General features: G+C 46.6%; 2 protein-coding genes and 1 long non-coding RNA gene across 9 annotated transcripts in view; 2 read left to right on the top strand and 1 right to left on the bottom strand.

The window, feature by feature from the left end:
* Positions 1–29,021, top strand: part of LOC137420792 (uncharacterized) — a 45,040-nt gene extending 16,019 nt beyond the window's left edge. The window contains exons 3-5 of the long non-coding RNA XR_013622484.1: positions 16,933–16,957; positions 19,394–19,460; positions 28,904–29,021. This is a non-coding gene — a long non-coding RNA (uncharacterized LOC137420792). The remainder of the gene's footprint in view (positions 1–16,932; positions 16,958–19,393; positions 19,461–28,903) is intronic.
* Positions 1–65,823, bottom strand: part of LOC137420791 (cytosolic purine 5'-nucleotidase) — a 104,234-nt gene extending 38,411 nt beyond the window's left edge. Inside the window, exons 1-12 of one of the 6 annotated variants that reach the window (XM_068106163.2) lie at positions 65,805–65,823; positions 28,845–28,975; positions 16,443–16,516; positions 15,888–16,005; positions 13,610–13,705; positions 9,277–9,368; positions 8,424–8,481; positions 7,250–7,343; positions 5,539–5,592; positions 5,351–5,434; positions 5,071–5,112; positions 4,228–4,335 (exon numbers count right to left, since the gene is read on the bottom strand). In XM_068106163.2, the coding sequence (XP_067962264.1) occupies positions 4,228–4,335; positions 5,071–5,112; positions 5,351–5,434; positions 5,539–5,592; positions 7,250–7,343; positions 8,424–8,481; positions 9,277–9,368; positions 13,610–13,705; positions 15,888–16,005; positions 16,443–16,516; positions 28,845–28,948 (924 nt within the window). In that variant the 5' untranslated portion in view covers positions 28,949–28,975; positions 65,805–65,823. Of the gene's footprint in view, positions 1–4,227; positions 4,336–5,070; positions 5,113–5,350; positions 5,435–5,538; positions 5,593–7,249; positions 7,344–8,423; positions 8,482–9,276; positions 9,369–13,609; positions 13,706–15,887; positions 16,006–16,442; positions 16,517–28,844; positions 28,976–31,171; positions 31,235–43,101; positions 43,189–65,804 lie in introns of those variants that run through there. The other 5 variants (XM_078772323.1, XM_068106161.2, XM_068106162.2 and 2 more) reach the window with 5 other exon arrangements.
* A 19,636-nt stretch (positions 65,824–85,459) lies between these two features.
* LOC137420790 (sodium-dependent phosphate transport protein 2B-like) lies at positions 85,460–206,211 on the top strand. Of its 2 annotated transcripts, none has more exons than XM_078772320.1 (13): positions 85,460–85,637; positions 116,519–116,609; positions 124,394–124,579; positions 124,960–125,088; positions 142,653–142,796; positions 142,901–143,012; positions 143,302–143,497; positions 151,992–152,087; positions 158,806–158,926; positions 166,927–167,094; positions 167,752–167,868; positions 170,076–170,200; positions 206,037–206,211. In XM_078772320.1, the coding sequence occupies exons 2-13, from the start codon at positions 116,588–116,590 to the stop codon at positions 206,082–206,084; spliced, it is 1,464 nt and encodes a 487-aa protein (XP_078628446.1). In that variant the 5' UTR covers positions 85,460–85,637; positions 116,519–116,587; the 3' UTR covers positions 206,085–206,211. The 2 variants fall into 2 exon arrangements, with proteins under 2 accessions (XP_078628446.1, XP_067962257.2); XM_068106156.2 differs by lacking the exon at positions 206,037–206,211 and adding an exon at positions 180,023–180,601.
* The last annotated feature ends 767 nt before the right edge of the window (positions 206,212–206,978 follow it).

The raw sequence follows: 206,978 nt of genomic DNA, 5'->3' as shown, positions 1-206,978 counted from the left end.
TTTAGGATGAGATGAAGAAGGGAGAAGGTAAGAGTGAGTGTCTGTTGGTTTGGTGTATAGTTCTGTTTCGAGTCTGTTATTTTGAAGCGTGAGTGATGTGTCTAGAAAGTGAACTTCGGACTGTGAGCTGTCGAATGTGAACTTGATGGTCGGATGAATCAAATTTAATTCATTTTGGAATTGTGCGAGACTACGGGGGGATTTTGACCAGATGAACTGGATGTCATCAATATAACGTACCCAGGATTTTTCCAAGATTCCGTGATGAGGTTGTGCATTGATCTTGGCCTCTATCATTCCCATGAAGATGTTAGCGTACGATGGTGCAACAGGGGTACCCATAGCGGTACCTTGAGTTTGAATGTAATGTCGTCCGTTGAATTGGAAATTATTCAGTTTGAGTGTCAGTTCTAATAGGCGCATAAGGTCTTGAGTAGGTGGCATTGGGACTTGTCGTGTATCGAGGGCTTTGCGGCATGCAGACAGGCCTTCTGAATGTGGAATATTAGTGTAGAGGGATGTAACATCTGCTGTGACTAAAATGGTTTTGGAGTTGAAAGGTGAGTACATTCTGTTCAATCCTTGGATGTGGGTCAGAAAACTGGTTGTGTCCTTGAGGTATGAGGAGAGCTTCAACACGAGAGGACGTAAATGACAGTCAACAAATTTTGATATGAGAACAGTTGGACATGTGCAGCCAGATATGATTGGTCTACCTGGATTGTTTACCTTGTGTATTTTAGGAAGAAAATAAAGGTTAGGGCAATGAGGATCTTTCGGAACCAAGCGAGATTTGATGGTTTTATCCACCCGAATAGAATCTACTACCTTTTTAACCTCTTCAAGATGTAAAAGGGTAGGGTCGGATGGGAGCTCTTTGTAAGTATCACTATGTAGTTGACGATTACCTTCTGCAACGTAATCGGTAGTCGACATAATGACAATGCCAGTACCTTTATCTGCTGGCTTTATGACTATCTTTTCATTGTTTTGGAGATTGTGAAGTGCTCGTCGCTCTGCCTTTGTAAGATTGTCCTTATGTCTGGAACAATTATATTTTTGTGCCACCTTTTCAATTTCATTGCTCACTTGTTCCATATAGACATGTAGGTATGGATTGTCAACACGTGGTGTCCAGGTGCTTTTTGGTTTAGGTAAAGTGAGTTGTGGTGTATTAGTATCGGTGTATGTGATTGTATGCGTGGTTGTTGGTGTTGTTTGTTGTGGCGTTGATGGTGCTGGGTGTACTTTAGCAAAGTGTGCCTTTAATGTCATTCGCCTACAGAAATCTTTTAAATCTTCTTTCAATTGTAATTGGTCTATTTGTGGAGCGATTGGGCAAAATTTTAAACCCTTAGAGAGCAGGTTTATTTCCGCCTCACTGAGGGAATGATTGGAAAGATTGATGATCCCGAGTTTAGGTAGATCTACAAGTTTGGTTGCAGTAGAAGTTCTATTGTTGTTGGTTTGACTATTTTCAACCTCAGCTGTGTTCATTTCCATGGAGGAACGGTTCTGCATGTAATGATGTCTGCGGTTTGTGTATTGTTTTTTACGATAATGTCGATTTTTGTGTTTATGCTTAAGTTGGTCAGAAGTGGTTTGAGAAGTGGTTGGATGTGGTTGGAGTGGTTGAAGATGGAGTGGTTGAATTGGTGGAGAAGTGGTTGGAAGTGGTTGTAGTGGTTGGTCAGAAGTGGTTGGAGAAAAGTGGTTGGGAGTGGTGGTTGGAGTTACCTGGTTATTGTTTGCAATGGGTGTATTCTCTTGAGATGGTTTTATATGCTTGCATAACATTTCATCACGTTTAAGTTTCCTTTCCTTAACTTTAACAATGTCGTGTTTAGCAGCCATTAGCTTATCATTGAATGAGCACATTATGTGGTGGTATTGTCCAGGATTCACATTCTTCCACATCTTCTCCTTCTTTTGACTGATGTTCTCATTCAATTTGATTAATTTTATTTTTACTTGTGTTATTACAATCTCCAGTAGTTGTTGAGCAGTGTTCCATAGCAGTAGATATGGATCTCTGCCATTGAATCAATCACAAATCGATCACACACCACGATTCTGAAACGTGAGTCCTTTTGGATACACAAACTTCGGACAAAAGTCCCTCATGGCATAAATTTTGATGACTAAAGCATGTTCCCACATCAACCCAATCAAATTGTTAACCGTAACCCATTCATTCATTCATTCATCATTCATTCATTCATTCATTCATTCATTCTACCTTTATATGTCATTTATATAAATATATAAATATATTATATGAATATAAATGGGATATGAATATATGCTTGTGTGTTTATGTATGTATATCTCTATATTTGTATATGCACGTGCACCCTAACGGAAGTGACCGTAACGCAAACGGTCACTTCCGTTGAACTTGGGGCTGGTGAGTGAACTTTGGCGTGGCTCTTCCTTCTGTATGCATTTTCTACACACATCACACATCTCACACACATATCACCATACATACTTGACTGATATACATGCCTGCTGTTTTTGTAGACTCAGAAGAAGACCTTTGTTGGTCGAAAGCTTGTCGACAATTAAAGATCGACGTCCTGAAGCTACGTCCGCGTCTTATTTAATCTAACGATTATATATATATATATACATACATACATACACATACATCCTGTTTTTTTATTTTTGTTCCTCACAATTCTATCTCTTATGATTTTCAATTGTTATTTCTCTTATTCAATTCTTATTTAAAAATGCATTTAATTAACTGTGCAGTATTGGTTGTTCCGAAACTTAAATATAAATAATTTAAAGATAAAAACGTAAATAAATATAAATAAAATATAAATAACACACACACACAAAATATAAAATAAACTTAAATATAACGCAGAAACACATATACACACACACACACACACACACACACACACACACACACACACACACACACACACACACACACACACACACACACACACACACACACACAAAATAAATGTCGAAAGATAAAAGGTGTATAAATAAATAATTCTAGGAAGCAGTGATGGTAAAGTGCATTTAAGGTGGTATGTGGGTAGCGATGATGGTATGGTAAAATGTATAGGAATAAATCGCATTGGGGGTGTGTCCACTCATTTTTGAGGAGCCAAATCAACAGACAGCACCCAAAACATTAGCCTCAAGCCAGGTTGATGCTTGGTTGATCCATCAAAAAGATTGATGTGGCCATTCAACCAAGTCGCCTTGAAGTCTCCATTAGTAAACAGAAATGTACAACATATACAGGGTGTTTGTTCCAAAAAGATCCGGACAACTTTGGTTGTTAATATATTTAGAACCACAAATGACATAATACCCTTTGGTTTATAGGAATGTGCAATTTGAACCATGCAAGGGGCCAGTCAGTATATTTAAATCACTTAAGTACACTCAACTGCTCACTCTGGAATAACCTTTGTACGTATAATCAGTATAGTATTCATCTTCTTCCATCACATGGTCATATTACAATACATTGAAGGCTACTTTCACATTGAATAATTATGTTCAAATTGCAGAGTACTATTTATTATGTATACACAAATTGCAAAATTGGAGCACCCCCCCCCCCCCCCCCCGCCACACTCCTTTCCTCTAGCCATACGCCATATAAATAATGCTCTACCCCCTTTGCTCCGTCGTCCACTCGCACTCCGCTAGCCTCTTCCCCGACCCTCTCTTCCCCAATTTCCCATTTAAATTTTTCACAACTTACCAGTCTACCCACTTCCCCTACATTAGTATTACAAAGCAGGCTCCTGCAGCCCTTACTCACACAGAAAAATATATTTAATCAATGCAAGGTTACATTTGATGACTCTCACAAAACAATAATTCTATCTCATTCACTATCAGTAGGATTGCATACAAAATGATGAGGCATACAATAAACTACATACAAAACGATGATTCATAATAATCAGTAGAGTTCACACAAACTCGCTTGAGGATTTAAACATGTAAACATACATTGTATGTTCTGCTACATTCTAAAAAATTTTTTTTACAGTTTATCAGCTTTTAACAGCAGCTTGCCATTCATTCATTCATTCGAACCCACAAAATATTTTTCCCTTGACAAGAAATAAAGTGCAGAAATAGGAGCAATTAACCCTCGCAACATGTACATACCGTTTGTTTTGATTCGTTTGAACTTATTTTCTACCCTCCTCAAGTCACCTTAAAACATGAGCATGGACTCACCGTATCGACCTGTCGCAGAACTGTGCCCTCACCGAAGAAAATGGGCTTGCGAGCGTCAACAAGGATGAGGTCGAAATAAGACTTCCATGGACGGTGAAGAATGGTTGACTAATGGGAAGATTTCATAAAAAATATTTGGCCATTCTCAACAACAATAAATTAACACCGATTAAAAACATGGAGTCCTTGCTTTGCAACAGAGAGCCAAATTTTTAGGTAAGAGAAGCAAAACAACAACACCAGCAGCAACAACAACAAAAAACCAACAGATTACTGAACAGTCATTAAAGTGTTCTCATGTGAACCCATGGCTCATGATGCAGGAAACGCAGACTCAAATCACACGTTTCATCTACCAATACGCTCGAAATGTATGCAAAAGTACACTTATGTCGACATGTCATTGAAACGTGTTAAGTACACGAATGTTCTCGCAATTTACACACAAAACAAACACAACAACAAAGTACACTGACGTCTCCCAATGCTTTGTCTGCATGCGATTTCCGGTACAAGCTCCACCATGAACCTTAGATGACTGTAAATAGAGCAATAAAAGAAAATTTGCTACAAATGTGTTAACGGATGTATGTCTTTGCCCACGTGCGCACTGTTACATTTGATCTCAATTAAAGGTCACATGAAACATTAAAGGTCACATGAGAGAGAGAATGCCAGAGAGAAAAGAGAGATAAGTAGAAAAGACAAAACATCAGATGCTTCAAACTCGAGTTAGGATCGAAAGAATGATTTTCAAAGGTCACATGTCACACTTTTTTTCAGAAGACAGTATTTGAATGCATGTACTTGGTAGAAATAAGAATCTTGATATTTGGTACATACCTTCTGACAATCAGGTAGATCAAAAAGGTAAGTCATTATTTTCTGGGGAGGGAGGGGGGGTAGAGATGACATATGTGTAGTATGACATATGTCGGTAGGGGGGAAACAAACAAAAAAAACTTCATAAGAACAGGATTATGAGAAATATGAGACATTAGCACGATTCCGTATAAATAACGGGCCGAAAGCGAATTTGCTAAGTTACGAACCAATTAATTAATGTTCAGCGAGTTATCACAAGTTACTGGTTTCATTGTTAAACGTTTCAATCCGTGCTTACATCTGTGTAGTTGTAGTCGCTGTTGGTTGCCAAGAAGACTTTACCAACCTCCTGCATTCGACTCAACAGCAGAGGAATTCCAGGCTGGAATGCAGTGAGGGATAGACAAATGAGGGAATACAACTGTACCATCAAAAATAAAGAAATAACAGTTTTTATCTTTTTGAAAGTTGTGGGAAACTTCTCACCTCCTTAACGATGTATTTCTCCAAGTTTTCAAGTGTTTTCTCTTTGAGGGAACCCTGTGGTCGATAAACAATGTCCGTAAGAAACAAAGATTCAAATTTCTGAAGGCCTTAGCATCGTGATTTGTGAAAATTAGCTGATGCTTGATTCCTGTGTATGTTACTATATGGATTTTTTTGTCCGACGTATCTTGACCTCCCTGCCTTTTAAATCGTAGTTTTAACGCACACACGCTCAGCAAAAAGCGGGGTTAAGCAATTGGTTCACTTTGTCTGTCTGTCTGTCCATCTGCAAACATAAGTTTATGATCGAGGAACTACATTTCAATTGAATGTTCTATTTTGAATAAATAAATAAAAAACCACCTTTAGAGGCCATTTTTCCCCGCAAAGCAGGGGGTTGGCCTTTTTCGGGCACCGTGGTTGTTGTTGTTTTTGTTGGTCCACTTTTTGAAGCAATGTTTTACGGCCGGATGCCCTTCCTGCCGCCAACCCTTTTTGTCGCCTTTTATGACAAACAGGGATTTACCAGTGAACTGGTACTCAATTTGCCGACCTCGGAAGGATGACAGGCTGAGTCAACCCCCCCTGGCGTTAATTCAGCGATCGACCGGGATTCAACCCAGGATCCTAGGATCCTAAGCTGGCACCCTAGCCGCTAGCCCAACACCAGGCAACACCATTTTGAATATGAATAGGAAAACAAACCTGTAGTTTAGCAATACTTTGGCTCTGAATTTGGAAAGTTGTACGGAACTTCGGCCCGATTGCATATGTGCAGAGAGGAGTGAGATAAAAAAAATTTACTCTGTCTGCCTGCCTGGCAATCAATTAAAGTTGAAAATCATTCAAAACAGGAAAGTTACTATTTTAAGGATGTCATAAAGGACACATACAACAGGCACGAATAACTAATGCAATGTGTTAGATATGGTGGTGTAAAAGACACTGCATCGACGTCGGTAAACTTCTTTTTATTTTTCTGCTACTTTTAAAATCTTTATTTTATTTAAATTGAAATATATATATGTGAACACTGTAGAACACAAATCATCATTTTGGCACTTTCAAAAATATTCTGTTTAGCAGTACTGTACTTGGATAAAATATTACGGCATTTTATGTCATCTCTACCAATCAAATTTGCCACTCGCACACCCCCTCCCATGTCTTTTTTTTCTCAAGACTGCACAGGGTAATCGTCACTATTTAAGTCATCACGTTATATGTTCTTTGAACTCTCTAGTATTAATGCACTGATTTATTTGTATGTTATGTCATACAAGTACGAAATTCCTTGAGGGGTGTCATTAAAATCACAAAAATCTGTATGAAGATGGCAAAGACGATGTAAGGGACAAGCCCTCGCCTCCCCCCTTTTCACTATTTTACCAATAATTTACTACCTCCGGCTTTTCTACTTTGATGATGGGTTACTGCCTGAAACAGCTTCTCCTCGCTTCCTTCGGCAGTTAGCATACCTCAATCAACGTGGAGCCCACTTTTAGGTGTATTCTGTAATTATAAGGCTGGAAACTGAACAACAGCACCGAACCACACTTAAATAATCCAAATGTAGATTAATCTACACCCAATGTATTTGATTGTTGTTGCTTGCATCAGTGCTTCTGAAAACAAGTGCTGTTTTTAAGAGGTTTGGAAACCTGAGAATGGAATGTCCCAAATTATATGGGCAATTTCTCCAAAATCTCACCCTGATGTGCAGCCAGTCAACGGCATCTCTCACGTCCTGAAACATACTTTTAAAGGACATGAACAGGTCCCCATCCTTAATCCCGGTGTCACATCTACACACAAGCACAGGAAACACAATCACAAGATCAAATACAGACTACAGAAGTTGAACAATTTATTCTCTAGGATAAAAGTACAAGACATTTCCTTTTTCCATTTGCTGAGTGTAGTTGGTTATTTGAAGTTGTCAATGACACACGTCAATCATAATTTTTTTGTAAAATGAGACTACTTTAACAATTCAATGAGTCAAAAGCTTTAAAATTCCAAGAAATGGTTTGGAATACACAAATTTAAGTAGTACTGATTATTGGATACCAGTTTCTGTGGCCTAATGATTAGAGCATAGGCTCCCCAACTTGTCCACGACCCAAAATTTGAAATACATTCGCCTCACAACCCAAATGGTACCGGTATCTACAACAAAAATCATCAGAGAAAACGCTTTTGACATGAAAACCCCCCCTCAAAAACTAGGCTGTAAGATCAAGTGGCACGTAGTCATCCGCGACCTATCAGAAGCCCTTCGGGTTGCGTCCCTGGGTTTGGGAACCCCTGGATTAGAGTGTCCGCTCTGAGTCTGGAAGGTTGGTGATTCAAACCCTGGCCAAGTCATTACCAAGGACTTTTTTAATGGTACATGCTGCTTCTATGCTTGATGCTCAGCATTCAAAAGTATGGAGCATGGGAAAACAATGCTGGGAAGGCAATGGCAAACCACCCAGTATAACCCTTGCCAAGAAAATCCTTCGGTAGCACTAACGCTCTGAAAAGAGTATGCTACATCAAAATCAAAAACAATTTGTTGGTCACCCTTCAATTTTGCCCACAAGGAGACAGCCAACACAAGGCTTTGTAAGTCTGGAGTCAGGCACACATAGAAACCTATTTTTCAGACCCTGTGGTGCCTGTGGTGGCCTTTTGATAGAAAGCCATTTCAGAATTATGACTGAGCATGGGTCCCAACCCTTATTACCCAGACAGCTCTCTATGTTTCGGCCGAAGATGGGTAAGCATTATTGCACGTTAATGAAATATTAGCAACAACAGCGCATTTCTCATCATTAAAAATTAACAACTGTTGGCAAGTGCCAGTTGTGGGTGTAATATGCAACTCAAGCTGTATGGCACACCTGTTGTAGCGTGGGAAGTTGGTAAAGAAATCCACAAGACAGGCAAAAAGATATGTTTCTGAGAAATAAGAAATGATAAAGATTGTACATCAACTTCTTGCAACAATTGTATTGCACAAATATGAAAGCTACAAATGTGCCGTTTGTGAATAATCAGGCTGCAAAGAGTTCTGCCATTAAATTATTCAAAATGCGTATTTTTCTGTTTTTACAGTGATTCCTTGTGCATATATCACACATGATGAGACAAGGACATTAAAATATTGATCGATTGTTGTTGTTGTTAGCAAATGTATAATCGGATTGGGATTCAATTCCAAATTCAGCCCACACAGGTTGCATCATTACCGACACGTGGTTGTGCTGGTGATGCATGGCCCCTGGATATTTAGGCAGGAAATTGGAACTTGCTCAAGGTGTCGGCAATAACTCACCTACTCTGCGGGAAAGACACCGTGGGATCTTTAACGTCAACCAATTAATGCTAGTAGATGGGACATCCTTCCGATGGATGGCGCGCACATTTATGATTTGGCCTGCATGTAAAACACAAATGTTACGGTATATGGCTGGGCCGAGATTCAAACCCAGGCGAGACATCTCAGAGACGAATGTCTACACCTCTAAGCTATCCTGACAGCCTAGCAATATCGATGTACTTGGTGAATTACAATGACTTTAGTAGATAATGGAAAAAATCAACAGATTATATAGAAATGGAAGCTGGGATCCCAACATCATGAGCTAACAGCTCAGATGGGAACACCAAATAAGGCAACCCCATATTAAATTATTTTTCAGGGAATATGGGAACAGCATTTCATCACTAAAAGAAAGAAGGTGGAATAATCACCTGGCAGGTTGAACAGGGTGTTCAGGATGTAGAATCGCTCTGTGTCGTCACGTTGGATAAATTTGTTTGGATACTGTTCGCGGATTTCTGGCCTGCAACGTTTGTCATCACATTCGTGATTTTATGATGACCCAAATAATATACCCTACCCCCCCCCCCCCCCCCCGCCCAACACCCCCCAAAAAAAACCTACAAACAAGTTTCCATTTTTTAGAGCCTTCTTTTTGCATGAACACTGTGTGAGCTACACGTAAAGGTAGCTGAAGATCCATGCTTTGGTGACCTTTACCAATTACAAGAATGAAATCTCAATCAAAGTGACCTTATGTGGCTTGAGCTAGAGAAGGAAAAAACAAGTGATTACTGCAGGCAGTGTATTGTTTCCGTTTCCAAATTTGGTGAAATTTGAAGAGAAATAATGTTGAATGTTTCATCGGTGCAAGTCACATTGTCGGAAACCAAATAAAAATGTTATACTTGTATCTGGTGAGACCTTGTACTTGGACAAGTATGAATGGAGCACGCCTACGTATATGGGTGAAAATGAATGGGGGCGAGGGATTTAGTTTACTTCTGATAATAGCATAACATACAAGGCAGGATAAGAGTGGGGGTGATGTGCGGGGCTCTATGGAAGTCAGGATGGTCTGGATTACACCCCCATCTTTCCCTCCTGCTTTATTTGGTAAAAAATACATAATTATACCTTAATTCCACAATTATACCATCATTTGTATAAATAGTCTTTCTGTAAGGATGATGCAAGGATGTTCAACATACACATAGACCTCTCAACAGTTGCTTCAACCATATAAACAAGAGAAAAATGACCACAGTTTGGTCACCAGCTGCGACGTGTAGAATGATGAGGATATCCGTTGCAATATGCGCTACCAAATTAGACAAGTCATTAAATTATACGCATGCACTAGCGTCTTTTTGTCTTTCAGCTAAATTTATTCTGGTTTCTTCAAACAAATCGCGATTTTAGTCCGCGATGTTCTTACCTCATAACAAAGCACGTCCGAGTGTATGCGCATGCGCTATTCAAAAAGGCACCCCAACAACAAGAACAACAACGCGGTCCTCTCATCGAGCTGCTCGTCGCAGCTAAAAATTGATTTGTCCTTGTCTAGTTTAGAGTACTGCTCTTACATCTGGGGAGGTTCTAGCTCCACATACTTGCTGGACAGAATTAAATCCAAAGTAATCCGATTTATCAACTCTCCCAATCTGACTTCAAAACTCGTCCCGCTTGAATTACACCGCAAAGTTGGCTCTCTCTCTTTTCTACAGATATTTATTCGGTTTCTGCTCCCAAGACTTGCTGCTTGTGTATTTCCGCCATTAGCGAGACCATGGAATACTCGACAAGCCACTACATCGCATGATTATTGTCGACCGTTGGCAACTCAAGGGTGGGCCGTTATGATGTTCGCTTCATCCCCACCACTTCCAAACTCTGGAACCTTCTCAAATATTTCCAAACACTTATGATCTTCCCCTTTTCAAAAAGCAGATTTTTTTACATCCTCAAAAACTCAGACTATTCTCTCTTTCTTCGCTTTTCTATTAATGCAGCTCTTTTATTTAAGGCCTGGCCTTGATGAGGACTATACAAGTCCGTGACTGGAGCCTTCAACATTGAAAAAAGACAACATCCAATTTCTTTATCACTACTCAACATACTGGCCCTATCTTTCAATCGTTTTTTTTGGATACCCGCATCCCCGCCGGCAACACCCCAATCCGCACTTGTCAAAGTCGTCATCTGATTCTGCAAGCAATCTTTATAGACTTAGGGAAAGCACGGCCTAGAAAGAGACCATAATCCTCCAAAACCTGCCCAGGCTGCATATAATTTGAGCATTCACAGGACTTAGGAAGAGGGGGGGGGGGGGTTCAGGACATCCCAATCCAACAGAAAACAAAGTCAGCCAAATGTATAAATGTCTTTGGGAGATGGTTTATGCATCCAGATTATTTGGCATTACATTTGTTATTAAAAGATGCCAGGAAGGTCGAATTGTTATTTCAAAACAGTAGAGTTGTTAGTTGTGCTACAGGACATGGCAATGTGTCCGGTGATACAAGTAGTCAGAGATTCGAGAGCAAGAGCAGCTCCAGCCATTGATCAAGACCCACATAGGCGACCTGACCTCGATAAAATAACAGTTTGGCACAACCCAGTCAGTAATAAGCAAAATTCTGGACAAATCCATTTGAAGTTCAAAATATAGTTAAATTGGCCAGCTCAAGTTTAGGCCAGACCGTTAAAGGCCACATTGTTCAAGCACTGCCGATGGAGCATGCTCAGCAGGATATATACTGTCGTGCGATAGCCCCTTGGTTAATACCAGGGGATCGCGGATGGAATATCGAGCTTGATGAGGCGTTTCCAATTCAACGGCGGTTGATACGTGAGACGGAATGAACTATGCCGACTTACCTTCACGGCCGCAGGCGTCTTCAACCTGAAATCAGTAAATCAAACCAAAACGGGGGTTTGAATAGAAAGGGAAAATAATACAAGGGTTTATTCGAAATAAATATGGGGACAGGGAAACGCGATGATAAAACTAAACCCCCTATTGAGTGCTCTCACACTTCGAATACACGATGGGAAGGATAATAAAATAAATGTCTCGTCGTGTTGTGGAATGTGGTGCGTCTTATCTCAATCAGTAGTCTGCAGTCGTCAAGGATGGTCCGACTCCGAGTGCAGTCGTCCGACCACGGCTCTGGTCAGCGGGAAGTAGGCCTCGTTCCGCCCCCCTCCACCAGGCCCACGGACGCTGCTGCACGCCAAGCCTCGTGTCCCTGCGCGATCGTTTGCGAGGTTCATGTGTGAATCTGGGTAAGAGAATCGCCGGCACGCCAACGTCCTTCCAATTCCAACGAGCGAGGGTCCAAATGGGACGAGATCCAACACAAGAGAGGGTCCAGCGCAAAAGGACAGTCAAGGGAAGGCAAGAGACAAATGCCGGCGAGCGAGAGTTTTACTCGCCGTCTTCAGACGTCACTGGTGCTTTTTTTTTTTCCAACCAGTGCCTCGCTTCTCACTTTCCCGAATCTTCTCACCGCGTTGGTGTCTTCTCATTGGCTGAGCGCGTTGCGCCCTCCTCCCATGCCATTGGTCGGTGGCCAACCACAAGTCCTTCTGTGCGTGGCTATTGCCCGCTTGTTCGATGTTCGTCTTCATGGTGGCGTACTGCGTGGCCGCTGCCTGCTTGTCTTTCCGGTTTGTTTTATCGTTAGTCATTGTAAGGGGGGGATTTAATTAATGTGTGCACTAAGGGCTTATCTAAGTGTCTATAAGAGTGCGTTGCCATAAGGGACACAGGTATGATCACCAGGTCTGACACACAGGGGTCTTATCTTAGTCCCGACAACTATTTAACATGCCCCGCCCCCTTGTAGCGGAGACAAAGATACGCACTTATTCCGAAAAACCGCCTAAACACAGAACCTATTACAGGTGAGGTTCCCTATCACGACAGCCGGACACTTACCTATGCAGATCTACCTGGATCTAGATATTCCCCTCTACCCCAAATTCATGACAATACTCAACCCCTACAATTAGTGTAATGTATATGCTGCATCCAAGTATAAGGTTTCACCAGATACAAGTATAACATTTTTGTTTGGTTTCCGTCAATGTGACTTGCTCCAAAGAAACACTCAACATTATTTATCTTCCAGCTTCACCAAAATTGAAGCAGGAACAATACACTGGCTGCAATAGTCACGCCAAGTAAAACTAGTACACATTCAAGCCATCCGAGTCTAAGGTGTAAACAACACGAGTCCTTATATGGATCTTTCAAGCTGATTTCATCTTTCTGAAGATGTCTAAAGTCAAGGTGTGTACGTGCCCAAGACTGATAATTAAAAATGCCAAGTTGGCAAACCCCCCATTAAGGATGGTCGTTTTTAGAAAGATGTCTCCATCCAAACTGTTTTGGAAAGTGTTGGGTGAAGGCCGTCAGGCCTGCAATCATAACAAGACTGTGCATTGTTGCCAGATACATCTCTGCACACACAGGAACACACCCACTTCCTAGTTCTCTGGCATACGGGGTAACGTAATGTCTCACGAAATATGGTTACATTTGGCACCGACCTCTAAACTTGAATGGCACATGGAAACAGATCCCCACACCCTCTATCCTCCATTTGCAATAATTACAACCTACTACCCCTCTTGACTTCCCTGGCAAATGCACATAATATGTATATAGATGGCTTCTTCTTTAAAAAAAATTTCCCCACACACTCCCTTACAAAGCATTCCTGTGCATAAATGGACGACATCCAAATGCTCACTTACCCTTTCATGAAATGAAAGCCGTGCACACATACTAAGATGTTTCCATAAGCATCCACTTTAAGCATGTTCCCATACATGTTGTCAAACACCAGGCCTCTAGTAAAGGAAGAAAGGAACACAAGGTATAGGAAGACAGAGCACTTAACAATGCAGAGCTTAACTGGGGTAAACAAGATTAGCGATCTAAGAACCAGAGCAACTCACACACTCAGTGACAGACACAAAGCACAGTTACAATATCTTTTCATGCATCTTCAGGACTTACGAGGCTAATAAGTCACCCAATAACCTCCCACATCCATTTTTACCCCCACCACCAAAGGTGGATGGAGGTTATGTTTTCACCATCTGTCTTTCTGTGAACAGGATGTCTCAATAGGTTATGGACTGATTCGGACAAAACTTGGTGGACAGGTTGGGTGTGTGACAAGGCCGAATCGATTCGATTTTGGTGAAGATCCAGATATGGGTCCAGATACGAGAATTTTTCCAAATAGGTCCAAAAACGATATAACCACCGTTTAGGTGGACGACATCCAGGGATGTGGGATTGTAATGTGATGGCAATACTGTTAAGCTACTCTCGAAACCAACATCATCCCTATCTTGTTTAGGACCTTTTTTTAGACTGTAGTTTGTCATCCCGACATTGCCTTTTTAATTTAGCATAAATTTTTTTATTCACTTGTTAAAATTGGTCTGGATGCGAACTCAGTGACACACACACAAATGCACGGATGGATTACAATACTCTCTCCCATACCTTCGGGAATCGCTACTATTTGTAGCTGTGGTGGAAGTGCTGGCTCGGAACGTGGAGGAGGGTTTACCGTGGGAGTTGTTGTATACAGATGATCTGGTGTTGATTGCGGAGAGTATGCATGGACTGGGGGAGGGGATGAACGGGTGGAGGGAATGTGTGGAGGCGGAGGATCTGAGGGTGAATATCGGAAAGACGAAGGTGATGGCATGTGGTGGGGTGGAAAGAACTGGGAGGTGGCCGTGTGCTGTGTGTAGGAAGGGTGGCGGAGTGAACGCCATTCAATGTACAATGTGCGCCGAGTGGGTTCATCAAGAGTGTGGTGGTCTGGGGGGGTCATTGACCAGTGTGGCAGCTACATTCAGGTGTAAGGTGTGCACAGAGGGAGCTGCAGATGGAGGAGGTGTTGGGTTGGATCTTGGAGACGGCGTGGGGCTGGAGGGTGTGAAAACATTTTGCTACCTGGGAGACATGCTGAATGGAGAAGGTGGATCAGACTCGGCAACGGTTGCTCGAGTGAGATGTGCATGGAAGAAGTTTCGGGAACTTAGTGGCGTGCTGACGAGGAGGGGAGTGTCGTTGAAGCTGAAGGGAAAGGTGTATGCTGCATGTGTGAGAAGTGTTATGATTTATGGGAGCGAGACATGGGTAATGAACGTAGAGCAGCAACGAAGGCTGGAAAGGGTGGAAATGCGAATGGTTCGACGGATGTGCGGAGTATCGTTGAGAGAGAGGAAGACAAATGATGAATTGCGAAAGATGATGGGAATAGAGCCTGTGATGGATGCTGTGAAGAGAAACAGTTTGAGATGGTTTGGTCATGTGTTGAGGAAGGATGAAAGTGACTAGTTGAGAAGAGTGATGGAAATGAATGTAGAAGGAAGTAGAGGACGGGGAAGACCGAGAAAGACTTGGCTAAAGATGGTGGAAGAAGAAATGCGGGCAAGGGGGTTAACAAGGGGAGATGCAGAAAATAGGGCAAAATGGAGAAGATTGTCATGGGGCCCGCAAGGCTAACCCCCGCTCTAGAAGGGAAAATGGCCTTAAAATGCATGTTGTTTGTTGTTGTACCTTTGGGAATGGTCAAGGCTAATAATTAATTGTCGTTACTGCATCAATTCCCCAATTCTTGTTTTTACACAAAATATTCAAAAATGAATATCAAATTTTCATTCAGGTACAGATCCGATTAAACAAGAGTGTACATGTCACATTTTACAACATTTTGTTCACAATTTGGCTGGCAAAAGTATTTTTGTGTAATGGGAGATATTAAAAGAATCCTAGAGCAGAGTGAAAGGTTCGATAATTGGTAATCACATACGAGGTACAGATATTACTAAATTACTCGAAGCCAAGGGCCAGGTTATGTTTTCACAAAGTTACTGAGCAGCTCATTTGTATATTAATTTACTGAGGAAAATGACTGCAATTTCACAAATTCAAAAGTCTTTGCTCATGTAATGTCTACATCCAAAGGTGTTTTTGCAGTGCACAGTGCATGCTCGATTGTGTCACCTGGTCGGGAATTCAGGGTCGTACTCAAAATTCAACAGTTCTTGCGGATAGCCGATGGAAACGAGCCGTTTAACAGTGAGATCAAAACCCAGAGCTTCATATTCTGGTGACCTGTACACTGCACAGAGGGAGGTGGGGGAAATCGAGATTGCACACATCTGCCCAAAACAGCCAAATTGTACCTGGCAATAAGCAAAAACATTGCAATATTGATAGGTGGCAGTTTCCTAAGACACGCATCGTTATTATTATACACCAAATGCTGGTTGTCACCTCAACCTTGGTCATGCCTTTATTTTTGGTCTGTACTGTAATAAAGCTGTTCATATCGAATTCAAAAGGTGGTTAAAATAGGGCTGTGAGGTAGATTGTATTAAATTCGACTTCTCCAAAGGTCGTCGAGAGAATTGCCAAAGAGTAAATGTGCAAGACGGTACAAATCATCTCGGCTCCTCACGTCTCACACCAGGGCAAGAGCCATGGACATTTGCCCCCTGATGCAAACTGTATACCTTGAAGGAAGGCCTCGCAAGTAACCACTGTACGAATGCTTACTTGCCAACGTGTAGTCCATGTCGAAGCCAAAGCACTTAATCCTCTCCATAGCCAAGCTTCGGTTGACAAATACCCTGCCAGCAAAGGGATGCGGCAGCCAGAGATTAATTTCACTTGGCAATTCACACGTAAAGCTCAAAGGAGCCATGCGAGCATAATCACATTACCTTCGCAACCGTCCCAGCAGAAAAATATGCAGAAGTATGTAAAACAGACCTGAAATAAACGTCTCAAGTTTACCGAAGCAAACAATTCCATTAATACCCCAAATCATTGACAAATCAATCGTATTGTCAATGAAGGCCTCAACTTTAAATGGGAATGAAAACCTTGTCGTTGCATTTTTCAAGGTTCAATATTCTTCTTCTTTTTTTTTTTTTTTGCAAATGTTGAGGTTCTGCATCCCATTTTTGAAATAACACAACATCGGTTCACGTGGGTGCTATCTTGTTCACCTTTAAAACCATGTGCTCATGTCATGTCATTTCAGTTGCTGAGCAAAGTCCCAGTTGATGGTGAGTAATCGATTAAACAAGTGCCAAGCCCAGCGATTAAAGCTGCTATGCAAGTACCCTCCTGTTGTACCTGTGCTGTAAACCCTGCCATGCAATCTCACACTGTACCAAGGCACGATACATTGCACCCAGACAAGATGCTCGGATCCACAGAGTTAATCCTACTATATTAAGCAAGGCAATTATATGTATGCATGTACAGTCACGTGAAAAAGTAAGTACACCCCATGTAAAGTTTTGGCTTTTTCAACATAGTTCAACATACAGCTATTTGATCTTCATTTCAACAATATTGATAGATAAAGGTGATATAATATAACAAATATCATGAAACATTTACATTTTGTAGTCCATTTTATAATTTAGATAAACATTAATGCAAATTTCGCATGTGGAAAAAGTAAGTACACCCCTACATGTATCACTACTTCAAATACCTAAAATTAGAATCAGGTGCACCAGCTCAGGTGCAAATGATTAGAACATCGTTAGAGAGGATCTTGGAGGAACCTGTCCTATTTAAACCTCAGACATTTCGTTTGGTTTGCTCTTTGTTGTTGAAGTGTGCGGCGTCACCATGCCTAGATCAAAACAGCTCTCTGAGGCCTTCAGAAAGAAGGTTATAGGTGCCTACGAGTCTAGGAAGGGATTTAAAGAGATCTCTAAACAATTTGAAATCAATCACTCGACTGTCCGGAAGATCATCTACAAGTGGAGAAGATTCCAAACAACTGCCAACTTGTTCAGGATAGGCCGCCCCAGCAAGTTCAGCCCGAGAGCAGACCGCAAGATGCTGAAAGAAGTCTCTAAGAACCCCAGAATGTCATCACAGGACCTACAGGTAGCTCTTGCCACTGTTGATGTCAAAGTGCACGAGTTTACCATTAGAAAGAGGCTGCACAAATTTGATCTACATGGGAGGTGTGCCAGGTGGAAACCTTTGCTGTCCAGAAAGAACATCAGGGCAAGACTAAAGTTTGCCAATGAACACCTAGGCAAAGACCAGCACTTCTGGAACAATGTGCTCTGGACAGATGCGTCAAAGGTAGAGCTATTCGGCCACAGTACCAGAAGACATGTTTGGCGAAAACCAAAGACAGCATTTGACCACAAGAACCTGATACCAACTGTAAAGCATGGTGGTGGAAATATTATGGTTTGAGGCAGCTTTGCTGCATCAAGGCCTGGGCAGCTCACCATCATAGAATCCACGATGAATTCTTCATTGTACCAGAGGGTGCTTGAGGATAATGTGAGGCCATCTGTCGGAAAATTGAAGCTCAACCGAGGGTGGACCTAGGAACATGACAATGACCCTAAACATACCAGTAAATCCACCAAGGAATGGCTGAAAAGAAACAAATGGAGGGTTCTGGAATGGCCAAGTCAAAGCCCGGATCTAAATCCCATCAAGATGTTGTGGGGCGATTTGAAAAGAGCTGTGCATGCAAGAAACCACTCAAACATCAAACATCAACATCAAACTCAAACCACACAGCTGAAATAATTCTGCATGGAGGAGTGGGCAAAAATTTCTCCCAGTCGATGTCAGAGACTGAATGAAAATGAATGATCGTTTTAAGGCCATTTTCCCCGCCAGAGCGGGGGTTAGCCTTGCGGGCCCCATGACAATCATGGTTCCCTGTTTGAGGCAATGTTTTTATGGCCGGATGCCCTTCCTGACGCCAACCCTTGGTCACGCTCTTACGATGCGCAGGGATACGGTGTACCTCTTCTAAATCGGGGTACACACCGTGATCATTCATCCCAGCAAGCTGGTACTCAATTTGCCGACCTCGGAAGGATGACAGGCTGAGTCAACCCCCCTGGCGTTAATTCAGCGATCGACCGGGATTCGAACCCAGGATCCTAGGATCCCAAGCCGGCACCCTAACCGCTAAGCCAACACCAGGCTGGATCGTTTACCAGAGACTGGTAGACAGTTATAAGAAACGCCTACTTGAGGTTGTTTCTGCCAAAGGGGGCAATACCACCTCTTAGAGCCAAGGGTGTACTTACTTTTTCCACATGCAAAATTTGCATTTATGTTTATTTAAATTATACAATGGACTACAAAATGTAAATGTTTCATGATATTTGTTATATTATATCACCTTTATCTATCAATATTGTTGAAATGAAGATCAAATAGCTGTATGTTGAAATATGTTGAAAAAGTCAAAACTTTACATGGGGTGTACTTACTTTTTCACGTGACTATGTATGTAGTGTATGTGTACATCTGAAAAATCAGAAAAATAACCCTGGGTCAGCTGACAGGCACAACCCCTCCCACAAGGGGTGGGGGAGATTCACCTACACACGTGCCACAGTGCAAGTGGTTTGTTGACCCTTGCTACAGACGGGGGATTATTAGCTGTGGCACAAATATATATTTGCCCCACATCCCTCATTATCCCCCCTTCCTTCCCCCAGCTGCTGAAGGGAGCAGGTGTTTCTAGGCATGAAAATTTCCCATTGGATCAGTTCAAAATCATCTGCAGTGAGTGTTCCCTGCTTTGTGCTCCCTGCTTTGTGCTCCCTGCTTTGTTGAAGACCTTGTTCATCTTGATGAATCCATGATTCAGAAAAAAAAAAGAAGAAAAAAAACAGTTTCTGGAAACCTTCAGAATATTTAATGAAGGTACCCAATAGTTTTTCTGTCACTATTATCTCAATCCTGTGACTGAAGTTTCATTTCACGAAGTCTGAGCATCATGGGACATAAAATGGTGTATTGCTACTCTCTAGAATTAATTATGACATCTTTCAATCGGTAAACCTTGATTAACGTTTTATCTATCAGAAAACTAGAATATGCAAATGCACGGCCTCTAGTTTTTGTATGATCTTAAAATATGTACATTTTCATTGGCACTGTCACTTGCACGATCTTGTTTTATTCCCAAGTACACGCGTTTGCCAAAAAGCCTCCTGTTTAGGGCCAGACACAGAAATGGGACATTCGGCATATCGCTGCTGCTATGTGTACACGTGATATGATCTGTTAAAATTCAACTACATATGTACCTTAATATCTGCATACAATATAATTAACATCGACGCTAGTTACACTCGACATTTAAATCTGATAAATGGTCTCGATGAACAGTTTAAAGGCCTCCTCGAAAAACATCATCAAATAGTTTGCAGCCAACAGTACTGGAAACAGGACAGCTGGCTGGCTGAACATTTCCGACAACACGAGGCATGATCTGTGATGCAGCACCCCCTGCTTGTGCTGTACTAGAACTGTATTTGCAAATCGATTTCAGTTTCAGGCGTTATTGTGTGGTATGGGTTGTGGGTGTTATTGGAGGTTAACCCTTTCAGTACGGGATTTTTTTTTTGATAAAAATACCCCCGGTATTTTTTAATTTGGCATTTTGGTACGGGAATGCAACCACGTACTGACGATCTATTTATAGGTATAGTCGATGACGGGTAGTAACGTCATCCGTACACAAAACTTTTTCGCGGATTGCGGCACTGGACGTCATCCGTACTCAAAGAGTTAAAGATCCCACTGTTTTTTTTGCGAAGACTAAGCGAGTTATCATCGGCACCCTGGGCAAATTAAAACTCTCAGCCACCTTTAGTCAAACATCAGGCCTGGCATGCTGGTTCGTGAAAGACTTGGGCCAAAAATGTCTGTAGCAGGCCCCACAAGTAGGGGAGAATAATTGGTGTCATAAAATAAAATGTAGTTGTAGTTGTAGTAGTAGTAGTAGTAGTAGTAGTAGTAGTAGTAGTAGTAGTGACTCAATCGGTCCCCTATGAGTAGTAGTAGTAGTAGTAGTAGTAGTAGTAGTAGTAGTAGTAGTAGGTTGGTGACCTTTGACCGCTTTCATGCTATCTGGCTGAGAGTTTTAATTTGCCCAGGGTGCCGATGATAACTCGCTTAATCTTCGCAAAAAACACTGTGGGATCTTTAACTCTTTGAGTACGGATGACGTCCAGTGCCGCAATCCGCGAAAAAAATTTGTGTACGGATGACGTTACTACCCGTCATCGACTATACCTATAAACAGATCGTCAGTACGTGGTTGCATTCCCGTACCAAAATGCCAAATTAAAAAATACCGGGGGTATTTTTATCAAAAAAAAATCCCGTACTCAAAGGGTTAACCTCCAATAACACCCACAACCCATACCACACAATAACACCTGAAAGTGTTGTAGTAGTAGTAGTAGCCGTAGTAGTAGTAGTAGTAGTAGTAGTAGTAGTAGTAGTAGTAGTAGTAGTAGTAGTAGTAGTAGTAGTAGTAGTAGTAGTAGTAGTAGTAGTAGTAGTAGTAGTGCTTTTGTTGGAAAGGTTACAGAGATTTGCGTTCAGAGCTCATGCAAGCTCAGGCAAACATATGTTCCCAGTTTAATGTCGCTCAATTCCTCATCTCTGCAAGTCCATGGTTTGAACTACAGTAGACAAGGTAGAGCATTTTGAAGAGAAAGCACTACCAAGACAGATAAGGGGAAGGTAAAAGAACGCCAAAGAACACCAAAAAAAAGAACGCCAAAGAACACCAAAAAGAATGCCAAATAACACATTTATACAAATAAGAGCAAAATATCTTGTGGGGAGACCGTACAAAGTGCATCATTTATAGTCCAGGTTTCCTTAAACTTTTGAACAGTGTTACTATATTCTGCCGCCTTGTACTCCGAAATAATGCGTGAGCGTATTAAGCCCTTCAGACATACAGAACTGTGTTCCACCACATCTTTCTCAATTTTTGCCTTCCTGGTTTTATATATTGCCATTTTTGCACATAACAGGCTAAACAGGCTAAAATAAAGTTAACAAGGAGATCTCGTGACTTGCTTAGTTTCTTTACCGGGTGCCCGATGATAAAAAGTGTTGGAGAGAAGTGAAGCCAGAAGCGCAAGAGAAGATTTTTCATCAGTAAGAACACTGGTTCAAGACGGTGGCATTGAAGGTATATGTGAAATATAGTTTCCCTTTCACCACAAAAGCAGCAATCCTCTGAGACGTTAGTGAAGCGCCGCATCATAGATCCAGAGCTCAGTGCACCATGTAGCAACCTCCAACTTAAGTCTGCCATCATTCTTGGCGTTGGGTAGAGATAGAGTGAATCCCAACGTGGATGAACAGTCGAAGGAAGTGGAAGAATCTCACGCCAGGGAGTATCCAGTCGGGTTGCAAGAGCTATATAATGGAGCGAGTGGATCACTAGCAGGTATATATTTTTCCTTGATAGCCCACAGAACGACATTTCCACTGTGCCAGGGGTCTTACTCATATTGTTTGCAGGTATTGGCTGAGAGAGCTCGCAACATCGTGGTCGGATTTTAAAATCCATGGAGTTACCGATGGACATCTGTCCAGATCCATCACCCTCTTTGGGATTCTCTAGATATTCCAGACAATCGGGAGGCAAGGAGCTTTTGACCTCTTCAAGTATCCTGGAGGGGATCCTGATTGTCCTCAGGCCCATTTTCGCTGCGAGTTCCTTGGGTAAAAGCGTTCTCTTACCATCGTTCAGAAGGTCTCCCACTGTGGATATGCTACCAGCTAAGAGGCTCCTTCTTACTGAAAAGGAAGCCAGAGTTGGGCCCTGTAGAAGAGGGTTGAGAATGAGCGGTTCTTCTAACAGGTCCTTGCCTGGATAAGGAACTGTTCTTTGTACGTCGACTACATTCCAAGCCTTCAGCATTTCTTGATAAAAAGGAGGCAATGTAGCACTAGACAGGCTCCGAGATGTAATGATGAAAAGATTCCTTTTGTACCCAAGATTGAGCACTTTGCTGAAGAAGTATGATGCCAGTGAGCACCATTGCGGTGCAGGGTTCACATGTAGGTAACGTTGTATGGTCTTCAGCCTGGATACGTGGTAGTGGCTTCGAAGGCAGGGAAAAGACTGTCCACCTTCTGAAAAAGGCAAGCTCAGAATGCCCAGGGAAACCCAGTGTTTACCATTCCAAAAGTAGTCCAGTAGCTTCCTCTGCATCTTAACCAGAAACTCCTCTGGAGTGCTTATGCCTGAATACTAACTTCGGAATTATAAACTGTTTAATAAGGAGTGTTTTTCCCCTCAGAGACAGGACTTTTAGTAGTCCACTCCAGTCTCTCAACTTTGCTTCGATCTTGTCCCCTAAAGTGTTCCAGTTAATGAGTGGTGAGGACCCATGGGAAGTGGATAAGTGCACCCCCAAATATTTGAGCTCATTGCGACTCCAGGTCAATTTCTGAAAAAGTGTTGGTAACTCCTTTACCTGCATTTGTCCAATTAGAAGCCCCGAGCTTTTCCTCCAATTGATTGTAGCAGACGATGCTGCTGAATAGACCTGCTGACAATCATAAACTATTTGCATATCCCTTGCATTACTGGCAAACACGAGAACATCATCTGCATATGCAGAAAGTTTGAGGTTGACCGTGTTGTGTGGCACCACAATGCCAGTTAGCCTTCTTCTCATCAAACAAAGGAAGGGTTCGATACATAGGGAATATAATTGGCCGGACAGGGGACATCCTTGTCTTATTCCTCTCTCAAATGGAAAGGGCGCGAGCAAGAAACCGTTGACTTTGACTAGGCATTCTGCCGACATGTACAACGTCTGAATCATGCCTACAAATCTCCTCCCCAACCCAAATGTTAGCAAGGTTTCAAACAGATACTCATGGTTCATCTGGTCAAAGGCTTTCTCCTGATCCAAGGAAAGAAATCCGACTTGAGTCCGAGTCATGTCCGCATACTGTATCAGGTCTCTGACAAGGGATATGTTGTCATGTATTGTCCTGCCTGGAATGGCATAAGATTGGTCCGGGCTAACTAATTTTGTCAGGACTGGTCCGAGACGGAGTGACAACATTTTAGCCATGACCTTATAATCCACACACAGCAGAGACACAGGGCGGTAATTCTTCAAGTCTCTCAAGTCACCCTCCTTGGGAATCAAGACCAGCATCGCTCGACGCCAAGAAAGGGGCATTATACCTGTATCACATGCTTCCTGAGCTACGCTTAGGTAATCAGGTCCAACCAAGTCCTATACTTTTGTATAGAATTCACATGATAAGCCATCCATGCCAGGGGCTTTATCTCTTGATAGGCTGTGCAGGGCGGTTTTCATTTCTTCCAGAGATAATGGAGTCTCCAGCTGCTCCCGGTCTTCTACAGAGGCTTCAGGAAGACTACTCCACAAAGTGCCACCTGCACCTGCATCTGTGCTCTTACCCGAATACAGCTGAGCATAAAAGGCTCTAATTCGTTTTTGAACACCCTCAGAGCCATTGAGCAAGAGACCATCTTCTGCGAGAACACTCGCTATAGCCCTGAATTGACCTTTGCGTTTTTCCACCCCTTTGAGATAATTCAGGACATATTCATCCTCAGAAATAAACTGCAAACGAGAGCGCACATATGCCCCTCGTGCCTTCACACGACTACATGCTTTAAGGGTGCTCTTTTTTTCTTGGTATGCCTGCAGTTCAGTCGAGGTAAGTGTGGCCAGGTGCTTCTCAAGGTGCAGCAGTTCCTCTTCCAGTCTTTTGATCCCTAACCCAAGTGTTTTGCTCGATCCATACGAGTATTCCTGACACAGCAATTTCAATCGTACCTTGCCTACATCCCACCAGAATCCAAGTGAGCAAAAATCTCCTTTTTTTATTCCTCCAGGCTTGCCAAAAATTCAAAAAGATTGACAAAAAGGCTTTATCCTGACTTAAAGCATTGTTCAGGTGCCACAAGCCAGGGCCTCGCCTTGTTTCCGCCAGGGAAAACTTAATCCAGGCCAAGTTGTGATCTGTGAAATGGGCAACTTTTATGCCGGAGTCACTGACACTCTTACACCAACGGTGAGACACGTAAATTCTATCGAGCCGGGATTGTGATATATGACCACCTCTGATACTCGTATACGTGAATGTTCTGTCTGTGGGGTGTTGTATGTGCCAAGTATCCCTCAAGATTAACAGTGTTATGGTTTGTTGTAATATTCTTACAGAGGGATTATGCGGCTCCTGACCTATTCGATCAAGGGAGGGGTTTAGAGTGCAATTAAAGTCTCCTCCAAGAATTACACACTCTTCACCAGGCAAGGTGAGCATGAATCTCTGCAACCGGTTGAAGAAAATCCCCCTTGCAACTCCTACACAAGGTGCATAAATGTTGACGAAATTGACAACAAATTCTTCAAACTTTGCTTTTATATGTAGCAACCGCCCCACACTGGCTTCCTTTACGACAAGTATTTCAGGTTTCCTCTTTGGTGAAAAGAGGGTAGCCACTCCACAAGATGTGTCCGTTAGGTGACTGAAAAAGGCCAAGCCTTCCCATTGGTTTTCCCATCGGGATGCAGCCTCTGGGGTCGTGTGGGTTTCCTGCAAAAAGGTTACTTCAAGTTTTTCCTTCACACAGAATGACAATACCTGGTGCACACGGAATGCATCCTTACAGCCATTGACATTCAATGATCCTATTCGTAAGTTTGATGTCATTATTGTATTGAGAGTTTTGTTTCTGTGAAATTCATCCTCCTAAACGAATTTATATTCAGGCCCGTAACTCAACAACTTTGCTAGAAACTTCCTGACTCGGGCTTGTTCGGCCGAGCCTGAAGTCCTTGTTTTATGTCCCTCTCTCCTTAGTGCATACAAGGAATGCACTAGCAAGTCATAATCTTTCCACCGTTTCAGCGCATTTTCCACTTTCTTCCTGCTATGCAAGCTTTGTTCCAGGAACTCGAGTATCTCCTGGCTGGGAATGCAGGAATGGCGTCCTGCCGGTAGGTCTGTCTCTAAACCAGTCAGTGACCCTTGATAGTCTTCCCCATCACCAATACTTTCCTCATCATCGCTGTCTGGAGGTTCAAGATCCTTCTCCTTTGGTGTACTTGTACAATGTGTCAAGTCTTCTGCCATGTCGTCTCTCAAGGCTGACTTGGCATAATCTTCTGGCGCAGAGGAACGCTCCTTTCGCTCTGATGCGGCGGACGTTGCTACACCTGTGGGAATGGATGCCTCCTCCTCAGTTGGTATAGGAGATCCAACCTTTTGGGGTCGTAAAATAGAGATGTGCTCAACTATTCCCCTTTCTGCGCCAACAGTGAGTGAAGTGACATCACCTGAGATGTCGGTCAGTGCCAGCAACTTTATTGATGCTTGTGTGTCTGGTTCCCTCTCTCTGTCTGTCCCACCGATGAATGCTACTTCAGAATCCTTTGAAACTTCGGTGTTAATCCTTCGGTTCAGAACTGCTCTTGTAGATGTTTCAATCCCTGGTTTATTTTGAAGCTTCGTTGCAGTTGTTATTATTGGATGCATTTTCTCAGGAGCCAACATCACAGTATCGTTTGGCCCTGTCAAGTCAGATACCTCTAGGTTGTTTGTCTTTACCGTGCTGGGTTTACTACCTGACGGTCTCCCTTCCTGTTCATTCTTCAAACTGTCTTTGGGTGGATCTGAGAGAGAGGACTCTCCATATCCTGTCGTTTGATGAATAGTTTCCTCTTCTTCTTCTTCTTCCATTTCTTCAGATTGGGTTACCACTCTTTTCTCCTTCAGAATACTAGGCTTTACAAATCCCTTTGACACATTACTTCCCGTGTCATCCTCAATTGTACCAGGGTGTTCCGTGGTCCCATCCTCTGCGGGTTCTGATTTCCTCTTCTGTGCTCTCTTTGCCTTCCCTGCTCCCACTGCCTGCCATTGATTTATGGCAGCAGAAGAGTTGGGATGAGAAGCTGGTATAGAACTTTCTTGAGGGTCCACTGCCCTCGAGCACAAAGGAGCAACCGCCTCTCTTAGGTTACCTACAGTGACGCTGGGATCCTCTCGAGGCCGATCTGGACGTTGAGGAGCTGCAACCTCTTTAATGATGGTGGGGCAGTCTGCTCTCCTGTGATCCTTCGCTTTGCATACAAAACAACGGGGTTCGTTTGTCATATAAAACACCCTGTAATTCTTTCCGTCAAAAGGAATAACAAACGACCCCTCACATTCAGCCTCCTTTCCCAATTCAATGGATACTTGTCTTTTAAAAGACCAGACATGTTGTAGGGAGGGCTCATGACAGCCCAAAGACACAGGCTTGATGGGTGATCTCAACACTCCCAGTCGTTCCAGGAAAGGCACCACGACATTGTCAGGCACGTAAGGGGGTATATTAGATATAATTATCCTTGTACCAAGACTTGAGAGCGGCTCGACTTGTACAAAGAGTCCTCCCACACTAATCCCTTTCTCAATGGCTTTGTTTGCTGCAGACTCTGAGTTTAGAAAGAACACAGCTTGTCCATACATTTTCGAGGCTGCAACTATCGTTGCTGGATCAACCACACTAGCGAGTGCGTTCACATAGGCCTCTATTTGGATGATTTGTCCCAACTCGCATTTCACCCCGTGCTTCCTTGTTAACGCCACGGGTGGGCAGGGCGGTTCCCACCTGCACCAGAGGTAGTAGCGGCCATTTTTGCCCACGTACCATCCAGAGGCATGATTGCTATTAACGGTATATTTCCCGTCAAATGAAAATGGGAAAAAAAATATCAATGAGCTCGTTCGCGAGCTTCTGCTTATTTTAGCACGACCGTACAGGTATGCTGGTGATTAACTCAAAAGGATAATCAAACGGGCGTTGAGCAAATAACTTATCGGCTTAATCGCCAAAACTATGCAAATTTAGCACAGAAAGTCAAGGGTGATTAAGCAAAAACAGGGAAGTCAAACAGTTTGTGATACGCCACAAATCGGGCGCGGCAAATCTAGTCCCACACGGGTGCGGCCGCACGCCGCGGCTAGGCCCGAACACAAAGGGCTAATAACTCAAACGGGACGTCAAAGTAAAGTAACAAAATGAACCAACTTGGTTCAAATAACCCAAATAAACCAAAAATACAAACGAAAACGGAAGAGGGTGAGATGGAAATGTCGAAAATAGCACGGCTCGAGGAGCAGCAAAATGGCGTGGCGTGGCGTGGCGTAGTAGTAGTAGTAGTAGTAGTAGTAGTAGTAGTAGTAGTAGTAGTAGTAGTAGTAGTAGTAGTAGTAATAATAATAATAATAGGAAAGGTCTCAAGTTAAAGTACTTCAATGGCAGGCATGTAAATTGAGTTTTCATGCTCAAAAGGATTCAAATTCAGCCATTTTATAGATGGATAGAAAAAAATGAGTTTAACATTGTGGATTCTTCTTTTTTTTGCATGTTTGAAAGGACTTTAGTCATGGAATGCATCGCTACGTCGCTGTAACAGGTGTTGTAAGATGAAGAAAAAAAAGAAAAAATACATCTCAATTATATACTATTAATGGTCCCCTATGATTACTTGAAAGGTTAGGAAGAGTTGACAGACAAAACGTATAGTTCAGCAAAATGTGGTAAACCATAAAGAAACGTTCAAGGAGAAGGAGATAAATTGAAGGCTTGGGAGTTATTCGATGCGATACTTCGATGTGTGTGCCGTCACCCGGATGAACGTTAAACTGGGCGTCCCGTCTGTTTAGCATTCGTTGATAGACACGGAAGATCACACGGTTAGGTGTCCTTCACGAAGAGTAGGAGAGCCATCGCCAGACCCCCAAAGGCCTAAACGATTCACAAATTCCTGCACACTCGGCCGTCTATCCTCTGTCAGAGTGGTGACTCATCCAGGATTGTAACCCAAGCCAAGGAAAGTGCCCCAGCAGCCCCCGTTGCTCCATATAGAACATGGTGCATAAGATAAGACAAGGAGTTCAAGGTTGAGAGGGAATGGAAAGGAGGAGAGAAAATAGATTGTATGGGACACTGCCTAGTACAAAGAGGTTTGGGGGCAAACAGTTCATAAATTCAGCTCGTTTGGAATACCCAAGTAAAGAATCTATCCCACATTTTAAAATTACAGTAAATTGCTTTCATGCTACCAATCTGTAAAATGTACATCTTACCTGTGATAGGCCTCCCGTTTGAATTGCTTCACCATCGGCGGTGTCTCGCTGTTTTTCAGGAAATCTTGCTTGTCGTGTTCTATCCACCCGGACATGGTGAACATGTGGATCGAGGCAACGAAATGGAAATTCTGCAAATGCACACGAGGATTTTATATTGGATTGCACACTATAAACCCATCCAGGCCCACATTTATAAACAACAGAGCTATGTTACTGAATTACCAAACAACCTGGACCTGCTTTCCTGAGGGATTCGGTGACACAGGCAGGTGGAGTTTCCTCATTATTATAAAATGGAAAAAAAAAATCTTGGTGATGTCCAGTTTCGGTGTGTGTTGGCAGAAAGGTGGAACAATGGAAGGAATCGGGAGAGCGTTCGAAGTATGCCGTACCCCATGGCAAACGCAAAGAAGCTGACCTATCACGTTTCAATTCCTCATTGGAACAAAAAGAGCAACGAAGGGTTTATCATGCTCCCTCCAAAGAAACAATCTGTCGATTCCATCCACCATTTCATCATTACTGCAATCTGGATGACAATCGATGAAAGGAAACTCCAACAAGGACATACTCGACATCGTTTAAATAAATAGAATCATCTCGATACATGACAACCATATTTTTACATCAGTTGCTGATATCAAATAGTTTAACTGTAACATGTTAATGTCTTCATGAACACAATCATACGAAACCTCGGAAGGAAATGCAAACAAATTAAAGGATCAGTTGGAAGCAGTGGTTCTGCGAACGAATCGAGCGACGTAAAACATGTTGTTCGATGTTATCCGCCGGTGGTTTACAGCAAACACGCACTACGCGTCACCGTGACATACTACAAGATGTGATGATGTGAGTATTGCATGGTGCTCCATTATCCTACACAATGAAAATGCCACGTCACAAAGGTATTCGGCAACATCATTCTCCTGTGAAACTTAAACGTCGTGCTGCAAAAAGGTTGTTGGGTATAAATTGCCTTCCTAGAGACGCTGAGTAACATTTGCTCGGTGGGCAACCCTGTCAACTGCTTTTTTTATTATTATTGGCTGTACAAGTGTTCATTTAACATACAATATCAACTTTTGATGTCCCCATGCCCACAAAATAATAATGCCCTTGTAGCTCGATTAAAGTTATATTTTCTCTGGCAGCTTGTAGTTCAGGAATACTTTCCTTCAGATAGTTCAGGAATACTTTCCTTCAGATAGTTCAGGAATACTTTCCTTCAGATAGTTCAGGAATACTTTCCTTCAGATAGTTCAGGAATACTTTCCTTCAGATAGTTCAGGAATACTTTCCTTCAGATAGTTCAGGAATACTTTCCTTCAGATAGTTCAGGAATACTTTCCTTCAGATAGTTCAGGAATACTTTCCTTCAGATAGTTCAGGAATACTTTCCTTCAGATAGTTCAGGAATACTTTCCTTCAGATAGTTCAGGAATACTTTCCTTCAGATAGTTCAGGAATACCTTCCTTCAGATAGTTCAGGAATACTTTCCTTCAGATAGTTCAGGAATACTTTCCTTCAGACATCTGCTGCCAAATAGTTTAGAGGACATCCATAATATGATTGACAGGTCGGTGACCTCTGACCGCTGTCTTCTACAGCCCCGTTTCTTGTCTTGCAATCCCTGCCCTTTCCTACCTCTGTCACCCCTCTCCCTCTTCCCAACCCTGTGCACTCACTGTGTCCTCCTTCCCCTCTCTTTTCTCATTCTTCCCCATGCCCATTCTTCCTCCAAGTGTACCTACTGTTGGTATGCTTCCCCCTTTCCACCATCTTCTTCTTGTTCAGTTATGTTCTGGTCTGGTCTGTCCTATGTTCCAGCTCTTCCATGAGCCGAGACTTTGTACACAAAAAGGGGGCAATTCACTCTTTTGAAGAAAGCAAACAGGTAATGTGATGGTCGTAATGCCTTATATTCATTGACCTTTGGTAAAACCATTCCCCACATGGAATCTTGTGCAAAGGCAGTCGTTTTCAATGTTGAACGACACATTTACAAAACATACGTTCGGTTGTTGTTACTAATAACAGCCAGGCAGCCCGTGATGCATCAGAAGGAGCGGCATCACTTGAGCATTATCAAAGAAAAGACGAGAAGAAATGACAGTCGATTAGGACAAATGTACTAGCGCATATATCAAAAAGATGATAATAAATAAATACTCAATGCTCAATCAACAACAAAACAGAAACTTCTGTTGGGAATGACGCTCGATAAGACCACTCATTTAGGTGAATTCAACATGATAATGCTGCAGAAGCGAGAGTTATACAAAAGTGACCCAAATGGCCCGCGAAATGCAAAAACCCGTACCTTGATGAGAAAAGCTGTCGACTGGCTAAAAAAAATGAAGACACTGAAAGAATATTCCCACAACAACGGTTGACCAGTCAGGGAGCGGCACCTCTGATGAGTCAACTACGCCTACAGGATCCACTTCCTCAATATTTGAGGTGAAACTGTTTTTGCAACAGAGTGCTACAGAGGCACACACACAAAACATAGGGGCAACACCCTGGTGCTCACCTGGTAGAATAAACAGTATACTGCACCGACTAAGGGTATTTTAAACCAATTTCAATGGTTGCTAGAAGACAGGGCAGCATGTAGAATCATATCAACATAATCATAAGACTTTAAACAAACAAACAAACAAATACCTATTTTGGGGGGAAACCCCTACCCCACCTCCCCATCCTGTATATGTCCTCAGACCCCAATTTTTTTTAATGCGTTGAACAAACATTGGTACATCACGGGTGATGAAGGTTGTGGTGAGGTTTCATTAAAATTGTGTCTGTAGTTTTAGAGAATGAGCAAATACCTATTTTGGGGGGCAACCCCCCAGTAGACCCCTCACGGCCCGATTTTTTAAAATCCTGTGAACAAACATTGGTACAACACGGGTGATTAAGGTTGTGGTCAAGTTTCATCAGAATTGCGTGTGTATATTCTGAGAAAAAAAAAGCAAATTCCTATTTTGGGGGTCAAACCTGGATGCACTTTGACCCCCGGTAGACTCCTTAGACCCTGATTTTTTTTTAATGCCATGAACAAACTTTAGTTAACACAACAAATATCATTTGTGCCAAATTTGGTCGCAATCCCATCAACGGTTTCGGAGAAGAAGTTTCAAGGCTAATTTCACCCCAAATCCACTTTTTTGAAATACCAACTTCTGTCCTGGAAGTCCTTAGTGTCCTTGTGTTTTATACTTCTCCCACCCCCCCCCCTCTCCCCCCTTCCCACGCCTCCTCCCCCCAAGCCCTCTCCCTCCCACACATCTCCCTGCTCTCCAATGTTGTGTGCTCTCAAGTGTTTGTGTGCTTCCCTTTCTCTCCCCATCTTGTCTTCCGCTCCCTCTTTTTATATATTTTGTTTGTCTGGTTGATTTGTTTGTGAAGTAAATGTCAGCTCCGACAGATTTGTAAGTGTGATTAATGTCATAAATTAGCTCTTTCACGAGCCTCGATCTTGTATACAAAAAAAAAAGAAGAAAAGAAAAAGCTCTTTCACGAGCCTCGATTCGGTATACCGAAAAAAAAGAAAAAGAAAAAAAAAAGAAGCTTTCACGAGCCTCGATTCGGTATACCGAAAAAAAAGAAAAAGAAAAAAAAAAGAAGCTTTCACGAGCCTCGATTCGGTATACCGAAAAAAAAGAATAAGAAAAAAAAAAGAAGTGTTTACGGGTGGACGACGCGCCATCGCATAAGCTCACCTGAACTTCGCTCCAGGTGAGCAAAAAACCAACAGGGAAGGTCTCAACAGAATCAGTCAAAATGTTTAAGAGCGAGGACATATAAGGTCATGCCATGATTGGAAATATTTGCTACTACACACCATGAATGAATGTTTTCAAAGCAACCAGATTTCCCATTTGTAAACAGCATCAGGGCATCCAGGAAGCCACATTCACTCGTCTTGTTGATAAATTCTAAAGCACCGCCACATTCCCCTCCCCCCACTCTGCCCCTCTTCCAAGAGTCATGTGGTTTCCTGATAAAGTCACTAAGAAACTAGAACGACACTCGGTAGTGTGCATACCTCCACCAGGCTGAACACTTTTTGTTTTGTATCAAACTGATAGGCCGAATCTGGATTCGGACCTGAACCAAAATGGAATAGACTTGTTCTTGTCACCTAACCAACTCATCTACCAAGTTTAGTCATAACTCGTCCATAACGTTTTTCAATGTCATGTTATATATCGCTTTTTGCCCAATCTCTCGATGGTGAAGAATCACTTATAAAATTGAATAATTTTCGTATCCGAATCCATATTCAGATCTTCACCAAAGTTGAATCGATTCTTCCTTATCACACACACAACCTCTCTACCAAGTTTCATCCAAATCCGTCCATAAGTTTTTGAGATGTCCTGCTATGTATCGTTTTTGGCCCAATCTCCCAATGGTGAAGAATCACTTTTTAAAATTCTACTAGCCGGATCCGACTCCGGATCTTCACCAACATCTATTAATTTCGTCCCTGTCACACACACAACCTCTCTGCCAAATTTCGTCCGAATTCGTCTACAACTTTTTAAGATGTCTTCTTCACGAACAGACAGATAGACAAACAGGGGTGAACACATAACCTCCATCAACCTTTGGTGGTGGAGGTAACCAGAACAGAAGATTATTTGGGAATTAGGGGCTGAAAATACAGACACCAATGAAGTGCTTTGAAAACAAAACTTGTGCTTCGTTTTGGAACCAGCGTGTCGGTTATTAGCCGTTGTAGTGGGTCTGGTTTTATCTGTGCCTCTGACGTACCTCATGGAGACGCTCTTAAGACAGCAGTTGGAAGACAACCAGAATGTCAATGAAAAACAGTGCATGCTGCATTAGGCAGCTAAAAGCATTTGCCGGGCAGCTAAAGATCGGGAAAGGTAGCTAAATATGCCAAGACAACTCTTGTCAAACTACAGACATTCTACACCCAGAACACGGGCATCAAGAGGTCGAAACAGAAATCAGGTAAAAATGAGGAAGTGGTAGCCCTTTTGAGAATCACCTCGCTTATATCACCAGTGGAGAATTAGATATTGTCAACTTTGTAGGCAATCATGAATGCAGCAAGATGTCACTATCACTAGTCAATGAGGATCGATCTATGGATGCAGTAGGTACAGGTACAAAGGCCCCTCGTGCGAAAATCTTACAAGATGGGCCAAACATTGTCAGTGTTGTTACTCTTCTTCGGTTATCACTGAAAACAGCAGAAGTAGTTGATGCTATATGCAAGTGGTCATTTCGTGAAGGTGAAACTTTTGGAGATGTTGCAGTCCGCTATCGGCAATATCTTTTGAATGATGTACCTTTTGGTATAAAGTCAGCACACTTCTGTTGTACTGGTGCAACAGACAAATCCTCAAATCAGCAGAACACCATCACCGACAAGTCAGCTCACTACCAGCAAAGGAGGACAAAGTTTATGAGGTGGATCAAGCTCCCAGTCCTAAGGGATTCTTCACAGTATCAATCAAATAAGCCAGACTGCTAAACTTCCTTTTTGAGACTTGTGCCATGGGTGAGCAGTCGTCCCCATCTATAGGTTCTACTCTTCTGAGTGGTGGCTTTGAAGAAGTAACCGAAACGGTGTTGATCAAACAGGGTTCTGTAACTCCCGTTGCCAATTCGGAGTCGACTCAACAGGAGGTTGACACCAAAGATCCAGAAGGAAGTAGTGAAATTAGTTGTGATCCATGCTAGTGACACAGACATTATCATGGCTGTGTACTATGATGGAGTCCTCAGAAAGTACAGTGTGGCATTGTCGGATGATATTCCAGACTTGTTGGCGTGATTATCTACCTACAAGTTTGTTACTGTGTATATATTGAAGGCGTTTATGGTCAGCAACCTTTTACAGCACGACTGTTGAGTTTTTCATCGAAACGGGGTCTTGGCACCCCTAGGTATAAACTCCTACTTTTTTGGGGAAGCAACACGTTTCTCATTTTCCTGGACCGTAGTGACAGATGCATCTCATGCAGAATGATGAGGCATTAACGAAGACGGTGCTCTGTTCACAAATGGCTCCTCATCCACTCAAAGTTCTCATTGATGCAAGCATAGCACAAGGCTTTGATCTGGCTCCAAAAGTTTTCTTTGTTTAAAAAAAAAAATAAACAACCTCCTTTGCTTCACCTCAAATCCAATTATCCCTTATGTGGACAGATTCTACCCCTCACTCATCAATCTCGCTTGCAGCTCACCATGTTGATGCACATGTTCAGGCTACATTTTAAGAAGATTCATATACGTTTGAGCAGGGCTGGATTTAAGCACTCAGGGTGAACCTGCTATGTAGATACAACAAGGAAATTTGGTGCAGGAGGAGGCCATTTGGATTTGACCCATCATGCCTGTGCTACATCAACAGCAAATTAAATAAATCCGTCAAGGTAATGACTCAATTTCATTAGGGGGATGTGGGGAAAGGGTGTGGGGATGGGAAAAGTGGAGCAAGTACAGAGATACACTACATGACCGAACATCTCATTCCAAAATCATGGGCATTAGTATGGAGTTGGTCCCCCCCCCCCCCCCCCTTGCTGACTATAACAGCCTCCACTCTTCTGGGAAGGCTTTCCACGAGATGTTGGAACATTGCTGGTGGGATTTGCTTCCATTCAACCACAAGAGCATTAATGAGGTCGGGCACTGATGTTGGGCGATTAGACCTGGCTCGCAGTCGGCATTCCAATTCATCCCAAAGGTGTTCGATGGGGTTGAGGTCAGGGCTCTCTCTGTGCAGGCCAGTCAAGTTCATTCACACCGACTATGACAAACCATTTCTGTTTGGACCTCGCTTTGTGCATGGGGACACTGTCATGCTGAAACAGGAAAGGGCCTTCCCAAAACTGTTGCCACAAAGTTGGAAGCACACAATCGTCTAGAATGTCATTGTATGCTGTTGCGTTAAGATTTCTCTTCACTGGAACTAAGGGGCTGAGCCAAAACCATGAAAAACAGCCCCAGACCATTATTCCTCCTCCACCAAACTTTACAGTTGGCACTATGCATTCGGGCAGGTAGCGTTCTCCTGGCATCCGCCAAACCCAGATTAGTCCGTCGGACATGCCAGATGGTGAAGTGTGATTCATCACTCCAGAAAACGCATTTCCACTGTTCCAGATTACAATGGCGGCTAGCTTTACACCACTCCAGCCAACGCTTGGCATCGCGCATGGTGATCTTAGGCTTGTGTGCGACTGCTCGGCCATGGAAACCCATTTCATGAAGCTCCCGGCAAACAGTTGTTGTGCTGATATTGCTTCCAGAAGCAGTTTGGAACTTGGTAGTGAGTGTTGCAACCGAGGACAGACAATTTTTTTTTTTTATTACGCGCTTCAGCACTCGGCGGTCCCATTCTGTGAGCTTGTGTGGCCTACCACTTCGCGGCTGAGCTGTTGTTGCTCCGAGACGTTTCCAATTCACAATAACAGCACTTACAGTTGACCGGGGCAGCTCTAACAGGGCAGAAATTTGAGGAACTGACTTGTTGGAAAGGTGGCATCCTATGACGGTGAAAGTCAATGAGCTCTTCAGTATAGCCCATTCTATTGCCAATGTTTGTCTATGGAGATTGCATGGCCGTGTGCTTGATTATATATACCTGTCAGCAATGGGTGTGGCTGAAACAGCCGAATCCACTGATTAGAAGGGGTGTCCACATAATTTTGGTCATGTAGTGTATCACCAGGGTGTTTAAATAAAAATGAAAAAAAAAACATTTTTTTGGGGGGGGGGGGGGGGGGAACATCACCACAACCACACACTATCAGTTGAGAAGACCATCTTATAGACATCACACTCAGCACAGACCTTTCACTCACCTACCGCAGGCAGGTAGGAAGGTGGTCTTTCTGTCTTCTACAGACTCCTATCTGGCCTAGCTCCCCCAGCTCTATCTGTGCTCTGTCCCCCAAATATTCCTGCAGGTCGCACAAGCTCTGCCAGCAACCCTCTTCTGGTGAAATTGCCAAAATCAAGACTCTCTGCTCACCTTCACTCCTTCATTCCTCTTTACTCCCACCTCTGGAACAAACTCCCCCCCTCTCTTCAATCCCACTCATCCCTCCAGGTCTTTAAAACAGCTGTTCACCACCATCTCTTATCTTCCCCCATCCAAAACCATGATCTCTTCTACCCCCATTAATTCACCCCAAATCCACTTTTTTTTTTTTCAAATACCGACTTTTTTTCCTTGCTGGAAGTTCCAGTAGTGTCCATGTGTTTTATACTCCCCCACCCCCCCGCCTGCCTTCCCATGCCTCCTCCCCCAGGCCCTCTCTCTCTCTCACAGATTCTCCGGTGTCCCTGTTCTCTGCTGTTGTACTTGTGTGCTTCCCTCTCTCTCCCCATATTGTCTCCCACTCCCTTTTTTGTATGTTTTGTGTGTCCGTTTGTTGTTTTTTTGCGATTGATGTTAGCTCTTACACGAGCCTCGATCTTGTATTCCAAAAAAAAAAAAAAAGATATACATAATCATCAATGCGTACTCAAGCTACTTAAAAGTCCTGCGAATATCCCGATACCCTCAATCTGCAATCTAGTGGGGCGGCTTAGCCCAAATATTCAAAAGAATTTTTTTTTTTTTTTTTTTTTTTTTTTTTTTTTTTTTTTTTTTTTTGTATACAATATCGAGGCTCGTGAAAGAGCGAACATTAATCACACAGAAAGACAAACCGACACATAAAACATATAACATAGGGAGCGGTAGACAAGATGGGGAGAGAGGGGGAAGAACACAAACACAACATTTGAGAGCAGGGACCGAGAGACATGGAGACATCGAGAGATCTGAGAGAGGGCGAGGGCTTTGGGGGGGGGGGGGGGGCGTGGGAAGGGGGCAGTGGGAGAGGTATAAAATATATGGACACTGCCAGGACTTCCAGGAAAGAAGTTGGAATTTCAAACAAGATGGATCTGGGGTGAATTAGCGGGGGTAGAAAAGATCAAGGTTTTGGATGGGGGAAGATAAGAGATGGTGGTGAACAGCTGTTTTAAAGACCTGGAGGGAGGAGTGGGATTGAAGGGAGTGAGGGAGTTTGTTCCAGAGGCGGGAGAAAAGAGGAATGAAAGAGTGAAGGTGAGCGGAGAGCCGAGATTTCGGCAGTTTAACCATCAGAGGGTTGCTGGCAGATCTTGTGCGACCTGTAGGAATATTTGGGGGACAGAGCACAGAGAGAGCTGGGGGTGCAAGGCCGGAGAGGAGTCGGTAGAAGACAGAAAGACCACCTACCTGCCTGCGGTGAGTGAGTGAAAGGCCCTCAGAGATAGCTTCATCGCGGGAGATTCCAATAATTCTGAAAGCTTTGGTTTCAACAGCGTGAAGCCGAGCTAGGTGTGAGGCAGGAGCACCGGCCCATAGGGGAGAACAGTATTCCATTGAGCTGCGGATGAAAGCCTTGTATGTGGTGAGGAGCTCAGGTGTGCCGAGGAAGGACTTCGCACGACGGAGGATGCCCAGTCGGCGACTGGCTTTGGAGGCCAGCTTGGAAATGTGGTTTTCCCAAGAAAGATCATGGCAGATAGTGAGACCCAAAATCTTGAGCGACAGAACTTCTTGGAGAGGATTGTTGAGAAAGTAGATGGGAGGGTTGTCCAGTCGATCTTTTCGGAGAGACATAGTAAGAGTGTGAGATTTGTCAGGATTGAAAGACATGTTCCACTTGTTTGACCAGTCTGTGATTTTGTCCAGGTCTTCAGAGAGTGAGGAGGCAGCAGACTGCCGATCTGAGGGAAGAGGAATGGAGCGGCAGAGAGTGGAGTCATCAGCAAAGAGATAGAGAGGATTTTCGAGAGAGTCAGAGAGATCATTGATGAAGACCAGAAAAAGCACGGGGCCCAGAACACTGCCTTGGGGAACTCCAGCCTGAACAGGAAGAGGAGATGAGAGAAACCCATTCAGGGCCACACGTTGACGACGACTAGAGAGGAAGTCCGCCAGCCATGCGTGGAGATTTCCATGGATACCAAAGGAGGAGAGTTTGGTGAGCAGAGCGGGGTGCCAGACAGTGTCGAAGGCACGTGATATGTCGAGGGAGACAGCTCTAATTTCCTGTTTGGCATTGAGGACCTCCATCCATTGTTGAGACAGCAGAAGCAGCATGTCCAGAGTAGAGTGACCTGGTCTGAAACCAAATTGATGATCAGAGATCAAGCCATTGGAGAAGAGGAAAGATTTCATATCAGAAGCAATGATGGATTCCATGACTTTGCTGATAATTGGGAGAAGGCTGATTGGTCTGTAGTTGCTAGGATCTGTTTTTGCACCTTTTTTGTGCAAAGCGGTGATGTTGGCTGATTTCCAAGCAGATGGCAGTTGACCTTGAGCAAAAGAGAGGGTGAAGAGAACAGAGAGAGGGTGAGATAGAGCAGCAGAGCAGGATTTTAGGACCCGTGGGCTGATGCCGTCGGGTCCAGTTGCAGAATCAGAGTCGAGGGTTGACAGAAACTTTTCCACCTTGTCAGGAGGAAAGGACACGGAGTCCAGGAGCACCAAAGTGCTCCACGGAGTCCAATTGTGCATTTTGTGAAACAAGCACCAAATTTGGCACAAATGTACATTAATATGTTGCGAACATTTTCAGATATTGGGCCACTTGAAATTCCGTAATTTTTTTTTTCAAATTTTTTCAAATTTTTCGGGTGACACCGTCACAATTTCGGTCTTCGAGGCCGGCCGATAGGCAAAGTGTGACCGGAAGGGACGAGGTTCTCCTGACCACGTGGCCCTCGATCTGGGAAGCGAGAGGCGTTCCATTAGTGGACGCGCCCCTCACGCCCGACTTTTGGGCGGCCCCGGCAGGCCGTTTGTTTTGACGTTCCGTGACAGGCCGGCCCCGCACCCCCACCTCCGGGCCGACCGGAAGCTTGTGCTGAGTACATCATACCTGAACAACTCAGTGAGGCAGAACACAGCAGTGCACACCAGGGTGACCCCTTCAGTGCATAAACCAATTAACCTGTCCACTGCAGGGCATATAGAAATGAAGTTATTTTCTGCATATAATAATAATATAAGTTCAGTTCTATATAACAATTTCTGTTATCACCACTACCACTACAACTACCACTACTACAAGCTTTGTCTGGAATTTTGTGGACTAACAGACAAACAGACATACAGACAAGCTGGGATCAAAACATTACCTCCTTCCACCATTGAGTGTAGAGGTAAACATCATGGAAATTATATCATGCCCTAGATTTAATTCATGCTTACCCGTGTATTTGCTTCACTGGTTCACAAGGTCTTTTGCATACATGTAATTCAGACTCTCGTCTTCATTGCTGACCACACAATGTTCGCAACATATTAATGTACATTTGTGCCAAATTTGGTGCTTGTATCACAAAATGCACAATTCTTTTGAATATTTGGGCTAAGCCGCCCCACTATATCGGCCGGCCTCGAAGACCGAAATTGTGACGGTGTCACCCGAAAAATTTGAAATTACGAAATTTGAAAAAATTTGAAAAAAAAAATTACGGAATTTCAAGTGGCCCAATATCTGAAAATGTTCGCAACATATTAATGTACATTTGTGCCAAATTTGGTGCTTGTATCACAAAATGCACAACAGGTTTGCTATGCTGCTACACTAATCCATCTCAGTACCGATCCAATTCAAATTTGAACCAATCTACTGTTTCTGCTGGCACTACATTTCCAGGGAGACCATTCCATGCTTTAACTCTTCCCCGAGTGAAAGACCCTTGCCTTATTACAGTCTTAATTCTTCTCTTCCTTATTGTCAGGCTATGGTTTGTGCTCATATCACTGTCCATTCTGCTGAAGAACTATACTGCACTTATTTCGTCTCTACCCTACCACTGCCTGCCCTTGCGGCCCCTCACCACTGCCTACCCTCACCATCTTCTCACCCCTGCCTGCCATCGCTACCCCTCACCACCTTCTCACCCCTGCCTGCCCTCACTACCCCTCACCACTGCCTACCCTCACTATCTTCTCACCCCTGCCTGCCCTCGCTACCGCCTCACCACTGCCTGCCCTCAGTATATTCTCACCCCTGTCAGCCCTCGCTACTCCCTCACCCCTGCCTGTCCTCGCTACCCTCTCACCCCTGCCTGCCCTCGCTACCCCTCACCACTGCATGCCTTTGCTACCCTTCACCACTGTCTGCCTTCACTACTCCGTCACCACTGCCTGTCCTCGCTACCCTCTCACCCCGGCCTGTCCTCACTACCCTCTCACTCCTGCCTGCCCTCGCAACCCCTCACCACTGCCTGCCTTTGCTACCCCTCACCACTGTCTGCCTTTGCTAGCCCTCACCACTGTCTGCCCTCACCCCTGCCTGTCCTCGCTACCCTCTCACCCTAAACCCTCACCACTGTCTGCCCTCACTACCCCTCACTACTGCCTGTCCCCACTATCCCCTCACCCCTGCCTGTCCTCGCTACCTCCTCACCACTGTCTGCCCTTGCTACCCCCTCACCACTGTCTGTCCTCACTATCCCCTCACCCCTGCCTGTCCTCGCTACCTCCTCACCACTGTCTGCCCTTGCTACCCCCTCACCACTGTCTGTCCTCACTACCCCCTCACCACTGTCTGCTCTCGCTACCCCTCACCACTGTCTGCCTTCGCTACCCCTCACCACTGTCTGCCTTCGCTACCCCTCACCCCTGTCTGCCTTCGCTACCCCTCACCACCGTCTGCCTTTGCTACCCCTCACCACTGTCTGCCTTTGCTACCCCTCACCACTGTCTGCCTTCGCTACTCCTCACCACTGTCTGCCTTTGCTACCCCTCACCACTTTCTGCCTTCGCTACTCCTCACCACTGTCTGCCTTTGCTACCCCTCAGCACTGTCTACCTTCGCTACCCCTCACCACTGTCTGCCTTCGCTACCCCTCACCACTGTCTGCCTTTGCTACCCCTCACCACTGTCTGCCTTCGCTACTCCTCACCACTGTCTGCCTTCGCTACCTCTTACCACTGTTTGCCTTTGCTACCCCATAATAAGGTATTCAAAAGTTGGCCAAACAGAGAGGTGGCACCAAAAATGCCCTCTGCCTGGGGCGTCATTTGATATAGGGCCAGCCCTGCACTTGAGGCCTCAATAACTTGGTACATTCCAATGCAGCAAAGACTCAAATTATCTACTTATCTCGCAATCAGGATGCTTAATCCACATGCCCTGGAGTACATCCTTCACAATGAATGAACCTTATCTGGGTCATCGGTTAGATCCCTCAGTTTGGGAGATCTGATACATGGAGGAAAGGACACTTCCAGGTAGTTAGACTTCCTTTTTCATCCACCTGGCTTTTCTTTGCAGTTACCAAAATCGATAATAATCCATCAAATTTCAGGCCACAACGTTTTACCGTTGAGAAACCGATGCATGAACAATAAATTATTCAACATACAATCGCCATTCATTGAAGAGTCCACACGCAGGATGGTGCAGAGATACAGCACTTCGTCTGGATTCGAATCCCAACTAACAACTGTCAGATTGGTGCTTATAGCAGGCAGAGTGTTCATTCAGCAAGTCCGTTGCGTGTCCCATCTGCTTACATTAGCTGGTGGACATTAAAGATCCCATGAAGAACACATCACAAATTGCCTCCACCTTCAGTCAAACATCAGACATGAGCATCCAGTTCGTGAAAGACTGAGGCCAAAACCTCACAAGGTGGGGGGAAATTGGGGCCGTTAAAGTCGTAGTAGTAGAAAGACGCTTCCAGAAGTTAATGTAACAAAAGAATAATATTCAAATCAATGCTAACATATTGCAGTGCGAGATTGCGCATACAGTAGTGTACAGTGGGGAGGTAGCAGCAGAATTCCTGCAGAAATAATTTGCGTACATAATAAATAGGTGGCGTCGAGTGCTGAGAAGGGAACAGCTTGTACAAAGTTTCCCAGGAAAACTATCATCATGCTCCGCAATGCAGCACCCCCAGATGGAGCAGCACCACAACCTTTTAATACAGTAATCGGACTCGACTCTTCATATGGACTGTACTTGTGACACTGAAGGGCCACCAAAGTACCCGTAGACCCAACGGGACCGCTTTGGGCTAAGGAGGCCGCGTACAGGACGACCGGGGCCTCACGCTCGCTTGGCGGGAACTCGGCCTCAGGACAAGACCGCTATTCGTGGCCGTCAATTTTACCGCGGACCGGTCCCGTCCTCGATCCATCGTCGTACGAGCTACACGCGTCGTTACCAACGAGCATGTCCGTGTAGGTGCACTTACCGTGAGGAACCTCAGAACGCCGCTACGAGCGAGCGCAGCACCACATGCGGAAGGAACCGGCTCTGAAAGAGGGCGCTCTCCGGCTGTGGTGATTATGGCAATGTACGTTTAATTAATATTCGTACGGAGGTCGCTGTAGTTTCGCTCTTTCCCGTTAAATCGCACGTATTCTCCATTTTTACTGTAACCTGAAACAGTGAAAGTCCCATTCTCAACCTTTTCGTCGTGTACGAGGAAAATCAATCCGCGCTTACTGACAGGATCTTGGTCAGCGCGTTTCATCGTGAAAATGGCTGCGAAATGTGCGTGCATTTAAATCGGTCTACGTGAAACTTTCCGCAAACAAATCTCAAAACAATGTATATACCAACAAATAAGGTGCACCGGCGGATCGTAATCCTTTGTTATCTTCCACAAACAGCTGTCTTTGCTTGTTGATCACGACGACTTACACTTGTGTATTTTTCAGCAAGGTTTGACTGCAAATATCGATCTCACTTCGTAAGTTTATGCGCTCAACAACAGGTTTTTTATATTCAGCAGAAAATTTGATTTAAAAAATAATCAACTATTCCAAGAGAAACGATGTCACGTCTCTAGGAGAGTGTGCGGAGGAAGGATATACAAGATCCCAATCTGAATTGTGGTGTTACCTTGACGACCCCTTTTCATTCCTTTCCAAATGCATTCCAGACTCGAAATTAATAAATAGTCAACACAATTTTCGATCTGAACGAAGAACATTTCCCAAAAAACAACAACTTAAGTCTTTATTACTTATTTATTTATTACGTACCCGAGGTGGGGTGGTTGTGGCTAAATTTAGAAATAAAATGGAGAAAGGTAAGAGAGGATGATAGGACAGAGAACACTAGGGTAGGGGAGTGTGGATAGAATAGCGAATGAAGGGAAATACGTATTGGATGACGTAGTAGTAGTAGCAGTAGTAGTGGTAGTAGTATTTGTTGTAGTTGTAGTTGTTGTAGTAGTGGTAGTACACTGGATGGATCTAGGGCTAGACAAAAGGAACAGTTGAGAGAAGGGGGAAACATCAACAGTAGAGTTAAAGGCCAAGACAGAGGAGGCGTCAAACGATGGGTGCGGGGAGGAATGGAGGGCAGGAGAGGCTACATGGGAGGGACAATATGGATACAGAAGGAAACTCTCAGGAGTGAAAGTTGGAAGTAGGAGGGATTGGGCTGGGGTGGGGGATTTATGAGGGTAGAAAAGATCATGGTTTTGGTTTGGGATGGTGGTGAACGTTTTTTGGTTTGCGATCTGAGATTGTGGTGAACAGCTGTCTTGAAGACCTGGAGGGAAGGATGAGATTGAAGAAGATGTGGAAGTTGGTGCCCCAGGTGGGAGAAAAGAGGAACGAATGAGTGGAGGTGAACTGTGATCCTGGGTTTAGGGAGTCTCACCAGAAGGGGGTTGATAGTGAACCATGTGCGCCCTGCAGAAACCTGAGGGGGACAAAGCACAGAAAGAGCAGTACAAGACCAGAAAGGAGGTGGGGGAAGACAGAGAGACCACTGACCTGACTGTGAAGGGAAAACCATAGGCCTATAATCTCGGCTCTATCGCAGGAGATTCCAATGATATTGAAGGCCTTGGCGTCCTCGGTGTCAAGTTGAGTAATGTGTGAGGCAAGAGCGCCAGCCGAGATGGTAGAGCAGTACTCCATCAAGCTGCGATTGAAGGCCTTGTAGGTGAATAGGAGTTCAGGTGTGCCAAGGAAAGACATTGTACAACGGAGGATGCCCAGTCGGCCTTGGATGCCATAGGCAGAGAGGTGGGAGAGCAGGATGAGGAGCCAGGCTATGGAATGTGTCATAATGATTATGGCATTACTAGTCAAAATGACAGGTTAGAACAGTTTATTCGACGGTGCAGCCTCGTGAACGTGCCAATGTTTGAAGCCTCGGCCTAGTGTTGGGTGTGGTTATATCTTTTTTAGTAGACATACCATGGACGTAAATGAGCATCGTGTGCAGCAAATTTCACCTCCCTGCACCTTGTATTTATTGTTATTTTATAAAACACTTCTGTACACCGCCCTTGAGGCTCGGTCTGCAAGCCACCATCTACAATTCCAATAGAAGAGACATCATTACACTTTTATGGAAAATGTTTTTCAAGTTTGTTTTGTCCCCAAAAATGACCGTAGTGAACACACATTCGTGTTAAAAGATCGGACTTTAAAACCTACCCCTTACAAAGGGGGACAGACATCTGTACAAACACACAAACTGACATGTTTTATATGGTAGATTATGACAAATAACTGGCACAGCACCATATGGCAGTTTTAATTGGATCAGATTGTATTGGGAATAAACCTAATAGCCTACACCTAACTTATACATTGGAATTTTTGTTTTTAAACTTCACACTCGAAATACAAGTTCCACTCCCTGTCTTTGCAGGTGGCAGAATTTGCACCGTGCAGAAAAGAAGAGTATTTTTCAGGTCTTCAAGAGCACACCAAAGACATCACCTTTCAATAATATCACACGGAACATCCCTAAGGTTGAGCTCATTGACAACGAGATCTTGCTTTACAAGGAAAGTGATATCGAAGTTATTGATGAGCTGGACAACAATGGAAGAAAATGGAAAGGTGAGGTTAAAATCTGGCTGAATAAGATAAATATCAGCCTGTAGCTAAATAGTCCAGAAAGATTATGTCTGATCATGGTATATATTGCTTTTGCGAACAACCTTTTAATTACTGTTGCATTTTTATGCCTCCGCCGACGAAGTCGCCAGAGGCATTATGTTCTCAGGTTGTCCGTCCATCCGTCCGACTGTCCGTCCGTCCGTCCGTGATAGGTTTTCGTTACCACGATAACTTGAGAACAGCTAAAGGGATCTTCGTCAAACTTGGTGCAGGTATGTATAGTGAGGTAAAGATAAACTGATGAGATTTTGGGGTCACGAGGTCAAAGGCCAAAGGTCAGAGGTCATGTTAGGTAAAAATACTGTTACCGCGATAACTTGTGAACCAGTGATGGGATTCTGATAACATTTGGTACACTTATGTAGCATGATGTAAAGATGAACGGATTTGATTTTGGGGTCAAAGGTCAAAGTCTGTAATAGATATATAACTTGAGAATGGCTAAAGTGATCTAATTCAAACTTAGTGCAGGTATGTATAATCTTGTAAAGATTAAGTGATTAGATTTTGGGGTCAAAGGTCAAATCTATAATAGGTCTATAACTTGAGAATGGCTGACGTGATCTAATTTAAACTTTTTACAGGTATCTATAATGTAGTAAAGATTAACGTATTCGATTTTGGGGTCAAAGGTCAAAGGTCAAATATGGAATAGGTCTATAACTTGAGAACGGCTGAAGTGATCTAATTTAAACTTTGTACAGGTATGTATAATGTAGTAAAGATTAACGTATTCGATTTTGGGGTCAAAGGTCAAATCTGTAATAGGTCTCTAACTTGAGAATGGCTGAAGTGATCTAATTCAAACTTGGTACAAGTATGTATTTATAACAATGTAAAGATTAGCTGATTCGATTTAGGGTTCAAGAGGTCAAAGGTTAAAGGTAAAAGTCTGTAATAGGTCTATAACTATAGAATGGCTAAAGGGATCTAATTCAAACTTGGTACAGATATGTATAATGACATGAAGATTAGCTGATTCGATTTTGGGGGTCCCAAGATCAAAGGCCAAAGGTCAGAGGTCATGTCAGGTAAAAATGTGACAACTTGTGAACAGCTGAAGGGATTTAAATTAAAACTAGGTGCAGGTATGTATAATGATGTTAACATGAACTGACTAAATTTTGGGGTCAATAGGTCAAAGATACGAGGTCATGTCAGGTAAAAATGTACTAACTTGGGCACAGCTGAATGGATTGAAATCAAACTTGATACAAGTATTATAATGATGTAATAATGTGGGCGGAGGCATATCAGTCGACGTCGTGATGTCGAAGAGTGCCGTTCTAGTTAGTTGAAGCAATTAATAGTGCAGCGGCATAGCAAACCAATTGTGCATTTTGTGATGGAAGCACCAAATTTGGCAGAATGATAGAATATTATATGGAGAACATTTTCAGATATGGAACCACTTTGGAATTCACCCCAATGTGGCCGCCATATTGGATTTCAAAATGGCGGCTTAAAAATCTTTAATTACAAATATTTCTGGTTCTATACCAGCTACAGCCTTGATTTTAGTGTCTGTATGTACAAACTTGAGGTCAAGGAATTGAATGGTTCTACTTAGAAGTTGATTTACTGACGCCATATTGGATTCCAAGATGGCGGCTTCCGAAAATCTGCTGACCGATATCTCTGGTTCTATGCCAGCTAGATACTTGATTCTGGTGTCTAGATGTACATTTCTGAGGTCAATGAATTGAATGGTTGTATTGAAATATGTTTTAATGGACATAAGCAACTGATAATCCCATATTACGTACATTGTATACACACGTTCAGCAAGAGAACTAGCGAGCGTATTGCATCAAGTCATGCCAAGTGTCACAGTTCCAACTCAATGTGAGCAGTCACCATCACAGGCACACAGTGCTGTGCATTTCAGAGCCGCTTTCTTGCACTTGCATCTCCCACTGCAACCGTTTTCGCACCCACAACAGATGAGTTCATAGCAGGATTTGGCAGCTTCTGGTAGTGTTGTCCACAGAGGATCGAACTGTCCGTCATTGTCCACCCACCCCCAGTCGCATGGTGATGGGAGATAGCAGTGTGGGACAAGAGACTGTCCCCAACAATGTCCACCCTGGTAAGTTGCTCTCTTCACGTGTTGTACTAGGGCGGCCTGTGTTGGAGGTATTGCTTCAATGGATCGAGATTTCTTTGCAAAGAGTTTCTTTCTTGCCAGATTCACCTCAGAACATGTGCATGTGCGGTCGTACAAAAGCACTACGTATCTCTCCAGGGTTGCCAGTGTATCCTCAGAGATCTCACTTGGTGCAGATGCCAGGTCCAGGAATGCATTGGTCACTTCTGGAAAAGTTTCCCATACTGCCCATGCTGTTTTCTTGCCACGACCTGCAAAGCTCGAGACGGTATCACACCCTGTGATTGCATGGAAGATTGGCAGTGCCTTGGCTTTGTCTGGTCCCAGGGTAGCAGACAGCTCGTGTGCTGCTATGTAGCGGAAGTTCTTTCCGGTTCCAAGCACTAACCAGAGTTCGTCCACTACCTCATTAAGCTCCTGGGCCATCCACACAGCGAGAACCACCACATCTGTGTCCACGGTGCGGATGAGTACTCTGCGGTGTCCAGATTTCATAGCAGCTGCTGCGTGGAGCATCATGCGCGTGTCTGCTTCCTCGTGATTGCACGGGGCCAAAGCGGCTGTGTCTGCACATGGTGGTACAGCAATGACCTGTTGGTGTAAGCATGAACAATACCGTGATGTAAATTAAATGTGAATTCCTTTGGTGTAGGTGGTCACGAATAAAACCTGACATGAATCTGCATAACATTTATTAATTTATTTCAGTACATTATTTCAAGTACATAAATACAGGGCAATTATTATTATTATTATTATTATTATTATTGTTATTTACTTGGCATCAAACACATGAAATCATACAATATGACATTGCACATATAACAGTAGCCTGTTCATGGACACTCCCCCAAGATGCCAGGAAAGAAAAAAGCAATTCAAGAACACTATGGCCAATAGGCCTTTCTTAACAATTTGAGGGAGTGTACCGTGGACAGCTAAAGATTATATATACAATACAAAATATTATTCCGAATAGATAATACAAATCGGGATTATATAATCAAAATTAAATTATATGAAAAGAATACACATATGTGGGTAAGAATTTACTCTACAACAGCATAAATCAATAATACATTGTATAATATGTACTGAAACCACAGAAGATTGTACACACACTCTCAAACACACAAGCAGGCACGCACCCACTCTCACCACCCAGACACATACACACACTTTCACTAACACACACTAACATACATCATGCACATTACCTGTTCACCGTCAGTAGCAATCAGCTGTTTGTCTGGCACATCGATGGACTCCGTGACCTGCTTAGACAGAAAGCTGAAGAGTTCCTCCTTGTTCTCGTCGACACGGAGGAAACTGTGCCAGTTGCCTGGTAGGAGGGCAGAGCCAGTGACACGTCTGCGTATTCCCTTGCCTCTGTTGGTCCTTGCAGTTGCCTTCAGGCTGCCTGACTTTGCATAGCGGTCCCACACTAGATCGAGACGAGATCGATGTTGAAGCTGTGACATAATGTATGGAACGAATACTTTTGTGGCATAGTCAAGAAATGTTTTGGTCTGGCCTGGGCTCAGCATTTGAACTATTACAGCTCCATCGAGGATCACAGAAGATACTTGTGGTGGGTCCGACTTTGTTTCGACAAGCTGTTCTAAGGGCTGCAACAAGTCAGCTTTGGAACCAAAGCGGAGCTGTCCATTTTGCGAGAGTGCTGGCGGATGTGCGCTGTTCTCATGTTTGAAGAACTGCTCGAGACCCCCATCTCTGGTTTGGCATGCGATGTATAGTCTGGAGAAGAGCTCTGAATCACTCTTTGCAGAGGCTACTTGTTGTTTGCTCTTCTGGGCAGCTTTGACCTTGATGGATGAAAACAACGGGAGTTTGTTGCGTTTGATGACATCATTGAGTGGCTTGGATCTGTCTGCCAGACGTTCCTTCTCAAATGAATGGAACTGATCTCTCCCAATCTGTACAGCTGTACGCACAGTATCTACAACAGCTGGGCCCAAGATCTCTAGTGTGCCCAGGACCAGCAAATCTGTGCTTTCTTCTTCAAAGGGGCTGCCCATCTCTTCGATGACTGTTGTCAGTGCACGGACATCTTGGACGAACTTCTTCTGCACACTGTCGGTTTGCTCATGGTGGTGGGTGTGCTCTCCCCTTTGGCGCAGTTGCTGTGAGGTCTCAAATTCTGTGATGACCCGAGCAACTTCGGGGCCAGCCACCATCCACCGTCGAAGGGCACTTGGATTTTCAGTTAGGCCCACTGCCCCGCCATCGCCTTTGACTGTGGCATTGTTTTGTTCATGAGCCTGGTCTAGGGAGATGGCGGAGAAAGCATGCCTAGTCTTCTTGGATGTGAAGTGCCCCGCATGGAACTTGGCAGCAACATCTGGGTGTTTCTCTGCAATGCCAACCATGTCCCTGATGTGGACTGGTAACCAGCGAGCATAGTGGATATGGTCCAATGCAGCGAACCATGCAGCTAGCTCTGGTAGGGTGTCCATGTACAGCGTGAAGTTGGACTCTCTCAGTGAACGTATGTAGAGGAGTATACAGAGCTCCAGGTTAAGTACAGTGGACCAGTATTGAAACTGTGGACATGCCGCTGCTCTCTGGTCACACCATGCCTCGAACTCCAATGGTTCCTCATCTCTTGCAGTTGCTCTTTCGTTGTATATGTCATATGCACGATGCTGCAGTATGTGTAGGGCAGCAACAGTTACTTGGTGGGCGCGTCTTGTACGGCTGACGTGAGCTGCACGCAAGAAGGAGTCTGCTGTGCCAGCTGTTGCTATCTCTGCCTGAACCAATGCCTGTGTCCAACCGCTGTCTTGCAGCCAGTCTCCTGCTGTCTTCAAAGCTGCCATCTCTTTGTGTAGACCACCCAGCATGACCACAAAGAGATCTTCACCATGTGTGTCTGGCCAGTTCCATTGCACCTGCTTGGCGATCGCATAAAGTGGTTGGTCCAGTGTGACGACGGGTATCTGTCCAGGGTTTAGCTCATTGATCGCTGCTTTCACGACATCCATGGCATGGCGGATCATTGGCACTGAGTGGGCTTGGTCATGGAAGAGGGGAAGCAAGGCAGTGGGTGTGACTGTGATACTAGTATCCTTGGCCGATTGGTTCTCTGCGTGATGTGCAGCCCAAGAAATGTTTCCTGGATTCTGTGTGTCACCACTGTCACATGCATCCTTCACAGTCTGGAGCCACCTCTTCTCTTTATCCAGTTCAGCTTGTGCAGGATTCCTCTGCAGCGACGCCTGGGTTCCAGCTGGTACAGGGTGGCTTTTGGCAAGTGAACTAACTGGTTGTACATCTGTGTAATACCGTGGAAGGTCCTCCACAGTCTTGACATTTGAGACACCCCCGATGATGACAATACCTCGGTCTGTGCCTTGATTGTCATAGTCTGGATGTTGTATCAATGAAATACCAGTTCCGTGGAAGGAGTCGTGTGCTGTCGTGGAACTGGGATTGTGGTCTATATTATCCACAGCTGATGTGGTGAACACTCCACCGCGGAGCTTTGGGGGACAGACCACCTTCTCCGCCCGAAAGCGCTGACAGACCCCGTTCCCCAGCTCTGCAGAGATCCGTAGCACTCTATCATAGGCAATGCTGATCCCTAGTCCAGATAATGTGTCAACCAGTTCCCTCTTTCTCGTATGGGCTTGAAGCATCAAGCCAAGATATATTGGCAAAGGAGTCTCTTGACTAATGCTGTGTCGTACGTCTGTGCCTGCACCTCTCCTCTCATGCTTCACACTGTTGTATTTGAGAAGTTGAGCTATTGTCACAGACGCCGATGCCGATGACTGACATGCCTGATCTTTGATGCCTGCGCCCTCTAAAATCATGGAGACCATTGTCAGCAGCAGTTATGGCACAGACTCTTCTTGACATTTGTTTGAGAAGGACCCATTGAAAGGCTGAGATGACTGGAACATATCCTTCCTTATAATCCCTGCAGCTCGTGCCAGGTGCACAACATCACTGTCAATATCATGTTGACATGCCTTGGCTAATGCACTGCCAATGTCTTCCTGAAACACCAGCAGGACATCTCTTCCCTGCCTGTGCTCCTGCAGATCAGGGAAGTGTGCCAGGATACGCTCCTTGAGTCTGGTTGTATGGACTCGTGTTTCCAGCACAACTCCGAACTGTTCCATTCTCATTGTGTAGAGCTTGGTGAGGTCTGCCATCTTGAATACAGGAGCAGTGTCTTCTTCGTTAGCAGTTTCCTCTATGTATGTTACCAGTTCAGCAAGGACTATTGCTGAAATGACATCTACCGTGCTCTGGCTTTGCTCAGCAAGCTTTTTTGCTGCCCTCACGCGGTTGTATAGGGATGTCAAACATTTCTTATGGTACTTGGCCTCTCTTGCGACCATGTCCCCAGCACTCAGTTGGGCTAACAAAGTGGTATCCTGAAGAAACTCTGCAGCCTTGCGAACGTGTTTATCTAGTTCCAATGTCGCTGCTTGATGAAACTCCAAACCAAGCTCTTGCTGGCAGAAGAAGCACAAATTGTCGCATATGCTATCAACACAAGCTGCCTGAGACCTAGTAAGCTTGTACTTATCTGTGATTGTACTGGGGATAGGGCTTCCCTCTGGATGACTTCTCTTCTGTACCCGCTGTAGCTTGGTAGTGTTATATTTCACCCTGCATGACTTGTGCCACTTGGCTTGGTGGGCAGCTAGAGTGGCAGCTATCCCTTGGCCTTCATCCAGTCGTTGCAAGTCCACGTCTTGTGGCAGCTTGCCTAGTTTATTGAATGCTGATAGATTGTCTTCAAGTGTCTTGTATCCAGCACCTGCATCAGTTCTTTTCGTGACAGCAGGACACTGTAGGGACTCTCCTATATCAACTTGACACAGAACACAGAGTTCCCAGTCCAGTGGCGTCTTTGGCGTTGAAGTTACATGCTTGGTAACATGAACTAACTTGAACTGCTTCGACATGATTGAAACCTGGATGGAGCAAACAAACAAAAAAGTCGTTTAATTAGGGGTTAATCAACGGACCAGCATGTTTTATCTACAGGACAATACACGACCCCCCCTGAAATTTGACACCAAATTACCTCTTTTAGGGGTATTTTTGGCCGAAATTTTCAAATTTTTCACTCCCCAGACCCCTAGATGTTCCCTTGAGCTCAGAATCGCCGCTGTAATGTGTCTACTGATGTTAGAAAAGATATAGGGTGAATGGGGCAATAATTGTGCCTGTAGGATTTGTTTCCGCCACCCCCCCTAAGGGTTACAGATTTTTAAAGCCGCCATTTTGAAAACCAATATGGCGGCGACCTTGGGTGAATTTCAAAGTGGTTCCATATCTGAAAATGTTCTAAATATAACATTCTATCATTGTGCCAAATTTGGTGCTTCCATCACAAAATGCACAATTCTTCTTAAATTTTTGCTATGCCGCTGCACTATAAGCTTGAAAGTACATTATGAGCATTGTAGTCTCGGAATAATTTGGCGAGAGTCGCGAATGTTACTCCTGATTCACATATTGCTTTAATCGAGAAATTATTAGTAAAGGTTCCAGTGTTGTGTTAAATATGGCCTGCTACCATTTATATCTGAACCTATAACTCAGGTTCCGTATGCATTTGTCCATTCTGTACTTATATTTTAATTTTTGTGACCCATCATTGTGTTTTTCGTCTTTGCTGTGGTTATCAATATCCTTCAGAGCTGCTATCCAAGACGGCTGCCCTTGAAATTACGCATATGGAACTTACTTGCAGCCACTGTGGTCACATTCGGGGTCTTTGGGGTCTTCAGGGTCTTTTGGGTCTTCAGGATCTTTTGGGTCTTCGGGGTGTTTTGGGTCTTCGGGGTCTTTTGAGGATACAAAAGAACCTGAAAGAAATGGCCCCTAACACCCAAAAGACCCCCAAGACCCTGAAGACCCAAAACACCATGAAGACCCAAAAGACCCCGAAGACCCAAAACACCCCAAAGACCCAAAACACCCCGAAGACCCAGAAGACCCAAAAGACCCTGAAGACCCAAAATACCCTGAAGACCCAAAAGACGAATTCTCACAAGTTCTGCAGTATATAAATCAGAACCAAGCCTCAGGTCCAGATAGGATTCCTCCTCACATTAATTAGAGAATTTGCATGTGAACTTTCAGGTCCAATCTATATAAATAATTTAAAGTGTTTGTGTGTTTGTTTGTACGATATTCTTTCATGGCTGAACTTTAGCACCTAGAGGCCCCTCATTTTGGTTGAAGGTACTTCAGCATCTGGGTAAGGTTTTATGCTACCACACCTTGGCCTTGCCATTCGTTTTGAGGCCAACAGAGGCTGCTATAGCGTGTATATTGGGATGTGGGGTCAGGCAATGCTGCCACCGGCCCACATACAAAAGGTAATCACCATGAGGCCAATAACTTCATAGCTTTTCAATGTCCAACACGTCCTGAAACCACCAGCAGGAAAACAAGTATGGAACAAATTGAGACCAGTGTTTTGAACTGATCACTTTTTAAAGGTGGCAGAGAATTTTGTAGCAAAATGGTTGTTAAGTGATATCTACTGTATATAACAAAGCAGTACTCTTTGTCTGTCTGTCTGTCCATCCCTGACCTACTCCCTCAGTTTTGGGACTAACCCTGCAAAACTTTCTTTGGAACCTTTTGGGGTCCCAACGGGTGTTCTAAGGTTGGTGGTGGAAGGTTTCATAAATTTCTCAGTACAATTAGGATTTTGAGTTTACCCCCAATCGAAGCTGCTCTCTTTCTCTGCATATGTAAACACATTCAGGGATTTGGCAATCGCAGTTTCGCCATGTACTGCATGTGGAAACATTCGCTGGTATGGTAATACCTCAATACAATTGTGATTTTGAGTTTCCACCTGAATGACGCTGCTTTTCTCCATTCTGAGGTGGTTTGGAGGTTTCATAAATTTCTCAATACAATCATTATTTTGAGTTTCCACCCATACAAAGCTGCTCTCTCTCCGCAGTAAACGCATTCACGGATTCACAAATACTAGTTTAGCCATTTACCGCATGTAGAATCCCACCTGTGCGTTGCACGGGTGCCTCACTAGTGAGGGATAAAATTGACAGGCGTCAGTATAGTAACAGGTCTGGCAACTCAACCTGTCATTACCTCATTAAATTTATGAATAATTTGTACGAGCATGCTAACAAACCATTACGTCACAGCTCAGTGATGGTAACTGATTTCTCTAAAGCTTTCATTTTGATTGATCATAATATAGTAGTGAATAAATTCATAGATCTGAATGTCAGGCCGGCTCTAATCCCTTGAATCTGGAGTGTATTGAACAAAATAACTCAGTGTACAATACAAGGGTATCTTGTTAAGCAGTAAGATCCTTATGTGTCGTGTACCTCAAGGTACATACCAAGTTAGGCCTCCTATGCTTTCTGGTTCAGATCAATAATGCAATGGTTCAAGTGGAACAGGTGGCAAACCCATTTTGGTTCTTAAGTATCTTACTACAATTCACCAAATGTCCGTCTGTCTGTTCGAAGGTACCGTAAAAAGTGCTGAACCGATCGCAAAGATATTTTGGGTGGGTAATCCTGGGACCCCTGGGAGTAAAATAGGCTAATTAGTTTTCCCAATTTCAGCTTTGGTCTCCAGCATTCTCAGGTTTGGACTCCCGCATAACATTCGCGTCCGCATAACGTTCATTGTGACGATGTTCTCATTGTGACGATGTTGTGACAATGTATGTGTTCACGGTAGTGTTTGACGTGATGGTGTGAACGTAATTTTGTAATGTTTTTCGTTTCGTAATCCTTTAATGAACGTTTAATGTTTAATGAACGTTTAATGCCCTTCGATGTCCGGGGCCGCACGTGCGCTACACTGGACGGGCCAGCGTGTACCTTGCCCTTCGCCGTCATGCTCGGGTAAACCGCTGAGCCCCATCCGTGATGGGGACTGGGGCTAGAGACAGTGTCCCATGAACGAGGAATTCCCAGTAAGCACGAGTCATCAGCTCGCATTGATGAAGTCCCTGCCATTTGTACACACTGCCCGTCGCCGCACAAACATCACAATGAAACACAATCACAATTCACATATTCGTGCAATCCGTAATTTCGTAATGTTTTTCGTTTCGTAATCCTTTAATGAACGTTTAATGTTTAATGAACGTTTAATGCCCTTCGATGTCCGGGGCCGCACACGCGCTACACTGGACGAGCCAGTGTGTACCTTGCCCTTCGCCGTCAGGCTCCGGTAAACCGCTGAGCCCCATCCACGATGGGGATTGGGGCTTGAGACAGTGTCCCACGAACGAAGAATTCCCAGTAAGCGCGAGTCATCAGCTCACATTGATTAAGTCCCTGCCCTTTGTACACACCGCCCATCGCCGCACAAACATCACAATCAAACACAATCACAATTCACATATTCGTGCAATTCGAATAAATACGAATAAATAAATTCGAATTCGAATATTTTCGTCACAATGAAAACATCGTCACAAACGGGTACTGGAGACAATGTGACAAACGTCACAAACGGGTACAATATTGGAGAGGCCATTGCCTTTTCATTTCGGCTTCTCAATTGAAGCCCCGCCCGTATGGCGGGTACCGTTGCTCGTGTAGATGATATGACAATAGTTGAAAACACAAGGGGCAGGCAACCGGTAACGGCTACACAAGATGTCCTTAATGACTTTCAAATTGAAGTGGAACTTAGACATTCAGAATGTTCTGTCCAGAGCAAAAGGTAAACTGTACATGTTGAAACTGCTTAAAAAGTTAAATCTGTCTTGTGAAGATTTGATGATCAGATACAAAGGCTATGTGACATCTCTCCTAAAGTATGCTGTACCAATCTGAAATGCTAGCTTGACCGAATCTCAGATCAACGAGTTGGAGAGAATTCAGAAGAGATACCTAAGAATAATCTTGGGTCTATCTTATCAGTATTATGATCAGCCCCAGCATGTCTGCAGGGTACAAACTCTGAAGCAACAACAGACTGGAAATTTGGGAAACAAATGGTAAAAAAAAAAATTCGAGTTCAGACAGCGGTTGCCCAATTATACGATGAGACACACTACGCTCTAAGAAATGCACTCAAAATCTCCCAGATCTTCTGTAGAACAATCAGGTGTAAAAATAGTGCAATTCCTTATTCTGTTAGGATTTCGAATGAAATCAATGAAAATGCTTGGCTGTTTTTATCTTGAGCTTATAAAAATGTACACACAATTGAGTTTTTAACTACTATGTACTTTATGGGCAAGATATATCTTGTTCTTATTCCAAAGTTAACTTGCTTCAAGTGTTTCATGTTTGAAATAAACAATGAAATGAGGAAGGCCAATAAATCTGGTGCTCAAGGGGAGATATGAAACGTACCGTATTCTTCAGCATACAAGTCAATACTTCCCAACCCTCCCCCACCCCGCAATCTCTGTCTGTGAGGATCGGATAACCCCTGTGTGTGTTCCCGATCAGGTAAGACCTCAAACCTTCTCGCGCGTGTCACTACCACCAAATTGGGTATACGCCTCAGAGTTAAAGTTTGTTTTGGCCATTCATCCTCTTGGGGTCTTAACCCCGGGGACGCAACAATACTATTGGATGAAAATTTCATTTCACTCAAATAGCTTATGGGGCCTGAGACATTGACAAACCTGTTCCTTTGTCATTATTTTCAAAAGGCTTCTCATTCTTTACTTATTTAATTATTTGGTTAACTATTTACATTACTGGAAACAGCACCTGAAGGTAGTGCATCTTGTTAGATGCTGTAATTCAATCCATTTGCTCAGAATAACTTGATGACACATGATTGTGATTGCAACATCGCATCAGCCAATCCGATAAAGAATTTCCCTCGGGTTGGGAAAAGAGATCAGTTGGTAGTTTTCATTGGAAAGGATCTGAAGACATCAGTTGAGGCCATTTTGCAACATTACACTTACTTTTTATACGAAGTTGAAGATTCATGGAAGAGCTGAACAATGAATGGTATGGGGATGGATGTGGTGAACACACATGCTAATACCATCAATAAGCTAGAGGAGATTGGCTGCTGTAATGTAATATAATGACATTAAACCGATACATCAAGATTCAAAACATTGCAATTTTACCTCCACCACCGAAGGTGGATGGAGGTTATGTTGTCACCCGTCTGTCTGTCTGTTCGTCTGTGAACAAGATATCTCAAAAAGTTGTTGATGGATTCGGGGGAAATTTGGCAGAAAGGAAGTGTATGTGACAAGGACGAAATGATTAGATTTTGGTGAAGAAGCGGATTCGGATCCAGCTAGTATAATTTTTTAAGTGATTCTTCACCATTGAGTGATCGGGCCAAAAACGACACATAGCAGGATATCTCAAAAAGTTGTGGACAGATTAAGACGAAACTTGGTGAAGAGGTTGTATGTGTGACAAGGACGAATCGAATAAATTTTGGGGAAGATCTGAATATTGATTTGGATACGATAATTTTTTAATTTGTAAGTGATTCTTCACCATTGGGAGATAAAGCTAAAACCGATACATAGCACGATATCTCAAAAGGTTATGGACGGATTTGGACGAAACTTGGTGGAGAGGTTGTGTGTGTGACAAGGAAGAATCGATTCAATTTTGGTGAAGATCTGGATATGGATTCGGATGCGAGAGTTATTTAATTTTTAAGTGATTCTTCACCATTGAAGGTGAAGTGAAGTGAAGTGAAATTTTGGTGAAGATCTGGATCGATCTAGAACAGGAGTATGTGCCATGTGGCAAAGTATGGAAAAGAAGGGACATTCCATACCTTGTAGAAAATGCCAAACAATAGAAAAGAAGGGACATAATGTGGCGGACACAAAAGCCCACTGGCGTGGTGACATCATTCCACGCACCAAGTGGGCGGTGGCCACGCCCGAGGGGTAGGCGTGGCCTCATGATATACACCGGGCGACCAGCCCGGAGGAGTTCAGTGTTACAGTGTAGTCTTACAATAAAGACGTTTATATGTTACCGCTTGTCCGCTTCCTCCTTGCTCACAAGCAGCGCGCGTAACGCCGTGCTTTACTGGTGACCCTCGACGTTGGATCTACCGTAGCGATCCTTCCGAACACGACGCCATTGCAATGGCCAACGACAAGGCAATGGCGATTAAACTTCCCGAATTTTGGGAGGCCCAGGCCGAAGTCTGGTTCGTTCAAGCCGAAGCCCAATTTCAGCTTCGGCGCCTCACCAACGACGACCTGCGCTACTGCCATGTCGTCGCCTCCCTCGGGCCCGGCACGGCCGCTCGAGTTGTGTCCGTCCTTCGCCACCCACCGGACGGCCACAAGTACGAGGCACTCAAGCGGCTACTCCTAGCCACGTTCGGCCTCACGGACGACGCACGGGCCGATCGCCTCCTGGATCTCCCCGACCTCGGTGAGACGCGCCCGTCGGTCCGAATGGACCATATGCTGTCACTGTTGGGCGACGAAGCCCCCGGTTCGCTATTCCGGGCGCTTTTCCGTCGCCAACTTCCAGCGCAGGTTCGCCTCGCGTTGGCCGGGACCGGGCTAACGGAACCCCGAGCATTGGCGGCCGAGGCGGACAAGTACTTCGCCGCTTCGGACACGCGGGCGAGCGTTGGCGTGGCCGTCACGGCCTTAGACGCTGATGTTCCACAGCATCATCTTCTACAGCACGCTGATGTTCCACAGCATCATCTTCTACAGCACGCTGATGTTCCACAGCATCATCTTCTACAGCACGCTGATGTTCCACAGCATCATCTTCTACAGCACGCTGTGGTTCAGCAGCATGCTGATACGCACCTCGTGAACGCCGCCACGCCCCGCCCACCGCCGCGGCGAAAACCGCCACCGCGGGGAAACCCGTCGACTCCACCGGCCTGGCGGAGCCAGCCGCGCTCCTCCAGCTCCACCACCTGGTGCTGGTTCCACGCCAAGTTCGGCCACGAAGCTCGGCGGTGTCATCCGCCGTGCTCCTTCAACGGGTCGGGAAACGCCCGGGCCGGCGCTCAATTGTGGCGATGAGCGCCGGCCGTTCGAGCAGCCTGCTGTTCATAATGGACACCTTCTCCGGGCGCCGTTACCTGTGCGACACGGGAGCACAGGTGAGTGTCATTCCCGCCGGCACGTCAGACAAGCACGCCGCGGGTGGGGGCCCCGCGCTGCTTGCCGCGAACGGGACGCCCATCCGTACGTACGGAAAACGCTGCCTCTCTCTGCGGTTTGGAGGGCAGGTTTTCCGATGGACGTTCGTCACCGCCGACGTGCCCATGGCACTGCTTGGCGCGGACTTCCTGTGCGCTAATGGGCTCCTGGTCGACGTCAAGCGCAGACGGCTTGTCCAGGCCGAGACGTTCAGCTCGCTCGCATGTGCGTTGCCCAGCTCAACGAGCGGCTTGCCAAGCGGCTTGCCGAACGATTCGGTTCCGGCCACGTTGGTCTGTACGCTTCCGGCAGTGGACGCATTCACCCGCCTCCTCGCCGGCTTCCCGGCCCTCACGCGGCCCACCTTCTCGGCGGGGGCCGTCAAGCATGGGGTGGCCCATCACATCCCCACCGTCGGGCCACCGGTCTACGCCCGGCCACGCCGCCTCGAGCCGACGAAGCTGGCGGTGGCAAAAGCGGAGTTCGCTACCCTGGAGCGACTCGGCATCGTTCGGCGCTCAGAGAGCGCTTGGGCGTCGCCGCTGCACATCGTGCCGAAGCCCGGCGGGGGATGGCGACCGTGCGGGGACTATCGCCGTCTCAATGACGCCACGACTCCCGACCGCTACCCCGTCCCCCACATTCAGGACTTTTCCGCCCGTTTGGCGGGCAGGTCCTTCTTCTCGAAGGTGGACCTCATACGCGGCTACCATCAGGTCCCCGTCAGGCCGTAGGACGTCCCGAAGACGGCGGTCATCACGCCATTCGGACTCTTCGAGTTCCTGCGCATGCCCTTCGGTCTGAAGAATGCGGCTCAGGCGTTCCAGCGACTGATGGACAGCGTCCTGCGCGACTTGGATTTTGTCTACGTCTACCTGGACGATATCCTCGTCGCCAGCGCGTCCCGCGAAGAGCACCTACGCCACCTCCGCACGCTCTTCGAACGCCTGGGCCAGCATGGCCTGATTGTGAACCCCGCAAAGTGCCGGTTCGGCGCCGCCACAATCGATTTTCTGGGGCACCGTGTCACCAGGCACGGAGCCGTCCCCCTGCCGGCCAAGGTGGAGGCGGTGAAGGGGTTTCCGCGCCCCCGCACGATCAGAGGGCTGCAGGAGTTCCTGGGCATGGTGAACTTTTACCATCGGTTCCTGCCCCGTATCGCCCAGCTCCTGCGCCCCCTGCACGAAGCTCTCCGAGGTAAGCCGGGCAAAGGCGACGTTACCTGGACCGAGCAGATGGACACGGCGTTCACGGGCGCGAAGCTCGCCTTGGCTAACGCCACCATGCTCGCGCACCCGGCGCCCAATGCACCGATCGCCCTCACCACCGATGCCTCGGACTACGCGGTGGGCGCGGTGCACGAGCAATGGGTGTGTGGAGCTTGGCAACCGCTGGCGTTCTTTAGCCGGCAGCTTCGCCCGCCCGAACGCCGTTACAGTACCTTCGACCGCGAGTTGCTCGGACTTCACTTGGCGGTCAGGCACTTCCGCCATCTGCTCGAGGGCCGGGCGTTCACTGCCTTCGTCGACCACAAGCCGCTGATCTTCGCGATGGGCAAGGTCACCGAGCCGTGGTCGGCCCGGCAGCAGCGTCACCTCTCGGCCGTGTCCGAGTACACGACGGACATCCAGCACGTCGCGGGGAAGGACAACCCGGTTGCGGATTGCCTTTCCCGGGCCGTCGCCCATGCAGTCCACCTCGGCATCGACTATGCCCGGATGGCAGCGGACCAGGCCGCTGACCCCGACGTCCAGGCCTTGCGGACCGCCGTCACGGGCCTCCGCGTCACCGAGGTGCCGTTCGACGGCGCGGGCGCGGCCCTCTTGTGCGATGTCTCCCTCGGGCGTCCTCGCCCCATTGTGCCCGCGGGCTGGCAGCGCCAGGTGTTTGACACCATCCACGGCCTGTCCCACCCGGGCGCGAGGGCCTCCCAAAGGCTGATCGCCGACAAGTTCGTCTGGCATGGCCTCCGGAAGGCCGTCCGCGGCTGGGCCAGGACATGCCTCGCGTGCCAGCGCGCCAAGGTGCACCGGCACACCCAGGCCCCGTTGGCCCCGTTCACGGTGCCGGAACGCCGGTTTGACCACGTCCACGTGGACCTGGTGGGACCTCTGCCCCCCTCGTGGGGTTTCACCCACGTCCTCACCATGGTGGACCGCACCACCCGGTGGCCGGAGGCCGTGCCCTTGGCGTCGACAACGGCGGCCGATGTCTCGCAGGCTTTCATCGCCACCTGGGTCGCCCGGTTCGGCGCCCCCTCAGACATCTCATCCGACCGCGGCCCCCAGTTCACCTCGGAGCTCTGGGGGGCGGTTGCGCAGGGGCTCGGGGTCCGGCTGCACCGAACCACGGCCTACCACCCCCAGGCTAACGGCCTGTGTGAGCGATTTCACCGCTCATTGAAGGCCGCGCTCCGGGCCACCCTCCGCGACGGCGGCTGGGTCGACAGGCTCCCCTGGGTCCTGCTGGGCCTCCGGACGGCGCCCAAGGAGGACCTGCGCGCATCCGCGGCGGAGTTGGTCTTCGGGCAACCGCTGCGGGTGCCGGGCGAGTTCCTCCCCGACTCCACGGCACCATGGTCCGCGGCACAGCAGCGCTCCGCTCTGCAAGAGACCGCCCAGAGGTTCGCCCCAGTGCCAACGGCATGCCACGGGCACCCACCGACGCACGTCGCCCCGGAGCTTCGCACGGCGGAGTACGTCTTCGTCCGCCACGATGCCCATCGGACACCACTGCGGCCCCCGTACGACGGGCCTTTCCGCGTGCTGGAGACCGGGGCGAAGCACTTCACCCTGGACATCGGCGGTACTCCTGACCGCGTTTCGGTAGACCGCCTCAAGCCGGCCCACCTCGATGTGGACCATCCACCGCCAGTGGCCCGACCCCCACGTCGGGGCCGCCCTCCTGCGGGCAGACCCCCGGCACCGCCCAGCCCCGCCGCCACGGCGCCCCCCGGTCCTGCACCCATCCCAGGGGCAGCCAGGGGCATCCCACCTGGTATCCCTGCACCCCGGACGCCGCCGATCGCCAGGGGGCGCTTCGGCCGGGTCATTCGACTGCCCCACAAACTGGCCCTCCAGGTGCGCGGGATTTCTGGGGGGGCGCGTGTGGCGGACACAAAAGCCCACTGGCGTGGTGACATCATTCCACGCACCAAGTGGGCGGTGGCCACGCCCGAGGGGTAGGCGTGGCCTCATGATATACACCGGGCGACCAGCCCCGGAGGAGTTCAGTGTTACAGTGTAGTCTTACAATAAAGACGTTTATATGTTACCGCTTGTCCGCTTCCTCCTTGCTCACAAGCAGCGCGCGTAACGCCGCGCTTTAATAAAACATTTTTTTGTGTGCATGCTGGGCTACCCTTGTATTTTTAGGATGAACCAAATAATGATCTAGAAAACTTCATATAACGGTGTGCCCTACATCTGGCAAATAAAATACATTTACTTCTTCATGCAGCTGTATGAATCAAATTGGCGCCCCTTTATCTGATCACAATTGGCGCCCCTTTACCTTTAAAAATCCGATCGTATAAAGTTTTGTTGCAATTAGCCTTGGGAATTCAAAGCAGAAAGGTCACAAACAAACAGTAAAACAACTCACGTCATCGTGAGATGGTTGTTGAAGGTTTACATGTTGGCATGTGGCAGTTTTGGAGATGGCGGCATGTGGGTTTCAGGCACACTTTGCACAGTCGTGGCCAAAAATATTGGCACCCTTGCACTTTTCTCAAATAAATGACAATTTTCTCTAAAAAATAAGTTGAAATTGACAAAAGTATTTGGTCTCCACAATTCTTTATTTCACTGTTTTTACACAACCTTTGTTTTTGATTCAGAACTTAATATATCCTTTTAAATCAGAAAATAAAAAGAAATGGCATTGACAAAATATTATTAACACCCTGGACTTAATATTTGGTAGCACAGCCTTTGGACAAAATAACTACAGTCAAGCGCTTCCTATAGCCATGAATGAGCTTCCTACACCTCTCTACTGGCAGTTTGGCCCACTCTTCTTGTGCAAACTGCTCCAGTTCTCCCAGAATTGAAGGGTGCCTTCTCCCAACTGCTGTTTTCAGATGTCCCCACAGGTGTTCAATGGGATTTAGATCTGGACTCATTGCTGGCCACTTCAGAACAGTCCAGCGTTTTGTCTTGAACCATTCCTGGGTAGTTTTTGAAGTGTGCTTGGGGTCATTGTCCTGCTGCAAGACCCATGACCTTCGACGGAGACCCATCTTTCTGTCACTGTGCTGAACATTGTGCTCCAAAATACCTTGGTAATCTCCTGATTTCATGATGCCATGCACACATTCAAGGCACCCAGTGCCAGAGGCAGCACAACCCCAAAACATCACTGAACCTCCTCCATGACTGTAGTGAAGGTGTTCTTTTCTTTGAAGGCTTCGTTTTGTTTTCTGTAAACATAGAGATGATGTGCTTTACCAAAAAGCTCAAATTTGGTCTCATCTTTCCACAGGACATTCTCCCAGAAGGATTTTGGCTTGTTCAGGTGTGTTTTAGCAAACTCCAATTGGGCTTTCTTTTGTCTCTCTCTCAGCTGTGGAGTCCTCCTGGGTCTCTTACCATAGAACCCCCTTTCATGAGTTGGCGACGGATGGTGCGAGTTGAAACTGTCATACCTTGTAGCGGAAGGTCAGCTTGAATCTGTTTGGCAGATGATCAAGGTGTTTTCTCCACCATTAGAACAATCCTCAGCTGCAATCTTCGATCAAGTATTTCTCTTGTGGCCACGTCCAGGGAGGTTGGCTGCAGTACCATGAGCCTTAAACTTCCTGATAACATTGTGTTCGGTGGACACAGGAACATCAAGGTCTCTGGAGATGGACTTGTAGTAGCCTTGATATTGTCCATGCTTGGCTACAATCTTGTGTCTGACCTCCTCAGACAATTATCTGGTTTTATTTATTTTCTCCATGCTCATTGCGGTACACACAGTGACACAAAACAGCAGAATGACTTCTTTTCTCCAATCAAACCGGTTGAGTGAGTGATTTTTATATTGCAGGCACCTGCAACTCACCATAGGTGAGTTCAATTCCAAAGTAAAAAAGAATCACCTGCTGGAAATCTAATTATTTCTAACTTCTAAAAGGTGCCAATTATATTGTTGCAGCCATTTTAGAATTTCCGTGTGGATTAAGCTAAGATTTAGTGATTTTTTCAGCTTTTTTTTTTTGTTCCACTGCAAACCAAAGATATACATATGTGGATACCAACATGGTTTTTAATTTCAACAATTTTCTGGAAGAAATGGTGCATTATTTGAAAAAAGTGCAAGGGTGCCAATATTTTTGGCCAAGACTGTATGTATGGATCCACCCTAATTTATAATGATGCCCCACGCTTGCTCTAACATCTCCCAATATCGTAATTGTATGTATGGATTCAGCCCTTCTGACTTGTATCATTGAATGCGTGGCTGATCTGACTTTAATGTAATATATTTGTCTAATTCGTACGACTTGTAATTTTCAATCGAGAGCCAATGGAAACTTATAATGGCCTATTGTTAAAAACGCGCCCATTGTCCAGATCACCCGGCTTTGATCATCATGACTTAATTAAATGAGATACTTTATTTGTAATCTGTTTTGTCTGATGTGAAAATGAATAGAGCAACAAAGACCTCTCAGAAGTAACGAGGCTTTAATGCAATCGACCTGGTGCATCTACAAATAAAACATCATAAGCATTTCATTCGTCAACAAGATACCAGGAATACATGGTAATACATTTGAATGAAGCAACTACCATTAAACAGCAAAAGCTCACCAAGCTCTCTCATAGAGTCATGACATCGTGTGATCTCCCATCATCCTCCCAGCATACTACATCTCTCGAAGCAGATTACATATGCATCACGCCCCTCACCACGGGGACTGCCCTCCTCAGCTAGGGTATGTGTATTAAGCCAAACACTCGCATTAAGTAGACTTTTCATCACATTCTCCCTGTCTTAAGAATACCACCAATAGGAGTAGTCGTAACCCAAGCGGGTCGGTGGTTGACACAGCCGTCCGCCGCGAGTGCAATAAACTCGGTCAGTCCCGTAGGCCCCAGAGCTAGGCATAGACCGTTCCTCATCACCCGGCGATCCCCTATCAGAACCGGGCGATCCCGCAACCGGAGGCAAGGGAGACATGTCTTTGTACGGTGACGCTGCTGGAGGCAAGGGAGACATGACTTCATACGACGATGCAGCGTCATCCCCCATAGCCGCGGAGGGACCTGAGTCGGGCGTGATGGGGGTCATCGAATCAGCTTCTCTTTCATCCATCTCCCCACAAGGTGCCAAGTGACGCAGCAGAACCAAAGTTTGTCTACCATCGGAAAGTCTAATGTGCGCGTACTGCGGGATTCGCTTCGAGTATGTCAACCCGGTCAGCAAGCGGCTCATATTTGCTGTGAAGGACCATTCATTTGAGGAGTGCAGGCCCGGGCTCGGCTAACCACGCGGGCAAGGGGTGGGCACTAGTACCTCGACGTTGGCGCCGGAAGAGTCTATCATGGGGCATATAATTAGTGGTGGTGCACAGCAGGGAGCGGATCGCATGCATCGCTTCTGGGAGCATCCTTTCCCATGTGGTTGGGACTAGACCGCGGGTCCGCAAGGCCATCATGACCGCCCTCCAGATAACACTGTTATATTTTTCGATCTTTCCATTCCCTTGGGGGTTATATGCGGTGGTATGACTGGAAGCGATGCCACATTCGAGGATAAACCGCTTAAGTTCCCGAGACATAAAAGTAGTCCCCCGATCACTGTGTATGAAGGCAGGATATCCGAACATCAGGAAGAGCTGCCGGAAGCAACAAATCACTGTCTGCGCGGATGTGTCAGCACATGGAAAAGCGAATGGGAATCGAGAAAACTCATCCACTGCAGACAGCATGTAGCGATTTCCATGCAGTGGCCACTTCAAAACGACATTCAGCCGCTCCCATGGCTTCCCAGCGTCTATGAGAGTACCCACGGCCAGCTGGTAGAAGCTCGGCTTTAGTTCTGCGCAAACCCTACAGGTCTTGCATAAATGGCGTATCTCCTCCACGGAGAAAGGTAGGTTTTTACCTCTAACGAAGTACACCATACGCGTCACGCCAGGGTGGCAGAGCCACGCGTGGATATCACGCAGGTCGGCGACGGTCATTCCAGCACAGACCGGTCTAGAGAGCGCATCGGCAGCGAGGTTGAGCATACCCGGCCTGTACTTATTTATAAAGTGGTAATCAGCCAGTTCTATGCGCCAATGAGCAATCTTCTCATTCTTGATCTTTTGAGTATGCTTCCTGCCATACATGAACGAAACAGCTTGTTGATCGGTTATGACGGTAAAGCGACGTCCAAGAAGAAGATGCCTCTAGCGACGGATTGACTCTATCACTGCGTATGCTTCTTTCTCGACGGAAGAATGGCGTATTTCGCTATCAGTTAAATTCTGCGTGAGAAGAAGGCCACGGGCCGGCCCCCCTGGCTCAGTGCCGCAGCGATTGCACAATCGGACGCATCTGTCTCAATTATAAAAGGGATTGTCTCATCGATTTAAGTCATGACCAAGTTGGCGACATCCTCCTTTAGTTGTTGGAATGCCGTCAGCATGGCCAAGGGCAAGAGAAATTGTTTACACTAGGGCGTGCCCGTACGTGGGTGCAAAAAAACATGCGTGCAAACAACAACAACAACAAAAAAAAACTTTGAAACCACGTGGCAGTAACGACCACAGAACCCCCCCCCCCCCCTCTATTTACATGAAATGGTTTGGTCCATTCGCAAAGCCAAAGCGAACGGCTTGCGAGTACGGTAGAACCCCCCCCCCTCTATTTACATGAAATGGTTTGGTCCATTCGCAAAGCCAAAGCGAACGGCTTGCGAGTTTGGTAAATAAATCGCCATAGCTCGGTAACTACTTCTCCGATTAATATGAAACCTTGAAAAGGCACATCCTCAGGTCCCCAGCAATATATCTGGCAATTTTAATTGAATTACTATCCGTAATGGCGCATGCGCTCTCACATCGGCCACGCCTACGCAACAACGTGTTCTGTGATTGGCTGGCCTACCCCGCAACCTGTTCTGTGATTAGTTTGGTAAATAAATCGCCATAGCTCGGTAACTACTTCTCCGATTAATATGAAACCTTGAAAAGGCACATCCTCAGGTCCCCAGCAATATACCTGGCAAGTTTCAAGTATATCGGACCCGTGGTTGTCGAGAAACAGCGGTCACAGACAAACACACAGACACACAGAGATTACTGGAATTATAGATAGATTCCACAAGCAGCCTTATTTTCTCTGAGAAGCGATGGATCCACATGCTGTAATGAGCGAATAATCCCATTGTTCTGCTGAGAGTCACATGGTCGACGGGTGGGGCAAGGTTGAGGAGGGGCTGGAGGCACGCGAGATCGGGCCATATCTCACCCCCAGAAACCGTGTAACCCAACAGATTAACGGTTCCCACAGAATAGCTGCATTTTGATTCATTGAAGGTTAATCGGTATTTACGAGCGACATCCAAGAACCGATGCAAGTTCACATTGTGGTCTGTTTGATTGAGGCCGCAAACGGTCACATTATCAACGTATACAAAGACATCTTTCACTTGTTCTTTTGCCAAAATCTCATCGATCGCTCTCTGGAAACACGTTACTCTGTTAGTAACTCCGAATGTGATCCTGTGGAATTGATACAACCGCTGGCCTGACTCGAAAGTCGTGTAAAGTCGGTCGGCAGCTCATATCGGAATCTGATGAAATGCGCTTTTGAGGTCGAGCGTGCTAAAGACCCTGTACTTAGATACTGCTCGGATCATGTCCTCCATTCTGGATAAAAGGTACGCATCAAGTTGAGTAAACCAGTTTATGGTTTGAGAGTAGTCTATTACGATACGTTTCCGATGCCTAGGGCTGTCGACTACCAGGTCTTGTGCGTGCCATGGAGACCAGCTAGGTTCAAAAATGCCTTCGTTCAAAAGGCGTTTAGTTTCCGCGACTATGAAGATCGTGTCAGGCTGGGTATACCTTATAGATTTCACAGCCACCGGGTGGCAGTCGGCGGACAAGCTCGGGAATAGTCGAGGCGGTTCCGCAGCGATTTCAACAAGGATACAGATCGTGCACGACTATGAGCCCACGGTCAGGGTGTGCGTGCCACCGAATTTCATTTCTAAACATTTGTACCAATTTAAAAAGTCATGACCCAGGAGTATGTCGTAGCAGAGATTAGGGAGCATGAGCAGATTCACACCATGATAAGTTACATTATTAGCAATCAGCCCAACAACACACACTCCGCGCGCCCGTTTCCACAAGGCCCCCAAGGCCATGTACACGCACTGAGTCGAGGCAGCCGGAGTCCACCCGAACCGTTCCACGAGTCGAGGGCTGATGTCGCTTCTGTCGCTTCCAGTGTTAACCAGGGCTTACACCGTTTGCCCGTTGATTTCGACCGGCACCAAGGCACGATCAAGTCCACTCAGAGCTCACCGGGTTCCTGTCGATAAGCGCACGCCAGCGAGCATCGTGCGTTTGGTCTTGGGTGTGGGACATACTTTAGAAAAATGTCCGTGCTTCCCGCAATTATGGCAAATTGCGTCTTTGGTGGGACAATTCACGCGAGGATGGCGGAGATTGCCGCAGAAAAAACATTTGCGAGTCCGACCAGTGGACACGGTCACAGCGGCCGAGCGGAGCTCGACCCGCTCATATATTTCTTCATCTGAGCTCTCCTCGCGTGCCGTGTGTCGAGCAACCGCTCGAGCCGGCGCTCGCCCGGCGTCAGCTTCCGGGTCACCGCGATCGTGCATACGAATCGTGGTGTGTGCAGTAGCACCAGCAGCCATGAAGAGTCGACCATACGTGTCAGATATTGCTTGGGCCGATTGGAGCACCTGGGCCTGGTCGAAGGCTTCCTGGTAAGTCAGCGTTTCCTTCTCTAACAAGTGTTGCCTGATGGTAGATGATTGCAGCCCCGTGATAAAGGCATCACGGAGCAGGTCGTCCGTGTACTACAAGACCGTACAATCTTCAATGGCGCAATGCTCGACAAGCTGCCGTGGAGCCTGGCCATACTGATGTAGCGTCTCGGAGCCATCCTGCCGGCACATGGCCAGCAGATGCCATGCATAAATCGTCGAGCGCGGTTTTATGAAAAGAGCCTTCAAGATAGTGATTGCTTCCACGTACGTCGGGCTTCGAGCGATGTAGCCGTAGATCACAGGGGATACATTGCTCATGAGTACGTCGTATCTCTGCTTGTCCGTGATGTCCGGGAACAGCGCTGTAAAAAGTCGTAAAGAGTTCAGCCAGTGAGTGAGCTGCTTCACTGCGTCAGGTGCGTTTGGATCTCCCGCAAACCTCTCGAGGCGAATCACCTTCTCCATCCTTCAGAGGTCGTCTTCAAGTTAGGAAGATTGAATTAAATTGATGTGAAAATTAATTGAGCAACAAAGACCTCTCAGAAGTAACAAGGCTTTAATGCAATCGACCTGGTGCATCTACAAATAAAACATCATAAGCATTTCATTAGTCTACATTCTACAAGATACAAGGAATACATGGTAATACATTCGAATGAAGCAACTACCATTAAACAGCAAAAGCTCACCTAGCTCTCTGATAGAGTCATGACATCGTGTGATCTCCCATCATCCTCGCAGCATACTACATCTGTAGAAGCAAATTACATATGAAGACCATAGAATTATAACCAGGCGAAGTCACATTTTAGTCATTTCGAGAAAAACGTGAAAAATATTTTGAAAAACGTGAAAAACGGGGAAAAAAAAATAAAATGTGACTTAACCTGGTTATAATTATATGGTCTTCATATGCATCACACCCCTCACCACGGGGACTGCCCTCCTCAGCCAGGGATGTGTATTAAGCCAAACACTCGCATTAAGCAGACTTTTCATCACATTGTCAGACAATCAAAACGTGCTCTCCAAACGACCAAATAGGAAGACAGATCGAAATCACTTGTTTTAAACTGTAGAATGTATATTTGGAGGGTGTATATATTTTGAAGTGTTTTGAAGTTTGTTCAGGTGGTATCTTCAAATTTTGAAGTTAGCTAAGGTGGTTAACTTTTTTTCTGCAAATTATTTTTTCACCCTTGAGAGTTGTCATTAGATGAGTAGTAAAATTACCTTTAAGTCGATGTATAGGATGTGTTTGTACGATTTTTGGTTTTTAAGTGATTATCGCATTTGAAAAGTCACGTGACTCCTTTGCAGATCTTTCCGATGAATGGCAACGTCTAAATTAACAGTTGTTTTTCACATCTAATGGCATATTTGATGATCGGAGCTGATCGGAATATATAGGTATCCAGGTTGAACTCAGAAAATATTTGGACTTTTTATGAAGCATTGTGTATATGGATACCTCGGAGAACATGGCGACACGTGGTGGCTCAGGTGTTTATCTCAAAAATAATCGGTGGTTGAATTCAGTGACCTGGTATGTAAATTATCTTAAAATTTCAAGTTAATTGGATGAAAATTGAAGATTTTAGAAATCTGGCCTATGTTGACCTTTTGGCCCATGTTAACATCAAAATAGTGGGGAGTTGAATTCAGTGACCAGATATGCAAATCCTCTTCAAATTTTCTAGGGCGGAAGAAATTACCGGGCGGAAGCAGATGTGCTTCTGCGACCCAAGCGGGGGTAAAGAGGAAAAATGCTGAGGTGATTATGGTGGATTGAGTGTAGAGTTGCAGTTGATGTGCGTGTAATGCGGATGATGCAAGAGAAAATGCGAAAGTGCATCTGCATTTCAGAAAGAACGATAAAAATAAAAGAAAGCTGGGAAAAGAGAGTGTGAGATGATAGCCTACTGTGTGAGAGTCTAAAAGGTATATGAAAGCATAACTTGGTTTGGTTCTAATTGGTTGGCTCGCTCCGTGCCCTCCAAGGCTTCCAGCTCTGATCCGCCAATGCAAGCGCCACCCTTTGAGCCCAGACCATCCACCAACGTACACACAGAGGGAGCAGGCAGGCAGAGAGACAGGCAGGCAGAGAGACAGAGAGCAGGCAGGCAGAGAGACAGAGAGCAGGCAGGCAGAGAGACAGGCAGGCAGAGAGACAGGCAGGCAGAGAGACAGAGAGCAGGCAGGCAGAGAGACAGAGAGCAGACAGGCAGAGAGACAGAGAGCAGGCAGGCAGAGAGACAGAGAGCAGGCAGGCAGAGAGACAGGCAGGTAGAGAGACAGGCAGGCAGAGAGACAGGCAGGCAGAGAGACAGGCAGGCAGAGAGACGGGCAGGCAGAGAGACGGGCAGGCAGAGAGACAGGCAGGTAGAGAGACAGGCAGGCAGAGAGACAGGCAGGTAGAGAGACAGGCAGGCAGAGAGACAGGCAGGCAGAGAGATGGGCAGGCAGAGAGACAGGCAGGCAGAGAGACAGGCAGGCAGAGAGACGGGCAGGCAGAGAGACAGGCAGGTAGAGAGATAGGCAGGCAGAGAGACAGGCAGGTAGAGAGACAGGCAGGCAGAGAGACAGGCAGGCAGAGAGACAGGCAGGCAGAGAGACAGGCAGGCAGAGAGACAGGCAGGTAGAGAGATAGACAGGCAGAGAGAGAGTGAGCCTTCGCTGCAGCGCTTTTATAATCCCTTAGCGAGGGCGGGGCCTAGAAGGGGAATCTAGAAAGTTATCGATGGAATCAGGGATGGCGATTAGTGCATCACTGCTTTACCCCGCCCTTGCCAAACTTTCACAGCCAATTTGCCCCAGAAGGTACTTCCGCCTCAGCATGGAATGGAGCCCTGCAGTTAACATGGGTGTGAGGGTTATAAACTTGCCCTCAGAGCGGGACGGGACAAATGCTGGTAGCGCATCAGTGGCCGATCCAGGGGGGGGTGCAGGGGGTGCGCACCCCCCCCCCCTCTGCAACGCAACGGCATGGATGTGCTGGAGGCATACTCTATGATTGACGAAAAGAAGGACGCGCTCACTCAACTACGGTCAAATGCAGAAACTGAATTCTTTGTTTGGTTCGATCACGCTAAGGCCATGATAGAATCTGTAGGAGGTGATGTCACAATGCCGAGAGATGTAAAACGACAAATCCATCGTCCAAACACTGCCGCCAATACTCCCTTGCTCTTCTACCTCAGAAACATGTCCATTCCATTTCTCGACCACCTCAGCCAGGAAATGGACACCGGATTCTGTGCTGAAAATCGGGAAGGTAGTGATCTGTTTCTGCTGATGCCATCTGCAATAATCGCCCATACCTGCGACATTCCAGCCCTACATCAGAAGCTGTTGCGTTGGAAAAACGACATGGAACATCCAGCAGAACTGATAAATGAGCTTAGAGACTGGCAGATGTTTTGGAGAAGGAAGCCCAACAACACGCTTCCAGGCACATTCATGGATTGTTTCTGCGCAGTAGATGGAGACGAATTTCCATCCATCAAAGTCCTACTCCATATTGGATGCACCCTCCCTGTAGGCTCCTGTGAGGCTGAACGCTCATTTTCTTACCTGCGTCGTCTGAAGACCTCCCTAAGAAATTCCATGGGAGAAAGTCGGATGGCATCTGAACATGAACATCTGAAAAATCCCTCATGAACATACACCATGACTTCACCATATCCCCACATGATGTGTGTGACATTTTCATTCAGAAACACAAGCGCTGTCTATTCCAAAATAGCATAATTTACAATTAATAAAATAATTCACATTCCGCTGTCCTATCTGATCTCTTTTGTGGGGAGAACCCCCTGCCTTGAGCTTCACAACCAAGGCCCACGGCTGTGCCAGGCTTTGCCCAGCGCCTATTAAGCTGCTCGATACACCTTAACATGGCGTGCGTTTAGAAACATGGGAATTCTTCTGGATTATTTGTAGTTAATGAGCCTAATTAACTCAGGAGATCATAACAATCATTTCACGACAACTACACAAATCGGAAATTCCATATCAGAAAGCTCCAGTAGAACTATACAAAAAACATGCCGCACGCATGCACACCAAAGACACACACACACACACACACACCTACAAAATTCATCAATTTATAGCAGAAGGAACAGCTGGGCAAGTCGTTTCACCAGTTCCTCTATCTGACCATTAGTCATCGCGAATCTGTTGAACTGTTGGACCAGCGAAGAACGCAAGGAACTGCAGAAATTTCCAAGAACGCACGAAATGCCGTTTCTGACCATCAATTTTTAAAAATTTCGTGTGGGAGGACCTCCAGACCCCCATTAACCCCTCCCCGAGCGCGAAAGTCCCATTCACTCCCCCCCCCCCCCCCTGGGTCTTTAAATTCCTGGATCCACCACTGCGCATCATTGCTTTGTAAAGACAGATGGAGCGATTCGATGTCCAGAGGATGCTAATGGCAAATTAACGCATGTCTGTCTGTTCTGAGCTATAACAAAGTCCGGCCAATGAAAGCGCTGGCCGCCGCTTCAAGCGATCACCTCTCCGTGCTTCCTGCAACAAACACTGCTCGGTGGATGATGTGAGGATGATGGCAAAAGGTGGAGCAAGTCATGTGTGTGGTTGGAGCAAACAAAGGTTGTGGTGAGTGTTGAGGTTTTCTGGTGGCAATGAATGGGCATATACAATGTCTTAATGCAATGGAAATGAACGTGAAAATTATAATGAAACCAAAATAAAGTGATCAAAAATGTGTTTAATAAAAGCTACGTGTGGTGTCCTTATCGTGTATCAAAAGGGGAATTCAGAGACGGGGAAGAGGAGGGGCAGTTGAGATTTGGCACGCGCTTCAAACCAGCTTGTGGCGCGATATGAGACGAGATTATGAGATTAGCGTGCACATTGTACGGTGTGCCCACGAAGCTCATATAGAATTTACAATTAACCCCGAGGAAATGGGGAGAAAACCACTCTACCCTTCACAAACCCATTTATTGACACTCTATCCCACTACGCAAGGGGAAGGAGCTATTTAAAATGTATTTAAAACCAAAAATTTTAATATTCTTTTTCCCCTGGGGTTGAGCAGCAACTGTTATGGTACAAAGTACTTTAATCACAAAAGTGGAGTGATGTGATTCCTATTTGGATTTACCCACTGCATCTTTCTAGTTCATCTTGTTTTTCTACACGTCTTACCTTCTGTTTTGAGACATTCTGTACAAAGTGTGCATTCCTCAATATGGAATGTTACTACTGATGGCACATACTCTTATTGTGACGCAGTTACAGCCAACACCTTTAACATTTGTAATGCCCGAACTCAAGCCAAAATTGCTCAGTCTGGCAAGGATAAGAAGTTACTGTATATTTAGCTACATAATACTATTATGTTTTTGGGGTATGGATGAAATACCTTAATGAAGTTCAGAACATGTAGGTTTTGAATGCTCCGTATGCCGCAAAGCCACCTTGATGTAAGTTAAGTTAGGCCGGTTGTCTGGGTAAGATCGTACACTACCGGTCAAAAGTTTTAGAACACCTCGATTTTTCCAGTTTTTATTGAAATTTATGCAGTTTAATGTCTCAATGTACTCTGAAATTAAGCATAGAACAAATAAACAATTGGAGATAAAAACGAAATCATAGAATCATTTAAATTTTTGACTCAGCAAAGTAGCCACCTTTTGCAGATATAACCGCTGGACACACTCGTGGCATTCTTTTTACAATGGAAATCAAAGTTTTGTTCCGGAAGTTCTTCCCAACACTGTTGCAGAAGTTCCCACAAATGTGTTGCACTTGTAGGTTGCTTTGCTTTCACCCTTCTGTGTCCAGTTCATCCCAAACTAGCTCGATGGGGTTTAAGTCTGGAGACTGTGCCTGCCATTCCATGATTTGAAGTCTACTGTCTTGTTATTTTCCTCGAAGGTAGTTTTGACATTGCCTGGAGGTGTGTTTAGGGTCATTATCTTGCTGTAGGATGAACCCCATGACCAACTAGGCGTATACCAGAGGGTATTACATGGCGCTGCAAAATGCTGTTGTAGCCCTTTTGGTTCAGGGTGCCAGTCACTCTGTGCAAGTCGCCGACTCTGGATCCAGCAAAAGAGCTTCGCTGGGGGTGGGCCACGCTTCCTCCTCCATGTTTGACAGTTGGTGTCACACACGGAGGAACCATCCTTTTGCCTACTCGACGGCGTACAAAAACCCTGCGTGATGGACCAAAGCTTTCAAATTTTGATTCATCGGTCCATAAGACCTTCTTCCAGTCTTCAGTAGTCCATTGGCGGTGCTTCACAGCCCAGGCAAGCCTCTTTTTCTTATTTTGCCATCTTAGCAATGGCTTTCTTACTGCCACTCGACCTGTCAAACCTGCAGCTCGGCGTCTTCTCTTCAGAGTTGAAACTGAGACTTGCTTACTTCGACCAGTGTTAAGCCGTGCTTGAAGCTGTTGTCATGTGAGCCGCCTATCACACAAGCTGTTGACTCTCAGAAACTTGTCTTCTGATTCTGTTGTGGCTTTGGGTCTGCCAGACCTCTTCCTGTCAGAGTTTCCTCCAGTTTCCAATATACTACTTCCTGCAGTGCAATATTGTTCAAATAATGCTTCGGAGGGTGTAATAACAGTCTGTTCCAATACTGCTTTCATACAGACAGGGGGTTTGTCATCAAGTAATCAGCAGAGGTTGGGACACCTGTAGGAATTGTTTGCATCAACTTTCAAGGCTTAATTTACTTACATTGCTGCAGAACAGCTGAAAGTTGTTAACCCATTACTTGTTCCCTGAAGAAGGCCTTTTTTTTTTTTTTACAATATAACTGTGCAATTTACATTATTTTCCCCTTTTTGCTAACCTCAACTTTTTTTTAACCTCGAGCAGTTTACTGCTTACCTTTGTACCATTTCAGGTTATTCACTGGACAGTAAACTGCGTAAATTTCAATAAAAACTGGAAAAATTGAGGTGTTCTAAAACTTTTGACCGGTAGTGTACATGTGTCTCCACACGTCGGAGTGGAGTCGTGCTAATTAATTATAAGGTCTGTAAGGTTAAATTCCCCTGTACGTGATTGCCTCCCTTTGATTTTCCCTTTGTTGTTATTGCATCAAAAAGGGCCGCCACAATATATACAACAATCGCACTGTAAATAGACTCATTCGCTCACAACGCCGCCAGGTCCGACAAACCCAGCACGTTTGCCATTCGAACAGGAAACTACGTCATCCGAACATTCCTGAACGGAGATTCGACTCTGTTTCCGACGAATCGTAATGGCGAGGCCATGCCCCGGTCTTCATGTTTGATTGGCGCTCGGTGATTGGACAGAGAGTGTGACATCATCGTGGAGGGTTCGAGAGTGAAGGAAAATAATATGCGGTCGTGCCATCTTGTTTTCTCTCTCGTTCTGGCTCTCATCTCGAGTGGATGCTGTTTTCTCGGGTGCGCTGGTGTGGAGATGTGTCCGTGCTTTGCAACTTTTGCAACGTCGAAGGAGGAGGTGTTGGTTGGCGGTGGTGCTCTGCGGAGAAGGAGGGGGTCGCAAGCAAAACAAAGAGGGATCCTGCCTGCTAGCCTCATGCCGTCGGCTGGCTAGGGGCATGGTTCCGCGCCATATTGTGCGCTTCCGCGCAGTGACTCTGGTTCGACGACCAGAACCTCATAAGAATTGCGCGGTGACTGGCTACCAGCCATTTGGGGACGATAAGCTAAGTGCCGGCTGGCAATAAACGAAATATCATTTATTTTTGTCCCCCGTCGCTCAGCGGAGCAAAAGGGGGACTATGGCTTTCCCCACCGTCCGTGTGTCCGTCCGTCCTTCCGTCCGTCCGTCCGTCCGTGCGTGCGTGCGGGCGTGCGTGTGTGCGTGCGTGCGGGCGTGCGTGCGTGCGTGCGCAAGCGAAGGACCGCATTCGAATTTGGTGTGTGGGTGCAACCCACGTCAAAATCCAAGATGGCCGCCGCCATGTATGTCTGATGCCATGTATGTCTGAACCTTGTAACCTGCATATCTTGAAAAATAAGCGAAGTACCAACTTCTAATCTGTTGTGTGGGTGTATCTAGGCATACGGAAGAAGGCTATTGAAAATTGGGTTGCCACGTCAAAATGCAAGATGGCCACCGCCATGTATGTCTGAACCTTGTGAGATGAATATCTTGAAAAATAAGCAAAGTACCAACTTCTAATTTGGTGTGTGGGTGTACCTCGGCCTAAGGAAGAAGGCCGTTGAAAATTGGGTCGCCAGGTCAAAATCCAAGATGGCCGCCACCATATATATGTCTGAACCTTGTGAGCGAAATATCTTGAAAAATAAGCGAAGTACCAACTTCTAATCTGGTGTGTGGGTGTATCTAGGCACAAGCAAGAACGCTGTTTAAAATTGGGTCGCCACGTCAAAATCCAAGATGGCCGCCGCCATGTATGTCTGATGCCATGTATGTCTGAACCTTGTAACCTGCATATCTTGAAAAATAAGCGAAGTACCAACTTCTAATCCAGTGTGTGGGTGTATCTTGGCATAAGGACGAACGCGATTGAAAATTGTGTCGCCACGTCAAAATCCAAGATGGCCGCCACCATATATATGTCTGAAACTTGTGAGCGAAATATCTCGAACAATAAGCGAAGTCCCAACGTCTAATCGGGTGTGTGGGTGTATCTATTGGGTCGCCACGTCAAAATCCAAGATGGCCACCGCGATGTATGTCCGAACCTTGTGAGATGAATATCTTGAGAAGTAAGCGAAGTACCAACTTCTAATTTGGTGTGTGGGTGTATCTCGCCATAAGGAAGAACGCTATTGAAAATTGGGTCGCCAGGTCAAAATCCAAGATGGCCGCCACCATATATATGTCTGAACATTGTGAGCGAAATATCTTGAAAAATAAGCGAAGTACCAACTTCTAATCTGGTGTGTGGGTGTATCTAGGCATAAGGAAGAACGCTATTGAAAATTGGGTCTCCATGTCAAAATCCAAGATGGCCACCGCCATGTATGTCCGAACCTTGTGAGATGAATATCTTGAAAAATAAGTGAAGTACCAACTTCTAATTTGGTGTGTGGATGTATCTCGCCATAAGGAAGAACGATATTGAAAATTGGGTCGCCACGTCAACATCCAAGATGGCCGCCACCATATATATGTCTGAACCTTGTGAGCGAAATATCTCGAAAAATAAGCGAAGTACCAACTTCTAATCTGGTGTGTGGGTGTAACTAGGCACACGGAAGAACGCTGTTTAAAATTGGGTCGCGACGTCAAAATCCAAGATGGCGCCGCCATGTATGTCTGAATCTTGTGAGATGAATATCTTGAAAGATAAGCGAAGTACCAACTTCTAATTTGGTGTGTGGGTGTATCTCGGCATAAGGAAGACCGCTATTGTAAAGTGGGTCGCCACGTCAAAATCGAGGACGGCCGCCACCATATATATGTCTGAACCTTGTGAGCGAAATATCTTGAAAAATAAGCGAAGTACCTTCTGGTGTGTGGGTGTATCTAGGCATAAGGAAGAACGCTATTGAAAATTGGGTCGCCACGTCAAAATCCAAGATGGCCGCCTCCATGTATGTCTGACCCTTGTGAGCGAAATATCATATCATAGCATGTTTTCTGCATGTTCCACTTTGTCAACTCACATCACTTCCCCGACGGGGGACCGAGGCGTAACGCTTGTTACTTTTGTTTTCCCCATGTTTGTATAGGAGTCTGAGTGGAGGGTCCCTCATTTAGGAATTTTAGTTTTTACCTCACCTTTCATTGTTACTTGCATTTATTGTCCCCCGTCGCACCACGGAGCAAAAGGGGGACTATGGTATTCCCCTCCGTCCGTGTGTCCGTCCGTCCGTCCGTCCGTCCGTGCGTGCGTGTGTGTGTGCGTGTGTGTGTGTGTGTGCATGCATAAGCGAAGGACCGCATTCGAATTTGGTGTGTGGGTGCAACCCACGTCAAAATCCAAGATGGCCGCCGCCATGTATGTCTGATGCCAGAGCTGAACAATGAATGGTATGGGGATGGATGTGGTGAACACACATGCTAATACCATCAATAAACAAGAGGAGATTGGCTGCAGGTTGGTAAATGGGACATGATCATTAAAAATAGAAAAGACTGGTAAGGCGGATAAAATGAGCTTATGGCGAGAAGAGACATTTTCTGAATATGTTGTGCTTTTTTATTCGATCTGAAAAACAAATGTCATCAGAATTTATTTTGGAAAGGTGAGAGAGCACCGATGCTATCTACATACCTGGGATATAAATATAGAATATCGTGTTGATCATCACCCTTTTGGTTGTTGTAAAACAATGTAATATAACGACATTAAACCGATACATCAAGTTTCATAACATTGCAATTTTACCTCCGCCACCGTAGGTGGATGGAGGTTATGTTGTCACCTGTCTGTCTGTCTGTTCGTCTGTTTGTCTGTGAACAAGATATCTCAAAAAGTTGTGGATGGATTCGTAGGAAATTTGGCAGAGAGGTAGTGTATTAGGACGAAATGATTAGATTTTGGTGATGATGTGGATTCGGATTCGGCTAGTAGAATTTTATAAGTGATTCTTCACCATTGAGTGATCGGGCCAAAAACGACACATAGCAGGATATCTCAAAACGTTATGGACGGATTCGGACGAAACTTGGTGGACAGGTTGTGTTTGTGTGACAAGGACGAATCGATTCGATTTTGGTGAAGATCTGAATGTGGATTTGGATACGATAATTATTTAATTTATAAGTGATTCCTCATCATTGGGAGATAAAGCTAAAACCGATACATGCACGATATTTCAAAGTTATTGACGGATTTGGACGAAACTTGGTGGAGAGGTTGTGTGTGTGACAAGGACGAATCGATTCGATTTTGTTGAAGATCTGGATGTGGATTCAGATACGATAGTTATTTAATTTTAAGTGACTCTTCACCATTGAGAGATCGGGTGAAAAGCGATATATCACATTGAAGCGCGGTGCTGCGCGCGCTAAGGCTTACGAAAGGAGCAAGCGGACAACGCGGTTCATACAAAAGAGTCTTTATTCAAAGCACTCAAACTGCAGCACTGAGCTGCTCGGGGCTGCGCGCCCCGTGTATATCCTGAGGCCACGCCTCTCTCCCCGGCGTGGCCCACCCCCACTTGGTGTGCGGGGTGATGTCACCACGTCAGTGCTTTCGTGTCCGCCACACGCGCCCCCCCAGAATCCCCGCGCACCTGAAGGGTCAGTTTGTGGGGCAAACGGATGACCCGGCCGAAGCGCCCTCTGGCGACTGGCGGCGTCCGGGATGCAGGGATGCCATCTGGGATGCCTCCGGCTGCCCCTGGGATGGGTGCAGGACCGGGGGGCGGCGTGGCGGCGGGGCTGGGCGGTGCCGGGGGTCCGCCCGCAGGGGGGCGGCCCCGACGCGGGGGTCGGGCCACTGGCGGTGGATGGTCCACGTCGAGGTGGGCCGGCTTGAGGCGGTCCACAGAAACGCGGTCAGGAGTACCGCCGATGTCCAGGGTGAAGTGCTTCACCCCGGTCTCCAGCACGTGGAAAGGCCCGTCGTATGGGGGCCGCAGTGGTGTCCGGTGGGCATCGTGGCGGACGAAGACGTACTCCGCTGTGCGAAGCTCCGGGGCGACGTGCGTCGGTGGGTGCCCGTGGCGTGCCGTTGGCACCGGGGCGAACCTCTGGGCGGTCTCCTGCAGAGCGGAGCGCTGCTGTGCCGCGGACCATGGTGAGGACGTGGGTGAAACCCCGCGAGGGGGGCAGAGGTCCCACCAGGTCCACGTGGACGTGGTCAAACCGGCGTTCCGGCACCGTAAACGGGGCCAATGGGGCCTGGGTGTGCCGGTGCACCTTGGCGCACTGGCACGCGAGGCACATCCTGGCCCAGCCGCGGACGGCCTTCCGGAGGCCATGCCAGACGAATTTGTCGGCGATCAACCTCTGGGAGGCCCTCGTGCCCGGGTGGGACAGGCCGTGGGTGGCGTCAAACACCTGGCACTGCCAGCCCGCGGGCATGATGGGGCGAGGCCGCCCGAGGGAGACGTCGCACATGAGGGCCGCGCCCGCGCCGTCAAACGGCACCTCGGTGATGTGGAGGCCCGTGACGGCGGTCCGCCAGGCCTGGACGTCGGGGTCAGCGGCCTGGTCCGCTGCCATCTGGGCATAGTCAATGCCGAGGTGGACTGCGTGGGCGACGGCCCGGGAAAGGCAATCCACCACCGGGTTGTCCTTCCCCGCGACGTGCCGGATGTCCGTCGTGTACTCGGACACGGCCGAAAGGTGACGCTGCTGCCGGGCCGACCACGGCTCGGTGACCTTGCCCATCGCGAAGACCAGCGGCTTGTGGTCGACGAAGGCCGTGAACGCATGGCCCTCGAGCAGATGGTGGAAGTGCCTGACCGCCAAATGAAGCCCGAGCAACTCGAGGTCGAAGGTACTGTAACGGCGTTCGGGTGGGCGAAGCTGCCGGCTAAAGAATGCCAGCGGTTGCCAAGCTCCACGCACCCATTGCTCGTGCACCGCGCCCACCGCGTAGTCCGAGGCGTCGGTGGTGAGTGCGATCGGTGCATCGGGCGCCGGGTGCGCGAGCATGGTGGCGTTAGCCAAGGCGAGCTTCGCGCCCGTGAATGCCGCGTCCATCTGCTCGGTCCAGGTAACGTCACCTTTGCCCGGCTTACCTCGGAGAGCTTCGTGCAGGGGGCGCAGGAGCTGGGCGATACGGGGCAGGAACCGATGGTAAAAGTTCACCATGCCCACGAACTCCTGCAGCCCCCTGATCGTGTGGGGGCGCGGAAACCCCTTCACCGCCTCCACCTTGGCCGGCAGGGGGACGGCTCCGTGCCTGGTGATGCGGTGCCCCAAAAAATCGATTTCGACGATGCCGAACCGGCACTTTGCGGGGTTCACAATCAGGCCATGCTGGCCCAGGCGTTCGAAGAGTGTGCGGAGGTGGTGTAGGTGCTCTTCGCGGGACGCGCTGGCGACGAGGATATCGTCCAGGTAGACGTATACAAAATCCAAGTCACGCAGGACACTGTCCATCAGCCGCTGGAACGCCTGAGCCGCATTCTTCAAACCGAAGGGCATCCGCAGGAATTCGAAGAGTCCTAATGGCGTGATGACCGCCGTCTTCAGGATGTCCTCCGGCCTAACGGGGACCTGATGGTAGCCGCGTATGAGGTCCACCTTCGAGAAGAAGGACATGCCCGCCAAATGGGTGGAAAAGTCCTGAATGTGGGGGACGGGGTAGCGGTCGGGGGTGGTGGCGTCATTGAGACGGCGATAGTCCCCGCACGGTCGCCATCCCCCGCCGGGCTTCGGCACGATTTGCAGCGGCGATGCCCAAGCACTCTCCGAGCATCGAACGATGCCGAGTCGCTCCAGGGTAGCGAACGCCGCTTTTGCTACCGCTAGCTTCGTCGGCTCGAGGTGGCGTGCCCGGGCATAGACCGGTGGCCCGACGGTGGGGATGTGATGGGCCACTCCGTGCTTGACTGCCCCCGCCGAGAAGGTGGGCCGCGTGAGGGCCGGGAAGCTGGCGAGAAGGCGGGTGAATTCGTCCGCTGCCGGAAGCGTACAGATCAACGTGGCCGGAACCGAACCGTTCAGCAAGCCGCTTGGCAAGCCGCTCGGTGAGCCGCTCAGTGAGCTGCTCGACGAGCTGGGCAGCGCACAAGCGAGCGAGCTGAACGTCTCGGCCTGGACAAGACGTCTGTGCTTTACGTCGACCAGGAGCCCATTTGCTCACAGGAAGTCCGCGCCAAGCAATGCCATGGGCACGTCGGCGGTGACGAACGACCATCGGAAAACCTGCCCTTCGAACCGCAGAGAGAGGCAGCGTTTTCCGTACGTACGGATGGGCGTCCCGTTCGCGGCAAGCAGTGCGGGGCCCCCGCCCACAGTGTGCTTGTCCGACGTATCGGCAGGAACGACACTCACCTGCGCTCCCATGTTGCACAGGTAACAGCGCCCGGATAAGGTGTCCGTTATGAACAGTAGGCTGTTCGAACGGCCGGCGCTCATTGCCACTATCGAGCGCCGGCCCGGGCGTTTCCCGACCTGTCGAAGGAGCACGGCGGATGACACTGTCGAGCCTCGTGGCCGAACCTGGCGTGGAACCGGCACCAGGTGGTGGAGCTGGAGGAGCGCGGCTGGCTCCGCCAGGCTGGTGGAGCCGGCAGTTTTCCCCGTGGTGGCGGTTTTCTCCGCGGTGATGGGCGGGGCGTGGCGGCAGCCACGAGGTGTGCATCGGCATCAGCCTCGGGATCCACGAGGTGTGCAGCAGCATCAGCCTCGAGACCCGCGACGGCCGCACCGACTCTCGCCCGCGTGTCCGAAGCCGCGAAGTACCTGTCTGCCTCGGCGGCCAGTGCTCGGGGTTCCGTGATCACGGTCCCGGCCAACGCGAGGCGTACCTGTGCTGGTAGTTGGCGATGGAAAAGCGCCCGGAATAGAGAACCAGGGGCTTCGTCGCCCAACAGCGACAGCATATGGTCCATTCGGACTGACGGGCGCGTGTCGCCGAGCTCGGGGAGATCCAGGAGGTGGTCGGCCCGTACGTCCTCCGTGAGGCCGAACGTGGCTAGGAGTAGCCGCTTGAGCGCCTCGTACTTGTGGCCGTCCAGTGGGTGGCGAAGGACGGACACAACTCGAGCGGCCGTGCCGGGCCCGAGGGAGGCGACGACGTGGCAGTAGCGCGTGTCGTCGCTGGTGATGCGCCGAAGCTGAAACTGGGCTTCAGCTTGGACGAACCAAACTTCGGCCTGGGCCTCCCAAAATTCGGGAAGTTTGACCGACATCGCGTTGTTTGCCATTGCAATGGCGTCATGTTCGGAAGGATCGCTACGGCAGATCCAACGTCGAGGTCACCAAATGAAGCCATTGCAAGCTCAGTGCTGCGCACGCTAAAGCTTACGAAAGGAGCAAGCGGACAACGCGGTTCATACAAAAGAGTCTTTATTCAAAGCACTCAAACTGCAGCACTGAGCTGCTCGGGGCTGCGCGCCCCGTGTATATCCTGAGGCCATGCCTCTCTCCCCAGCGTGGCCCACCCCCACTTGGTGTGCGGGGTGATGTCACCACGTCAGTGCTTTCGTGTCCGCCACAACATGATATTTAAAAAAAGTTGTGGACGGATTTGGATGAAACTTGGGGGGATGAGTTGGTTTGGTGACATTAACAAGCCGGTAAGATTTGGGTTCAGGTCCGAATCCAGATCCAGCCTATCAGTGGGATACAAAACAAACTGAAGAGCCTGGCGGAGGTATGCCCTCTACCGAGTGCCGTTCTAGTTAAAAAAGTATTGGCTTTATATGTAAATAAAAAGTTACGACAAATTAACAATTTGCTAAAGAAGAAAGAAACCCTATGTTTTGTTTCAAACTCTTTTCCCATGCACTGATGTATTTTTTTTACTTTGTAATCTTTGATAGCAAAGTAATACAAAGTAACTTTAACTGTAATTCCAGAAGGTCCATGTAAATGGGCAGGTTCCTCGAATCAAGTTCCTTATAGAGGGCAAAAACAGTGTTGTAAGTGGTGTTCAAAATCTACAATTTTGAAAATTGAGTCGGAGTGGCACTTTGTAAACGTGTCAACGCTTGCAATGTAGGCGGGTCAGAAGGTTTTGTATTTTAGCTGAGATTGTGAGTAGGTGCGCTTCAGTTTGGGTGTTATCATTGTCGAATTTTGGAAGAGCTACAAGTGGTCAGGCTGGTAAGTTTTTCTTATTATTCTCAGCTGTTTGAACGATTCTTCGGCTAGATATTTGAGCTCTCATAAGATTTATACGATGCAGCTCAAGTTATTTGCGATATTATTTGTCATTCATGTATATATATATATATATATATATATATATATATATATATATATATATATATATATATATATATATATATATATATATATATACACACTAGCTTGGCTCGGCTCGCTACGCTCTCAAAGTCTCACCACGTGTCCTTACAGAGGAACGGGCTTGTTTTAGTTGAGGATAATTAATGTAGCTGACTTGCTGTTTTGTCGTGATTTATACCAATCATAAAACAAACAATTATTTTGCACAAATTTATTTGTTGTGTTTGTGATATTACATCTTATTATAATAGAGCAAACGTATGTGGTTATGTTTGTTTGTTTGTTTGTTTATAGGCGACCAAAACGTCTTTTTCTTCTTCAAATGAAATTAACACCCAAAACACCCCAAAGGCCCAGAGGATCCAAAAGACCTCGAAGACCCAAATGGCCCTGAAGACTCAAAAGACCCCATAGACCCAAATTACCCCGAAGGCCCAAAACACCCGAAGACCCAAAACACCCCGAAGACCCAAAACACCCCGAAGACCCAAAATACCCCAAAGACCCAAAACACCCTGAAGACCCAAAACACCCTAAAGACCCAAAATATTCTTAAAGGGTCAGAGGAACAAAAAGACCCTTAAGACCCAAAAGCCCCCGAAGACCCCAAAGACTCTTAAAGACCCTTTAGACCCAAAATATCCTTAAATACCCTGAAGAACCAACATACCACAAAAATCCTTAAAGACCCAGAGGAAACAAAAGCCATTTTAGAATTTCTGTGTGGATTAAGCTAAGATTTAGTAATTTCTTCAGCTTTTTTTTTTGTTCCACTGCAAACCAAAGAAATACATATGTGGATACCAAAATAGTTTTTAATTTCAACAATTTTCTAGAAGAAATGGTGCATTATTTGAAAAAAGTGCAAGGGTTCCAATATTTTTGGCCACGACTGTATGTATGGATCCACCCTAATTTATGATGATGCCGCACGCTTGCTCTAACATCTCCAAATATCGTCATTGTATGTATGGATTCAGCCCTTCTGACTTATATCATTGAATGCATGGCTGATCTGGCTTTAATGTAATAATAAATAAAAAAACACCTTTAGAGGCCATTTTTCCCCGCAAAGTGGGGGTTGGCCTTTTTCGGGCACCGTGGTTGTTGTTGTTTTTGTTGGTCCCCCTTTTTGAAGCAATGTTTTACGGCCGGATGCCCTTCAGGCCGCCAACCCTGTTTGTCGCCTTTTACGACAAACAGGGAATTACCAGTGAACTGGTACTCAATTAGCCGACCTCGGAAGGATGACAGGCTGAGTCAACCCCCCTGGCGTTGTAAGGTATTTGTCTAATTCGTACGACTTATAATTTTCAATCTACAGCCAATGGAAACTTACAATGGCCTTGTTAAAAACGCGCCCATTGTCCGGATCACCCGGCTTTGATCATCATGACTTAATTAAATGAGATACTTTATTTGTAATCTGTTTTGTTGTCAGACAATCAAAACGTGTTCTCTCAACGACCAAATAGGAAGACAGATCGAAATCACTTGTTTTAACCTGTAGAATGTATATTTGGAGGGCGCATATATTTTGAAGTGTTTTGAAGTTAGCTAAGGTGGTTAACATATTTTCTTCAAATTATTTTTTCACCCTTGAGAGTTGTCATTAGATGAGCAGTAAAATTACATTTAAATCGATATATAGGATGTGTTTGTACTATTTTTGGTTTTTAAATGATTATCGCATTTGAAAGGTCATGTGACTCCTTCACAGATCTTTCCGATGAATGGCAACGTCTTAATTAACAGTTGTTTTTCACATCTAATGGCATATTTGATGATCGGAGCTGATCGGAATATATAGGTATCCAGGTTGAACTCCCAAGATATTTGGACTTTTCCTAAAGCATTGTGTATATGGATACCTCGGAGAACATGGCGACAGGTGGTGGCTCGGGTGTTTATCTCAAAAATAATTGTTGGTTTTATTCAGTGACTTGGTATGCAAATTATCTTAAAATTTCAAGTTAATTGGATGAAAATTGAAGATTTTAGAAATCTGGCCTATGTCGACCTTTTGGCCCATGTTGACCTAAAAAAAAATAGTTGGGGGTTGAATTCAATGACCAAATATGCAAATCCTCTTAAAATTTCAAATTCATTGGATGAAAATTTAGGATTTCAGAAACTTGGCCTATGTTGAACTTATGGTCTTTGTTGACCTCAAAAATAGTTGGGGGTTGATTGAATTCAGTGACCAGATATGTAAATCCTCGAAAACTTTCAAGTCAATCAGATGAAAATTGAGGATTTTAGAAACTTGGCGTGTTGACCTTTTGGCCCATGTTGACCTTGTAACCTCTGTTTATCTGAAAAATGGTTGGTGGTTGAATTCAGTTATATGATATGAAAATCCTATTCAAATTTCATGTCAATCGGATGAAAATTGAGGATGTTAGAAATTTGAAAAAAATGTGGTTGACCTTTGGCCTATGTTGACCTTGTGACGTATGTTGAGCTTAAAAAATAGTTGTTCATTGAATTCAGTTGGATGATATGAAAATCCTATTCAAATTTCAAGTCGATTGGATGAAAATTAAGGATTTTAGATTCTTGAAAGAACATGGTTGACCTTCGGCTTATGTTGACCTTTTAGCCTATGTTGACCTCAAAAATAGTTGTTGGTTGAATTCAGTTCGCTGATATGAAAATCATATTCAAATTTCAAGTCAATCGCATGAAAATTGAGGATTTTAGGAATTTGAAAAAATGTGATTGACCTTTGGCCTATGTTGACTTTGTGACCTATGTTGACCTCAAAAATACTTGGTGGTTGAAATTAGTGACCAGATATGCAAATCCTCTTCAAATTTAAATTTAATCGGATAGATATTGAGGATTTTAGAAATTTTGCCTATGTTGACCTTTTGGCCTATGTTGACCTCAAAAATACTTGGCGGTGGAATTCAGTGTCCAGATATGCAAATCCTCTTTAAATTTCAAGTCAATGAGATGAAAATTAAGGATTTTATAAACTTGAAAAAAAGTGGTTGACCTTTGGCCTATGTTGACCTTGTAACCTATGTTGATCTCAAAAATGGTTGGTGGTTGAATTCAGTTATCTGATATGAAAATCCTATTCTAATTTCAAGTCAATCGAATGAAAATTGAGGATTTTAGAAATTTGAAAAAAAAGTGGTTGACCTTTGGCCTATGTTGACCTTTTGACCTCAAAAATATAGGATTTTGTCGGACCACGAACTCTACCACTTTGTGAAGTTTTGTGAAGATCGGTTTAAAATTGCAACCTATACGCAAGTATAAGTGAGCGGACACAAACACACAAACCGGAGTGATCAACATATTTGTCCAAAATTTTTTTTAAGCCGAAGGGACAAACACACACACAAACACACAAACCGGAGTGATCAACATACTTGTCCAAAAAAATTGTTGCCAAGTAATAATGCACAAGACCAACCAATATACTTGAAAAATCTTCGACTTTCGCATGTAACAAACAGAGTTAGGTGAAAAGCGGAGTTCGGCGATCGTCACGCATGGATGCATGTCGTACGTGCGTGTGCATTTTAAAATTCAGTGGTTGACCTTAGTCGTACGTGCGCACATTATTATTATTTAATCCACTTATACAGTGGCATGCGGTGCATTTCGCGTCTCCGTCGAGTCATACCCCAACATCCTGCCTTTGCCTCCCCCGTTTTACCGGGGAGGCAAAGGCAGGTAGGAAATGTGCCGTCGCAGACATTACAGGTGCAAGGAGCGTATTGTTTGACGATTTCTGAAGCACACACGAACCTCATAACATCTTTGGCTTTGACCAATATCGCACGACTACGCGGCTGGCATGTACTTATTCTTCTGCAGACATGTCCAAACGCCGACGTCTTTTCCCCCTTTTTGTACTCGTTCTAAATGTAAAAATGAAGCATAACCGGAAACAGCAAGTCTAACGGCTGGCCTCCACTTTCCATTCCACGTTCCAGTCTACGTCTACGCTCCGGTCCATGCCCCAGCGCATCCCTCACGCCCTCCACCCCATACCCCCGCTTCGTGCACATACGCATTGTTCGTACCAGTTTCGCTGAATTTTCCCCTCACTCCTCTGTTTGTCCCTGAACCCTACCATCAGTCACTACTGCCACCCACCATGCTCCTCTACCCAGCAACCTCCACTACCCACCATCATCCACCAACCACCATCCTCCGCTACCCACCATCAACCGCTACCCAACATCCTCCGCCACCCACCATTCTCCTCCACTTACCATCCTCCACTACCCAGCATTCTCTGCCACCCACCATCCTCCACCACCCAGCGTCCTCCGCTACCCAGCATCCTCCGCTACCCAACATCGTCCGCTACCCAGCGTCGTCCGCTACCCACCATTCTCCTCCACTTACCATCCTCCGCCACCTACCATCCTCCACCACATACCATCCTCCGCTACCCACCATCCTCCGCTACCCACCATCAACCGCTACCCAACATCCTCCGCTACCCACCATTCTCCTCCACTTACCATCCTCCACTACCCAGCATTCTCTGCCACCCACCATCCTCCACCACCCAGCGTCCTCCGCTACCCAGCATCCTCTGCTACCCAACATCGTCCACCACCCAGCGTCCTCCGCTACCCAACATCGTCCGCTACCCAGCGTCGTCCGCTACCCAGCATCCTCCACCACCTACCATCCTCCGCCACCTACCATCCTCTGGCACCCACCATCCTCCTCCACTTACCATCCTCCCAGGATCCTCTGCCACCCAGCATCCTCTGCTACCCAGCATCCTCTGATGTCCCGCATCCTCCGCTACCATGCCACCACAGCCATGAGCATTTCCTAGCACCACCCAGCATCCCGTGGTGTCGTGCGCCTGGACTTCAGGGGCCATGGGACACATTTCTCATGACGGAGAAGAAGGCCTGCACAGGAAAGACGACTTGGCACATCATTCAGGTTCTGGAATTATCCCTGGGCTGACCGACTCGTCACCAATACATCATCCTGAAACACAACCATGCTAGGTACAGCTTTCTCCATTTTCTCCATTTATTCATAAGTTCTCCATTTTCCACCGGAAAGTCGATCCCAAAAAACATAAGCCCAAAAAGTCGATCGTCGCCGCACCAAAGTGACATTTGGCCGGGTTGACGATCAATCCGTGCTCGCTGAGGCGGCCGAACAGCGTCCGGAGGTGGAGGAGGTGCTCGGCTCTGGACGTGCTGGCGACGAGGATGTCGTCCAGGTAGGTGTAGAGGAACGGGAAGTCGCGCAGCACGCCGTTCATCAGGCGCTGGAACGCCTGTGCCGCGTTTTTGAGGCCGAAGGGCATCCGGAGGAATTCAAAGAGGCCGAAAGGTGTAATAACGGCCGTCTTCGGGATGTCGGCCGGGCGGACGGGCACCTGGTGGTACCCCCGAATCAGGTCCACTTTTGAAAAAATGGTCCGCCCCGCCAACCGGGCGGAAAAATCCTGGATGTGCGGGACGGGGTACCTGTCGGGGGTAGTGGCGTCGTTAATGCGGCGGTAGTCGCCGCATGGCCGCCATCCGCCCCCCGGCTTCGGGACGATGTGCAGCGGCGAGGCCCAGGCGCTGTCGAAGCGCTGCACGATGCCCAGCGCGGCGAACTCGGCCTTGGCGACGGCGAGTTTGGCGGGATCGAGACGGCGAGCCCGGGCGTACACCGGCGGGCCCGTAGTGGGGATGTGATGCTCGATGCCGTGACGCACCGCGATGGCCGAAAACGTCGGTCGCGTGAGGGCCGGGAACTCCGCGAGGAGACGTGCGAAGTCGTCTGCCAATGGGAGGACGCAGGAAAACTCGGTGGGCGCGGAACGGCTCAAAGCGCATGCCAGGGAGATGAAAGTTTCGGCGTTGATGAGACGACGGCGTTTCACGTCGACCAGCAGCCCGTGGGCGCACAGAAAATCGGCCCTGAGCAAAGCCATGGGGACGTCCGCCGTCACGAACTCCCAGTGAAAGAGCTGGCTGCCGAAGCGGGGGGCGACGGTGCGTGGGCCGAAGGTGCGGATGGCGGAGCCATTGGCTGCGATTAAGGAGGGGCCGCAAACGGCGGCCCGCCTGTCCTCCGCCGAAGCGGGAATGACGCTCACCTGGGCGCCGGTGTCGCAGAGAAAGCGCCGCCCCGACGCTTGGTCCGCGATGAATAGCAGGTTTCCGGAACGGCCGGCGTTCATTGCTGGTAGGGAACGCCGGCCCGCCCGTTTCCCGACTTGCCGAACGTGCACGGGGGTCGGCATGATCGGGCCTGCCGCTCGAACCTGGCGTGGAAATAACACCAGGCCGGGTCCGGCGGGGGCTCCGGTCGATGCTTCGGGACCGGGTGACACGGCGTCGCCACTGCCAGTCGCGCCGGCCCGGCGGCCTCCGGGAAGGAAACTGCGTCGCGGGCGCCGGGCGGGTGGGCGGGAGGGCTCCCGGCCGCCACCCCGACGAGCTGGCTCGCCGCTCCGGCAAGCTGGCTTGCCGAATCGATCTTGTCGGCCTCCTTGGAGAGGTCGCGGGGGTTCACGATGGTCGAGCCTGCCAGGGCGACCCGTACCTGGGCCGGGAGCTGGCGAAGAAAAAGCTCCCGAAACTGGAAATCCGAGGGGTGCTCGCCGAGCAACGCGAGCATGTAGTCCATGCATTCGGACGGGCGCATATCGCCGAGCTCAGGAAGGTCGAGCAGGCGTCGTGTGCGCTCAGCCGGGGAGAGGGAGAAAGCGCCCAGAAGAAGTGCCTTGATGGCATCGTACTTGCTGTCAGCGGGCGGGTTCTGGAGGAAGTTCAGGCAGCGGGCGGCGGTCACGGAGCCAAGCGCGGCGACCACGTAATGGTATCGCGTGGCGTCCTCCGTTATGCTACGCAGGGCGAACTGGGAGTCCGCCTGCGTGAACCAGACGGCGGCATGTGCTTCCCAGAAGGTGGGCAATTTGAGGGACACTGCGGTGTCCATCGCGTGTCGTAAATTCGGGGTCACCAGTGAAGAGCAGGGCCCTTGCTTGAGACGGACGAAGTGACGGGCAAGACACAAACTCGTCCGAGAAGATGTTTATTGTAAAAACCAACTCGGGAACTCTGACAAGCCCGTTTATCGGGCTGCATATATATCAAAACCAGAAAGCACAACCGAAACCGAAAGCCACGCCTCTCAGGCGTGGCGCGCTTTGGTGGTCACGTGACCGACAGGTGCAAAGGATTATAACCGCACGCGCGGCACGCTTTGGTGGTCACGTGACCGGCCACCCCGGCGCCGTGGTTTGACCGCCGGTTACGTCACCGGCTGGAGCAAGGCGATTCTGTTGCTGGTCTCGCTTGGGGGACCCATGGGTCGCTACAACGTAATAATTATCACCAATGATGTCATCGATAGCTCGCCTACTCTTCGCCTACTCTTCGTGATGGACACCATGGGATCTTTAATGACCACCAACTAATAATGACAAACGGGATGTCGGTTTAACGTCTATCTGAGGGAGGGTACACACATTGATGAATCACCCTGCCTGTGAAACACCAGAATGGCAATTTATATCTGGAGGATTCTTTGTTTATTCAGTTGCACACATGTTATTGGAGAATTTTGTTTGGTCCGAAATGATCCGGGCTTTGCCAATTATAGTTATTTTTACCATATTCTCATATCTCAAGAATGGAAAGAAAATAATTTTTCAAATATAGTTTGTATCAGATGTCCCAAAATAGTTTGTTAGTGTCCACAGTCCAGAAATCCATCTGATGCCAACTGAAGAATGACGTCATGAACGATCAGGGAGACCCTCCAGATGCTTTGTGGCCGACACTTTGAAGACGTCACATGAACTGCATCCAATGGAGAATGGGATCGTATGCCAGGTCTGTAGATTTTGTCATGCCCAAATTATCGTTCCACTGCCAGAGCACTAGCAGCTTCCATTAGAAACCAGATAACCGTTGGAGGCACTTTGGTGTGTTATTAAAATAGCTACTGAATACCATGCAAAAATGGAAATTTCCAGAAAGGAACTTCTCACGTTGTCATTCAATGATTAACCACCTTCCTCCTTTTTCCAGCCAATTTCAGTCCACTTCAGGATGAAGGCCTCCCTCAATTTATATTTTAAGATTTCTGGATTACTCCCCACACTTGCCAAGAACAGATTGGTCAACAGTCAATGCAGGAATTTGTGAATTGTTGAGAACGCCAGCGATAACTCATCTACACTTCGCTTCTTTGAAAGTCACTGTGACTTCATTCATCTTCACCCACTAATGTTAGCATATGGGTTCCCAGCTTAACATTCATCCGGGGGACAGCACTATTTGTGATGAAACCCCCAACATGCGAAGCACCAATCTCACAGACTAAAATCACAATAGGAATAAAACCCAGACGAGGCAGCTTTAAGTAAGGTAAGTGCGCTACGTCTGACCCTTCTTGTTGGAAGAATAATTAATGAACCTACCAAAGGCCCCCGCTAATTTCACCCAAATCCACTTTTTTTAAATACCAACTTCTGTCCTGGAAGTCCTTGGTGTCCTTGTGTTTTATACTTCTCCCACCCACCCCCCCCCGACCCCCCCTTCCCACGCCTCCTCCCCCAAAGCCCTCTCCCCTCCCACACATCTCCCTGCTCTCAAATGTAGCGGTTGTGTGCTTCCCCTTCTCTCCCCATCTTGTCTTCCGCTCCCTCTTTTTATATATTTTATTTGTCTGTTTGATTTGTTTGTGTGATAAATGTTAGCTCTTTCACGAGCCTCGATTCTGTATACAACAACAACAACAACAACAACAACAACAACAAAAGGCAAATGATAGATAAGAACTTAATGGGGTCGTAAAACATGCTTTGCCTTCCTTGCATAGGGGGTCTTCATGGCACTTAGGAAAATGGTTTCTGTACTTTCTGACTTCATGACCTGAATGGAAAAATTCTCAAAGTTATTCTGATGATAATTATTTAAAAGTTTTTTTTTTTTTTAGAAAGAAAGGAAACATTGGTATTGTTGCATTTTCCAGAAACTTCTTCCTGAGAACCACATGAATTAACAGTTTATTACTGCAACAAATTCCAGTTCATGAAAAGTGAATTTTAAAAAATCACAAAAGTTAAAACTCCGACTTTAGAGCAGGATGATTTATCTTGCAGAACATGTTAGAGCTGTCACTATGGCCTTGATCTTACTTCCTGGAAAGTCTCCTTAATCAAGTATCTTCTGACCTCCCTGTGGATCAGCTGTGTCAAGTTGCCACATCAGAACATCTTTTCAGGATTATGCTTTTTAAACACTGGAGGACCTTTTCGATGGTTCCAGGAACAAGAGCAAGCCCAACAGAATGAGAAGCTGTAGTGTAGTGATTGTGGTGAATTCCGGCCTGATCTATATCAAATGCGAGGGCGTGCTCAAGACAAGTCGAGAATAATGCCAAGAACAAATTCTGCATGTCACAGGGTGTGGATATGTCTGCTGGGTAACCATGAGAATCAAATCAATACCAGTAAAGAAAATGCAACACAGCTTTATTTCCCCTCGACCACCAAGCTGCTTGAGCAACTCATCGTTCCTGTGTTTTTTTTAAATACCAAATGGTATTTAAACATAAAGTCAAACATGAAAAGTTTTTTTCCCTGTTAATACCAATCAATACTCATTGCCAACCTTTTTAGCCTCGCCCAAAGGGGGGCACACACAAATACACAGACAAACAGGGGCATTGTAATGCTCCTGTTTGTCTTAGTCAGGGCCCTTAGGGATATTTTGGGGCCGTTTGGTTCAAATTCTTCCAAAAGCACCAAATTTGGCCCAGATGTTGCCCATGCCATACTCTTTCGATTTTTGACGGGCGCCAAGGGGCCCCATATTGGCGAAATACTAAATGGCCGCCACCCGGATTAGAGGAAAATCAGTTAAATAACCAAAAGGGTTGGAATCATGTATGATACCACTTTTCAGGGGTTTTCGAGGTCGAGGAATCCAATTATGATGTTATTTTGATGATTCGAGGTCAAGGTCAACCCTCAAGGTCATCTTAAAGGTCATTTTTGAGTCAAACATGTCGGTTTTTGAGTTTTTTGTCAAGATTTACGCGAGGTTCACCATTTTATGTTTCTGGGTTGGGTAATCGAACTCTGACCTTATTTTTGACAATTAGAGGAAATATTTACATGTCTATTTCCTAATTTTCAGGCATATGCAGTTCATCAGTCTAATTACAAAGGTATGGATTTTGATGTTTTATGAACTGTATGCCATATCCTTGTGTTTAATTTTTGTGCGATCATGATCCGGGTTCATGTATACATGATTGTATACATGTCATAAATATGACGTCATAGGTCATGTGACCTGGCGGCCATATTGGATTTTATGAAAACCTTAAAAATGGATCCCTGCCTTCATTTTTCGATCGATTCATTTTGAACTTTGACCACTTATAGTACGCCATGTGATTGGATGCATATCCTAATTATGACGTCATAGGTCAGGTGACATGGCGGGATGGACCGGTATGGTCCCCGGATCATACCGCCCTTGGCGCCGGTCAAAAATCGAAAGAGTATGGCATGGGCAACATCTGCGCCAAATTTGATGCTTTTGGAAGAATTTGAACCAAAATATCCCTTAGGGCCCTGACTATCTGTGTATTCCTGTGTCCTGGTGTACAAATTTTCGCTTCAATTTATTTTCTCTGCAACTGCTTGTCCGATCGATGCAAAATTTTAAATATAGAAGCGACACCCCCCCCCCCCCCCTCCCTTGGAGAATATTCTATTGATAATTCTGACAACATGGACCACTTTGTATGGCAGCGATATTGGATTAAAGGAAAGATTTGGACATCTCCGAAAATGCTCAATGAAGAAAAATTGAAACTTGGCATGGCCATGTTGGATTTAAGCCAAAACCTTTAAAAAAACATCTTCTCAAAACCATTACACCAATGGATCTGAAAAGGTAGGTACCGTATATCATCAACTACCCAAGGGGATAGATACAAGGGTGACAGACTAAAATGTCATTGGTCACATGGTTTAGCAACCATATTGAATTGAATGAAAACCTGAAAAGAATTCCTTCTCTCGAACCACTTCAGCAATTGATGCAAAATTTCATATATATTGTCGGGGAAGTGTTGTGAGACTCAAGACTCCAATGATGTCACAGGTTTACAAAAGATCACAACTTTATTAACTGGTTGTTCACTTCATTCCAATACCAAATAACTACCGTTTAACTCAATGGACCAGGTAACTCTATCCGCATAGTCCCTCTTTCGTGGCTGATGTCTTCTCCGCAGCGCCGTACTTGTGGTACGCGTTCATTCCGTCGGGCAGGGCTTCTGAGGATGAGTGCTCCTTGACTCAAAGTCTCTTCTGTTTATATGGGCAAACTTCAGTTAATCCTCTGTGCGCTGAAATCGTAATCCCTTCTCCGCAGCAATGTTACTCAGTCATCCTGCTCGCCTTCCTGGCACCAACTCGCTCCTCCCTGCTGGGAATTTGCTTCATCCTCTTTGCATCCCGATGAAAGACAATAGTACGGGCTTGGGAATGTGTGTTAGCCCGGGGTCGTGCTAAAGCTACACAACAGGACTCCCAGCTTCGACAGGGCGAGATGCATTCCTGACATTCTTACGACCACCTGCTCGTACCTTGGTTCGTTACCAGTTCCAACCAATGAGTTACACTGAGTTACACTTCCACAATTCCCTCATCTTTTTGTTTTTTGTTTATATTAACCATTAATCTAAACATCAATATAAGTAAACAATCAATCACTACAAGTAAACATCAATACAATTTCCTTAGGCATACACCGTCATCCTGCAAGACTCTGATCACAAAACATTTCGTTGGTCATTGACTCCTTCCATATTGTTAATTCAATCTATTTCATTTGCATCACAAATATCTTTGTAAAACAACACTTCACCATCACCAAGATACAACAATTTTGCTTCACCATTTTCAAGTTTTTAAGGCATCTGCAACATCTGGCAAAAACGTTTCCCTCCAAACAAACGTTGATTCTTTGTTTGAAAGGAAGGGCTGATCACTTGTGTTTGAATTCAGGTATGAAACATTTTCTTCTGTCTTTATAAACACCTGCACTACTTCGTGTAGGATTTCGCTGTTGTGGTAACGGTGCGGAGTCATAGACTGACCCTGCTCTCCATGTAGCATTCTTGCCACTCTTGCTGTGAACCATAATGATTCCTTGAACAAGGCCATCGCCCAGTTGTAGTCGACTTGCCTCCTCCCTCATTATGAGTGGGCAGCAAGTGTTGGTGTAATGTTGATTGGCCAGCAAGATGTGGAACAGGGATGCCGGATGCATCCACAATGATGTTGGGACCATGGTGTTCAGGTCATTCATGGTCCATACCAGGAGCAACCAGCAGAATCGTGCACAGCTGTTGTGACAAGGGCACAGCCGTTTTTTTGCAGCTACATGCTGGTTCCCCGGACGTTGGTGAAGTAATAACATATGTCCCCGCATTTCACAGAGGTTGCAGGTAAAATGTCGTTGTCCTGCAACTTCTGATGTGATGAATGTTCGAAGCCTTCGAACAAGAGTAAGTGATCGCCTTTCTTTCATATGTTGCAGTGTGATCCAAGCAAATGGTCACATAAATTTCCTTGGTGAAGGTAAGCATCCATCTCCAAGTTACACGGGAGAATGTCTTCATCATTCTTTGAGAAAGAGGGTGTATGCCACGATTAACTTCATTTTTTTAGCCACAAATTTTCTTTCTCGAACGTCTTCCCAATTCCGTTAGCACCCCCTTCAAATGTGATCTCGTCTTATCCTTATGCTCAGTCACATCTGAATCTGCTTTCCACACACACTGAATCAGATAGGGTACATCTTACCATGAAATCAGCATAATTATGTATATCTTCCGACAGTTTCACATTCAACAATTTGTTGTTTTCCCTTACAACATTCAAAAAGTTATATTCATTTATATGCGTCACACAAGTAATATTCAATCAGGTATGTATTTGACTACTAAACTAAGAATAGCATCCACAATTGCTTTCAGGTTAATATAGTTCAAAATTAACTCGCGCAGGTATTTTAGCACTACTCTAAGAAAATAAATTGTATATGATTACAATCACAAACAGGAATATCTAATTCCCACCAAAAATTTTCCCAAACCAACAAATTAAGCATAATGTATTATTACCATAATTCCTCTCCACTTTTTCTTTTCCCTTTTTTTTTTTTTTTTTTTTTTTTTTACAGTGTGTCACTCGTGGTGATATGAGTTCACTGATCTTGTAATTGACACAACTCATAACATTGTCGTTATGCCATTATCTTAATTCTACTGTATTCATTTGCAACATCACTTGATTTAATCTTTTAATCTCAGTATTTATGTCGCCATAAAAGTCTTCCTCTTGTGGTTCCACATTTCTTTCCTCATTTGTCACTTCATGCGTTATCATCGTGTTGTTGGTTACCTTATTCAAACACACCGTCACTAAGGCTTTCAAGCAAGCCACCACTAAAACAATTGCCAATATAACTACTAAACCAACAAACAAGTCTGCTACTCCTTGTATATATTCATACCTATGACATAATTATATGTCGATGACATTCAACATTATATACCAAACTAACAAGCTTCCTAAAAGGTAAATAAAGAAAATCCCTTAATATGTAACATAAATCAGATTATTTGTCTTACCCTGATCCCCCTATCTCCCGGGGTTGAACTCAATCCCCTGATCATGAGTGTAGTTGTGATACATTTTTCACTCATGTTGTATTAATATCAGCAGGTAATTGTATGTCATGTAGGCAAATAAATGTCACTATCCCAAGTAGGAATATCACATGTTGAAAATGTAATGTTTATCAATGCAAGGGGTGTTAAAATGTAATTCAAATGACTGTAAATCACGACTATCATTTATCTGCCACTGAATGTTCTGCTGGGCTGCTAGGTGCAGCCTCATTTTCTGTGGGATCGTCCACCTTAGCCCCATGTGCTTGTTTGCAATGAGGGGCATGAATCCAACTTTCTATTTTGGGTCCATATTTTTTTTCCCTATTCTTATCAATCTCCTATGGTTTCAACGGAACATTTCGTTCCAAGATACCGCAACCAAAGGTTTTAACCAAAGCTCTACCAAACTATTTCCAATTTGAACAAAAAATGCCAGTGAAACAATGATTCGAAGAATTAACTTCAAGGGGTCAATAAATTTATTCTATAGCCAGATCTAATTTTCCCATCCAATAGTTTGCCTTGCCACATGTCATATTATAACACTTTAATAAACCTTCGAAAAATGTTTCCCATCTCAACAAATTTCCTTTTTACAAATAGCCATGTGTAACTTACGTATTTAACTACAATTTCCTCTCAATTTGTTTGGCCTAACTGGCCGCAAAAGTGGCTGCCAGCATGCAGTACCGTTTTTTATCTACCAAGGAAGTGCTCGTCCACACAAGACCTCTACCAAAATGTTGTTTGTAAAAACAAATCTGGGATTTCCGATTACATGGATGCACTCTCAGGACATTTTCAGGCTGCTGTTAACAATCCACTATGATAAATTAATTCCTTTACCCACAATCAAATAATTAGTACAAATTGAGGATATTATCCATCTGACATTCATTTATAGATTCATTATGTTGGATCTAATATATATATATATTTTTTTTCCCAATAATTTCGCACTGGTGTAAGGAAGAACAATAGCTCTCATAAGTCTTAGTAATATCGTAGTTAATTTACCCAGCATCGAAGAATTTATTTACTATCCATTCTCATCTGTTAACCAGTGACTTTGTTTGAACTCCAGAACTCAAAACTCACAATAGTTCAAACCAGCAAAATTTCCTTTACTATTTTCCCATATCATCTATGCCTTATACACATCCATACATACAGCCCAATTTATATTCTGATAAAATTCAAGTTTATATATATATAAAATCCGTGAGCAGAGTACTCTGGGAAGTCAGTGTAAGACCTCTCCAAAATTTGGCTAATTTTGTACTCCCACATTTTTTATGAAGCTCATATCCATAAATAGCTTTGATTCTCATATAAATTATATCACAATGGAATCCCAAGATTACTTCCAATTTTTTACTATTAATGAATAGCTGCTCATAACTCAGCAAATCAAATCTTTATTCTCCATCTCCCTTGACAAAAGTGATAATTTTCATAATCAAATTATATTTCTATTTTTTATTTTACGAATTCTCTCGATATGCGATCCCATCCCCATGGAACTATCTATTTTTCAGACAAGGCACACTGTCGGTGTCAACAATCTTGTAAGATTGATACACAAAAACAAAAACACTGACACACAAAATACCCACACACACATGCATTATGCGTATTTGTTTGCGTTGGAACCCTTATTTACAGATCCGGATGGGTGTCAACTTTATTTCAATTTCTCAAAATTTGTCCTTCAATTTTATAAGCGCTAATACACAAATGGACCAAAAAGTGTATTCTTAGAAAACCCCTATGACGTCACATTGACATTACCCTTTCAGTTCCCACAATAATTTATCCAAATTTGACTACCCACCCATTTGTATGTCAGTCGACCACTGACCTATCAATCGTGTGGAACAATAGTCCGAAATTCCCACCTGATCATGATGTGACTCTTGTCACTTGGTTTGCCAAAAAAATTGCAAAGCAATTGTTCCAAACTTTGTAAATTTAAAATTTTGTGCCCAACATAAAAGATCCAATTTCGGCATTTGATCAATTAATTATCAATTTGCTTACAAGCAAAAGAAAAATGAATAATTCTTGCTCCGAAAACTTTTCAGACCCAAGAATCATCGACAGTTATTCATGTTTGTCCAGTAATCTAATTTGTTGAGGCAAATCGTCATTTGGGATTTGTCGCAATGAAGGCCTAATCATTGTCTGAGGTATCGGTCAGCACTGGTACCCTTGATCTTGGTTTACCCTATGAACTTGTCTTCCTTTTGGTATACGGACATCCTCTTTTCCAATGTCCCATCCGTCCACACTTGAAACACCGGTTTCTGTCGTTGCCTGGTCTGTGCACCTGTGCACTTGTATTGCTGGGCTGCATCTCTACATCCCTGAGTTGCCACTGCAATCTCTCGTTATCTCCTGAAACACGAAAAAATTCTCTGTACCGTCCTTTTTGGGGAGACAACTGGAAATCAGATGGGACAACTGTCACTTTCATTCCTAATTTCGAGGGCAGTTGTGCATTTGTCTCCTCCACTGTATCCTGTATCCTTTTTATTTTAAGTTCTAGATCCGTTATCCGTTCTTGCTGTTCCCGTTGTCTGGATTCACCATCCCAAAGATGGAATGCAAGCCAGTCTACCGTTAGATTCTGTCTCTTCCTGGCTTTCAATCTTTGTTCCAATCTTTCCAATCGACTTCGCTCAAATGTACCATCTCTTGGAAACTCCTCATCATGTCCCTTTGTCCACAAATACCAATTCTCGACCTGCCTTATAGCTTCGGCACCATAACGGTCGTACATATGATGTGTACAAGTACCTTTTTGTGGAATCTCTGGTTGTCCTTGTGTATTCTTGCAGGCTCCATTTCCCATTCTGCCTTTTATCAAAGTAGCGTTGGATGTGTTGTAGTTTGTTCCTCTAAAGCAGGGGTCAGGAACCTTTTTGACTGGGAGAGCCATAAAAGCCAAATATTTCTAAATATATTTCATTGAGAGCCATATAGTATTTTTAACGTATAATAAATTAAATATGTCTTACTTTTAATGCGACTTCTGGTGCTGCATGGTTTTGCTGATGGCCTTGTAGTCTGGTTCATATGTGGTGAGGTTGAGCTTCATGCAGGCGTTGAGGCTTCCATCAGTTAAACGTGAGCGTAGGTTGGTCTTAATGTTCCTCATATGCGAGAATGACTGCTCACATGCATGGTGTAGAGCCAAATGACTATGTCACCCATGTAGAGCCAAACATGGTCAATACGGCAATACTCACACGCTGCATTGTGTGGTATGTCACAGGAAGCTCGTTCCAAGTTTTAAGAATCAGCTGGTCTTCAGGTTGAAGATTTTTCATTTCTGTCCACTTGTGTTCCCTCGCCAGCTCTGCTCGCTGTCGCGCAAGACTTTCCAACTCTCCATTAAGTGACTTGAACTTACTCATCCACATGTCTGATGCCTTCAGGTCAGCAACTTCCAGCTCAAAGTCTCCGATAGAGACCCCGGGGATGCATGTCAGGTCGATTTTGTCCACTGCACACTCATGTGGATGAGTGATGAACTTGAAAAGACCAGTGCACGCACGAAATTCTCCAAAACGTGCTTTGAATGACTGCAGGAGATTGGACGTAAAGCCAGCTAGCTGCTGGAGATCCAGATGTTGAGTGGAGTCACTTGCTAAGCATGCATCTCTAAATTGTTGCAGTCTTTCAAAGTGCAGAAGACGACCTGTTTCAATGTCCCTGAGAAAGACTTCCAGCTTGCTTTCAAATGCAAACACTGCTTGTTGAAGGGATGAGATTGTATTTCCAATACCTTGCATTTTCACATTGAGCTGGTTCAGATGGCCAGTTATGTCCACGAGATAGTGAAACTGCAGGAGCCAGTCAGTGTTGTCTAGCTCAGGATGCTTGACGCCTTTCATTTCAAGAAAAGTCCGGATTTCACTCAGGCAAGCTGCAAAACGGCTGAGCACCTTCCCCCTTGACAACCAACGCACGTTGCTGTGTAAAAGCAGACCGGGATAATGATTCCCAACTTCTTCTAACAGAGCTTTAAACTGGCGATCATTTAAAGCTTGGGCAACAATAAAGTTGACCACTCGAATGACCAGCGACATCACCTCACCAAGCTCCTGGCCACACGTCTGAGCGCAAATCGCCTCCTGGTGCAGGATGCAATGAAAACTTAGGATGGCTCTCTTTTCATGTTCACGGAGAAGCGCTACAAATCCTTTGTTCTTCCCCAACATACAGGGTGCACCATCAGTACAGACAGAAATAAGTTTATCCATCGGTAGTTTTTTTTCTTTAGCAAACTCCATGAAAGACGTGAATAAATCCTCTCCTCTTGTTGTCCCTTTCATTGGCAAAACAGCCAAGCTTTCCTCACGCAGTGTGTCACCTGCAGCATACCTGGCAATTATACTGCACTGAGATAGATGGCTAACGTCTGTTGACTCATCTAACGCGAGAGAAAAGTATGTCCCGGCGTTTATGTCCTTAATTTGTGTTTCCTCGACTTGATTTGCCATCATGATGCTACGATCGTGCACAGTTCTTGCTGACAGGGGCATGTCTTTTATTCGTTTGATTATCTTGTCTTTATTTGGGAAGTCATCAAACAGTTCATTGGCCACATCAAGCATGAATGTTTTGGCATACTCGCCATCTGTGAATGGCTTTCCATTCCTTACTATTGCCAAAGCACCCGCAAAGCTAGCGGAATTCCCGTCACCTTGCTTGGTCCACACACGTAGTTGCTGCTGACTCGTCTGCACTCTCCGCTGTAGCTCCTCGCATGCCCTTTTCCTGCTGTCCTTCGCTGGATATTTCGATGCAAATGAAGCATGGTGCGTATCGAAGTGCCGCTTTATATTTGACCGTTTCATCGATGCAATTTTATCATTGCATATTAGACATACCGCAGATCCTGCTCTCTCACCAAATGCAAATTCCTCTGTCCACGCAGCCTGGAATGCACGGTAATCATCGTCTTTTTTTCTTTTCGCCATCTTTTCCGTTACAAGGGTTGAAGCGGATAAACTAGTTGGCTATCTGATAAAATTGATTTCTTCACCTTCACAATGACGCGGACATGCTCGCGAGCCATTGGTTCCCGACCCGACCCACGGGTGACCCGTGACCCGTGAAATTTATCTTCAAAACTAATTTCTGTTTACTTTAAAATGACACAGTATTATTAAGAAATATCACAAGTATTTTAAAATCAGTTCCAAACTGATTTTTTTTTTTTTTTTTTTCAACTCAAAATTGTCTGGGAGCCATATGCCGTCACCGGAAGAGCCATATATGGCTCGCGAGCCATAGGTTCCCGACCGCTGCTCTAAAGCTTCACTCGTACCTCCAGGAAGGATCTCTCCACCTGTTCAAACGGTGATTTCCAGAGAATCTCTCTCACCTGTGGCTTTTGCACAATCCAATCTCACAGATCAGTATTTGCAGATGAGCCAGAGGGTCAGTATGAAATGGGTGAATCCTCAGGTGTCCGCTCTGTTGAAGGGGAAATCACACAATGGTAACCGCACATATATATCTATATATAAACTCACCACCTTGCTCAATTTTCCAAGGTTGCCTTCACATTGATAATATCTCACAAAGATATCAAAGCTTCTTTCTTGAGACCGCATTTTCATCAATCAAACAATCAATATATTCAATTCAATTTATTCAGTTCAATTTATTCAGTTAAATTTATTCAATTAAATTTATTCAGTTCAATTCAATTATTCAATTTCAATTAATTTATCAATATTCATCAATAAATCAAATTAATCATTTTGGATGACTCCTTGCATAAGCCCTTTCCCCAATGATGTCAGGACAGGTCCATCTATTGACTGAGATCGAAGCTCATCGGTCGTCACCTCTGGTTCATACCTCATGTCAATTGACGAATCACTGTTCTGTCCTAGGGTCATATCTGACCTATTTTTCCATTTTGCCTGGTCTCCACAAATTTTCTTTGCAACCACTAAAGGCAACTCATCCTTCATTCGTGAGACCGCCAAAATGGATGGCAGATATTAAAGTTCTTTGGGAAAAATATCTCATCATTTTTCTTTTAATAGTACCCAAATCTCTTGGCAATATAAATTTCGTAAAACTCCTGAAATAAGACTGTAAAATTCCTTCAATCATGCTAAATTTTGAAACTCCATCGCTTGTAACACCCAATTTATCCCATAGGGCTTGAAAGTTCTTTCCCAAGTTCATGCAATCATTCTGCATTTGAACCCTATGATATCATTCATAATAATCATCATGATTTTATAGTCATGGTCCTATCATAATCATCTATTTAAAACGAACATTTCCTTTATCACCACAGCTATGTGGTATAATCAACAATAGAATAAAACTGTACATAGCAACAGGCTACCTCATGGCCACTTAGTATACCTATTGACAATAAGTCATAACAATATCGAATAATCATTGAACAATTAAAAAATCGCTTCCACTGCTCCAGCCACAGCATTCGTCATTTTGTCTGCTCATCCGCGTGACCAAAACGAAATAAAGGGAGCTCAACCATTACACAGCGCTTTTAATGGCGCATGCCATAGGAACTCAACGCAATTTCGACTCGGCCAGAAAAACGAGCAAATTTTGCAGGATGTTAACTGGAATTAGCCGTGAAAATATATACAAAATACACAAAAATACACACCCACACAAATAAACAACATTTATTCCGTTCAACAGAACAAACATTTCCTATATCATGACATGCATGTCTTCAAAATTATATGACCAAGAGAAAAAGTAAAACTAATTAAAACTGCGGGCAGTGATGATCCGGGGACCATACCGCTCCATCCTGATTGGACGGGTGCGTGCTAGAGTCGTTAACAACGACAGTCCAGATCCGATTGTTCAAAATTTCAACTCAATCGATCGAAAAATGAACGCAGGGATGCATTTTAAAGGTGCAGTGGCACTAACTGAGTTGCCACGAATATGGCCACGAAATTGCCAATATGGCCATCACAAAATATTTTCCTTAATCAATTGGCTCATAGCATAACCAATCTGCAAGTATTTCATCCGAAGATGTATCTCTGAGGAATTTTAATTAAATAAGTCATTTATAAATCAACGAGTTAATTTATTAAATGATTAATCAATAAATCAAAATTTTCCTTGACAGCCACATCACTTGGTCAGTGTCATGTCCAAATATCAGCTTCCTTACTCAAAAGGTGCCTGAGTTAATGTAATGTAATTACTGTAATAAGATTACTGCAATTACTGTAATGATTACTGTAATTACTGTAATTACCGGAACTGTAATTACTGTAATTACCCCAGGTAATTACTGTAATGTAATTACTGTAATGTAATAAGAAATGTAATTAATTAAATAAGTACTTCATTAATCGCTAATAATTAAATAACTCGTGAATTCTTATCCGATTTACTTAACATTTGAGTGTCCCCAAAACGTTGGAGCAAAACGTTGCAACAACGAAAGTGAAACGTTGTAGCGACGTTGTGGAAACGTCAGCAAAACCCAACATTTGAATGTTCCCAAAACGTTGGAGCAAAACGTTGCAACAACGAAAGTGAAACGTTGTAGCGACGTTGTGGAAACGTCAGCAAAACCCAACATTTGAATGTTCCCAAAACGTTGGAGCAAAACGTTGCAACAACGAAAGTGAAACGTTGTGGCGACGTTGTGGAAACGTTAGCAAAACCCAACATTTGAATGTTCCCAAAATGTTAGAGCAAAACGTTGCAACAACGAAAGTGAAACGTTGTAGCGACATTGTGGAAACGTTTTACAACAACATTATTTCAATGTTGCAGGAAAGTAATGTGAAAAACGTTGAAACAACGTTGTGGAAACGTCAGCAAAACCCAACATTTGAATGTTCCCAAAACGTTCCCAAAAATGTTCTCTCTCTGTCTGTCTCTCTTTCTGTCTGTCTATGTCTCTCTCTGTCTGTCTCTCTCTGTCTATCTCTCTCTGTCTGTCTCTCTCTCACTTTCTGTCTCTCTCTGTCTATCTCTCTCTGTCTGTCTGTCTGTCTCTCTCTATCTGTCTGAATATCATCTTTATCTCTGTCTGTCTCTATGTCTCTCTCTCTTTCTTTCTGTCTCTCTCTCTCTGTCTCTCTGTCTGTTTGTCTCTCTCTGTCTATCTCTCTCTGTCTGTCTCTCTCTCACTTTCTGTCTCTCTCTGTCTATCTCTCTCTGTCTGTCTCTCTCTCACTTTCTGTCTCTCTCTGTCTATCTCTCTCTGTCTGTCTGTCTGTCTCTCTCTATCTGTCTGAATATCATCTTTATCTCTGTCTGTCTCTATGTCTCTTTCTCTTTCTTTCTGTCTCTCTCTCTCTGTCTCTCTGTCTGTTTGTCTCTCTCTCTGTCTATCTCTCTCTGTCTGTCTCTCTCTCACTTTCTGTCTCTCTCTGTCTATCTCTCTCTGTCTGTCTCTCTCTCACTTTCTGTCTCTCTCTGTCTATCTCTCTCTGTCTGTCTGTCTGTCTCTCTCTATCTGTCTGAATATCATCTTTATCTCTGTCTGTCTCTATGTCTCTCTCTCTTTCTTTCTGTCTCTCTCTCTCTGTCTCTCTGTCTGTTTGTCTCTCTCTGTCTATCTCTCTCTGTCTGTCTCTCTCTCACTTTCTGTCTCTCTCTGTCTATCTCTCTCTGTCTGTCTGTCTGTCTCTCTCTATCTGTCTGAATATCATCTTTATCTCTGTCTGTCTCTATGTCTCTCTCTCTTTCTTTCTGTCTCTCTCTCTCTCTCTGTCTCTCTGTCTGTTTGTCTCTCTCTGTCTATCTCTCTCTCTCTCTGTCTCTCTCTCTATGTCTTTCTCTCTCCCTGTCTATCTCTTTCTCTCTGTATTAATTTGTTCAACACTGCAAGTTACATGCATTCTCAAATCCATGATCGTGCTGAAAATATCGTGTACGACATTGGGTGGTTTGCCATTGCCTTCCCCAAAGCGCTTAATTATTGTCTTTCATTTAACCGTGAAGCATGTCTGAAAAGCTTACTCATTTTTATTTTATTTAAATCCCCCTAGCCCAGGGGCGGGCAACCTTTTCAGAGTGAGGGCCAGATGAGACTTTTGGAAGGAGATCGCGGGCCGGAGTGAAAAACGAAATCTCAGAATTACTATATTTTGTTTACATGAATAGATTGTACAAAAATTGCATTGAACACTCTACAAATCAATGAGACTGCTGGTGCTGTTTGCCATGAAGAAGTATTTCCATGTCTGGCTCGATGGTTGAGGTAGACAACAGAAGAATGTCATTGAGGTGGCGGTCCGAGAGTTGGGAGCGAAGGTGAGACTTCGTGTACTTCATTTTCGAGAAGAGCTGTTCACAGCAGTAGGTGCTGCCGAACATGGCCACAATGCGTTGGACATGGGCAATGTATTTTTGAAAATTGTTAGAAGGGAGAACAGTGTCGCGGAAGAAGGACAATGGAGAAGAGGTGCGGAACTTCGCCTTCATTTCATCGTTGCACTGCAGCTCCACCAACTCCATCTGTAAGGAGGCAGGGGCGTCTTCCACGGGGAAGTCAAAGGGAGCAGTGAAAAGCTTGAAGTCCGCAGCCAGCACCCTGACTCCTGCAAAACGGGAAGCAAATTCCTCACGTAGAGAGTTGACGACACTAACGCAAGTGCCCAGGTCCACATCGTCAGGGGCACATGCAGCAAGGCGAGGAAAATGCACAAACTGACCAGAAGCCAATTGAGCCTCCCACAAGCGCAGTTTAACCTCGAAGGCAGTGATGTGCGCGTACATGTCTGTCACGAGAATGTCTTTGCCTTGCAGCTTTATGTTGAGGGTGTTCAGGTGCGCCGTGATGTCCGTGAGCAGGGCCAGGCGAGCTAGCCACCGCGGATCAGAGAATTGATCAGCGTGGGGAAGGTTCTTCTGACGTAGAAAGGTGGCAATCTCCTGCTGTAGGTCGCACACCCGAGACAGCATGGCCCCACGACTCAGCCAGCGTACCTCACAGAAGTAGAGCAGGTCGTTGTAGTGCACGTTCACCTCGTCCATCAGTGCCTGGAACTGACGATGGTTAAGGCTGCGGGAGAGGATGGAGTTGACGACCTTCACCACGACAGACATGACACCAACGAGGTTGGCAGACTTAGCGCACAGGGACTCTTGGTGGATGATGCAGTGCATCTTGTTAATGGGCTGAGTGTATCCGGCGGCTGCACAGTGACGCACTAGCAGCGAAGCGGCGCCCTTCTTCTCACCAACCATCGCCGGGGCACCGTCGGTCGTCACACACACAAGACGGGAGAGGTCCAGGGAGTGCTGATCAACACACAGAAGCACGGCGTCGCAGATGTCTTTCCCAGTGGTGGTGTCGCGCAGCGGGACAAGCTGGAGGAATTCCTCACACACTTGAAAGTCAGCGGTGACGCCACGGATGAAAACGGACAGCTGGGCCGTGTCCTTTGTGTCGGTGCTCTCATCCAGAGCGAGGGAAAAGGCGACGAAATTTGAGCTGCGTGTTTTGAGTGAGTCGTGCACGTTTTCCGACATATCCTCGATGCGGCGACGAACGGTGCGGGACGAAAGGCTCACGTTCTCAAAGGCGGAACGCTGCTCTGGACAGACGGAGTCCACTACAGCGAGGAGGCATTCCTTGATGAAGTCCCCATCCGCGAATGGCTTCATTCGGCGAGCAAGGATGCGGGAGACTTCATAACTGGCGCGCGTCACCTTTTCGGCCTCAGTATTCTGCTTGCGGAAGAGTGAAGTTTGTTTCTCCAAGTTGCCTGATAGTCTAACCATGGCGTCCTTCCTTTCGGTGGCAGACACCGACGCGAAGTTTGACGAGCGGTGCTCTGTCTCCCAGTGGCGGCGCACGTTGTACTCTTTTAGGACAGCCAAAGTCTTCAAGCATATGAGGCACTGGGCCTGTCCAAAGCGCTCGATGAAGAAGTACTTCTCCCACTCAGGGTTGAAGATCCGACGCTCGAGGTCCACTTTCCTCTTCTTAACATGCTGGGTCGCAGACATGATGAGCTGAAAAGGAAGAAAATTAGGTATATCAGCAATGAATAAATGATGTAACAGCAAGCAATCTGGGGCACAAAAAATCTCGGAAGACGAATTGTACAGATGAATGTATTTATTTTGCGCGCACGTGGCCAACGCTGAATATGACACAGTTTCACCGTAAAACTGAAATACAGGAAATGAATCAGTCTGCATACTTTTTTTTTTAAAGAGTTCGTTTTCCTTTTAAACAAAAGTTCGTCAATTTCGTTTTCCTTTTAAACAAAAGTTCGTCAATTTCTTTTTTCTTTTACAAACAGAAAGTTCGTTATATATTTTTTTTCTTTACAAATAGAAAGTTCGTTATATTTTTATTTTTACAAATAAAAAGGGAGAATAAAATTATTTAAACGCAGCAAATGAAAGATAATAACATGTTCTAACAAACAAAACAAAGCAAATTGAAAGAAAGTGAAAATTGAAATAGGTTTAGAGAACTCTGCGTCGCTTACCTCTTTGTTGCAAGTTATTTGTCCCAGACACCAACGTTTGTCGCAAGCTGACTGAATCGGAAGGACGTCCGTATCACATGCCGGCTGATTTGAAAAGACCGCCTATCAGCAAGCAGGCGGTGTCTAGGCAAGACAGTTCCCCGTGCGCATGTCTTCCGGAAGAGGACGGTGCTGAAGACAAAATGTCCCTTTCTTGAATTCAGACCGGCTAAATATAAACTCTTACATTTACAAATGATATGAGTTTTACTGGGAGGTCCGCGGGCCGGATTGCAATAATAAAGCCTAGCAGGGTGGCGGGCCGGACGCTAAGCCTTCGCGGGCCGGATGTGGCCCGCGGGCCGGGGGTTGCCCGCCCCTGCCCTAGCCGTTCCAAAATATAAGCACATTGCAATGGGGGAAAATATAAAAGTGCATTTTTCCCATCCAATTTGACTGAGAAAAAATATCTGTATATAATACTTTCTTTGTCCGCCACCTTAATCGCACACCTTGAGCGGGCAGCTCAGGGGTACGTCTTCAAGTGCTAAACACATGTACCAGCCTTGTACATTCCACGAATCCTGCACCAAATTTTCTCATACTCACTCAAATTAGATCCATTGCACATATCTGTTCATGAAATTTCACAAATGATCCCAAGTAATTAATATTGCAATGACCTCTAAACATTCCTAAATCATTCCACTTGTTCAAAGAACGTTCATTTCGCAAGAAAGAGCGGGGGCAAGAGACAGGTAGCCGAAATGGAAATGAGGGACAATGAGGGACAGTGAGGGAGTGTCGGTATGCAATTTTCATCCAATCGCCATCTTTCACAATAATTCTGGACCGGCATGAGATGGCGTTGTCTGTCATTAATTTATACGTTGATCAAACGAGTTTTAGACATGGCGGGAAAACTGAAAAAAAAAAAAAAATTTATTAATTTAAAACGGGTGTACACGATTGTACACGTGTACGGACCTTACCGAACCGGCAAACAAATCGCCTCATGGTGCACTTCATGAGCCGATTTGCCTGCAGACCAGAGTAAGGCTCTTAACACCCAGCGTATAACGTACGCATCCTCGCAAGCACACGAATAATAGAATCATTTAAAACGTTCCATCCGTGACTTTTACCTCGGACGGTCGTGACAAAAATACGTTTACACTCCTTGGATTGTCGTTATGTTACCTATATCGCGGCAAGCCCCACACACACATCCTCCACCATGTTCAGAATTAAACACAGGTTCGTATTTCATAATGGACCATCCCCAAGACGCCATGCTTACCTTGGCGAAGTCCACTCGAAATCCCAGTGGTGCCTCCAGATTGTCGGGGAAGTGTTGTGAGACTCAAGACTCCAATGATGTCACAGGTTTACAAAATATCACAACTTTATTAACTGGTTGTTCACTTCATTCCAATACCAAATAACTACCGTTTAACGCAATGGACCAGGTAACTCTATCCGCATAGTCCCTCTTTCGTGGCTGATGTCTTCTCCGCAGCGCCGTACTCGTGGTACGCGTTCATTCCGTCGGGCAGGGCTTCTGAGGATGAGTGCTCCTTGACTCAAAGTCTCTTCTGTTTATATGGGCAAACTTCAGTTAATCCTCTGTGCGCTGAAATCGTAATCCCTTCTCCGCAGCAATGTTACTCAGTCATCCTGCTCGCCTTCCTGGCACCAACTCGCTCCTCCCTGCTGGGAATTTGCTTCATCCTCTTTGCATCCCGATGAAAGACAATAGTACGGGCTTGGGAATGTGTGTTAGCCCGGGGTCGTGCTAAAGCTACACAACAGGACTCCCAGCTTCGACAGGGCGAGATGCATTCCTGACATTCTTACGACCACCTGCTCGTACCTTGGTTCGTTACCAGTTCCAACCAATGAGTTACACTGAGTTACACTTCCACAATATGATCGACTATCCATGGGGTACCATTGGATCTTGAGCTTGTATCCAGCTTGTTCATCCCTTACCCCCTCCCAACTCCGCTTTTTAGCTCGTTCCTCCAAGTGTGAACCATGAGATGACATGACATGAGATGACAACCATGTAACAGTATCCGAAAGCCCGGGAATGATCGAGACACACTCGTTCTAGTCAGGTTCACCTTTTTTTTTCGTTCAAATTTTTTGGAGATTAGCAAAACTATACATTTTTGGAATGTTCAGAGCATGAGGAATCCAAAAATTAATGTTGGCATTTGCGTAGACACCTGCATGGCCGCCATTTTGGATTTTCAAAATGGCCACCATAAATTACATAATTTGCGCTATCTCGGCTTCTCGTCAACCTAGAATCTTATTTAAATATGCTAATCCTATGTTTTCTGGGTCAAGAAAACCATTGGTGGGATCATTAGACTTCTAATCCTAACACTTGCTTCACTTTTAGGACTTTCCAGATGTTAGTGATACAAAAAATAGTCCGCTCACATCTTCCAACCTATAAACTTTTCATTGAATATGCCTATTCCATGTTTCCAGAGACAAGGAATCCGCTTGTAGTATAGCTAGACTCCTTGCACAGACCTTTGTTTGTGTGGAAGTGACTGTGAAAATGACGCGGACTCTAATGCCGAAAATGACAATCAGGACAGTGATGAAGATTTGTAAAAGCATATTCCTGAACGGTATAGACCTAGTAGATCCTGTGTATAGGACTTATAGTTCAATCCGATACTAACAAGGCTGCTTTCTTGCTTTATAAACCCATACCTGTAACTTCAAAGGACTTGCAATATCATGTATTATGTAATACAGTTATATCACAAATATAAAGACAATGGTTTTCAATTACCTTTGTTTGTTGCTTTTCCATCATCCTGAGCACTATTTTGAGGCCTTTATTGGATTCCTTGACCCAGAAAACATAGGATTAGCATATTTAATGAAGTTTCTAGGTTGACTAGAAGCCGAGATAGCGCAAAATATGTATTTTATGGCGGCCATTTTGAAAATCCAAAATGGCAGCCATGCAGGTGACTGTGCAAATGCCAACATTGATGTTCAGATTCTCCATGCTCTGATGATTCCAAAAATGTACAGTTTTGCTAATCTCCCACAATTTGAAACGAAATTATATTTGTTAACATAGTGAACCCGACTATGGTGCCAAATTGTTTCATATTCATCTTGATTGATGCACTTTAGCCTTAATGTGCAAAAAGGTGGTCGTTAATTAGTAAATAACTAGCCGAAACCCGTGGAACATCCACGGAAGGGAGGATGTGGTGTATGGATAGAGTGTACCATTATGGATGGCATAGGGGATTTGCTTGTCCGAGTAAGAGTTAGGAAGAAAGATGAGAATGAAGAGTGCGTATATGAACAACGATCGCCGACACCGGCACAAATGCATGCTCTGGATTGTCCACTCAGTGGACGGCTTGCTTTCGCCTTCGCCTGTCCAATCAGCGGACGGCTTGCTTCGCCTTCGCCCAGCGGACACCAATACGATGGCATCGTAAGATGGCGTCGTATCGGCAGTTAATCGGATGCTTTTGGGCCCCAACGTCGGCTAATTCAGATTTTTCGAGTATGCTGTATGTGATAAACAAAGAGTGCGGTTCGTAGATCGTAAATCCATTAGTGCCGTGGGCATCGGGTCACTGGGTGCGGCGTAAAAGGGATAACAAAGTCGAGTCCTTACGCTATTATTATATAGATAATCAATCAATAAATCTATGAATAATGGCAATGTATGTGACATAATTAGGTGCTTGGATGATACGGATACACGTGTGGGCCATAATAGTGGCGTGTACAGTTAACGACCGTTTTTATTCCAAATGAGTTCGCGAGGCAAGATTATGTGTTCTACGAATGCTACTTGTTTTCTGTATTTTCAACATATTTTCTTCTTCCTCTTCTTTCTCTTCTTCAAGTCTAGCCTGCTCTGATGAAGGGTAAAGCCCCAAACGTCAGCACCTTGCAATCCTTTATGGTGAAGTTCCTTAACCATTTTGTTCCTGTTTTTGTTTTTCATCATTCCTGTTGCTTCATCCTGAACAACAGCCTCAAGATATCTAATCAAACTTATCTTTCACTTTGGATAATGACAGGTCTGTGATTGCTTCATAATGATCTGCTCTCTCTGACAAACCATTTTATTCCACTTCTCCTGCAAATATTCTTCACATTACCCAATCACTAGTAAATTAATGATCTTGGGAAGCTTTTGTTATCAAAGGGGTTGGCAGGATGGCTCAGAGGTAACGGACTCACTTTTGAGTTGCTGTCTTGTCCGAGTTTGATCTCCGACCAGGATATAAACAGTGACCCTGCTGTTGGACAGATCATTGCATCAATGAGTGTGCCAATGTGCCGTCCACCTGGTGGGACACAAAGTTGCTCCTGCTTTGGATTAGAAAGAAGTACAAGAAGGAAGGTTCTTGGGAGCGAGGACAAAAAACCCCCAAAGATTCCCAACCAATCATTCTCGGCATTCCTTCTTCAATTATTACAACTCACTCCCACGAGAACCATCCCATGAAGCCGGCTGTGTTCTCTGCATTCATGTAGATTCTAGACGTCAATTTCTTTCATTATATGTGATCATTTCCTGTAGTAGACCGTTGCATTGGTTCAATGACACAATTTTAAATTTTCTGAATGTTTTGTGAATTTAGTTGAACTACTTGTCTCATTTCCTCCGCCACCGAAGGTATATATATATATTATATATGGAGGTAATGTTTTCACCCCTCCCCTGTCTGTTCGTCTGTTTGTTTGTGAACAGGATATCTCAAAAAGTTGTGGACGGATTCGGCCGAAATTTGGTCGAGAGGTTGGGTATGTGACACGGACGACATGATTAGATTTTGGTGAAGATCCGGATTCGGATCCGATAATTTTTTAAGTGATTCTTCACCATTGAGAGATAGGGCAAAAAACGACATACAGCACGATATCTCAAAAGGTTCTTGACGGATTAGGATGAAATTTGGTCGAGAGGTTGGGTATGTGACACGGACGACATGATTAGATTTTGGTGAAGATCCGGATTCGGATTCGATAATTTTTTAAGTGATTCTTCACCATTGAGAGATAGGGCAAAAAACGACATACAGCACGATATCTCAAAAAGTTCTGGACGGATTCGGATGAAACTTGGTGGACAAGTTTCATCACTTGGACATCACAAGTTTCACTTGGTGGACAAATTCACCAACATATGGAATGTTGGTGAATATAGTTCAATGCACTATCATCATCATAGAGCTTAACCTTCCAGATTCACATTTCATGTTGAATTGAATTTGTTCCTGTTCCTGTTCCAATTGAATTGAATTTGCTCCTGAATTGAAACATGTTGAATTCACCATTTATGTTTGTGTTGAAACATTCAAGCACACTTTGTGATTGTTTAAATGCATGGAATAAGTTATGTGCTATGAATTTAAGTGTTTATATGAACTTTCAGTTCAACAAATTCTGGAGCTACTGGAGCATTTTTGCAGTACCTTATGTCATTTACATCCAACAAAGAAACCACATTTGTATCTTTCAAATAAATTTTCTTAAACAGGTTTTGTTTGTTTCCCACAGATAAGACTTTATGCAATCACCAGCAGCTGAGAAAACAAGGGAAAAATCGTAGGAAAAACATTCCTTGGAATGAAATCATCACAAGACCATGGTAAAACATTGAAACCGGCCTGCTTTAAATTGTGGTGTTTACAGTGAGGCATGTCAATTGTGGCCGCGTTGTCAGTGGTTACTGTTATTTTTGGTTCATCATTATTCATTTAATGAAACTATCTATGCAATAGTACTTGTTTAACCAAAGCCTAAAGTCTTATACCAACTCAATCAAGTTAGTAACCTACTGTACAACAACATTTCTCACTGCCTGACTTCTAAGGAAGTAATCTGCTTTGCGGTAACTTGACCATATAATTGTGGGTCATGACCATATAATTCCTGATTTTCCATAGGTCACCTTTTCGCAACACCTGAACATTTGATTCCTTGGGTAATTTTAGTTTCTGAATCTGATTATTAGTGTTGCCCAGTGATAACCCAGCCAGCATGTCCAGCTGGAGCCATATGGGTCCCATGTGGGCTAACTTGTGGGTCCCAAGTGTGTCCTGCACGTTGGCCCCAGCTGGATTTGTCCAAAGGCTCCACCGTAGCCCAACTGGACTAGGCCACGAGGGCTCAGCATGTGCTTTTTGTGGGCTACCCCATGTGAGCTGGGCATGTGCTTTTTGTGGGCTAGTGTTAGCTCAATGAAATCCAGTTTCCTTGATGCCTAAAAAAGAACCCCAAAACATTAACATAGACATGTGAATACAATGGATCCAGAGAAGAAAGTTAAATTCTCTATCAAAAACACAGTCACCATGACAAGTGTTAATGTTTACTCCATATCAGAGTCCCGAATATCCTCTTTCTCAACTCTTTATCCTCTTTCATCATCGAATATCTTTCTTTATCTCAACTTTTCGAATATCCTCTTACTTTCTCAACAATCCTCTCCAAGAAATTCTGTCACTCAAGCTTTTGGGTCTCACCATCTGCCATTATCTTTCCTGGGAAACCACATTTCCAAGCTGGCCTCCAAAGCCATCCTCCGTCGTGCGAAGTCCTTCCTTGGCACACCTGAGCTCCTCACCACATACAAGGCTTTCATCCGCAGCTCAATGGAATACTGTTCTCCCCTCTGGGCTGGTGCTCCTGCCTCACACCTAGCTCGTCTTCACGCTGTTGAAACCAAAGCTTTCAGAATCATTGGAATTTCCTGCGATGAAGCTAACTCCAAGGGCCTTTCACCCACTCACCGCAGGCAGGTTGGTGGTCTTTCTGTCTTCTACTGACTCCTTTCCAGCCTAGCTCCCCCAGCTCTATCTGTGCTCTGTCCCCCAAATATTCCTGCAGGTCGCACAAGATCTGCCAGCAACCCTTTTCTGGTGAAATTGCCATTATCAATACTCTCTGCTCACCTCCACTCTTTCATTCCTCTTTATTCCTGCCGCTGGAACAAACTTCCTCACTCTCTTCAATCCCACTCCTCCCTCCAGGTTTTTAAAACAGCTGTTCACCACCATCTCTTATCTTCCCCCATCCAAAACCTTGATCTTTTCTGCCCCCGCTAATTTCACCGCAGATCCACTTTTTTAAATACCAACTTCTTTCCTGAAAGTCCTTGCAGTGTCCATGTGTTTTATACTTCTCCCAACTCCCCCCCCCCCCCCCCCATTTGCACGCCTCCTCCCCCAAGCCCTCTACCTCCCACAGATCTCCCGATGTCCCTGCTCTCAAATATTGTGCTTGTGTGCCTCCCCCTCTTTCCCCATCTTGTCTACCGCTCCCCTTATTATATGTTTTATGTTTCCGTTTTTTTTTGTTGTGATTAATGTTAGCTCTTTCACGAGCCTAGATCTTGCATACAAAAAAACAACAACCTGGGACAGAAGGCATGTTTCCCCATTTAATCACAAGATCATCATTATCCATTGCCCATCCATGATTAGTTGGGCGAGGTGCATTCACAAACTGATGAAAAGCTCTTCTGATAATTTGCATATGGCGCAAATTTCGTATGGCGGCCTGATAATTTGCTGTCTAAGTTTATTATTGTTCTTTGGTGCAAAACAAAACATGATTACTCGTTAAACAGTCTAATCAGTCTAATCTACATGCAACAGATCAGTTCAAATGTTCAAACTGCTTTCCTTCATTGTCTATGCACAGCTGTAGCTGTGACTAAGCACTCTGAGACACAGTCCTGCATATTTCAGTCGTTAAGGCAGCAGTCTCATTACGGAAGAATTGTTTCAAGTCTCTAAGGGCCGTAGGATTCCTCACATACACTTTGTGTTTGAGGAAACCCCAAAGGAAGAAATCACAGGGTGTTGTTAAATCACAAGACCGCAGCGGCCATTCAACCGGACCACGACGGCCAATCCATTTGTCTGTAAAGTTAAAATCAAGGGCCTGGCGTACACTGGCAGCATAATGAGCAGGCGCACCATCATGTATGTACCACATTTGGCCATCATTGAGTGGAAATACATGTTGCTCCAACATTAGAAGCTAATTTGCAGCATTCACATATTATTCGAAATATATTGGTCCTCCAGATTGGTCCTCTGGAAATATATTGGTCCTCCAGAAATATATTGGTCCTCCAGAAATATATTGGTCCTCCAGAAGAAATGCCTGCCCAGACGAACACACTAGTTTGATACGGGACATTGTGCTCAACAGTAAATCGTGGGTTGTCTACTGCCCATATCACGCTGTTATGACGATTCACAGAACCAGATAATGTAAACTTGGATTCATCTGACCACAAGATCCTGTTCTGCAAATCATTGTCCATATCCATTAACCCAAGCAAAGTCTCACATGCCTCAACGCGCCTGTCAAAATCATCCTCAGATAGTTGGTGAATTAATCTGAGTATGTATGGTTTCGCATTAAAATCTTTTAGTATTCTTCGAATCGATGATCGGCTTATGTTGGTGACATTTGATAAGCGACGAGTTGATTATGCTGTGTTACAGTCGAGTTGTTGTTGAATGACCGCTCTGCTTTCCTCAGTTTCAACAGTACGAGGCCTACCTGGTGACTGTTTTGGAAGAATGCTGCCAGTTTCATCAAACTGCTTGTTTATTCTGCCAATATTTCTTCTGTCAATTGCGTCGGCGCTACATTCTTTGACAAGTTGTCTGTGAACTTCAGCGGAATTTCCAGATACAGAATACAAGCGTACAGAGCAATTTTCTGTCTCACGATATCCTCCGTCATATTAGGGCGTCTAATTCACAATGAACTAAAGTAATGCAAAGACAAACGTGTGCAGCACAGTGAGCGTAGCTCACACTGATCCATATCACATGATGCACCTCACCCTGTTGCGTATCACGTGATGCCTGTGCGTGTTGAAGCGGTCACATCCATTTACAAGAAATCATGTTTTGTTTTGCACCAAAGAACAATAATAAACTTAGTTGTTTGTTGCAGGTATCATTCTTCAAAATGTGCCCAGGGTTTCTGGACCACCATGTATATATATATATATATATATATATATTGTTCAAAGTGGGTTTTCCCTTCTTGGGTGCTTCTCATTATTCCTGCACAGCCAACAGCCAAGGGCTACGATGAAAACATCTGTGTCTGCACTTTGGATGATGACAGGATTTTATGCTTGAGATGTTGAAGGATGAGTTTGTGCTGCATATGGCTTGTGTCGGTGCAGAAGAAGTCTTTTGTCAGCCTCCTCATGATCTGAGATGTGGAATTTCTTCAACTTCTATCTCACCACATGCAGTGAGTGTGAAAGGCATGGCATTGTGTTCCATGTGTAAAGAACACTTTGCCATATCTGAATATTTCAGGATCAGTCATTTTCCATGTGTCGAACAGAAACTGCACCAGCTCTTCCTTGCTTGGGATACCTGCCATCCACTTCTTCCACTATAAAGGAATCACTCAGTCAGTGATATATTTCTTGAATTAAGGCCATGCTATCCACAATCCAAATAGTCTTCTTTTGGAACTGACTCAACAAATAGCTAACGCTAATGGATTTCAGCAGAGACTGCACTTCACAAGTTCCTGCAAATCAACATTCCTGTCCTTAAGGGCGACAAGGAACTTTGTAAAGAAGCTCCTGTCTTATTGTAATACGTGCGCCTTGTTGAGCTTGCTTTACGTCATCGTCTTTGTCAATGATGAGAAAGTCGTTAGTTTATTTCGCTTGATTGTCATGTGCAGATCAGTAGGACCTTCTTGTAGTCGGTCTTTACTGTATTCTTCAGTTGCAGCAGTGCCATGTCATGTGGCTCAAGTATGTCCTTTGTGACCTCTGCACAAGCAATGGCACCAGAAGATATATTCCGGAGTTGTTGGCTAGGTTCCTCAAATGGGTTCACCATGTTGGCAACAGTATCACACACGGCTTGCACATCCTCGTTGTTTTTTCTGATGTGGTGGTCTTGCAAGTCTTTCACTCTCGTAGTTGATTCTTTCCCACCATTGTCTCCATGGGTGCCACCATGATCTCTGTATTATTTACAACGTGAGACTTTAATATTCGAGGACGAGGACAAACAGTCAGTATGCAGGCAATACACACAAAACCACTAGGGAGGTCAGAGAGGTCACCATATAACCCTACAGGGTCACTTCCCACTGGCTCTCCAGTATCATGTATGTTGTAATTTTTACCAGAAATTAATTATTTTGATTAAAACGTGCAACATTTTTACATGTCAACATTACACATTTGCATACTGTCCAACTGTTCCAATTTAATGTTACATGGCCCGCTTTTACATGTGAAATGGACGATGCAGCGATATCATAACTCACTCAAGAGTAACTCACAGAGCCCAACAACGATAAAATATTCTATCCTAAGTTTGTGAAGATCATTGTTGTCTGATCTAAGAATTCTCAGTCCCGAGGAGCACACCACATGCAGTGATTTTCCTAATAATGTTGTCCGCAAAGCGAATCACTTGTCTCAACTGAAACAGCCATTAATTGAAGCCAATCCATTTGCTGATCTGAATGCTGACGCTACTTTATATGGCGAGAAAGAAAGCAACACTGGACAAGTTACGATGATATGAATAAACAATACAATGGCACCAAGCAATGTTTAATGTGTCAGGGTGTGTGGGCAGGCCCAGGACAGGGTTAATGAGAACCAGGACGGATCCAGATCATCTTCCAGAAGACGGCCACATTTCCCAGTGCAGTCTTACAACATGATTTTAATTAATTACTGTAAATTGTCAAATTTCGGAGCAATTACTGACTGAAAGAGTGTTTTAAAATAGTACCTAAAAACAGTGAGGATGCACAAGAGAGTGCCTAAAACCAGAGGGCTTTCAGGGACAAAAGGCGGGCCCTCAACTCCACCCATTATGGCACAGCTCATGCTAAAGCGCTCACCCATCCCATCCCGCCCTGCCGTGCCCAGCTCATGCTAAATGCGGCGCATGTTTTTCTGTTAAAGATAAGTGTCTCCTCTTTTATTTGGTTTTTGCCATATTTGAATAATCTACATGGAGTCAATACATACATGTAGGTGCTTTTTCACAAAAATGAACACACTTAAACACTTAACTTGCCTCATACTGATCAGAGTTCATGAACTGATCAGATTACTTGTGTAAACTCATGATTTTATTAAAAAACGTATTTTCCTTAAACACACAATTTTGTGACCAGTAATTATTCATCCAAGAAAACAGAAATTGATGCAACCAAGCAGCCCACAGGCTGCATACAAATCACCACTTTCAGATACATAAATTTGCGCAATTCCATGTGGTAATTGTGGTATACAATGTTAATACAACGAGCAATCAGAATGGTATTTTTGTTTGCCTATGTTTTTCTTCACTAGTACATATATATCTATCTATAATTCCAGTAATCTCTGTCTGTCTGTACGTTTGTCTGTGACCGCTGTTTCTCGACAACCACGGGTCCGATATACTTTAAACTTGCCAGGTATATTGCTGGGGACCCGAGGATGTGCCTTTTCAAGGTTTCATATTAATCGGACAATTACTTACCGAGCTATGTCCAAAAAACGATTCAACCAATCAGAGAGCAGCGAACGATCGCGTGTGCCGAACGTGGAGGACACACTCTGCCTCGGATGGCACATTTGAGAGCGTATTCATTTATTTCACGTTTGCAAACTATGTTGGCGTTAAACTACGTTTTAAAACTAATAAAAACGAATTTGCGATTCATTCGCTTTCCTGCGCGTTTGTGCACGCGATGGCGATTTCTTTACCAAACTCCGGAAGCCGTTCGCTTTGGACCAAACCATTGCATGTAAATAGAGGGGGGGGATTGTCACCACTCGCAAGCCGTTCGCTTTGGACCAAACCATTTCATGTAAATAGAGGGGGGGGATATAATTTTAGATATAGATATAGTACGGGCATGCCCTAGTATATATAAAACACAGTTTGTGTGTGTGTGTGTGTGTGTGTGTGTGTGTGTGTGTGTGTGTGTAATGTTACCGATAGACTCCTAAACGGAGAGGCTTACGTGCTTGATATTTGGCATAGACATGGCCATTGAGCCTGGGACGAACATGGCCAAACTCAAAATATTTGACGATCCATTTTTTTTTTTCATATTTATCTCAGCGCATTTCAGTGCACGGAATCAACGGAATCAGAGCAGGTGGGCGCTGATTCGCTCAGAGTGATCACGTGATGATGCTATGACGCTATGAACGCTATGACACTATGACGCTATGAAAAAAAAAATCGCTATGACGCTATGAACGCTATGACGCTATGAAACGCTATGAAGCTATGAACGCTATGAACTATATGACGCTATGACGCTATGAAAAAAAAAATCGCTATGACGCTATGAAACACTATGAACGCTATGACGCTATGAACGATATGAACGCTATGACGCTATGAACGCTACGCTATGACGCTATGACGCTATGAAAAAAAAAATCGCTATGACGCTATGAAACGCTATGAACGCTATGACGCTATGAACGCTATGATGCTATGAACGCTATGACGCTATGACGCTATGAAAAAAAAAATCGCTATGACGCTATGAAACGCTATGAACGCTATGACGCTATGAACGCTATGACGCTATGACGCTATGAAAAAAAAAATCGCTCGCTTTACCAAGGGGCTCGCTCTCCCCCCGTTCCCCTCCCCTCCCCTTCCCCCTCCCCCTCCCCTCCCCCGCCCGGCAATGCCGGGTACTTCTGCTAGTATATATATACGTATATATATATATAATCTCTTCCTGATTTTTGAGCTCGGAATTCTTTCTTTTAGAGACAATCCATTAATCCATCGTATTATTCTTAACTCTGTTCCTACAAAATAAATAAGAAGCCATCAAATGCACCTTGAAATCAAATGATGTAAGTGTTATGTTGTGATGGGCATTTTGAAAGTTGGAATGAATATGCATTTGGTCTTTGGTGGTATTGCCGAATTTGCAACTTTTGCCAATTAAATAAACAATGCAACCTTTTCCAGACTCAGTGGCAAAATGTTAGAGCATCTGCTCTAACCAGACAGAAAAGTCTGTCCACAATTCACATACGTCACAGAGATAATCCTCTACTGAGGAAATTATGGAAGCTATTATTGCCCATGAGTTGTTTTAATATATCACCAAATGAACTTGTGTGGCAGTGGCTTATCCTGTGTTTCCAAGTCTATTTTGGCAATTATGAAATTGTGCCAACAAATGAAGGCCTTCTCAGACTAAATCCTGAATCACCTCGCGGATTAATGCATCACTGCAAGGGGCCACCACAAAACCAACTGAAGGCAGCCAGTGTCTCAGTGGTCTCTTGTCTATACCATATACTACTGTACTTGTTTACAGCGCATGCACAAAACCAACTGCAGTACTGTATTTGCATAGAAAAACACAATCATTTGTTTGCAGGTGACAGCAATGGCATAGCGAATGGGAATTTTGGGGAACCCTCCACGGGTTCCACTCCAGTGAGAAATGGAAGCATTGTGCAGAGCGCTCCGGATCTGAACCTTCCTGAAAATGAAAACACGCCTTCTGGGGAGGTCGATCCATGGGCTCTTCCTGAGCTGGAGGACACAGGAAAAAAATGGAAAGGTGACATGACAAAAAGGACGAATAATGCAATCGTGGAGTTGTATTTTTCTTTCCCATGAGGCTTCATTTCCAGTGGATTGGAGATGTTAACGAACTAGCATTACTTTGTCTTATTTATTTATTATTTGGGGATGGGGTGTGATAATGTGACTAGAAGAGACAATGGAGGGTAAAGGAGTAGGGAAGGAGTAAGGAGATAATGGAAAAGAGGGTGAGTGGGGATATTACTAGGGACGGGAGGGAATTGTACATGTTTGGGGCATACTGGGTTGGAAATGTTGGGGAAGAACCATTAAAAATTTCACAAATTTTCCTGCATAATAACTGGATGGATTCTCTTGAGATGTTAATATAAATAATTCCTTGTTGCTTATTTTCAGAACTGAATTGGAAGGAACGAGTTTTACGAGTGATCACAAATATCTGCAAACTCCTCATTCTTATTGGCCTACTTTACCTGTTTATTTGCTCCTTGTCCATTTTGAGTGATGCCTTCAAACTCCTTGGTGGTAAGTCTTCTCTTCTCTTAGCCTAACACATATCTGTTGCTTTACATCAGTTGCTCGAGAGTATGGCTGTGGAGTTGATGCAATGCCCATGGTTACTGACTAAAACAGTGTTGTAAAATTGTACCTAAAAACAGTATTTTTTATTATTATTATTATTTTTTGTATACAAGATCGAGGCTCGTGAAAGAGCGAACATTAATCACACAGAAAGACAAACAGACAAACCGACACATAAAACAAATAACATCGGGAGCAGTAGACAAGATGGGGAGAGAGGGGGAAGGACACAAACACAACATTTGAGAGCAGGGACCGAGAGACATGGAGACATCGAGAGATCTGTGGGAGGGAGAGGGCTTTGGGGGGGAGGCATGGGAAGGGGGGGGGGGGGGTGGGAGAGGTATAAAACATATGGACACTGCCAGGACTTCCAGGAAAGAAGTTGGAATTTCAAACAATTGAATGCATGAGAGAATGCATGAGTGCATGAGAGAGAGCTTTCGGAGAAACCTAAAACCGGAGAGCTTTCGGGATCATAAAGTGGGCGGTGGGTCAAGAAAGGAATTTCTCCTATTTGTTTTGGGTGCCGAGGATAACTCGGATACTCTTGGTGACCGCCACTGTGGCATCTTTAACGTCCACCGACTAATGTTAGTGGACGGGACACCCAGTTTAACATACATCGGAGGGAGTGTGCACTTTGGAATGCAGAACCCAGCCTGCGAAGAACCAATCTGACAGTTTATAGCCAGGTCGGGACAGGAACCCTGATCATCCTATCAGGACAATTCTTTTTATTGAAATTTTCCCTATACAAGTCTGAAAGCCACTACAAAGAAAAAGAAGAAGAGGAAAAACTGGCAGAACCTTCACCTTCACCCAAAAACAAATTTTCCTACCACCATTGGGTGTTTTTAGGAGACCCCATCTCCGTAGTGGATGCCTCCCGAAGGCCCTTTACCAGGTGTTGTTTTTAGTCCTGGCAGGGTGTCACAGTCACCTTTCCTGCCAGCAAAGCCAATGAGAGGGTGTCGGTTTAGTCGCCGACAACTCGACCATGCGTCAGGTAGCACCGGGTTACATGTTCCCAGTGGCAGTCCCAAAAGACTGACTTTTTCAGCAATGCCTATAACAAGGGCCCCAAACAGAACTCAAAAAAACGTGTTTCATGAGAAAGCTTAGAATTTCCCAAAGGAGGTGGAAAACCCAAAAAACACGTTTGGTTTATGTAAATAATTAAGTAGTTCTGCCCTAAGGTCTCTTGGGCTTGAGAATACAATGTGCACAAGAATGCATCACCTGGATAACTTCATTCTACTGTTCCACATGTTATCGTCTCATCACGTTTGCTGCCTTCGACGACATGTAGGGCTGCCAATGCAGTTTCATGATTTAGATTTGCAAACCTGAACATGTAGCCACACTGTTCCAGGGGACTCGACTGAGAGTGCAGAAAGTTGAAATTTGTTCAGGGTGCCGGCAATAACCCGTGTACTCTTAGGGAAGAACATCGTGGGATATTTAACGTCCACCAACTAATACCAGCAGGTGTGATACCCGGATCAACAACCATCCAAGGGACGGCACACATACTTCACCCTGTATGCCAAACACCAAGGTGACAGTTTATATTTGAACCGAGATTCAAACTCATGCTTGACCGGTCAGAGGTGAATGTGCGTACCTCGAGGCCACCCTGCCAGCCTTACCCTGTTATAGTTTGGTATTCTAATAATTGTCACATAAAGTAAGCAATTGAGTTAGTGATGACATTTTAATGCAAATGCTTCTGCTGAGGAAACTTTGTCCTTTCTGCTATCTAGTTATAAGCATATTGTAATAAACATTGCAATTTTATACGACACGACAATTGCAATAAAAGATGACCCGATAAGTTATATGGTTATTGCATGCAAAAAGTCTTAAGCAATATGGAATCATTCACCTTTCTCCCATGCTGGCAATCACTATGCCCTCAAGAAGAAATTCATATAATTGAGGGGTTTCTTTGCTCAGCAGCTTCTGTATTTGAACATGAGTGAGGGCCCTCATGAGACATTTTGTTATTTTTAACTAATAAGACTATTTTTGTGCTCGCATCCTCAGTCATACTTGTCCTCTTTTTTATTTATTCGATAGACAGTTTAAGGGGACCTATACATTGGGTGCTGTCAGTCCGTCCGTCCATCCGTGTGTCTGTCCGGTAAGTGGTGGTGCCTCCTCTAGAAAATGACGATTCATTTCTTTCATATTCGGGACATGTATGCATTAATATCTGGGTATGAGGCAAGTCAAATCGTCAAATGATTTTGGGATTGGAGCCAATTTGGAATTTTGGAAATTAAGTATTTCTATGCTACAGAATAGTACAGGATTGCATGTTTTTGGAAGCCATTATTTATTTATATCCACTTTACCATCTCCACTAACAACACACAACTTTTCTTTATTTATTCATTTATATACAGTCACGTGAAAAAGTAAGTACACCCCATGTAAAGTTTTGACTTTTTCAACATATTTCAACATACAGCTATTTCATCTTCATTTCAACAATATTGATAGATATAGGTGATATTGTAGCGGCTACCGCTGGGTTTTCACAATCGCCTTGCACCTATCAAGGACGCGGAGCGATCACCATGCCGGGCTCGTCCAGGACGCCCGGGCAGGCTCGCCCTCAACTTGCCAGGCCGCAGCCAGGACGCTCGGCCACGCCCCCTCTTGCCTTTCCTGGGCAAACGCTCCGGGATAATGTGTGTATATATATTGCTGCCCGATAAACGGGCTTTTCAGAGTACCTGAGTGTTTTGTTTGAATAAAGCAATCGGACGAATTCCAGATTTTTGTCGCGTCCATTCTTCCGATCGACGTGGGAGTCCGAGCTCCTTCATTGGTGACCTACCGACATGGACACGGCAGTGGCCCTTAAACTGCCTACCTTCTGGGAGGCTCACGCGGCGGTTTGGTTCGCACAGGCGGACTCCCTGTTCGCCCTGCGAGGCATCACGGCCGACGACACCCGCTTCCACCATGTGGTAGCAGCGCTCGGTTCAGCCACCGCGGCCCGCGCCCTGAGCCTCCTCGAGAGCCCGCCAGCCGCTGACAAATACGGTGCGATTAAAAAGCTCCTCCTCGACGCTTTCGCCCTCCCATCGGCGGAACGCGCACGGCGCCTGCTCGACCTGCCCGAGCTCGGCGACACGCGCCCTTCCGAGCGAATGGACTACATGCTTTCGCTGCTCGGCGAGCACTCTCCGGCATTTCTGTTCCGGGAGCTGTTCCTCCGTCAGCTGCCTAGCCCGGTACGCCTCGCCCTGGCAAGCACGACGATCACGGATCCCCGTGCCCTTGCCAGGGAAGCCAACAAGATCTCCGCCGCAGGCCAGCGCATCGCAGCAGCGACCTGGGGCCCACCGCCGTCCGACGCAACACCCATGGCGCCCGAGCACCCGGCACGGTCGACGACCGAACTGCCGACACAATTGGCGGCCGCTACACCGAGCCGACCACCTCCAGCACGACGACCGGGGCCTCCACCCGACCAAGCGTGGTGTTACTATCATGCCAGGTTCGGACAGAAGGCCCGGACATGCCGACCCCCGTGCACCTTCGGCAGGCCAGGAAACGGCCGGGCCGGCGTTCATTACCAGCCATGAGCGCCGGCCACACGGGCAACTTACTGTTCATCACGGATAAAGCGTCCGGACGGCGCTTCCTGTGCGACACCGGCACCCAACTGAGCATCATACCCGCCTCTGACCAGGACAGGCAGCCCGCGGTTTGCGGCCCCTCCTTGGTTGCGGCCAACGGATCGGCCATCCGCACCTTCGGCCCGCGCAACGTCACCCTCTGCTTCGGCGGCCAACGCTTTGCTTGGACGTTTGTAACCGCAAACGTGCCCATGGCTCTGCTAGGCGCCGACTTCCTCTGCGCACACGGACTGCTGGTGGATGTCCAACGGCGTCGTTTAATCAACGCCGAAACCTTCAGCTCCCTGGTATGCACATTGAGCAGCTCCGCGCCGACCGAGCTGGCATGCGCCCTCCCGGCGGCGAACGAGCTTGCTCGCCTGCTCACGGAGTTCCCGGCCCTCACGCGGCCGACGTTTTCGGCCGTCGCAGTACGGCATGGGATCGAGCACCACATACCAACCACGGGCCCGCCGGTCTACGCCAGAGCCCGCCGCCTCGACCCAGCCAAGCTCGCCGTGGCCAAAGCCGAGTTCGACGCTTTAGAACACCTCGGCATCATGCGGCGCTCCGATAGCGCGTGGGCCTCGCCACTACACATCGTCCCAAAGCCAGGGGGCGGCTGCCGCCCAGGTGGCGACTACCGCCACCTTAACGACGCTACCACCCCCGACAGGTATCCGATCCCGCACATCCAAGACTTCTCCGCCCGTCTGGCGGGACGGGTCATTTTTTCGAAAATTGATCTCATACGGGGATATCACCAGGTACCTGTCAGGGCGGCCGACGTCCCTAAAACGGCAGTCATCACGCCGTTCGGCTTATTCGAATTCTTACGGATGCCGTTTGGTCTCAAGAACGCGGCTCAGGCGTTACAGCGCTTGATGGACGGCGTGCTGCGTGACCTGCCGTTCCTTTTCGTTTACCTGGACGACATCCTCGTCGCCAGCACGTCCCGGGCCGAGCACCTCCTCCACCTCCGAACACTGTTCGGGCGCCTCAGCGAGCACGGCCTCATCGTCAACCTGGCCAAATGCCACTTCGGCACGACGGCCGTTGATTTTTTGGGCCACCACATCACCAAGAACGGGGCCGTGCCGCTGCCAACCAAGGTCGAGGCCATCACCACGTTCCCGCGTCCCCGCACCATAAAGGCCCTGCAGGAATTCCTGGGAATGGTGAATTTTTATCACCGCTTCGTGCCCCGCGCTGCTCAACTCATGCGGCTCCTCTACGAAGCCCTCCGGGGCAAGCCGGCCAAGCACGACATCGCCTGGTCCGCAGCAATGGACGCGGCCTTCCAAAGCTCAAAGCGGGCCCTCGCCGACGCAACACTGCTCGCTCACCCGGTGCTCAACGCTCCCATCGCCCTCACCACGGATGCCTCCGACTACGTGGTGGGCGCCGTACATGAGCAATGGGTGAATGGGGTTTGGCAGCCACTCGCTTTTTTCAGCCGGCAGCTCCGGCCGAACGAGCTCAAATACAGCACGTTTGACCGTGAGCTCCTCGGTCTACACCTGGCCATCCGCCATTTCCGCCACCTCCTGGAGGGCCAACCTTTCACGGCGTTCGTCGACCACAAGCCGTTGGTTTACGCAATGGCCAAGGTCACGGAGCCGTGGTCGGCCCGCCAACAGCGCCACCTCTCCGCCGTGTCGGAGTTTACCACGGACATCCGGCACGTCGCCGGCAAAAACAACGCCGTGGCCGACTGTCTTTCCCGGGCCAGCGCGAACGCGGTCCACCTGGGCGTGGACTTCGCGCTTATGGCGGCGGACCAAACCACCGACACCACGGTGCAAGCCCTCCGGGCGGCGGACACGGGCCTCCGCCTGGCCGACATCCCCTTCGCGGACACTGTCCTGCTCTGCGACGTCTCCCAAGGCCAGCCTCGCCCCATCGTGCCCGTCACCTGGCAACGCCGCATCTTCGCCTCCCTCCACGGCCTTTCCCACCCGGGCCGGAAAGCTTCCCAGAAGCTGGTGTCAGCGCGATTCGTCTGGCACGGCCTTCGTCGGGACGTCCGCGGTTGGACCAGCACCTGCACAGCCTGCCAACGGGCCAAGGTCCACCGACACACCCAGGCCCCGCTGGCACCTTTCACCGTGCCCGAACGACGTTTCGACCACGTCAACGTGGATCTGGTGGGCCCCCTCCCCCCGTCATGGGGGTTCACACACCTGCTCACCATGGTGGACAGGACCACCAGGTGGCCGGAGGCCATTCCCCTCGTCTCCACCACCACCGCCGACGTGGCGCAGGCTTTCATCGCCACCTGGGTCGCCCGCTTCAGCGCACCGGCGGACATCTCGTCAGACCGCGGACCACAGTTCACCTCCGAGCTGTGGGGCGCGGTCGCCCGCAACCTGGGGGTCAAGCTCCACCGTACTACGGCCTACCACCCCCAAGCAAACGGGTTGTGCGAGCGATTCCACCGCTCCATGAAGGCCGCGCTCATGGCCGGCCTTCAAGACGGCGGTTGAGCCGACCGGCTGCCGTGGGTCCTTTTGGGCCTCCGCACGGCCCCCAAGGAGGACCTCCAGGCATCCACCGCCGAGCTTGTCTACGGCCAGGCGCTACGCGTCCCGGGCGAATTCGTGCCCGACGCTACCAGTCCCTGGTCCGCAGCTCACCAGCGCTCGGACCTCCAGGAGGCCGCCTGACGGTTTGCCCCCGTGCCAACATCCCACCACGGTGACCCCCAGTCCTACGTCCCCCCAGCACTTCGCACAGCGGAGTATGTTTTTGTGCGTCACGACGCACATCGGGGGCCACTCCGGCCGCCGTACGATGGGCCCTTCCGGGTCCTGCGACGGGACGACAAGTCGTTCGTCATCGACATCGGCGGCAGGTCGGACCGGATTGCGGTGGACCGCCTCAAGCCGGCGCACGTGGACGTCGACCAACCACCACGGGTGGCCCTTCCGCCACGGCGAGGCCGCCCCCCGTCCACGGTGCCCCCCACTCGACCGCCCACCACCACACCGGACCCCCCCCCCCCCCACGACCCGCCAGGGGTCGCTTCAGCCGGGTCATCAGGACCCCCCTCAAATTGACCCTGCCGGTGCAAGTCGATTCTGGGGGGACGTGTGTAGCGGCTACCGCTGGGTTTTCACAATCGCCTTGCACCTATCAAGGACGCGGAGCGATCACCATGCCGGGCTCGTCCAGGACGCCCGGGCAGGCCCGCGCTCAACTTGCCAGGCCTCGGTCGGGACGCCCGGGCATGCCCGGGCATGCCCGGGCAGGCTCGCCCTCAACTTGCCAGGCCGTAGCCAGGACGCTCGGCCACGCCCCCTCTTGCCTTTCCTGGGCAAACGCTCTGGGATAATGTGTGTATATATATTGCTGCCCGATAAACGGGCTTTTCAGAGTACCTGAGTGTTTTGTTTGAATAAAGCAACTCGGACGAATTCCAGCTTTTTGTCGCGTCCATTCTTCCGATCGACGTGGGAGCCCGAGCTCCTTCAATATAATGTAACAAATATCATGAAACATTTACATTTTGTAGTCCATTGCATAATTTAAATAAACATAAATGCAAATTTGGCATGTGGAAAAAGTAAGTACACTCCTACATTTATCACTACTTCAAATACCTAAAATTACAATCAGGTGCACCAGCTCAGGTGCAAATGATTAGAACATCGTTAGAGAGGATCTTGGAGGAACCTGTCTTATTTAAACCTCAGACATTTAGTTTGGTTTGCTCTTTGTTGTTGAAGTGTGCGGCGTCACCATGCCTAGATCAAAAGAGCTCACTGAGGCCTTCAGAAAGAAGGTTATAGATGCCTACGAGTCTGGGAAGGGATTTAAAAAGATCTCCAAACAATTTGAAATCAGTCATTCGACTGTCCGGAAGATCATATACAAGTGGAGAAGATTCCAAACAACTGCCAACTTGTTCAGGCCAGGCCGCTCCAGCAAGTTCAGCCCGAGAGCAGACCGCAAGATGCTGAAAGAAGTCTCTAAGAACCCCAAAAAGTTATCACAGGCCTACAGGTAGCTCTTGCCACTATTGATGTCAAAGTGCACGAGTCTACCATCAGAAAGAGGCTGCACAAATTTGATCTACATGGGAAGTGTGCCAGGAGGAAACCTTTGCTTTCCAGAAAGAACATCAGGGCAAGACTAAAGTTTGCCAATGAACACCTCGGCAAAGACCAGCACTTCTGGAACAATGTGCTCTGGACAGATGAGTCAATGGTAGAGCTATTTGGCCACAGTACCAGAAGACATGTTTGGCGAAAACCAAAGACAGCATTTGACCACAAGAACCTGATACCAACTGTAAAGCATGGTAGCGGAAATATTATGGTTTGGGGCAGCTTTGCTGCATCAGGGCCTGGGCAGCCCACCATCATAGAATCCACTATGAATTCTTCATTGTACCAGAGGGTGCTTAAGGATATTGTGAGGCCATCTGTCGGAAAGTTGAAGCTCAACCGAAGGTGGACCTTGCAACATGACAATGACCCTAAACATACCAGTTAATCCACCAAGCAATGGCTTAAAAGAAAGAAATGGAGGGTTTTGGAATGGCCAAGTCAAAGCCTGGATCTAAATCCCATCGAGATGTTGTGGGGGGATTTGAAACGAGCTGTGCATGCAAGAAACCCCTCAAACATCGCTCAGCTGAAAGAATTCTGCATGGAGGAGTGGGCAAAAATTTCTCCCAGTCGATGTCAGAGACTGGTAGACAGTTATAAGAAACGCCTACTTGAGGTTGTATCTGCCAAAGGGGGCAATACCACCTATTAGGGCCAAGGGTGTACTTACTTTTTCCACATGCGAAATTTGCATTTATGTTTATTTAAATTATACAATGGACTACAAAATATAAATGTTTCATGATATTTGTTATATTATATCACCTTTATCTATCAATATTGTTGAAATGAAGATCAAATAACTATGTTGAAATATGTTGAAAAAGTCAAAACTTTACATGGGGTGTACTTACTTTTTCACGTGACTGTACACATTACTATCTCCTACGAAAACATAACTTCGATTTATTCATTTGTTTTTATACATTTTCCCATCACTGTTAACAATCCAACATACTGTTAACAATCCAACATACTGTTTTTTTTGTTTGTTTTTTTGTTTGTTTTTTTTTTGTTTGTTTTTGTATACAAGATCGAGGCTCGTGAAAGAGCGAACATTAATCACACAGAAAGACAAACAGACACACAAAATAAATAACATCGGGAGCGATAGACAAGATGGGGAGAGAGGGGGAAGGACACAAACACAACATTTGAGAGCAGGGACCGAGAGACATGGAGACATCGAGAGAACTGTGGGAGGGAGAGGGCTTTGGGGGGGAGGCATGAGAAGGGGGGGGGGTGGGAGAGGTATAAAACATATGGACACTGCCAAGACTTCCAGGAAAGAAGTTGGAATTTCAAACAAGGTGGATCTGGGGTGAATTAGTGGGGGTAGAAAAGATCAAGGTTTTGGATGGGGGAAGATAAGAGATGGTGGTGAACAGCTGTTTTGAAGACCTGGAGGGAGGAGTGTGATTGAAGTGAGTGTGGGAGTTTGTGCCAGAGGCGGGAGAAAAGAGGAATGAAAGAGTGAAGGTGAGCAGAGAGCCGAGATTTCGGCAGTTTAACCATCAGAGGGTGGCTGGCAGATCTTGTGCGACCTGTAGGAATATTTGGGGGACAGAGCACAGAGAGAGCTGGGGGAGCAAGGCCGGGGAGGAGTCAGTAGAAGACAGAAAGACCACCTACCTGCCTGCGGTGAGTGAGTGAAAGGCCCTCAGAGATAGCTTCATCGCGGGAGATTCCAATGATTCTGAAAGCTTTGGATTCAACAGCGTGAAGCCGAGCCAGGTGTGAAGCAGGAGCACCAGCCCATAGGGGAGAACAGTATTCCATTGAGCTGCGGATGAAAGCCTTGTATGTGGTGAGGAGCTCAGGTGTGCCTAGGAAGGACTTCGCACGACGGAGGATGCCCAGTCGGCGACTGGCTTTGGAGGCCAGCTTGGAAATGTGGTTTTCCCAAGAAAGATCATGGCAGATGGTGAGACCCAAAAGCTTGAGCGACAGAACTTCTTGGAGAGGATTGTTTAGAAAGTAGATGGGAGGGTTGTCCAGTCGATCTTTTCGGAGAGACATAGTAAGAGTGTGAGATTTGTCATGATTGAAAGACATGTTCCACATGTTTGACCAGTCTGTGATTTTGTCCAGGTCTTCAGAGAGTGAGGAGGCTGCAGACTGCTGATCTGAGGGAAGAGGAATGGAGCGGCAGAGAGTGGAGTCATCAGCAAAGAGATACAGAGGATTTTCCAGAGAGTCGGAGAGATCATTGATAAAGACCAGAAAAAGCACAGGGCCCAGCACACTGCCTTGGGGAACTCCAGCCTGAACGGGAAGGGGAGATGAGAGAAATCCATTCAGGGCCACACGTTGACTACGACCAGAGAGGAAGTCCGCAAGCCATGCATGGAGATTTCCATGGATACCATAGGAGGAGAGTTTGGTGAGCAGAGCTGGGTGCCAGACCGTATCGAAGGCACGTGATATGTCAAGGGAGACAGCTCTGATTTCCTGTTTGGCATTGAGGACCTCCATCCATTGTTGAGACAGCAGAAGCAGCATGTCCAGAGTAGAGTGACCTGGTCTGAAACCAAATTGATGATCAGGGATCAAGCCATTGGAGAAGAGGAAAGATTTCATATCCGAAGCAATGATGGATTCCATGACTTTGCTGATAATTGGGAGCAGGCTGATTGGTCTGTAGTTGCAAGGATCTGTTTTTGCACCTTTTTGTGTAAAGCGGTAATGTTTGCTGATTTCCAGGATGCTAGCAGATGACCTTGAGCAAAGGATAGGGTGAAAAGAACAGAGAGAGGGTGAGATAGAGCGGCAGAGCAGGATTTTAGGACCCGTGGGCTGAAGCCATCTGGTCCAGTTGCAGAATCAGAGTCGAGGTTTGACAAAAACTCCTCCACCTTGTCAGGAGAGAAGGTCACAGAGTCCAGGAGCAGTTTGGTTCGACTGGGAAAGGTGGGAACAGAGAGAGATGGGTTTGGGACTAAGGATTTTGAGGCAAACACAGAGTTGAGGCATTCGGCTTTGTCACGTGCGATGTCAACTGTGTGGCCATTTGAGGTAAGGGAGGGGATGGAGGGGGAACAAACACCAGAAACGGATTTGACCAGACGCCACCAGGATTTGGAGGAAGGAGACAGGTTTGAGAGTTCATTCTTGAGTGAGGAGAGATAGTGCTTCCTGGCACTCCTGAGGGTAGACACACACTTGTTCCGAGCTTGGTGGAAGGAACTGAGATTTCCTTCAGTTGGATTAGCCTTCCAAGAGGCAAAGGCAAGTTGTTTCAGGGCAACTGCCTCACCACAAGATTCAGTGTACCATGGACGGGAGGAAGGGTAAGACAACTGAAGGCGAGATGGGATAAATCTGTGCATGAGAGAGATCAGTTTGCTTTGGAAGAATTCCCAGGAAGAATTGATGTCAGAGGCAGTGGAGATGGGAGACCAATCCAGACGATTGATGGCTGCTTGAAGACCGTCCCAGTCGGCCTGAGTGAAATGCCAGACTCGTCGACGCTGAGGAGGCTCTCTGAGAATGGCCAGAGAGATGTCCACTTTGACAAGCACATGATCAGAAGAACCGATTGGAGCAGAAGAAGAGCAGCAGACATTAGCAGGGAAGTTAGTCATAACCAAGTCTAGAAGAGAAGATACTCCATTGGTTGAGATCCGGGTCGGGAAATTGACAGATTGTGTCAATCCCAGTGAGTCACAGAAGTCCTTTGCTGAGGTGCCATGACTGGTGAGAGAGGAACCCACACCCAACCAGGTGGCATGATGACAATTGAAGTCACCACATATGAGGAAGAGAGAGTTGGGATGAGTGGATAGAAGTTGGTCCATATTGTCAGACAGTGAAATGTAGATGGAGTCATCACTGTTTGGGGGACGGTACAGAACACATATGAACAAAAGGTGGGAGCGGAGAGGAAGCCGTAGCCAGAGGTACTCCTGGGGGTGAGGAGGAGAGAGGGCAGTGCAAGGAGAGTGAGGAAGAGAGTTTTTGATAAAGATAGCCACCCCACCACCAGGCCGAGGCTCAGGTCTATCATACCGGAGGAGGGAGTAACCAGGAAGAGATATTAAGGAATCAGAGACATCTTGAAGGAGGAAAGTCTCTGTTAAGCAGATCAAGTCTGGATTGTCAGAAGCAACCTGTATGGAGAGATCAGTCAGGTTTGAGCGAAGGCCCCGGATGTTTGAGGTCCATACCGTTAATGAAGAAAGAGGGGGAGCATCGGGTACAGGACAGGGGAGGGGAGGAGTAGGGTAAGATGAAGGATGAGAGGGGGAGGTAGGGAGAGCAGTTGTTAGTGTGTCAGCGATTGCAGAAGAGTTCCAAGAAAGGGAAGGATGAGGAGGATGAAAGGTTTGAAGGTGAAGGGATGAGGCACAGAGAGGGGTTGTTTGAGGGGGGGCAGAGGAAAGAAGAAGGTTGGGGGAGGTGGAGGTATGAGATAGAAGGGAGACGAAGTGGGGAGGAGGCAGCTTTGAGGAGGAGGGGGGAGGAGGCAGCTTTGAGGAGGAGGGGGGAGGAGGGAGAATTGGAGAGGAATGGTATGGGGGGGGGATTTGAATGGGAGGGGTTGGGGGGGAGTTTTGAAGGGGAGGAGTGAGGGGGGAGTTTAGGAGGGGAAGGGCAAGGGGGGAGTTCAGGAGTGGAAGGGCAAGGGGGGAGTTCAGGAGTGGAGGGGTAGGGGGGGAGTTTAAGAGTGGCGGGGCAAGGGGGAGTTTAGGAATGTAGGTGCAAGGGGAGGGATTTGGATGGGAGGGGCAAGAGGGGAGTTTAGAAAGTGGATGATTAATGAAAGACGAACATTGAAAACAAATTGGGTTTGTTGTGATTTTCAAGTTAGCAATCCGGTTCAGAATGATGGAGGAGGGATGGAATGAATGTGAATTTAGACCATGTAGTGAGGGAGACGTATAAGATATTGAATTTCTTTTTTTTGAGGTGGAATTAGTTGGAGAGGAAATTGAGAAAAGCCTTTTAAATAGGAAGAAAAACAGCGTGTTGTAAAATACCACTGAGTAAAACACTGAAGGGGAAAGGTTATACATATTTAAATAATATTTAAACAGAACCGTGAACAATCTTATGTGCACAAAAATACCAACGGGGGGAGAGCCGAGAGGGACCACCACGAGTCACGTGAAGGGCAAACGGTCAAGTAGGGGGGAGGAGGGAGTTAACAATCCAACATAGTGTTATGGTTTTGCAATAAAAGACTCATCGTCAGCCCGTCCACCGGTACGAGTCTAACCGGTGTGTGATTCACCCCATATGTGAGTGTGCCATGCGCCTATGTTGGGATTAGGTAGGTAAGAATTGTTAAGTCTGCTTCTCATCCTTTTTCCTGTGCTATTGTAAATAAATGACGTGTACCTTTTGTTTCCTTTCGACCTGCTCGTGTGCGTCCTTTAATCCATTGGCCCAGCATCGTTCGAACCGAATTTGGCTGCTCGATTAGGTCCGTAGATCACGCAGTATAAAACCGCGATTCACACCGCGCGACTCGCTTGGCACACTTGATTGGGAAAAAGGTGTGGAATCGTGAGGGGTTCAATCCCCGGTCTTCCTGGCCACGTGGTCTTGAAGGTATTCGGGTCGTGATCGATAACCTTTCGATCCGTGATTGGGAGATTGGCAATTGAAATTGTTTCACAACCCACCGACCACGACTATCATCACCGTCGACGGCCCGTGGACCCGGGGTCTGTGGGGAAACGGGGTCTTAACCCCACCCTTAGTACGTCGACAGACCCGGGATACGCAACAATACTGACATTATAACGGTGGCCATCACAAGACCATGCTTGTATGAAGCACAACCAGAATTACTTTAAAATTTAAACTAACTGAGCAAAGTATAAAATCCAACCAGTGTTTAACTGTTTATGATGTAATAGAGTTACTAAAATATGTTGCTTACGATACAAAGCACAACCCAACACCTCAGTAATAAGGAAGGTAACTTGCTCTGACTGTATCTTTTTCATCGACCTTCAAACGACAATGCCACAGTGCTACAGGCCTGCCACAAGTAAAAACAGTGCATCAGGCTTAAAAAGTTGAAAATGTGTTTCAATGCTGCCATTTTCTTAGCTTTCAAGTCGATTAACCTGCATTATTCAATGGGAACATGCATATATAGTTGTGTGCAGCTCATTCTTTGTATGCTTTGCGAAGTTGAGTAGCTCCAAGAAAACTTTTAGTGAAAGAAAACCAGTATAAATAGTTTGTATAAAACACTGATATCGTAAGTCTTTCTGTCTTATAGTCTTTCTGTCTTCTACCGACTCCTCTCCGGCCTTGCTCCCCCAGCTCTCTCCGTGCTCTGTCCCCCAAATATTCCTACAGGTCGCACAAGATCTGCCAGCAACCCTCTGATGGTTAAACTGCCGAAATCTCGGCTCTCTGCTCACCTTCACTCTTTCATTCCTCTTTTCTCCCGCCTGTGGAACAAACTCCCACACTCCCTTCAATCCCTCTCCTCCCTCCAGGTCTTTAAAACAGCTGTTCACCACCATCTCTTATCTTCCCCCATCCATAACCTTGATCTTTTCTACCCCCACTAATTCACCCCAGTTCCACCTTGTTTGAAATTCCAACTTATTTCCTGGAAATCCTGGCAGTGTCCATATGTTTATACCTCTCCCACCCCCCCCCCCTTCACATGCCTCCCCCCCTTCACATGCCTCCCCCCTTCACATGCCTCCCCCCCAAAGCCCTCTCCCTCCCACAGATCTCTCGATGTCTCCATGTCTCTCGGTCCCTGCTCTCAAATGTTGTGTTTGTGTCCTTCCCCCTCTCTCCCCATCTTGTCTACCGCTCCCGATGTTATTTGTTTTATGTGTCTGTTTGTCTTTCTGTGTGATTAATTTTCGCTCTTTCACGAGCCTCGATCTTGTATACAAAAAAAAAAAAAAAAAAAAAAAAAAAAAAAAAAAAAAAAAAAAAAAAAGTACTTGAGCAAAACTAAGAAAAATCTGCAGGTTTGAGTCTATCATTTATATTGCAGGTTGAAACCTTTCGAAAGACCTTTGTACTTCTCACTTTTACCCATCCACATAGACAGGCAGTTTCAATGAACAGACTCTGATCCACTAACCCTAACCCTAACCCTAACAACCCTAACAACCCTAACAACCCTAACAACTAACCCTAACCCTAATCCTAACCCTAACCCTAACAACTAACCCTAACCCTAACTAACCCGAACCCTAACCCTGAGTTGTTAGGATTGGGGTTTGGGTTAGGGTTAGGGTTAGCCTTGTAACCTTGTAACTTGTGACATATCTTTTGAGCGGAATAAACCAAAGAGTATGGATTATTTTACGTTGTTCAGCCTGTAATAAGGCTGGTTTTGTAAATAACTGACTGTAACATTAACACTCAGGCTGAAAGTTCATGTTACATGAGTCAGAGTTACTCCAGAGCTACTCCAGATTTACTGTAACATACCATAAATGCTAATCCGTTGCAGATTGACATTTTGAAGAGATTAGCTGAACCTGCATTGCTCAACGATTAATATTATGTAACTCAAATTTTGACTGATGGCTTATTGTGTAACTCAGTCAGCGAGGCCTTTGATCTGTCAGATGATAGTAAGTGCTGTATGCCAATTCAAACCAGCTATCGCAGCTGTATGGAAGAAGAAATGCGGGCAAGGGGGTTAACAAGGGGAGATGCAGAAAATAGGACAAGATGGAGAAGATTGTCATGGGGACCGCAAGGCTCTAGCAGGGAAAATGGCCTTAAAATGCCTGTTGTGTTGTTGTTGTATCGAAGCTGTATCATGCACATATCTCCTTTTTTTAAAATCCTCTAAGCCCTAATCTTTGTAAAAGCATTCAGTTGAAAATGTATCTCAATGCTACCATGATCTCATAGCTTTAAAGTCGATTAACCTGCATTTCAGGAAGAAAAAAAAATAGCGATGCTTTTGATGATGGAAAGTTCAATTTCCTTCGTTCGGATCACCTGGGGAGTTAAAATTCAACAATACTCACAAATTTATTAACCGGATGGAATAAATGGACCAATCCAATCAAAATATCAGTTCTTTCGTATGTGGTTCTTTCCTATGCAGCCTGTGCCTGCCTGTTGCATCATTTCCTGGAGGCACGGCTGTGCCACTGATGCACGGTGCCCCTGTTAACAGTAAGCTGGTACTCATTTTGCCGACCTCGAAAGGATGGCAGGCTGAGTCAACCAGCCTGGTGTTATTTCATCAGCACGACAGGAGATCATACGTGTTAGACCCTAATATCTTAAGCCAGCCGCCTCAACCTCGAAGTAAACACCAGGCTTAAGATCAGTTAATAACAATCTTTTTCAAATATCCTTCAAATCGTGATCCTTCTGGTTCAGGCTTTGCTGCATGCATAGGTTGGATTCGGCAGTTGCTCCTTCCACTTCATCAAAGCTAAGTTTTCTTGACCGGATCCGTCATGCCTTTCTTTTATATTTCCCTTCCTGTGTTGCTGTTTGTGTTTTCGCCCAATTTTCCATTTTAAAACATACCCTGTGGTGCTGTATTGGCAAATCTGTGTTCCTGTTGCTCGTCTATTCCTCTTATTACCCTCGCCTGAGGAGAGGGTATAGCATTTGAGTTTGTTTGTCTGTTTGTCTGTTTGTTTGTTTGTCCGCACAGAATAAATATTATTTTCTCTGCAACGGTTGGTCCGATTGACAGGAAATTTTCACCATAGGTGAAACTCCACCTGTATAATTTTTTAATGATAATTATGACGTCATGGGTCACGTGATTCGGCCGCCATCTTGGAAAAACCGAAAGCCTTTGCACCTCTATATTTCCGAAAGCGCTGAATAGAAAAAAATTGAGACATGGCTCATTGTAAAGAACTCTCCATGGGGAATAAAATATGTTAATGATGATGTCATAGGTGCCTCCATTATAACGTCATAATTCGACAAGTACAAAACTTCATCCGATGAAGATGAAATTTCTTGAGCATAACCTAGGAATAAATTAGTTTAGAAAAAATAATAATGACGTCATCGGTCACGTGGTTCGGCTGCCATATTTGTTTTAATACAAAAGCCTTAAAAACCACTGAAAATACATCCTGGCGAGGGTTTGCAATCTCTGATTGCTCTTTCTTGTTCCTCCTGTGATACACATACCACAGTTTAGGAACTGCTGCAATAAACTTTTTAATTGTGTAAATAATATAAATATGAATATACTGTACTATATACTTTGTATTCAAACATCTAGCTCCGTCTTGGTGACTCTCGGCCAACCGATTTTTATTTAGTATGGCCCTGAACTGGAGTTGCAAATTATTTTTATCATGTGATACCAATGAAGCTGGAAAAGCAGCACAAGTGCAAGAGGAACACTAAAAATGGGAAATGTAAACATCGAACACTACTCAAAAGATGCTTATTGAGTCGCATGTCAAACAGATATCACTGTTATGTTGTTATGATACTCTGTGACTCCAATGAAGAGTTTCGCCAGTATTCACATGATTTGATGATGCTGTCAACTGCTACTCTTGCAACATGAAATCAAAATATAGAATGAAAATTGCCTCTTCTGCTTTGTTCATGGACATCGAGGACTCTTCATAGTATAAAAAAAAGTTATTTCCATTTGTGGGTTTCAGACGGTGGGAGGAAGTTCTCCCAGAATTCAAAGTCTGCACTTCCTTTTTCAAGAAAGGAATTTCTGATTTATCGTTAGTCCCCCATGCTTCATGCGCAGAATATGTTTTGCAGTGGAGGATGATTGTAACAGTAATTGTAACAGTGTAATCTTGTCTATTCTTAGGCAAAACTGCTGGAACCATATTCGCCAACAACTCTTTGCTAAGCAATCCTGTAGCGGGTGTTGTCATTGGCATATTGGTGACCGTTTTGGTGCAGAGCTCCAGCACCTCAACATCCATCATTGTCAGCATGGTTTCTGCTGGATGTGAGTTCGAACAGAAAAGTGGTGTAAAAAGTGGTATGTCCTGAAATACATCATATTTACGCATTACTACATCGTGCTCCAGCATTGGCCTTGTCTATTTGCAGTGCTGAAGGTGAACATAGCTATTCCCATCATCATGGGAAGCAACGTGGGGACATCAGTCACAAACACAATCGTAGCTCTACTGCAGGCTGGAGATCGTAATGTATACAGAAGGTGCTCTATGATTTATTCATAAGCAACATAATGATTACACTTCAACAATGAATTACATATTTTGTGCACTTTAGATCTAATTTCCTGAAAATTAATTCACAAAGTTTGATCAATACAGACGGATTAATTGTCAACGAGGTCCTTCTCTCGTCTTCTTCATAAAGAAAAGAAAACAGATTGATAGTTGAAACATGTAATAATGAACTACCATAATCAAATATATGAATAATTTATTATTTAAAAAATACAAAATATTACAATAAATTAATTCTCCATTACCTTTCTTCAGGGCTTTTGCGGGTGCCACCGTCCACGACTGGTTCAACTGGCTCTCGGTGCTTGTACTGCTGCCTATCGAAGTTGCTTCCGGTTACCTGTTCCACTTGACCAAGGCTCTGCTCGATGCTTTCCACATAAAAAGTGGAGAGGAAGCTCCAGATTTACTCAAAGTTATCACAAATCCATTCACGAAAAAAATCATTCAGGTATGAGGCAGGAAGAGCCACATCTGGTATGAGTTTTTACTTCGTAAATACCTGATGACTGGTAGCATGGAAAGAAAGAGTGATTGATTCTCGAGACCCCAAGCTCCAACAGGAAGTTGAAGGATTGAGATCTATACTTGGGACGACTTATGGGACACCCTGTAAAAGATCATCTTTTCATTTACATCTCATGCATACTGAGGCCATTTTCCATTTATATTTTCAATTTAGTGTTGATTTCTTCATCATTTTGAATCCTTGTACCTGATATTTACTTCGAGCTTCTGATAGAAAATAAAAAACCTATTTTTGAAGAATTTGAAATTCGAATTCATGACTTCAGGTTGAAGATTTGCACGTTAATTACATGCTATTGTGGACATGAATGATGGGGAAACTGTCTTTTTACATTAGAAAGGAGGTGATTAAGCAGGGGTAGGAGGTCTCATATAGAAATGTGTAAAATAATTGAAGGTGTCGAGATAAAATAGATGCAGGAATTTTTTTTTTGCAGGATGGGATGGATAACAACAGGCCTGGGGAGTCTAGCTACCTTGAGAACAGAAAAGATGAAAGTGTGTACCGAAGTGAGCAAGGGGTGCATTTCGTCAACATATGTATTGTCACTCTGCGAAGGTGATCCATTGCAACAATAGTAGATACGATTAAAATGGATTCCAATTACTACCTAGAAGCAATGGGGATAGAGGGATTCAGGGCTGTTGGCAGAATTGGCAAATATACTGTGATTGGATCAATGTGATCTGGGAGAGTTTTTACCTCCGCCACCAAAGGTGGATGGAGGCTATGTTTTCACCCCTGTCTGTCTGTCTGTTTGTCCGTTTGTGAACAAAATATCTCAAAAATTTGTGGACGGATTCAGACGAAATTTGGCAGAGATGTAACATATGTGACAAGAACGAAATGATTTGATTTTGGTGAAGATCCGGATTCGGATCCGGCTACTACAATTTTTAAAGTGATTCTTCACCATTGGGAGATAAGGCCAAAAACGATACATAGCAGGATATCTCAAAAGGTTGTGGCCGGATTTGGACGAAACTTGGTGGACCAATTGTGTGTCTGACAAGGACGATTCTATTCGATTTTTGTGAAGATCTGAATATGGATTCGGATATGAGAATTATTTAATTTTTTAAGTGATTCTTCACCATTGTGAGATATGGTCAAAAACGATACATAGCAGGATATCTCAAAGATTTGTGGACGGATTTGGACGAAACTTGGTGGACAGGTTGTGTGTCTGACAAGGACGATTCTATTCGATTTTGGTGAAGATCTGAATATGGATTCGGATATGAGAATTATTTAATTTTATAAGTGATTCTTCACCATTGGGAGATATGGTCAAAAACGATACATAGCAGGATATCTCAAAAATTTGTGGACGGATTTGGACGAAACTTGGTGGACCAGTTGTGTGTCTGACAAGGACGATTCTATTCGATTTTGGTGAAGATCTGAATATGGATTCGGATATGAGAATTATTAAAATTTTTAAGTGATTCTTCACCTTTGGGAGATAGGGCCAAAAACGATACATAGCAGGATATCTCAAAAGGTTATGGAAGGATTTGGACGAAACTTGGTGGACAGGTTGTGTGTCTGACAAGGACGATTCTATTCGATTTTGGTGAAGATCTGAATATGGATTCGGATATGAGAATTATTTAATTTTTTAAGTTTCCGGTCTTGCTGGCGAGGGTTCGTTTATTCGCAGCTCTACACGCTCTCCATCGAAATCGAAGTTAAGTAATTGTTCCCATTTGTATTTTCGTTATAACTGTATTTCTTTTATGGTGTATGTACGTATATTGTCCCGACGAAGATTTTCGGTGCAAATCTTTCATACCTGTATTGAAAATCGTGTTAATTCGTGTCATGTCTTGAGGCCTTGTACAGTGTACACTGTACAACCTTGAGGCTTTGTTTTTCTCTCAGCGGTCCGTCGTTTGTGATCCAATAACTTTCGTTCTCTGTTTTCCCAGTCTTTTCACCCCATAGCCTACTTCCTTATGTAAATCTCAACTCAAAAAAAAACAAAAAAAAAAACTACCTTCTCTGTGCTCATTCGTTTATTCATTCTTATTCGTTCGTTCGTTCTTCGACCACGTGTTTCTCCTCCATTTCCCCAGATAGATTGTCAAATTTCAACTCGTTATTTTATCGTCCATGCGATATTGTTTGATTATAGTTCGTTTTGGTTTGAATTTCCTGTAACTCGTAATTAATTAATCGTGTTCTGCTCCTCGTGTGTGGCCTTGTAGTTGTACCCCCGTCGGTGTTTTGTTAACTTAAGCGTGTTTTGCTTGGCTCTTAGTTTTTCCCTTCTACCCCGAACATAATACTCTGTCTAACGTTCTAAATCCACCCCCCCCCCCCCCCCAAAAAAAAAACATCCCAAAAAAAAAACCAAAAACATTTATTTTCCTTTCTCCACGTGTACTGTTGTCTCATCCTGTATTTTCTGTCCAGGTGTGCTGTTCGCCCCGCCCCCATTATCTCCTTGCCATCCACCGTTTGCCCTGTTCACGTGACTCGTGGTGGTCCCTCTCGGCTCTCCCCCCGTTGGTATTTTGTGCATATAAGATTGTTCACAGTTCTGTTTAAATATTATTTAAATATGTTTAACCTTTCCCCTTCTGTGTTTTATTCAGTGGTATATTACAACACGCTGTTTTTCTTCCTATTTAAAAGGCTTTTCTCAATTTCCTCTCCAACTCATTCCACTTCAAAAAAAAGAAATTCAATATCTTATATGTCTCCCTCACTACATGGTCTAAATTCACATTCATTCCATCCCTCCTCCATCGTTCTGAATCGGATTGCTAACTTGAAAATCACAACAAACCCAATTTGTTATCAATGTTCGTCTTTCATTAATCATCCACTTTCTAAACTCCCCTCTTGCCCCTCCCATCCAAATCCCCCCCCTTGCACCTACACTCCTAAACTCCCCCCTTGCCCCTCCACTCTTAAACTCCCCCCTTGCCCCTCCACTCCTGAACACCCCCCTTGCCCTTCCCCTCCTAAACTCCCCCCTTGCCCCTCCACTCCTGAACTCCCTCCTTGCCCTTCCCCTCATAAACTCCCCCCTTGCCCCTCCCCTCCAAATCCCCCCCCTTGCCCCTACACTCCTAAAATTCCCCCTTGCCCCTTCCCTCCAAAACTCCCCCCTTGCCCCTCCCCTCCTAAACTCCCCCCTCACTCCTCCCCTTCAAAACTCCCCCCCCCCAACCCCTCCCATTCAATTCTCCCCCCATACCATTCCTCTCCAATTCTCCCTCCTCCCCCCTCCTCCTCCAAGCTGCCTCCTCCCCACTTAGTCTCCCTTCTATCTCATACCTCCACCTCCCCAAACCTTCTACTTTCCTCCGCCCCCCCTCAAACAACCCCTCACTGTGCCTCATCCCTTCGCCATCAAACCTTTCATCCTCCTCATCCTTCCCTTTCTTGGAACTCTTCTGCAATATCTGACACACTATTAACTGCTCTCCCGACCTCCCCCTCTCATCCTTCATCTTACCCTACTCCTCCCCTCCCCTGTCCTGTATCCGATGCTCCCCCTCTCTCTTCATTAACGGTATGGACCTCAAACATCCGGGGCCTTCACTCAAACCTGACTGATCTCTCCATACAGGTTGCTTCTGACAATCCAGACTTGATCTGCTTAACAGAGACTTTCCTCCTTCAAGATGTCTCTGATTCCTTAATATCTCTTCCTGGTTACTCCCTCCTCCGGTATGATAGACCTGAGCCTCGGCCTGGTGGTGGGGTGGCTATCTTTATCAAAAACTCTCTTCCTCACTCTCCTGGCACTGCCCTCTTTCCTCCTCACCCCCAGGAGTACCTCTGGCTACGGCTTCCTCTCCGCTCCCACCTTTTGTTCATATGTGTTCTGTACCGTCCCCCAAACAGTGATGACTCCATCTACATTTCACTGTCTGACAACATGGACCAACTTCTATCCACTCATCCCAACTCTCTCTTCCTCATATGTGGTGACTTCAACTGTCATCATGCCACCTGGTTGGGTGTGGGTTCCTCTCTCACCAGTCATGGCACCTCAGCAAAGGACTTCTGTGACTCACTGGGATTGACACAATCTGTCAATTTCCTGACCCGGATCTCAGCCAATGGAGTATCTTCTCTTCTAGACTTGGTTATGACAAACTTCCATGCTAATGTCTGCTGCTCTTCTTCTGCTCCAATCGGTTCTTCTGATCATGTGCTTGTCAAAGTGGACATCTCTCTGGCCATTCTCAGAGAGCCTCCTCAGCGTCGACGAGTCTGGCATTTCACTCAGGCCGACTGGGACGGTCTTCAAGCAGCCATCAATCGTCTGGATTGGTCTCCCATCTCCACTGCCTCTGACATCAATTCTTCCTGGGAATTCTTCCAAAGCAAACTGATCTCTCTCATGCACAGATTTATCCCATCTCGCCTTCAGTTGTCTTACCCTTCCTCCCCTCCATGGTACACTGAATCTTGTGGTGAGGCAGTTGCCCTGAAACAACTTGCCTTTGCCTCTTGGAAGGCTAATCCAACTGAAGGCAATCTCAGTTCCTTCCACCAAGCTCGGAACAAGTGTGTGTCTACCCTCAGGAGTGCCAGGAAGCACTATCTCTCCTCACTCAAGAATGAACTCTCAAACCTGTCTCCTTCCTCCAAATCCTGGTGGCGTCTGGTCAAATCCGTTTCTGGTGTTTGTTCCCCCTCCATCCCCTCCCTTACATCAAATGGCCACACAGTTGACATCGCACGTGACAAAGCCGAATGCCTCAACTCTGTGTTTGCCTCAAAATCCTTAGTCCCAAACCCATCTCTCTCTGTTCCCACCTTTCCCAGTCGAACCCAACTGCTCCTGGACTCTGTGTCCTTCTCTCCTGACAAGGTAGAGGAGTTTTTGCCAAACCTCGACTCTGATTCTGCAACTGGACCAGACGGCATCAGCCCACGGGTCCTAAAATCCTGCTCTGCCGCTCTGTCTCACCCTCTCTCTGTTCTTTTCACCCTATCTTTTGCTCAAGGTCATCTGCCAGCATCCTGGAAATCAGCTAACATTACCGCTTTACACAAAAAAGGTGCAAAAACAGATCCTTGCAACTACAGACCAATCAGCCTGCTCCCAATTATCAGCAAAGTCATGGAATCCATCATTGCTTCGGATATGAAATCTTTCCTCTTCTCCAATGGCTTGATCTCTGATCATCAATTTGGTTTCAGACCAGGTCACTCTACTCTGGACATGCTGCTTCTGCTGTCTCAACAATGGATGGAGGTCCTCAATGCCAAACAGGAAATCAGAGCTGTCTCCCTTGACATATCACGTGCCTTCGATACGGTCTGGCACCCAGCTCTGCTCACCAAACTCTCCTCCTATGGTATCCATGGAAATCTCCATGCATGGCTTGCGGACTTCCTCTCTGGTCGTAGTCAACGTGTGGCCCTGAATGGATTTCTCTCATCTCCCCTTCCTGTTCAGGCTGGAGTTCCCAAAGGCAGTGTGCTGGGCCCTGTGCTTTTTCTGGTCTTTATCTATGATCTCTCCGACTCTCTGGAAAATCCTCTCTATCTCTTTGCTGATGACTCCACTCTCTGCCGCTCCATTCCTCTTCCCTCAGATCGGCAGTCTGCAGCCTCCTCACTCTCTGAAGACGTGGACAAAATCACAGACTGGTCAAACAAGTGGAACATGTCTTTCAATCCTGACAAATCTCACTCTCTTACTATGTCTCTCCGAAAAGATCGACTGGACAACCCTCCCATCTACTTTCACAACAATCCTCTCCAAGAAGTTCTGTCGCTCAAGCTTTTGGGTCTCACTATCTGCCATGATCTTTCTTGGGAAAACCACATTTCCAAGCTGGCCTCCAAAGCCAGTCGCCGACTGGGCATCCTCCGTCGTGCGAAGTCCTTCCTCGACACACCTGAGCTCCTCACCACATACAAGGCTTTCAGACGCAGCTCAATGGAATACTGTTCTCCCCTATGGGCTGGTGCTCCTGCCTCACACCTTGCTCGGCTTCACGCTGTTGAATCCAAAGCTTTCAAAATCATTGGAATCTCCCGCGATGAAGCTATCTCTGAGGGCCTTTCACTCACTCACCGCAGGCAGGTAGGTGGTCTTTCTGTCTTCTACCGACTCCTCTCCGGCCTTGCTCCCCCAGCTCTCTCTGTGCTCTGTCCCCCAAATATTCCTGCAGGTCGCACAAGATCTGCCAGCAACCCTCTGATGGTTAAACTGCCGAAATCTCGGCTCTCTGCTCACCTTCACTCTTTCATTCCTCTTTTCTCCCACCTCTGGATCAAACTCCCACACTCCCTTCAATCCCACTCCTCCCTCCAGGTCTTTAAAACAGCTGTTCACCACCATCTCTTATCTTCCCCCATCCAAAACCTTGATCTTTTCTACCCCCACTAATTCACCCCAGCTCCACCTTGTTTGAAATTCCAACTTCCTTCCTGGAAGTCCTGGCAGTGTCCATATGTTTATACCTCTCCCACCCCCCCCCCCCCTTCACATGCCTCCCCCACAAAGCCCTCTCCCTCCCACAGATCTCTCGATGTCTCCATGTCTCTCGGTCCCTGCTCTCAAATGTTTTGTTTGTGTCCTTCCCCCTCTCTCCCCATCTTGTCTACCGCTCCCGATGTTATTTGTTGTATGTGTCTGTTTGTCTTTCTGTGTGATTAATGTTCGCTCTTTCACGAGCCTCGATGTTGTATGCAAAAAAAAAAAAGAAAAAAAAAAAAGTGATTCTTCACCATTGGGAGATCGGGCCAAAAACGATACATAGCAGGATATCTCAAAAATTTGTGGACGGATTTGGACGAAACTTGGTGGACCAGTTGTGTGTCTGACAAGGACGATTTTATTCGATTTTGGTGAAGATCTGAATATGGATTCGGATATGAGAATTATTTAATTTTTTAAGTGATTCTTCACCTTTGGGAGATCGGGCTAAAAACGATACATAGCAGGATATCTCAAAAAGCTATGGAAGGATTTGGACGAAACTTGTTGGACAGGTTGTGTGTGTGACTAGGAAGAATCAATTCAATTTTGTTGAAGATCCGGATCCAGCAAGTGGAATTTTTATGTGATTCTTCACCATTGAGTGATATGGCCAACCAGGCGCAGGTATGCTCTCTACTGAGTGCCGTTCTAGTTTCCCACTTTTTTTTTGCTGTGCTGATGGCTATTAATATGTTTTGATTCTCCTCGGTTTGAGTCTTGTTAAGTGTGAATGTGTCGGCTGTTTTAGTTCATCCCCACTCAACTGCCCCCATAAAATGATTGAAATAACTGGAAAGCATCTGAAAATGCAAAGCCCATTCTCATCTGCTTTGTATTTAAACATCTTCTTCTTCTTCTATATGCGAAACATGACAAAAACAGCTTAAATATTTATATTAAAAAAATTGATTTTAGGTGACCTTATTCCTCTAAAGTCTAAAGTCTAAAGCAATACACTTCAGTGACCCAATATGCAACCCCTGCTCAAATTTCAAGTCAATCGGATGAAAATTGACAATTTTATGCAACCTTGACCTTTTACCTTTTGATCTAAAAAAGCAATTGGTTTTTAGCTTTTTATAGGTAAACCAATTCATTGACCCAATATGCAAATTCTTAAAATTTCAGGTAAATCGGATGAAAATTGACGATTTTGTGAAACCTTGACCTTTTGATCTAAAAAAAACAAACAAGCAATTAACTTCTAGCTTTTGATTGGTGAACCAATTCAGTGGCTAAACATGCAAAGTCTTAAAATTTCAGGCCAATTGGATGAAAATTGATGATTTTATGTGGCACTGACCTTTGACCTTTTGACCAAATTATTAATTTGTCTTCTCTATATTCTCATAATAAAGTTTTGTTGAAAAATTTATGACAAAGCTCAAATGGTAAATTAAAATTTCACTCCAATTGGATGAAAAGTGATAATGTTACGTGATGCTGACCTTTGACCTTTTGATGAAATTATTAATTTGTCTTCTTCATATTATCATAATAAAGCTTTGTTGAAAATTTGATGTCAAAAGCTCACATGGGTAGAAAGGTTACGGCCTGGAGGATACACACACAGACAGACAGACAGACAGACAGACACAGAAGTGATTGCAAAACCCTGTCTCCGCTGCACAAGGGACGGGCTAATAACAATCTATAATATATTGATAAATAATTTTTTAAAATTCCTTTTTCTCCTTACGTTGTGAATGGCAATGTTTTGTCTGTTTTGCAACTCATCACCATTTTCCTCTCTTCTATATTCTTCTTCCCCTTCTCATTCACACCCTTTCCCTTCGACCTCCACATCCTTCTTTCCACTTCCCTTTTCAACCCTAATCCCCCACCTCCAACCTCCCACCACTTGCCACACAGCACATGTGAAATGGGCTAAATGACCTTTTCCTGTGTTTCGGTAACTGTGTAACCGTGTAATTATTTTTGTCTTCTCATCCACAGCTTGACAAAAAAGTCATAGAAGAAATTGCCAAAGGCACTTTAACTGCCCAGAACAAAAGTCTAATAAAGGACTGTGTCAAAAGTTCTTCTGAAACGGTGAGCGATCTCATGTGTGTTGTGAAATGATATTCAAGAAGTTGAGACGAAAAAACGAACTTTTTATCAGTGGAATAATGCACACTGTAGCGGTTACCGCTGGATGTACATAATCGCCTTGCACCGGCCAGAACACGGCCAGACGCGCCTCTCCCGGGCATGCCCGGACTCACTGTTCCCGGGCACTCCCGAACCTCCCGGGCACGCCCGGTCTCGTCTTTCCCGGGCATGCCCGCTCTCGCCTTTCCAGGGCTCGCCCAGAGCGTCCGGGCATGCCCGCTATCGCCTTTCCAGGGCTCGCCCAGAGCGTCCGGGCATGCCCGCTATCGCCTTTCCAGGGCTCGCCCAGAGCGTCCGGGCATGCCCGCTATCGCCTTTCCAGTGCTCGCCCAGAGCACCCGGGCACGCCCAGCCTCGACTTGCCAGGCCGCAGCCAAACACGCCCGGGCAGGTCCAGACTCGCCTTTCCAAGGCTCGCCCTTGATACCCGGGCATGCCCGGTATAGCTTTTGCCGGGAAAACTTCCCGACATAAATGTGTATATATATTGTTGCCCGAAAAACGGGCTTGTCAGAATACCTGAGCTGTTTTGTTTCAATAAAGCAACTCGGACGAATTCCGTCTTTGGTCGCGTCAATTCTTTCGACTCGCGTTGGAGCGCAGTTCCTTCATTGGTGACCTACCGACATGGATACGGCAGTGACGCTTAAACTGCCTACCTTCTGGGAGGCTCACGCGGCTGTTTGGTTCGCCCAGGCGGACTCCCAGTTCGCCCTGCGAGGCATCACCGCGGACGACACCCGCTTCCACCATGTTGTGGCGGCGCTCGGTTCCGCCACCGCGGCCCGCGCCTTGAGCCTCCTCCAGCACCCGCCGGCTGCTGACAAATACGACGCGCTGAAGACGCTCCTCCTCGGCGCTTTCGCCCTCTCACCGGCAGCACGCGCACGGCGCCTGCTTGACCTGCCCGAGCTCGGCGACACGCGCCCGTCCGAGCGCATGGACTATATGCTCTCGTTGCTCGGCGAGCACTCTCCGGCATTCCTGTTCCGGGAGCTGTTCCTCCGTCAGCTGCCTAACCCGGTACGCCTCGCCCTGGCTGGCACGTTGATCACGGATTCCCGCGCCCTCGCCAGGGAAGCCGATAAGATCTCCTCGGCGGGCCAGCACATCGGCGCGGTTACCTGGAGCCCGCCGCCGTCCGAGGCGACGCCCGAGCGCCCTGCGCGGTTGGAGGCCGAACTGCCGGTGCAACTGGCGGCCGCCACGCCGCACCGCCCGCTTCCGACACGACGGCCGGGGCCTCCACCTGACCGGGCGTGGTGTTATTACCACGCCAGGTTCGGACACAAGGCTCGGACGTGCCGGCCCCCGTGCACTTTCGGCAGGTCGGGAAACGGCCGGGCCGGCGTTCATTCCCAGCCATGAGCGCCGGCCACTCGGGCAACTTGCTGTTTATTCGGGACAAAGCGTCTGGACGGCGTTTCCTGTGCGACACCGGCGCCCAACTGAGCGTCATACCTGCCTCCGAGCAGGACAGGCTGGACGCAGTTTGCGGCCCCTCTTTGGTCGCTGCTAATGGCTCGGCCATACGCACTTTCGGCCCACGCGTCGTCACCCTCTGCTTCGGCAGCCAGCGCTTTCAATGGACTTTTGTTACCGCCAGCGTCCCCGTGGCTTTGCTGGGCGCCGACTTCCTCTGCGCGCACGGGCTGCTGGTCGACGTCAAACGACGTCGCCTTGTCCACGCCGAGACCTTCAGCTCCCTGGCGTGCACAATGAGCAGCCCCGCGCCGACCGAACTGGCATGCGCCCTCCCGGCAACGAACGAGTTTGCTCGCCTGCTCGTGGAATTCCCGGCCCTCACGCGGCCGACGTTTTCGGCCGTCGCGGTGCGGCACGGGATCGAGCACCACATACCCACTACGGGCCCGCCGGTCTACGCCAGGGCCCGCCGCCTCGACCCAGCCAAGCTCGCCGTGGCAAAGGCCGAATTCGACGCGTTGGAGCACCTCGGCATCGTGCGGCGCTCCGATAGCGCGTGGGCCTCGCCACTGCACATCGTGCCAAAGCCGGGGGGTGGATGGCACCCGTGTGGCGACTACCGCCGTCTCAATGACGCTACCACCCCCGACAGGTACCCGATCCCGCATATTCAGGACTTTTCCGCCCGTTTGGCGGGACGGGTCATCTTTTCGAAAATTGACCTGATACGGGGCTACCACCAGGTACCTGTCTGGGCGGCCGACGTCCCGAAGACGGCCGTCATCACGCCGTTCGGCCTGTTCGAATTTTTGCGGATGCCGTTTGGCCTCAAGAACGCGGCCCAGGCATTCCAGCGCTTGATGGACGGCGTGCTGCGTGACCTGCCGTTTCTTTTCGTCTATCTGGACGACATGCTCGTCGCCAGCACGTCCCGCGCCGAGCACCTCCTCCACCTCCGAACACTGTTCGGTCGCCTCAGCGAGCACGGCTTAATTGTCAACCCGGTCAAATGCCACTTCGGCGCGACGACCGTTGACTTTTTGGGCCACCGCATCACCACGACCGGGGCCGTGCCGCTGCCGACCAAGGTCGAGGCCATCACCACGTTCCCGCGTCCCCGTTCCATCAAGGCCCTCCAAGAGTTCCTCGGCATGGTGAATTTTTATCACCGATTCGTGCCCCGCGCTGCTCAGCTCATGCGGCCCCTTTACGAGGCCCTCCGGGGCAAGCCGGCCAAGCATGACATTGTTTGGTCCGCGGCCATGGACGCGGCCTTCGCCAGTGCCAAACGGGCCCTCGCCGACGCAACGCTGCTGGCTCACCCGGTGCTCAACGCGCCCATCGCCCTCACTACGGATGCCTCCAACTACGCGGTGGGCGCCGTCCATGAGCAATGGGTGGACGGGGTTTGGCAGCCACTCGCTTTTTTCAGCCGGCAACTCCGGCCGAACGAGTTAAACTACAGCACGTTCGACCGCGAGCTGCTCGGGCTATTCCTGGCCGTTCGCCATTTCCGACACCTCCTGGAGGGCCGCCCGTTCACGGCTTTCGTCGACCACAAGCCGTTGGTCTACGCAATGGCTAAGGTCACGGAGCCGTGGTCGGCCCGCCAGCAGCGCCACCTCTCCGCCGTGTCGGAGTTCACCACGGACATCCAGCACGTCGCCGGCAAAGACAACGCCGTGGCCGACTGCCTTTCGCGGGCCAGCGCGAACGCGGTCCACCTCGGCGTGGACTTCACGCTCATGGTGGCCGACCAGACCACCGACGCCTCGGTGCAGGCACTCCGCGTGGCGGACACGGGCCTCCGCCTGGCCGACATCCCCTTCGCGGGCACCGTCCTGCTCTGCGACGTCTCCCAGGGCCAGCCTCGCCCCATCGTGCCCGTTTCCTGGCAGCGCCGCATCTTCGCCTCCCTCCACGGCCTTTCTCACCCGGGCCGGAAAGCTTCTCAGAAGCTGGTGTCGGCGCGTTTCGTCTGGCACGGCCTTCGACGAAACATCCGCGACTGGGCCAACGCCTGCACGGCCTGCCAGCGAGCCAAGGTCCACCGCCACACCCAGGCCCCGCTGGCACCTTTCGCCGTGCCTGAACGGCGTTTCGACCACGTCCACATGGACCTGGTGGGTCCCCTGCCCCCCTCGCGGGGGTTCACCCACCTGCTCACCATGGTGGACAGGACCACCAGGTGGCCGGAGGCCGTGCCCCTCACCTCCACCACCACCGCCGACGTGGCGCAGGCGTTCATCGCCACCTGGGTCGCGCGCTTCGGCGCACCAGCGGACATCTCGTCCGACCGCGGCCCACAGTTCACGTCTGAGCTTTGGGGCGCGGTCGCCCGTTCGTTGGGGGTCACGCTGCACCGCACCACGGCCTACCACCCCCAAGCCAATGGGTTGTGCGAGCGGTTTCACCGCTCCATGAAGGCCGCACTCATGGCCGGCCTTCAGGACGACGGTTGGGCCGACCGGCTGCCATGGGTCCTTTTGGGCCTTCGCACGGCCCCCAAGGAAGACCTCCAGGCGTCCGCCGCCAAGCTCGTCTACGGCCAGCCACTCCGCGTCCCGGGCGAATTCGTGCCTGACGCTACCAGTCCCTGGTCCGCCGCTCGCCAGCGCTCGGACCTCCAGGAGGCCGCCCGACGATTTGCCCCCGTGCCGACGTCCCGCCACGGTGGCCCCCAGTCCTACGTCCCCCCGGCGCTTCGCACAGCGGAGTACGTCTTTGTGCGTCATGACGCGCACCGGGGGCCACTCCGGCCGCCGTACGACGGGCCCTTCCGGGTCCTGCGACGGGGCGACAAGTCTTTCATCGTCGACTTCGGCGGCCGGCCGGACCGGATTTCTGTGGACCGCCTCAAACCGGCGCACATGGACGTCGACCGACCACCACGGTTGGCCCTTCCTCCGCGGCGAGGCCGCCCCCCGTCCACAGTTCCCCCCGCTCGACCACCCACCACCACGTCAGACCCCTCCCCACGACCCTCCAGGGGTCGCTTCGGCCGGGTCATCCGGACCCCCCTTAAATTGACCCTGCCGGTGCAGGTCGATTCTGGAGGGGCGTGTGTAGCGGTTACCGCTGGATGTACATAATCGCCTTGCACCGGCCAGAACACGGCCAGACGCGCCTCTCCCGGGCATGCCCGGACTCACTGTTCCCGGGCACGCCCGAACCTCCCGGGCACGCCCGGTCTCGTCTTTCCCGGGCATGCCCGCTCTCGCCTTTCCAGGGCTCACCCAGAGCGTCCGGGCATGCCCGCTATCGCCTTTCCAGGGCTCGCCCAGAGCGTCCGGGCATGCCCGCTATCGCCTTTCCAGGGCTCGCCCAGAGCGTCCGGGCATGCCCGCTATCGCCTTTCCAGTGCTCGCCCAGAGCGCCCGGGCACGCCCAGCCTCGACTTGCCAGGCCGCAGCCAAACACGCCCGGGCAGGTCCAGACTCGCCTTTCCAAGGCTCGCCCTTGATACCCGGGCATGCCCGGTATAGCTTTTGCCGGGCAAACTTCCCGACATAAATGTGTATATATATTGTTGCCCGAAAAACGGGCTTGTCAGAATACCTGAGCTGTTTTGTTTCAATAAAGCAACTCGGACGAATTCCGTCTTTGGTCGCGTCAATTCTTTCGACTCGCGTTGGAGCGCAGTTCCTTCAACACCATGTACATTTTTAATTACCTAGCTGTGACGGTATTGACGTCTCATAAAGACCTTCGCGTCTCATAAGGACCTCCGCGTATGACCGAAACGATATTTGAACTTACACTTTACAGGGTTAAGAATTACTATTACAATACTCCCAATGAGCGTTCAAATAAAGTCGAGACTCGTGGTTGCTCGCATGCAGGAAGTCAAAAGGCGGAAGTTCGTTTTGATTAAGGATTTGTTAAAGGAATATGGGGAGGGAGACAAGATGCTAATAATAAATACCAGGAACAGAACAGGTGCTCGAAGAACAAACTAGTATGGAGGCGCAGACACTTATTTGCAAGAAAATATATATGCCCCCACCTACCCCTCCCCACCCCCACCCCGCGAATGGCAATGACAATACCAGATTCAACCAGATACAAACATGTAGGCAAGGACTTGTGTAGGCATGATCTGATCTCTGATGCAGGGTGGCTGTGGTCGTCCAGGTTGGAATGCCACAGGGTGAAGTCCGGCTCAAAGCGGATTACGAGAGCATTGTGATGAGGAGGAGACATTTGTGACTCAACTCAAAGTCCAACATGGGGAGTGATGAAACAGAGAGAGATGTTGTCTCTACGAAGTAACCTTATTTTTGTCTCTTATTTTTAGGACAGATCCAGAATTGACCATAACTAATGCCCCAAGAGATTATCGACATCACCTGTGGGGTTGCCCCTCGTTGGTGGTCTACCCTCAACCAGGGCTTCACAGGTCACTGCAACTCTGCAGCCTACAGGTCTCTGGCCAAATGGCCTGCTATGTTCTCCATTCATTGGGCGAAGTGCTTTCCTGGTGCCTTTTTGCCCAAGTCCTCCACCTGGCCTCACCTGTACAGGAGGTTTTATGCAACACAAGCTTGCCCTATTCTAATCTATAAATGATGGTCACTGCCCCCTCAGTGCACATATTATGACGACTTATATCTGACAGATCCCTAATACAAGAGTAAATCTAACCCACTTGAACACACGATCCTTACTATTCTTGCCACATTCTAGCTATGGATCCTACCCTATCCCTTCTAAATAACAACACTGTATACGTACTTGTAATCATATATAAACCCGACCCATTGGTGTAATCGTTAGAGCATACACTCTGAGTCTGGGGGGTTGGTTTTTCAAACCCTCGCCGAGTCATACCAAAACCTTTTTTAAATGGTACGTGCTGTTTGCTTGACGCTCAGCATTTGAAAAGAATGAAGAACGGACAAACAACTTTGGGGGAGGCAATGGCAAATCACGTAGTATAACCCTTGCCAATCTGCTGCACTAGTGCTCTGTAAAAGAGTATGGTAAAAGGCTTTTAAATCGTATGTGGTATATTGAAAAATTAAAAAAATCCTTTGTATGTAATCTCTTTCAGCGAACTGATTGCCCAATGTACCACTGGAAAACCTGTACCACTGGAAGAGTGCTTGCTGTAGATTGCTATTTTCTGAGATTATTTTAGGGATGATTTTGCAGGTCACAGAATCTGCATAAACTGTCGACTCCTGAACACAGATTTATTGCATTCAACTCTTGTTTTTTTGCCATCCACTAGGTGTTGCAAAATGTAACGGTGATGAACGAGACTCTTTGTTCTTCTCCATTGTCATGCTGGCTACAAGGAAGCAATTTCAGCACAGAGAAAAATGTCACCAGCACTCATGTTGCCTCCTCATGTAGGCGAATAATAGAATTGTACAATCTACTTTCTTTATTTGGCCGAGACGTTACAAAGGTTCCTTTATAATAACTTAATATTTCATACACACTTTCTATATCTACTATTGGGGTATGCTTACACATTGTGTAAGCAGTAATAGAACATGCTCCGTATGTCGGTACATAATAAATAGAAGCTTTATGATTATAGGCAATCATCACCGATCTGCTGCAAGATATTAATTTAGGTTTATTTGTATTAGCTCACCTGGAAAGAAGTTCAGGAGAGCTTATGCGATGGCGCGTCGTCCGACCGTCCGTCAGTCAGTCCGTCCGTCCATCCGTAAACACTTGAAACTTCTTCTCCGAAACCGCAGGTGGGATTGCGACCAAATTTGGCAGAAATGATATTTGTTGTGTTGTGACTAAAGTTTTTTTTGGTTTGTTTGTTTAAAGTCTTATTCTACATGCTGCCCTGTCTTCTAGCAACCATTGAAATTGGTTTAAAATACCCTTAGTTCGTGCAGTATACTGTTTATTCTACCAGGTGAGCACCAGGGGTATTTCCCCTATCTTTTATTTACTAGCATATAAGACCCATCGCTTCGCTGACGGGAACACCAATTTTTTTTTGGGTGTGTGTGTGTGTGTTGCAAGTAGACTGTAGCGCGACCTGCTTTGTGATGCTTTAATAGGCGGAATATATTCGGAAATGGTGTTTGATAGGGCGACAATAAAATGGAAATGTTGAAAGAAAAACTATTGAACATAGCAAGCCTTTGCTGAATGTAATCGATATTAGAAACGGGATTGAATGAGGCTCGGCATTATTATATGTGAAGATGATTAAGGAGGAAGTTTCTTCTTTTTTTTTTTAAGGTAAATTTGTATGATCTATATAATAATAGCATAAGGACTCGACTTTGTTATCCCTTTTACGCCGCACCCAGTGACCCAATGCCCACGGCACTAATGGATTTACGATCTACGAACCGTGCTCTTTGTTTATCACGTACAGCCATACTCGAAAAATCTGAATTAGCCGACGTTGGGGCCCAAAAGCATCCGATTAACTGCCGATACGACGCCATCTTATTGGCGTCTGCTGGGTGAAGGCGAAGCAAGCCGTCCGCTGATTGGACAGTCGAAGGCGACAGCAAGCCGTCCACTGAGTGGACAATCCTGAGCATGCATTTGTGCCGGTGTCGTCGATAACAGTGTACGCTAACCTCATCAGGTGGGTTTCCCATAATTTCTTCCAACCGCGCTCTTTGTTTATCACGTACAGCCATACTCGAAAAATCTGAATTAGTCGACTTTGGGGCCCAAAAGCATCCAATTAACTGCCGATACGACGCCATCGTATTGGCGTCTGCTGGGTGAAGGCGAAGCAAGCCGTCCACTGATTGGACAGGCGAAGGCGAAAGCAAGCCGTCCACTGAGTGGACAATCCAGAGCATGCATTTGTGCCGGTGTCATCGATCGCGGTGTACGCTAACCTCATCAGGTGGGTTCACCATAATTTCTTCCAACCGCGCTCTTTGTTTATCACGTACAGTCATACTCGAAAAATCTGAATTAGTCGAATTTGGGGCCCAAAAGCATCCGAATAACTGCCGATACGACGCCATCCTCCCTTCCGTGTATGTTCCACGGGTTTCGGCTAGTTTGTATGATTTGAATTCGTGGAGATTTGGAATCAACGTGGTGGATAAAACATCTTTATAGGGAGAGGGATACGTGGTTATGTTTACTTCCTGAGAGTGGTTTCATTGAAATCCGATCTCAAGTTAACAAGGAAGGATTCCTGGGAGAGCACGAATGGGAAACACTTTTAATGCATTATTAACTTGGGCAATGTGACTGTGTCGCCAATATGCCTCTGCTTAGTCCTTGCCCATGACAACGGGTAGATGCCCTCGTTCACTGTTCTAAAAATAAACAAGTTTGATTTAAAATCCCTTCAGCTGTTTTCAAGTATCACATTTTTACGAGACATGACAGGTTCCACATCCAATGGTGAAGCGGTTTCGGAGAAGGGATTTTTTTAAATATCGGCTTTCATGCTAATATGGCTGCCAAACCATGTGACCTAGGACATCATCATTTTCAAACTATATGCAACAGTGGTGTTAGATTATATTTGTAAAATTTCGCATCGATAGGGTAATCGGTTTCAGAGATATAATTATTTAATATTTCCCTTTGATCCAATATGGCTGCCACACCATGTGACCAATGACGTTTTCATGATTGTCATGCCCAGTCAATGACTTTAAATCAACTTTTAATCGCCCTTCCTAGTCAATGAGACACATAAAGTATCGAATCGATCGATTCATTGGTTTGGGAAAAGATGTTTTTTAAAGGTTTTCGGTTGAATCCAAAATGGCTGCCAAACCATGTGACCTATGATGTCATAAATTTAATAGTTCAATGCAAATGGGTCATAGATCATGTGCATGCAATTTCAGATTTTAGGGTAAGGCATTCAATTAAAATATTTTTGGCTGGTATACAACTTCACCTTTGATGTCATCATTATCATGCTTTTGTTCCCCATTGGGAGTACGTGACAATGTGCCAAGTTTCAATTTTTTCCATTCAGAGCTTTCTGAGAAATGTTTTTAAAATTATTTGCATTTAATCCAAAATGGCTGCCATACCATGTGACCTGTGACGTCACAATTTTCATTAAAAAAACATTCCGCATGGGTGTTATAGTGAAAATGTATCAAAGTTGAACCCAGGTGTGATGCTCACTTAAACCACTGAGAGGCGTCTATAAGACCTCGGACGTCCGCGACTCCGGGCCACTCCTGCGACATTTACTCTATGACATGTAGACTCGGATGGTATGTACATGCAGATATTCTAGGCTTGCTTGCATTGACTAATATTATCGATCCTTCCTATATGATGCCAAGATCCTGATATATATTGCATGATTGTATTCTACAGGATGTTGCCAGAGATCTGATTGTTATTAAACCTACCTATGGGACAAAGTTGTGGACTTGATTGATTTCTACAACAATTAATAACAATCAGTCTCGCCGTCCACTCGAGAACAAGAGGCGAACGACATGGCGGGACACCGGATGATCCAGGTGCTGCAATTTGCCGCCGACCCACAGGCAGCGGATTCTGGCTCGGAGCTGACGCATTGGCTCAAGACTCTGGACAATCAGTTCAAAGCCCAGGACACCGCTGTCACTGATGAAACGAAATTAGAAGTACTTCAGACTAAAGTACACCATAGCGTCTACAGGGGGATCGAACAGTGTACTACATTCAATGCAGCTGTGACTGAGCTAAAAGGAATTAACATTAAGAAACGAAGTGTGGTTTATTCCCGGCCTCTGCTCGCAATGCGGAGTTAACAGCCCACTGAGACGCTGCACCATTTCGCACAAGAGCTGCGACGTCTGCTTGCTGATAGTGCTCCGGAGGTACGCACACATGAGCAAGTACAAGATGATCTTGTACGCGATTCTTTTGTCTCAGGAATCAGCTCTTCAACCGTTAGACAAAGGCTTCTTGAAGCTGAGGACTTGACGTTCACGGAAGCTTTACGGCTGGCACACGTCTACACTCAGGCTCGGGAACAATCTGACGCTTATGACCACACACGTGTCACTGCGGGGACTTCTCGTCAAGCCCGACCGGAGAGAGCTACCGCCGAGGACGCGGGAGCCGACTCGACTTCACTGCCGGAACCCCTGGCCTCTCCTGAGGAGGACCCAGATTCCGGCTTGGCCGCAGCCGCAGCTGCAGGACCAAAGCCTGGACGAAACGCTATGTGCTATTTCTGCGGGAATCGACAACATCCCAGGTCGGCGTGTCCGGCTCGGGAAGCGATATGTCATTTGTATTCGACAAAAGGGCACTTTGCAAAAGTTTGCCGAAAAGCTGCGCCGGGCAAACGAACTCGCGCGACATTGAATGGGCTTATCGCCAAGCAAAAGGGCCGAGCACAGAGCGGGGCGCCTCACCCGACTTTGATGAGCGGCGCACCTCCTCGTGGGCCCCTGGCTGCGCGCTCGACCTTGGTGAGATTCATCGGGCCGCCAAAACAAATGGCGCAAACACGACCGAATGCGGAGCGACCGTCCTTGACCGGAATCCGAACGTCTCATGATGGCTTTGAGACTCTACGAGTGACTCTAGCGCCATCCGAAGGCTGCTCATACGAACTACAAGCTCCTGCTCCGGCATGGGAAACTGCATTTGGCTTCGAAACACTTCTCGCGTGACATGAGCGCAATCTGCAGGCTGCTCGTATGAACTACAAGCTCCTGCTTTGGCACGGAAAACTGCAGTTGGCTTTGAAACTACATGCTTGACACGAGCGCCATCCGGAGGCTGCTCGAACGAACGGAGAACTGTAGCTGGCGTTGGATCTACACGCGAGGCGCGAACATCTCGCTCGGATGGCTCGACACCTGCCGGACCACCTGGTCTGGCTCAAGCCATTATCCCACTTATGATCGAAGGAATTTTTGCTCGGGCTTTAATCGATATGGGGTCCACAGATAGTTATGTCGATCATCGACTGGTGCAAAAACATGGATGGCCGATCCTTGGGACAAGACGTCAGATCTTTATGGCCTCCCAAGGGCTTAGGCTCAGCACAAAAGGGGAATGTCGATTGAAGCTTGTGATAAAGGGACGAATATTTCCAGATGTACATCTCATGGTCTTACCTGCATTATGTGCTGATATTTTGTTAGGACATGATTTTCTTAAGCGACATGGACGTTTGGAAATGGAATTTGGTGGTACTGATACGATTGCTGCGTGTGCACTCGCAGGGATGGAAATTGAGCCTCTGTCGCTGTTCCCCAATATGACCATGGACTGCACACCTGTAGCGGTAAAATCACGGCGCTACTCACGAGCTGACGCGCAATTCATTGCGGAAGAAACGGCCCAGCTCTTAAAGGAAGGTATCATAGAACCTAGCCGGTCGCCGTGGCGGGCCCAGGTCTTAGTGGTACGAAGTGAAGCGCATCGCAAACGAATGGTAATCGACTATTCGCAGACGATTAATCGATTTACTCAGCTGGACGCCTACCCCCTACCGGGGATGGACGCCCTGGTTCGACAGGTGGCCCAGTACTCGGTCTATAGCACTCTCGATCTGCGTAGTGCGTATCATCAGATCCCCATCTCCAGGGCCGATTGCATCTATAGCACCTTTGAATCGGATCTCACCTCCGCTGAGCGGAGGCATTCGTCTGTCGAAAAGGAAGCGTACGCGATCGTCGAGTCGATTCGGCGTTGGCGTCCGTACTTGCTCGGACGATGCTTCCAAATCATCACGGACCAACAGAGCATTGCGTTTATGTGCGACACCTTACATGCTCAACGCATTAAGAATGAGAAAATCACTCGCTGGCGTATCGAACTCGCCGACTTCTGCTACACCATCAAATATCGCCCGGGGAGGGATAACCTAGTCGCCGACGCCTTATCGAGGCCGGCTACGTGTGTGGGTCTCATATCTTTGGAGGGTCTGCGCGCTTTGCACGACACTATGTGTCATCCTGGGGTGACGCGTTTCGCTCATTTTGTGCATAGAGGTAATCTGCCATACTCGGTTGAGGATGTCCGCCGGGTCTGTCGCGACTGCGCTGTATGTGCGGAACTCAAACTGCGTTTTTACAACCCTCCCATGGGGACGCTGGCCAGGGCTACTAGACAGTGGGAGAGATTGGCGATGGATTTCAAAGGGCCGCTGCCAGTGTCAAGTAACTCTCGTTATCTGCTCACTATCGTTGATGAGTACTCGCGATTCCCTTTTGCTTTCACGTGCGCAGATATGACGGCCGCCACAGTCATACGGTGCCTGCAGAACTTGTTTTCTATGTTTGGGTATCCGGCCTACGTGCACACAGATCGGGTTGCGGTATTCCTGTCCCAGGAAGTGAGGAGCTTCTTGCTCCAGAATAATGTCGCTTCTAGCTATACCACCCCGTACAGACCACAGGCGAATGGGCAGGTCGAACGCTTCAATGGGATTATATGGAGGGCCGTCATGCTAAGCCTCAGGACCCTCGGCCGGGGCCTAGATAAATGGGCTTGGTCACTACCTGCGGCGCTGAACTCGATCAGGGCTTTACTATGTACGGCCACCAACCAGACTCCTCATGAACGACTGTTCCACCTCCCAAGGAGCTCGGGTAGTATCCGATCTTTACCTAGTTGGCTCGCTGAGCCAGGGCCGGCCTACCTCAAACACGCGGTTCGCACGAGCAAGTACGATCCCTTAGTGGATAAGGTGCAGGTACTCCAGGCTAATCCCGAGCATGCTCGCGTGATGATGGCAGATGGACGTGAGTCCACTGTCTCCGTACGTCATCTCGCCCCTTGTGGGGTCATCGACCCTTACGGGGACATCGACGAACCAATTTACGAGTCTATGGACTCTCCGATGCTCCGCCTATGGAGCATCTGCCATCCCTCCCGTCGCCAGATACACCCCTGCCTGAAGGCACTGTGGTGCCCCCTCTGACGCCTGCCTCCAGCGGCTACTCCGATGCAGGGGACTCCGGGCTTGGGGATGTCATACCCGGTAGTTACCGGACCCGTGCTGGCAGGGCAATTCACCGCCCTGACCGCTACGGATGGACCGACTGACATGGACTGACATCACTAATCAATTAATGCTGTCGCGGGCTTGATTCCTGCCTAGCGGCATTGTAGTTCTAACGGCGGGGAGAACGTAGTGAAAATGTATCAAAGTTGAACCCAGGTGTGATGCTCACTTAAACCACTGAGAGGCGTCTATAAGACCTCGGACGTCTGCGGCTCCGGGCCACTCCTGCGACATTTACTCTATGACATGTAGACTCGGATTGTACGTACATTCAGATATTCTAGGCTTGCTTGCATTGACTAATATTATCAATCCTTCCTATATGATACCAAGATCCTGATATATATTGCAAGATTGTATTCTACAGGATGTTGCCAGAGATCTGATTGTTATTAAACCTACCTATGGGACAAAGTTGTGGACTTGATTGATTTCTACAACAGGTGTCACTCCTACCCTGAAAGTTTTGTCTCAATTGGACATGTGGTTGCTGAGAAAAATGAGGTTTAGCCCGTACGGACGGACAGATGGACGGACAGACAACCTGAAAACATAATGCCTCCGGCCACCTTTGGGGGCGGAGGCATAAAAATGAACGAGACATCTCTCATTTACGTCAGCCTTCACCACTGTTATATCAGAACGAGCTGATTCATCACACGGTCATGGATCGTTTAACCCCTATATGTGGCCATTGATTTATTATGTCGGTAGCTGCGTACCGTGCGTGCTAACGGGCTTGACTAAACCTTACTAATAATTTTTAATCGAAATGATTAGATTTTTCTTGGGAACCTCATCTTGAGTAACACTCGACCCAAGCAAAGCCAATGGAAGTCTGATGCAACAAACGTGGGCAGTGTATATAACTAGCAGAGGCCAATAGGCCTGATGTCTTAGGCTCGCCAGAAAATCAAGATGTCCGCCATATTATTTTGTCTGGGTGCCATGGTGGCGACAAATGTTGGTGGGGTCCGACCAATGGGTGCACATTTCAAAAATCGCGCCTCAACAACAACCACAACAACAGCAACCACGTGGAACTCTTGTAGAGCTGCAACATGTCACAGGTAAAAATAATATATGTTTTCTTACAAAGAACTTCAACACAGGAGGAGGTCATTTGGCCTATAAATGCTGATGTTATGGCAAGTTTGTTCATGCTCTATCCTTTTTATTAGTCCCCTACCTGGAGGGGACTACAGGTTTGCTCTCCGTCCGTCTGTCCGTCCGTCCGACCTGTGGATTTCTGCACTTTTTCTATACTTTTTAACATATTGAACTGAAACTTGGAAGAGGACACTTATTGCAAAGCAATTTGAACTTTCCTAAAAAAAACATTTTTATACAACTTCAAATATGGAGATGAACTTTATTTTATCAGTGAACCTGTATGCTTTTGTTGTGTGTCCACAGGCGACCACCTGTTTAAATCCACCACCTTGTCGGACACGGCTGTAGGAATTATTCTACTTGTGCTCTCCCTCGTCATCCTCTGTCTTTGTCTGATCTTCATCGTTAAAGTACTACATTCCCTGCTCAAGGGTCAAATTGCAGTCGTTATCAAAAAGGTCATCAACACAGGTATGTCATTGGGTGTAGAGGGAACTTGGCGGGGGGGGGGGGGGTTATGGGGTGAGGGGCAGATGTGCCGCTGATGCAGTGCCTCTGTAGATTAGAGCAGGAATTTGGAATTACCCATGGTGCCAGAAATTGATCACCTACTCTTCACGAAGGAAAACGTGGGATCTTTAACATCCACCAACTAATGCTAGTAGATGAGACGCCCCGTTTAACATCCATCCAAGAGACGTCACATACGTTGATGCCTCGCCCTGCCTGTGAAATACTAGGATGACGGTTCATAGCTGAGTCGAGATTCAAATCCAGGCTAGACAGCTTTAAAACGAGTGGGCGTGTCTCTAGGTTATCCTGCCTGCCAGCCCATGTTATTATTTATGTTGTAACTTTTGAGTTGGCCTGTTGGCATTCCCATCTGAACCTCTCTCTGGCTCATGATGTCAGTGAATCCACATTCAAATCCTATATATTTCATGTCTTTCAATCATTTACAAATGTCCTTGTCCATTCAAGTAAAAATATACTGCTGTCTACGAATGTCTTTGTCCCAAATATTTTCATGTGATCTGTGTACAAATTCCTCCATGAGTGATCAATGTATGAATAAATTGATTTCACATTTTTTGTTACAATCGCTCATACCTGCGTGTGTGTTTGCAGACTTCCCATATCCATTTGCTTGGCTAACGGGCTACTTGGCGATAGCAGTTGGAGCTGGAATGACATTCCTTGTCCAGAGTAGCTCAATATTTACATCAGCAATCACTCCACTTATTGGTGGGCTATTCAGGATGACCACATGAAAGGACTAACATTGTATTTATTTATTTCGACAGATTAAATGTGAGTGTGCTCCTAAGATGTCTTTTGGAATTTGGTTAGGAGCATGCTAATCAAAACAGTTTGACCATTGTATTTAAATAACTATTAAACTCAAACAAGATATTGATCGGTCACAACTGAAATGTATGTGATAACATATTTCTTCAAAAGCCAGTGTGAGAGTGCATGAAAGGTATTCATTCACCTTCATTGTTGAATGGAACCTTCTCTAAAGGCTAAACTAGAGCAATGCGACTGTGTCACCAATATGCCTCCGCATAGTCTCACAACGGGTATATGCCCTCATTCACTGTCCTAAAATTAAACAAGTTTGATTCAAATCCCTTCAGCTGTTTTCAAGTATCACATTTTCACTAGCCATGACAAGTTTAACATTGATCGGTGACGCGGTTTCAGAGAAGGTATTTTTTTTAAATATCGGCATTCAAACTAATATCGCTGCCACACCACGTGACATATGACCTTAAAAAAATGTACTCTGCATATGTATGGGAAGGGGATCACATTTGTGAAGTTTTGTATTGATCGGATAAGGTTCATTTTTCTATCCAAGATGGCTGCCAAACCACGTAGCCTACGATGTGGTAATTTTCAAACTATATGCAACAATCGTGTTGGATGATATTTGTAAAATTTCACATCGATAGGGTAAGTGGTTTCAGAGATATAATTATTTAATATTTTCCTTCAATCCGATATGGCTGCCTCACCATGTGACCAATGATGTTTCCATGATCAACTTTTAATCGCCATGCCTAGTCAATGACACACATAAAGTTTCGAGTCAAACGATTTGGTGGTTTGGGAGAAGATGTTTTTTTTAAAGGTTTTAGGTTAAATCCAATATGGCTGTCAAACCATGTGACCTATGATGTCATAAATTTCATATTTCAATACAAATGGGTCGTAGATCATGTGCATGCAATTTCATATTTTTAGGATAAGGAATTCGATTAAAACATTTTTGGCTGGTATACCACTTCACCTATGATGTCATCATTATCATGCTTTTGTTCCCCATTGGGAGTACTTGGCAATGTGCCAAGTTAAAAAAAATCCATTCAGTGGTTTCCGTGAAATAATTTTTAATTATTTGTGTTTATTCCAAGATGGCTGCCATACCACGTGACCTATGACGTCACAATTATGATAGAACATTCTGCATGGGTGTCACTCCTACCCTGAAAGTTTTGCCTCAATCGGATCGTTGCTGAGAAAAACGAGGTTTAGACCGTACGGACGGACATACGGACAACCCGAAAACATAATGCCTCCGACGACTTAGTCGGGAAAGATATAAAAAGTGTTGATATAAAGATATAAAAAGATATAAAGAATAGTATACTATTCCAACTACTCAACAAGATGACATCAAATCAATTTGCCATAACTTGGACTTCTGCCTGAATGCCACATGATAATTTCACAAGTTAGATAAAGGCACACAAACAACATACCAAAGATGGAGTTGGTCAGAAATAAAACATGTTTATGCCTCCGCCCCCGAAGCTGGCCAGTATGTGCTTTGAAGATGAGATTATGTTTTCGTGTTGTCCGTCCGTCCATATGTCTGTCCCTCCGTCCGTGGATTAGCAGCCATCTTGGATAGAAAAATGAACCTTATCCGATCAACACGAAACTTCAGCAACGTGATCCCTTACCCATACATATGCAGAGCGTACATTTTTAAAGGTCATATGTCATGTGGAATGGCAGCCGTATTAGCTTGGAAGTCGATATTTAAAAACGTCTCTGAAACTGCTTCACCGATCGATGTGAAACCTGTCATGGCTGGTGAAAATGGGATACTTGAAAACAGCTGAAGGGATTTAAATTGAAACTTGTTTATTTTTAGGACAGCGAATGATGACATCTACCCATTGTGGGACTATGCGGAGGCATATTGGTAACACAGTCGCATTGTTCTAGTTATTGGTGGGATCAAGTACAAAAGGGGCCAAAACATTGCAAAACAATAAAATAGGTACAATTGAGTCAGAGTGGACTCCACATGCTGACTTTCAACAATTTCGGCCTTACCGTAATTTATTTTCAACAAGACTTTTTTTAGCTCAATGTTTCTGATTGGAATTTGCTCATCTCTTCAACGCTGTTCTTCATCCCCTCTTGGGTGTGTACAGGTATTGGAGTTATCAGTATCGAGCGAGCATACCCATTAACGCTGGGTTCCAACATTGGGACAACCACAACTGCTGTGCTTGCATCCCTGGCAAGTTCAGGTGATAAGCTAATGCAGTCTCTACAGGTGAGGGGGACGAATCAAAGCCTTAGGAAGTAATTAATGTGCAAATTTTTTTTTATAGAAAACACTTTGTTTGTTAATTTTGAAAGTGAATGCTGCCATGCTTTACATTGTCCATATTATACAAGGTAGTTTATCAGATGTTGCTGGACAACTGTAGAGTACGTAAAGAGATGAGATTTTGACTGATGCTTAAACTTATTAGAACCCTCATTGGATGTAAATATAAATTTTGTGCATTACCTGGTACCTGAGGTACGTTGAACTCCTTCAATATTCTGACATCGATGTACACGTCCTACCATACTCAGGACTACTCATTGGACATATATCTGGTTCGACATTTGACTAGGGAAAGACTGTTATAGAGCTAGTCAGCTAGGGTACAACATCGAGTAACTAGAACGGCACTCAGTAGAGAGCATACCTCCGCCTGGTTGACCATATCACTCAATGGTGAAGAATTACTTAGAAAAAATTAAATAATTCTCATATCCGAATCCATATTCAGATCTTCACCAAAATTGAATCGATTCTTCCTTGTCAGACACCCAACTGGTCCACCAAGTTTCGTTCAAATACGTCCACACCTTTTTGAGATATCCTGCTATTTATCGTTTTTGGCCCTATCTCCCAATGGTGAAGAATCACTTTAAAATTTCCAGTAGCCGGATCCGGATCTTCACCAAAATCGAATCATTCTGTCCTTGTCACATGCGCTACATCTCTGCCAAATTTCGTCCGAATCCGTCCACAACTTTTTGAGATATTTTGTTCACAAACAAACAAACAGACAGGGGTGAAAACATAACTTCCATCCACCTTTGGTGGCGGAGGTAACTAGATTGATTCCTGGCCTTGCTAGACTAAGCTATTAGGAGCGGCTGAAAGAGATAGAACTTCACACATTAGAAAGGAGGAAATTTCGGGAGGGGTGAATACTCTGCACATTGTTTGTGGGGGATGTTATCAGATGATACCATGAAGCCAAGCTGCTAATTTCAATAATCTTACTATAATTCACCAAATGTCCGTCTGTCCGTCCGTTCCCAGGTACCGCAAAAACGGCGGAACCGATCGCAACGATATTTTGGGTGGGTAATCCTGGGACCCCCTGGAGTAAAAAAGGCTATATTGTTTTTCCAATTTTCCAATTTTTCCAATTTTCCAGTTTTTCCAAACACGATGGAATAATATTTACCGATATGAACAATGATGTGGCTTTTATTGAAATTATACAAATACTGTTTAGATTTTGATGAGAATTATGAACCTGCCGCAAATGCGGAAGTGGACAGATGACGGCAATGAGCTGGTTTGATAATATCCCAATATAACCGCCATTTAAAACAGTATCTTGTTAAAGTATCAATTGATGATTGGAATTGAGTGAATACAATTACGATTTTGAATTCGTAATTGTGTTCAACCAACTGTACGGAACTTCACATCAGGATTTAAATATTTGTTTATGTCACGAATGTTGTTAAAAGTTAATTTTTTATATTAATGCTATTTAATTTGTGATTAGAGTTATGCTGTTTGAAATGAAAAAAGAGATATCGAGTTCAAGTGAATGACGAAATGCCATGACGGTTTCTACTTTCTAAACGTGAAATTTGCGGATTGCCATATGCAGATTCGCCATTGACTGGGTATGGAACAAACGTACCCGTTTGTTTGCGAACGGGTACGTTTTTCATGGAAGTCCTTCACGAACTTGCTGTCCATGTCTGACGTGCGACTGAAGGTGATACAGGAATGTGGAATTTATTGGTTTCATGCTTTAGCATTCGCCGTTTCTGCATTGTCTGTTTGCTTCTGGCCTCCCACCCGTGCATAGCACGGGTACCTCACTAGTATATTAAATGAAGCGTTTCATTCTATAAATTGTGGGGTTAACTTGTTTACGCATCTAGTGGAACATCCCCGAAGCGCTCGATTATAGTGTGGCTATAATTCACGGCCGCGAAAGCCATGAAAACGCAAAGCACACAGCAGTGAATGTAGAAACAAATCATGAAACAGATCAAACAGATCATGAGCAGAAGACAAACCATAATCGCGACTCGTAAAATATTGTTAGGGTTCCCCGCCGCCCTTCTTACCCTTACCAAGGGGGGATTAATCCCCTTGTTCTTTCTGGGCCTGGCGGAACTGAGAGACTTGAAACGCCTCTTCCGGACAAACGCAAGGTTGGGTTTTGGGACCAAGTCTCATTCGTACCTAAATCCATGCGCCGTCACGGAAGCGGGGAAACAAGCCTCGCACGAGCCACGTGTGATTTGGGTACACCATGCGGATTGAGTACCACATGGTCCGTGCAGTTTTTAGTAGTGGAACCCGATTCGAGCGGTTCTATTCGTACCACGCTTAGTCAATGAGGAAATCACGGGAATGATCGAATGGAAAGGAAGAACACAGGTTTAATTATTATTCCCACATGTATGTACAATGATCGGTACGCAGAGACACAGAGCAGAACTTAAACAGTCTTATTCTAAATCCCAGACTCGGGCCCGTCACACTCACACAGGGGATTGCAGGCAGGTTGATGTTCTGGCCAAACGCGTCAACGTGGTCTTCCAGGAACGGCCCCGTCCGGCTCTCCACGGTCCCAGCACGTCCCACAAAGAAGGCAAGCAGGCATTGGAAGGATTCCCATAGCGCGTCTCCCGAACAAAAGGCAGCCGATGAGGTAGGAAGGAAAATACGCATCTCTCAGCGCGGCTGGCGGTTACACAGCGAGTTATTACTCGCGTAGCTCAATGCACTGTACGCGGCTCGGCTTCAAGCTCAACCGAGCGTTACTTTATATGAGCGCGTATCCTGGTTCATGCGCGTCTTTCTTCACTCAATGCGAACTCAGTCCTTGTACCTCTCTCTTCAATCCAGCTGCTCGCGAGTCCTCGGCGCTCTTACTGCTTGCGAGTCCTTCTCGTCAGTCCCCTTGGGGGCTTTGCGCAACCGCTTATATTGATATGCCCCGAACCTTCTCGAACCTTCCAACCACGCCCTGTGACGCAGTGCTGCCGCCACACCCTCTGAGCCCTGATTGGCTGCTCGCGCTTACCGTCAGCTCCTCTGCCGCCCTCATTCGGTCCCGCCCCGATCCTCCTAGGCCTGCCTCGTGTTAATTCACGCCAAAATGAACCAAAGGTGGCACGAAGAGGCATGAAGCTAGGGAGGTGGGATAGTCAATGGAAGTAGGAGTAGTACCTCTTCTCCTTACTCTACTCAATGCAGAACTAACATCGGATAAGGACTAAGCTCACAAATACTAAGAGACAACTACACTATCGCGAGGCTACATGTTGTTTGTGTGACTAACTATGAGGGGGAAATTTAACCTTTATTATACAAACTGTTACCAAAACTCAAAACCGCAACACTACCCCTCTCCCTCGTCAGACTCGTCCCCGAGTCGACCCTACAAAAATTGGAACGACCGGTTTTGAGAAAGATCTGGGAACTAACTTTTACTTTTACATGTGACATATAGATGTGATTCCCCCTAACATTTACTCTAACCCGTGTATGCGACAGTTTTAAAACACTAAATATGTCCCATCTATTGCGTTGAGTAGCTACTCTAACAGAATCACGCCCACAATTAACCGAATCCGGAATTTGTTAAACTAAACATAGAGCCAGTGGGCAGCATTTTTATATACAAGCACAAAACCTACTCCTTATTTACAGTTCTATGACCCAGGACCTGTCCTTTTTGGAAAGAAGATTGGAGGGGAGAGAAAGCACAGCAAAGCACAAAAACACTCATCAATTCATATTTGTTGCTTGCCTCTTGCTTCTTGCATCTTCTGTGTGCATATATCAAACCGGCAAGCCCCATGACCGGCATACAGGCCATTCCTGCTCTTCAGGGCTAAATAAACTTACAACTCTTCTCATCCCTAGCACACCATAATAAAAACACACAAAGAATTCGTTTTATTTCATTGCCAAGCAGGGCCAACTTTAGGTGGTCCGACTGTGTGACATTGATGCCACTCAAAACAAGTGGTCCGAAGATGCAAGGTGAATTTGCAGCAAAGTGCTGCACAGTAGAGGTGTAAGGCCACCAGACCTGTGGTCCATAGTGTGTGTAATGTGCAGCAAAGTGTTTGTGGCAGCAACGTGCTGTGCAGTTCGGCTGCACATTTGTAACAAAGTGCAGCAGGGGTGCTGCACAGTCGATGGTGCTGCACAGTTCCACCTCCAAAATGGTCCTGGGGTGGGGGGAGAGACAAAGCATGACCAGCAAAGCGGAAAGGGCACAAAGGTACACAGTAAACAAGGTAATGCAGCGCAAGGGGCACGGAAGAGCGAGCAGAGCAGGCTCGTCCCTAGCCGTTTGTACCCCCCAACGTCGCTTACACTACCCTAGCCCTTCCTTGTATTTACAAATTTCGTCTCTACGTCTTGTCTTCCATATCCCCCTCTAAACCAAATTCGTCTCCCAATCCCTCCCAGGAAGGAAGGAATGACACAACCACAATGTCCCATTACGTCATGATGCGACTTGCTCACTCAACAGTTCACTTGGTCTTGGTGTGGAGCTTCGTCCTCCTCGGTGCATGGCTGTGGATGGCGCGAAGGGAATTCCTCATTTCCTAACTACACTAACTGACATTAACTCTTAAACTACCCGGGGTCATACCCTGCCAATCGGCCATCTTTAAACTATGTGGTTCTAAAAACCGAATCCCCATTGACCACTCTGTGATGCCATCCGAATTTGGGTCTCACTCCCCAATTTTTCATACTGTGCCCTTGCACAATTTTGGGGCTAGGTCGTGTGGCTCCACTAGCAGGTCTACCTACCTGCGCACCACCGCCACTGAAGTCGCCACCCGAGCTTACCTGCTCCTGTGACTACCTAAACTGGGGAAGGCCTCTCCTGGCACTTTACCCCCTGATGCCCTCCTTGGCATTGGGCAACCCGGGTCCTTCCCTTAGATCCTCGGGCCCCACTCAACAACTCCTCACAACTACCCTAACTGGCTCCCAGAGCCTACCTGCGGCCTCACCTGGCCGACAAACTACCAGTGGCGGAGTGCCCCAATAACCATACGCACCAATTAAGCCACACGCCCAGGCATGTCACTGACTCATGCACCCTCCAAAGCACTACTTTGCCACTACCTGCACCACAGGTGTCAATATCCAAACAATTTACCTAAGCCCACTACCTGGTTTTACACTACCCACCCCGGGCATTCGTGAATGGGTCCATCTCCCCCCCATTCACTCCTTCGCACCATGCATTCCACACCTTTTATTCCACACCAAGCATTCCACACTACTCATTCCACACCATTTATCTCACACACCAAATTCGCACACCTTTTATCTCCCACACCACTTTCCTCGCACACCTTTTTGTGCTCACACACCTTTTTATCTCGCACACTACTTTCCATACACTTCAACACAATTCCTTTTATCTCAACACAATTTCTCACACACACAGCATCATCTAACTAGCTGCTTTTCCCCGAAAACTCATGCTTCCCCGTCATCCCGTTACACTATGCACTCCCTCGTCATTATCATCCTTCTAATCTCTCTACGTCCCCCCTACAGTACAAAGTCCCTACTTAAATCTTTTGTCTTCTAAAGTCATCTAATTCCCTAACAATTATCCTAGCCATCCCTCTGCTAGCTTCGGTGCCCCATGGAGGTAACCATCGCTGGCCCCCATGTGCCTATCACTGCCATCCCCCTAATCTAATGCTCATGGGCCCGGATCGTGTGAGGAATGGTCAAACTATCATTCCCCCACATAGGGTACACTATTTCCATTCGCCCACTGCACTTGAGCCTCTCCGTGTGGAAATACATTGTCACAGCTCGGCTTCTGAAAGGCCGAGCGATCCATGCAGTTGGTTGGTCTCCTGTTGGTTGGGTCCATCCGGCATTTTCGATCCAGGGGAGGAGGCATGGATGGGCTGAGGTTCAGGGCCCCATCCCTGCGCGGGGCCTCGCGGTCCCACGCACGATGGCCCAACCGCCCACGGTCGGAGCACCGCACCCGCAAGGGTGCGCGGCTCCGAACTCTCCTACCTCCCCTTGAACCTCGCCGTTCGCCTTTACCGCCACGGCGCGGCACCAACCATACAGGGCCGGCACGAATCGTGCACATCGGTCCTTGTGACACGGCCGTGGCATCGATCCCCGCCGGTCCCTGCCGCACACAACTCACCGAGGGCTCATGTCGGCTATCCCTTGCGCTAAACGCTACCCCGGTCGGTGTCGATGCTTGAGCCGCGTTCTCACCACACGCGACCCACTCCGCACTCGCACACCTAGGCGTCCCTGTGCCCCCCATACATTCTGTTACAGCACACTCTCCTTCCACATTCTCTGGTGTGCATTCTCCCTCGCACACCGTACTCGCACCTGCACACCTAGGCACACTCATACCTTCCACACAATCCGTTACACACTTTTCTGTTACACACTCTGTAACACCCACAGGTGTGCACTCTCCCGGTACACACCCGATCCTCACCGCACACCCTGGCACACACCCTGGCACACACTCTTCCGTTACACACTCTCTCATTAAGTACTCCGTAACGCCCACGGGTGTGCACTCTCCTGGTACACACCCAATCATCGTACACTCTTTTTCCCCACTCTCGGGTGTGCACTCTTTCGCACACTCTGTAACACACTCTCCTGATACACACTCTTCCCGCACACATTCCGTCATACACTTTTCTCGCTCACACCCACGCTCCGGTGCACACTTTTCTCTCATACGCGCGCCAGTCGCCCTCGTACACCGCACAATGGACCTTCCACGACCGCCCGGGTTTCGCTTCTTCCCCAAGCGTGCCAAAACCCTTTTCACGCCAAAAACATTCCTACTCACCTTGGGGACCTTCTTCTCCGGCAACACCTGCAAACTTTTATTGGGGTTAGCAAGCACGTCATCACGGTGCAAATGCAGACTTTGTGCAAATCCCATTTCTTCCCTCTGTGCTATACTTTCCGACTCTGCTGTCTCTTCGGCCCCAATTATTTCTTTATCTAACTCGACGACCGCCGGCACGCATGAATTTTCCCTGTCCAATTCGGTGGCCATCGGCTTTTCTACACCCTGTGTCGCAATTTCTATACCCTCAGTCAACTTGGCTGTGCTCTGCTCTACCTCGCTCTCTACGCACTCCTCACACCACGTCACCATGTTGTCTCCCAATGCGACCTCCTCGCCCAACCTGCGCCCAATGTCCTCCCCCATTTCTTTTATTTCCCGGAGGTATTTGTTACTTCGGGCATCCATTTTGTCTTCCAATTTTTCCATGTCCCTGGTGGATTTGTCACTTTGGGCGTCCATTTTGTCTTCCAATTTTTCCATGTCCCAGGCGGATTTGTCACTTTGGGCATCCATTTTTATATTCAGTCGATCCCCCTCCATTTTTATGGATGCCTGTATTTGCGCCATAAATAATTGCATGTACCTTGGCACCGCGGGCTCGGCTTCCGCCGCCATGTGCGAGGCGCCGCCATTTTCTACTCCTGCTGCCGGCCCATCATCAATTTCCTCTTCTTCTACCAACCTTTCCTGGGGGTCTGGGTCATTAATTCCTCCTCATCATCTACCCCCACCGGCATTCGACCGTCTTGGCTAGCCATGGTACGAATTTAATTTGTTTTTAATGCTAAATTTCGTCCGCTCGCAATTTGGAGCCAATTCGCCCAAAAAATTTTTTGTTAGGGTTCCAAATCCCACTCCCGGACACCAATTGTTACGGCCAATATGTACAATTGGTGCCCAAAATTTTTTCCCGGGGTTCCAAATCCCACTCCTGACACTAAATGTTACGGTTCTCCGCCGCCCTTCTTACCCTTACCAAGGAGGGATTAATCCCCTTGTTCTTTCTGGGCTTGGCGGAACCGAGAGACTTGAAATGCCTCTTCCGGACAAACACAAGGTAGGGTTTCGGGACCAGGTCTCGCTCGTACCTAAATCCCTGCGCCGCCACGGAAGCGGGGAAACAAGCCTCGCGCGAGCCACGTGTGATTTGGGTACACCGAGCGGATTGAGTACCACGTGGTTTTTAGTAGTGGAACCTCATTCGAGCAGTTCTATTCGTACCACGCTTAGTCAATGAGGAAATCACGGGAACGATCGAATGGAAAGGAAGAACACAGGTTAATTATTATTCCCACACGTATGTACAATGATCGGTACGCAGAGACACAGAGCAGAACTTAAACAGTCTTATTCTTAACACCCAGACTCGGGCCCGTCACACTCACACAGGGGATTGCAGGCAGGTTGATGTTCCGGCCAAACGCGTCGACGTGGTCATCCAGTTACGGCCCCATCTGGCTCTCCACGGTCCCAGCACGTCCCACGAAGAAGGCAAGCAGGCGGTGGAAAGATCCTCATAGCGCTTCTCCGGAAAAAAAGGCAGCCGATGAGGTAGGAAGGAAAATACGCGTTTCTCAGCGCGGCTGGCAGTTACACAGCGCGTTATTACTCGCGTTGCTCAATGCACTGTACGCGGCTCGGCTTCAAGCTCAACCGAGCGTTACTTTATATGAGCGCGTATCCTGGTTCATGCGCGTCTTTCTTCACTCAATGCCAACACAGTCCTTGTACCTCTCTCTTCAATCCAGCTGCTCGCGAGTCCTCCCAAGTCCTCGACGCTCTTACTGCTTGCGAGTCCTTCTTTGCAGTCCTCTTGGGGGCTTTGCGCAACCGCTTATATTGATACGCCCGAACCTTCTCGAACCTTCCAACCACGCCCTGTGACGCAGTGCTGCCGCCACACCCTCTGAGCCCTGATTGGTGGCTCGCGCTTACCGTCAGCTCCTCTGCCGCCCTCATTCGGTCCCGCCCCGACCCTCCCAGGCCTGCCTCGTGTTAATTCGCTCCAAAATGAACCAAAGGCGGCACAAAGAGGCATGAGGCTAGGGAGGCGGGATAGTCAATGGAAGTAGGAGTAGGACATATTCTCCTTACTCTACTCAACGCAGAACATAGGAAAAGGACTAAGCTCACAAATACTAAGAGATAACTACACTATCGCGAGGCTACATGTTGTCTGTGTGACTAACTATGAGGGGGAAATTTAACCTTTATTATACAAACTGTTACCAAAACTCAAAACCGCAATAATATGTTTTTTTTGCGTATGTCCATCTGCTTTATGAATGGCTGGTGAAAGATGGGTTTTATAAATGTGTCAAGCTAGCGGCTCGTGAAATCTTTTTTTGCACCCCTGAAAAACCGTGAATTCGTGGAACATGGCCGGCGAATAGGAAAAAAAACCCCCGTGATTTCATGGAACATGGCTGCGAATAGAAAAAAAACCCCCACGATTTCATGGAACATGGCCGCGAATAGAAAAAAAACGCGAATTCATGGGACACTTCCGCGAATCCAGAAACAGGTCACATTTTGTCACTCGCGAATACGCAGAACCTGTGAATAGCGGGGTCCGACTGTATTTAAAATTCAGTTGGAGGTACCTAGAAGTAGTGTGGATAGTGCGGTACTCGGATCTTGGCAGGATTTCACAAGCTTGATGGGCTGGCTAATGGCCTCCCCTTGCATGAAGATTCTTGTAACTCCTTGTAACTGTCCTTAAATGGCATACCCTGTATTTCTATTTCTTCCAATCTTTAGAACCACATTTAATAACATATACATTTGGACACAGACAATGGGAGACAGAGGGAAAATGTTTTTTTCTTTTTTTTTTCCACAATGCTATCCTGGGGCTACTTCATAATGTATCAACTCAATAATGCGAATGAAGTAAGTTCGTGATCATTGACCTTTTCGTACTTTCCCTGAATGCATAGATTGCGCTCTGCCACTTGTTCTTCAACATCAGCGGAATCTTAATCTTTTACCCCATCCCATTCATGCGCGTGCCAATCAAGTTGGCTAAGATGCTGGGAAACCGCACGGCCAAGTACCGTTGGTTTGCCGTTCTTTACCTCCTCTTCGCATTTTTTCTGCTGCCCGGTGTTGTGCTCGGCCTCTCTTTGGCCGGATGGAAGGTGCTCCTTGGTGTTGGCCTGCCCTTTGTTGTGTTTATCATCATTGTAGTGATCATCAACATCCTTCAAAGCCGTCGCCCAAGATGGCTGCCACAAAAACTCCGCACATGGAACTTCCTTCCACTGTGGATGCATTCTATGAAACCTCTGGATAATCTGATCATGGCTGTCTGGAACAACCGCCCAGGATTTTGCAAACGGAAGAATAAGAATGATGGTGCAAATGCAGAGAAAATTTCAAATACCACAAGTGGAAATAACAATGGTTCTAACGATGTTGCAGAGTTCAGCAATGAAACGTTTGATGATGCTGAAAATGCAGAACATTTGAGTCATGGGATAGACGATGGTTGGGAATAAAAATTGCTTGTAGCTCAAGTGTGTCAATTCTTGTCTGCTGTGTTCAGCCTGAAAATGCTATTAATTCTTAATATGTACAGGTATATAATTTTCTTGCATTTGCATCATTGTTTTCAAATTTCTATCTCTCCCTCACCTTTTCATCAATGACCAAATACTCTACTTGTACGTTACGCAAATGCAGCAATGTCCTTCAGTGTCAATGCTCTCAACAGACAAAAATATTGCAGATGAGACAGAGCCAAGGAATGATGGGCCCTTGATGTTGAAATAATAGTAACAGGTCCTTGTGGTGGGTTTTATTTAATCAATGTTGAATGCTTCTGTAAAACATAATTCATCCTTCAAGTATTTGTCTTTCTTCCAGATTTAGTTTGCCACCAAGTGGAGGAAAATTATAAGTTAATTTCCTTGTTATATGGGTGTGACCTGTATGATTGTATTGCAGTACAGAAGCAAAGTTGACCATCAGACTGAAGGTGAGTGAACCAGTCAGTGATATTATACTGATAAAGCGGGTGTTGTGGAATTTAGACCTGAAGTAATTGATGAATCAAGAATTCAATGTCCAAACCTTTTGTCAGAAGGAGGATTGACAAATTTTAATTCCCGAGGAGGATCTCACTTTTGTTTACAAGAAGATACACAGTAAGACACAATAAACCCTTTTCCAAACCAAGAAGAACACACTGCAAATCAAGAAGATCACACTGCAAATCAGGAAGAGCACAATGCAAATCAAGAAGAGCACAATGCAAATCAGGAAGAGCACAATGCAAATCAAGAAGAGCACACTGCAAGATACACAACAAAATCCGAAGTCAAAGTCCTAAAGTGAAAATCCTACTCTGCAGTCCAGAGCATCCTTTTTTATACTTGTGAAGAAGAGAGAAATGGGGGTGGGGGCTGAGGGAGACAGGGAGGAGCTAAATGGGATTGGTTACATGAAGGGAAAAAGGGGAGGAGAGCAGTAGGATTGGTTTGAGCCAAATATGGATGGGAGGGATAGAGTAGTGAGGATTGGTCGAATGAAATATGGATGGGAGGGATAGAGAAATGGGGAAATGCAATTTGATAGGTCGAGTGAAATGCTGGGCTGGGCAGACATCCCGCTGAATGGGGAGACATTAGGTCTGCATATTAAAATATCCTTAATGAGGCACATCTGTTCTTCCATTGTCTACATCAGACTATGTGGAGCCACAGTTCTCATGTTCGATGCTACAAGGATATTAGGAAAGGTCACTATGTGAACGTAAACTATAAGACTTTAAATATTTTACTTATTAAACTTCTAATATAATCTTAGAAATACCTGAATGAGTTTTGCAAGCACATATCCGTAATTCATTAATCTTTTAACATTATTGTTTCACAGGATTTGAGCATCACAACTTAGAATTTTTCATTCAGGTTATAATTTCAAACCTGCATGTTAACTCAAAGTACCGGAGATAGCTCCCCTACTGAAGCAAACTTGTATGCAACTGCATCAATTACAGGTATTTATTTCCGAATTGTTGCCTATATGGTTTTTTGAAAAACAAGACTGCATTGACAATTCCATATGTAATTTTAAGACTTCAAAAACCAGTCATAAGACCAATTTGTATGCGGAGCAAGTGGGAAGAAAGAAAGGTACATGTGAACCCAACCCCCACAGGTCACGTAAGCAAAACCATTCATATCGGTGGGAGGGAACACATTCTTTCACCTTAATTGTAAGCAAACATTTGTAAATGCAGCGCATTGTGAAGATGGAAATTAGTTTTTACCGAACACAATGGGGATTGTAAGCCAGTTAAGTGAATGCTAATTCACTTTTCTCATGGATCAGTCATCGTGGCGCCTTTACCTTGAAAACAATATTTTTCAAATTTATATCCTTCTACAACCTATTTATTGAACTCAGTATAAAAAACAATGAAGATGAAAACAATGAAGATGAAACAATGAAGAGATTTAGTCAGACAAACCGGAGGTAGAGACGTACAGGACCCCGGGGAGTTGAACCCCCTTGCAGAGCAGCCATTCCGGTGTGGAAGTGTAAAATTTATAAAGCAAGTAATTTCTATGAGCTACAACCTGCTCACCTCATGTGCAAGTTTTTTTGTGATTTCCATGCAGAAGTTGAGATTTCCTTCAGTAGGCGAATCATCTCCGACACTCTGACCAAATTCGTTTGCTCGAGAAAAGTAAATTCTTAGTAGAGGCAATGGTAGACCACATATTGTCATGGTAAAATCATTTTTATGACTGAGGGTAATATGATTACAGATAGTGTGTTTTTTGAAATATAGTGTTGGATTGGGTCTTCCCAAAATGATAAATAATTCTGCACAAATGTCAAATAATGATTCAGGATATCTCGTTACGTTATGTCTTTAAAATATACTCAAAATGAAATGTCTTACTGAAGTTCCATAAGCAAATTGTAAGCAAATATATTGTTTTCTTGGTAAATAATACAAACTAGCAGCTGGTAACACATTGTCTAACCAGGCTGTCTGAAGTAATTTGCTTTCACTTAACTGGTTTATCGAGGCTTGCTTGTCAATGCGCTCGGTAAACAAGCTTTCATTGTGACTGTGAATAATCGACTCAGTACGAGGTCGAAGCTAACATTGTTTTGATAGGTAAATGCAAAATACATGGTAATTATTTTCAGAGTTAGACAAAGAGTTCCCTGATACAATAGAAGTGGATGCGTTACTCTGCGCTGGCCGATGGGGGATGGACCCAGTGCACTTTTCTCTACTTCCACTTACAAGTTAATCGAATAAATAGTTTTATGGAATTGTCAACGTTCTCAGTAAATCTTTCAAAAGAACAATAATTAAACACTGAATCAAATAAAGCTTATCGCTTATTAGGGTTTGATAAAAGTTAGTCTAAAGTGTAAAAATCCTATAAGCTTATTCCAAATATCCGCCACGTGCATGCAGTCTGGTAGGCTAGCTATCTCCGGCTCTCTGATCCAATATTTTCTCAGTAAAAATCTTTTGTAATGGTATATACAGTATATAGGTTTATACCTCTTACACAACACAATATCCATAGGTTCTGTATATATATATGTATATATTTATATATATATATATATATATATATATATATATATATATATACATACACACACATATATATATATATATATATATATATATATATATATATATATATTGTTACGTGCTCCTCCCCGACCCCCTGGTCACGGTGTACCTCGGAGCCTCGAGAGGAGTCACGGCAGAAAAATGTGTTATTCTGTATGTCAAAGATCAATGGTGTAGCCACACCAATTGTTACAAACAAACAAGTATTGTATTAAGATCACACAAGAATAACAGTACAAAAATAATAGTAATCCAAAGTGCAATCAATATGTGTCCTATGATGGTACCATCAGTTTCGTAACATATAACTCACTGTGCTCCAAGTGAGTGAACCAAGAACATTCCCAATGTCTCTTATTCCCGGCTTCAAGCCAAAGTTGATTCGCTCCAGCGATCGTCAGATCGATGTCCAATCGAGACCAGAATCCCGTTGGGTTGGCAGTTACAGTCCTGCTGCAAAAGCTGTGCAAAGGCACCCTCCAGGTGACTGGGAAATCCAAAGGCGCCCTCCAGGCGACTGGGAAATCACACCCTCGGGTATGGACATTCCACAGCTCGCAGTCGGCAAACCTCAGATTTACCTTCAAGATCCACGTTGCACACACACACACCAGATACGTCTGAATGCGGTGAAAACAGCTGAAGTGAAGCAAAGAAAAACCTTGCGCGATGTGCAAAGGCAGAAGCGAAGCAAAGAAACCATGCTGGGCGCGCAAAGCGCACGAGTCCAAATGGCCGACGGCCCGTTCTCAAGACGTAACAGCCCTTCAGTGATTCCCTTCGGAACCAATCACAAAACCTGACACGCAGGTTGCTCTGTCACAGCGATAACAACTCTGCCGCAGGAATCCCTTTCCTGGGAAACCCAAAGTTCACTCGTGACTCTTGCTCGCCAACGTTCGCTCCGGACCGCAAAGCAACTATGCTTCTTGTCCGACTCCACTCGCTCCGCCTTTTTCCCCTCTTCTTCCTCTTCATCGTCATCTGGTTTTCGGTTTCTTTTAACTCTAACTTTTTCACCTTTTGAAAATGGTTCATAAGCAATAAACCTTTTCAAAACAATAATAGTACATGGAAACAAAAATGTTTAGAGTGGATGAAAACCACCACAATGGAAGTGATGGATCCGTAACAATATATATATATATATATATATATATATATATATATATATATATATATATATATATATATATATATATATATATTGTTACAGATCGCGGATTAAGATGTTAGTTACCGAGCGGTTTGGTATTGCCGCGACCTAACAGGATCCCTGGCTCACCCGATTCACCCAGGACTTTGGCCGTATCGCACCACAGCTGCTCAATGAGGGAAAAGACGAAAACGACGCAATGTAAAGAGGAAAACGAAGGCCAAGAAAGGTTTGGAAATACGACTGAATTTATTGACTATTTACACACAAGCAAAAAGGAACAATCAAGTTTATTTACAACACATAAGACGCAGGTGACACAGTGCAAATTTTAGCTTACCTACAGACTTAATTAAATACCCAGGGACAGAACAAACAAAACAAACTCACGTATACAAGAAGGGTGGAAAGGCAGGAGGTGGATGCTTGGAGGGAGAGGGAGGTCCAAGGGGGTCCCGCAGCACCACCGGCGCGTTTAGTAGCCGCCGTTCCTCTTCGGCCCTGCTCCAAACCGCCGTTCAGGCCCCCTTTGGCTGTTGGGTGCTCCTGCTGCTGCGGCCTCCGTCCGCTGCGTTCCCAGGACTTGTCTGGTCCAAACCCTCAACTCTTTCTTGTTTCTCTCACTCCTCACCACCGACTCCGCACCGCAACCAACTGACCACCGACTCCTTACCAACGCAACCGACTCAGACCAACTCAGACCAACTCCTTGTGCATCCCTGACCAACTCCTTGTGCATCCCTGACCAACTCCTCGCGACCAACTCCTTGTGCATCCCTGACCAACTCCTTGTGCATCCCTGACCAACTCCTTGTGCATCCCTGACCAACTCCTCGTGACCACTTCCGTTTTTGCGCCTTTTATAGCGCCTCCAGCGATTACGCCCCCGGCGTTTTGGACACGCCCATCGGGGTGCTCACCTCGGCCCTGGTTGGTCGCGCGACCCTCGGGCTCCGCCTTGGATGACGACGGGCGGGCACGCCCCTCCTCCCCTCTGACGAGGTGGAGACACGCCTTTCTTCTCCGACTCAAAGCACATGGTCAATGGCGGTTATTGGAGGGGAGGTGATTGGGAATCGAGGGCTCAGCAGTGACGAGAGGGGATGTAATATGGAAATGGAGGTTTTGGGGATGGGAAGGAAAGGGAATCTATTCTCTTTCACTGGTGCAATGGAGTATTTCAATTAATGGAAGACACAGCCTTACGCTAATACACATAATAAGGGTATAACTGTCAAAAAAAAGATATATCGTGTCCTGCATGTATGTTTTATGGACTAACTACGGGAACGCCCTTTGACCTTTTATACAACCACAACGGAGGGAGGAGGGGTGATATTTTACAACAACCTTTTACAACAACATTTTACCACAACAATAAAATAAAAAAACATTCTCATATCCACAACACTGCACCCTCCCCCCCTTAGGCACTTCCCGGGCCTATAACTTTTACCTTAGTGTGGCACGTAGGTGTAGTTCCCTCTACTTTTAACCTGACCCTGAGTGCGACAGTTTTAAAACATAAATAAATGTGTCCCGCTGCTCCATTGCACCCTGCCTAACAGACTTACGCCCACAGTTAACCGAATTGCGGAATGGTCTTCAAACTATACACTGACGGTGGGAAGCATTATTTACAATGACGCTATTTTTATTTACAAAACTAACCCAGGACCTGTGATTGTTCTTTCTGGGGGGGAGACAGTCTGCTCTGCATCGACGCACCATGAACGCACCCAAAAACGCACCAATACACACCCAAGCACCAATCGGTGCAGTCACCATTGTTCAATGAATAAAAATAAATTCAACAACCCCTAACCCTGCAGGTGGTCTCTTGCTCTTCGGCTCCCTCTGCTGGTTATTATTATTTCTTCCAGTTGTTGTCATTTTCTTTGCTTTTCTTACTGGCGGCCTATTTGCAATAAAGTGTGCCCCATGTGTCCCTTTTTTATTTGATTTTATTTATGGCCCACAGGGCCGACTAGTGTGGTTCACCTGTGGGGCATCGGTGCCCTGTGGCCAAGGTCCGCCAGCAAGATTTCGGGCCCTCATGGCCGGTTCCAGCAGAGGGGCCATGCCCCAACCCATGGGGTCCATAAGTGGTGCTCGGCCACAGACATGTGGTCCATAATGTGGTGCATCGATGCAGACAGCTGGTTCTGGGAATTTCGGGCGCACAATGGCCGACCCACGCACGCTCCCCTCGGCACCCAATGGCACACAGGTCATGTGGGAGACAAAAGGGGAAAGACAATTGAGCGAGGGGTAAGGTCACAAGGGTACACATCAATAAGGCAATGCAAGGCGAAATGCGTACGGAGGGCGAAGTGAGAAAGCTCGTCCCTACCGTACATCACCCCCCTGTCACCTACCCTACCCTTACCCCATATGTACAAAAATCTACACATTTACAAATTCGTCACTACTGTCACGTCTTCCCCATATTTCCCCTATACCAAATTCGTCTCCACAATCCCTCTACTTCAAAATTTGCCATCACCAATTCATCATCAATCCTCATAAGGAGGGAGAGATGGAATTACGCACAATGTCACACCCACGTCATGATGCGTCTCACAATCCAAACATTTGCACAGTAAAAATAATAAGACATGGCATGGTGCGGAGTACCTGTCACCTCAGGTGAGTGGATGCAGATGGTGCGAGGAGATCCTTCATCCTAACTATTTTCTAAATGACTTTAACACACTTTACACTACCCGGGGTCTTTCCCTGCCAATCCATTGGCCAACTTACACTATGGGTTCTAATAACCAATTCCCATTGCCCAAACTGTGGTGCTTCTCAATTTGGGGTCTCACTCCCCCGATTCATCTCCCGGTGCCCTCGCACAATTTCTGGGCTGCGACGTGTAACTCTCCCAGCAGGTCTACCCACCTGCACACCTCCACCACTGTAGTTGCCACCCGAGCTTACCTAGCTCCTCACCCTAACCTATCTAACTGGGGCAGGCCCCTCCTGGCTCTGTCACCCCACTCGGTGCCCTCTGGCACTGGGCTACCCGGGTCCGTCCTCCGGATCCTCGGGCCCCATCCACAACAACTACTACCGGCTCCCAGAGCCCACCTGCGGCCTCACCTGGCCGACATCCTCACAGTGGTGGAGCGCCCAACCAACTACACACACTAACAGGCTACACGCCCAGCCATTTCCACGACACTAATGCACCCATCCAAATACCATTCTTTCACCTCGCACCACAGATGCCAATATCCAACCACAATTTACCTATACCCTCTACCTAACACTTGCACTACCCGCCCCGGGTATCCGTGATGGGGGTCCACTCTTCCCCCATTCACACCTTCGCACCATCCACTCCACTCCACAATTTCCACCATACTCACTCCACGACCATCCATTCCAATACTCCATACCATTTATTCCATACACCTGTCTTTCATTCACCTGTCGTTGCACACCTGTGCAATCCTACCTGGTGCCACCTGCACCCTCCTCCTCTTCCTGGACCAGTTGGTCAACACAACACACAATCACCACTACTCCCTCATACACTGCTCCACACACCTGTTCAGTTGCACACCTGTGCAATCACACCTGTTCAATTACACCTGTTCAATCCTCACACACACGGCATCATCTCAGCTAACTACTCCCCTCTGAAACTTGCGCTTCCCAGTCGTCCCTTTAAACTATTGCGCTCCCACGTCATTATCATCCACACTAATCTACCTGCGTCCCCACTACAGGTATCAGTCACTAACTAATTTTAACGTTACCTAATGTCATCTTCGCTAGATCCCTACAATTATCCAAGCCCTCCCTGGCTCGGTTGTCATAGCCACCCCATAAACTATTGCGCATTTGCCCCCCCTGTGAGGGATGGTGGATTTGCCATCCCACCACATCGGGGGTCTCTCACTGTAAATTTTGCTCGTCCAAATTCCAACCAATTCAAAAATTTTCCATTTACTGCCAATTCTACCCATCTTTCGAAATTTCGTATCAATTCACTTTCACTATCACCATCACCCGTCTACTTATTACATCCTCTCGGTGCGCCAATTCACGTCTACAGCCCGGCTTCGTACAGCCGAGCAATGAACGCGGATTCTTTTGTGCCGGCGGCTGGATGCGTCCCGCATTCGGGGCAGGGGCGGGGGCTTACCCGGGCCGAGATCCCACGCACCACCTCGGCGTGGAGCCATCCAATGTCCCGATCTCGACCTGCCGGCACGTCTCAATAGAAAGTGGTCGCCATGACGACCCGTCCTATCGGGCTGCCCGCTCCGCCCAGTGGAGCCCGGACGCGGCCGTTCCACGCGAGGCCCAGCGTGGATCGCGCACGGCGGTCCTTTCGAACCCGCCGTGGCTCGGATCCCCGCTGGTTCTCGCGGCACGCGAAGCCCGGCACGCACCGAGGGCCCGATTCGGCTATAAGTCGCCCTAACTGCTAAACCGGTTACCGTCGACGCCTCACCTGGACGCTTACATGCATACGCTACCCCTTTCTTGCTCATACATGCAGCCGTTTCCATGCTCCTCGTCGTACCGTTCCTTACACACCTCGGTACACTCATTCCTCTCCCAGCCTTGGTCACACACCTGACCACCGAACACTTTGGCACACATTCGTTGGTCGCACACCTCACCAACACACCTCTTCGCGCCCCCTCCTCGGTCACTTCCTCTGTGACAATCACAGGTGTGCTCTCATTCGCACACCCAACCACGTGCCTCACTACCAACTCAAATGTGCCTTCCCATACACGCTCTACCATTCCAGGTGTGCATCCTTCCATTCCAGGTGTACATCCTCGCTCACCTGTCATAACCAACTCACGCTCCGTTTCACTCTCACTACTCTCACCTCCATTCTTGACCGCGCACTCACCCTTACTCTCGACAGCACACTCTTTCCTCATGCACCCGTCCGTTACACACCTTTCTCGCGCATCCTCTCGCGCACACTTTTTCGTTACTTCCTCCGTAACACTCACCACACCGCGCTTCCCTGTGCTCCCTCGCACACGCGCTACGACCGACTCACTCCTGACGGCACACTCACTCCTCGGCGTGCACTTTTTCCTCACACACCCCATGGTCGGACTTTCTCGCACACCTCGTTTTTCGCACACCTGACCTGTCACACACTTCACCACCGGCCTTTCACGAACACCCGGGTCTACACCACCCCCCAAGCCGACTGAATCTCCCCTCACATCATATACATTGCCACTCACCTCCGTACTTCGTCTCCGCACCTCCTTTGCCACCTGCAAACTCTTTATTCGGTTAGTGAGCATCACATCATGAGTTGAGCACCGACCTTGCACATATTCCATCACCTCCTCCTGGAGTTCTCTTTTAGTTTCTGTTCGTCCCTTCTTAATTTCACTCACCTCTTCTTCCACTTCCTCTAATTTTTGTTTAACCTCTTTTATTTCTCGGTGCGTCTCCTCAAGTTCGTCCTCTAGGGCTACCGTGACCGTCTCTATGTGCATCCTCACCTGCCGGTCCTTTGTCTCCATTATCTCTGTCACCTCGTCCACCCTCATTGTCAGTTCCTCCCGTACCATCTGACATTGCCTCTGTGTCGCTATCAAGTCATTTTTAATTTCTTTTTGTGTCGCCTTTAACCCTCCGAGTACTGCAGTGTTCCTTTGAACCTGCTCCACTAACTTCGTTTGTCCCTCTGTCAGCTGTTCCACCTCCTCCGTCAGATCTTCTATTCCCCCTTGTAACTTAGCCGTATTATTTCTCACCTCTTTCTCTATACGCTTTTCACCTCGCTTTACCTCCTCGCGTAGCCCCGAAACCTCCTCACCCACACCTCGTCGTATCTCCTCTTTCATCTCCCCCATCTCTTTTGTAGATGCCACCCTCATCTGTCCCAATTCATCCCTCTGAGCATCCAGTTTACTTTCTAACCCGATTTGCACCTCCTCTATCTGCTCTCCCATTTGTTTAATTTCTCGGGCGGATTGTTCCCCTAGTTCCCACAATTTGTCCTCCATCCTATTTTCTAACCCCATTAACCCATTTTTCACCCCCTCTAACTGATTCTCCTGGGCAGCCATTCTATTTTCCACCCCCGTTAACCCATGTTTTAATCCCTCACCGGTACCCCTCGCTTCGTCCCTCATTACTCCCAATTGCTCACTCTGAGCATCCATCCGGATCCCCATTACCCCCATTTGGTTTCCCAAATCATTCCTCAGGTCTTCACTTGTCTGGACCATGAGCGCCTTTATTTGTTCCATAAATAGGCCCCAATCCATCGGCGGCGCTGCTACGGTCACGGGCGCGGCTAAATTTGGCGCCACAATAATCATGTGCGCGAGGCCGCCATTTTGTGCATCTGATACTCCCTCAACCGCCTCCTCATTGCTCCCCTCCATTTGATCCTGGGTTACTCCTAACCCCTCTTCTAGCTCTCCCACCGGCATCCCGTCGCCTTGCCCAGCCATGGCGCAATTTCAAAATTCGGGTTTTGCTTTAAACAAAACAAATTTCGGCAGCTCGTAATTTTGACCAAATTTTTTTTTTTTTCTCTCTCTATTCGTTTTAAAAATTTGGTTCGGGCCTCGAATCCCACTCCCAGACACCAATTGTTACAGATCGCGGATTAAGATGTTAGTTACCGAGCGGTTTGGTATTGCCGCGACCTAACAGGATCCCTGGCTCACCCGATTCACCCAGGACTTTGGCCGTATCGCACCACAGCTGCTCAATGAGGGAAAAGACGAAAACGACGCAATGTAAAGAGGAAAACGAAGGCCAAGAAAGGTTTGGAAATACGACTGAATTTATTGACTATTTACACACAAGCAAAAAGGAACAATCAAGTTTATTTACAACACATAAGACGCAGGTGACACAGTGCAAATTTTAGCTTACCTACAGACTTAATTAAATACCCAGGGACAGAACAAACAAAACAAACTCACGTATACAAGAAGGGTGGAAAGGCAGGAGGTGGATGGTTGGAGGGAGAGGGAGGTCCAAGGGGGTCCCGCAGCACCACCGGCGCGTTTAGTAGCCGCCGTTCCTCTTCGGCCCTGCTCCAAACCGCCGTTCAGGCCCCCTTTGGCTGTTGGGTGCTCCTGCTGCTGCGGCCTCCGTCCGCTGCGTTCCCAGGACTTGTCTGGTCCAAACCCTCAACTCTTTCTTGTTTCTCTCACTCCTCACCACCGACTCCGCACCGCAACCAACTGACCACCGACTCCTTACCAACGCAACCGACTCAGACCAACTCAGACCAACTCCTTGTGCATCCCTGACCAACTCCTTGTGCATCCCTGACCAACTCCTCGCGACCAACTCCTTGTGCATCCCTGACCAACTCCTTGTGCATCCCTGACCAACTCCTTGTGCATCCCTGACCAACTCCTCGTGACCACTTCCGTTTTTGCGCCTTTTATAGCGCCTCCAGCGATTACGCCCCCGGCGTTTTGGACACGCCCATCGGGGTGCTCACCTCGGCCCTGGTTGGTCGCGCGACCCTCGGGCTCCGCCTTGGATGACGACGGGCGGGCACGCCCCTCCTCCCCTCTGACGAGGTGGAGACACGCCTTTCTTCTCCGACTCAAAGCACATGGTCAATGGCGGTTATTGGAGGGGAGGTGATTGGGAATCGAGGGCTCAGCAGTGACGAGAGGGGATGTAATATGGAAATGGAGGTTTTGGGGATGGGAAGGAAAGGGAATCTATTCTCTTTCACTGGTGCAATGGAGTATTTCAATTAATGGAAGACACAGCCTTACGCTAATACACATAATAAGGGTATAACTGTCAAAAAAAAGATATATCGTGTCCTGCATGTATGTTTTATGGACTAACTACGGGAACGCCCTTTGACCTTTTATACAACCACAACGGAGGGAGGAGGGGTGATATTTTACAACAACCTTTTACAACAACATTTTACCACAACAATAAAATAAAAAAACATTCTCATATCCACAACACTATATATATATATATATATATATATATATATATATATATATATATATATATATATATATATATATATATATATATATAGATATATATATACAGTATATATATATATATATATATGTATATATATATATATATATATATATATATATATATATATATATATATTGTTACGGTCCGCGGATTAGATGTTATTTACCGAGCGGAGGTACCGCGGCCGAACAGTTTTTCCCCGATTCACCCAGACGTTGGCTGTATCGCGCCACCGCTATTCAATATGGAAAAGACTAAGACGACGAATGCAAAGAGGAAGAAGAAGATGTACAGAAGAGTAACGGGGTTTATTATTTACACACACATAAGCAAAAAGAGCAGTCACGATTATTTACAGGGGACATGAAAAAAGCAGGTAACACAGTGCAAATTACTAGCTTATACAGACTTAGTTTACTACCCAGGACAGCACGAACAGAACAAACTCACGTACACGAATGGGGAACTTGCTGGCGGGAATGGCTGGAAAGGAGAGGAAGGTCCGGAGCTGGCAGCACGATCGGCGCGTTCGGCAGCCGCCGTCCCTTCGCGGCCCTGCTCAAAACCGCCGTCCTGGCCCCAAATGGCTGTCGAGTCTTGTTGCTGCTGTAGACGCTGCTGCTGGCGAGCAAGGTGACGAATAGCAGGCTTTTTCGCTTCCCCGGATGATCTCTGCTTTTGGACCTCACAACTCGGCTCTTGTCATAGCTCATCTCAGATCTCTAAAAGCTCATCTCAGATCTCCAGCTCATCTCTTGGACCCTTCCTTTGTCGTGTACCTCTCCACGCAGCTCAGCTCATCTCTGGACCTTTTTGCACTCTCTTTGGGGAACGTCGCGCCGCGGGTTATATAGGCCCCGCCCCTCAACCTTTGCGAACCTCCTTGATCTTTCTCTCCACCCCCTCTCCAAGTCCAACCCCTTGTTCGTGGTTGGTTGAGTGGGGCTGACTCACTCCTCCCCTCTATGACGAGGTGGGGACCCGCCTTTCTTCCCCAACCCTGCCTCGTGGTCAATGGCGGCTTTGGAGGGGATGTAATTGCCAATCGACGAAAGGGGAAATGGAGGTTTTTGGGAATGGGAATGAAGGGAATCTATCTCTTTCACTTGGTGCAATGGAGTGTCATTCTAATGGAAGACAAGGCCTTACTCTAAAACACATAATAAAGATATAAGCTACTGAACAAGGGTCTTATAGTGTCCTGCAATGTGGTGTTTCATGGAATTAACTACCGGGATGCCCTTCTTACCTTTACACAACTCTGGAGGCAGGAGGGGCCATATTCAACCATGTTACACAACAATTTACCACAATACAATACACACAATCAAAAAAATGCAATCCTCATATCTGCAACACTGCACCCTCCTCCTCTTAGGCACGGCCCGGGCCTATAACTTTAATTTAGTGTGACACGTAGGTGTAGTTCCCTCTACTTTTAACCTGACCCTGAGTGCGACAGCTTTAAAACATAAATAAATGTGTCCCGCTGCTCCATTGCACCCTGCCTAACAGACTCACGCCCACAGTTAACCGAATTGCGGAATGGTCTTCAAACTACACACTGACGGTGGGGAGCATTATTTACAATGACGCTATTTTATTTACAAAACGCAACCCAGGACCTGTGATTGTTCTTTCTGGGGGGGGAGACAGTCTGCTCTGCATCGACGCACCATGAAAGCACCCAAAAAACGCACCAACACACCCTCAAGCACCAATCGGTGCAGTCACCACAGTTCATCAGTGTTCATGAATAAAAATAACCAAACAACAACCCTAACCCTGCAGGTGATCTCTTGCTCTTCGGCTCCCTCTGCTGGCTATTTACTTTCTTCCAGATGTTGTCATTTCCTTTCATTTTCTTACTGGCGGCCTATTTGAGCATAAAATGAAATGCACCCAACGTGTCCATTTTTATTTATTTATGGCCCACAGGGGCCGACTAGTGTGGTTCACCTATGGGGCATCGGTGCCCTGTGGCCAAGGTCCGCCAGCAAGATTTCGGGCCCTCATGGCCGGTTCCAGCAGAGGGGTCATGCCCCAACCCATGGGGTCCATCAGTGGTGCTTGGCCACAGACATGTGGTCCATAATGTGGTGCATCGATGCAGACAGCTGGTTCTGGGAGTTCCGGGCGCACAATGGCCGACTCACGCACACTCCCCTCGGCGCCCAATGGCGCACAGGTCAAGTGGGAGACAAAAGGGGGGAGAGACAGATGAGCGAGGGGTAAGGTCACAAGGGTACACATCAATAAGGCAATGCAAGGCGAAATGCGTACGGAGGGCAAAGTGAGAAAGCTCGTCCCTACCGTACGTCACCCCCCTGTCACCTACACTACCCTTGCCCTTACCCCATATGTACAAAATCTACACATTTACAAATTCGTCGCTACTGTCACGTCTTCCCCATATTTCCCCTATTCCAAATTCGTCTCCACAATCCCTCTATCCAAAATTTGTCATCATCAATTCATCATCAATCCTCATAGGGAGGGAGAGATGGAACACAAAGGACAATGTCACACCCACGTCATGATGCGTCTCACATTCCAAAACATTTGCATCATTAAAAAATAATCAAAACAACCTGGCATGGTGTGGAGTACCTGTCACCTCAGGTGAGTGGATGCAGATGGTGCAAGGAGATTTTCATCCTAACTACTTTCTAAATGACATTAACACACGTTACTCTACCCGGGGTCTCTCCCTGCCAATCCATTGGCCAACTTACACTATGGGTTCTAAAAACCAAATTCCCATTGACCAAACTGTGGTGCTTCTCAATTTGGGGTCTCACTCCCCCGATTCAACTCCCGGTGCCCTTGCACAATTTCTGGGCTGAGACGTGTAGCTCTCCCAGCAGGTCTACCCACCTGCACACCTCCACCACTGTAGTTGCCACCCGAGCTTACCTAGCTCCTCACCCTAACCTATCTAATTGGGGAAGGCCCCTCCTGGCTCTGTCACCCCTTGGTGCCCCCTGGCACTGGGCTACCCGGGTCCGTCCTCCGGATCCTCGAGCCCCATCCACAACAACTACCGGCTCCCAGAGCCCACCTGCGGCCTCACCTGGCCGACATCCTCACAGTGGTGGAGTGCCCAAACCAACTACACACACTAACAGGCTACACGCCCAGCCATTTCCACAACACTAATGCACCCATCCAAATACCATTCTCTCACCCGCACCACAGATGCCAATATCCAACCACAATTTACCTATACCCTCTACCTAACACTTACACTACCCGCCCCGGGTATTCGTGATGGGGGTCCATCCTTCCCCCATTCACACCTTCGCACCATCCACTCCACTCCATAGTTTCCACCATACCCACTCCACGACCATCCATTCCAATACTCCATTTATTCCACACTCCATGTATTTCCACACTCCATGTATTTCACACAACCATTCTCCATACACCTGTCGTTGCACACCTGTGCAATCACACCTGGTGCCACCTGCACCCTCCTCCTCTTCCTGGACCATTTGGTCAACACAATACACATCACCATCACTCATCCATACACTGCTCCATCCACACCTGTTCAGTTGCACACCTGTGCAATCACCTGTTTAACCACACCTGTTCACCATACACTTCCAATCCTCAAACACACGGCATCATCTCATCTAACTACTCCCCTCTGAAACTTGCGCTTCCCAGTCGCCCCTTTAAACTATTGCGCTCCCACGTCATTATCATCCACACTAATCTACCTGCGTCCCCACTACAGGTATCCTTGTCACTACCTAATCTTAACGTCACCTAATGTCATCTCTCTAGATCCCTACACACGATATATCCTAACCCACCCGGGCTAGTTTTCACTGCCATAAACCCCATAAACTAGTGCTCCTTTGCCCCCCTTGCTGTGAGGGATGACAGAGTTGCCATCCCACCACATCGGGGATGTTCCACTACCAATTTTTCTCACCAAATTTCAGCCAATCAAAAATTTGCCAATCACCCTACCAATCCTCTGCCAATCATCACTCTGCCAATCCTTTGGCAATCATCAAATTTTGTTTTCTAATTTCGGGTCCAGACCACTATCCTCATCATTACAGTCTACCTACTAATGCCTCTCGGTGCGCCAATTCACCTCCACAGCCCGGCTTCGTAAAGCCGAGCAATGAATGCGGGCCGCCCGGTGCCGGCGGCTGGACGCGTCCGGCACTCGGTGCGGGGAAGGACGCTTACCCGGGCCGAGATCCCACGCACCACCTCGGCACGGAGCCATCCAATTGCCCGATCTCGACCTGCCGGAACGCCTCAACAAAAGGGGGTCGCCATGACGACCCTTCCTATCGGGCTGCCCGCGCTGCTTAGTGGAGCACGGATGCGGCCGTTCGAAGCGCGGCCCAGCGTGGATCGCGTACGGCGGTCCTTTCGAACCCGCCGTGGTTCGGATCCCCGCTGGTCCTCGCGGCACGCGAAACCCGGCACGCACCGAGGGCCCGATTCGGCTATAAGTCGCTCTAACCGCTAACCCGGTTACCGTCGATGCCTCACCTGCATGCTTACACCCCGCAGCCCGTTCCTTGCTCATACATCCAGCTGTTCCCATGCTCCTCGTCATTGCACCTTCTCTTCCACACCCAGGTACACTCATTCCGCTCACAGACTTGGTCACACACCTGACCACCGAACACCTTGGCACACACTCGTCGTTCGCACACCTCACCAACACACCTCTTCGCGCCCCTTCCTCGGTCACCTCCTCTGTGACAACCACAGGTGTGCTCTCACTCGCACACCCAACTGCGTGCCTTACTACCAGTTCCAGCGTGCATTCCCACACACGCTCTACCATTCCAGGTGTGCATCCCTCCATTCCAGGTGTACATCCTCTCTCACCTGTCACAACCAACTCACGCTCTGTGTCACTCTCACTACTTTCACCACCACTCTTGACAGCGCACTCACCCTTACTCTCGACAGCGCACTCTTTCCTCATGCACCTGTCTGTTACACACCTTTCTCGCGCATACTCTCCCATTACATCCTCTGTAACACTCATCACAGGTGTGCATTCTTCCTTACTCTTGACAGCGCACTCTTTCCCCATGCACTCGTCCGTTACACACCTTTCTCGCGCATCCTCTTGCGCACACCTCTCCCGTTACTTCCTCCGTAACATTCACCACAGGTGTACACTTTCTTGTTACATCCTCTGTAACACTCCTCACTACGCGCTTCCATGTGCTCCCTCGCACACGCGCTACGACCGACTCACTCTCGACAGCACACTCACTCCTCGGCGCGCACTTTTTCCTCACACACCCCACAGTCGGACATTCTCGCACACCTCCTCTTTCGCACACCGTACCTGTCGCACACTTCACCAACGGCCTCTCACGAACACCCGGATCCAAATCAACCCCCAAGCCGACTGAAGCTCCCCTCACATCATGTACATTTCCTCGTATATCGCCACTCACCTCCGTACCTTGTCTCCGCACCTCCTTCGCCACCTGCAAACTCTTTATTTGGTTAGTGAGCACAACATCACGATTTGACCACCGACCTTGTACCAATTCCATTACTTCCTCCTTTATCTCCCTCTTAGTTCTGTCCGTCCCTTCTTAATTTCACTCACCTCTTCTTCCACTTCCTCTAATTTTTGCTTCACCTCTTTTATTTCCCGGTGCGTCTCCTCAAGTTCGTCCTCTAAGGCTATCTTGACCGTCTCTATGTGCGTCCTCACCTGCCGGTCCTTCGTCTCCATTATCTCTGTCACCTCGTCCAACCTCGTCGTCAGTCCCTCACGTACCATCTGACATTGCCTCTGTGTCGCTATTAAGTCGTCCTTGATGTCTCTTTGTGTCGCTTTTAACCCTCCTAGTACCGCAGTGTTCCTTTGAACCTGCTCCACTAACTCTTTTTGTCCCTCCGTCAGCTGTTCCACCTCCTCCGTCAGGTCCTCTATTCCCCCCTGTAACCTTGCCGTCCCATTTCTCACCTCTTTCTCTATACGCTTTTCACCTCGCTTTACCTCCTCACATACCCCCGAGACCTCCTCACTTACACCTCGTCGTATCTCCTCTTTCATCTCCTCCCTCTCTTTTGTAGATGCCGCCCTCATCTGTCCCAATTCATCCCTCTGAGCATCCAGTTTGGTTTCTACCCCGATTTTCACCTCCTCTATCTGCTCTCTCATTTGTTTAATTTCTCGGGCGGATTGCTCCCCTATCTCCCGCAATTTGTCTTCCATCCTATTTTCTAACCCCATTAACCCATTTTTCACCCCCTCTATCTGATTCTCCTGGGCAGCCATTCTATTTTCCACCCCCGTTAACCCATTCTTTACCTCTTTTATTCCGTTGTCTAACCCCTCAAATTTGTCGTCTAACTTCCCAAATTTCTTGTCTAATCCCTCACCGGTACCCCTCGCTTCGTCCCTCATTACCCCCAATTGCTCACTCTGAGCATCCATCCGTTTCCCCATTTGTCCCATAAGGGCCCCCATCATTCTGTTTTCCATTTTTTCACTATTCTTGTCCATAAGGGCCTTCATTTGTATCATAAAAAGGTTCAAATCCACCAGCGGCGCTGCTACGGTCGCGGGCGCTGCTAAATTTGGTGCCGCTACACCCACGTGCGCGAGAGCGCCATTTTGCGCGCCTGAAACCTCGTCAACCACATTGCCAATGTTCTCCTCCTCTCTTTCATCCACATACATTTCCCCGAGGTCCTGGGTCGATTCTACCCCGTCTATCTCTCCCACCGACATCCCGTCGCCTTGACCAGCCATGGCGCGATTTCAAAATTCGGGTTTTGCTTTAAAACAACACAAATTTCCAGCAGCTCCAAATTTTGACCAAATTTTTTTCTAGATGTTTTTACAATTTGGTTCGGGCCTCGAATCTCACTCCCAGACACCAATTGTTACGCCAATAGTACAATTGGTGTTCCAAAATTTGGGCTAAATAAATTTAGTCCCAGGTCCGAATCCGACATTCCTGACACCAATTGTTACGGTCCGCGGATTAGATGTTATTTACCGAGCGGAGGTACCGCGGCCGAACAGTTTTTCCCCGACTCACCCGATTCACCCAGACGTTGGCCGTATCGCGCCACCGCTATTCAATATGGAAAAGACTAAGACGACGAATGCAAAGAGGAAGAAGAAGACGTACAGAAGAGTAACGGGGTTTATTATTTACACACACATAAGCAAAAAGAGCAGTCACGATTATTTACAGGGGACATGAAAAAAGCAGGTAACACAGTGCAAATTACTAGCTTATACAGACTTAGTTTACTACCCAGGACAGCACGAACAGAACAAACTCACGTACACGAATGGGGAACTTGCTGGCAGGAATGGCTGGAAAGGAGAGGAAGGTCCGGAGCTGGCAGCACGATCGGCCGTCCCTTCGCGGCCCTGCTCAAAACCGCCGTCCTGGCCCAAAATGGCTGTCGAGTCTTGTTGCTGCTGTAGACGCTGCTGCTGGCGAGCAAGGTGACGAATAGCAGGCTTTTTCGCTTCCCCGGATGATCTCTGCTTTTGGACCTCACAACTCAGCTCTTGTCATAGCTCATCTCAGATCTCTAAAAGCTCATCTCAGATCTCCTGCTCATCTCTTGGACCCTTCCTTTGTCGTGTACCTCTCCACGCAGCTCAGCTCATCTCTGGACCTTTTTGCACTCTCTTTGGGGAACGTCCCGCCGCGGGATATATAGGCCCCGCCCCTCAACCTTTGCGAACCTCCTTGATCTTTCTCTCCACCCCCTCTCCAAGTCCAACCCCTTGTTCGTGGTTGGTTGAGTGGGGCTGACTCACTCCTCCCCTCTATGACGAGGTGGGGACCCGCCTTTCTTCCCCAACCCTGCCTCGTGGTCAATGGCGGCTTTGGAGGGGATGTAATTGCCAATCGACGAAAGGGGAAATGGAGGTTTTTGGGAATGGGAATGAAGGGAATCTATCTCTTTCACTTGGTGCAATGGAGTGTCATTCTAATGGAAGACAAGGCCTTACTCTAAAACACATAATAAAGATATAAGCTACTGAACAAGGGTCTTATAGTGTCCTGCAATGTGGTGTTTCATGGAATTAACTACCGGGACGCCCTTCTTACCTTTACACAATTCTGGAGGCAGGAGGGGCCATATTCAACCATGTTACACAACAATTTACCACAATACAATACACACAATCAAAAAAATGCAATCCTCGTATCTGCAACAATATATATACCGTCGATGTCGATGGATTGTATATATATATATATATATATATATATATATATATATATATATATATATATATATATATATATATATATGTATATATGTATATATATATATATATATATATATATATATATATATATATATATATATATATATATATATATATATATATATGTATGTATGTTATATATATATATATATATATATATATATATATATATATATATATATATATATATATATATATATATATATGTATATATATATATATATAGTATATATATATATATATATATATATATATATATATATATATATATATATATATATAAATACTAGACGACCCATGACCCGTTGGGTCAATGTTATTATATATAATTAAGGGGTTACCATGGTTACAGTGGGGGTCAAAGGTCAACCTATGGTGAAGATATATAATTTTCTCACACTTTCTAATAGAGAGGCAAAATGCCATATAAAACTAAATTTACTGGTTCTAATTGCTTTTATTTATCAATCCTCACATAGAAGAGCAGTTTTTAGTAATGAGCAGTGAGGAGAAGACCCCTCAGCCAATGATGCCACCCCGCATCCAATGATGTGACCCCTCAGCCAATGATGATACACCTCAGCCAATGATGTGACCCCTCAGCCAATGATGCTACCCCTCAGCCAATGATGTTACCCCTCAGCCAATGATGCTACCCCTCAGCCAATGATGCCACCCCGCATCCAATGATGCCACCCCGCATCCAATGATGCCACCCCGCATCCAATGATGTCACCCCTCAGCCAATGATGTCGCCCCTCAGCCAATGATGCCACCCCGCATCCAATGATGCCACCCCGCATCCAATGATGCCACCCCGCATCCAATGATGCCACCCCTCAGCCAATGATGTCGCACCTCAGCCAATGATGTCGCCCCCTCAGCCAATGATGTCGCCCCTCAGCCAATGATGCCACCCCGCATCCAATGATGCCACCCCGCATCCAATGATGCCACCCCGCATCCAATGATGCCACCCCTCAGCCAATGATGCCACCCCTCAGCCAATGATGTCACCCCTCAGCCAATGATGCTACCCCTCAGCCAATGATGTTACCCCTCAGCCAATGATGCTACCCCTCAGCCAATGATGCCACCCCGCATCCAATGATGCCACCCCGCATCCAATGATGCCACCCCGCATCCAATGATGTCACCCCTCAGCCAATGATGTCGCCCCTCAGCCAATGATGCCACCCCGCATCCAATGATGCCACCCCGCATCCAATGATGCCACCCCGCATCCAATGATGCCACCCCGCATCCAATGATGCCACCCCTCAGCCAATGATGCCACCCCCGCATCCAATGATGTCGCACCTCAGCCAATGATGTCGCCCCTCAGCCAATGATGTCGCCCCTCAGCCAATGATGTCGCCCCTCAGCCAATGATGCCACCCCCGCATCCAATGATGCCACCCCGCATCCAATGATGCCACCCCGCATCCAATGATGCCACCCCGCATCCAATGATGCCACCCCGCATCCAATGATGTCGCACCTCAGCCAATGATGTCGCCCCTCAGCCAATGATGTCGCCCCTCAGCCAATGATGCCACCCCGCATCCAATGATGCCACCCCGCATCCAATGATGCCACCCCGCATCCAATGATGCCACCCCTCAGCCAATGATGCCACCCCTCAGCCAATGATGTCACCCCTCAGCCAATGATGTCACCCCTCAGCCAATGATGTCACCCCTCAGCCAATGATGTCGCCCCTCAGCCAATGATGTCGCCCCTCAGCCAATGATGCCACCCCGCATCCAATGATGCCACCCCGCATCCAATGATGCCACCCCCGCATCCAATGATGCCACCCCTCAGCCAATGATGCCACCCCTCAGCCAATGATGCCACCCCTCAGCCAATGATGCCACCCCTCAGCCAATGATGCCACCCCTCAGCCAATGATGTCACCCCTCAGCCAATGATGTCACCCCTCAGCCAATGATGTCACCCCTCAGCCAATGATGTCGACCCTTAGCCAATGATGTCACCCCTCAGCCAATGATGTCGCCCCTCAGCCAATGATGTCGCCCCTCAGCCAATGATGTCGCCCCTCAGCTAATGATGTCGCCCCTCAGCTAATGATGTCGCCCCTCAGCTAATGATGTCGCCCCATAGCCAATGATGCCACCCCTCAGCCAATGATGTCGCCCCTCAGCCAATGATGTCGCCCCTCAGCCAATGATGCCACCCCTCAGCCAATGATGTCGCCCCTCAGCCAATGATGTCGCCCCTCAGCCAATGATGTCGCCCCTCAGCCAATGATGTCGCCCCTCAGCCAATGATGTCGCCCCTCAGCCAATGATGCCACCCCGCATCAATGATGCCACCCCGCATCCAATGATGCCGCCCCTCAGCCAATGATGTCGCCCCTCAGCCAATGATGTCACCCCTCAGCCAATGATGTCACCCCTCAGCCAATGATGCCGCCCCTCAGCCAATGATGTCGCCCCTCAGCCAATGATGCCACCCCTCCAGCCAATGATGTCGCCCCTCAGCCAATGATGTCACCCCTCAGCCAATGATGTCACCCCTCAGCCAATGATGTCACCCCTCAGCCAATGATGCCGCCCCTCAGCCAATGATGTCACCCCTCAGCCAATGATGCCGCCCCTCAGCCAATGATGTCACCCCTCAGCCAATGATGCCGCCCCTCAGCCAATGATGTCGCCCCTCAGCCAATGGTGTCGCCCCTCAGCCAATGATGCCACCCCTCAGCCAATGATGTCGCCCCTCAGCCAATGATGTCGCCCCTCAGCCAATGATGTCACCCCTCAGCCAATGATGTCGCCCCTCAGCCAATGATGTCGCCCCTCAGCCAATGATGCCACCCCTCAGCCAATGATGTCGCCCCTCAGCCAATGATGCCACCCCTCAGCCAATGATGTCGCCCCTCAGCCAATGATGCCACCCCTCAGCCAATGATGTCTCCCCTCAGCCAATGATGTCACCCCTCAGCCAATGATGCTACACCTCAGCCAATGATGCTACCCCTCAGCCAATGATGCTACCCCTCAGCCAATGATGCTACCCCTCAGCCAATGATGCTACCCCTCAGCCAATGATGCCACCCCTCAGCCAATGATGCTACCCCTCAGCCAATGATGTGACCCCTCAGCCAATGATGCTACACCTCAGCCAATGATGCTACCCCTCAGCCAATGATGCTACCCCTCAGCCAATGATGCTACCCCTCAGCCAATGATGCCACCCCTCAGCCAATGATGCTACCCCTCAGCCAATGATGTGACCCCTCAGCCAATGATGCTACACCTCAGCCAATGATGCTACCCCTCAGCCAATGATGCTACCCCTCAGCCAATAATGCTACCCCTCAGCCAATGATGCCACCCCTCAGCCAATGATGTCGCCCCTCAGCCAATGATGCCACCCCTCAGCCAATGATGTCGCCCCTCAGCCAATGATGCCACCCCTCAGCTAATGATGTCTCCCCTCAGCCAATGATGTCACCCCTCAGCCAATGATGCTACACCTCAGCCAATGATGCTACCCCTCAGCCAATGATGCTACCCCTCAGCCAATGATGCTACCCCTCAGCCAATGATGCTACCCCTCAGCCAATGATGCCACCCCTCAGCCAATGATGTGACCCCTCAGCCAATGATGCTACACCTCAGCCAATGATGCTACCCCTCAGCCAATGATGCTACCCCTCAGCCAATGATGCTACCCCTCAGCCAATGATGCTACCCCTCAGCCAATGATGCTACCCCTCAGCCAATGATGCTACCCCTCAGCCAATGATGCTACACCTCAGCCAATGATGCTACCCCTCAGCCAATGATGCTACCTCTCAGCCAATGATGCTACCCCTCAGCCAATGATGCTACCCCTCAGCCAATGATGCTACCCCTCAGCCAATGATGCTACGCCTCAGCCAATGATGCTACCCCTCAGCCAATGATGATGATGATGCTACCCCTAGACGACCCATGACCAGTTGGGTCAATGTCAGTTTGAATAGATATGAGAATAGAACTAAAGCGAACGCTGGACATCATCAGGGAGATTATTTGGGCCAGCAAGCCATAAGGCTCACCTCTCCAGCATTCTAAATCACTTACCTGTGACACGTGATTTCGGCCCTTATCTCCGATCACGTTGACGGAAATCACCACAGCATATCGTCAAGATCCCTCCAAAAGGCTCGTCTTTGTCACATACATCACGCAACGTGCGATCCACAGCCTCGAAACTCTCTCTCCTGATCATAGGACACTCATCCCACACGATGCGTTTTGTACTTCGAAAGAGGTCTGCGATAGTGGAATTTTTATCGATGTTGCATACGCCATCTTCCCTCGGTGTCAGAGGGATTTGGAACCTTGAGTGCGCTGTTCTTCCACCAGGCATGAGGGTAGCAGCTATGCCAGATGAGGCCACCGCAGGGGGCAACTTCTCCACTCGCTCTCACTTTAGAGAGAATCAGGTTAATAAGAAACGTCTTCCCTGTGCCTCCAGGCACGTCAATGAAAATCATTGATGACTGATTCGTGCGGATGTTGCTATTCGCGTCCATAGACGTGAGGTGTGATTCGTTGTCCGCGTCCGTAGCACCGTCGGAGGGTTGATACGACATTGTTCCTGCAAATAGTATTGTGTTTGTGCTATCGTTTTGCCGATCATCAAATGACAAATAAATTACATTGTGAAAATTAAAGATTTCAAATAAACCTATTTAAAGTGTATGCGCATATAAATAATAATAAAAATAGAAGAAATATCTCTCGGTAATTTCCTGAAACATATTTTACTTCCGGGTAATAATGTTGAATGAAATGACGAAGATATATACTGTATGCCTGTTATTTTAGGCGGTGTATTTTCGTATATCAACGTGGCGCGATTTTTAAAATATATCTCTGCAATTTCCCGTGTGTGCGTGAATGTTCTCAATTATTTCTTTTACAGAGTCTAAAACCATCGATAAAAATGAAATCAGATGGCGACTTAGATTGAAGATAAAGGCGTGAAACAGACTCAATGGCCTTGAAGATACAAGCCTTTCAGAATTCATTTCGTTGTATAAACGGAAACTTTCATCGGATTTTCTTCCCGTTTTTTTTCAACCGAGTCTAAAACTATGTTAGCGACTGTGAAAAATGAAATGATATATCGAATTTGATTTGAAATAAAACTGAGAGAGAGAGCAAGACACCACGGGCCTACAAAACAGGCCTCAAAGCTATGCGAGTTAATAAAATGGTGGATATTACTACTCTCTCAAAGGGGTAAGCCACGCCCCCGGACCGATCGAATGTTACATACAAACACGCAAGATTTCAATTTTATAATTATATAGATAAATGATTTTTGACTTATGAGGGAAAAGATGAGTTTGCAGGTTGACAAAGGATGTGGTTGTCATAGCTACTGAGTGACCTATTGATTAAATAAGGACCTTCTTATTTAATTGCATGCCTGTTTGAAGTTTTAACATGACTTATTAAGTCTCATGTTACTATTGTGTCAATTTGCAATATGGTATGATAACCCTTGCATCAACTGGCAGAATACTCAGGTCCTGTGAAAACAATAATGTTAAAGATGAATGAATTACAGATAACTTGCAGATTTGGAATTTGATGTGCTTGCAAAACTCAGGTATTTCTAAGTTTGATATTTAAAAGTTTGAATTAGTAAATATATATAAAGTTTTTGTAGTTACATTCACATGAAGTGAATGACTTTACATGTAATTGGGAGAATCTTGGCGTCGCAGAGTCTCGAAGAACATATCTTCCTCATTAAGGAGATTTTTATATGCATTCCTTAATCAGCGGGATATCCCTCTGCGCAATATTTCACTCGATCAATCACGTTGTATCCCTCGATCCTTGCTCCCTCCCACCT

The sequence above is a fragment of the Myxine glutinosa genome, chromosome 2, assembly GCF_964187855.1.
Source record: "Myxine glutinosa chromosome 2, kmMyxGlut1.1, whole genome shotgun sequence".
Lineage (NCBI taxonomy): Eukaryota > Metazoa > Chordata > Myxini > Myxiniformes > Myxinidae > Myxine > Myxine glutinosa.
The sequence above is the reverse complement of the archived record's forward strand: the minus strand, read 5'-3'. Positions and strand labels throughout refer to the sequence as shown.

Excerpts from the sequence above, each read along its gene's own strand:
- LOC137420790 (XM_068106156.2), top strand. The coding sequence starts at position 116,588 with ATGAAATCATCACAAGACCATG. Across the intron at positions 116,610-124,393 it reads GAAATCATCACAAGACCATG|GTGACAGCAATGGCATAGCG; the intron begins GTAAAACATTGA and ends ATTTGTTTGCAG. Across the intron at positions 170,201-180,022 it reads AGCTAATGCAGTCTCTACAG|ATTGCGCTCTGCCACTTGTT; the intron begins GTGAGGGGGACG and ends CTGAATGCATAG.